The 288,358-nt window shown below is 43.6% G+C and overlaps 5 protein-coding genes, 1 long non-coding RNA gene and 1 pseudogene across 24 annotated transcripts; 3 read left to right on the plus strand and 4 right to left on the minus strand.

Annotated features, from left to right (window-relative positions):
* Nucleotides 1-44,280: 44,280 nt before the first annotated feature.
* On the minus strand, nucleotides 44,281-51,604 carry GPRIN2 (G protein regulated inducer of neurite outgrowth 2). 5 transcript variants are annotated; one of them, XM_074382167.1, is made up of 4 exons: nucleotides 49,493-50,956; nucleotides 48,220-48,343; nucleotides 47,650-47,713; nucleotides 44,281-46,610 (listed from the first exon to the last, which is right to left on the minus strand). In XM_074382167.1, the coding sequence occupies exon 4, from the start codon at nucleotides 46,602-46,604 to the stop codon at nucleotides 45,228-45,230; it is 1,377 nt and encodes a 458-aa protein (XP_074238268.1). In that variant the 5' UTR covers nucleotides 46,605-46,610; nucleotides 47,650-47,713; nucleotides 48,220-48,343; nucleotides 49,493-50,956; the 3' UTR covers nucleotides 44,281-45,227. The 5 variants fall into 5 exon arrangements, with proteins under 5 accessions (XP_074238268.1, XP_074238269.1, XP_074238270.1 ...); XM_074382168.1 differs by having other exon boundaries at nucleotides 47,650-47,760; XM_074382169.1 differs by lacking the exon at nucleotides 47,650-47,713.
* Nucleotides 51,605-67,169: 15,565 nt separating this feature from the next.
* LOC120367410 (uncharacterized) lies at nucleotides 67,170-73,853 on the minus strand. 4 transcript variants are annotated; one of them, XR_012512803.1, is made up of 4 exons: nucleotides 73,690-73,853; nucleotides 70,978-71,442; nucleotides 68,660-70,898; nucleotides 67,170-68,511 (listed from the first exon to the last, which is right to left on the minus strand). It is a non-coding gene; the product is annotated as an uncharacterized LOC120367410 (long non-coding RNA). The 4 variants fall into 4 exon arrangements; XR_012512802.1 differs by having other exon boundaries at nucleotides 68,660-71,068; XR_012512800.1 differs by having other exon boundaries at nucleotides 68,660-71,442.
* Nucleotides 73,079-85,115, plus strand: LOC101033689 (synaptotagmin-15). Of its 3 annotated transcripts, none has more exons than XM_039478453.2 (8): nucleotides 73,079-73,224; nucleotides 74,246-74,450; nucleotides 74,949-75,091; nucleotides 75,944-76,260; nucleotides 77,878-78,048; nucleotides 78,621-78,741; nucleotides 79,713-79,892; nucleotides 81,027-85,115. In XM_039478453.2, the coding sequence occupies exons 1-8, from the start codon at nucleotides 73,218-73,220 to the stop codon at nucleotides 81,167-81,169; spliced, it is 1,287 nt and encodes a 428-aa protein (XP_039334387.2). In that variant the 5' UTR covers nucleotides 73,079-73,217; the 3' UTR covers nucleotides 81,170-85,115. The 3 variants fall into 3 exon arrangements, with proteins under 3 accessions (XP_039334387.2, XP_003930006.3, XP_039334388.2); XM_003929957.4 differs by having other exon boundaries at nucleotides 75,965-76,260; XM_039478454.2 differs by lacking the exon at nucleotides 81,027-85,115 and having other exon boundaries at nucleotides 75,965-76,260; nucleotides 79,713-80,949.
* A 13,320-nt stretch (nucleotides 85,116-98,435) lies between these two features.
* Nucleotides 98,436-184,671, minus strand: SHLD2 (shieldin complex subunit 2). 10 transcript variants are annotated; one of them, XM_074382173.1, is made up of 14 exons: nucleotides 184,562-184,671; nucleotides 182,231-182,286; nucleotides 144,032-144,124; nucleotides 140,696-140,882; nucleotides 140,148-140,227; nucleotides 138,738-140,062; nucleotides 131,076-132,599; nucleotides 125,317-125,424; nucleotides 119,283-119,477; nucleotides 118,981-119,115; nucleotides 114,032-114,238; nucleotides 110,206-110,434; nucleotides 103,250-103,365; nucleotides 98,436-99,416 (listed from the first exon to the last, which is right to left on the minus strand). In XM_074382173.1, exons 6-14 carry the CDS (start codon nucleotides 138,820-138,822, stop codon nucleotides 99,217-99,219), a joined length of 2,799 nt encoding a protein of 932 aa, XP_074238274.1. In that variant the 5' UTR covers nucleotides 138,823-140,062; nucleotides 140,148-140,227; nucleotides 140,696-140,882; nucleotides 144,032-144,124; nucleotides 182,231-182,286; nucleotides 184,562-184,671; the 3' UTR covers nucleotides 98,436-99,216. The 10 variants fall into 10 exon arrangements, with proteins under 10 accessions (XP_074238274.1, XP_074238277.1, XP_074238276.1 ...); XM_074382176.1 differs by lacking the exons at nucleotides 138,738-140,062; nucleotides 144,032-144,124; XM_074382175.1 differs by lacking the exons at nucleotides 138,738-140,062; nucleotides 144,032-144,124 and having other exon boundaries at nucleotides 140,107-140,227.
* Nucleotides 184,672-184,848: 177 nt separating this feature from the next.
* On the plus strand, nucleotides 184,849-221,621 carry GLUD1 (glutamate dehydrogenase 1). Its single transcript, XM_003945169.4, has 13 exons — nucleotides 184,849-185,389; nucleotides 197,865-197,945; nucleotides 198,488-198,543; nucleotides 200,091-200,154; nucleotides 205,664-205,758; nucleotides 210,657-210,836; nucleotides 211,984-212,121; nucleotides 212,211-212,348; nucleotides 213,113-213,193; nucleotides 214,070-214,193; nucleotides 215,017-215,108; nucleotides 218,782-218,844; nucleotides 220,009-221,621. The coding sequence occupies exons 1-13, from the start codon at nucleotides 184,945-184,947 to the stop codon at nucleotides 220,126-220,128; spliced, it is 1,677 nt and encodes a 558-aa protein (XP_003945218.3). The 5' UTR covers nucleotides 184,849-184,944; the 3' UTR covers nucleotides 220,129-221,621.
* Nucleotides 221,622-230,566: 8,945 nt separating this feature from the next.
* LOC120367438 (U6 spliceosomal RNA) lies at nucleotides 230,567-230,667 on the plus strand (annotated as a pseudogene).
* A 21,558-nt stretch (nucleotides 230,668-252,225) lies between these two features.
* LOC120367380 (small ribosomal subunit protein eS24-like) lies at nucleotides 252,226-252,729 on the minus strand. Its single transcript, XM_039478196.2, has one exon. The coding sequence runs from the start codon at nucleotides 252,706-252,708 to the stop codon at nucleotides 252,307-252,309; it is 402 nt and encodes a 133-aa protein (XP_039334130.1). The 5' UTR covers nucleotides 252,709-252,729; the 3' UTR covers nucleotides 252,226-252,306.
* Nucleotides 252,730-288,358: the final 35,629 nt, after the last annotated feature.

Below are 288,358 nucleotides of genomic sequence, written 5' to 3' on the forward strand. Positions count from 1 at the left end.
GACAGAGATAAGAGATGTCAGCTGGCAGCCAACACTTTCCCTGGCTCCCACTGCAAACAGCTGGCCCTGCCCTGCCCACCCCCACCTCTGCCTCTCTCCAGGGTAAAGCTGGACTTCCCTACTGCCTTCTCCCTGCCCTGTTCTCAACAATGCCGCTACCCTTGTCCTCCACTCTATTTCAAGGAAATTGCCATCTGTCACTAAAGCTTTATCCCATGGTCCAATCTATGACCTTGAATCTGACCAGTCCAGAACAGCATTATCCCCCTTGATGGAGAATAAGAGAAGGACAAGGATAAAGGCACATTATTTCCCTAGAAGTCTATCTTCCCTATCTTGTGTGAACCAGTGAACTTATCAACCCAGAGTGGGTCAGCTACCCTTCTGTGGAGCACATTAGAAGAGAAATACCAATGCAGCCCAGCCTGCGCATTTTGTATCGACTTTCCCAATCCTTCTCTCTGGGGCTTCTGGAACTATAGAAATTCGTTCCATCTACTGTCATTCAACTAATATTTTAAAACAGTTCAGTAGACTGAATGTTACACGAGCAATAGACTCAGTGTTACATGGTCACTGGATGTACAGTTTCACTTCCAAAGACATGTTATAAAAAAGGGCACAGATAGGATAAGTAAAATATGGACCCAGATTACCATACGCTTTGAACAAAGAATTTACCCGATTCTATTCCCAGTCTCAGATTGTGCTTAACTTTGTTGTTCTAGCAAATTTGCCTAATACGGTGATTATATCAATTAGCTAATGCTGAGTAAGAAAGAGTCACAAAATCTCAGTGACATACAGTTGACATGACTGCAGCTCAGCTGGGGCTAGCTGATCTAGTCTGAACTCAGTGGGGCAACTCTGTTTCAAGCCATGAGTCCAACTAGACGGCTCCTCACTGAGGTTTAAGCAGCTCCACTGACGTTCCATCTGGGGCTCAGGCTGAAGGGGAAGTTCAAAAGAGTTATGCATGGACTTGGCAGCAGTTCAAGAGGACAAACCTGGCTCTGCAAGGGCATTTCCATTCCCCCGTGAGTCTCATCTGCTAACATCCATTGACCAAAGCAAGCTGCATGGCTGAGCACAGTCAAGAGGCAGAGAGCTGCCCGCCACCTGCCCTGAGACGAAAGCAAGTCAGAGCCATGCCCAACATTAATTCAACCAGGAACTACACTCTTCCAATGAAATGGAGAGGTGAAGAGTGAAACATGTTTGAACAGTAATCTCATCTATCACAGTCAATAATACAATTTCAGAAATATTAAGCAAATCCGTATTTGTTTCTATCTCACTGAATATAATAATGAAAAATTTCCCATCCTCCATTATCAACTCCAACTCATTTTTTCCACAGATAATTTTAAATCTTCCCCAAAAAGAAGCTCCATTCCATTTTCTTATAGAAATAATAAACTTAAAATTTCCCATCTCCTAGAGCAGTTTTACTCGGAAACAGATAACAGTTTCTCTACACTTCCGACTGGGCTATATAAAGTTCTACGAGGACACACAAACATAGACAAAAAAGAATATTGCAATATTAATCTGTGTGTTTGTGTGTGTGTGCGTGTGTATGTGTGTGTGTCTGTGTGTGTGTGTATCACGTGATCACATGAGAACGTTCCCAGATCCAAATGAGGTTATAATAGCAGCTTATAATTAGAGTATTCCATTATACACAAAATCTTTCTCCTAAAAACGGTTAAATCAAGTTTAGCTGGCCTGGCACGGTGGCTCACACCTGTAATCCCAACACTTTGGGTGGCTGAGGTGGGCTGATCACCTGAGGCCAGAAGTTCAAGACCTGCCTGGCCAACATGGTGAAACCCCATCTCTAATAAAAATACAAAAAATAGCCAGGTATGGTGGCATGGGCCTGTAGTCCCAGATACTTGGGGGGCTGAAGCAGGAGAATTGCTTAAACCCGGAAGATGGAGTTTGCAGTGAGCCAAGATCACGCCACTGCACTCCAGCCTGGGCGACTGACTGAGACTCCATGTCAAAAATAATAATAAAAAAATAAATCAACTTTAGCCTAAAACTGCCTCCTGACACATTTTAAGTCCGGCCTAAAAGTTTCTCTGTACATCATAAACTAGAACAAATGCAAGTGTAAACAGACTAGCCTACACTTGTGCTAATCACTGAGTTTTGGCCAATCAAATGTAGCCAACTATTCAAACCCTGTTCAAATAAGGCAAACACCAAGCTGTAACCAATCCACTATTTCTGTACCTCACTTCCGTTTTCTGCACCTCACTTTCCTTTTTCTGTCCATAGATCTTCCTCCACCACGTGGCTGTGCTGGAAGTCTCTGAGGCTACTCTGGCTCAGAAGGCTGCCCAATTTGTGAATCATTCACTGCTTGCTCACTTAAACTTCTTTAAATTTAATTCAGCTGAAGTTTTTCTTTTATCAGATGGTGTCAGAGCGGGATCTGAAGGAGAGCTTCTGACGACCCCCAGGAGAACTGAGTGACCAAAGCCAGGTACCCGCAGAACCCATTTGTGTCCGTTGATCTCTCAGAGCTGCTGGGGATTGTGGTTAAGTTTTCTCTCCAATGTCGGAGCTCCACGGATTTGTGTTTTGAGCCCGCTGAGTTTCTTTGAACAAATTTCTGTTTCAAACTGGGTTTGGAAGTCATGACAGAAACTGGGCTGGGTCGAGGAATGGATCTGATCCAGTAGTTAACTGGCTTGGATTCAGTTAAAGGCCTCTTACATCTGCTGGATCAGAAAAAAACTGGTAGTAAATGGTAATATTGCAGGGTGTAGAAAATTTGCTATTGAAGATTCACAGGGATTTTTGTGTTTTACCCCTTTGTTTCTTTTTTTTTTTTAGATGGAGTAGTCTCGCCCTGTTGCCCAGGCTGGAGTAGAATGGTGCAATCTTAGCTCACTGCAACCTCCACCTCCCAGTTTCAAGTGATTCTCCTGCCTCAGACTTCCAAACAGCTGGGATTACAGACGTCTGCCATCACGCCCAGCTAATTTTTTGCAGTTTCAGTAGAGATGGGGTTTCACCACGTTGGCCAGGCTGGTCTTGAACTCCTGACCTCAAGTGATCCACCCACCTTGGCCTCCCAAAGAGTAGAGATTACAAGTGCAAGCCACCGTGCCTGGCCTGCAAGTTTTCTTACACACAGATAGGAAAAAAATTATTGGCTAAGTTGATCAAAGGAACCTGAGAGCAAAGCCAATATCTGAGGTAAAAATTGGATCCTTAATTTCTGAAGAACTGAGTTCCTTCTGGCTTACACATGCATAGGTGTTAGGTCCCAGAAGTAGCCAAGTCTTTTAGAAATGGCGAAATCTGACTAAAGATAACCTAGAGTGGAATGTTCCAAATGAACAAAACTGCCCTCAAGTGCATTTGAAAATGAGGGCTCCCAAGTTAGTCTCATCAAGGGATGTCTACTGATATGCAGAATCTTCGAAAAAGATTTCAGTATTTTTATTTAGAGACTTCACAAAAGGCAAATCAAAAGCTTATGCAGCTCATTGACTTAAAAAATTAAATCTGCTAACCTTTAAGCTTAGTTATGATCCCGATCCAAAGGAAATAGACTGCAGCACCAACCAGCTGCCTTTGGGTGAGTAGTGGGTTCATTTTACCTGGATAAAGGATGGGATTGGGTTAGAGGCCCTCCCCATCAATAAAGTCCTTCTTGGTTAAAAATGGATTTGGCGCCGGGCGCGGTGGCTCAAGCCTGTAATCCCAGCACTTTGGGAGGCCGAGGCGGGTGGATCACGAGGTCGAGATATCGAGACCATCCTGGTCAACATGGTGAAACCCCGTCTCTACTAAAAGTGCAAAAAATTAGCTGGGCATGGTGGCACGTGCCTGTAATCCCAGCTACTCAGGAGGCTGAGGCAGGAGAATTGCCTGAACCCAGGAGGCGGAGGTTGCGGTGAGCCGAGATCGCGCCATTGCACTCCAGCCTGGGTAACAAGAGCGAAACTCCGTCTCAAAAAAAAAAAAAAAAAAAAAAGGATTTGGCTCTATGGGGTTAACCACTACTCTCTTTGGAGTAATCTGCCTTGCACTCTGCTAACAGCAGTGGGTGATAGGATTAGGCGTGTACCAGACCACAAAGTGTGAGGAACTTTTTCTCCCCAAAGGGGAAAATGTGAGAGCTGATGGGACTGATGCAAAAGGTCTCTTCACGAGCAACAAGCAGCCGCCTCAACTTTTGATTCAGTATCTCTGCAACGGGTGGGTCTTTTTCTGGCCTCCCTGAGCTTCTCGTCTTCCCCACTCTGACACAGACAATGCTTTTCTCCCTTTCTCTTCTTTCCCTTTCTTTTCTGTTACTCACGGCGACCATCTTGCCCAAAGACCACATGTTGAAACTCCTTTAATCCACCTGGAATGTATTAAAGATGACAGGGACCGACTGGGGGCAAGTTTGAGCCTCACCAATTCAATAGTGGGTGCTGAACAGAGAGGCTAGTGTCTATGTTTTGTCACATATATTTTGCTCTGGCCAGAATGGAAAACATTAACTTGGGCCCTCCATGCAGCCAATTCGGTGGCAATTGTAAAATTGAGAGGCTTTTGCCTATGGTTACAAACTTTGCTACAAGTCCCTGAAACAGACGAACAAACAAAACTGGATGAGGTCTTCATCTTGTTTTATATCCTTGGGGGCTTGACCTTGTAACCACATGGCAGTACTTTCTCTTGGTCTCTGCCATCTAGGGAAGAAGAATTTGGGGGTTCATGTCATAGTTAACTAAAAATGATCTTGAGTGGTTAAAAGCCATTGCAAGCTCAAAATGGACAGCTGTAAACTCTTTTTTTTTTTTTTTTTTTTTTTTGAGATAAGAGTTTCACTCCGTCGCCAGGCGCCAGACTGCAGTGCAGTGGCTCTATCTGGGCTCACTGCAACCTCTGCCTCCCGGGTTCAAGGAATTCTCCTGCCTCAACCTCCCGAGCTCTAGACTCTTTATGGGAAGAGCAATGAAAACTGCCCGGTGTTACAGGGCAGCAGCTACAGCTTTGCCATTTTACAATGGCAGCCTAGGTTCAATCCCGGCTTAGGGAATGAGGACATTCTGGTGGACATCTCTGTGATCTTTACCATTTGGTTGATTCTCTTCCTCTCCATAAACAACTTGTGGCTTCCCTTCTTACATTTTCCTTTCTCTGAGTTACTGTTGAAGATTCTTAATTTTGTAAAACTTGCTTACCCCTCTTTGAAAATATATTATACACTTATTTAGAGACTTCACAAAAGGCAAATCAAAAGCTTATGCAGCTCATGGACTTAAAAAATTAAATCTGCTAACCTTTTAGCTTAGTCATGACCCCGATCCAAAGGAAATAGACTCATCCAAAGGGTGAGTAGTGGGTAGTGAGAAAATTTAAGAAGGGAAGTCACAAGTTGTTCATGGAGAGGAAGAGGATCAGCAAAATGGTAGAGATCGCAGAGATGTCCACCAGCATGTCCTCACTCCCTACGCGAGGACTCAACCCAGGCCACCATTATAAAACAGCAAAGCTTCAGCTGCTGCCCTATAACCATTCATTCCCTACCCTTAGTCGAGTTTGTTGGTTTCACTTGTAGGGTTACTTTTGGTAAACTTTAAAAGCCAGAATACCGGCTGTTTGGCCTGGCTAAAGTAGAGTCATGAGAAAGTTAAAAGGACATTTTTGTTAGACAGTGCTATGGTTAAAAATGAGCTTAATTAAAACTGACTTGGATACATATACCCAAGCTATATGTGTATTTAAATGGCATTTAAGGGTTTTTATTCTCTTCTTGGATCTTATTTTTCTGAAGAAAATAGGTTTGTTTTTTCTTCTCAGTCAACTGAATTGTTTTTCTCCATTTTGTCTTTTTGCCACTCTTTTTTTTTATTGCGTTTTAGGTTTGGGGTTACATGTGAAGAACATGCAAGATTGTTGCATAGGTACACACGTGGCAGTGTGATTTGCTGCCTTCCTTCCCATCACCTATATCTGGCATTTCTCCCCATGCTATCTCTCCCCACCTCCCCAGCCCCCGCTGTCCCTCCCCTATTTCACCCCCAACAAACCCCAGTGTTAATGCACATGTGAGAAGACCTAAGATAGCTTCCAATACTCTGGGGCTCCTTGGGAAAAACAGAGGAACTGCCATAGACTCGGTTTTCCTCGTGAAACCCCAGAAATTGAAAGTAAATAGATTTTACATTGTGTTACCTGATGGTTTTCAGTTTTGGTGGTATGAAAAAATACTTGCATTGTGATAGAACTTTTGTGTGTAATAACTAGGTAGGAAATATATTTTTAGAGATGTTTAATGGCAGTTATGGGGGGGAGTACTTGGCTCTTCACATGCTTGAATCAGAGAAGCATGCCTTTGGCCACCTAGAAGGTATGGAAAAATCCCCATCCCCGCCCCCCAGCCACTGGGAGTCAAATTAATTGCCTCCCACGGTGGGGGGGTTTGGGGGGGCTGACTGCAAAATGGGCTGCTTAGCTTTGGGTTGCCATGCAATAAAATACATGGTAAAAGCATTGCACTGTCTTCTCCCATAGCATTTTCTTCTTTTGGGGGATACAGGATGTGATATAAAAATGAGACCCTTAATTTTGGAAATCTGTTTTTGTTGTCCAGCTGTGCCTGCTTATTAGGTCCTAGAAACTGAATTCTCTCCTGGCTCTGTTCCTTGAAGGACTCCACCCTGAAGCCAGTAATTCAATTAAGAAAGTGGAAAACTGGCAAATGAAACATCTTACAACTACTGGATCTTTTTCTGTCTGTGTAGTTACATATGTGTTGCGTGTGTGATGTTTACATAAACGAACTCCAAGTCATTGGCTTAAAGAAAAATAAGGTTTAAATCAAATATTTTGAAAGAAAAAACTACAGTGCCTTGTAGTTCATGTGCCTTTAGTAATCTTCGAGAAATAAAAACACTGTGAAGCACTTTGGGAGGCCAAGGTTGGATCACTTGAGGTCAGAAGTTCAAGATCAGCTTAGCCAACATTGTAAAGCCCCATCTCTACTAAAAATACAAAAATTAGCCAGGCATGGTGGCATGTGCCTGTAATCCCAGCTACTCAGGAGGCTAAGGCAGGAGAATTGCTTGAGCCCAGGAAGCAGAGGTTGAAGTGAGCTGAGATCACACCACGGCACTCCAGCCTGGGTAACAGAGCAAGACTCCATCTCAAAAGTAATAATAATAAAATAGAATTAAATAAATAAATAAATAAATTAGGCAGATCAGATATTAGGTTTGCCAAGTGCTTTAAGGTCATAAACTGCTTCTTTGGCTTTTGAAAATTGTTCAACTTGTCTGCTTTACAGCTAGGTCAGAGCTAGAGACGTGTGGAATTAACCACACCCCTAGCTATGCTGAAAAGTGTCAGACCTTATCTGCACTTCTGTCTGGTGTCAGTTTGTTGCCCTTAGGCTTGGGCTTTTAGTTCAAAACCACTGTACAAACTAAATTTATTATATTCTTGTTAAATTTTGTGTTATAATTTTAAGTTTTATTCTTTCTGCCTGTCAAATCTTTGTAAAGCTAGTTTTACCAAAAGGATGATGTTAGCCCAAGCCTTTGGGATGATTTATAATAACTATGGAACTAGTAAGATGGAGCTTGATGCACTTGATGCTGGAGTCCAGACAAGCCTATCATAAGAAAATTTTTCCTTCTGGCTTCTCTGTTGCTTAAATGGGATCCAGGTCCTTCCCCCGATGTAGGACGGAGACAACAGCCAGTCCATCCCAGCTCTAATCGACAATTAAGCCTAACTTGAATGTGTTTGATCAGTAATGCTTTTGGAGAAAGATCTTGAGCAAAAGGAAGACATGAGAAAGATGACTATGCAAATTGGGTCATTCTAATGACTAAATCCAAATTCAAGGCCCCGGGGGCGAGGAATTACCTGAGGCACATAACCACCTGCTCCAGAAATTACATTTTTTACACGCCCAACTACTGAAACTGCCTATTGCCACCTGAAACCAATTTTATCTAACAGCTGCTGAAACAATCTGCTGTGACTCTGACACTAGTTTCACCCCCCCTCATCCCTCACTAATCAGAGCCACCAGCTCTCCAAAACTTTACTAGTGCCAAAGAACTTGCCTTCAAAAGGATACATAGCTGGGCGCGGTGGCTCAAGCCTGTAATCCCAGCACTTTTGGGAGGCCGAGGCGGGTGGATCACGAGGTCGAGAGATCGAGACCATCGTGGTCAACATGGTGAAACCCCGTCTCTACTAAAAATACAAAATATTAGCTGGGCGTGGTGGCGCGTGCCTGTAATCCCAGCTACTCAGGAGGCTGAGGCAGGAGAATTGCCTGAACCCAGGAGGCGGAGGTTGCGGTGAGCCGAGATCGCACCATTGCACTCCAGCCTGGGTAACAAGAGCGAAACTCCGCCTCAAAAAAAAAAAAAAAAAAAAAAAAAAGGATACATAACATTTACGCTTTCTGCAAAACTTCCAGTCTGTTCCTTGTTCTTTGGACAAACCTAAGGCTACCCACACTCTATGTGTATGCCCCAAATTGCAATTCTTGCTTCCAAATAAAATGTTTTAAATGTAAAGATTTATCTCAAATCTTTTATCTTTTATTTGACATTGACAAGCTCAAAGCTCCCTGCACGCCATTTCTCTGACATCTCTAGTGTGCCATCCTCACCTGCTCGCAGAGCTGGCCATAGGCAGTGGGAAGCAGGACAGCAGGGAGGAGGCGTGTCCTCAGTTCATCAGCAGCGCACAGACCCCCGCTCACATTCACTGGACAGAATTTAGTCACGTGGCCACGTCAACCTGCATGTAGTCCAGCCTTGTGCTCTGGAAGAGGAAACTGGAATCTGGTAGACCACTAGCAGCCTTTCTATCTCTTTTGCACTGAATTCTGGAGTATCCCCTGCCTTGTTCTTCCACCTCACCAATTCTTTATGTATGTTATTATGATATTAATCCTAACAATTGAGATATTTAATGTATTTTGACAATAATATCTTTCGTTGCCAAGATCTAATTATTTCATTTCTATAATCACTTGTTCTTGATAAACTTTCATTCCTCTTGAGATATTTCCATCTTCTAAAATCTCTTCTTCAGGCGGGGCACAATGGCTCACACCCAGCACCCTGGGAAGCCAGGGCAGGCAGATCGCTTGAGATCAGGAGTTTGAGACCAGCCTGACCAACATGGTGAAACCGTCTCTACTGCAAATACAAAAATAAGCTGGGCATGGTGGCAGGCGCCTGTAATCCCATCTACTCAGGAGGCTGAAGCAGGAGAATTGCTTGAACCCAGGAGGCAGAGGTTGCAGTGAGCCAAGATCACAACACTGCACTCCAGCCTGAGCGCCAGAGCGAGACTCCATTTCAAAAAATATAAATAAATAAATGAAATGTCTTCAATTAACTCTATTTACTTGGTGCCGCTATTTGATTGTGACTTTTTTCACAATTGTTTGTGTCTTGTTTGAATGCTTATCTTAGGCTTAAGTTTCTGTAAGATCCTTCAGTGAGCATTATCTTTGTTATCTTTGATACCTGCAAGCAGTGAAGGCTGTCTCCAGGGCTGGAGAGGTAGAATACTACGGGGCCGGGTGTGCCAGTAGTCAGTGTTCTATGCATGGGAAGCCCCCACTGCTCCTGGGGCTGCCCTTACACTCCTACTCAAGCCTGCTCTCAGTGCTGCACAATTTCAACTCTGGTTCCCATCAACGAAAGAAAAAAATCAGGCTTTTTAATAATTAAAGTTAGTTTTATTCAGAAGTCTCACTGAAGATTGCAACCCAGGAGAGCCTTTCACAGAGTTTCTGTTAGACTGCCCCAAAGCAGTGTGGCGGCCCGCAGCTTCTATACCGGTGGTGGAGGTTTTGCATGTGCTCAGAAGTTACATTAAAGCAGAACCTCCTCAAAGCTTGGGTGCAATGGTACACCTGGTCATAGGTTATAGAGGCATACTCTAATCCTCTTGAACATTATCTTATGTATAAGAAGAGGCAAAAGCTAGGATCATTAAACTTATCTTTTTCTAAAAATGTAGTGATTTAGGCAAGAGATATGGAAACCTGTGCTCTCTCCTACTAGTAGATATCCTATCTTCAGGGCAAAGGGCTGCACTCAGCCACTGAGTCAGTGGCTTTGTGAAATTCTCCTGGCAAGGAGAATAAGTAAACGTGGCTTCATATGTGTAGTATTTTACCTCACGTTCCCAAGAGGTTTGCCTGCTGGGGCTCCAGGGGCCTCTGCTCTTTCTATGTGCCTTGACCCTGCTGGAAGCACTCCAGGAGCCCCCACCACCCTCTCACCAGTCTTCCGCTGCACACAGTGTGGGCTATAGGTTCCTCTGCTCACCAAATCCCATCTTTCATCCTTCAAGGAGTCCTTGTATTTTCTGGACCATGAAGAGTAATGTGACAGGATTCTGGGAATACAGGGAAAGAGACCAGCCACGAGTCCAGGATGCCTCTCAAGTCCATCCCACCCCACCCCATGATATTGTTCAGACCAACATTCCTACTTCCAGCTAGAAACCATGGCCAATATTTGGTGCAATTTTGAGAAGGAATCAGACAGAGGCAAAGAAAAGAGCTCCTTGGTATCAGCTTCACTAGGACTGCCAGTCAATACACAGCAATTGCCAGAAGCACACCTTCTATGAGCTTAAAGCTAAGGCAGGTAAGTGTCCCATTAGAAGGACTGTAACACTGTGCCTTTATCCAAGAGCAATAGTGCATCCCCTCTTAGAGAAAGCATCAGGAAAACCACTTAGAAATATGTACTGCCTGCAATTCCAGTCTCCAGGCCTATTCGGAGGCTCCTTCTTCTCCTCACTGGTCCCTCCTTGTGCTGGGCTCTCTGCATTTCCCTTCCAATGCCTTTAGGTCTGGTTTCTGGCACTCCAGTCCTAGAGCGAGCACCAAATCAGGCTAAGGAGCACCTTTGCTGTCACACAGGGCCATGGAAACCGGTTTCTTGGAGCATCCCTTCAAGCACTGCTGGTGTTACCCCGGTCGCACCATCTCCTCCCCAATGGCTGGTGTCGGTCACATTGCCTCCTCCCAGCAGTCCTCCGCCCCCAGGAGCATCCCAGGCCTTCCAAATGCCAATTCCACGTGCAGATCCTGTACTGTACTCGCTTACCCCGCTGACTATACCAAATTAAGTGTGTGTGTGTATGTGTGTGTGTGTGTGTGTGTGTGTGTGTGTGTTTATGTGATGTATCATGTGGGGTAAGTGTGTGGCATATGTAAGTATGGTGTGTGAGCTGTGTGCATGTGGTATACTGTGTGGATATGTGTGTGTGTTGTGTGGTATATGTGATGCATTGTGTAGTGTGTGGTATGTGCAGTGTGTGAGGTTTGTAGTGTGTGATGTGTTATGTGGCCTGTGTGATGTGTGTACGCTGTGTGTATTGTGTGTGTCTGGTATATTGTGTAGGGTGTGTGAGTGGTGTGCATGTGGTGTGTGTGGTGTATTGTATGTGGCGTATGTATGCTGTGTTATGTGTATGTGGTGTGTGTGTGGTGTACTGTAATGTGTGGTGTGTATATGTGGTGTGTTTGTGCTGTATTGTGTGGAATGTGCATATGATGTATTGTATAGGGTGTGAGTATGTGTGTCTATATGTGATGTGTGTGGTGTGTGTGTGTGGTGTATTCTGTGATGTGTATATGGTGTATGTGGTGTGTGTGATGTGTGTAGTACAGTGTATGGTGCAGTGTGTGGCTTGTGGTGTGTGTGTGCGTGTGGTGCATTGTGTGATGTGCATATCTGGTATGTGTGTGCTATGTGTTGTGTGTGTGCTGTGTGGGTGGTGTATGTGGTCTTGTGTGGGTGGTCTGTGTGGTATGTGGGTGGTGTGTGTAGTGGCGTGTGTGTGGCGTGTGTGGGGTGCATCGTGTGATGCACATGTATGGTGTGTGTGTGGTGTTTGTGGTGTGTGTGGTCTGTGTGGTGTGTGTGTGGTGCAGTGTGTGGCATGTGTGTGGTGTGTGTGGTGCATTTTGTGATGTGCATGTGTGTTTGTGTGCTGTGTGGGTGGTGTGGGGGTGGTGCGGTGGGTGCTGCAGTGTGTGGTGTGTGTGGTGTGTGTGTGGTGCATTGTGTGATGTGCATGTGTGGGGTGTGTGTAGTGTATTGTGTGGTGTGTGATGTGTGCGGTGCACTGTGTGGTGTGTGTTTGGTGCGTGGCGTCTGTGTGTGATGTGTGCGCTGTGTGTGTGTTGAGTGGAGATTCCTTCACCCTGAAGGCTCCTGAGCCTTTCTCTTCAGGACAGGCGAGGACGCCTTAGCTGGTACCCGAGTTTCCCGCCCTGGGGAGTCAGCTGAGTGGAGTCCCCCCATGGCTAGGTGTTACATATGAACTCTAGAATCCACCAAGAGAAACTAACTTGATAAATTTGATTACATAAACTTTTTTAACTCCTGATTTTTTAAGCCATTAAAAAGTTTTTTAATAGGCTAGAAGAAAATAATTGCAATGCATAAAACAGACACAAGGTTTATATCCTTGATATGAAAAGAGTTTATGAAATTAATAAAAAGATAGCTATAAAACAGACAAAGGACACAAAGGGCAATTAACACAAGATATTATACAAATGGACAATAGCAGGTTATGAGACAACAGTATTGGGATAATGCAAATTAAAATTCATCAGTTTGGCAAACATTTAAAATGTTGGTACCAACAGTCTAATGTTGATGACACTATAAATTGCTCCAGTGATTTTAAGAAATAACCCGGCAGTTACTGCTGACATTTTAATCTGGATGCTCTTGGATGCCACTTCTGGGAAAGTCCAGGGGTCATAATGAAAACATTAAATTATTCTTACATCACAGGCATGCCCTGATCAGAACAGACACCGGCCACAATAGCCAAAAAGACTGTACCATACTTAAAAATAGATGTATATGGGTATGCCCCTTGTACAGTTCTTTATGTTAGCAAACAAACAAGCAAACCTGGAAATAATTCAAAGTTCCATCTATAGGGAGAAAAATAACTAAATTATGAAAGATCATCAATCTGGAACCACTGAAGCTCTTTAAAAAAGAAAAAGAAGGTAAAACTACTATTATTGACCTGGCAGGATATCCACTATAGCTGTAAAAAAAAAAAAGTTTAGAAAATAAAAATGAACAAAGGAAATAATTCAATTGCAGCTGCTTCGAACTGAGACAGTAATAACAGCAATTGCTTAAGTACAGTATAATTATGTCTTCCTGGGGGTTAGTTACATCTTGGCAAAGTTTATCACGGCATGAATTGGTTTTGGCTTCTGGGGCTAGAGCCTTAGATTTGAGATAGAAAAAACCTCAAAGGAAACATTCCTGTCCAGAAGCTAAAGTGATTCCCAGCCCCCTCTTCCCTGCTACAAAAAGTCACGGCTTTGGGGGGCACTGAGGTCTGGCATCAACCCTTACATTTCCTTTTCTGCAACATAATTACCTTATTTTATCTCAGGCCTAAGGAAGGCTATTCAGCACAGGAGTCTTGTGCCAGCACTTTAGAGAATGAAGCACGTGGATCCACAGTTCCAGGGAAGTCCCTGACTTGGGGAGACCTCCTCCTAAAATCCCCACACTCAGTCAGGGCCCTGTCATGTGCTCCCATGGCCCCCAGTTCTCTTCTTGGTGGCACATACCACAAGGGTCGTTTATGTTCAGATATGGACTTCTTCTTTCCCTCTGTGAGACTCTTGGGGATCGCCATCATTCCCAGCACCTAGACAGTGCCCAGAGCTTTGCATGTATAGGATAAATATTCACCATGAATAAATGAAATTTGGAAGGGGCTACAAGATCACCCAAGATGACTGGAGAGATGTTCCAAAAAACAACTAAATGACAGCCAGAATGTTGGTCACTCTGATGGTTCCAAATGCCTAATATCAATCGACTTCCTCTTTGCTTACCACAGCCCTATGAGGTGGCCACTCTTATTGTGCTCACGTTATGATGAGGAAATAGGAGCACAGAGGTTGGGCAACTTTCCAAAGTCACTCCATGAGCGATTCCGCAGCAAGGGGTTGAACCCAGACTGCCTGGCTCCAGAGATCTTGTTCTTAACCACAGTGGGCTGCTGCCTCTTCTCCCTAAGCTAGTGCATCCTGGACATCCTCAGAATGACTTGATAGGAGACTGGCCAGAGGGTCAACGTCCACTGAAGGAATGAATGGGCAATGAATTTCCAGGAACCAGGGGCCCTGGGGTCTGGGAAGGCCATTGCCTCCCCAGGGGAATGACACAGGGTCAGGCTGCTCTCCTTCTGTGTGGGGCCCTGGACACTGACCTGGCACTGTCCAGACACCAAAACACATCCGTGTAGCACGCATCAAACAAATGGAGACTTGCTAATGAGGAAATGGCTAAGACAGGAAGCCATGACCAGAGCACATGCTTCATGCCTCCAGCCCCACATCAGGCAATGCAAAAGTAATGATTCCTCCACTTCTTCACCTGTACAGGACAGACTTGCCTAGAAGTCCAGAGGCTTTCCTGCTGGCTTGGCATCCTTTCTTCCAGAGTGTTCCCAGGCTGAGTGGGGACGGCAAGAACCACAAAGAGCACAGAAGGATGACAGAGACATGGCCAACAGGCAATGCTGGCACTGCCACCTCAGCCAGGAGAGCTCACCGTGGACCACTTTCTTATTGTTTACTGGGAAAGAGGAGGCTAGTTTGGAGTTTGTTTTGATTTTTTTTTTTTTTTTTTTTTTTTTTTTTTTGCTGTCCCAATCTAAACAAGTAAGAAAATGGAGAGAAGGGAAGTTTTTAATCAAATGGATCTTCATTTGGGTTTTATCATGAGCATTGAAATGCTTGAGTTTGTCTTTGATGAGAATTAAGAGAGGTCACATCCACTGATGACCAGTGGGGGGATAGATTTACACTGGGCGTGCCCAGTGGTACCCAGAGAACCACAATTACTCTTACTGCGGAGCTTCTGTGAGTGGAACCAGAGACCAGGAAGGGAGCCGACCAGCCTCAGCCTATGGAAATCGAACTGCGGTGTGAGCATCCTGGTTAGCCAGCAGCGGTGCTGGCTGCCTTCTCACGCTGCTGCGTGCCAACCAGAATGCAGGGACTTCACCGTAAGTTGGAGCTAAAACTTGTTTGCTGGTGAACCTTAGCACATGCAATTTCTGGTTAGGAGAATTTTGGTTTCTCTGATGACTTGGTTGACATCGTTAACTGAGATTCAGCAAACCCCAATTCTGATTGATTGAGCTTAAAACCTGTAAGTGCAATTCAGACACCAGTGCCGTCACTGCTTGCTGAGACCTAGGGATACCCACTTGAATTCAGTCCCACCCCAGGGAGGAGCTCAGCTCAAAGCCAGGAAGTTTGTGAATTCCTGGGGCCTTCTAGTCTCACGGTTACATCTGCTGCCAAAAACCAGATCCTATGAAGTTAGTTCAGTTTAGTGATCTTCTCACCAAGCTGCAGGAGCCATCCTGTTCTGCGCCATGGTGATAAGGCATAGAGCACATCCTCTTTTCGCCTTCAAAGAAAGAAACCAGACATTCATACAGGGTACTGTACATGCAGCAGACTTTCCTGAAGGTTCTGGGAAGCAGGGTATTGTTATCTCAGATCCACAAACTTAACAGAACAGCTCTTTGGGGATCCCTATGACCCAGGCAGAAGGCAAAATTTGTTTTGTTTTTGCTTTGAGACAGGGTCTTGCCCTTTTGCCCAGGCTGGAGTAGAGGCGCAATCTCGGCTCACTGCAACCTCCACCTCCTAGTTTTAAGCAATTCTTCTGCTTCAGCCTTCCAAGTAGCTAGGATTATAGGCACGCACCACCACACCTGGCTAATTTTTTTGTATCTTTAGTAGAGACAGGGTTTTGCCATGTTAGCCAAGATGGTCTCAAAACCCTGACCTCATGGTCCGCCTGCCTTGGCCTCCCAAAGTGCTGGGAATACAGGCGCGAGCCACTGCACCTAACCTCAGAATTTGTTCTTTAATCAAATCACCAATTAATGACTGAAAGCAGTATCTCCTGGCACAAGAAATTATTACTCCTCTATGCTTGAAACAATATGAAACAGAGGAAAGTTATTTACAAAAGGTGGCTGAATGTGCAAATTATGTTTCCACATGAATAGCCAGGCAATGAAAGCCATTTTCAGAAAGTGAATTGCTTTCTTAAAACATCATGCCAAAAGTAGTCCAGAGTTTGTTTCAAGATTTGGAAAACAAAAACAAAGTTGGTACTTGAATTCACAGATTGCAGCTAACTACAAGTCAAAGAAAAGACACACTGAATTGTGAAAAGGAGCAGGGATCACAGGCAGGTACAGAACGGAGTCCGAGCGTTCCTGACCTTCCCTGGAGGGCCCGCCGGCGTCACCGGCCCACTGGATGTTTCTTCTTTTAAACTTGCATTCCTTTGATCCTCTTTTATTCAAATTTTTTCTCCCTGAGAACTTTAACTGGCCAGAAAACAGAATCCCATTTTGAAAAGACCCAGCTACTTTTAGTATGACACCAGTTAAGCAAATATTACCCAAATTTGGACAACCTTGCTAGTCATACAAAACAAAGGGTCCATTAAAAAATTGGTAAAACCTTATAATCAATATGAATGAAAAATTTTTAGTAGTATAATGTCATTATTAATGGCAAAAAAATGTCCATTTAAAAATAACAAAACTTTCATTGATTATATTTATTCTTCCATCCTGAGATTTGGGGTTTTTTCCAATTTTGTTTTTTAAGTTTGTTTTTAATTTTTTTTTTTAATTCAGAAAGAGACCCTCTTTCTGAATTAAAAAGAGTTACCACCCTCTGCATACTCATCAAGGAACCCCAGTCCTGTGCAAAAAGGGGCCATGAACAGTGGGCTGTCCACTCAGGAAGGGCCCAGCAAAGGAGTCTTGAAACAGTCCCTGCCCCTTTCCTGAGTGTGGATGCTGACGACAACGACCATGTCACTCCTAACAAAGGGCTTCTGCCTCTGGGGTGTCCTGGTGCCATGGCTTGCTGAGGGCTTACTGAATTTAAACAATTCAGATTTCAGCCGGACACAGTGACTCACGCCTGTAATCTCAGCACTTTGGGAGGCTGAGGTGGGTGGATCACCTGAGATCAGGAGTTCAAAACTACCCTGGCCAACATGGTGAAACCCTGTCTCTACTAAAAATACAAAAAAATTAGCCAGGTGTGGTGGCACACACCTGTAATCCCAGCTACTTGGGAAGCTGAGGCAGGAGAATCACTTGAACACAAGAGGCAGAGGCTGCAGTGAGCAGAGATTGCAACATTTCACTTCAGCGTGGGCGACAAGAGCAAGACTCTGTCTCAAAAAGAAAAAAAAATCAGATGTCCAGCTTCTCGCGAAAGAAACCAAAGTTCTGGCCACACACTGGACAACAATAGCTGGAGCTGAGCACCTGCTGCCCTGGGAACAGGCACGTGCCCTCCCGGTGATGAATGACCCACTTCTCCCAACAGTTTCAATTGTGTTCATCCAGGACACTTGGGACTCTTCCAGGCTGCTGCACTCACCAACAGCACCTTCCTGGCCCCATATAGGCATTCGAGTTTGTATGGGCCAGGACCTAACACTGCAGACCAGGTAACCTCCGGGGTTCTTGTCTTAAAGGAGGAGCTGAAGCCATAAGCACTATCTCTAATGTGACTCAGAGATGCCATGGAGAGAAGGCAGCCCAGGCCCAGGGTCTTGATGGTCCAACCCCTGGACCCCCTAGCCACTGGCCCCTGGACTTATTAGGCCCCCTCTGCATAGCTCAAGTACAACCTAGTGGCAGTGATACCAGATGTCACCTGAACCTTCCCACTCATGCTGCACCCACGGCTGTTCAGCCTCAGGGTCATCCTGACCTTAGCTGCGGGCTCCTCTTTTCACTTGGGACTCTTCCAGCTCTGACTTAAGTTTCCATGAAGAACTGGCTCCCGAGTCCTGGCTCCCCATCCAGGACCCAGGTTCCAGCCCTCTCAATGGGCTCTCCCTCATAGAGGTCACCTGGGGTCTGATGGCCTACCCCGTTTCTCCCAGCACATACCTCACACCAGCCTTGGGACAGCCACCTCCTTTGTGCCACAGAGCGGTTGTCAGGGAAGACCCTGCCTGTGTGCCCCAACCGGTGGGCAAGGAAGGGGGCAAGCCTAGGGCTCTGCCCACCAGAAATAGCACACCCAGCTAGGGAAAGGCAGGCTTTGAGATGCCCATGTGATGCAGACCCTCCCCCCAAGTCACCCCAATATCCATCCCCCAATCCTCCTCTGCTGCCCCACAGGGCCCCAGAAGGTGCTAAACTGCACACTGGACAGACTGCGTGTCCATGGATCCAAGTGTGACCTGAATTCCAGGACCATCAGAAAAGGCCTGTTGTGTTGGGCCCCCAGGAAGCCAACCCCCAGGCTGGGCTACCATGAGACCTTCAGGGGAGAGCAGCCTAGCTCGTACAGAGCCCCTCCATGGGCCAGGCCCTGAAAACTTCACAGTTTCTCCTTTTTACAGCAACTCATGAGAGAGAACATGACGATACCATTTCACAAATGAGAACACCAGGACTGAAGGGCTTGATGGAACCAACGAGTGACAGAACACGGACATGAAACACATCTTGGCAACTCCAGTACCCAAGATTTTTCCCTGCCAGCAGCCAGCGGCTCACAAAACCTTCATCCCCAGTGTAGGAAGGACGGATAGGCAGGTTAGAGGCTTCTCTCTCACTGGGCCCTTGTGTGTGCCCACCCTTCACACACACACACACACACACGCGCGCACACACACACACACATACATGCGTACACGTGCACACACATACAGCTATGGGGGTCCACACACAGGCACACAAATACACACACAAACACCGTGCATATCCACACATGCACACAAACATGTTTGCACATATATACATACACCTGCATACACACAAACACATAGACACAAACACCCATAAATACACACACACACACACACACACACACATATACACATATACACAAATACTCATACACAAACACCCTACATATTCTTGCATACAAACACCTGCAGTCACACCAGCACCCTCCATATCCACACATCCACACATATATATTCACACACACAAGAGTAGAGTATGGGGAAAGGAGCACTGGGCCAGAAGCAGGAGCCAGGACTCTTGTCCCAGATCTCCCGTCACACCTCCCAAACTTTGGCTTCCTCATCTGTGAGATGGGGTTGTGCCGCCGGCTTCCCGGAGCATTGCATAGGTAAATGGGCATGACAGCCTCGGCAGGTGAGAAAGACGTACAGGAGGAAAGAGTCCTGATTTTTGGCGGAAGTTGCCCAGGGAGTAGTGCATGCTCCACACCTTTGCATGTGCCGTGCCTTCTCTATGGAGTTCTTTTTTTTTTTTTTTTTTTTTTTTTTTTTTCAGATGGACTTTCACTCTCATTGCCCAGGCCACCTCCTGGGTTCAAGCAATTCTCCTGCCTCAGCCTCCCAGGTAGCTGGGATTACAGGCGTGCACCACCATGCCCGGCTAATTTTGTATTTTTTGTAGAGATGGGATTTTCCATGTTGGTCAGGTTGGTCTCAAACTCTGGACCTCAGGTGATCTGCCTGCCTTGGCCTCCCAAAGTGCTGAGATTACAGGCTTGAGCCACCACACCTGGCCTGGAGTTATTTTCTCTTCTCTGGCTGGTGAACTCATCCTCACCTTCCAGGTCCAGCAACCACACCCTATGTTCCTGGTGTCTCCCCACAGTGGAATTCCTCCACCGTCCTCAGTGTCCCAGCTCCTATGTGTGACAGGGCTTTCTACAGTGGGGTGGGACACGTGAATTAGGCTGCATGTCTCTTCAGAGCCTGGATGTGTCCTGACTTCTTCTACCACAACCCAAGTCCCCTCACAGACCCATAGCACAGTCTCTCAGAAGTATCTTCTAAGGCCAGACCCCAGCCTTCCCTTTGACACCACTGATGCAAAGCGCCTCATGTGACCAGGAGTTTAAGACCCATAAGTCCCCCTAGCTGCCTGGCACAGACCTGCCAGCCTCTGTCCATCCTGCTTCATCTGCTCTGATCTTTTGCTCTCTGGTGCAGTCCTTGCTGGGATGGCTTGGGCCCAGTCTGTTCTGGCCTAGGGAGGCCCTTTTCTGCCCAGGCAGCAGGGCCTGTCCTCATGCAGAGAGGCCTCCTATCACCCTCAAAATAGGCCTCACACCTCCTAAGTTGGCCTCAAAAAAGCAACAGTAAGGTAGGTCCCCCTTTCTGGCTTTGGGTAGGAGCTACAGTTCCTCTTGCCATGTGGAAGCTTCTCTAAATATTGCACTTCAGTCCTTTAAAATTCTCCCTGTGTTCCACATACCATTGATAGATCACGTCTCCTACAGTTCTGCAGTCACTTCTGACTTGGCAAAGCTGAGCCGGAGCTCAGGGAAGATAGTGGCCTCTTGCACAGGACCCCTGTTTACATTTCTCTCCAGCACAGCCTCGCCGTCTCAATCCTGCTCCAAAAACACCCCACAATTTCCAGTTCTGAGAATGCATCCTGTTCTTTCAGCTCTGGGCTTTCCACATGCCAGCCCCTTCTCAGAACTCCCTTCCTTCAGTTCAATACCTACCTGATTCCTATTCTCCTTCAAAACCCCATTCTGACATTACCTCTTCTGGGAAGCTTCTCTGAGGCTCTCTCAGGCTATCATGTCCTTCCTGATAATGGCTCCTTATAGCACTGGCCTCTTATATGGAAGTGGTGCATTTGAGTCTCTCCCACTGCACCACGAGTTTTCAGTGGAAGAGTATGTGTATCATTTATCTTTGTGATCCCAGCTCTGTCACCACAAGATGGAATTTAGGCATGTACCTGGCAGTTGATCGAGCTCTATGTTGAGCCAAATTTTAAGAACATAGCCCAAACCTAACCAAGCAGAAAGAAGGAAATAATAAAGGCTAGTCTAGAAATAACACAGACCAGATTAATTCTTTAATAATAAATAAAGACAATGGAGAAAATACTCACCCAACCCTTACTAATGCCAATGAGGAAAAAAATATAGAGAATCTTTAGAAACCAAGAAACCAAAATTGGCTATTTGAAAAGGTTAACAAAATTGGCAAATCTTTAACTATATTGACCCAAAGAAAAGAAAGGATTAAAATCAGAAATAAAAAAGAAGCCATTACCACTAACCTTACAAAAATGATAAATTATAAGTGAATACGATGAATAATTATGTCAATAAGTTAAATGACTTAGATGAACTGGAGAAATTCCTAGAAAAACACAGAAACCAAACCTGACTGAAGAAGAAATAGAAAGTCTAAAGAAACCTTTAACAACTAAAGAGATTAAATTACTAAACCAAAAACTAACTGGAAATAAAGCCAAGCCCCGATGGCTTCATTGGTGAAATTAAACATTTAAAGAATAATTTGCATTTAAAGAAACTTTTGGAGAAAAATTATCAATTCTTCACAAACATGCAAAAAAGATACGAATAAACACTTTCCAACTCATTCTATGGGGCGAGTATTATCCTGACACTGAAATCAGACAATGACATCACAAAAAAAGAACAATACAAGTTAATACCTCTTATGAATATGGATATAATAGTAACAAAATACTAGCAAACTAAGTTAAGCAACATATAAAAAGGATTATACGCAATGATCAAGTGCAATTTATCCCAGGAATGCAGAATTGGTTTAACATCCAAAAATTCATCAACGTAATGCCATATTAATTATTAATTGGTCTATTAGTACTATATTAATAGAATAAAGGATCAAAATCTCATAATCAGCCCAATAGATACAGAAAAAAACGACAAAATACAGAACTTCTTCCCAATAAAACACTCAGAATGAATAAAAGAGAATTTTCCTCACCCTAATAAAGGATATCTACTAAAAAGCAGCAACAACAACAAAAACATAGATAACATCACATTTAATGGTGAAAAACTGAATGATTCCCCCAGTAAGATCACAAAGGAAACAAGGATGTCTACTCACCACTTGCATTCAACATCATACTGAGGGTTTCGGCTATTGCAATTAGATAAGGGAAAAAAGTCTCCCAGATAGGAAAAAAAAAGATGTGAAATGGTCTCACCTGGCAGATTACATGATTTTCTGTACAGAAAATCCTAAGCAATTCACAAAAAAATTAGAATATCTAAATGAATTCAACAAGATTTTAGTACACAAAATCAGTTTGCAAAAATCAATTCTGTTTCCATATACTCTCAATGAACCAGAAAAAAATGAAATTAGAAAAATAATTCCATTTACAATAACATCAAAAATACTTAAGAATAAAGGTAACAAAAGAAATGCCAATATTATACTCTGAAAAATACAAAACATTGTTGACAGAGGTCTTACAAAATCAAAATAAATGAAAATATGTATCATGTTTTTGGACCCAAAGACTTATTATTGTTAAAAATGAAAATACCCCAAAGTTAATCGGTAAGTTCAATGCAATCTCTATCAAAATCCCAGATGGCTTTCTTTGCAGAAATTGACAAGGCAATCCTCAAATTTATATGGAAAATCAAGGAACACAGACTAGCCAAAATAATTTTGAAAAAAGAAGAACAAAGCTAGAGGACTCACACTTTCATTAAGTTCCTATCTTTTTGTTTCTCATGGGCCACTAACAAAATTTTGGAGTGTTATACGATGAACCCCACTTTTCCCATAAGCCCAGTGGTTTTTACTGTGTGATTTTGCACAGGGCACTGGTTTTTTTAGGAACACATAAATTATGTTATAGCAGAACTAACTATGCATTCCTAATATCGTCTTCATGGGTTTGTTTGTTTTTTTTTTTCCCTCTTACCAACATTTTATTTTGAAAATTTTCAGGCCAGGCATAGTGGCTCATGCTTGAGCACTTTGGGAGGCTTAGGCAAGTGGATCATTTGAGGTCAGGAGGTCCAGACAAGCCTGACCAACATGGTGAAACCCCGTCTCTACTAAAAATACAAAAATTAGCTGGGCAAGGTGGTGGGTGCCTGTAAATCGCAGTTGCTTGGGAGGCTGAGGCAGGAGAATTGGTTGAACCAGGCAGCAGAGGTCGCAGTGAGCCGAGATCACACCATTGCACTCCAGCCCGGATGACAGAGCAAGACTCTGTCTCAAAAAAAGGGAAAAGAAAAATTTCAAGTGTGGAATCAACACCATTTCCTTCACTTACATTCATCAAATCCATCTATTGTTAGCGTATTGTGATTTAAGCCTTTCATTTCTCGGCAATGTTTTGTAGTTTTCTGTCTACAAGTCTTACATATATTTGTCAAATTTATCTCCAAGTATTTCACGCTTTTTGATGCCATTGTAAAATAGGGCTTTTTTTTTTCACTGAGCTTTTTAACTGTAGGTTCATGATTGACAAGCAGTTATAAGAAATAATAGAGAGAGGCCAGTGTACCCTGTACCCAGTTTTCCCCAATGGTAACATCTTGGAACACTACATGACCACATGACAACCAGGGTGTTGATGTGGACACAGTCAGGATACAGAGCATTCCATCAGCCCCAGATCCCTCCTGTGGTGCCGTCCCAGCCACATCTACTTAACCCCTGGGCAACCACTAATGTGCTCTCCATTTCTAAAATTCTGTCTCAAGAGTGTTACATCAATGGAGTCACACAGAATGTAGCTTTTTGAGATTGTCTGTTTTCACTCAGCAGAATGCCCTGGAGATCCATTCACATTATGAGACAACAATTCCTTCCTTTTGATTACTGAGCAGCATTCCAGGGCGTGGATATACCATACTGGTTTAACCTTTAACAATTCACCTATTGAGGGACAACTGTTTCCAGTCTTTCCGGGGATGGTTTTAGCTCAGTCTGGAGCACTCTATTCCCCTGTTCTCTCTCCCATGCAGTTTTGTTGTTTGTTTTTGGTTTTGGTGTTTTTTTGTTGTTTTGTTTTGTTTTGTTTTGTTTTGTTTTGTTTTGTTTTGAGACAGAATCTTGCTCTATCGCCCAAATTGGAGTGCAGTGGCGCCATCTCAGTTCACTGAAACCTCTGCCCCCTGAGTTCAAGCAAGTCTCCCTAGTAGCTGGGATTACAGGCATGCACTACCATGTCCAGCTAATTTTTGTGAGACATGGGGTTTCACTATGTTAGGGAGGCTGGCCTCGAACTCCTGCCCTCGGGTGATCTGCCCACCTCCCATGCAGCTTTATCCAGGTTCTGCCTTACTCGGTGCCAAGGTTTGGGGCAGGAACTTCAGAAAGAGCTCCACTGGTGATGGTTGCTTATTTTTATTCTCTTGCTTAACTGGAATTTTATAGTGTTCTGTGTCTTCTGCTTATGTTGCAGATGTGAGTCTTATATGGTTTTATTTGTTCTTCCCATTGATCTGTATAATTATATGCTTTGCTGCTTGAAAAAAACATTGAGATATAAATTTACAGTAACATTTACTCTTGTTAGTGTACAATTCTATGAGTTTTGACAAACACACACAACCATGTTAACATCACAGTAAAAATATAGGATGCTTTCACTCCCAAAATCCCTTTGAGCCTCTTCGTAGTCAGACTTTCCCTCACCCTCCAACCCCTGGCAAGCTCTTCTTTATTTCCTATCCCAATGATTTTCCCTTTTCCAGAATTCACATAGATGGAATAATTCAGGTACACAGCTGTTGAGTCTGACTTCTTTAACATAGCACGATGCATTTGAGATTTATCCATCATGTATATATATATATACATATATATGCATATATATATAATTATTTCTTTTTTATTGATAAGCATTCTATTGCATAAATATATCAGAGTTTATTCAAGGACTTCAGGGTTGTTTACCGGTTTTGGTGATAACAAATAAAGCTACTATAAACACTGGTGTATCGGCTTGTGTGCAAACATGATTTTTCACTTCTCTTGGGTAACTACCTAGCAGTATATTTACTAAGTCATGTGATAAGTGTTTGCTTGACTTTATAAGAAGCATCCACAGAGTTTGACAAAGTGGTGATGCCACTTTGTATTCCCATCAGCAGTGTGCAGGAGTTCTTGGTTGGTACTGAGAACACTCAAGGCAGTTGGTACAGTTAAGAATTTTTTTAAGCTATTCCATTGTGTATGCATTGGTCTGTTATTACGATTTTAATTTGCATTTCCCTGATGACTAAGCATGATAGGCATTTTTTTCACGTAACTATTGGCCAATCATGTATCTTCTTTGATGAAGCATCTGTTCAAATATTTTTCCATTTTTAAATTGGGTTGCTTGCTTTCTTATTGTGGAGTTCTGAGAGGTCTTCATACATCCTTAATGCAAGTTATTTACAAGTGGGAGTGAATTACTGTGTGCACATGGACATAGGGTGTGATATAATAGACAGTGGAGACTCAGAAGGGCAGCAGGGTGGGAGCAGGGTGAGGGATGTGAAGTTACTTACAGGGTTCAGTATGCACTATTCAGGCCATGAACTTACTAAAAGCCCAGACTTCACACTACACAATATATCCATGTATCAAAAGTGCATTTGGACCCCCTACATTTGTACCAATAAATAGGCCAGGCGTGGTGGCTCACACCTGTAATTTCAGCACTTTGGGAGGTCAAGGCAGGCAGATCACTTGAGGTCAGGGGTTCGAGACCAGCCTGGCCAACATGGTGTAATCCTGTCTCTACTAAAATTACAAAAATTAGCTGGGTGTGGTGGCACACACATATAATCCCATATTTGGGAGGCTTAGGCAGGAGATTTGCTTGAACCCGGGAGGTGGAGGTTGCAGTGAGCCGAGATTGATTGCACCACTGCATTCCAGCCTGGGTGACAGATCGAGACTCTGCCTCAAAATAAACAAATAAATAAGTTGTTTACATATGGATATTCCATTTTTCTAGCACTATAAAAGATGATCTTCATTGAATTGCATTTGCATCTTTGTTGAAAATCGATTGGCTGTGCATGTGTGGAGCTGCTTCTGAATTTTCTGTTCTGTTCCATTGATCTTTGTCTGTTCTTTACCAATACCACACGTACTTGACTATTGTGGCTTTATACTGTGCCTTAAAATCAGGCAACGTGTCTGTCAACTGTTAGTTCCCCACCCCTGGTTGCCTGCTGTTTCACCTGTTAAAACTCCGTGTCCCACCATGACTCAGGCCCTCCTGAGGGCTGAGTGCTGGGCATTCAGCCTGGCAGAGACTTCAGACAAGGCCACAACCCTTTGTCCCTTTAACTAAGTGTTGCCTGGGAGCCTTGTATTTGCCATCCTAGATAGGAGCAATGTGGGAAGACAGACATGAGAGAGACAGTGCCCCTATCATGGGAAGCTCACAGTGGAGGAAAGATAAGTCCTAAATAACTCAAGAAAGAATGAAGAAAGTGCCACAGCATTCCACACCGAGGACTCAGAAGCCGCGGGAGGTGCTGGTCCACCCTCCTTGCCTGCGCCTCCTGTCAGCTGTCTGAGCTGCAGAGCCCAGGCCTGCAGGTGTGAGGTTTCTCTCTCACTCTCTCTGTCTCCTCTGTCTCTCTGCCTCTCTCTCTCACTCCTCTCTGTCTCCTCTCTCTCCTCTCTCTCTTTTCTCTCTCCTCTCTCTCTCTCTCCCCTCTCTCTCTCCTCTGTCTCTCTCTTCTCTCTCCTCTCTCTCTTCTTTCTTGTCTCTGTCTCTCTCTATCTCTCTCCTCTGTCTCGTTCTCTATTTCTCTTCTGCCTCTTCTCTCTCTCTCTCCTCTCTCTCTCTCTCTCCCCCCCTCCCCCGCCTCACCCCACCCCACGCCTCACTCATACTGAGTCAAATCACCATGGCTTTCCCTCCTAGTCCTCCTGCTTCTCCTCTTTCTCCTCCCCATCAAGGTCATGCTCATGGTCTTTCTATACACCCCAACTTGATTCTGGTTCCCTGGCTAAACCCCATCCAGGAGTGCCTTTAGCAACAGGGCAATGTCTGACTTTTTCCTGATGTCTGTGCTTTCCCCTGGGGCTCTTCCTCACCTCTCCAACCTCCCTGCTAGGCCCAATGCAACAAACGAACCTCAGCTGCTCCCTCTTCCCAAAATGCCTCCCCACCCCTGCTCAGGTTGCTCCATCAGTCTGGACCCAAACACCATCCTGACCATGGCACCCTCCACTCTGTAGGTGCCTGCAAGTATTTGATACTGGGGAGCAGGCCAGGCGCAGTGGCTCATGCCTGTAATCTCAACACTCTGGGAGGCTGAGGCAGGTGGATCAACTGAGGTCAGGAGTTCAAGACCAGCCTGGCCAATTCGGCCAAACTCCATCTCTGGTTTAAAAAAAAAAAATTGCCATGCATGGTGGCAGGTGCCTGTAATCCCAGCTACTCAGGTGGCTGAAGCAAAAGAATCACTTGAACTCACAGGCAGAGGTTGCAGTGAGCCAAGATGGTTCCACTGCACTCCACCCTGGGCAACAGAGTGAGACTCTGTCTCAAAAAAAAAAAAGGGCCGGGCACGGTGGCTCAAGCCTGTAATCCCAGCACTTTGGGAGGTCGAGACAGGTGGACCATGAGGTCAAGAGATCAAGACCATCCTGGTCAACATGGTGAAACCCCATCTCTACTAAAAATACAAAAATTAGCTGGGCATGGTGGCGCGTGCCTGTAATCCCAGCTACTCAGGAGGCTGAGGCAGGAGAATTGCCTGAACCCCGGAGGTGGAGGTTGCAGTGAGCCGAGATCGCGCCATTGCACTCCAGCCTGAGTAACAAGAGTAAAACTTCATCTCAAAAAAAAAAAAAAAAGAAAGATACTAGGGAGCAAAGATACTAGGGAGCAAAGGCCAACCCCTTGCCCCTGCCACACAGGAGGTACTCAGCCTCTTAGGACCGCTTCCCTGACCCCAAATTCCCCAGGGAAGTTTAGCTCCTCCCACCTCAGGCTCCCACCATAGTCTCAACCTCCACACTTGTTGGGCATTGGGGTGTCTGCTCTGCCTGAGCTTTGGGAAGACCAGAACAAGGTCTTTTGGCCAGTTTTCCTCAGCACAGGGCAAAGCACAGAGCAGGCCTCAGGCAGTATTTGCTAGATGAGTGGATGAATGAGTGACACTGGAGCACCAGCCCTGCGTGTAGAGTAGAGAGGTGTGAGAGATGGCGACATCCCGGGAACCACAGACTTCAGCTTCAGCCAGGAGAGATGGCAGAGCTTGGGCAGGTGCCAAGGGTGTGGAGGGCAGGCCAAGGAACAGCAGGGAGGAGACCCCTAGAAGTGACAGCCCCTGGGCATCTCCAATGATGTGACAGCTGACAGAGGACACACCAGGTGGTCTGCGGGAGGCTTTTTGTACAATTTACAGCAAAGAGGGGCTCATGGCTGCTGGTTAAGCTTGGGGATCCTGAGTGGATCAGGCCTGGAGACCTGCCCAGTCCCACCCACATACTCAGTGTACGATCCTAAGCCAGCTAAAGTCATCCCCCCTTGATAAACTGAGGTAACCATGGCAGCCGCCACCTAGATTGTTGTGAGGATTAAAGGAGATATACATAAAACGTGCCAGGCATGTAATAAACACTCAGCTTGTGATGACGATGATTCTTGTGGACCCAAAACCAACAAGGAAGGCTGCCAGCCAGGCTTGCCCACTGACTCCCTCACCCAGGAGCTTTAGGGCCCCAGCAAAAGTCTCAGCCAGAACACCACTCACCCAAAAGGGTCATCTTCTTCCCGGGGGCAGCCCGTCCCTTCCCTACCCCACCCCTCTCCACCTGGCAGCAGTGGGGCTCCCTAAAGTGCAAACACAAGGCTCAGGCGCCTGCTATGTATGAATTAGGCACTTCAACTAAACCTTCCTGATGGAGTTTAGTATTCCAAGTTTATAGCTATGCAAAATATGGCTCCAAAAGAGGACATGGTTTACCAGAGGCCACACAGCTAGCTCGTTAGTGCTGGAGACAGCCGCCATTCCTGCTGATCGGCTGATCACCCAAGGAGTGTGGGGACCATGCCGAGGTCCCTGGTCCAGGTCATTCTTGGGGAGGGTCTGTTTGGAGCGGAGGGGGTGATGATGAGCAGGCCGCATCTGATCACCTGCGTGTGGGTGCTGCCTCCACCTGCAGGGCCATGTCCACACCCGTGGCATTTCGTGAGATCTCAGAGCTTCCTGCGAAGCTTTCCTCCTGTTTACTGTCAACCGTCCTCGCTTTGCTGATACTCTGGCAGGAGCTTATCTGGGTTATGAGGTCCTGTCCCCGGGATTCAGGGATGGCTCTAGGCCTGAACTGGCTGCAAAAATGTAGGCAAGTACCTTGTGTGTTTTTCTGGGGAGAAGTCTTTAGCACTCATGAGATTCTCAAAGGGCCTCTGGCATCCAGACACTAGTAATTTCAATATAAGCAACTCCTCCTTTTCTCCAAAGTAGGGGTGAACAGCAGTGCTTCTCAACTTGCAATGGGCTTCTGCCTCCCCTAGGGGTCCTGTTAAAATTCAGACTCTGATTCAGGGGCTCCTAGTAGGTTGAGGTTCTGCCTTTCCATCAACTGCCAGGTGGTGCTAAGTGCCTGGGTACGTGGAGGAGCAAAGGCATGAACCTTTCCCTGCTCCCTGCAACTGACTCCATCCTGCCCGCTATGGGCTTCATGAACTTGCCTGTGATTGGGGATGCTTCCTGCCCTTATGTGCCCCTGAACCCCCATCTCTTTAAAAGGACAATTTTCCTGGACATCTCTCAGTTGCTGTTCACCCTGTGAAATGAATCCAGGAAGCCATGGCTAGGTACCCCAGCACAGTCTGGCCCAAATGCAAGTGTTCTGCAGTGACCACTTAGCGTGGATTTGGAGAGTTCCTCTGGGTGATGTGCTAAAGCAGCCTACATGGTACCACCTCACCAGGAGGCCCGAGGCAAGCAGGATTCCCAGGAATCACAGATCTGAGGACAGAGAAAGAACCAGTCCCTGGGCTTGACATGAGACCAGGAGACCAGAATAGACACATGGCAGCCACTCTCCTATCAAGCTTTCCCTATCACCTTCATCCCCTCATTTCAGCCACACCAACAACCCAGCAAGGCGGGGACAGCAGGCCTCCCATTTGCTTTGCAATGGAGTGGACTAAGCCCAGAAAGGTGCGAGCACCTCACTAGCATGGTCTAGCAGTGAGTAGGGTAGGCACAGCGGCACCCGGCTCTGAGTGCCTGGTCTGTGTTCTGTCCCCAACATGGCACTGAATTAAGTGCCATATCCTGAGATATGCAGGGATATGCAGGTGTTTGGAGGAGCACCAGGCACCATGCATAGCCAATAAATCAGAATAAACAACTAGTCAGGAAAATCAAATGCTTGGATTTTATTATTAAAATATTTTCAAAGCTGATGAAATTGGAAAATGACAAACTGAGACCTGACTCTATTGTTCATCCCCAAGTTGAGAGAGCCAGGTTAAAGTCTTGCTTTAGGCTCACCAGCTGGATAACTTGACAGAAAGAATGCACACATATATGCACACACGCAGGCACTCACACACACACACACATATGCACGCAGGCACACACACAGGCACGCACACACACAGATGCACGCACACAGGCATGCACACACACACACCCCTCCCCCTCCTAGACCTTCCAAGCAGGGAGGCTCGCCCAGGTCACATGTACCCTTCACTCAAATTCTTTCCTTGGTTTATCAGGAGAGAATGGTCAGAGCTGAACATAAAAAAAAGGACCCAGGCTCTTGGGTTCTGAGAGGAGACAAGGTGAGGCTGCCTGTCTTCATGACCTTGACCTTTTCCTTCCTGCACCTCCAGATTTCCTCTCCCCTTATCTAAAAGCAGAAGAGGCTGAACCTAGCGTTCAGGACACTCCATTCCAGTCTGTACAAGCCACTGATTCCCTGTGTGTCCTTAGGCAAGTCACTTGCCCTGCCTGGTCAATAAAGTCTACTTCTTTACTGAAGAGCGCATCAGCTTGCCTCATACGGATGTCCTTAGACGTAAATGACAGATGAGAAGTGAGGGGTTTTGCAAGATTTAAAATGCTGTGTCCCTGAGAAGGGTGTTGCACTGGTTCAGAGCCAGGGTCTGATAAATAGGAGACAAGTAAAACACGGGAATACAAAAATGCTTATAACTTATATGAAAAAAATGTGTTATTAATATACAAAGAACCCTAACCAATCAATAAGAAAAAATCCAGGGAATATGGGAAATTGATATGAACACAGGCAGATCATAAACAAAGAAATCCAAATGATTACGAACATATTAGAGAATAATAGCAGCGCCGGGCGCGGTGGCTCATGTCTGTAATCCCAGTATTTTGGGAGGTCAAGGTAGGCAGATCACCTGAGGTCAGGAGTTCGAGACCAGCCTGACCAAAATGGCAAAAACCCCATCTCTACTAAAAATACAAAAATTAGCCGGGTGTGGTGGCGCACACCTGTAATCCCAGCTCCTCAGGAGACTGAGACAGGAGAATCGCTTGAACCCGGGTGGTGGAGGTTGCAGTGAGCTGAGATCATGCCATTGCATTGCAGCCTGGGCAACAAGAATGAAACTCTGCCAAAAAATAAAATAAAATAAAATAAAATAAAATAAAACAGAGAGAATAATAACTTACATTTACTTTGCCCTTATTTTGAGCCAGAAATTGTGCTAGCACTTCACATGAATGATGCCATTAAATCCTCCAATCCAATTAATAAACACCCATTACCATCCTCATTCTACAGATGAAGAAACTGAGGTCCAGGGAGGTTCAGCAGCTTGCACGGCATCACACAGCTTGAGAGTGCCAGAACAGGAATGCTCACTCACGCAGTCCGGCAGAACACAACCTCACTCACGGGAAAAGACTGTATATCATGATCACCAGGAAGACGCCATTTCAACACTTACCAAGTTAGCCAAAACATTAAAGTTTGATTAACAATCAAACATTGGCATGGGCTTAAAAAATGGACATTTTCCGGAATTATTGGTAGTACTTGCCAATACCCGTAGATATTTTACATGTACCACTTGATGAAAAATTTATCCTACAGATATATTCACACACATGCATAAAACTATACATACAAGGATATTTATTTTGTAAGAAAAATGAACTCTCATTCATCACTGGTAGGAATACAAAATTGCACAGAAATAGTTTGGCAATTTCTTATGAAGCTAAACATAATCTTACAGCAATGTTGTCCTACATATTTACCCAAGTAAAGTAAACATATGTCCACATCAAAAGCTGCCATGAACACTTATAGTAGTTTTATTCATAATCACCAAAAGCTGGAAGCAACCAAGATGTCCTTCAGTACATGAATGGATGGCGGTATATCCAGACAATCGAACATTTTTCAGCACTAAAAAGAAATGAGTTATGAAGCTCTGAAAAGACACGGAGGAAGCTTAAATCCATATTGCTAGGTGAAATCAGCCTGTCTGAAAAGGCTAGATGCTACATGATGCCAACTCTATGACATTCAGGGAAACTACAGAGACAGTTAAAGATTAGTGGTTGCCAGGAGCCCTGGGGAAGATAGGAAGGATGAATGGACAGAGCACAGGGGATTTTTAGGTGGTCCAACTATTCTGTATCACATGGATTCTCAAAACCCAGAGAAGGGTCCAACACAAAGAGTAAACTTTAATGTAAACCATGAACCTTAGGAAATAGTCATGTATCAATATTAGCGAATTAATTGTAACAAATGTACCATGTTGCACACTATGCAAGCTCTAATAGGAGAAAGTGTAGAAGAGTGAGAACGTGTAGGGAAACTGTATTTTCTGCATATTTTTTCTCTTAATCTAAATCTCATCTAAGAAATAAATCTATTAAGTTAAAAAAAAACATGTAAGGTGTAACATAAAGTCCAGAAAAAGAGGGCTGCTTTAATTTTAAAAGGCACTTGTATTCTATGCAATACAAGATGCCCAGGACAAAGAAGGAAATACTGCTATATGTGGCACTATTATCTACAAGACATATTATCTTAAATTTTTTTTAGGCAGAGTCTCGCTCTGACACCCAGGCTGGAGTGTAGTGGTGCAATCTCGGCTCACTACAACCTCTACTTCCTGGGTTCAAGCAATTCTCCTGCCTGTAGCTAGGATTACAAGTACCTGCCACCACACCCGGCTCATTTTTGTACTTTTAGTAGAGATAGGGTTTCGCCACATTGCCCAGGTTGGTCTCAAACTCCTGACCTCAGGTGATCCACCAGCCTAAGCCTCCCAAAGTGCTGGGATTAACAGGCATGAGCCACCGTGCCCGGCCTATTTTTAAAAACTAATTCAGAATAGTATCTAAGTGGGATCTCACGTGTATGGAATATTCAGAGGTCTGAGTTAGCAATTACCAAGGAAGTCTGTGGGAGGACCCACGGAAATTATTAACATCTTCGGTGGTAACCCGCAGGAATTCCAGAGAAGGGCGATGGTCAGACCTTCAGTTTACACACTATTTGAAATTCCTGTCATGAATAAAACAAAAGGCCAAGGTCTGTACTGTTTTAAATTCTTATCCTAAGTATGTATTACTTTCATTTTTGAAATGACAAAATGACCGGCCTGAGTCACACAGACTGGAGTGTGAATTCCAGCCGCTGAATTCCAGAGTTTAAAGGCAGCAGCCACCATGGAGGTAAGGACAGGCCTCCCACGCTCTGAAGATGGCAGAGCACAAATATGGAAAGAGCCTGAATCCACATCCACACTGAGCCACACAGCGCATGCCAAAGCCAGTTACCTCCTCAATTCTTCAGTGGGAAAGTGAACATTCTATAATAATTGTTTACATAACTTTGATTTCAAAATTAAGTTATTCGCAGCTGAACGTGTCCTAAGGAAGACAGCAGCTCAGAGAGGCCTTGTGCACATAGGAGAGAAGAGTGAGTGTCCAGGACACAGCCACTTCCTTGACCCTCTCCCCAAGAAGAAGGGAAACCCAGCCCTTTGCGGGTGTCATAGTGCAAACTCCCAAACTGGGGTTCAGCCTGGGAGGCTACGTGGGTTCTTGGCTTCACCCAGGAAAGAATTCAAGAGCCAGCCAACAGAGTAAAGTGAAAGCAAGTTTATTAAGAAAGCAAAGGGGCTGGCTGCAGTGCCTCACCCCTATAATGCCAGCCCTTTGGTGGGGAGAAGTGGGTGGATCACCTGGGGCCAGGAGTTTGAGACCAGCCTGGCCAACATGGTGAAACCCCATCTCTACTAAAAATACAAAAATTAGCAAGGCGTGGTGGTGAGCACCTATAATCCCAGCCACTGGGAGGCTGAGGCAGGAGAATCCCTTGAACCGGAGGCTGAGGTTGCAGTGAGCAAGACTGTGCCACTTGCATCCCAGCTTGCAAGACTCCCTCTCAAAAAAAAAATCAAGAAAGAAAAAAAGGATGAAGGCAGACGGAAAGTTTGCCCCAGGTTTGCACCGAAGCACAGCTTAGTGGAGAAAGCGAGGAATGCCTCTTCATCCAGCAACTCTGGAGGATAAGTCACATCGGGAGTCAAAGGTGTAAGTAAAGTGAGGCCTGCCTTGCCTTCCTAAGGCCGTAGTGTCCCCTGCCTGGGCCTCACGCTCCCCACCTTCTCCATCTCTGTCCTCTCCGGAAGCTTCTCTGCTGTCCAGGTGGGCCCGGAGCGCCCACAGGAGGGGAAGCGGGTGGGAGAAGAGCAGGAACTGGACCGTAAGTGAGGGCGGGACTGCACCTAGGGGTCTTGGGAGCTCACCCCGCCCCGCCCGGCAGCGAATCCCCCCATGCTCGGAGACTACCTGCGTGGCCCCAGCTGCCCACCGGGAGGCATGGGGTCCTGTCACCGGCCGCGCCGCCTAGGATAACGCCTGGCCCGGGACCCACGCCTGTCTGGGAACACACGCCTGGCCACAGACAAGGCCGGATCAGCTGCATGCAACTCACCCTCCTCCAGTGCAGTTCCTCACCGCAGATCAGGAAAGGAGATTAGAGGAGGAAGGAGGGGGGCCTCTTTGTCCCCCAGTCCCTTTGACACAGGGGACTACGAGTACCTAAGGCCCTGGGAGAGGAGGAGGAGAGGCCAGGCAGGGACTAGGTGCAAAATTTAAAGTGACACTAAAAGATTAGGTAACCAAAATAAATAATATTTTAATTATTTTAATGCAATATTTTAAAATCAAGATTAATGAAAAAATGATAAAATATCAAAAATGTCAATAAAGTAGGATCCGACTTCCTACCCAGCTGTCCTACATGTCCTAGGTGCCAGCCCCCTGTGTCCCCTGCTGATGCCTGGCCCACTCCCTTCCCCAGCCCAGGGGGTTTCCACCCCTTCAAGAGTTGGAATCATGGCAAGAAGCCCTTGCTCCTCTCCCTGAATCCCCCCAACTCTGAAGAGAAAAAAAGTCAAACCAGAGAGTTTTCTTCAAGAGTTGCAGCCTGGCCTTACAAAAGCCACAGAGCTTGAGTACAAAGTGACACTCTTAGCCCCCATCTCCCAGTCCGTTGACTGCTAAAAATGAGAAGAGAATAGAGGGATGGCCAGGCAGAAGGCTGCAGCGGAGGGGCCGGCAACAAGGAAGAAGTCTGGTTTGAGGGAACAATTCTTCCCCTCTCAATGGGGCCCCAGCACCCAGTTTAGCTCCTTGGTGAGCACGTGGACAATTCCAGCCCTGACAGAGGCTCCCTGCTTGGGCCTTGCTCAGGCCTGGAACGGTGATATGGTTTGTCTGTGTCCACACCCAAAATCTCATTTTGAATTGTGATCCCCATAATCCGAGTGTCAAAGGAGAAACCAGGTGGAGGTGATCCAATTGTGGGAGCAGTTCCCCCATGCTGTTCTCATGACAGTGAGTAAGTTCTCACGAGATCTGATGGTTTTACAAGTGTTTGGCAGATCCCCCTGTGTTCATTCTCCTTCCTGCTGCCTTGTGAAGAAGATGCCATGCTTCCCCTTTGCCTTCTGCCATGATTGTAAGTTTCCTGAGGCTTCCCCAGCCAGCAGAACTGTGAGTCAATTAAACCTCTTTCCTTTATAAATTGCCCAGTCTTGGGCGGTTCTTTATAGCAGTGTAAAAACAGACTAAAATGGAGGTGTCAAACACAGAAATCCCCTCCTCCAGTCCGTCACCCTGGCCCTTGGACACAAATCCAGTTCTTGACAGGAGAGAAGCACACAGGTGGGACAGTGCAGTGTGTCCCCACAGGGGCGCAGGCCACATCCTAACCCAATTACAAGCCATGCAAGAAGATTCTGAAAACATAGAAGAGGAGATGGCCTTCCTAAAGCCAGCAGATGGGTGCCACACACCTGGTGTACCTCTCCAGCAGCCTAGCCAGCCAGCCCCCAACAAGGGCTTCCAAAAGTTAGGACTGATGGGGTACCCTTCCAGCCTGACCAAAGTCCTTCCATTCACCCAGCAGGACTACTGACAATGATTTCTCATTCTGGGCAAAAGCAATGGAAACCTGGCACAGCAACACCAGAGAGACCTCGCTCTGTAAGGAAATGCTCAGACATTTTGGCTTGTGTCCAAAGAGGGGAAGGACAGGTGGAGAGGCAGGGCCTAGACCCAGGTAAATCAGAAATGCCAAGACCCAGACACAGCCACGACTGGGGGCCTGGTAAGGGGAAATGGCCCACTCGGCAGGAGGGAGACTACTGTACAGAGCCAGAGGGTAAAGTCAAGGCAGATCCTTGGCACAAAGTGGGAAGGGGCAGGAACAAGGACAATGGACAGTGGGGAGGCAGATGGGTTCTGAATAGCCTGGAACAAAGAGAACATGAAACCAAAAAAGAAGAGACAAAAAGGAATGAGGGATTGTAGGGGGGAGATCCCATAAGTGCCAAGACACGAGCCAAAAGCTTCAGCCTATTTCAATATAAATAATGAATAAGAAAGTAACTAGAAATATAACTGTAGTAGTTATTAGTTATTCATAGGTGATCTTAATTTTTTTTTAATTGTACTTTGGGATCTGGGGTTCATGTGCACATCCTGCCTCCTGCAGGATTGTTGCATAGGTACATACATGCCATGGTGGTTTGCTGTCTCCATAACCCCCATCGTCTACATCAGGCATATTCCCCCTGTTATCCCTCCCCAGTCTCCCCCACTCTGCTGTCCCTCCACTCCCCTCCCCTTCACCCTCCCACCTGCCCCAGTGAATGTTGTTCCTTTTCCTATGTCCAAGTGTTCTCATTGTTCGTCACCCGCCTATGAGTGAAAACATGTAGTGTTTGGTTTTCTGTTCTTGTGTCAGTTTGCTGAGAATGATGGTTTCTAGATTCGTCCATGTCTCTACAAAGGGCATGAACTCGTCATTTTTTATGGCTGCATAGTATTCCATGGTGTATATGTGCCACATTTTCTTTGTCTAGTCTATCATTGATGGGCATTTGGATTGGTTCCAGGTCTTTGCTATTGTAAACAGTGCTGCAACAAACATAGGTGTGCATGTGTCTTTATACTAGAACAACTTATAATCCTTTGGGTATATACCCAGTAATGGGATTGGTGGGTCAAATGGAATTTCTATTTCTAGATCCTTGAGGAATCGCCACACTATCTTCCATAATAGTTGAGCTAATTTATACTCCCACCAATAATGTAAAACTGTTCCTATTTCTCCACATCCTCTCCAGCATCTGTTGTCTACAGATTTTTTAATGATCACCATTCTAACTGGCATGAGATAGTATCTCAATGTGGTTTTGATTTGCATTTCTCTAATGACCAGTTCATTTCTCTAATTTCCAGTTCTGTGAGGAAGGTCGTTGGTAGTTTGATGGAGATAGCATTGAATCTATAAATTACTTTTGGCAGTATGGCCATTTTCGCAATATCGATTCTTCCTAACCATGAGCATGGAATGTTCTTCCATCTGTTTGTGTCCTCTCATTTTCTTGATCAGTGGTTTATAGTTCTCCTTGAAGAGTTATTTTACATCCTTTGTTAGTTGTATTCCTAGGTATTTTATTCTCTTTGTAGCAATTGTGAATGGGAGTTCACTCACGATTTGGCTCTCTGTTTGTCTGTTGTTGGTGTGTAGCAATGCTTGTGATTTTTGCACACTGATTTTGTAACCTGAGACTTTGCCGAAATTGCTTATCAGTTTCAGGAGATTTGGGGCTGAGATGATGGGGTCTTCTAAATATACGATCATGTTGTCTGCAAATAGGGACAATTTGACTTCTTTTCCTAATTGAATGCCCTTTATTTCCTTTTCTTGCCTAACTGCTCTGGCTAGGAATTCCAATACTATATTGAATAGGAGTAGTAAGAGATGGCATCCTTATCTAGTGCCAGTTTTTAAAGGGAATGTGTCTAGTTTTTGCCCATTCAGTATGATATTGGCTGTGGGTTTGTCATAAATAGCTTTTATTATTTTGAGGTATGTTCCATCAATACCTAGTTTATTGAGGGTTTTTAGCATAAAGGGCTGTTGAATTTTGTCAAAGGCCTTCTCTGCCATCAATTGAGAGAATCACGTGGCTTTTGTCTTTGGTTCTGTTTATGCAGTGGATTACGTTTATAGATTTGGGTATGTTGAACCAGCCATGCATCCTTGTGTTGAAGCCTACTGATTTTAATTCTTTTACTAATGCCTCTCAGGTCGGAAGTGTAAACCTGGGGCAACATTGTGAGATGAATGACCCTCAGGCAAGATGCTTTAAGCCCTCTGCCATGCCCGTGTAAAGGCTGCCGGAGGGCGCCTTGGCTGTGCAGCAGTGCTAGTGCTGGAAAAGCACCTGCAGTTTAGCCAGCTAGGGAAGGAGACATCCAAAACGGCTGAGACGTCTCCTTCCTTGGGGGAGTTAGGAGAAAACTCTGCCTCTCCAAGCTCTTGCGGTGGGCCTGTCGCTGTCAGGGAGGCCCGCAGACATCCGGGGACTTAACTGTCCCTATGTGATGCTGTGCTTCAGCAGTCATGTTCCATGTCCACTCTCACGTTCTGCTTCTGCACCTGGCTCCTTTTTTCTTAGAAGACATAATCAGTAAAAGTAACATTAATCTTAATGTCTTTGTGCTTTCTTAACAAGTATGGAAAAGTACTGACACATTATGCTCCTTACCTCATCTTGGCTACTAGAAATTCCTGAGCCCTACCTGAATGACACGTGATGTACTTGACCCTATCACTGCCACACCCTATCTACCCTGCCCCCAGTCTCCGACCAGCAATGCCATGTCCTACCTACCCTGCCCCCAGGACGTCAGAGCGTCCAGGTATTTAGGGCCACTGCCGGATAACAAGCTTTGGTTGGCAGTGGACCCCTGGGCCCAAACTCTTCTCTATCTCTGTGTCTTGTGTCTTTTATTTCTACAATTTCTCATCTCCAAACTAGCAGGGAGGGGCTCACAGGACCCTATAGGGCTGGACCCTACAAGGGATGGGGATAACAGAACACCCAGAGCAGCAGGTGCAGGACCAGCAGAGGTCCCCCTACTTGTCCGTGGCTGTGTGCTCACAGAGGTGCTGCAGTCCTGGGGCCACGTTCACAGGATGCAAAGAAAGCACACTCTGTCTTTTCTCAGGAACGTTGCAGAGAAAGGAGAAGTTCCAGGGCAGGACAGACTGGACAAGGAGCGCATGGCTAAAAGCACACATCTTAAAACTAGACACACTTCCCCGCCCTGAGACCCAGATGTCAATGGCCATATTCCCACGATTTGCACATTCCCTCCCAATAAAGTAGGGCCGTGAAAGATGAATTTCAGGATATCCACCTGGAGAGCTTGTATTTTGGGGCCAGACCTGCCTCCTTGCTGAGCTGTCTTGGGCTTGGAGTGGGAGGAACCAGGCGGGAGTCGGGAGAGTCACTGCACAAGTGAGCAAAGGTGGCATTCACCCAACCCATGGGACAAGGGAGTCAGACCCCACCACCCAACCCCAATCCGTTAGGCCCATGTCACTTTGTTTCACTTGTTTTTTTAGTAAACATCAACCTTCCTCAGGTGTTTTTCTGGTTCATTATTTCCGTGTAGCCACAGCAACAGAACTAGCCCGGTGTCTCTCAGTCAGGGAGGTCCCCAGGCAGCTTTGGAAAGATACCCATCAAAAGAGTGAGAAAACCTAAAGAAGGGCTCAGTGGGGAAGGTACCAGTGGCCGGCTGCAAAAGGGCCCCATTCTCTTGACTCTCAGTCACCTCCCAGAAAACGTGCAGAGGAGCCAGGTGTGCTGGAAACAGCCTTTCCTAATACAAGATGAATGGGGAAAGCCAAGGGCGGGTGGTTCCCAATTTCCACAAGGACAAGAAGGTAGAGTCCACACTTCTTTCTTGTCTTTTTCTTTTTTTGAGACAGGGTCTGGCTCTGTCACCCAGGCTGGAGCACAGTGGCACTGTCTTGGCTCACTGCAACCTCCGCCTCCTAGGCTCAAGCAATCCTCCCACCTCAACCCACCAAGTAGCTTGAGGCTACAGAGGCACACCACCATGCCTGGCTAATTTTTGTATTTTTTGTAGAGACGGTTTTGCCATGTTGCCCAGGCTGGTCTTGAACTCCTGAGCTCAAGCAATCAGCCCACCTTGGCCTCCCAAAGTGCTGGGATTACAGGCGTGAGGCACTGTGCCTGGCTGAATCCATACTTCTAAGCTTGCTGTTGCTCTCAGACTTGCAGATCAGCCTGCTAAACAGAAGTAAGTAAGAGTTGAGAAAGCAAAGTGGCCACTACAGAACCAGTCTTGCTGAGAACAAGGACACGGGTCAGGCTATGCTACCCTCCTTCCGTGGCCTTGGGAAGGAGGGATGGGTGCTGCTGGAGTGAGATCTAGATCATAACAGATCAGACTTAAACTAATTTGCCCAGGATGACGGCGTGGATTTGGAGGGACCTGGGAAACTCAGACCTACGGGATGTCCCAGTGATATGTCCTGGGCTCCATACCAGCCCTGCCCTGCCTGACAAGTTGGATGAAAACGGATAAAGGACTAGTCATAGCTTCAGATGGCAAAACTGGGCTGGCCAGAATGAAAAAGGAGAAGGAATTGAACAGGGCAAATGCCAAGCTCTGCATTTAACTAACCAAGGCTGCTTGGCATGAACAAAACTGAGACAAAGAAATGCATGGAGAAAAGATCTGGGCATTTGTGGGCCACAAGCTCGGCATGACATGGATGCACATATTGATGGGTGCACCCCAGATGGCTGTGACTCCCCCTGGCGGTTTCTGTGTACAACTTCCCCCAAAATAGGTCCTACAACTCCATGCAGAGACCTATCCTGGCACCCTTAGAGCTTCCTAGCCTGCGTGCCAGAGAGAAGAAGTGCCTAGAGCCTCCATCCACCCCTGGGTGGTCCTTACTCGGAGGTGAGATTGCACCCAGGGCTCCCCTTCACAGTCTGGCTTGACTGAGATCATACCCTGCCTTGCCTTCTGTCCTCCTAATTTGCTCTCCCCTCCCTAATAACTCCAGCATCCTCATCTGAGCAGGACCTTCTGGAGAACCCAACCCAAGATGAGTGGTGAGGGATGGGGTAGCCCTCCTCCTCAATGCACTCTGGGAACTATATTTTCAGAGGCCACAGCCAGAGGACACAGGCCCGGGCAGGGTGTAAAGCTGTGGGTGATGAACCTGGAAATTCAGAGGTTCTGAATGAGGGACGTTTAAAGAAGTTGGATGTGGGCTGTGATGGCAGCCAAGCTGGCAGGGTAAGAGCTGGCCCCTGAATGTGGCTATGAGAGGGGTGCCCAACACCAGTACGGTGTGTGCTGAGCACTAACTCAGTGCCAGGCATTACATGGGTTACTCTATTTAATCTCCACACCAAGCCTGTGAAGGAGGTACCATTGTCATCCCCATCTTACAGATGAGGAAGATCATCAAGGCTTGTAACTTGTTCAAGATCACGTGGCTATAGGTGTGGATCCAGATTCAAACTCCAGCTTTAGCCCACTAAGCTACAGTGGCCAACCCCAGCCCAATGTATTAGGACCTGCATGTAGAAGACCCCTTCAGCCCTTGTAAACTTAGGTAGGATTTAACATGTCTAGGGGAACAGAGACCTCATCCAGGTGACACAGGAGGTAACGTCACAGTGAAACAGGCAATCCCTGCTTTTCACCACCACCAGTACTGTGACCTCAGGCCAGCTCTACCAGTTTCTTGTGAGAATCATGGCGCCTGGGGCCAGACAAGGAATGCACGTCTTGTGTCCTGGTCACAAGACAGACATGCCCAGAGGAGACAAGCTCCAGGAAGCCAGGCTTCAGCTGCCGGGGGTCCTGACTGCCAGAGAAGGATAGCAGGTGGGGAGAAGCGGGGAGCCCCTGGAGAAGACAGAGGTGGGATTCATGCTGAGGCAAGGGGCTCTAGGACTCTGGGGTTTATGCTCCAAAGAACAGAATTTACCAGGACCAAATAAACAAGACCAGCCAGGACCGATGCCCCGTCCCTGCTGGGGCCTGGCAAAGCTCTGATCTCCAAATTTCTATCTATTTTGAATTCAAAACCAAACAAACACATCATCAGTAAACTCCAACACCTCCCAGAGCGGGGCCTGAGAGGGACCCAGAAAGTCTGGCCAGAAATCTAGAGTCCAGGGGGAGGAGATCTGTAAACTAAACTACTGGCTGTGCTCTGGGGCCCTAAACCACTGCGGGCATCAGGCCTGTCCCAGGAGAAGGCACAGCTAGGGGAGTTGAAAGGGGTCTCTAGTTCCCGTCAGAACTGAGGCTGCAGTCACCCTAAGTAGACTCAGCAGCAGCAGCTACAGGTGCAGCTGGGCTAGGAAGACCGGGATTGTGGTTTAGCCAGGAGAGCGGTCTGGGATCCCAGCCGAGACACAGGTCTGGATTCCAGCACCACCCTGCAAACATTCATCTCAGCGATGATGAGGTGAGTGGGAGCTTGGCTGGGCTGAGCCCGGCCTGCTATCTTGGCGAGCCAGGGCAGCATGGAGGTAGCACAGAGTGGCACCCAGTCAGCATGAACGCATGAGAATCTGCATGTGACAGAGGAGAAAGTCTCTTCATGAAGTGGGTTTCACTAGTCCCAGCCAAACCCTGTGGCATGTGACCCCTTCTGCCCTTGCTGAACCTGCCACTCACCTTGTCCCAGGTAGCAGTCTTACCCTCCTCTTGCTCAAACTGAAAACTTCAGTCTCCTGAAATGCCTCCTCCTTCCTAAATCCACTACACACACGTGTGCCTGTGTATACATGAGTGTGCACATGTATGAACCCGGCCCCCAGCTGCCCATTCCATTGCCCCTGAACAGGCCCCTCCTTGGAATCCCCTGGCACAGCCTCCTGGGCTCCTGCCTCCCACCTCTTCTGCACCCTGCTCTTCTCCACTGGCAGCCAAATGGATATTTCTAAACTGAAATCTGGTCCCCCCCACCCCACACCCCTTCCACAGTTCCCCTGAAATTCCTTTCCTCAGTTACACCAGGATCTTCACAATGGGGACCGCTGGCCACCTCCCAACCCAACAAACACCCCAAATGAGCTGCCACTGCAGAAACTCATCATGGTCCAGGCAGGACAAGCATATCCAAATGCTGGCCAGGCTGCTCCATCTTGCTGGCAGGTCCTGCCCTCCCTCCACCCACCCATCTAACTCCTTTATCCTCAAGACCCTCCTTAGCTGTGGCCCTGTGTGAAGGGTCCCTCCCCATGTACCCAGAGTCATTTGTTCTCTCCCATGTGGCCCCAACAGGTTATGATTCCTGAAGACCCGACGCAGGGCCAGGCATGAAGATGGCATATACCACGTGTCACTCCCAGAACGTGAGCTGCCTGCCCTGGCACCATACACAAAGGAACCGACAGGCCCAGAATCCCAAGAAGAGGTATACCTGTGCATAAGAGCAAGGCACATTTACAGGTGAGAATGGTCCATCGTGGGGCTTCAGGAGGCATCTGACCTGAAGCACGCCTTTCTCACTTTATCCTTGTGGCCTGTTGAAATGCCACTTCTGCTTTACAAATTGACCCACCGTTGCACAAATCATTTCCACCTCAATGAGTACCAGGTCCTTGAAGATGGGGAAAGCTGAGCCAGTTTGAGAGTCCTGGGCTCCTAAGTACAGAAGAGGCCCCAGGCACAGGCCAGATCATGGGCCACGACCCCACAGTAGCCCTTTGGCCCCTCACAAGGGTAGATTGGGGGACTATGTCCCAGGAGCTTGGAGTCCTCAACACCAAGACCCAGGATAAGAACACAAACCCACTCCCATTCTTCACAGGCCTTGAGAAATCTTTGGGCAATGAAGTCAGACGTGCCAAACCCCTGTGTTTCTGTCTCCCCAAGTCCCCTGGCCCCTACTGCCTAGCCTAGGTCAGGTTATGTGGGCAAGGGAGCCCCCACAGCCTCACAGCCCCTACTCCAGGGCCCAGGGTAAAGCTCCCTCCCTGTCCCCCTCCATTCCTGCCCTCCCTCCTTCCACGAACTGCACCAGCTAGGAAGAAATCCTTAAGCCAATGGAATGCGGTGAAATAGTACAATTTTAGGCTTTGCAACTTATTTGAGGGCAAGTGGCCGCCCACTCTCCCCTTCCTCAGGCCAGCCTCTGGCACAATGACCCCAGATGCCTGGTAGCCCTCCGCAATGGTCAGCATCCTCCCCTGCCATCCCCAGCCCACACCATGAGCTCATCCAGGGCAGGGGCAGCCTCTGGCTCATTCACCACAGAAACACAGAACCCGGCACAGAGGATGCGCTCAGTAAATTCTTCTTGTACATAACTGCACTGAACTGGACTGGGAGCATGTTACAGGGAAATCTCCCAGGCTCAGCCAGCCCTGGCTTTGAACCTTAGTCCCACCTCTTCCAGCTGTCCAGGGTGGGGGACATCGGCTACAGCCTTGCCAAATGCCTGTGGTTTCATCTGTAAACCAAGGTGACGAGGTGAAGACTCAACAAGCACAGTATGCAGCACACAGGGGGCCTCTGGTTACAACAGTCGCCTTCCCTAAAAACTCCGGCAATCCCTCTCACCGTGGCCTCACACCTCATGTCGAGAATTCACTACTTCTCAGCACTGCCTTAAAATAAAGCCACCAAGAGTCTGAGGAGGAAACACAGCAGAGTTCTGAAGGTGGAGTGAACAAAAGGTCTTTTATGGAAAACTCAGGATCTCCCCTATGCATGGTGCTGAATCCCTGTCTCAAAGTTCAGAGCCCAGAAGGTGCAGAGATGTGGCCCTTGAAAATCAAGCCCTTAAGAAAACAGCCCAGCTGCATGGAGCAGGAAGCCCAGGCTGCAGTCCTGTGGTCTGGAAGCAGCCGATGTTCAGGTGACAGACGTGCCCAGCTGCCGGTGGTTGCAGGGAGCATGAGCCCCCACCGTCCCTGGCCCAGGTCTAAGACCAAGTCCATGGGCCCAGGCCTGCTCCGGGGGCCGCAGCTCCTCACTCGGGGGCCGCAGCTCCTCACTCGGGGACCGCACTGGAGCAGCCACAGCAGCTGGGGCGCCGCAGGGACTGCATGACAGCCCGCAGCGGCCCCCTCCGGCCTTCCACAGACAGGCTGTCTTCGCTGGTGGGTGCCCGCTGCAGCTGCTCAAACTGCATCTCGAGGTGCTTCTGGATGGCCACGCCGAGCACCTCCGGGTCCACTGCAGCTCCGTACACCTCCCATGTCATGCCCTCAGCATCCCATCGCACATCCCGCACAGGGGACGATGCCTCCTCCAGGCTGGACCCCAGAGTTACCTCTGGGAACACATGCAGGGCCACAGGTGCTTCCAGGGATGGACTGGTGGCCACAGCCTTGCAGGTCGCCACGGGGGCCACCTGCACACCTGCATCTTGGGCTGACAGTGGGGATGCCTCTGCAGGGGCCAAGTCACTGGCTGAGGTCATGGTCCACACATCTTTGGTCCTAGAGCCAGGCTCTGGGGCTAAGCTGGTGGGACCCCAAGGGTGGGCACAGCAATGGGAGTGCCCAGGGAGCCCTCCAGACAACCTACAGTGGATCTTCACCCCATGCTGAGCCTGCAGCCCAGACTCGCTCACTGATGCCACTAGTTTGGGAAAGGCCAGGATCCCTGTGGCATGCAGAGCATGGCAGCAGCCACCAGCCCCTGCCTCCCTCATGTCACAGAGTAGAGCAGCTGGGGGCAGAGCATGGCAGGTGGTGGTAGCTGGCTGTTTGGGGGCTTTGGAGTCAGCCTGGGCACTGCTGCTGTGGGCAGTTGTGTCCCCCAGGTCTAGCGGTGGCACCGACAACTGACTTGCCCCCAGCATCCGGGCTGAGTTAGAAGTCCCATCCTCAGGAGCCAGGTCTCTTGCCAGGCCTGCAGGGGCCTGGCCACCCTGGCCAGAAGTACCACCTGACTGCAGCTGAGCCCTGTGGATGGGGGAGCTGCCAAGGGCTGAGCAGCTGAGACTGGCCTTCCGGGCACCACTGTGTCCCCGCATCTGGGTGCTACGAACCAGGTCCGAGTGGCTCCTCTGCATAGAGGCTGCGCTGGGGGCCCGCAGGCGACACAGGTCACCACCACCCATGGTGGACACATTGCCCACAGTGCTGCTCCGCCAGTGGCCTCCAGCACTGGGTCGTGCCTCAGGGCCAGAGGCCCGTGCCGGCTCCATACTCTCAGGCTGGTCCCCCTCTTCCTCCGGGGCCCGGGATCTGGCGCTGGCCTCGCCCAGCTGGGCCTGCCACACGGTGCTGCTGGCCCTCTTGCAGAGCTCTGGCCTCTGTCCCCGGCCTTCACCCAGCAGGCTGGAAGAGCTCTGGGACAGGGGCTGAAGGCGGGGGCTCAGGGGTGCCTGGGGACCCGGCTCCGGGTGGCTGGAGTTCATGGCTGCCTGCAGGGGAGAGAAAGGGAAGGAGTGAAGTTGAGTTGGGTGGCAGCACCTAAGCTGATTCTACTGTGAGCTCCCACAGTGTCTTCACTGGGGAGACAGCTTCAGTCCCAGCCTGCCTGACTGGTCAGAACCGTATGCAAGGTGGTGACAAGACACCAGACACTTCGAATCAAGGTCATCCACATTAGACACAGGGATGACACTGCAAATTATCTCATCATCAGTCCCAAACAATTGGAATCTGCCTTAGGGTGGGGTCCCGGAGGCCGCCACCATGTCAGCTCTTGACTCTTCACTGGCTGGCTTGTGTGGGAGGGAGGGGGGAGGGCCAAATCTGCTGGGGCTTTGGGGATGGAACTGCAACACTGTGGGACGACGGATCTTGGTAAACCAGCATGGAAGCACTACGGCCTCAACCGACACAGCTGGACAAGCCAACACTAGGCTACTTCCTCCTGGGACTGGCATCAACTCACTGTGGACGGGGCCTCGTGGTACAGAGTGGGAGCTCAGAGAAAGTTCAGGGGATGAGGGAGTGATGACTAGAGGGCTAGATGACTGAGAATCACCCTGGCCTCCCCCCAACCACCCCCATCCTCCCTGGCCTCCCCCCAACCACCCCCATCCTCCCTGGCCTTCCCCCAACCACCCCCATCCTCCCTGGCCTCCCCCCAACCACCCCCATCCTCCCTGGCCTCCCCCCAACCACCCCCATCCTCCCTGGCCTCCCCCCAACCACCCCCATCCTCCCTGGCCTCCCCCCAACCACCCTCATCCTCCCTGGCCTCCCCCCAACCACCCCCATCCTCCCTGGCCTCCCCCCAACCACCCTCATCCTCCCTGGCCTCCCCCCAACCACCCCCATCCTCCCTGGCCTCCCCCCAACCACCCCCATCCTCCCTGGCCTCCCCCCAACCACCCCCATCTTCCCTCGCCTAGCCTGGCTGAGCTGGCATGTCTCTAGGTTTCCCTGACTCCCACCTCTAGCTCCAGGGGCAGGGAGAGGCCCACACATCAGCTTTTTCCACGAGGGACTCACTCAGCATCTGGTCATTGATTCCACAGCCATCTTCTGAGGCCCTACTGCCTGCCCAGTTCTGGGGCTGGAGAACATGGGATTCATTCAGACCTTTCTGTACCCCTGGGGACACTGCAGCAGTGAGATAAGATGCCCACCCATACATGATGTCTAGCCCACCGATCAGACCCACCACACATGATGTTTAACCCCCACTTGCCCAGTGTACCTGCACCCTCATTGTTTCCCACCCTCCCTGCCATTGCTGTCACTTCCCCCAGCCACAAAGACCACTCTGGACTTGGCCCCTGACCCAGCTGCAGCCTAGAGTCAGCTCTGGCCCTTTCCACCTCAGCATTTCTTTCCTGACCCTCCAGCCAGGCAGCCTTCGTCCCTGGCTGAGCATCAGGCCTGGATGGATCAGTCTGGCCAACTGTCAGCCTCCCCACCAGTCTGAAGTTGGCAAAGCCTGGCCTGCGGTCTGCTCCCCTCCGGCTGTCCAAAACCCAGCATTGATCTGACGTGTAGTTGGCACTCAGAGAATATCTGCTGTGTGCCTGACCAAGAAAACAAGCAAATACAAGAACGTACCCACAGAGGAGGGTGCTGAGTGCCAAAAATGGAATTTGTGGGTGGGCACTGCCAGGGCAGGAGAGCTCACTTAGGGTGAGAGATGAGAAAACGCTTCCTGGAGGACCAGTCACGTAAGTTGGGCCTGGAGTGAGAGAAGCAAGGTGTTCAGGTGGAGAGCAGGGTGGGCAGGAGGAGAGAGGCTATGTGTGCAGAGCACACGAGGGAAGCAGTGGGGTCAGTGTCTGGGCCACCTCAGCCCTGGCCACAGCAGTGAATTAGGAAGATCACTCTGGGATTCCTTGCCAGGCAGGACCAGCTGGAGAAACAGGGTGGGGACAGGAGTCGAGAGCTGCATTTGGGCAATCCCAGACCTGCCCTCCCACCCCAGGCTGATAAGGACTGCCAGGAAACAAGCTTCCCAGCCAGGTGAGCAAGGCTACCCGAGAGGAAATTCAGGAGGGGCTGTGGGACTCGGTTTCTGTGTAATTACAGATGTCTTGCCGGCCCAGCACTCAGGAGACAGCTGATGGCTGTTGAGCCACATGAGGATGATACTGGTGCTGTAGTCCCTGAGACTCCAGCTCTGCACAACTTCCTGTGATGATGGAAAGGTTCTACCCTGTGCTGTCCATTGGGTAGGCACCAATGCCATGTGGGTCCCAAGCACTTGGCAGGGGGCTACGGCAACTGAGAAACTGAACATTGAAGTTTTCTTTTTTTTTTTTTTTGAGACGGAGTTTCGCTCTTGTTACCCAGGCTGGAGTGCAATGGCACGATCTCGGCTCACCGCAACCTCCGCCTCCTGGGTTCAGGCAATTCTCCTGCCTCAGCCTCCCGAGTAGCAACATTGAAGTTTTATTTGAATCTAACTGGCCACATGAGGCTAATGGTTACCCTATTGAACCGTGCTGCTCTGAACACAGCTGCAGCCTGGTAATGATGTCCCATCCCAGCTGCTTCATGGGGCTGAAGTTAGACTTGTCCCTGAGAGGGTAAGGAAGAGGGGAAGTAGCCAAGAGAGGGCTCTGACCCAGGTTCTGCCCTCAAGGAGCTCTAAGATGAACGTACAAAGGAGGGCAATAAAGCCGGTAACAGCGACGATAATAACAGCTGCCAGGGCTGATCACTCGCCAAGTGCCAGGCACATGCCACATCCTTTGCACACCTTGCCTTTATAACCATGCAAAAGGTCTGATTTCGCCCTAATGGGACTCTGGGAAGATTTTTTAAGATGAGATAAAGAACAGGCATACAGAGGTATCCAAGACCTGTAGTGTTCTTTGAACGCTACCTTAACATTCTCTCTCCAGCCCCATTTAATGCCGAAGTTGCGATGGCTGTGGCCAATGTCCTGTGGCCAGTGCCAGGCTGTCCTGCTGCCTCAGGTTCTGCCTGTCAGCAACTGGAAGATCAACCAGCCTCATATGCAGCAATCAACCAATGTCATTCTGAGTAAAAGCCCCCAGTTCTCAGGCACTTCCAGCCCAGCTCAAACACAGAGACCATGGAGTCAACTTAGAGTCCCACTCCCACCATGCTGCCGAAGCAGAGGAGCTCAGGCCTTTGGTATGTGCCTAGGGGACTACCAAGACCACCACAGGTGGTTCCATCTCAGACTACACTGTGACATCTACCTAAGCCCCCCTAGGTTTTGTTTGTTTGTTTTTGAGATGGAGTTTTGCTCGTTGCCCAGGCTGGAGTGCAATGTCACGATCTCAGCTCACTGCAACCTCCAACTCTGGGGTTCAAGCGATTATCCTGTCTCAGCCTCCAGAGCAGCCGAGATTACAGGCGTGCACCACTGCAGCCAGCAAATTTTTGTATTTTTTAGTAGAGACAGGGTTTTTTGCCATGTTGGCCAGTCTGGTCTCGAACTACTGACCTCAGGTGATCCACCTGCCTCAGCCTCCTAAACTCTGGGATTATAGGCGTGAGCCACCACGCCCAATCCAAGTCCCCTCTTGTTAAGTGGCAGGCATTTGGATGATGACTTATGTGTCCAGCAAAACCAAAACAGGAAAAGTAAACATATATGGTCAGGCGGAAAAACTGGTTCTATGTTAAAATACGGACCTTACCTCTCAGAGACCAGACAGAAATGCACACAGCACAAATCCCCCATTGCACAGTGGGGATAGAGGGCAACATCCAGGAGGTAGTTTAATCCACCCCAGAGTGAACCGGGCCTGATAGGAACACTCAGGGCCAACTGTGGGCAGCGCAGCAGGGAGCACTCCTGAAGAGAGGGTTTAGAAGAGACAAAAATCTACCCTTCACAATAAACGTGCCTTAAGGGCTACATGCCCCTGGTCACATGCTGTGCCAGGAAAGGGTTCTGGGGTAACCGTGGGGGTCAGTGGCCCCATGGATGCGGCTCTACTCACCAGAAAGAGGCCTAAGCGCCCACCAGCCCCCTGAGCTTCCTCCTCTGGGCAGGATCTACCCACACTCCCTGGGGGCACCTAGGTGGAGAAGGTTCCCCAGCCTAGCAGCAGCCTAGGCGGCCGGTGTGTCCCTAACTGCACGCTCACAAGCACTCACTCCCCAGCCTGGGACACACAGGCCCCTTTGCAGTACCAGCATCTACACAACTGCACTCTGCACACCAAGCACAGGCCGCCCCTGCTGCGGGGCCAAAGGCCTGAAGACACCGCACCGCACCACGCAGCCTCGCCCAGCACAGCTCCCTTCCCGCCCCTCCTGCACAAAGCCCACCCGGACTTAGGGAGAAGGGGCCTCAATACGGCCCCGAAACGAGGCTACAGACCTTCTCGGGAGCAAAGGCAGCCACTGCAGGCAGATGGGGCTGAGGGCCGGGATAAGGATGCGGGGCAGGAGGAGCCAAAGGGCAGCGAGGCTGGGGGCGGGGTAGGCGGCGCAGGAGGCTGAGGGAGGGAAGAGGGAGAAGAGGAGGAGGAGCGATGGCAGGAGGCGTGGAGGCCGAAGGAGACAGGGTCCCAGACAGACTCGTGAAAAATGGGAGGATGGGCAGAGGAGACGTAGAAGAGGGGACAGCACAGGACAGGACAATGAGAGGCGGAGCGCCGGGAGTGCGGTGCGGCCACCGGGGGCGCCCGGCGCTGGGCAGGGGCCGGGATGTCCGGGGTCCGAGCTCAGGCAGCGGGGAGGAGTGGGTTCTGGGGCTCCGCAAGGGGGAGGTCCGCCCACCACGCCCCCCGCCCCCACGGGTGTGCGCGGAGCCGGCCTCTCACCCTCTCGCCCGCCCCGGCTGCGCAGGCCGAGAGAAGCACTGCTCCTGCGGCCGCCACAGGTGCCCGGCGCCGCGGCCCAAGATGGAGCCGGAGCCGACCTGGCCTGGGCCCGAGACGCCGCCCGCCGCCGTCGGCCCGGCCCGCTGAGCCCCCGCCGGGGACAGGGAGGGGCCCGCGGAGCGGCCGGCACCAGGGCGGCGGGAGGGGCGGCGGGCGGAGACCTCGCTCACCTGGGCCCGCCCCGCTCCAGAGCCCGCCCCCGCCCCCACCCGCGCCCCGCCGCGCCCCGGGACCTGCGCCCGCGCGCCCCCGGCCCTCCTTCCCGACACCTCCTAAGGCCGGGTCCCCACTGCCCTCGATCTTTTCGGCCCCGCCCCCACCGCGACTGCCACCCCACCTCCCCCACGCAACCCCACCGTCCCGGGTGTATATGCGCAGCTCCCCACAATCCTCCGGCCCCAGACCCAGCCTCCCAAGTCCACTTCCTCGTAGCCCCGCCCCCTCGCTCCCGTTCTCCTGCCGCACCACGCCCCGCATTGAGGTCTCCGCACAGGTGGCGACCCCTTTCCAGTCGCCTTCGCCATCCTGGCCCCGCCTCTCACAATTCTCTGGCTCCCGACCCCGCCCACGAGACCCCCTTCCTATAGGGCGAGCTCACCTCGGATACCAGGCGGGGTCTCCACTAGCCTCGGACTTCCCAGCCCCAGGTCCCTAATCCTGGACCCACAGTTCCACCCTCTGAGCTTCACCCTCACGGACCCCAAACCTGACTCCGGTCCTTCGAGCTCCATCATCCTGGCCAGGCCCCGGGAGCCCTCCACCGCACGCAAGACCCCAGCCTGGTAGAGTCCTTCCCCAGGTTTTCGTCTCCAGTCCCGCCCCTCAAGACGGGTAATCTACCACCCCTTTCCCCGCCCACGTGCCCCTACGCAGCCCAACTTGAGGCCTTTGGTCTCCCAGCCCGTCACTGCTGACCCCAACAGCGGGCGAACGCGCAGGGCCGTGCGGGGATGAGCCACCTCCACCCGAGCCCGCTTTCTTCCCCGCAATTCCCCAAAACGCCTTCCGGGACTCATGACACCGGGGACCAGCCCAGGCCCTGAGCCACCCTACCAGGCTGAGGACCTGGGCGTACAGTTCCCTCAACACCCCTCAGTCTCCACAACCGTCGGCCAGCTTCAGGATGCAGGGACAGGCAGCCCGGCTTCCCTCCACCCACAAGGGATTCCTGCTGTTCACCCAGGGCCATGCGGTGTGAGGTGCCTGTACTATCCCTGGGCCCCAGTCTCAGACACTTGGGTCTCAATGTCTGTCGCCTTCCCTTGCTCCCTGTCCCGGGACCCTAAACTTGTTTGCCCAGCCCTGTGCTGAGCGGTTTTCACTCCTCCCTTCCAGTGCTTTGGAGCCAACACTAATCTCTAATTCTCCCCGTTTGGGAAGCAAGGGACCTCAGTCTGCCTAGAGACTCAGACTGCCCCGAGTAGCCCTCTCCAGGGAAGACTGAGAACAGCTCTCAGATTCTGGCAGATAGCTACCTTTGGCCAAATGCCCACGGGGGTGTCCATGCGAGGCCCCAGCCTCTGGCATCCCCAGTACACACTGCTTGGTAGGGAGATCCTGCTTAAAGGGGACAAATAGGGGATTTGTTTGCCAAGGCCACTACCCACTTCTGCCCCTGTCCCGTAATTAGGACCCCTCCTTCCACATCTGAGGCACCTTACTCATATTCCCTTTTTAGTGAAGTCAGCTGAGCCCCAGGAAGGGATGAACTGCTTGTGGTTACACTGAGAGTTGGTGCCAGATCCAGGCCCTAAACCTGAGGCTCTCAGCTCCCAGGACATTTCAAGAACCAGGAACCTCACTGTGTGTGTTTCAAGGAAGCCTTCTTTGGGTGGGTGTCAGGAGATGTCTACTATGCAGACAGCTGGCGGGCTCTCACCACCAGGGCGTTGCCTTGGCTTGGCTCCTTGTTCAACTGGCCCCCTTCTTCCATTCATGGCCTGGCAAGGAGGCTCCCCTGGCTGTGGCAGCTGCCTAGGGAGAACCCAGGATGGGGAGTCAGAGTTGAATTCCAATCTCAGCTCCCCCACATATTCACTGGCTCTGCAACCCCACACCCAAGCAAAACTGTTCATCTCTCTGGGCATCAGTTTCCTCATCTGCAGAGAGGCAGTAATTATACCGCCCTAACAGGGCTGGGGGAAGAGGGTGTTTGTGAAAGTGTCCTGTGGAGTATCGTTGCTGCTATCAGTCACTTGATCAAACATTTACTGAGCTCCTCCTGGGTCAGGTCCTGGAGATACAAGCCCCTCTACATGGGGGAAGGAGGGGATGGATATTCGTAGATTGCTTTGGTAGAGAGCAGCTCAGGCCTGAGGACCACATGGACCAAGTGCCATTTGCTCAGACTGTGAACCCTAACAAAAGAAGACTGAGCATGAGGTGCACTCAAGGGTCCAGTTGGGTCACACTGGGATGTTTGAGGCACCACGTGGACAGGCGGGTTGCACATACAGGACCTGAGTCTTTTGTTTGTTTGTGTGTGTTTTTTCCGATGGAATTTCACTCTTGTCACCCAGGCTAAAGTGCAATGGCACAATCTTGGCTCGCTGCAACCTCTGCCTCCTGAGTTCAAGCAATTCTTCTGCCTCAGCCTCCTGAGCAGCTGGGATTACAGGCACCCACCACCATGCCCGGCTAATTTTTGTATTTTTAGTAGAGACAGGATTTCACCGTGTTAGCCAGGCTGGTCTCAAACTCCTGATCTCAGGTGATGGGCCGCCTCGGCCTCCCAAGGTTCTGGGATTACAGGTGTGATCCACTGCGCCCAGCCAAGGACTGGAGTTTTCCAGAAACCTGGGTTTCATGGGCATGGGGTGGTTGCTGAAGTCAAAGGAGTGGATAAGGTCTTCAGGGAAAGAGTAGAGTGAGGAGAGGGCTTAGAACCCACCCATGAGTCACCAGGTGACAAAGGGTGGAGAAGCAGCCAGAAAGGACAGAGAGAAACTGGGACATCGTGGTGACACAGGGCACTTGGAGCAAGTGCCTTCAGTGAGGTGGCAGAGGCAGAAGCCACTAGTGTGGATTGGGGGATGAGCTGCAGGAGGGAACCAGAGATGGTGCGTGTGTAGATGCCTCTTTTAAATGCAGCCATAAAGGGAAGAAGAAAGGTATCACATGGGAAGGGATGTGGGGTCAAGAGAGGCATTTTTTTAATTCCAATTTTTTTTTGTTTGCTTGCTTGCTTTAATATGCTGCATCATGTAGTAGGTTTCCTTTATTTCAAACAACAGAAAATAAGTCTGGTTAAGTTCAGCAAAAAAGGGACGGCTGGGCACAGTGGCTCAAACCTGTAATCCTAGTACTTTGGGAAGCCGAGGCAGGTGGATCACTTGAGGCCAGGAGTTTGGGACCATCCTGGCCAACATGGTGAAACCCCATCTCTGCTAAAAATACAAAAAAGTAGCAGGGCATGGTGGTGCCCACCTGAAACCCCAGCTACTCAGGAGGCTGAGACAGGAGAATCATTCAACACAGGAGGCAGAAGTTGCAGTGGGCAGAGAGCACACCGCCATTGCACTCCAGCCTAGGCAACAGAGCAAGACTCCGTCTCAAAAAAAAAATAAAAAAAAAAATAATTAGCTGGTTGTGGTGGCATGCTCCTGTAGTCCTGTGTACTCCCAGGGTTGAGGCAGGAGGATCACACGAAGCCGAGAGGCGGAGGTTGCAGTGAGCAGGAATTGTGCCACTGCACTCCAGCTTAGGCAACAGAGTGGGACTCTGTCTCAAAAAATTAAGTTAAATTAAAAGTTAAGCAAAAACGGGATGTGTCAAAAGATTGCAGGGAGCTCCAGATGCTAATGCTCTCAGCTATGTTCTTAAGGCAGGAGCCAGGTGACTCCAGATCCCAACAGGAGGAACCACTTGTTCCAGTGTCACCACCATAGAAAGGATTCCTGTTCACAGTCCTTGGTGTGTCTCTCAGCTGAAGATGCAGAATCCCAGTGGAGTGGCAGCTCATCTGGCAGAGCTATGGCCACATGCCCTCTGCCCTTGGATCCACATACCTGGAGGAATACCTGGCCCAATGCCTCTCTAGGATCACCCCCTGCCCCGTCAAGACTGCTCACAAGACAGTTTTCCCCGGCAGGGAAGCTGAAGCCTGAGTGGCCAGAAACAGACAGATATCCACTGTACTTTGTAACAAACTGAGCACATTTGACAGCTGGGGAGAAGGACCTGTTGGGAAGGAGTGGACAGGACATACAGGAGCAGGAATTGCTACTGGCATAAGGTCTTCAATGGGCTGAGATCCAGGAGTTCAATAGGAGGAAGGAGATGATTTCTTTATGTAATAGCAGAGCAAGGAGAAAAGATTTGGGGGTAGTACCGAGGTACTGTAGTCTATCTCCTCCTGGGAAAGAAGGTTGCTGGCAACCTTAAATCTATATCCTCTCATCTCTGGATCTAAACAACCCGCAAATCAAATCTTACTGACCCTGCTTGACAATCCTGGACCAGAGAGAGAGCTCTTCAATTGGCCAGCCTGTGTCACTGCTCTTCCCAGGAGGGTGGGGCCCTGCAGTAGGACTGACAGTGGGTCACAGAGACGAGAAAGAGTTGTTCCCCAAAGGAATGATAAGATACTGATGCTAGACTAAGTGAACCTGACGCTGAGCTGATGCTAGACTAAGCGAACCTGACGCTGAGCTGGCCCAAAGCACAGATGACCACTGGGGACAGCGTCTGTGCAAGTCTTAGAGGAAATGCTAAGTTGGAATGTATCAGTGCTTAAGGAAGAGACAGTCTTGACTCAGTTAAATGCTATCCACTTTTCTAACAAAAATATCCCCAGGGTACAAGAGACCCCTGTAGCCAAAAGAGCTGCAAGTGAAAAGGCTTTTTGTCTGACAAAAAGACACTGACTCTCCAGGACCTAGTATATAATAGATGCTTGCTGACTGGCTGGACGAATGAATGAATGGAAGGTAGTTGATTCAGAAATGCCCATTACTACCACAGTTTAGTTCCACAAACATTTTCCTGAGTCCCTAATAAATGTCGGTCTTGGGCTGCAAGCCGACAATGTAGACTGAACCAGAGGTGCCTTGACCCCAGAACCTACATGATGGGGAATTCAGGGGGCCTGAGACAGATGCCCAAAGGACAATCAGGTCACAAGGATTGAAGGGAATAGAAGGGGCTGGGGTGCTCAGAGGAGAGGCTTTGTAGCAGGCATCTGTTGCTTTTTCAACTCCCCACAATCCATCTCCCATCTCATTTGAGGGATCATCCTAAGAAAGAGACTGCTAGTTGTCCCCCAATACTTATTGTCCCCTTCTACAGTAATAGAAGTCCTCTAACCGAGTACATAACTGCCCAGAAGAGTAACCACATTTCCCAGGCATCATGCAGCCAACATGCCATAGATTAGGTTCTCAGCAGTCAGGTGTTAGCAGAAGTGATTTTTGCAATTTCCAGGTCATGTGCTTCAGAAGGAATGTGCCTTGCCCCTTCCCGTCTCCCCTGGTAGGAATGAAGTCACGATGTCAAGCCAATTTGTATCAATCAGATGAAATAAAACCCTAAGGATGTCAGTGTGACAGAAGAGAAGGAGCCTGTGTCCCAACACACTATGGTTGCCTATGAGCCCTGGACTTGTTCTAACTAGGTTTTCCATGAAAGAGAAATTAACCTCCAGCGTACTTCAGCCACTATTTGGGGTGAGTGCCCTCTTACAGAAGGAAAGCCTGTATACTAATTATTAGTAAAGGCTGTATACTAATTATTACCCAGAAGGGCAGTGCTGCAGGTAACAAAACTGAAGATATATTTTAAATGCTGTACATAAATATGGTGGTCTGAAAACCCTGGTTATGCCATGCCATAGCAGTCGATCAACTGATCCCTACAATACCTTGCAAAGTCAGTGCTTACTCTAAATGAAAGAGTTGAAAATTTCAGAAGCTGGGTGTTCGCTAGATGCGTCTTGCCGCTCTCCACAGAGTCCTATGTGAGCCAGAAGAATGTGGGTAGAGCTAGCCTCAAGGAAGGCAGGCACGGGAGAGAGTACAACCATGCTGAAAGAAGCTCCCTTTGTCTATGGGCTGTGACCTCAGTTTAAAAGATTTTCAGGATTGGGCCGGGCGCGGTGGCTCACGTCTGTAATCCCAACACTTTGGGAGGCCAAGGCGGGTGAATCACGAGGTCAAGAGATCGAGACCGTCCTGGTCAACATGGTGAAACCCCATCTCTACTAAAAATACAAAAATTTAGCTGGGCATGGTGGTGCGTGCCTGTAATTCCAGCTACTCAGGAGGCTGAGGCAGGAGAATTGCCAGAAACCAGGAGGCAGAGGTTGCGGTGAGCCGAGATCGTGTCATTGCACTCCAGCCTGGGTAACAAGAGCGAAACTCTGTCTCCAAAAAAAAAAAAAAGATTTTCAGGATTAAAAAAAAAATCCATTGCTTGTTGAAAACTCCATATTTGATAGTTAGATTCTTATCTCTTGAAAGATTTTTAAAGCATAGTTTAAAAATAACTGATGTCATGAAATTTTGCTTCATGTTCTATAGAGCAGTTAACATATCACAATGTAGGCAGAAATCGGCCATCATATATTTGTGAGCAGAAAGATAGTTAATTATTCTGTAAATGGGCATATTTTGAGTTACGCTATATCGTACTTGCCCAAAGGCATATAAAAAATACTATGCCTGCAAATGGCATCAGTTTATTAATAAAAAATATGATTTAAGTGATTTCCTAACAACACTTCGAGGGAGCTTCTATGGTTCTCAAAATGTTGCCATATAATAGTATTCCTTTAGAATAAAATTATATTTGTTTAAAAAAAAAGAAAGAAAAATATATTGCTTCCGTACCACAAACTGAGGCAGATATAGAAGAATTCTCTGAAGAAGGAGGATTAGCAGGAGACAAGACTCTGGACCTAGTCTTTCTCAAACACTTGATTAAGTTTCTCAGCCTGTCAAAGACAGCCGCTCAGCTACAAAGACCAGATTAAGGAAGCTGCCTTCCAGTCCAAGCTGGGTGGGTGTTTTGGTCTCAGGTTGAGAGGGAAGTGAGCAGATGTAACATACAGGCTGATAAATAAAAGGCCACCATTTTCAGGCTTAAATACTGCTAATCCAAAAGAAGGTTAAGCATCACTAAACCAAAAACCCAAAATCCAAAATACTGTAAAATCTGGAACTTCTTGAACATACAAGATGCTCATTGGAGCATTTCAGATTTTGGATTTTCAGATTAGGGATGGTCAGCCAGAATAATGCAAATATTCCAAAATCTGAAAAAAATCTGAAATCTGAAACACTCTGGCCCCAAGCATTTGGGATAAGAACTACCCAACCTGTACCCAGAGGATAACTAGCCACAAATAGGGAGAAAAACAACTGAGATTGTAGGGGGCATGTATTACCAAAGAAACCATGAGTCTGGCTGGCACAGGACTGCATTTTTGACTCCTTAAAGCAACCAACCCCTAGCCACCAAACCTACACCTGCCAGAAGTGAGCTGCAAGAGCTATGCAGCCCTGGCCCAGTGTGCTGGCATGTACTTGTAGTCCCTGCTGCTCTGAAGGCTGGGGAGGGAAGATTGCCTGCACCCCGGGAGCTCAAGTCTAGCCTGGGCAACACAGCAAGACCTCCTCTCTTAAAAAAATGTTTAGGCCAGGGGTGGTGGCTCACACCTGTAATCCAAGCACTTCAGAGGCCAAGGCAGGTGGATCACCTGAGGTTGAAGTTCATGACCAGCCTGACCAACATGGTGAAACCCCGTCTTTAAAAAAAAAAAAAAATGTTTAAGCTGTACATCCCTAAGAGGTGTACACCCGTTGATGCCCTTTAGCAGAGGACGAAGAGGGGACCACCAGGACCCAGAGAAGTCTATCCCAGGGCGTACTCCTAGAGAGAAGGGCTGTCATCCAAAGACTCTGCTCCATTCCCTGAGAACCTTCACAATTTCTGTCCACCAGGATTTGATGGGTACATTTTTCCCTCTTCTGGATGAGGATTCCCACCATGATTGTCTTATTTTTACTGGCTGATGCATATTGGGTGTAAGGAGGCAGGCAATGTATGTAGGAATTCAAGGGTACCACATCATAAAAAACTGCATCCAGAGGCCTGGTGTCATGGCTCACACCTGTAAACCCAGCACTTTAGGAGGCCAAGGTGAGAGGATTGCTTGAGCCCAGGAGTTTGAGGCCAGCCTGGGCAACATAGTGAGAACTTGTCTCAAAAAAAATACACACACACATCAGATCTGATGGTGCATGCTGTCCCTCCACAGATCCTAGGCTTGGAGCTGGACACAGGCACTGGATGCAACTTTAGGGCTGTCTCCCCTAGGGAGAGGACACGTGGACATTTGACTGTCCGAAGGGACAGGCTGGGGCTGAGATTGCTAATTGCTTCTTTATCACACTTGCTGGAAGTAAAAAAGCTTCTTTTTAAAGTTTCTTTTCTTGTTAAAAAACAAGTATGCTAATAACATTGTTAAGCCCTATCTATTAGCTATTAGACATGCCATGCTTACAGTCACATAGTACATTCTATGTCCTTGTATTTTAACCAAGATATCTGTACTGGACATGTTTTTACCTGTTGAGAAAAGTTTTAAGTTATTAGTCAATCGGGTTTTAGTTTAGATTGTGAGATCTGGCTCCAACCGACAGAGATCAGACACAGCAGTAAGGAAGACCCCAAATGCACAAGGAATAAATTTGTCTATTTTTCCTTTGTTATTTGTACTTTTGTGACATGATGGCTAGCAAGAGTACCCTTCCTGCAACCCAGGAAGTAAAAATTGCATTGCTGAAAGATTTTTTGGCCTCAGTGCTAATTTTTCTTTGCGGCACCGAGCATCTATTTCCAACATCTATTTCCAGCAACACTTATCTCCTATGTTTGAAGAATGCTTGTCTTTCATCTGAAGATATGGAAATCCAGAAAAAAGGACTGTATTTCCTCACCTTCTAGAAGGAAGCTATATTTGACCAAGTAACTGACCAGCAGCATTAAAGTGGGGAGAGATGACATCTTTAACCAGAAGGGCACGCCCTCCTCTTCCGCCTTTTCTGTTTCCACAGGCTGGGCAGTGGAGGTGACGGTGAAACATCTCAAATCACAATACCCAAGGATAGAGAAGCAACAAGATAGGAAAAAAAAACCCCTGGACTCCCAGGCTGCTTACCTGCAGGCAAGTGAGGGAGAAGGAAACTTCCATCTTGCTTAAACCAATCTTATTTGAAGTCTCTCTTCCAGCAATTCAACATATATTTCACAAAGATATTATTCACCCTCTATCTCCTCTACGCTCATGTGCTTTCAGTGCGTCTCAGAAGAGAGGCGTATGCTGGACCTCAGCCAATCACTGCATCACAGTTTCCTGGCCAGAGATCGTTCGGGATAAGTGTATACCCCACTTAGATTCAGTGATAAAGAATTTATCTGGGAATTCCAAGGAAGAAAATCACTCTATTCCCCAAAGGGATGTGGGAACAAAGCTGCCATCTTACATGAAGCCGGATACTGGAGCCACCCAGAGAAGGACAAAGTGAGGATATGCAGAAGCAAGTTCCCAAGAACACCCCGGGAGCCTTGACCCCAGTGAGGCCCGGGGTCTCATCCCTTGACATCTCAATTAAGGGAGACAATACATTTCCTTTTTTAAAAACTACTTTGCATTATATTTCCATCCTTTGCTACTGAAAGTGTCCTTAGTGATATGCTGGTCACTGTGGGAGGGCTACAGAGGCAACAGGGAGGTGGGATGTCTGCATGGCTCCCAGACCACCTGCAACTTGTTTGGGGGGAAAAAGAATGGGTTTGTTATAAGGAGGCATGAAGATTTGAACCAGAATTGAAAAGTCCTTAGGAATGGGCAAGACAACTTCAGAAATAGCCAGCCATAGCTCCGTCTCCTCCTTCCTGGAGCTTCCCAGACGGGTTCCCTCCTGACCTTGCTCTGCCAGCTCTTTCCACCAACTGGCGCCCTCTCCTGACGCTGAATTTCTGCTGCTTTGAAACAGAGTTGCCACCACCCCAGCACCTCCTGGTAGCATCTCTTCATGTGTCCTTCACGCTTCTTCCCTTGCAGCTGGCTGTCTCGCTCCTGCCATGTTTCTTAACTCCTAATTTAAAAGAGAAATTGGACAGACATAGGTCATCTTTAATGCCGGAGGAAAACTCACAAATCCTAGCCAGCCTATGTATTCAGAAGAGCCTGAGTCAGGTCCTTGATACTGTCCAACTGTCACATGGTCTGAAATAAAGCCACCTGCTGGCTGTCCCCTCTAGGGCTGTGGGCATGGCAGGTACCACTACTGATGTGTCTTGCATGCCTACACAGAATTGTTGTGTTCGACAATACTCTTCTGACTTCAAGATGCAGAAACCCAACTCAAATTGGCTTAAGCACCAAAGGGACTTTTCACTGTTTCTTGTAAGTCAAGAGTCCAGGGCAGCCGGGCTTGGCCAGAGCCACTGGCTTAAACAATATCATCAGAACTGGCCCCTCTCTCTTTTAGGCAGGCTCTCCCCACATAGTGAGTCTTAGCAACTCTCAGATTGTGTTTACGTCCTCACAGCTCTAAGTCCATGAACAAGAGTTTAAGGAGTCAAGAACAATGTTAAGTGTACTAGCCATTACTGGGGGTGTGTGTGTGTGTGTGTTTGTGTGTGTGTGTGTGTGTGTGTGTGTGTGTGTGTGTGTGTGTGTTGAGACTGAGTCTCACTGTATTTCTGCGGCTCAAGTGCAGTGACCTTATCTTGGCTCATTGTATCCTCTGCCTCCTGGGTTCAAGCAATTCTCCTGCCTCAGCCTCTCGAGTACCTGGGACTATAGGCACCCACCACCATGCTCAGCTATTTTTTGTATTTTTAGTAGAGATGGTGTTTCACCATGTTGACCAGACTGGTCTCAATCTCCTGACCTCAAATGATCTGCCCACCTTGGCCTCCCAAAGTGCTGGGATTACAGGCAGGAGCCACCATGCCTGGCCACCAGTAGTGTTAATTATGGCTCCCGAAAGTTGCCCACAAATTTCAGTTTCAAGTCATAGTAAAGTATGGTGGGCCACCGCCCATCTCCTAACCAGGCACTGAGGCCTGTAGCTTGTGACGCTATGACCGGCCAGGTCTGGATCAAATGTAGCTCTGGAGTTAAAAGAGAAATGGGACCACTGAATTTTGTCACCAGAAGCAGCAAGAATGGATGCTGAGCAGGTGAAAACGACAAATGTCCTCTGCAAGCTGCAGCATTGGCAGTCCAATGCTACACATCTCCCCCTTGCCCTAAACACAGCTGTTAAAATGTTCTTGCTCAAGAAATGCAGTCATACCATACACCACCAAAACCCTACTCATTCCCACTTCAATAGAAGGCAACGCGGAAGTTCTCAACCAGTCGCTGCGTTCAGGTTCAGAACCTCTGGAGGATGTGCTGTCCTTTCTGAGAGCCCAGAAAGAACTGTGATATGTGAAGCTGAGTACACAGATAGCAGGACCCGACAGGTCTCTTCCAAGTGCCTCCACTAGGGTGAGTGAATTCCAGTCAGTCTCCAATTAGTCCGGCTTATTTCGCTCAAGATTTAAGTGTCAGAGTGACAGCATCTGACTGGCCCAATTTGCCTCCTGCACCCACCCCCAGACCAGGGGAGTGCAGAGCACAGTGCATCTGATGGAGGCGGGAACGTGATTTCTGTTACTATGAGAGAGAAGTAAGGATGCTGGACTAACTTGTGAAATCCTCGCTAAGTGGATTTCTCTGCCTTGGATGACATGGACACTGCTAATGAGCTGGTAGATATGGCTGGGTCACCAGGCTCATACGTGGCATCCAGGCAGCTCCAGATAAAAGGGAGTCCCCAGTGTCTGGGAGCTGTGGGCTCCCAATTTTTGTCTCAAATTGAGGCCCACTGGCACAGTCCTCACTTTGGAGAAATTGGGGCACTGTTTATGCCAGTTCAGACCTAGGTCCTGACTCCTCACTGGTCTGATCATGACCTTGCCTGAGGACTACGTGTGGACACTGTTGATTGCCGACCTGTGTCAGGATAGTCTGGGTTATGCTGCACTAGCAAACCTCACAAAAACAGCAGTGGCTTAACTAAGCACAGGTCTATTTCCCACCCTTGCTCTATGTCCATCACAGGCTGCTAAGAGGGTTCTGTTCCTCATGGAAGATTCTCGGCACATGCTTTTACAGTCATCACATCAATGGAAAAAAACTTGGGGAACAATGCACCAACTGTCTTTTTAAAAAAACTTTTATTTCAGAATCAGAGGGTACATGTGCAGGTTGTTACAAAAGTGTATTTTGAGGCTGTGGTTTGGAGTACAAATGAATCCATCACCCAGGTAGGAGCATAGTACCCAATAGGCAGTTTTTAATAAACTCTCAACCCCCTCCCTCCCTCTACTCTCTTGTATTCCCCAGTGTCTGTTGTTCCCATTTTTATGACCATGTGTGCCCAATGTTTAGATCCCATTTAAGAAGTGAGAACATGCAGTACTTAGTTTTCTGTTCCTATGTTAAGTCACTTAGGATCATGGTTTCCAGATGCATCCATGTTTCCTTCTTTTTTATGGCTGTGTAGTAGTCCATGGTGTATAGGCGCAACATTTTTTTTTATACGACCCACTATTGATGGGCACCTGGGTTGATTTCATGTCCTTGCTACCATGAATAGTGCAGTGATGAACATATGGGTGCATGTGTCTTTTTGTGAACCAACTCTTAAAGCTTCCACTAGAAAGGGATACATGTCACTTCTACTCCCATTTCATTGGCCAAACTAAGTTACACATCCGTGACTAATCCCAAGGGTTGTACCATCTGCCTGGAATAAAGAAAACCAGATATAGTGGCCAAATGCACACTGCACTAATGACAACCACTACCCAATTTCCCTATTCTCTTCTTCCAAAACAGAGCCCCAGTTTTGACCAGGATGACAATTGGCTAGCCAAATGTATTTTTCCTTGTAACTTCCTTGTATCTGGTAGTAACATGTGACCTTGTTCTGACCAATGAGATGTAAGAGACAATCACCAGGTAGGGACTCCTTAGAAAGCTAGATGTGATGCCTTGAGACACAGCAGCCATACTGTGTACTTGAGGACAGAAGCCACACACTACAGAAGGTGGTGAGGGAGCCTGGGATCTTGATAAAACCCTTAAGCATCTGAACCACCCTGAGCTGCTGATTTCTGGGTGCTGGTTACATAACAACAATAAATCCCTATCAATCCACTGATGGTCAGATGTTCTGGTATTTCATCCAAACACATTCCTCACTATTTACCTGCTCTATATTTGAGGTTGCTCAATGTTCAGTCTTTAAGGTACAGATGATTTGTGGTTCAATGGGAAGAACTTTGAATCATTCAACACTGGGTTTAAATCTGGGGTTGATCAATTTCTAGTTGCGTGACCTTGGATGAGTTATCTAACCTCTTCCAGCTTTAGTTTTCTCATCTGTAAAATGGGAATTGAAATCCTGTGGCATCGACAGCCATTTCTTATGTCCTCTTCCCTCAGCAATCTCCCACTGTAGGAATGAAAATATCAGATACTCACTTTCTTGGTCTTGAAACCAGCATGGCTGTGTGTGGGTCTGGCCAGTGAGCACCAAGGCATGAGGGTCAGTGTGCTGGAGGCTTTCTGATGAGAGGACGGATGTGAGTGAGGAAATAAACACTTGCCCTATCAGCTTCCCTTCCTTCTTTCCCTGCCTTTGAACTTGGTATTAGAAGACACCAAGCCATCCTACAAGTTTAAGGTGACAGAGCGCAGAACCTGAATCTTGGATAATGATGTTGAGCTGCCAGGTCGACTCTGAGGCCACCCAAGAACAAATGTCTTGCTAAGTAACACCATTTCTCCCGTCCCAAGAAACATATTTTTTTCACTTTCTGACACCATTGAAATCAAGTTGCTTCTGACATCTGATTTAATAGTAAAGAATGGTTTCATGGTTCGGTAGAAAGTTTTTGCTTATACAAAGAAAGTGGTGTGAGAGTGGTGCATTTCACAATCAATGGCATCTTAGAGCTAATGAAATATGAGAGCAAACCTTCTTATGGTTTAAGCCCTATTTAGTCAGATTTGCTAAAAGTTGTAACCAAAAGATTTCCTAAGTGAAAAAATACCTATAGGCCGGGCGTGGTGGCTCACACCTGTAATCCCAGCACTTTGGGAGGCCAAGGCAGGTGGGTCACCTGTGGTCAGGAGTTCAAGAGCAGCCTAGCCAACATGGTAAAACCCCGTCTCTACTAAAAATACAAAAATTAGCCAGGCGTGGTGGCTGGCACCTGTAACCCCAGCTACTCAGGAGGTTGAGGCAGGAGAATCACTTGAACCCGGGAGGCAGAGGTTGCAGTGAGCTGAGATTGTGCCATTGCACTCCAGCCTGGGCAACAAGAACAAAACTCCATCTCAAAAAAAAAAAAAAAAAAAAAAAATACCGGCCATACATTGTGGTTGTAAAGGATGAATGAATTTTTTTAAAATGAATGAATTAATAAAACAATGTAAGTAAAGTATTTGATGTAGATTATTTAATTGGTCAGAGTTTCAAAATCCTTATATAAATTTCTTTGTCTACTACGTCCAAATGTAAACACACATTTGCGCGTGCAAACTCAAGAAAAGTGTATGTCCCTAATATAGGGCCAGGTACAAGTTTGGACCACAGAGGACCCAAAGCAATCTTGTATCACTGAAAACTTGTAGTTGCAAATGGCAGATACCTACTCGAGCTGGCATTAAGGACACATGGGAATTTGTGGGCTCAGCTAAGTGAAAAACCAGGTGGTGTTCTAGCCTCATGCCTTATCTCATTCACCCAACGCCAGGATCCAGTATCTCTCTCCCTCTCTTTCTCTAAGTACCAGCTATTCAGTTGACCCTGTCCTCAGACAGGCTTTTTTCTCATCATTTGAGATTCTCTCATTAAATTCAAGACCCACAGGAAGAACCCTTGCCTCTGTCCAGCACTGTCAGGGAAATCAGCCTGGCAGCTCATCAGCTCTGTGTTTCTCTGAACCAATCGCTGCAGCCAGCAGGAGGGACCTGTGGAGGAATTAAGACCCTCTGGAAGCAGAGGGTGGAGTCAACCACACCCAAGTCAACCACACCCAAGAGGAGAGAAGGGCTTTCCCAAAGGGCACTTTTAACTGGGGCACTATTGCAGCAGAAAAATGATAAAAATGAAAAATGATGCTGTGTGACAATCCCAGATGCCCCCACAAACCTTCTGTTTCCCCCAGGCCCACTACCTCTCAGCCCTTTTTCCTCCCACAGCAGCGGAGGCCAATCCAGAGAAGACCAAGGCCACTCAGTAAGGAAAAGTGACAAGACTGCCCACCCCAGCCACAGCTTTGAGACGTGTGGAGAGAACACAAGTCCTGTGGGCCTGCCAGCTCGCAGCTCTAGCCTCATCAAAGGAATCAGAAGAGTGATCGTGTCTCGCTAAACTTTTGCTGCTTACAGAGTCTCTGTGGCACCATCCACAAGCATTCATTTCTGCCTTCCATGTCTGTGGTTTGGCTGGGGTCTGCTGACTCAGGCTGGACCCCTCGATCTCAGGCCCCCGGTGGCGTTTGGACCTGCGCCACAGAGCACTCATTGCCCTGGAGCCGACTCTCCCTGGGCCATGCTCATCTCACTGCCATGGCTGAAGCACAGGAGAGCAAGGCCAGCCACACAGTGCAGTTCCAGCCTCTGCCGCGTTCTCTCTGCCAATGTTCCCACAGCCGAAGCAAGTTCTATGGCCATGCTCAAAGTCAAATCATAGGGAAATATGTTTCCCACTGATACGGTTTGAAAGTTTTTTTCCCCTCCAAATCTCATGTTGAAATGTGGCTTCCAATGTTCCAAGGGGGCCTTGGAAGGAGGTGTTTGGATCATGGGAGCAGATCCCTCATGAATGGCTTGGTGCCCTCCTTGCCATTCATGCCATTCATGAGATCTGGTAGTTTTAAAAAGTGTGGCAACCCCCTTCTCGTTCCCTTTCTTGACACTTGACACACCTGCTCCTCTTCCATCTTCTGCCATGAGTAGAAGCTTCCTGAGGCCTCACCAGAAGCAGATGCTGGCACCATGCTTCCTTTACAGCCTGCAGAACTGTAAGCCAATTAAACCTCTTTTCTTTATAAATCATCCAGTCTCAGGTATTCCTTTATTAGCAACATAAACAATCTAATACACCCACCATGTTGCAAGGGTATGGGAGTACAATACCGGTACAGGGAAGAGAGGGCTTGGGACCAATCATTTAATTGGCCACAGAAGGTGACCAAAGAACAGCCTTCCCACAGGCTCAGCACTTTTTTTTTTTTTTTTTTGAGACGGAGTTTCGCTCTTGTTATCCAGGCTGGAGTGCAATGGCGCGATCTCGGCTCACCACAACCTCCGCCTCCTGGGTTCAGGCAATTCTCCTGCCTCAGCCTCCTGAGTAGCTGGGATTACAGGCACGCGCCACCATGCCCAGCTAATTTTTTTGTATTTTTAGTAAAGACGGGGTTTCACCATGTTGATCAGGACGGTCTTGATCTCTTGACTTCGTGATCCACCTGCCTCGGCCTCCCAAAGTGCTGGGATTACAGGCTTGAGCCACCGCGCCCGGCGCTCAGCACTTTTAACTGATTTGTTTGTGGAAATGAAAACTCAGCCTTGAGCGCTAAAGCCCAGTAAAATTGTTCAAGATCTCAGGATCTCTTTGAGCGAACAAAGGAGAGACCCAAGCTCCCTACGGAGGCCACACTTGGAAGGAGCAGGTATTCAGCGAGATCATTCCCTTCTAGCCACGTCCCCACAGTCACAAGGCAGTCATCAGAAGGGCCACCTAGGTAATAATCGAATCTGCAAACTTGAGTTAAGTCTCCCCGTCTCCCCTGGTGAGGACCGGCCAGACAGCCCCTGCCCTTGGAGATGGTGCCGTGGTCAGCCTTTTCTCTCCTCTCTCACTGCCCACAGCAGACTTTGAGGTAAGAGCATGAACATAGGAAGGGAAAGAGGTTTGGAAAGCTCTGTCCTGATGGTCTCGTAAGATGCCTTCCCTCTCTGGATCTGAAAGAGATTTCATGTTCAAGTGGGCACTTGGTAAGAAACCCTTCCATCCTTCACCCCTGATCCCCACTCAAGAGCCAGAGTGCCCTTGACCTGAGCAAATGAATCAGAAGCCACTTGCTCCCTCCTCGGCCCCTAGAATGTTCACCTCCTACTTCCTTCCACTGTGCTGCATCGGCCCTCTGGGTAGGTAGGCCCTGTGGTCAGGGCTGAGATGATCACACACCGGCTCTTTCATTCACACGGCCAACATCTGGTTGTGGGAAATATGCACACATTCTGCAGCCTGACAAGTCCCCAGGCACAGGGTGGTGACAATTCCCCATCATACTCTAATCCACACTTGCACTACCAGTGGCGTGCTATGTCCGCAGGATCCACAAACCTTCGGCTGGCGTCCAAGGGAGCCCGGCTGCTTTCCAGTGCAGCAGCTGCTTGCTCTCTTCATCAGAACCAAGAAGCCACAATTGCCTGTGTTGCCCCCCACCGCCAGTCAGCCTGCCTCTCAAACTCCAGGGGACAGAAAGCAAGCTCTCAGAGCAGTGTTGTTGAAGCCCATGCTCTCTGAGCCAGAGGGCAGGCTATCCTCTGCTCCACCTGCACCCTCCCTCCCTGAGTCCCACCCCAGGCCCGGCCAAACTTGGGAGGTGGGAATCCACATCACAGCCCTAGCCCTCAGGAAAGGAATCCGGCAAATTCCCTGCCTCATTCACTCTCTCAGCCCTTCCTTTCACTAGGGGCCAGTTGTCCAGCGGGTTCTCAGCCACCTTTGGAAATCTACCTCTTAGTCTGTCGCCACTCTTTGGAGTTTGATAGCTAATTTCTTCATGTCTCAACCAACACATCAATTTAGCATATTAAAGTCTTTCCGTAGCCATGCACGGTGGCTCATGCCTGTAATCTCAGCACTTTGGGAAGCCGAGGCAGGCAGATTACCTGAGCTCAGGAGTTCGAGACCAGCCTAGCCAACATGGTGAAACCCTGTCTCTACTAAAAATGCAAAAATTAGCCTGGCATGGTGGCAGGCACCTGTAATCCCAGCTCCTCTGGAGGCTGAGACAGAGAATGGCTTGAACCTGGGAGGCAGAAGTTGCCGTGAGCCAAGATCATGCCATGGCACTCAAGCCTGGGGGACAAAACTGAGACTTTCGCCAAAAAAAAAAAAAAAAAAAAATGCTTTCTGCCTGCACGCCTGGGAGCACATTGCTGTTCCTGAAAGAAAAAAAAAAGAAAAGAAAAAAGAAAATATGGGTCAGCTGTTAACACCAAAGAAGCTGGCCGAGGGGCAGGAGTGAGCCATGGAGGCTGAGAAGTAAATTAGCTGTTGTTTGCCACCAATGGCCCTGGCTGATAAGACCCCATCCCTAAGGTGGGGGAACAGCAATAAACTAGGACAGCTGAGGTGACAACTGAGGAAGGACAAGCCTTGCCTCCGTTCCTGACTTCTGCTTCTTGCCGAGGGGCAGCCTTGGTGGTCAAGACCCTGGAGCTGGAACAGCTGATGCCAACAGCGGCGCAGCTCCTTCCTAGCACGGTGCCCTTGGCCAGTTCACTCCCCTCCGCCACCCCTTCAGAGACTGGGGCTGCCTGCGGCAGGATGCAAGAGCTTCTTGCACTTCAGTCCTGTGTGCCTGTGCTGGCTCCGTCCTCTCTTGCTCTTCCACGTAGGGCTTCTCCATGGCCCCAGACTTAGCTCCTCCTGCTCAACAATTCCTGCAAGAAAGGGGGCGTCTCTTCCCCAGCAGATACCACAGAATTCCAGCATTGATCCTGATTAGCCTGTCGCAGGGAAGGTGGGGTCACGGGCCCTGAATCTATCACTGTGGCCAGAAATGAACTAGGCTGAGCAGCCAGGCCAGGGTCATGGACAAAGCCCTAGAACAGGGGTAAGGAGGGGAGTACCAGGTACTGCGTGGACAGGGAAGGGGAAGAAAGTTGTTTCCTCCAGAGGAAAGGCAGGGTTCTGGTGCCGGTTGAGAGCAGGCAGGGGAGCAGGAAGGCAGGAGGCAGAAACCACTCTCAGTAGCAGGAGCAAGCCACAGGCGCGGGTCCACCCTGCCACTCGGAGTGATTGTCTGCAGGAAGGGACACATTTGGAACTAGCATGTTTCAGTGGGGGACAACAGAGGAAAGATATTCAAGGAAAGATATTCCCTCCAAGCTCCCCGAAAGAAGGGGCTGGAGGAAATTAAGCCTGAGGCTGCCCTAGCAGAAACAAAGAAAAGACAGGATGCTGGCGTGGGAGCCCTCCTCCTCACAAAGAAGGAGCTGGGCTGACCTGGTGGAATTTGCATGAATGTGGGAAACACAGTCTTCCACATGCTTCTCAGTGTGGCCTTTATCCTGCTATGGCCTCGGTGTTCCTCAGCGATGAGAGATGGCATTTCCTTAGACAGGGATGATTCTTAAGGTTAATTGAAAGTGGCCTTTCTCATGAATCATCCGCTGCACTGAATTATTAATCACCTGTAGGCATTTGCAGGTCTTTCAACTCTTGGACTTCCTGCAGCCCTCCTTGGAAGTGCTTTTGCCATGGAAATATAACTTCTGCTTGGCCCTAAAAGAGAGAACTCATGTCGGCTGCTGTTTCCAGGCTTCCCAGCTCCAGAGACACAGTAAAGAACAAAGTCTGAAAACAGGAAGCAGAGCCAGAGCTGCAGCCAGATCCTGAATGCCTTTCTGTTCTGGGGAGCTGATTCCAGGCCAGCCAGGTCTCAGAGCCCCTGGGACAGTGGTTGGAGAGGAGGCTGACCACAGTGCCTGTGGCTCTTTGCCTGGTTCATCATCATTACCACAGGAGAGGGTCTCCTGGGGTTGCCCTATAGCTGGTCACTGGTGAGGAAGGAACGAGGGAGCCAGGTGCCATCACTTAAAGGTGGGCCACGAAGCCTCTTTGATTCAGATTCCTCATCTGAGGAGGTGGCCATGACCCTGCAGGGTAGACATAAGGCAAGGTTCAATGGGATCGTTTACATCAAGCCTCTATCGTGATTCTCAAAACATGAGGAGCAGCAAGAAAGGTGAGCTCCCTCCTGCCACCTGCTCTCACCTTCCAGTGGAAGAAGAAAGACTCGAAACTCAGTGGGCTGGCTGGCTGTGTGAGGATTTTGCAGATAGAGCTGGCAACCTGATTGGACAGGGAGTTCCTGATGGGCAATTGTGAGCTCAGGATGTGTACGATGCATGGACAATGTGAGCAGAAGCTGGGATAGCTCATCCAGATGGCGCAAGCCCTTCATCTGCCATGCAGCACAGCCTCAGTCCCGGAGGTGGATACTGGGGATTCCAAGCTGAATAAGACATGGCCCCCTGCCTTCATGGAAGCCCTGGGCTGCCAGGAAGAGTGGGATGGGGCAGCAGTCACAGGCACAGAGTCCCATATTCAGCACAGTAGCTGCAAGGACCATGAGGACAAGGAGAGAGAGATGAAGGGTTTCACAGAAGGCAAGATGCTGAGGGTTCATCTTGAAACATGAGCAGTGGAGAAGGAGGGTGGGAGGGGCACTGAGTATTTCAGGCAGGGAAAGAGCAGCGTGGTAGGAAGGACCAGTGCATCAGCAGAGCTGTGGAAATAGCTGCACAAGTCCCGGCATGAGCACTGCAGAGAGGTGCGAGGGGATGAGGATGGGAGGGGATACTGGTAGACACCAGCCGGGGAGGGGAGGTGGTACAGCATCGAATCTGAAGAGCTGAGAGGAGGCCCACGCAGAGCTCCAGATGAGAGGTGGTGGAGGGCTGCGCGAGTTTTTTGCCATGATAAAGATGGACAGAGGAGAAAGAGCTGGCAGGACTTGGCGACACAGAGGAAGATGGGGACTTTGGAAAAGCACAGCATGGAGGTTGAGAGATGGCAGCTCTGGGCCTGGCACTCAGGAAGTACCAGAAGGGATTTCCTTTTCAAAAAATACCCACTACCCACCCCACCCCCCAGAACAGCCTGAGTGCAGTTCGAGCCCAATCATGGAGGCGGCTGGTGTGGGTGGGACCACATGCACCATTAGGGCGGGTCAGGCAGGGTGCAGGGAGGCTGGGGGAAGGTGTCAGGATAGCTGAGGGGTTCCATGTAGGTGTCACCTGAGCCTTGCTAGCTGCCTGAGTTCAGTGTTGGGGCACAGGGAGCTCTAGACAGAGGAAGGGGAAATGTAAGCCACCTGTCCCAGGGCACTGCATGAACAACACGGTCGGCACAATGATCCCAGAGAGGTCACGTCCTCATCCCCCAACCCCATGAGTACATGACAAAAGGGCTTTGCAGGTGCCATTATGTTAATGATCTTGAGATGGGGGTGGCGGTTATCCTGGATTATCTGATGAGCCTCGTGTAGTCACAGAGGTCCCTACAAGAAAGAGTTGATGTGAAATGACCCGGAGCGAGAGAGGTTAGGAAAGGCTGTGCTGGCACTGGCGCCCGGGACCCGCCTCGCCTGAGCCCTGCGGTTTCCAGGAGCTCACGGTAGGTTCTGCGCCCCTTCACCTCCGGGCCTGGGCCTGGGCCAGGGCCGGGCTGGGGCGGGGCTGCGGCCTCAGGGCGCTGGGTCCCTGCCCCTTCCGTGCTCCGCGCCGCTCCTCGCACCGCAGCGGGCACCAGCGCCACCACGGACCGCCCCAGCGCCCGCCCGACGGCGTCCTGCCGCGCTTTAAGAGCCAGCCCTGCAGCCCAGCCCCAAGAGCCCAGACCAGCGAGACCAGCCTGCGGGAGCAGCCCCATGGCGGGTAAGCACCCTCGCCTCCCCAGTCCTGCGCGGCCCCGGCCCCTCTGTGGCCCTTTCAGCACTTGCCTCCGCCCCGCCGCCCCCGCTGGGGTGCAGTGCCTGTCCTGCCCGGACTCGGCGCACTCCTAGAGGGGCGGTGGGATGGAGTGGAAGCTGAGATCCGCTCCTGGCGGTCAGTTGCAGCTTAAGAGGTGTGGGGGTCCCGCCTTCTCACCACCCTACCCAGTCCAGATGCCTGAGCCCGGGATGCCCGGCGCCCGCTTGTCACCCTAAGGGAGGCACCTTTTTGGCCCAGCCAAGGTGGCCGGTGGTTGGGACCCAGCGTCTGAGCACCCCTGGGCGAAGCCTCCTAAGCCCCCCAAATGTGGACTTGTGAGGGCCAGCAGCAAAGGGTCCTTGACCCCTCCACCTCCCACCCCCTCCACCTCCTCCCACCCAGTCTCCTGAGCGCTCACCGCGTGCTCACCTTGATAGAGGGCCAGGGGAGGGAGCTGGTGTTAGAGAAGGTCAGGGAACCTGAGCCGGAGTCCAGCCTCACAGCAGGTTCCAGGGCCCCAGAGGGTAGCGGTCTGATTGCAGACCAGGAAGAAGGTTCCTTCCAGGGTTTTCCCTAACTGACTATGACCACACCCAAGCGCCCCTTCTGTCCTTAACAGGAGCCCAGGGGATGGAGGTTCTGGTGAGGGCAGGTTTGATTTCTACTCAGAAACACAAGAAAATGGTTTCTTTAAGCCAGAATCCCAAGGGCAGGGCCAGCTGTTTTCCAAGGAAAACCAGAGGGTTCTGCCCAGGGCCCTCAGACCCTAGAAGGGGAGTGGTTGGGGTAAACGGCTTTTCCTCTGAGATCTGGCAGAACCCAGCCAGCAGCATTCCTCCCGGAAGCCCTCCCCAGCAGGGGCCACTCCTGAGATCAATCCCAGAGGCCAGGGTTGCTGCCTCAGTTCTGCCCCAGCAGGCCAGGGCTGTGAGGGAGAGTGGCTTCCCCAGGCAGGCATCACAGTACTGGTGGTCTCTGCCCCCAGAGCAGCTGGCCCTGGTGATCGGGGGCACCATCGGGGGACTGCTGCTGCTGCTGTTGATCGGGGCAAGCTGCTGTCTGTGGAGACGGTTCTGTGCCACCCTCACCTATGAGGAGCTGCCTGGAACACCAGCTACGGCCACTGCAGCTGCCTCCAGTGGACAGCAGGACAGGCTCTGCCAGCCACAGGCTAGGACCCCACCAAGCAGGTAAGGCAGGATGTGGGGCCAAATGGGCCCCTGGAGTTTCCCTCAGGGTGGGGTCAAAAAGGAAAGTTCTGTTTATGGGGAGCCTCCTTGGTGCTGGGAGCTATCACAAAGAAATCTCAGAAATCTCACATCAGCTGTTAGGCAGGCATTATGAAACCCATGTTCCAGGTGAGGAAACTGAGGCTCAGCACATGTAATCAACTGGTCCAGAGGGCACAATTAGTAAGTGGCAGAAGAGGAGTCTGAACCCAGACTGGCTGACACCTTCATCGGGGGCTGTGTTCCTTCTGCAAATTCCGTGTGTGTGTGTGTGTGTGTGTGTGTGTGTGTGTGTGTGTGTGTTGCCTGATATGGCCCCAGAAAATGGTGTCCCAGCCTCCTCCTGGCTCCTGATGGCTTTTCTTCCTCCAGCCCCTGGCGCTCAAGCATCCTGACTGAGCACCCTGAGGCCACATCATTCACTTGCCACCTACATGTTGTCTCTCTGCCTCTGGACAGGCTACCAGGTGTGCCATTCGTGGTGCCCCCTTCCCTTCAAGGCCGAGACTGGGTGCCCCTGCACAGCGGAGAGTGGGCCCACACCCCATGGGACCCCCACTCGGCATCAGAGCTTCTGCCTCACAACCCCAGCTGTGGCCTTGGTGAGTGCTCCTGCCAGGGCCTGCCCAGAGGTCAGGGTCTGCTCAGGTAGCCCCATCTGCTTTCACCAGCCTGGCTTCAGAACACGACTGAACCAGCCCAGGGATGCCAGGGTTGCCCAGGGACCACTCTTTCTGGGTGCTTCCATTTATGAAGTGCTTGCTGCACCCCATGCAGTAAGACATGGGCTTGGGTGCTGATTCAGACTGAGACCTCACCATGACTCTGGGGGAGGAATGATCACCCCATTTGACATAGACTGAGGCTGTAAACAGCAGATTGGAATTGGAACCCAAGCATCCCAGGTACAGAACTTGCACTGGGTCCCACTCCAGGTTGATGGGTTGGCTGACCAAGAAGAAAGGATGGTAGGGGCTGCAAACACAGCTTTCTGCCACCTCTGTGCCCTGAAAGTCTCCCAAGAGACCATCCCAGGACCCACCCAACAATCACCTTGGCCCTTTTAATTTGAAGAGGAAGAAAAAGGCCATGCTTTATCACTGAGTCATTCCCTAGACACCATGGAAGGGGGCCACGCCAGGTGATGGCTACTGTGTCCTTGAAACAGGCCTTGACCTCCAAGGTTGGAGGCCAATCCCAGGGGGCAGGAGTATGAATAATCTGGACTCTGCTAGGATTCCCAGCCTGGCCAAGCAATGCCTTCCTGCTGAGAAAGCTTCCTGGAAGAGCTGCACTAGAGAGAGGGAATGTGTTTAGTCTGGAGAGGAGAGTGGGGTGGACGTGGTCAAACTAGTTGAGGCTCAGCAGAGAGGGATGGACCAGGATGGGGATGGGTGTCCAGAGCTGGCCCCATGGGCTGTCTCCCATGCCCCTGCCTTCCTCTGGCCTGCCAGCCCTCCCACCCTCTGTTATAGGAGATGCATGCAAGGTGGGGGCCATCAATCCAGAGCTGTACAAGTTCTCAGAAGACAACAGTGAGACCGAATTCCCTGCCGGCTGCCTCGGGCGGCTGTGGTTCTCAGTGGAATACGAGCAGGAGGCCGAGCGGTTGCTGGTGGGCTTGATCAAGGCGCGGCAGCTGCAAGCCCCCTCGGAGACCTGTAGCCCCCTGGTGAAGCTCTACCTGCTGCCTGATGAGCGGCGCTTCCTCCAGTCCAAGACCAAACACAAAACCTCCAACCCGCAGTTTGACGAGCACTTCATCTTCCAGGTACAGCTTCTGGAGCTGGCAGGCTCTGGTACCCACCGTGTTCCTGGGAAGGTGCAGACCTTCAGGAGAGCCCAGCCTCCTGTACCAGCCAGGGCCCTGCAGCCCCCTGGGACCCTCGATCCCACAGCTCTGCTTTACCTAGTTTGCCAGGTTAAGGCCTATAGTAGCCGATCCCTGATAGAGGCGCAGGGGAAGGACTTGGTGAGTAGTGACCAGAAGCCTGCACTCCCCTGTCCTGACTGCCTGGAGGACAGTGAGCAAAATCACTATTTTAGAGCAACTACTGAGTGCCAGGCCCTAGCCTATGGAGCTCAGGGGAATCATCCCAAAGGCCTGGAGCCGTGTGGGGTTTCTGGCAAGTTTATCCAAGGAAGGCAGAAGATGGGCCCTAGAGGGAGTGCAGGAGCTGCCTGTGCTGTCAGAGGCCAGCGTGGGGCCCCAGTGCTCTCCTGGGGCAGGTGTGGTGCCTTGCTGCACTTTGGGCTGGCCGGCTTGGGCTCTGGCTCCCGAGGTGGAGGTGGAGAGGCTGTTGTGGCACCGAGCCAGTTTCACAGGGGCCTGGGAGCCTGACCAGGTGACTGGGGGCCCTTAGGGAAAGCAGCCATCAAGACCTGCCAGGAGGCCTTGGACAAACATGTTCTCAAGAGCTGGGCGGCAAGCTGGCCGAGAGGTGAGGTGCGGTCAGTCATCTTTCAGGAGTGTGACTGCCGAGGCCAGGGCCATGACTTGTGCCTTCCACCCTGGCAGAGAGCTGGGAAGAGGGGTGCTGTGGGGCCTAGGACGGGGCCATCTTGCTGGGCCAGGGCCAAGGCAGAACCCCCGGAGAGCTCCCCCTTCCTCCCTGAGGTCCCTGCAGCACACAGACATGGACCCCTTTGAGTTCCACTGCCATTTTAAGGGTGGGGCAACTTCAGCCAGGGTCACATAGACTACGGGGAGGAAGGGGAGGGCTCTCTGGGGGTTCCGTCTTGCTGGGTCAGAATTCACAGGTGAATCACTCTTCTCAAGACATGGGAATCCAAGGCCATAGCCTTGTGACATGTAACACGTCGTGCTTGCGAGCTCATTTTTCTTGATTCATCACTTCCCCACTCCGTCTCGCCCCAGCTTGATCCAGTCCCGCTGTGCCTTCAGAGGGAAGGGGAAAAGGGAGAAGGGGAAAGAGAAGAAAATCAGTGTTAATGGGCCATCTGCTGCAGGTCAGACAGTATGACTGGGGTTTTAAGGGCCTGTGCTACAGTGCAGGGTGGTGGCAGGGCCACACTCACCGTGCAGCTGCGTCACTCGGAGCTCCAGCTAAAGGGCAGATTCCTCTGATCGATGGGTCTGGGCTGGGGCCCAAGATCCTGTATTTCTAACAGGGCTCCAGATGGTGGTGGGTGCTACAGGTCCTCGGACCGCACTCTGTATAGAAAGGCCCTGGCACCCACCCCCACTTTTCAGGGGTACACGGCTCTGTTACTGAGAAGGGTCCCCTGAAAATGCCTGAGTCTGGGGGGTGTGGGTCCCTGGCTGAAACACCCCTTCCCAAAAACACCCAGGTCCAAGATAACAAGTCACACCATCCCATCCCCAAACACCCACACCTGACCCTGGCTGGGTCTTTGTCTCCCCCAGGTGTCCAGCAAGACTGTCACTCAGAGGGTGCTGAAGTTCTCCATCTACCATGTGGACAGGCGGAGGAAGCACCAGCTCCTGGGTCAGGTGTTGTTCCCCTTGAATAATGAGACCCTGGCAGGGGACTGCCGGCGCATCATCTGGAGAGACCTGGAGCCCGAGAGCCTGGAGGTAAGGTCGTGGTCACCATGCCTGTGCCACTGAGGGTCAGCCGGCAGCTGTGCACAGGGCCTGGCAGCACCTGCTGGTGGCATCGGCCCTCAGCATCCCGCACACCACCCTACAACAGTGATCTCAGGGAGGAGGGCCCAGGCCCGGCGCAGCATGGGGGGTGATGGACGTGCTCCTGAGCAGGGAGGGCCTGCTTGAGGTCCCGTTGTCACATAAGCCATCAGACTCCCTGAGCAACCTGCAATATCCACATTTGGGTTCCCGTCCTGGTCAGACAGCTGTGAGAAGTGACACCACAAATGGTCCAGCTCAGGGAAATGTTTCCCCAGCCCCGCCAGCCCCGGGAAGGCCATGGGTGGCTCAGAACTGGGTGTGAATCCTTAGCTCTGGTCCACGGGACTGCACAAGCCCCTTAAACTGTCCAGACTTAAAATGACAGTGAAACTCATAGGGAACGATGTGGGTGTGTCGTATGGACCACTGGGAGAAGGGGGAAGCTCTGTAGGGGTTCCGCAGCCCCTCAGCACCTGTCAGGGTAACAGGGTGGGGTGCTTCCATCTCGGCCTCCCCAGCCCCCCTCAGAGTTTGGCGACCTCCAGTTCTGCCTCAGCTACAACGACTACCTGAGCCGCCTGACGGTGGTGGTGCTGCGTGCCAAGGGCCTCCGGCTTCAGGAGGACAGGGGCGTTGTCAGTGAGTTCCTCCCTTTCCTCCTGGGGAAGATCCTGCCCACTGAGCTTACGGCCTGGGGCTACAGTCCAGCCTAACGCCTGACCATCCAGTTTCTCCTTGCATACACCCCGTCACAAAGCACTCACTACCTCACAAGACGTGCCCTCCCTCGGTGGACAGTTCTGGGACAGGAAGCCTCTTCCAATGTTGAACCCAAGGCTGCATCTCCTTGGCCTTCCCTGCTAGGGATTCTAACCCAACCGCAAGACCAGGCCCTGTCCCTCCTGTTTCCCTAGCCAGCATCTTGGCTCCTTGAACTGTCCCGCTGCCTCCACCTCCACCTTTGCATCAGATGCATGGGTCCAGTTCCTCCAGGGTGAGGCCGACACCTCCCTGTCCCCAGGGGAAGGAAGGGCTCCTGGCTCACTGGGCCCTGATGCTTGGCCTCCCAGAACACGGGAGCTGCAGGAGGGGAGGCCTCAGCTTACCCGGCATGTCCCACCCCATTTGGGCTCACCTGGCAGGTCCCACCCACCCCAGTGAGGCGGTGGTGGCCAGCCCCCTGTTCGTGTTCATGTCTGGGTCACCATAAGCCAGGCGGGCTCCAGACGTTGCATATGACTCTGAGTCTCACCCACCAAATTTTAGTCCTCCGTACAAGATGTTTAAGGGACTCCAGGGGACCTGGGGACCCAGTGATTAGCCCACCAACAGGGAGGGACAGGTATGCGGTGCCAGGCTCTGGTAAACCAGGGCCAGGCAGAGCTATGAATGCTTTCCTGAGGCACAGAGGAAGGAAAAGGGAGCGGAGCCCCGCCTGGGCCACAGGGCAGTGCACTCCTCAGCCTGCTTCCTCTGGCCACACCCATGGGCCGAAGTGCTGTGTGAGGGGTGGGGCCCTGGCCCCTAGCTTGGGCACGTGCCCTCCTAGCCCGACCTCCCACAGGGTCCTGCCCACCTCTGCCAGCCCATGAGTGCTCACTGTTCCCCAGGTGTGTTTGTCAAAGTGTCTCTGATGAACCACAACAAATTTGTCAAGTGCAAGAAGACTTCCGCCGTGCTGGGCTCCCTCAATCCTGTGTACAATGAGACCTTCAGCTTCAAGGCCAACGCCACTGAGCTGGATACCGCCAGCCTCAGCCTGACCGTGGTGCAGAACATGGAAGGGGACAGTAAGGCCACACCCCACCCCGGGCTACTGGGAGGAGGACCACGAGGGGCTGCCAGTGTTCAGGCAGAGAGAGTGCCTCCTGTCCTGATTTCGGAAGGAGCTGTACGAGCTCCCTCCCTGGTTAAGGAAGCTAGTGCTCAGAGAGGCTGAAATACTTGCCCAAGGACACACAGCTTCCCAGTAGGAGGGCTGGGTTTCATGCCCAAAACCCAGCCTTTAGTCCAGTTGAGCTCTTTCTGTGGGACCCTAGAGACAGGTTAAGCAGCCAGGTACCGTGGCTCACGCCTGTAATCCCAATACTCTGGGAGGCTAAGGTGGGTGGATCACTTGAGCGCAGGAGTTCAAGACCAGCCTGGCCAACACGGTGAAACTCCTGTCTCTATTAAAAATACAAAAATTAGCTGGGCATGGTGCCACATGTTTGTAATCCCAGCTGCTTGGGAGCCTGAGGCTGGAGGATCTCTTGAACCCGGGAGGCTCTGTCAAAGAAAAAAAAAAAAAAGAGGTTAAGCAATGGCCTCTGCTGCCCTCTCCTGGATTAAATCAACAGAGAGGGTGGGAGGGAGCAGGGCCGCCACAAGCCTGGGGACCTGGTGCGCTGAGCTTCCTCGTGCCTTCTAGACAAGCCTTTGGGGTTCTGGGCGAGTTCTGTCAGCCAGCTCTCCCACACGGCCCACAGCCCAGCACCCACTGCCACTGTGGGGAAGCAGAGCCATCAGGCTGGCCACACAGCCTGGACTTAAGACCCTTCTCCACGGTGGCCAGTGAACGCTACTATTGAATGTACTCTTGGAGGCCGAGGCCTTCTTTCTAGAGGGCCTTTCCTCCCTCAGCTCTTTGGCATAAGGTAGACTTAATACAGCCCTACAGAAGGGTGTGGGGCAGAGCGGGTGCCCTGAAGGTGAGGTTGCCCTTCTTCCCAAACTCACAGGGGGAGAAGCAGCCCTTCCAGCTCCAGAGCAAAAGCAGGGCCCCTTTGGGGGCTGTCAGTTCCTGCCCAGAGAGGAGGGGGTTTGCTACTCCCTCCTGGGGAGGAAGAGGAGAGAGGGAGGGAGGGAGGGAAGGAGGGAGGGGTGGTCACTGGGGACGTGGCTTCTGTGCTCTGGAGCACACCGGTGCTCTCCCTCCCCTGCAGAGAGCCAAGAGCTGGGCCGGGTGGTGGTGGGCCCCTACATGTACACCCGCGGCAGAGAGCTGGAGCACTGGGATGAGATGCTCAGCAAACCCAAGGAGCTGGTGAAGCGCTGGCACGCACTCTGCCACACCACAGAGCCCTGACCCCTCACCCAGCGCCTACCGTCCTCGCCGTTTGCACGTGACAGCCACAGCCACAAGCATGGACGTTTCATCCAATCGCTCCCTGAGCTGCGAGGTCAGTGGGATGTGAGTGCTGATGGGCAGGAGAGAAGAGGGGACCGGGAAGCCCCAGCCCTGTCAGCAGGTCAGCAGCTGTGGCCATCCAGCCTTCCAACACACTCCAACCTCCTTACCTGCGGGCTGCCTGGGCTCGGAACCCCGGCTCCTGGTCCTCATAGCCCCCATTTGGAGCAGAATCTCAGGTGCTCAGAAGAAAGATCCTATTTAGTGATGACCCAGCTCTATCTGCGGACGTGCAGGCTAAACTTGGGTGCCTCCATCTGGGAAAGCCAAAGATGTGTTGATGCGGTGGATGACCCGCACTGCTTTTCAACCAGGGTTTCTCTGCCTTCTGCCTGGCAGAGAAAACACACTGCTTCGGGGAAAATCACGGGGAGCGCTGTGAGCAGCCCACACAGGCACCAAATGCATGGCTCACTGTGCTGGGTGAGGAGGGCCTCCTCACACGTTAGGTCCTCCACGGGGCTGTGTCAAATGCCCTCCCACGTGGTGTCAAGTCTGCCCACGGACCACCCTCCCCACCATCCAAAACCACACAGCCCTGGATCTCCAGTTGTTCTGCTGCTGTTTCTGTGGTTTCCCTGCTGAACAGCGTTCAGCTCCTGGCCTCTCCCTTTGAGCAGGAAGTGGTGAAAGCATGTGGCTCTGGTGTAGCCCACAGGCTGAGATTGTTGTGTTGCAGTACTGATGTAAAATTTGTTAAGAAGAAAAGAAGAAAGTACCCACACATTGCCGCCATCAACTCCCCAGAAGTTGCGCTCAAGCTAGTGAGTAGGCCTTGTGCTTGTCAGTTACTATAACAGGCAGTATGTATCTGCACCTGGCACCGTGCAGCCTGCGCGTCAACATGTGGTTTTGCGTAACTAGAACAGAACGTGGAACCAGTATTTTTTTGTTTTTGTTTTTATTTTTGTTTTTGAAACAGAGTTTCGCTCTTGTCGCCCAGGCTGGAGTGGGATGGTACAATTTCAGCTCACTGCAGCCTCTGTCTCCCAGGTGCAAATTATTCTACTGCCTCAGCCTCCCAAGCAGCTGGAATTACGGGCACCCACCATCACACCCAGCTAATTTTTTGTATTTTTAGTAGAGACAGGATTTCGCCATGTTGGCCAGGCTGGTCTCGAACTCCTGGCATTAGGTGATCCACCTGCCTCGACCTCCCAAAGTGCTGGGATTACAGGTGTGAGCCACCGCACCTGGCCCAACCAGTATCTTTTTCTCATTCATGAAACAACTTTAGCAAAAGAGGCAATGAATGTTATATTGAGTTTGTACCTCTTTAACTCCACCTCTGATTTCTGTCAATCTACAAATCAAGTGTCACCTGGTAGTCCATATGGAGAGAATATCTTGTGTTTGCTTTTTATCACTTACTTCACTTGTACATTTTCAAAGTAGTTTCTAATAGCTTCAAGACACACAGGTAATAGGGTTCTCTGTATGTTTACAGAGCAGGCTACCACAGTGGAACTGTTTCTGTTTCACCTAACATCCCAATAGGTGCCAGCCACCCCTACATTCCAAGGTGAGATTTCTGACTAGCAGTGACTTTTGCAGGGCCACTTAGAAAAGCTGGTAAGTATCCTTTTCTGCAGGACAGAGTGGACTGGTGCATCTGATTTGTCCCTGAAAAACTCTAAATGGCAAGAGACTAGCAGGCTCTCTGTTCTGATGGGGAGGAAGCAGAGGTTGTTGCTTGCATTGTTGTCTACAGACATATTCAGGGCAAGAAGTATACGCATGCTTACCATGAACCAGAGAGACCTGGCTGTGGTTGTCTCAAATCCTGTCCACATGGCAACTCTAGAAGAAAGATGCCCCTTAAATTTCCATAAAAGACCTTATAATCAACAAGTCAATTTCCACAAAATAAAGTGCTAGAATTTTATTGGATTTAATTGATTATGTAGAACAATTTGGGGGCCATTTGAAATCTTTAAAATAATTTATCTTCCTATTCATTAACATGGTATATCTCTTCTTTAAGTCTCTTGCCCATGTCTTAGAATTATTTTTGTGGTTTTCAGTAAAGTGTTCTTGTACATCCTCCATGAGATTTATTCTTAGGTGTTTTACATTTGTTTATGGCTAATATATACAGATTCTGTTGCTAAAAATCTACGTTGACCTTGTTATCCAGTGAGTGGCCTTGCAAAATTCATTTAAATTATAATAATTTACAGATTATTTTTGTATAATTGTGTTCTCTGTGAATGACAGTTTTATTTCTTCCTTTCTTAATCTCTATGCTTTATTTATCTCTTGCCTAATTGCAGTGACCAAGCAACTGCCCCCCCCCCCCAAAAAAAAGAAAGAAAGAAAAGGGATCCAGATCGCAAAGGAAGAAGTAAAACTATATTTGCACATGACATAATCTTATCTATGGAAAATTCTAAAGGATCCACACACAAATAAAAACTACTAGAACTAATAAATTCAGCAAGGTTGCAAGATACAAAATTGGTATCCAAACTACAGTGGCTAGGACCTCCAGCAGAATGCTGACTATAAGTGGTGATAGTGGGTATTCTTGTCTTACTCTCAATCTCAGCGGTGGTGGGCAGGGCATGGGGACAGCTGTCAATACTCCCCATGAAGTATGATAGTTGCAATAGGATTTTTAATGTGCTCATGAACATATATTCTCAAGCTGTTAAAAAGGTTTTTTTTAAAAAAAATCACGAATGAGGTTAAATTTCTCTCAAATACTTATTCTGCACCTTTTGAAATAATTATATTTTTCTCCTTTATTCTTTGGACATGATGACTTATACTAATTGACTGTTGAATGTCATTTGTGTGTTTATGCAGGTTTATACACATAAATGCAACAATACTTGGACTTACTTATTTAAAATTTAGATTTATCAGAGAGAACATGGCCATAAAATAAAATAAAATAAAATTTAGATTTAAGCTGGGCACAGCGGCTCACACCTGTTATCCCAGCACTTTGGAAGGCCAAGGCAGGTAGATTGCCTGGGCTCAGGAAACTTGGTCTCTACCAAAAATGCAACATTAGCCAGATGTGGTGGCATACTCCTGTTGTCCCAGCTACTTAGGAGGCTGAGGCAGGAGTATTGCTTGAGCCCAGGAGGTTAAGGCGGAAGTGAGTCGTGTTCACGCCACTGCACTACAGCCTGGGTGACAAAGCGAGACCCTGTCTCCAAAAATAAAATAAAATAAATAAATAAATAAAATGTAGATTAATTTGCTATTGTATTTTCCAGGGTTTTTGCAGTTATGTTCATGACAGACTTTCCTATAATATTCTTATCATTCTGTTCTTGCACTTGAAAGAATGCACATTCTGCAGTTGTGTGCAGGTGTTATGTATATTTCAACTGGGTCAAGTTTGTTCATCAGGTTGGCCAAATTATCTACATCTTTACTGATACTTTTGTTTGTTTTTCTGTAAATTACTGAGAGATGCTAAAACCTGCCACTATTATTATGAATTTATTTCTCCTTTGAGTTGTGTCAGTTTTTCTTTTATGCATTTAGAGGCTATTAGGCTCCTACCCATTTAAAATTGACATTTTCCGGTAGAGTGAACCCTTTGTTATGTGAAATGGCTTTCTCTACCATTCACAATGGTATTTTTTCACTTTTTCCCTTAATTTGAATTTTTTAATGTTCTTAAAATGATGTCATGTCTCTTGAATAGAGTTGTTTTAATCGAGTCTGTCAATTTTTATCTTTTGTGTATTTAGAGCATTTACATTTAATGTAATTACTGATATAGTTGTGTTCATAAATACCATCTTACTATTTATTTCCATTTGTCTTACCCATTTTACGATTCTTTTTCTCTCATCTGTTGCTTTCTTTCAGATTATTTTTTAAATTTCATTTCCCCCCTACCATTGGTTGCTACTTAAACGTTCTTTTGTAATTTCTTTAGCAGTTTCCTCCACAGATTACAACTTGTATACATTATTATTGTCTAATAAAAATGTTACCTTTCATTGCTTCCCAGACAATGCTATGATCTCACAATACTGAATCTCTCTTTACCTCCATTCTACTCTTGCATGTTTATTATTGATATTACTCATTTTAATTCCACATATATTTTACATCTAACAAGACACTGTTATTATTGCTCTGTGCAGTCAATATTCATTTGTATTCACTCACATATTCACTCTGTTGTTTTTTATTATTTCCTGCACTTTTATGATTGTATCATAGATCAGTTTTCTTCTACCTGAAGAATTCCCTTTAATAGTTTTTGTGTATGCACATCTGCTGGCAGCAAATTTTCTCAAGTTTTTTTTTTGTGTGTTTGTTTGTTTGTTTGTTTTTGAGACAAGGTTTCACTCTGTCACCCAGGCTGGAGTGCAGTGGCATAATCACAGCTCACTGCAGCCTCAACCTCCTGGGTTTAAGCAATCCTCCCACCTCGGCCTCCCAAGTAGCTGGGACTGCAGGTATGCACCATCCCACCTGGCTAATTTTTTTGTATTTTTTGTAGAGATAGGGTATCAACATGTTGTCCAGGCTGGTCTTGAACTCCTGAGCTCAAGCAATCTGCCTACTTTGACCTCCCAAAGGACAGGGATTACAGGCCACCTCACCCAGCCTTTTGCATCAGTTTTTGAATAGAAACAAAGAAACATCTATTTCAGTTTTTTTTTTTTTTTTTTTTTTTTTTTTGAGATGGAGTTTTGCTGTTGTTGCCCAGGCTGGAGTGCAATGGCGCTGTCTCAGCTCACTGCAGCCTCTGCCTCCTGGGTTCAAGTGATTCTCCTGCCTCAGCCTCTCAAGTAGCTGGGATAACAGGAATGTGCCACCCTGCCTGGCAAATTTTGTATTTTCAGTAGAGACAGTGTTTCTCCATGTTGGTCAGACTGGTCTTGAACTCCCAACTTCATGTGATCTACCAGCCTCAGCCTCCCAAAGTGCTGGGATTACAAGCCTGAGTCACTGTGCACGCGTGGCCTCAAATTCACTGTTAAAGGATATTTTTGCAAATACAGGATTACAGTTTGACACTTTTTTCTTTCAGCAACTTCAGAATGGCATTCCATTATCTTCTCACTTCCATGATTTCTGTTGACAAGTGATTTTCAGTGCTATTGTTTCTCCTTTGAAAGTAATGTGTCAGTCATGTGTGCTGGCTCTCACCTATCATCCTGGCACCCTTGAGCCCATGAGTTCAAAACAAGCCCAGGCAATAGAGCAAGACTCCCTCTCTACAAAAAAAAGAAAGGAGGGAGCGAGGGAGGGAAAGAGAAAAGAAGAAAGATGTGTCTCCTATCCACCTCTGGCTGCTTTTAATATTTTCCCCTTGTCTTTCATTTTCAGCAGTCTAAGTATAATGTGCCTGGGCTGGGCACGGTGGCTCACACCTATAATCCCAGCATTTTGGGAGGCCAAGGCGGGTGGATCATCTGAGGTCAGGAGTTCAAGACCAACCCGGCCAACATGGTGAAACCCTGTCTCTACTAAAAAAAATCCAAAAATTAACCAGGTGCAGTGACACATACCTGTAAGCCCAGCTACTCAGGAGACTGAGGCAAGAGAATCACTTGAACCCAGGAGGTGGAGGTTGCAGTGAGCTGAGATCGAGTGACACTGTACTCCAGCCTGGGGGACAGAGTGAGACTCCATCTCAAAAATAAATAAATAAATAAATAAATAAATAAACAAACTATGATGTGTCTGGATGCAGTTTTCTTTTTATTTATCCTGCTTGGGGATCATAAAGCTTTATCAGTTTTGGAAAATTCTCAACCTGTATTTATTTAACTGTTATTTAGCCCCATCTTCCTCTCTTCTTCTTCTAAGACTCCAGTTACATATGTGTTAGGTCTGTTCACCACCCCCCACAAGTATCTTAAGTTCTTTGCTTTTCATACTCTTTGTTCTTCAGCTTAGAGTTTTTCTTCTGTCCTATATTACAGTTCAAAGAATGTTTCTTCTGCTAAGTCTAATTGTAGTTAACCCATAGGCTAACTAGTTAATTTCTTTTTTATTGTTTCTTGTTGTTTTGTTTGTTTGTTTGTTTGTTTTTGATGGAGTCTCACTCTGTCACCCAGGCTGGAGTGCAGTGGCCCGATTTCAGCTCACTACAACCTCCGCCTCCCAAGTTCCAGCGATTCTTCCACCTCAGCCTCTTGAGTAGCTGGGACTACAGGCGCTTGCCACCACGCCTGGCTAATTTTTGTATTTTTAGTAGAGACACGGTTTCACCATGTTGGCTAGGCTGGTCTTGAATTCCAGACCTCATGATCCACCCACCTCAGCATCCCAAAGTGCTGGGATTACAGGCTTGAGCCATCATGCCCAGCTGTTAATTTCAATTATTGTATATTTAAGTTTTAAATTTCCATTTCATTCTTTCTCATAGAGTCCAGTTCTTTGATGAAAGTCTCTATTCCATCCATCAAGTCTGTGTCTGATAACATCAATCTCTAGGTCATTAGTGGCTCCATTTTGCTGTGTATGCTTTCCCCTCCTTCCTGTTTCGTGGTGTGCTTGAGCATTTACTGTTGAATGCTAATAATAAATTATAGTGGCTCCAGGAGACATTATCTGAAAACAATGCCTTTCTCCAGGGAGGGCTTACCATGTTATCTGATAGACAGAATGGGAAGATTTTACCTTAATCCAGGGGTACTGAACTGACTGGAGTCTGTGTTGTGGTTTTTGTGAGGCTCCATCTCCACCTCTGGTTTGTCTGCCTGTTTAGAGTGTGGTCTTCCCAGGGTTCCAATTGAGAGTCCTATGTGATTATTAGGCTTCTTTTCCCTGATGGGTCCTGAAGTCCAATTTTTATCTCATTAATATGACACTGCCCGACCTGCAGCCTTTTACAGGCTTTCTGCGTAGCTTAACTCAGCAGATGCCTCAAGAGGCCAGTGTTCCTTTTCTGTGCCTTCCTTCTATGCAATATCTTGGCCCCACCAGTTCCAGCTGCCCTGACAACCTCAGTCTCCATTTCTTGCCTCTCTGGCTCTAGACTCTGCTGCCTTTGCTGCCTCTTAGCTGCGGCCCTCCGCCCTAATGCTCGGCCTCTTAGCTAAAATCAGCACGCTTCCTGAAGGGAAGGGTAGTTCACAGAGGGCCACCTCGCCTCCTGTGTTTTCCTTCTTTTGAGATGATGGCCCTTCAAATTCTTGTTAACTGGGAAGCTTTCCAAAAACTTTTTTTAAAAGGTTTACTTTGTTTTATTCAGCTTTTCCAGTTGTTCTTGGAATGAACATTGGTCTCCCTCAAGCAGAAAAAAAAAAAAAAAAAAAAAAATTCTCAGAGAAAAGATTCTCAGCAAAGAGTGATTTTATAAGGGGAATGGGATTCAACAGTTTTTGGGAAGGCTGGTGAAGCCAACAAGGGAACAGTGACTTGTATCAGTGTGCTGTTTTTTGCTATAATGAAGCATAATAACTAATCGCAGCATGTGAATGCCATACTGAAATGAGCACTCATTTCTAATACATCTGTGGGTCAGCTGGAGGTGGTCTGATCTAGGGTAGGCAGCTCATTTTTTTTTTTTTTTTTTTTTTTTTTGAGACGGAGTTTCTCTCTTGTTGCCCAGGCTGGAGTACAGTGGCGCCTAATCTCAGCTCACCACCACCTCTGCCTCCCGAGTTCAAGCAATTCTCCTGCCTCAGCCTCCTGAGTAGCTGGGATTACAGGTGTGTACCACCATGCCCGGCTAATTTTGTATTCTTTAGTAGAGACGGGGTTTCTCCATATTGGTCACACTGGCCTCAAACTCCCAATCTCAGGTGATCTACCCACGTCAGCCTCCCAAAGTCCTGGGATTACAGGCGTGCGCCACCACGCTGGGCCTGGCAACTCACTTTCAAGCTGTGGGTCTGGCTGGGCTTGGCTCTTCATATGTGTGCGTTCTGAGCGCAGGCTGCAAGGGCAGCTGTTACTCCCAGGGAAAGCTCTTTTAATGGTGAAGGCAGAAGCATAAAAAGGCAATCTGCATTGTACAGACCCATTTCTGTGTCTCTGTTTATGTTATGTCATCCGATATTCCATTGGTCAAAGCAAGTCACATGGCCAAGCTCCAAATCAAGGGGCAGGGAAGTAAATGATGTCTTTTTCCTGAGGGGAACTGCAACACTACAGAGCAATGGACACAGCCACAGGGAGGGGTGAAGAATTCAGGTGGACAATGCAATAAAACTCGCTGATGCTTCCTAGAGCCAGGATCTTCAAGAGCGTGTGCTTGGCTGTAACCATGCAGTCACCAAGGAGGAACCCCCCGACCCCCCACCCCCCCGCTGCACAGCTGCTTTTGGGCCTCAATGCCATTGTTGCCAAACTGACATCCCATGATGACCATGGACTGTCATTTGTACAGCTACTTGCCGGTTATGATTTTCTATTTTGCATTGTGGAAATCTTTGCCCAAATTGCTGCAAGAGCCTCGAACACCCTACTGTCATAAGTTCAGAGTCAAAAGAAGAAAACAATTTTTTTTTTTTTTTTGAGATGATTTCTTGCTCTGTCGCCTAGGCTAGAGTGCAGTGGCACAATCTTGGCTCACTGCAACCTCCGCTTCACCTGTTCAAGCGATTCTCCTGCCTCAGCCTCCCGAGTAGCTAGGATTACAAGCACCCACCACTGCACCCAGCAAATTTTTGTATTTTTAGTAGAGATAAGGTTTCACAATCTTGGCCAGGCTAGTCTCGAACTCCTGACCTCATGATCCACCCACCTCAGCCTCCCAGAGTGCTGGGATTACAGGCAGAAGCCACCGTGCCTGGCCGAAAACAATGATTTTTTAAACCATTTTTCTGCTAAGAAGTCTCATCTGAGTGCCTCACATTTGGCAGAATCAACCAGGAACTTTGCTCATAAGACTGTCTGGGATATATAATTTCCAGACTTCCATTTCCAGAAAAATGTAATAAACACCTTTAAAGGGGATGGGGATGGTACTGTGCTAACCCCACTCTGAGACAAAGCTGGGTCACAGGAACCATGGGGAAGATGTCTGAGTAGAAGGGGTCCTCGAAGTACTCAAGTACTCGGCTCACAACAGCACTATTCACAGAAAGCCTGGCCTGCCCCTTGGTGACTGCCTTCCCTTATGCCTCTAGATTCTACTAGGCAATCAGAAATCACTGCCAGCTAGTTGGGGAGGGAGGATTGAAAGTAGAAAATGGAGAGGAAACACTGCTACCCTCCCACGCCCACTGCAGGGAGCCAAATGCAAGCCAGGCCCAGGGCAGGGGGAGGAGTGAAGAGGAAGCTTAAACTTAAAATGAAATCCAAAGTTTACCCTCCCACATGGGATCGGACTTTTTAAACGCTCAACAGAGCCTGTTTTTGTAGCTATAAGTTACAGGACAAATTTTTGGTTAACTTGGTTAACCGAGAGTAATCCAAAAATCATGTGAATTTTGTGACCCAGAAAGTCACAGAACATGCCCTAGATTTTGTCCAGGGGCAGGGAGGACTGACCTGCAGAGCAGGTTTGAATTGGTCAATAGACAACAAAAATAAAGTAGTTTTCTGCTTACATTCCAAAAGCCTGGCTCTTTCAACATCACGGTATTCGTTGTTGTTGTTTTAGAGATGGAGTCTCTTTTGGTCGCCAGGCTGGAGTGGTGTGGCGTGATCTCGGCTCACTGCAACCTCCGCCTCACGGGTTCAAGCAATTCCCCTGCCTCGGCCTCCTGAGTAACTGGGACTACAGGTGCGTGCCACCACGCCCGGCTAACTTCTTGTAATTTAGGAGAGAAGGGGTTTCACCATGTTGGCCAGGATGGTCTCGATTTCCTGATCTCATGATCCGCCCGCCTCCGACTCCCAAAGTGCTGGGATTACAGGCGTGAGCCACCGCGCCCCGCCCTCATCATGAGTCTATTGCTTGGTTGAATTTGGTATGCCACTATGAAGCCAGATTGTGATGTTTGCCTAGTACGTTTTGTCCTAATACTTAGTATGGAATTATTTGCCCAAATCACCTTCCCCTCTCCACTTGGAGCTTTATTTCAAGAGGTATGCTACTCAAAGAGGAGTGACTGTCAGCGTGGGAGAAAGGGTCTAGCCCTCAGACCTGGAGTAGTAGATCTTTGTACATCAGCTTGGCAAATCTGCAAAACCACCCAGGAGGAGCCTGCCCCACGTGTGGACAAGAGAGAAGGGAGGATCCGGGACGATGTGCCGTTTCTCAGGGCCCCACAGCTAGAAGGATGGAGCTGGAATTTAAATCAGATTCCAGATGTCTAAAAATGTTATCATCACATATTGCCAGAGAGACCTCAAAAAGTGCAGAGACCCCTGCAGCGCAGCAACATTCCTGCAGCCTGGGAGGATCTGCTGGGGGCCCCAGGCCTGCGAGAGCCGCACCGGCGGTGCAGCGCAGGGAGGCTGTGCATTCAACGCGTCCTTCCTCCCTTCTCCTTTCATTGCATTCCTCCTTCCCTTCCTCCCTCCGCCCTCCGCTCCTTCCCCTTGACCTTCTTTCCGCCCTCCCCACCCCCGCACCTCTCTCCCTTCCATCCTTCTTTCTGTGTGAATTATCTGTTCATCTCCATTGCGTGTGAATTATCTGCTCATCTCCGTTGCTACAGTACCGTCTGGTAAATATCTGCTTGGAACCCCCTGGCTCTTTTTGACAATAGGCTGGCATCAGCGTGCTCACTGACAAACTTCCAGGGGTCTGGACACTGTGGGGTCGGAGCTTGGAGACGGTGTGTGCCCGCTGGGAGGGCCGTGGGAGCGTGACTGGCAGGTCAGGCCAGGCCGCTGGGTGGCGGAGGAGCCGCGCTTGCAGGCGTGGGCCGAGGGCGGAGCGTGATCTGCGGCCTCTGGCGGGCAGCCGGACGGAGCGCCAGCCTCCCGCAGCGCGTGCCCAGCGCTCTCTACTGTTCAACATCTTTACCGCCGCGAGGGGAGCCGCGGAAGGGGATTCTGGCTGTGACCGCAGAGCAGGTATTAAAGGATGGATATGGAGGTGCGAGGCCATAAATTGACAACCGGTATACCTGCCGTTCCAAAACTTTCCTTTGTGCCCCCTCCCAAACACTACCTCTCTCTCCCCACCAGAATAACCAATGACCTTGTTTCTATGGCAAACACTGCTTTTACCACCTAACCATGCAGCTTTAAACTCTCTCTCAATCACTCTCTGCATACACACAAGAAGAATGCAATAAATTACGTAATTATAATAAGGTAATAATATGCATAATGTAACAATATTATAATAATGTATAATAATGTAATAACAATGCAATACATTACATCATTACACACATATGTAATATATATATATAGAAGTTGCAGGAGAAATTTTTGGTTAACTTAGTTTAACTAAGAATGATCCAAAAATGATGTAAATTTTGTGACCCAGAAAGTCACAGAACATGCCCTAGATTTTATCCCAGGGGCAGGGAGGAGTGACCTGCAGAGCAAGTTCGAATTGGTCAATAGAAAACAAGAATAAAGTAGTTTTCTGCTTACAGTCCATAAGCCTTATTACATATTATATATGTAATCATGTAATTTACATTTTTACATGTCATATATATTATATATTACCCTCACATATATATGTAATGTATCCATATACATAAGGCATCACAAAGGAAGTATTATTTTGTGTTTAGCTTCCTTCACTCGAAATTGTAAGTCATTCTTCTTGTGTGTATGCAGTTTATTCATGTTCATTGCTGTGTAATACTGCTTGATACTTTGCTCTTTATTCATTCTACTGTTAATGGACTTTGGAATAGTTTTTATTTGAGGCTATGACAAATAACACTGCTTTGAATACTCTTGCATATGTATCTTAGTGCAAATGTGCATGTATTTTGGAGGAGTATTACATTGGAATGGAGTTGATGGATCACAGGATTTGCATACCTTCTAATTTAGTAGATAACGCTATACTGTTCTCCAAGGTAGATGTGCCAGTTTACATTTTCACTGGCAATTGGGAGTGTATGAGAATTCCCACTGCTTCAGGTCCTAGTCAACACTTGGTATTGTCAGGCTTTTTAATTTTAGCCATTCTTTTCAGGACATACAGCTATTTCCTTGTGACTTTAATGTACTTCTCTGATGATTAATAAGATTGAACAACTTGGTATGTTAAAGGTCATTTGAATTTCTTCTTTGTGAAGCCTTTGTTCATGAGTCTTGCCTTTTTTTTTTTTCTGTTGGGTTATTTGCGGCTTTCTTATTGATTTGTGGATCTCATTTTGATTACATGTATTGCAATGTTTTTTCCCAGTCTGTTCTTTAAAAACTACTCATGTATTTTTAGATAACCTTACTCCCACTTCTGACTTTTTGATTGACAGAGTTTTTAATTTTAATGTTATCAGATGAAACCATTTTTCTCTTATATTAATGCTTATTGCAACCTATTTATGAAGTTTTTCTATATGTTAAGATCATGAATATATTCTCCGATACTATTTTTTAAAGCTTTATTATTTTCCCTTTCACAGGTAAATCTAGAATCTACTTGATACCCATGTTTACGTAAGTTATGACATAGAGTTCAAGTTATTTTTTTCATAAAGGTATCCAGTTATCCCAGCATCATTTACTGAAAAGGCATTTTTCCCACTGGTCTGCTGCACCTGCTAGGTAATAAATCAAGGATCCATATATGTTTGGGTCTATTTCTGGGCTCCTTCTGTTAAGTTGGTCAATTTGCGTACCTGTGTACTAACACCTCGACATCCTAATTACTGATTTATCATAAGATAATATCTCGTTGAGTAAGTCCTCAATCTGATTCTACTTCTTCAAGAGCATCTTAGTTATTTGGGCACTTTGCATTTCCATATAAATTTTAGAATCAGCTTGCTAAGTCCCTCTCATTCCCCTAAAAAGAAGTCTATTATGATTTTGATTAGGACTGCATTGAGTTTATAAGTCAATTCAGGGGAGAAGTGACATCTTTAAAATAGTGGGTCACCTAATCAGTTCACATGGTATATACTTCCATTTATTTATCTCTTCTCTCATTTCCCTAAGTAACTTTTAAAAGTATCATGGGCGTCTTTCATTAAATTTTCCCCCAGACATTTGAATTTTTATGCTACCATAAATGGTATTGTTTTAAATTTTTTTATTTTATTTATTTTTTTAAGACGAGGTTTCACCATGTTGGTTAGGCTGGTCTTGAACTCCCGACCTCAGGTGATCTGCCCACCTTGGCCTCCAAAGTGCTTAGATTACAGGCATAAGCCACCACGCTCGGCAATTTTTTTATTTTCTAGCACTTGCTGGTATACAGAAATAAAATTGGTTTTGCTATTTTTTGGTCATTTATTCAACAGTCATGACAAAGTCACTAATTCTAATAACTTATCTCTGGATGATTTTGAGTTGTCAATATACATAGTTTTGATCTTAGTTCCAATCTTAATATTTTTATGTCAATTTTTTTGCCTTATTACTCATTAGGAATACCAGAAAAGTATTGAGTACAAGTGATGACAGTAGATATCTTTGTCTTATTTCTGTTCTCAGAAATTTTTCCACATTTCATTATTAAAAAAAATATGTACTGTAGTTGTAGCTCCTTGAGATAAACAGTGTTAGTTTTTTTTCCCACTCTCCATTGATTTAACGTATGGTTTTCTAAAAATGAAATATTTTACATATTGTTTCCTAGTAAGATTTTTCACCCAATGATCTGTAAACACCAAAATCATATTTTTAAAATATTTTTGTTGTTTGGCTTTTTTTGCTTTACCTTAAAAAAATATTTCCTTGTTTTTTTATAATTGTTTTATTGAGATATACTTCCCATATCATATGATTTAATAATTGTTTTATTGAGATGTAATTCACATATAGGATTCATCCATTTAAAATGTATAATTCAATGGTTATTGGAATAGTTACATTTCTGTTTAATCCCCTCAATTAACTTTTAAATCAACTTATCAACTTGTATATGCCATCCCTCAGGGACTTTGGTTAATACTGAATTAACTCTGTATATTACATCTTTCCAAACAGCAAGAGCACAGCAGAGTGTTCCACTAATTCTTATCTTCTTTTATTTCCCTTGTGATATTTAAATTATTTCCTTTAAATAAATTAAGCTCTTAAAGTTTCTGGTTTTATCTGTGAGCATGATTATTTTTACTTAGAACTGTATATTACTGTTATATGGTAATATAATTTTATAAATTTAAGTTATGTGTAATTAATGTATTACTAGCATATTTTTGGTTGATTTCCTGGGATTATTTTTCTTAGTATATATTCTCGTCATACAAAATAGCGACATTTTAATTTATTAAGACTTTCCATTACAATTACATACCTGTTTTTATTCTCAAATCATATAGCCAGTATTTCTAATGCTGAACAAAACACTTCAAAGTATCAATACATGTATCTGACTTTTATCTAGAATAGATATGTCTAATCAGTAAAAAGGCAAACAACCCAATAAAATAAATGTGCAAATTACTTGAGATACACTTCACAAGTGAAGGTATACAAATGGCCAATGAGCACATGAAAAGTTGCACATCATTAGTCATCAGTAAAAGAGAAACTAAAACCAGGAGATTCCACTTCATCGGCTCTAGAATAGCTACAGTGAAAATGACTGACACCTCAAATGTTGGCAAGAAAGTAGAACAACTGAAAGCCTCAGTTTTGGCTGAGGAGAGTGTAAAATTGCACAACTCTGGAGCACTGTTTGGCAGATTCTTCTAAAGTTAAATATATACCTATCCAATAAACCAACAATCTCAGTCACAGCTATTTAAATCCCTGCCCCAACGACACAAACGTCCACAACAAGACTTGTTTTAAAAATGTTTTTAGCAGCTTTATTCATAATAGCCCCAAACTGGAAAGAACCCAAATGACCTTCAACAGGAGAATGGATAATATCTTCACACATTGATATATTACACAACAATAAAAAACAACAAACTACTGATTCACTAAACCTGAAAAACATTCTTAGGTTAAAAAGCCAGTCACAAAGGAATACATATTGTATGATTTCATTATACAAAGTCCAAAAACAGATAAAAACAAGGTTCTATAGTGACAGATATCAGAACAGTGGTTGGTCATCATGCTTGGAGACTGAAGTGGAGATGAAAGGAAATTATTATAGCATAACATGATGATTTATGATAATGAAAATAACAAAGTCCGCCATATTTGGAGTTGTGATTGTGTAGGGGAATGTCCTTATTCTGAAGAAATGGACACACACTGAGTATTTACATTTCATGATGTCTGCAAATTACTTTCAAATGCTTTGTTGAAGAAAAGGATAGAGAGTAAGCCACAAGAGAGAAGGCAAGTGTGCCCAAACAGTAACATTTGGTTAATGTAGATGAAAGGTATAAATGTGCCCATTATATTCTTCTTTCAACTCTTGCTCTGAAAAGTTTCAAAAGAAGTTGGGGAAGTTTCAAAGATGCCACTCACTATGTAACAGCAGCTAATTAGGTAGCATTTATGTATTGTGATATTACCTGGGGTGTTTATATCCCCTTGTTAAGTCAGGAGAAAGGTGAATGCCTCTAATGCTGTCAGAAAAAGGACACCTAGGCTGGGCGCGGTGGCTCACGCCTGTAATCCCAGCACTTTGGGAAGCCGAGGCGGGTGGATCACGAGGTCAAGAGATCGAGACCATCCTGGCCAACATGGTGAAACCCCATCTCTACTAAAAGTACAAAAAATTAGCTGGGCATGGTGGTGCATGCCTGTAGTCCCAGCTACTCAGGAAGCTGAGACAGAATTGCTTGAAACCGGAAAACGGAAGTTTCAGTGAGGCAACTAACAAGTACAAATGGTTCTCCAAAAATAGGGGAGCTGTCCCTGCAAGCTGAACTATCAGGAGATGAAGAATGAAGTCTTCCTAAAATGCCCACCCTGAGACTGCCAGATATGGGACTGCTGGATAGGTGACATTCTTCGGCTACCCCACTGAGTTTTTTGAAAACTGATACAGAGTGGGTGAAAGACACTTACTTGTCATCTCAGGTAAGGAATATACATAGGAGGTGTCTTAGTCCATTCTGACTGCTGTAACAAAATAACAGACTGGGCAAGAAACTTCCTGTTCACAGTTTGAAGGCTGGGATGACAAGGTGCCAGCAGATTCAGCGTCTGGTGAGGGCTTGATCTCTGCTTCAAAGAAGACGCCTTCTGACTGTATCTTCACGTGGCAGAAGAGGACAAAGAAGCTCCCTCGGGCCTCTTTTGTAAGGGCACTAATCCCATTCACAATGGCAGAGCCCTTGTGACCTAATCACCTCACAGATGCCCCACTTCTGAATGCCATCATGTTAGAGATTAGGTTTCAACATAAGAATTTTGGGGTGACACATTCAGACCACAGCAGGAGCAATGAGCTGATCCTAATCCCAATTAAATGCCCATAACTTCTGCAGGTAGCTCAGCTTCCTAAGGACTGGAAGAAATGGTTCCCAACCTAAATAAGGGCTCCTGGAAATATGTGTTAACTCATGAAATACATACCAACAACTGTGAAGAGATGTTGGTGTGACCTGCTGTCTCACTTGAAATGGTTTAAGGATTTCTTCCAAATGGGATGTGGAGAGCCATCTATTCCAGGGAATTATGTCCTGGTTGAGGTAGGGATTCGGTCCCCACTTGAGGACAAAGTGAGGCAGGGCGCACTTAAGAGAACAGCCCTCTTGGTTGGCCTATATTGACTGCGCAGATTTTATATCAGAATTCCAAATCTCTGCCTAGTGTGGATATAGTTGAGAGAGCACGGATTAGAAGGTGTCAACTACAGGCTCAAGTTTCATCACCCATTAGATGAATCATTAAAGAGAGTCAATGATTTTGTTTGACTTCCAGTCTCTCTACATACAAAATGGAGTCAGTTCTTTCTCTACCCACCTTACTAGTTGCTAGACAAAACCTTCGCAATCATTTGCTCTAATTCCCTTATCTTCCCCACAAAGAAATCATCAGTTTAAAGCCTTGTTGTTACCTTTCCCCATCACAGAACCCTCTTGAGGATTTGTTGAAAGCTATGGATCCTTCTCCACAGAAACACACATTTGTGTGTGTTTGCTCCCACAAAGGCATTTTTGCATATTATTTTTGAAAGAATCACAAAACTCCTGTGGTTCTTTCTTAGGAAAGCCAAGTTAAAAAACAACCACCACCACCTCTGAACCAAAGGAATTTTTAAAAACATACACAGAGCAAAATAAGCTTGTTCATGTCATTATAAATTTAATTATCTCCAGGCAATATGATAATCCATTAACATTCAGCATACTCTTAAATTAGAGAATAAGTACCACTCGATACTTTCTCATTAGTCACTACCATTTGACATGAGTTTCTTCCACAATCAGAATGACAGAACAGATTGCTACATGTTTGCTGGTAAATACATTCAGTAAGGCACTAGACATGAACTAACAACAGAATGCTCTTCCCCGCTTTAATGAATTGAAACATGATCGCCTTTCCTTCATTTTCAATGCTTTTTAAAGACATGCTTGTCTTGAACTTGTTTAAACATAGGTTTATATAAACAAATTCATTAATCACGTACAGTTATAATCAAGGAAATGCTTTCACATCGACAGTTTATTAGGTGGGGATAAGCGAAAGCACTGCCACCGTTTCTGAGGGAATGTCTTCTGTGTGGTTCTCTGTTCATACTTAGTACAATGCCTGGAACGTACCAGGGCTAAATACAGTGAACAAATGGGCAAACCTTTAATGCCCAGGGATCTGCCATATATTGCCTTGACTGGTAGATTATTTATCCAGAAGAAAGGAAGAAACCAAAAAACAGAAAACAATCTTTTTAAATCTCACAGGATTTTCTTAGAAAAAAGTTTTAATTTATATATTTAGTGCAATTCTCTTTGTAAAATATATTTATTTAAAAATCCAAAGCAAAAGCCCTGTCATTCATTTATTTCAAAAGAAATCATTTCAGTACTTCTTCCTTAAAATACCTGCAATTTCTTCCTCTGGCCTCAGAGAAGGGCATTGGCTCCATGCTTTACAATGTCAGGATAAAAATCCAGGAGGGAGAAATCTTGTTGTAATGGATAGCTGTTTTCATCTAACACAAAAAGGCTCTGAATCTTCAATATACAAGGTTCCGCGCTGACTGCCAACAATGAGTGGAACAGGTCTGCCACCACCATCCCATAGGTGATCTCTGAAGAAGGAACTGCAGAAGGCGAAAACACAGAGCCCTCAATATCGCTGCCAGCTTGATAGGAGCACACACATTGAAGGGCTTCATTTTTTCTCTTGGTTCCTTAAGTCTCAAACCCATTTTAAATTTCTCTTTCTGGTCAGTAGCGGTGGCTTACACCTGTAATACCAACACTTCGGGAGGCTGAGGCAGCTGGATCACTTGAGGTCAGGAGTTCAAGACATGCCTGGCCAACACAGTAAAACCCCATCTCTACTAAAAATACAAAAATTATCCAGGAGTGGTGGCACATGCCTGTAATTCCAGCTACTCAGGAGGCTGAGGCAGAAGAATCACTTGAACCCAGGAGGTGAAGGTTGCAGTCAGCCGAGATCACATCACTGCACTCCAGCCTGAGCAACAGAGCAAGACTCTGTCTAAATAAATCAATAAGTAAGTAAACTACTTTTCCTACACTTTTCCTTTCTAGTTACAAGCTATTGAGGCAACTCCAGAGTGACACCATGTGATTCCACTGACACAAGAAACAGGTCCAGATAACACACCATTCAGACCAACAGCAGTTCTGGTTATGGTACAGTATATCAAGAGAGTGTTCTTACCCAATCCACAGCTCTTATCACAGTTATTTATGCATACATTTATTTTTTTATCTAAAACAATCTTGAATTGGTCCTTTAAGAAATTCTGAATCTCAGTAATAAAAAAATACTAAAAGTATAGGTAAATGTGTCATTTTATTTTGTATTTGTCTTATACTCTTCCTCTCACTTTTTTAGGACATCTTGAGGAAGGAGACCCAGACATCTGGGATCACCTCCCCACTTGACTTCCACACGGCATTTCAATAGAAGAAAAGGCTGGCCGACTGGTGCCTCCTGAATCACCTTCCTGTAGATGGCAGGCTTGGTATTGGGAGAACTCTCCAGAAGACATTGTTTTTACTTAAACAAGATCAAACCCCCCACCCCACTCCTCCATCCGGAGACCAGAACCTTTCCACATGTGATTCGTAAAACTGTAAACCCGAAACCCTTTCATATGTGATTTCTAAAACTGTAAACCCGAAATCTTTTCAAATGTGATTCCTAAAGCTGTAAATCCAAAACCCTTTTACTCGTGATTTCTAAGGCTGTAAGCCTGAGATTCTTTCATGTGTAATATCTAGAGTGTAAGCCTATATAAAAGCAGAACCTTCCTTTGTTAGACAAGCTGGGTTTAGAAAAATCATTGCCTGGCTCCCAGCAGTAATAATAAACCTCTTCCTTCCCATTCGGTGTTCAAGAGCTCTGTTTCTCATGGCCGTTCCTGCTACAATCTAATCAAGACATTTGGCAGGTTGTTCAATACCAGACTGACAGGGCACCATCAACCATGCTCAGACCATACTAACTCCCTGACAAGTATCAGTCTTTCCTGGATGGGGGCTGGAAGACCAATGACATATTTTGGGGGGCATGAGAATTCTCTACAATAAGTAACTTTTTTTTTTTATTGCATTTTAGGTTTTGGGATACATGTGAAGAACATGCAAGATTGTTGCATAGGTACACACATGGCAGTGTGGTTTGCTGTCTTCCGTCCCCTCACCTGTATCTGTCATTTCTCCCCATGCTATCTCTTCCCACCTCCCCACCCCCCCGTCCCTCCCCCATTTCCCCCCAACGGACCCCAGTGTGTAGTGTTCCCCTCCCTGTGTCCATGTGTTCTCATTGTTCAACACCCGCCTATGAGTGAGAATATACGGTGTTTGATTTTCTGCTCAATAAGTAACTTTTAAAGTTTGTATCTTCACTGTGATAAACTAAAAAATAACCAATATTAGTAATAATCTAGATGGTCTGATGACCACTTTATAACAATGACATTTTCACTTATGGTCACAATCTAATTAATGCCAAGAAGTACAACTTCGATTGTCTCAAGAATGGACGAAACACTGAAGTATATGTGATATGAGAATAATGCTTCCCTAAGAGATAAAGACTACCTTATGTAAAAAAGAAGAGATAACACTGAAAATATATAAATAACATTCAGAAAAGGAATGAAAATAGACAAATGAATAAAAATAAAATAAGGAAAATGGAGGGAAAAAAAGAAGAGAGGCTTCTAATTAGGATGTAAAAAACTAAAAAGAGTGTGGCTCCCACCTGAACAGTTACTAGAAAAAGCTGAATAAATATAAAATCATCATTTTCTTGAATATACATGAGAACCAAGGTTGTAAAATAGCCAAAAAGACTGAAACATGAGGAGACAGGTGCCTCCAGGGAGATAGAACGGGAGCACAGGTTCACTTGGGGCAGGCCTTGGGAAGAAGACAGGTACTCCATACAGGCAGGAAGGAAGAATGTGATTAATTTTTATTAATAAATTAATTGCAAAAAGTCAAGGAATTGCCAGTGCCACCTGCATCTGCATCCTCACAGGCTCTTCCACATGGTACTTCTCACCTCCACCAGGTGTTCACAAACTGAGGGCAGGGCAAGACATCAGAGAAAGCTTATAACTACAAAACAGAAGACACCATCCTGCCTCCCCTTTAAGGAACAAAAGCCTTCAACTGCTGGCCGAAGGACACCAAATCCTGTTGCCCCAGGGTATAGGGGAGGAACCAATACAGATAGGGAAAGAAAAAAGAAAAAAAAAAAAAAAAAAAAAAAGCCTTCATCCTCAGGGAGGGTTAGAAAACCACCCTGAGTGAAACCATTAGTGGTCCCCTACTGCTGCAGCAGGGCCAGGACCACAGAAGACCCACCAAAGACACAAGGCAGAGCTCAGCTGACACCACCACATAAGGGACAGGGCTACCAAGAAAGCACCATATACAAGATCCTGTATAAGATTGGGGCTGGACCAGAGTCAAAAAGGAACAATTCTGCAAGGATTGTTCCCACAAGGTTAGGATGCACCTCCCACAAGGTTAGGATGCACCAAATAACAACCAACAAAAGCTCTTGCAACTTGGGGAGGTGCAAGAACACGGAGAGCAACTCTTTCTGAGGCCCAGGTGCAGAGTGAAGGGCTAAGCTGATGGTGGAGCAGTAATCCTGGGGAACCACTTCCCACTATAAGCACAAGATAATACTAGAAGAACTTGAAACCAGTCGTGACCTGAAGGTAACCAGAGAAACAACAAAACCTGAATCCAACTCAACATAGACAAGACTGACCATCCTGCTCACCCCTCACCTCCAGTAAAGGACCAGAAGAGGCATGCCTGTTTCCAGGTACAAATACTATTTACCTCAGTTTGTACTGTTCTATTTAATATGTGCAATGTTCAGCATGCAAGCAAAAATTACTGGACACCCCCCACTTAAATAAAAAACAAGAAAAACAATCCACTATTAAAAGATAAAGCAATTATAGAACCAGATTAGCTCATCAGGTTAGAGGATCTGAGGCTAATGAGAACAGGAATGGAGTGTGAATACCTGAGAAATAGATTACCTTTGCTTTGTTCTTAGCCACTGACAACTAAGACATCATGGCTGAAGATCCTGCAAATCCATCCTACTGACAGTGAACTATCTTCGTAGATATTGTGTCATACATTCACTTACTTCACTCTTATAAAACCAGAGTTAAGTAAACTAGTTTTTGTTTACCAATTGGAAATGTAGGTTAAGAGGAAATTAGGTCCCTCCCACTATTCATGTACTAACAGGTGTAAAGCAAATCAACCTTTTAACTTACATAGGCTTGTATTTCACTGAAGCTATATCCTTCTGCTTTTATATGGACAGAAAAACTCTTAAAAGTACAGTACTCCTTCTGTTCCAATAAACCATTTATACTCCTGAATTAAACAATCTCTTGATGGCACACTGATATATTACCTATCACTCTGTTGAGGCAGTCTGCAGAAATGTTGAGAAGAATCTTCTCTATCAGCTGTGATCCTACACGGATGCAAACATCATGACTTCCATCAACTACAGTCATTAAGGCTGGCCTACAAAACAGTAAACAACACACAATCTTCAAAAAGATTTTCAAATAAAAGAAATGCTTAAATGAAAAATAATTTCAAAAAGCACTTCATTTTTATGAAGGATTAATTTCAATTCCTAAAACAACTCTAGGATGTTCTGTGACATCCTAGAAACAAAAAAGGGTTTTTTCCCCAAGAGTTTCAAATGATAAATTAATATATTTTATTTATTCTACATCCATTTTTAAATTTCAGATACTAATATAAAAATATATTAAACTAGGCCTGGTGCGGTGGCTCACACCTGTAATCCCAGCACTTTGGGAGGCTGAGGCGGGCGGATCACAAGGTCAAGAGATCGAGACCATCCTGGCCAACACAGTGAAACTCCGTCTCCACTAAAAATACAAAACTTAGCTGGGCGTGGTGGTGCGCACCTGTAGTCCCAGCTACTTGGGAGGCTGAGACAGGAGAATTGCTTGAACCCAGCAGGTGGAGGTTGCGGTGAGCCAAGATCATCATGCCACTGCACTCCAGCCTAGCACCTGACAACAGAGCAAGACTCTGTCTCAAAAAAAAAAAAAAATGTGTGTGTGTGTGTGTGTGTGTGTAACTTTTATAAATTTTTTTAGAAATAAAAATAATAATAAACATCACATATTTCACAATCACAATTTTAAGTTATTTTTTTCTGCTGGATTCTTTCTTATCAGAAATAAACTGTTTTGCATAACCATAAACAGGAAACTGGATTAACCATTTTCAGTGCTTCCTAAATCTTAATGCTATGTGGCTGATAAAAAGAATGAAAAAGATTTACAAATGCTATTAGGGAAGAAGCAACAGGATAGATTCTAAGGAATAACAGTATGAACAATATTTTTCTGTCTATATGGTTCTAAAGAAAAGAATACACATGTGCTGGGATGAGCATAAGAAATCACTGTCAGGAGATACAAAAAACCTTCTCACCAGCATGGAAGTAGCTCTGGTGGGAGAGGGTTGGATGGTGAAGGAGACTTTTGCTCATTGTTTTGTAACCTCCTATGCAGTGTGCATTTTAACTATGGCATGTGGTACCTATTTTAGAACTACATTAATTTTTTTTCTTTTTTCTTTTCTTTCTTTGAGATGGAGTCTCGCTCTTGTCGCCCAGGCTAGAGTACAGTGGTACAATCTCAGCTCACTTCAACCTCTGCCTCCCAGGTTCAAGCGATTCTCCTGCCTCATCCTACCAAGTAGCTGAGATGACAGGTGCCTGCCACAATGCCCAGCTAATTTTTGTATTTTTAGAAGAGACAGGGTTTCACTCTGTTGGCTAGGCTGGTCTCGAACTCCTCAGGTTTCACTATGCTGGCTAGGCTGGTCTCTCTGACCTCAGGTGATCCGCCCACCTCAGCCTCCCAAAGTGCTGGGATTACAGCCATGAGTCACTATGCCTGGCCAGAACTACATTAACTTTTTAAAAATAAATTGAGAACAGAATTCAGAAACAGGCTCATTAGCAGAGAAATTTAGTGTAACAGAGCTAAAACATGATTTTCCCCCGAAAAACCTGCTTCCCCCTACTGATTTTCCCCCCGAAGAACCTGCTTCCCTCTTTATGCACACAAAGACTCTAGGTCCCTTCCTCTTTTCACTTTATACTCCTTCCTCAGCCTCTCTCTCCCTCCATTATTTATTTCAACAAATACAAACTGATTATCTATCATGGACTGTGGTAAGCTCTGGGTATTTACTAGTGAACAAGACAAATCTGGTTCCTTCATTCAAGGAACATAAAACTGTAGTGAAATAGGAAGAAAATAAGCAGGTGTGGTGGCTCATGCCTGGAATCCCAGTGCTTTGGGATGCCAAGGTAAGGAGGACTGCTTGAGACCAGGAGTTTGAGACAAGCCTTGGCAATGTAGTGAGACCTCATCTCTACAAAAAAGAAAAGGAAAAATAAATAAAATGAGCTTTTCAACAGTGGTGCCAAGATAACTAAACAGGGATGGAACAGTCTTTTCAAAAATTCATGCTGGGACAACTAGATACCACATGCAAAAGAATAAAATTAGACCCCTTCCTTACCCCATACACAAAAAATAGAAAATAAACCTAAACGTAAGAGCTAAAGCTACTAAACTCTTAGAAGAAAATATGGGAGCAAATCACAAACTTTGGCTTAGAAATGACACCTTTCTTAGATATGACCCAAAAGCACATGCAACAAAAAGAAAAACAGAATAAGAAGTACTGACAAGGATATGGAGAAACTATAACCCTCAGATTACTGGTGAGAATGTAAAACTGCACAGCAATTTTGGAAAACACTCTGGCAGTTCCTCAAAAGGTTAAACAGTTACTATATGACCCAGAAATTCCACCACTCTTAGATATATAACCAAGAGAAATGAACACACATATCCACACAAAAACTTATACACAAATGTTTAGAGGAGCATCATTCATAAAGCCAAAGAGTAGGAACAACCCAATTCTCAACTGATGAATGGAGAAATAAAATGTGGTATATGCATACAATGCAATATTATTTTGCAGTGGAAAGGAATGAAGTACTGATACATGCTACAACATGGATGGACCTTGAAAACATCATGCTAAGTGAAGCCAGTCACAAAAAATCACATATTATATAACATTTATGTAAAATGTCTAGAACAGGCAAATCTATGGAGACAGAAAACAGATTTGTAGTTGACATGGGTTGCAGGGCATGGGGAATGGAGAGTGACTGCTAATGAGTATGAGGCTTTGTACAGGCCTGGGTGATGAAAATGTCCTAACTGGTTGTGGTGACAGCTACACAGCCCTGGGAATATATTAAAGCCATTGAATTGTATATGTCAGAAGATTAATTTGATGGCATATGAATTTTACTTCAGTAAAAATGCTTTTTGGAAAAGACAGTATGTAACAAATTACAATAAGCACACCCAGGCGACTATAACAGAAACTTAAGGAGGGTGGCTAGGAAAGGCCTCTCTGATTAAGCAGCATTTAATCTAAGACATGAAGAAACCAGCCTTGTGGAGTCAGACAGAGGGAAGAAATTTGAGAACATCCTAAGGATACAAATCAAAATGTCTGAAGAACTGAGAGAAGGAAGGCCATGTGGCTGGAACGCCAGGTGACGGAGAGTGGCAGCACATGAGACTGCAGAGGCAATAAGCTTAAGGAGATGAGTAATGGACGAAGCAAGGGGTAATCACACTGCCGGTGGGTGGAGAATGAAGGAGAGGAAGCAAGACCAGAAGAAGCCCCACCAAGAGCCTGCTGGTGTGCTGGTTTTCACAAGAGGCAGTAGTGACTTAGATACGGCCGGAGTGGCTGGGCGTGGTGGCTCACACCTGTAATCCCAGTACTTTGGGAGGCCAAGGCAGGCGGATCACCTGGGGTCGGTGTTTGAGACCAGCCTGACCAACCCAGAGAAACCCCATGGAGAAATTCCGTCTCTACTAAAAATACAAAATTAGCAAAGAATATGATGCCTGGAGGAGAAAACCAGGGTGAAGATGTAAGTACAAACATGGAAACAGCTGTGATCATCCAGGCAGAATGTACAGAAAGAATAAGAGGGAGGACAAAGACGAGGACCCAGGATTGACCCAGAATTTAAAGAGGGGTTAGAAGAAGCTGAGAAGGACAGGCCTGAGAGATAGGTTAAAAAGCCAGGAGGAGGTTATTTCAAGAAGGAGGAAGCGGCCTGGCATGCTGAATATAACTGAGAGCCAGTCAGAGCAGGGAAAAGAAGTATCCATGCCTCAGGCAACATCAAATGTGTCAGTAACTTCCACAAAAGCAGCTTCTGCAGCATGGTGGGAGTAGAATGGAATAACTGAAGTGAACCCAAAAACATAAAAGGGAGAGAGAATATATTTACAACTCTTCAACAAAGTTTGGCTGGGTATAAAACAGAATCAAAAAATGAAGGGATATGAGGGTAATGTAATTTTAGTGGATGATTTTGGTTTTTAATATGAGAAGTATGGGAGTGTGTTTATAGGCTGGTAAGAATAATCCATCAGGAGAGGTAATAACTGAAGATTAAGAAAGAAAAACAAAACAGGGTGCAGAAACCAATGAAGAGTTCAATCACCACAAATAACTCTATAAACCTAGCCCAGACTTCTCTTGCAAATTGCATTTCTGTACATCTAACCACTTTCCAACTTGTTATGTCTCAGCAACTCAAGCTCAATAGGATTGGGTTACTCGTTTTAATAAATAATCTTACGGTTCACCCAATTGTCAGTAATATGTAATGTACCTGTGGCTCCCTCTTTACCTACCACTCTATCACTACATCTTACCAACACTATTTTCCAACCATTCTCAAATCTGTTCACTTCTTTCCATTCCCACCACTTCCTCTCTAGTCAAGCTACCATCATCTCTCCTCCAAAATAAGGCAACAGCCTGTTACCTCTTCTCTGTACTAGCTTCGTTTTAATCCACTCTCCAATATGCAGCTAAACTCACTTCTGATAAGGAGAATTTGGTGGAAGTAATGCCACATGACTTCTGAGGCTAGATAACAAAAAGGTTGGCTTCCACCTGGAACTCTCTTTCTTGCCTTTCCTGCTCTGGGGAAATAAGCTGCCACTTTGTGAGAACATTCAGGCAGCCTGTGGAGACACCCAAGTGAAGAGGAACTCAACTTGCTAGCCATATGAATGAACCACTTTGGAAATGAATCCTCCAACCAGTTAAGTCTTCAAATGACTGCAGTCCCAGCCTACACCTTGACTACAACCACTTGAAAGACCCAAACATTTCCTAGTGCTGCCTAAATAGGAGCCTTAACTGTGGTTTGACCTGCTGGTTTTTTTGTTTTTTTTTTGTTGTTTTTTTTGCTTCTAGAACAGAAAAATAAATATATTTCTGGTGTTCCAAAAACATAAATTTGAATATCCCATAGAAACATTGTTAAAAATGGTATTTGAGTTCTAGGATAACTTTAAGAACAGGAACTGTGCTATTTACATGTTCATTTAACAAATATCTGTGGCCTCGTATGTGACTCAAACACAGTATCTAATGTTGCTTCCATTGGAAAATCAGCTCCAATTTACAACCAATATAAAATATGATCAACTCATTCATAGTTGGGGACTGTTATGCCACACAAATGTTCATTAAGTGTTTCATAGACTACCAAGCTTCTTGGGCACAATAAGTCTACTTAGATCAACCAGCATGACAGCCACAGTAAATATGTGATATGTGAACATACATGGATTCCTAATAAATATTTGAGCATTAGAAAAATAATCAGTGAGAATTTCCTCTTATTCAGTTTGCTGACTGAAAAATGTAGATGCCTTTGGAGTCACATACTTGGTTTGTGAAGGGAGTTTGTTAATTTCATTATTTTCTTTTCAAGGAAGACTTATCATCTGGACTCTAAACCTAACAACTTAAAGGCTTTTAAATAAACATGACCAATCAACATTCTAGCAAAACAACAAACCAGCACTACATCTTTCATGTGGTATAGTTTAGGAAGAGATCTTACATACCTCATACTAGTTATGCCATAATCAGGTGATACTGATCTGTGAAGTCCTTCTCTTGAACAGTCATTTTGTAAAGTAAAGATTCAAAGGCCCTCCTACCCATAAGGAATAGTATTGGGCAACATTTATGTCGAATAAATGCTTATATTGAATAGAAACATTTGGAATGATATAAATAAGTTACCTATACATACTTTTGAAGGGACTTAACTATTAATAAATCAATGTTTGTTACATATCATGCATTTTTTGTTTTGATTTTGAGGTAGGTCTCACTCTGTTGCCTAGGCTGGAGTACAGTAGTACAAACATCGCTCACTGTAACAATCCATCTCCTGAGCTCAAATGATCCTCCCGCCTTAGCCTCCCAAGTAACTGGGATTACAGGCCTATGTCACCATGCCCAGGTTTTTTGTTTTTTTTTTTTTGGTAGAGATGGGGTTTTCTCCTATGTTTACCAGGCTGGTCTTAAACCCCTGGGTTCAAGCAATCTGCTCACCCCAGTTTCCCAAAATGCTGGGATTACAGGCGTAAGCCACCACACCCAGCCTACCATGAATCTGAATTCAATTTTCTTTTCCACAAAAGCAACTTTCACAGTAATAGCAAAATTCATTCACTTATTTGTAACAAATACAATATCTGTAAAGGTAAATAAGGTTTACAAATTAAGCTTCTATAACTTTTCTTGAAGTATGCCATGATAACGTGTAGAATATACCTGCATTTAGTTTTTAGATCCTATGGTATTTAGAAATAATCAGGAGCATAAAATGCTGAGCACTATTTTGTAAACACATGTAATTTGTAAGGTAAAAAGAAAAATATCATCTGAGCTTCTGACTACCTACTATTCAAAAAACAACGTGTTTTTCACTGAGCTGGTTAGCAGTTTTACCATACAAGATTCATTTGCTATCTTTAATTTCTAAGGTAAAGGTGGGAAAACAGGCTAAATGTCTTAATAGCTTCAACAACAACTCAGGGGTGAGATCATATGATACTTTTAGTCCTTAAATTCTAATTATATGTTAAGGTGGGAAAATGAGTTATTTATAAGCCACTTAGATCTTGGTTAAAAAGTAAACCATGGAAAATGTTTCTTCAGTACAGCGGTTTAAAGACAATAAAATCTCCAGATTACTGCTTTAAGAAACTCCTGTAATGATTCCTGGGAAATTTTTGCTTCCATAAATAGGTATCTATCACATGGGGAAAATTTTATTTTCTTCGACTAGTTCAGTTAATCATTTTTAGGAAGAGTAAGGGTTTACAGAACTAATTTTTCCATATTTATAATCATTATTTTCCATCAAATTGGCTTGCTTAGTTGCCTTACCTATAGTACGTTTTCTTCATAGTAAATGGCAAGCAGCTAAAACATTGTTTGTAGATCCTGTTCTCATCTGTTTCTAGTTCCAATCCACATTTTGCACAGCCAGTATACACGATGTTGGGAAGAGAAGAGAAAATACTCTTCAGAGAACTGTGAGCATTTAGAGCTATCTTCTGAGCTGCTGTAATAGGAAATGCCAGCTCTGAAATCTGGGCTTTAATTAGAACCACTCCTATAAAAGACAAACAGATATATTTTACATTATTGGGCCAAAATTATAACTTTAATTTACAAACATGGCTAGTTTGAGAGTTGATTTACAGTCACCTATAGTAAACGGATAGACTGAGGTCTTATTCTTGGTCTTCTTTACTTTTTTCCTAGAATCTAAGGGCAGGGGGGCCTGGCTGCAACTGAGAGCAGGTTTACTTGGCTAATTTGGCTCAACATGTGGGTGTTTCCTTCCTCTCCATCCTCTGGAATCTTGCAAAATAAGTTCAATAATTCCTTTAGAAAAAATCCCTTCGAATACTTGAAACTAGCTAACATGCCCTCTCTCCTTGTCCTGTCTTCTGTCTTTTTAATTGATCATAGTCAAAAGCCAAATAGGAGGTGAGTTTTTCTTCTCTCTACCTAAAAATATCAATAGCTTTTCCTCTTTTAAACTTTTTTCCAACTTCCCACTCATCATCATCTATATACTCTGGGTGTGGTTTATAGCCACATGAGCACTGAAAGTTCTCATTTATTATTCATTTCTCAGGTGACTCATGAGAAACCTCAAGCATATTCATTCACTACTGATGGCTCATCCATTCACAGGTAAAGAAATACTGAACATTACTTCTCCTACACATTATCTTTTCCTAATTTACTTTTGTCTTACTGTGTACTGGTGAGGTCTATGAGTTTTTCTGAGCATTATTCTCCTTTTCTCTCCATAGTCAGTTTAAAGGCTTCTTTGAGCCTTAAGCCTTCAAATTTGTTCTTCGTCATCCTCTTAGAAGTAAGAACACTCCAGGTCAAGAACTAATCACTCTGGTCTCCTATTGTTTTCTGGTTATCTCTTTCAGAGTCCAGTTAATAACGAGTCTCCTGTTCTTAACTTCTTCCATTTGCTTTAGTCTTTCAATGCCCAAAGATGGTATCATCATCATATATGTATCACATATCCCTACATGAGTTAGCAGGAGTGGGTAACAAATATGTAACAAACTGTAGAAGATTCAATATCACATCTTTCCAAAGACATGCTGAATCACCAAAAAACTATTTTTTGTTTTTTTGTTTTCATACAGTGTCTCACTCTGTCATCCAGGCTGGAGTTCAGTGGTGTAATCTTGACTGCAGCCTCAACCTCCCTGGGCTCAAGCGATCCTCCCACCTCAGCTTTCTGAGTTGGACTACAGGCACAAGCCACCACACCTGTCTAATTTTTATATTTTTTGTAGAGAGAGGGATTTGCCATGTTGCCCAGGCTGACCTCCAACTCATGGGCTCAAGCCATCCACTCTTCTTGGCCTCCCAGAGTGCTGAGATTACAGGCTTGAGCCAATGTGTCTGGCCTAAAAAATTATTTTTTTAAAAAAATTCAATTTTTATTTTAGATTCAGGGGCTACATGTGCAGGTTTGTTACGTGGGTATATCGTCACCCAAGTAGAGTCTCCTGTAGTAAGCAGAGTACCCAACAGTTTTTCAACCCTTGCTCTCCTCCCTCCACTCAAAAGGTACTTTTTTTTTTTTTAAGACAGAGTCTCACTGTGTCACCCAGGCTGGAATGCAGTGGCACAATCTCGGCTCACTGCAACTTCCACCTCCTGGGTTCAAGTGATTTTCCTGCCTCAGCCTCCCAAGTAGCTGTGACTACAGGTACCCACCATCACACCCGGCTAATAGAGACAGCGTTTCACCACACTGGCCAGGGTCTCAAACTCCTGACCTCAAATGATCCACCCACGTCAGCCTCCCAAAGTGAGCCATCCCACCCAGCCTCAAAAATTCTTAATAATTCAATAATTTTAAAAGAATGTTCACATAATCCTATCATTTTATAAATTTACACACCTCTTGAATTAAAAGGTCATGCTGAATGTGGACTCTGCTTTCAAGGGGGTCACTCCAGCTGAGCACTGAAATTCTGCTGGCGGTAAGATGAGGCACTGGGTAAGCATCTTCATTTCTTTACGAGCAATCAGGCCTAGCTTCATCCCCCTCTGTTTAGCAAGCAGACTCTCCTAGGAAATGCTCCCATGCTGATCTCTCTTTCTCCTTTTATTTAACTATAAAATAGGTTAGGAAAAAAGTTGCTTCTATTTTCATATTGTCTCTCCATTTTTGCCTTAAAAACACATACACTATGACAGAAACTATGAATTCAGCCCTTATAGCTGAACATAGTTCAGAGAATGAACTAGGCTAAAAGAGAGTGAAAAGGGCTAAATGGGCCTCTGTGAACAAAGCCTCTGAAGGACTGATTTTAACAGCATAGTTTTGGCATGGCTTCCCAATGAGGAGCACACCTCCAGGGTTTCCAAGAACACATACGATTCCTGGACACGTGCTCAAACAAGTGGGGATATATCCTCAGAACCTTTCATCATCAGCGTGATGGCTGCCTATTTTGCTGTTGTCCATGATGTTATTTCTAAACCTAATTCTAGGACCTCAATCCCAGCAGACAACTGTTTTGTATAAGCAGTAAATAACAAAGTTGACTTCTCCATGGTGCCAAACTAAACATCTCTGCAAAGTAATGTAGCCCCTCAACTGTGTCTGGCATTCCTTCCTGTGGTGACCACCTCTATATGTCTGTGGAGTTTGTGGAGCAGAGCACTGGAGGGACACATAAATATGGAACTAGCTTGGGAACTTACATGATGCTATAACATTACCCAAGATTTTACCAGTTAGTATAAATCTAGAGTCTTTTATGGCCATAAGCAACTTCAATTTTTGAAAGTGGTATGAAAATTTATAGTATAAAAGCTTATAAATTCTCTATCATCTGTGTTTATCTTCCAGAAATATTATTACTTTAAATTATCTGCTAGTATTAGTAAATGTTTCAGTGTAGAACTAGGAATAAGGAGTTCTTCTCTGAGAATGAAATCTGTATTTAATTAAAGGTTGGGTTTTTTGAGAGGTGTTACCTTTGTTTTCTACCTGTATTCTCCTTAGTGTAGTTTTATGATATAACAATGCTAAACTGTAATCATATATTGGAAAACATATATACATACATGTGTGAATTAACCCAACTAGTAAAATTTTAATCTGGCATTTGGCCAAGATAATGAAGGAACTGAATTTACATTCCCATTTGGGATATAATAAAAAAAAATAAGTATTTGTTCTTTGTCCCTGGTTCCTGGCACACAGTTCCTAAAACTCTAGTTATTTGCAAATATTTGTATTTCACTTTTATATAGAATTATATACATTTTTACTTTTGCTTATATTAAAACTAACAGTGGGCTGGGTGTGGTGGCTCATGCCTGTAATCCCAGCACTTTGGAAGGCCAAGGCAAGAGGCTCACTTGAGTCCAGGAATTTGAGATCAGACTCTGCAACATAAGGAGACTCTGTCTCTACCAAAAATAAAAAAAAATTAAAAAAAAAAAAAGCTGGGTGTGTGGCATGCACTGATGGTATGCACTAGCTTTCCCTTCTCTTCCCAGCTACTCGAAAGGCTGAGGTGGGAGAATCACTTACACCTGGGAGGTGGAGGCTGCAGTGAGCCGTGTTCACACCACTGGATTCCAGCCTGGGCAACAGAGCAAGACCCTGTCTCAAAAGAAATTAAAATGGCAAAATTTATAAAGATCTTACCTGAACACTTATCCTCTAGGTGGGTTGCTAAGTCTGATATCTTCACAAAGGAGGGTGCACTTTTTTGAAATTTTGCTTTAAATGTAATTGCCCTTTTATCATCATCAAACAAGCACTCACAGGATGACCAAGGTGTTGTATGCAATTCTAGGTTTTCTAGTGTGTAATTGCGCTGAACAAAAAGATATTTAAATTCCCAAATATAACCTTAAACAAAAACAATAAAAACAAAAGTCACCAAAAAGGAAAAAGTCTTGGCTTAGTATCAGATTAAATAGATTGATCTGATTAAGTCAGTTGAATACTAAATAATCTTTTATCACCAAAGAATTTGGGTATAAAAAGACAAAATATGAATGGTACATTAAGACAATATAAGGATGATAGAGATTTTGTTTTTCTTTTGAGATGGGGTCTCATTCTGTCACCCAAGAGTGCAGTGGCGCAATCATGGCTCACTGCAACCCCTGCCTCCCAGGTTCAAGTGATTCTCCTGGCTCAGCCTCCTGAGAAGCTGGGATTACAGGCACATGCCACCACTCCTGGCTAATTTTTGCATTTTTGGTAGAGATGGGGTTTTTGATTTGCCCAACTCGGCCTCCCAAAGTGCTGGAATTACAGGCATGAGCCACCACACCTGGTCGCTAAAGATAATTTTAATAAAATATTTTCTGAAGATTCCTTGCCCTTCTGAACGTTCATCATTTATAACTGACTGCTTTACAAAGTAGAAAATTCTCATGTATGTTTCTATAGGTAAAGTTTTGATTTGTTTTGTTAAAGAAAGGACACTGACATGAACCCAAGAATAATATCTCACTCATATTTCAATACCTTAGTTATGTTACTTAGACAACTTTTCTAGAACAAAAAGCATTTAGACACAATAGCACCTATTTTTAACTCTCAGTAACAATTCTAATTTTTAAAGCCACAGTAACACAGACTTTGCCCAATAATCATATTCTGTATTAGTAAACTCAATTTTAAAAATAATAAAACAAACGAGGGTTTCTTAGCATTAATTTTTCTGATAACATCAGCTGTCTTTTTAGTTTCCCACTTACTTCAGGCCAGAAATCTTATTTACTACACCTACCCATCTCCTTAGTTTCTTTCACTGGAGATTTTTTTTTTTTTTTTGGTGGGAAATTATAAAACATATCAGTAAATCTTAAAGACAGAGCATCACTAACTAGAACTAAAGCATATATTCCAAGTTATTGCTTAAAACCAATCACTAAAATAGCTTTCTTGTCTTATTACAAAATACATGCTTAGAAAAGTAAGCTAACAGAAGCCAAGTAAATAAACATATAGCAGCCATAATCTCAACACCCTAAACATCCTAATAAATAATCTCAACACCCTAAATAAACATTTTAGCGGACAACCAGTTGTTTAGGATTTTATTTATTGAGATTGACTTAATATGTCAAATATAGTTTTATATGTGTGTATTATTCTACATCGCTTTTAAATATTACATAATATGCCATTTGTCCAGACACACCAAAATCTTAAAAATTATTACAGCAAGGATCTATTTTGAGGGGTTCTGGTTGTTTTTTATTTTTCACTATTATACATGATACCATGATAAATCCATTTTTAGCTACATCTTTATAATAGTTACGATAAATTCCTAGAGCTATAATTATTGAACAAAAGTATCAATTTTTTCATATCAACTGTTAGTTATCTACAAGAAAGCTTCTGTCAATTTGCATTTCCAATAGTTGATGACAGTAGCAATTTTCCCATATCTTCTCTATCAATTTCTTAAAAGAAAAATCATCTATCATTATTACTTTGTGTGTTTTCAGTTACTTGTAAGAACAATGTTTCCATATATTTAATGGGCTTTTTTTTTTTTTTGGAGACGGAGTTTTGCTCTCGTTGCCCAGGTTGAGTGCAGTGGCGCGATCTTGGCTCACTGCAACCTCCGCCTCCCAGGTTCAAGCAATTCTCCAGCCTCAGCCTCCTGAGTAGCTGGGGATTAGAGGCATGCACCACCATGCCCAGCTAATTTTGTATTTTTAGTAGAGATGGGGATTCTCCATGTTGGTCAGGCTGGTCTTGAATTCCCAACCTCAGGTGATCTGCCCACCTCGGCCTCCCAAAGGGTTAAGATTACAGGCATGAGCCACCACACCGGGCCCTAATGGCTATTTTTATTTCTTCTTTAGGGATTTGCCTGCTCATATCCTTTCCCCATTTATCTCTATACGTATATGTCTTTTGCTCACTGCATTATTTTGTGACAATGGAATTTTCTTTCTTTTTTTTTTTTTGGTTGCCTTTCAATTCTGTATATGGTAGTTTATAAGTATAATAGTTTTTGTTGCTGCATTTTATGTACTCTACCAACCTTTGTGTTACACATAAGTCTGCCTATATTTTCTTCTACTATTCACTGTTTCATTATTTCATATTTGAATCTTTAATGCATCTGAAATTCATTTTGGCACAAACATAAAGTAAAAATTTAATTCTATTTTTTCTCAAATTGTTAGCTACATTTTCCAAACATTATTCTTTCATTTTAAAAAGCAAACAGTTTTAATTTTATTTTTAATTATAAAATAAAATATGTTTATTGTAAAGTATTTCAACAGTAAAAGAAAACGGAGGTAACAGTGAAACAAGACTGACCACATTTTAATAAGCAGGCTAATAGGTACTTAAGTTCATTATGCTTAAGTATTCTCTCTACTTTTGTATATGCTTGAAGGCTTTAGAATAAAAGTTTTTAAAAGTAAATGCAGATGCTCACATACACATAAAATTCAAACTAAAGGTATAAAGAAAAAAAGCTGGGCACAGTGGCACATGCCTGTAATCCCAACACTTTTGCAGTCCAAGGTGGGCACATCACCTGAGGTTGGGGGTTCAAGACCAGCCTGAGCAACATGGAGAAACCCCATCTCTTTCTTCTACATACAGAAATAACCACTCCTACCATTCTGGTATAGATACATATTTCCAGATTTTTAAATGTACATACATAGTTATAGATACATTTTTATTAAAATGAGATCCTATTATACATATAGGGTTTTCTTGAAAATTTTTATTAACTTATATAAACATGAAAATAATATTTATTATATGTTAACGTAATATATTTTCTATACATCAAGTTTTATAATCTACTTTTTTTTTTTTTTTAGATGAAACAGGGTCTTACTGTGTTGCACAAGTTGGTCTTGAACTCTTGGGCTCAAGCAATACACCCTCCTCAGCCTCCCAAAGTACTGAGCTAACAAGCATGAATCACTGCACCTGGTCTATAATCTACTTTTTAAACTAAGTAATACATTACATATATCTTTCTAAGCTAATGAATTTTTGAATCTTTCTAAGCTAACACACATTTTTGGTAGTGAATATCTTTTATGTATTTGCCCAGACCACAAATGATTCCCTTGACTGTTTTCCCATCTACTGAAATAAGCTCAAACTCTCATATTTGTATTGTGTGACCTTGTCTTCCTGGTCACAATTTTTTTAAACAAATTTACTCTGGGCAATCAGATTCTCTTTGCTGGGAATTTGGAAATGAAGCTGGTCTCTTCAAAAGTAAAAGGAAATAAAAACCTTCAAAATTGGTATTTTTCTCTTAAAAAAGATGGATGTGAGGTGTTGAAGTAGACGTTAAAACTTTAAAATGCATAAAAACATAAAAAGAAAAGAAAAATATAAAACCATCAGATTTCATTTTAAAAAAAAACTTTAAAACAATGCTTATAAATAAAGGTGTGCTGGATGAATTAATGCACAAAGAACAACATCTTAATTCCTGGATTCATATGTTTTCAATACTAACCTAAACACCATAGAATCACCTAGAGACAACTGTCATTTCTTTCCTATTAACCAAAAAACTATTAAATTTAAAAGAATATTCACATTACATGAAGCAATCTATTTTGTTATGGCTCCACTATACCTGTGACCCACATTCTTGTGTAGCATGCACTAGACTTGTGTTCTAGGCTATGGTGCTCAATGATCATAGTCTATCATTGATACACGTTTGTCAGCTTGCTCAACCAAACAAACATCTGTCCCTGTTTGATCCTAACATAAAAGTCAAAAGTTAGATTTATCTCAAATCCTAGTCATAGCTATTAATGATTAAGAGAGACAATGTGACAGATCCTACCTCCAAATAACGATTTGGAAGGCGGAAGTTTGGAAAGAGACATTAACTCTTTCAGGTAAATAACAATAAGTAATATACTGAATCAATCTCTAAATTAATTTAGCAGGGAAAAGTAACTCATAAGCCACAAATGAAACTGTCTTTGATTGTTACAACTAAAGGATCTCACGACAGCAAAGAGAAGATATTACACTATTTTAATGAAATATCAATTCCATTTAATTCAATATACCATAAATAATTTATGCTTTAAAGAAAAACATAATCATGGGTCATATTTTAACACTGACCATTCTAGGGATAGCTAAAAAGTAAATGCTTTTAAAACAACTATAATAAAAACATGAAAAACAGTAATTTATTGAACAGTAACTGTGACTTGAAAAAGTTAAGATAACTCCCCTGAAATCTGCGTTATAACCAGAGAGTTTATTTATCGGAGTACTTTGGGTGAAAAAATTGCAGAAGCTTCTCCAGAACTAAATGTCTAAAGAACATTATTTGGAGGAGGTAAGATCTTAACTAAAAAGGTAAAGTAGTGTATCTGGGAATAAATGTAAACCTTTATTTCACCACCAATAATTATTGAGGACTTACTCCATAACTGAATTGCTACAAGAGATACAAAATTTTAACAGAAGACATTTGCAGAAGAATATTTAATCATGATCATTGTATTTCAAATGCTGTCTAGTTTCCCAAGATCTTCTCCATCTCGGGTTCATAAACATTAATCATTTACTGAAATATAAATAGGATAAATGCTTTTTGGTGTGTTTACCTTTTTTCCTTTGAAGTTGAGGGTACCAGGCTGCTCCAGGACCCCATAATACAAGCACATAACGTTGATCTTGAGCCTGTTCCACTGTTAACATAATTTTTTTCTGCTTTTGTCCTCTATAACTGTATACTGCCTCTGGAAAAGGAAAATGAGTACCTTAGTTGGCATTACTCTATCATATGTGATACCATACTTTAATAGCTGATGATACATATATAGTGATAACCAAATGGTACACTAAGATGGTCTTGTATCTTAATTTTTCCATAATCTACAATTAAGGAGGCAGTCAAAATGTTTACCTGTCAGTACAGTGAAATTAACAACTCTTACTACTGCGTGGACTAACATGTCAGGCTGAAGGTGCTCCAAGTCTACAAAGTCTATGCTGTTTACCCTCTGAGGCTGCCTTGGAGGAAGATCTCTGAGGTAGGAGTGTTCTGAGAAGACATATGCCAGTAAGTCTTGAAGTACAGCAACACTAACTACACTGGAATCTAAGGAGGAAAAAAACATACAGACAGACAAAAGATGACAACATTATATTTTTCTTGACAAAATAATATTTTTTAGAACTGTATTTTATGTTGTAAAGTATGATTAGATATACAACATGGTTTTGTTTTCTCTAAAACACGTATAATAGCTAAGTCTTGAATCAGTTTAGATATAAAAATAAACTTGGTGTTTTTAACCAATGGAAATGGAATTATTTACTATCCCCAAAAAACTTGTGCTGTTCCCTTACTTCTCTACTTTGTTAATAACATCATTTTTCTATCAATAAACCAAACACAAAATTTCTGTTCTTTTTTGACTCCACCACGCTGCAACAGCCAATCAGTTCCCCAGGACTTGGAATCTGATTTGATCCTGCTTTCCTAGCTATTCCCAGCCTCTGCCATTCTTCCTCAAGCCCCAGGGGACTTCCCTTCTGAAACAAGCTCAGAGCCACCTCTCTGATTCTCTCCCGGAGTGTGCCTTACTCTTTCCACAGCAAGGCCTCTGTCCCCACCAATTTCCAGTTGCAAGTCTGTCACTCTCTTTTCTCCCTACCCAATACCACATAGAATGACGACCACTATAGACTCACAGTGCTGCTTCTCTCCCTGAGCTCAGAACGCTTTTGAGCATGTGCTACATTGTAATATTTTTCAAGTGTTCAATTGGTTATTTAATTCTTCAGTTATTATGTCTTTTAAATGTTTTTCTCTTTCCCCTCATATTTTTTCTCATTTTTTAAATTAAGATATAGTTTATACACAATAAGATGCATGTATTTTCATGTACAGGTTGATGAGTTTTACTGATTAAATTTTAATTTCTCTGAAGGTAAGAGAAGTATGTTTGAGTACGTGATTGATTGCTGACCAAAATAAGATATTGGTAATAAACACTTAAGTACTTTTTAGAAAGCAGAGTCCATAAACTGATTTGTGATTCTTCTTTCCTTCCTTTAGACAGTAAAAGAAAAGAGATGCAACAGAAGAAACAAAACTGACCGTGTTTTAATAAGCTGCCTAATAGGTACCTAATAAGTTCATTATGATTTGTATTCTCTCTACTTTTGTATGCTTTAAAGCTTTTACAATAAACATTTTTAAAAGTAAATGCAGTTTGGCCGGGCACGGTGGCTCACGCCTGTAATTCCAGCACTTTGGGAGGCCAAGGTGGGAGGATTGCCTGAGATCAGGAGTTTGAGACCAGCCTGGTCAACATGATGAAACCCCATCTCTAATTAAAAAATAATAATAATAATAATAATTTAAAAAAAACAAGTCATGCAGATGCTCACACACACATAAAATTCAAACTAAAGTTACAAAGAAAAAAATTAAAACCACACATAATACTACCAGACAGAATTCTTCTTTCACAGTATTTCCAGAAAATCTGGAATCAGAAGAGCTGTATTCAAATTCTAGTTTTGTCAGTAATAAGCTCTGTGAAATTGTACATAACTTCTCTGGGCTTCATTTTTCATGAACAAGTTAGAGTTTTGGGTCAAAAAAAGATCTCGATATTAAATTACATATTTGTCCCCGATTCATAAAAATTTACATGAAAACCTCTGGTTATTTAGATTCCAAAAACAGTCTATCTCCTGGAAATACTGTGTTGATCTTTGACTTACATATTTAATAATATTCAAGATAAATTTATATTCCTGTCACATTATCAGAACTAGGTTTGTAAAAAATATAACACCTCACTATATAGAGGAAAGAACAGAAGTATTTTCAACTTTTACTTTGGATTCCGGGGTCTGTTACCTGGGTATACTGTGTGATACTGAACTTTGGGGTACAAATGATCCTGTACTGAGCAGAGCAACCAACAGGTAGTTTTCCAAGCCCTGCCCCTCTCCCTCCGTAGACCCCAGTGTGTACTGCTGCCACCTCAGTGTCCACAAGTAGCCCATGTTTAGCTCCCACTTATAATTGAGAATACATGTTATTTGGTTTCCTATTCCTCTCTCAATTCACTTAGGATAATTGCCCCCAGCTGCATCCATGTCGGTGCAAAGATTTTTGTTTGTTTTTTGAAACAAGATGTCACTCTGCTGCCCAGGCTGGAATGCGGTGGTGTGATCTCAGCTCACTATAAACTCCACCTCCCAGGTTCAGGTGATTCCCTCACTTCAGCTTCCCAAATGGCTTGGACCACAGGTGTGTAACACCACACCTGGTTTTTTTTTTTTTTTTTTTGGGCAGAGACAGTGTATTGCTGCATTGTCCAGGCTGGTCTTAAACTCCTGGACTCAAGTGATCTGCCTGCCTCAGCCTGTCAAAGTGCTGAAATAACAGGCATGAGCCACCGCACCTGGCATGACTTCATTCTTTGTTTATGGCTGCGTAGAATTCCACGGTGTATATGTACCACATTTTCTTTATTCAATCCTCCATTGATGGCTACCTAGGTTGACTCCACAACTTTGCTATTGTGAAAGTGCTACAGTGCATATGTCTTTTTGGTAGAACAATCTATTTTCTTTTGGATATACACCCAGTAATGGGATTGCTGGGTTAAATGATAGTTCAGTTTTAAGTTCTTTGAGAAATCTCCAAACTGCTTTCAACAATGGCTGAACTAATTTACATTCCCACCAACAGTATATGAGTATTTCCTTTTCCACACAGCCTACCAACATCTGTTGTTTTTTTGACTCTTTAATAATAGTTATTTCGGGGCTGGGAACGGTGGCTCACACCTGTAATTCCAGCACTATGGGAGGCTAAGGTGAGAGGATTGTTTGAGCTCAGGAGTTCAAGACCAGCTTGGGCAACATGACAAAACCCCGCCTCTACCAAAAATACAAAAATTAGCTGGGTGTGGTGGCACGCGCCTATAGTCCCACCTACTCAGGAGGCTGAGGTGGAAAAATCTCCTGAGCCTAGGATACTGAGGCTACAGTGAGCCATGATTAGGCCACTGCACTCCAGCCTGGGTAACAGAGTGAGATCCTGTTTTTAAAAAATAAATTTTAAAAATATATAATTAGGTCACACTTTTCAATTTTTGGTTTTGCTGCAATTGCTCTTGAGTGCTTAGTCATAATTCTTTCCCAGAGGTCTCTTCCAAAAACACAATATATTGATCACAAGTAAGAATGCTCTCATGAGTTGTAACCACTTACAAAATCAAAACCAAATTGGTAAACTCAGTAACCAAATTGATTTACTCTTTCAGAAGAAAAACAACTGCAATATTCTCAAAATGTTCACTGGTAGCCATTTCCCTAAATCAATAAAAAACTTTAGAATACACTAGCTACTAACCTATGATAAATAAAGCATCATAAATTTCTGTGTATGTGTAAAAACAAAGATTTTGAAGTAACTTCTAAGATTATCTAATTAGTTCAAGATTTTTCACATCATTCTACAAAAACCTGAAACTCTCTAGGGGATTCATGGAATATTCTCCATCCAGAATTTTGTCATAAAATTTTATGAAATTACTGATTTAATTTATTTATTTATTTATTTATTTAATTGATTTATTTAATTCATAACATTATTTTATGAATAATTTTATGAAATTATTCAGGTAATAACCTGAATCCAGATCAGCCTTAAAACCAGAGATACCTACATTTCCCAAATCTCTCGCAAAGCATTTGCATACCATGTTATATTCATTATTTTAAAACATTCCTTCCCCTTCTATTATATCAACATATAAAAAATATGGTGAATTTTGCTTAGAAGCCACTTAGCTATCTCATACACACACACACACACACACAAACACACACTCTCTCTCTCTCTCTCTCTCTCTCCAAGAGGTGACACCTTCAAATATTCATAGCAGAATATTAAACTTGTATCTTTTACAGAAATGTCAAAATTAAAAAGTTAACTGACTTCAACTGGCCAAAACCACACCATCTTAGTTACTACAGGTTCATACTAAGGCTACCTAGTCACTTAAACCAGTAATCCAGTAGCAGTAGACTGTCCCTCTTCCCTCATCCCCAGACCCACATCATCAGAAAATCCTACTAATTCTATTTACAAATAATATCTCCACTCTTTAGCTCCACTGGCCAATCATCTCTCAACTTCAGCTATTGTAACAACTTCCTCTGATTCTACTCCATGATAACCCTTCTCAACTAGAACCATGGCATTCTGTATCTCAGCCCTTTGTTAGTTTCCTTCATAGCACTTCTTGTCACCTGCAAATATTTTACTTATATGTCTGTTTCCTTCATTTGTTTGGTCTATCTTCCACATGAGAAGTAAACTCCATGAGGACAGGCACCATATACCCCCAGTGTACAGTAAGCACAGTAACTGAAACAATGTCAACACATAATAAATGCATATTGGATAGATGAAGAATTCTCGTTTAATTGTCTATGAAATACGTCAGAGTTGATTTTCTGCTGATGGGCCACCCTAGTGTATAGTGAAACCCTGCCCATTCCAAACACAATTCTTGATATTCCAATTGTTGCTCTTCCCTTCTACTTGCTCTGCTTTTTTTTTAAGAATTCAAAGGTTGGAGTTCCATGCTCTATCTTCCACATACACGCTATAACTTTCCTATTTTTCCATTTATCTTCTTGTAAAATCAGTATATTTCCCTAACTTTTTTCTTCTATGATATTTCAGAATTTTATCAAATATATTGTGCTAGCTTATTTCTTCTCCCTCTAATCTTACTATGTTATTACTACATTACATGCAGGTTCAACACCTTATATTCATTTCCTCACTTAATCTTCACAACAACCCTATGAGGTATGTATGTATTTTCATCTCCATTTCACAGGCAAGGAGACAGAAGTATAATAAAGTGAAGTAACTTGCCTAAAGACAAAGACTGGCAGTAAGAGAGCTAGGATTTAAATCCTAGCTGATTCCAGTGACCATAACCACAAGTTTATACTGTTTCCTTTACTTTGTTTTCTTTTTTATTTCCTAGAGGAGAAGATAGCTGCTAGTTTCTTCATTAAACAGCTTCCTTTAAAGAAAATAAAGCTGGATGTTAAAGAAGAAAGGTAGCTTTTCTTAGCAGTGGTAGGTAGTAGAATAAGGATTCAAACCACAGCTGTCTGAATATGAGACCAATACATTATTTCCTCAAGAATTCTTTTTTTTTTTTTTTTTTTTTTTTTTTTTGAGACAGAGTTTCACTCTTGTTACCCAGGCTGGAGTGCAATGGCGTGATCTCGGCTCACTGCAACCTCCGCCTCCTGGGTTCAGGCAATTCTCCTGCCTCAGCCTCCTGAGTAGCTGGGATTACAGGCACGCGCCACCATGCCCAGCTAATTTTTTTGTATTTTTAATAGAGACGGGGTTTCACCATGTTGACCAGGATGGTCTTGATCTCTTGACCTCGTGATCCACCCGCCTCGGCCTCCCAAAGTGCTGGGATTACAGGCTTGAGCCACTGCGCCCGGTCTTCCTCAAGAATTCTTAACCAGAGGCTCAGAAGTTCCACAGAAGAAATTCAGAGGTCCATGGAAGGCTTTAGAATTACAAGCAAAATTTTCTGCCTATCTACCTAAGTCCATTTTTCTGAAGAAATGGTCTACAGATTCTCAAAGAGGTCTTTGACTCCCTAAAAGGTGAAGAAACACCGCTGTACTGACTGCCTATGAAAATGAAACATGAGACCTAATACTTCCTAAAATAAATGTGATTTACAATATACAAAAGAGAAATTTCTTAAAATTATAGTTTTATTCTTACTATCGAAAAGAAACCAATCCACTCCAACTGTTTAGAAAACATTTTGTAAAAGAACCATTTTAAACCTAATCTTTCCTAGTATGTTTATATAGTTTAAACACTAACAAATTATTTCATTCAAAATGTGTCTTACATTCTTCAGGCTGAATAGATGAATAACTCCCAAGATTTAATAACTGGCTGGTAAATGTTGATTGTAGTACTGTCTCACCAACCCATTGGTCCTCATGAATAACAACATCTAGAGAGAGAAAAAACATTCTGATCATGCCATAAATTCCTTCACAATGTGGTTACTTTACCAATCATAGCAAAATATTATGCATACATACCTCCCATATACCAGGCAACTAGAGATCAAATAGGTTAAATTATCTGCCTAACAGCACAAAATGACAAAACAGCAAATCTAAAATCTAAATCTAGGTAAAATAACAAAATTGCTTCTGTATATTCAAATGATATCAGTATGGAAGCACACTGCTCTATAAAAAAAAGGTTTAATTGTTTTTGTTTACATAAAGCAAATGTTTTCATATATATTTCTGATAAATTAAAAAACAACTTTTTTTAGGATCAGAAAGGAAAGTAGTGGTTACAAAACAGTAGTGCCTAGGAGAGTAATAATATTCAGTATGCACTGGTTCCCTTCTACTATAAATATATCTGAATATAATATAACGCATCTTAACACACTGATTATTTTTCTTTAACTAGCATGATAATTATCTTCTACAGAAGTTAAAAGTGAAAGACTTTGGAAGTAGGGAACATTTCCCAATTGGAAAGAGAGAGCTGTGTATCTAAGACAGAATAGAATCATGTAGAACTAAACATACCAACAGGTAGAAACAATTGTAGGTGGAGCAAAACTTGTGAGCTGTAAAGAGAAAGAGGGGAAGGGAGCTATCTCCAAGGCAGAATATAATCAGTATACAGTGTCGGAACATAAACATGAATTAACAATAATGAAATAATTTAGAGATAATGGGAAAGAAGAACAAGGATGCAACAATTCCAAGTGACTACTTCCAGATTTAGATTCCAGACCCTTTCCTCGGCTTTTTGGCCTTTTATCTACAACTGTCTAATGGAAATTCCCACCTGGATATTCTATTGGCTCCCCAAACTCAGCAATTTCCAAACCTGCTTTTCCTTTCATAATGCCCATCTCATCTATTGATACTATACTGTTAATCAAGTAAACTAAAATCTGAAGTCATCTTTCCTCTCCCTTCCCACTCCTTTCCACCAGCCCCGACCCGCCCCTCTGCCTCTTAAATGTGCCCATCCCCTGCCACTACTACTGTTTTACATGGCACATTCCTTTCCTTCCCAACAGGTGTTTGTCTCCCCTGCAGCCCATGTCCTACAATGCTAGTGAGTGATTTATCAGAGCATTAATGAGTTCAGGCAAGTGATATATTAGAGCATTAATGAGTTCAGGTGACTTGCTAAAAAACAGTGGCTCCCCACTGCCTACCCAAGAAGAGCTGGTACAGCATTCAAGACTTTTCAAGATCCAACATTCAGGATGCATGCTCTTCAGAAAAAAGGAACAGATAAGGAATTTCAAGGAAAGCGTTCTGAAAGCTAGGACTGCGAAGCCTATGTCGGATTAGCGACACGTTAATCACTAGTGGTACATGCAGGGGATGGGTAGCCTGCCCTGGCCTCCTGGCTCCCTCCTGCCCTCTCACTGACATGCCCCAGCTCCTAGTTCTTTTTTTGTCCTTTAAATGTTGTTTTTTCACAATGTTAACCAGCTCCCCTCCCTGTCTTCTTCTAATTCTTCTAATTATCTAGTCTTCCTTAGATAATCCTTATTTTTGGCATCTCTTCATTCTACTGCTAAAAGTGTAATAGCAAACTGTCTACTGTGTTGGTAAATTAAACAAGACCTGGAATACATCTGTTACTTAGAATTTTTCAGTTTGGGCTGGGCACAGTGGCTCACACCTGTAATCCTAGCACTTTAGGAGGCTGAGGTCCATGGATCACAGCTTCGGGAGTTCAAGACCAGCCTGGCCAACATGGTGAAACCCCGTCTCTACTAAAAATTTAAAAATTAGCCAGGGTGGTGGCAGGCTAGTTACCTAGTCCCACCACCTAGTCCCAGCTACTTGGGAGGCTGAGGCAGAAGAAACTCTTGAACCTGAGAGGCAGAAGTTGTAGTGAGCTAAGATGGCACCACTGCACTCCAGCCTGGGCAACAGGGTGAGACTGTCTCACAAAAAAAAAAAAAAATCTAAAAAAACAATTTTTCTGTTTGGGGGCATAGGTAGTATGAACTATCCAAGCTATCCAAAGTAGGTTCATGCTTTACTAGGCCAACAGAAAAGTGTAGATTTTTTTCCCCCAACATTTCCATCTGTTCCACACAAAAGAAACTTATTCAGTAATCAGTCAACTAGATCATTGTTTTTCTTTTCTTTTCTTTTAATTATACTTTAAGTTCTGGGGTACCTGTGCAGAGCTTGCAGGATTGTTACTTAAGTATACGCATGCCATGGTGGTTTGCTGCCTCTATCCCTCCATCATCTACGTTAGGTATTTTTCCTAATGTTATCCCTCCCCAATCTCCTCATACCCTGCTATCCCTCCCCTAGCCCCCCATCTCCCAACAGACATGTGTGATATTCCCCTCCCTGTGTCCATGCGTTCTCATTGTTCAATACCACTTATGAGTGAGAGTATGCAGTGTTTGGTTTTCTGTGCTTGTGTCAGTTTGCTAAGAATGATGGTTTCCAGATTCATCCATGTCCCTGCAAAGAACATGAACTCATCCTTTTTTATGGATACATAGTATTCCATGGTATATATGTGCCACATTTTCTTTGTCCAGTCTATCTTTGATGGGCATTTGGGTTGGTTCTAAGTCTTTGCTACTGTAAACAGTACCACAATGAACATACGTGTGCATGTGTCTTTATAACAGACTGACTTATAATCCTTTGGGTATATAATCCCAGTAATGGGATTGGTGGGTCAAAAGGAATTTCTATTTCTAGATCCTTGAGGAATTGCCACACTGTCTTCCACAATGGTTGAACTAATTTACACTCCCAACAATGTAAAAGTGTTCCTATTTCTCCACATCCTCTCCAGCATATTGCTTCCAGATTTTCTAATGATCGCCATTCTAACTGGTGTGAGATGGTATCTCAATGTGGTTTTGATTTGCATTTTTCTAATGACCAGTGATAATGACCATTTTTTCATGTTTGTTGGCTGCATAAATAAGAAAAATCTGATTTTTACAAAAGATGTTCATAGAAATCACCCAAATGTCTTCTAATAGGAAACTGGTTAAGTAAATTGCATGAAAGCCACCTGATAGAATGTTATCTAGTTGTTAAAATTGTAGAGATATTAGGAAAAAATATAGAGATTGCAGAGTTGAGTTTCCATCTACCTGGGAAAAAGGAAAAGGCCCCTGAGAGGCCCCTGGTAACAGTAATTACCTTGGTTAACAATGACCATGGTCCAGGGTCCAACCCTCTTTTACAGTCCAGTAAACTTAATTTTGTCAACACACGAAAACTAGATTTCAGCTTTGCAGCATAAGCTCAAACTAAATTAGTTAATGAGACAAATTAAAGGAAAAAAAGACATTTTTAAAATTCATAATGAATCATAAATTGCCCAAAATAAACAAACAAAAAAGAATATTTCAGCCTGTTCTCACACTGTGGGCAGTTCTACAACCAGAAAGCCAAATCACAAGCAAAGAGGTATTCAGCAAGCACTGAATCAGAACAGAGGGAGTCAGGTGAACTGAACCTCCAATAATATAATCACATATAAATAATAATAGCTAATACTGCCAGTGGGATGCAAATATGCTAAGCCTGTTCATTACAATCTTGTGTTTACATCTTTATAAAAGATTGTACTTGACAATCCTACAGGAACACAAAGATACATTAGCCAAAGTTCTCATTCCTCTTGTAAACTATTTGGTAGGACTATCAATATTGCTTTGAAGTTTTCTTTTTCTAAGCTTCTAAAACTAATTTATACCTCCTCTCTATCACATTCTTTCTTTAGATATCTTATTAAGCTTACTCAACTTTCTCCTGGCTCTAATACACTGTGTGTCAATTTTAAATCAACAAAGAACATGTAACACAATGTTAGATTTCTTACGTTAGGTGAAAACATATTCTGGTCAGGCATGGTGGTTCACGCCTGTAATCTCAGCACTTTGGGAGGCCGAGGCAGGTGGATCACCTGACGTCAGGAATTCAAGACCAGCCTAGCCAACATGGTGAAACCCCATCTCTACTAAAAATACAAAAATTAGCCAGGTATGGCGGCGTGTGCCTGTAATCTCAGCTACTCAGGAGGCTGAGGCAGGAAAATCAGGAGGCGGAGGTTGCAGTGAGCTGAGACTGTGCCACTGCACTCCAGCCTAGTTAACAGGGCAAGGTTCTGTCTCAAAAAAAATTAAATTAAATATTCTCTCTGAATGCAGTGGCATGCGTGCCTATAGTCCTGGCTACCGGGGAGACTGAGGCAGGAGGCTCACTTGAACCCAGGAGTTCAGAGCTGTAGCTGATCAGGTGTCTGCACTAAGCTTGGCACCAATATAATGACATCCTGGGAGTGGAGGACCACAGGTTCCCTAAGGAGGAGTGAACTGGCCCAGGTTGGAAACAGGGTGTGTCAAAAATAACATGCTAGGCTGGGCGTGGTGGCTCATGCCTGTAATCCCAGCACTTTGGGAGGCTGCGGCAGGAGTATCACTTGAGCCCAGGAGCTGGAGATCAGCCTGGGTAATGCAGTGAGACTCTGTTAAAAATAACAATTAAAAAGTTCTTATGCTGATCAGTAGTGGGATTGTGCCCGTGAACAGCCAGTGCATTTGCAAGCTAGTAAGACTGTCTCTTAAAAATAAATTAAAAATTTAAAAAACAAAATGTTCTTTATGATTACAACTATATGGTTAAAGTATGGATTTTGGAGTTTAGGAGAAACCATAGCTTTGCCACTTCTTAGATGTATGACATTGGGCAAGTTACTTTACCTCTCTGGGTTTCAGCTTCCTCAAGTGAAAAATGCAGATAAAAATCAGCACCTTCCTCATATACTTGCTGCAATGAGGTATGCATGTAAAGTCGAAAACAGGGTCTGACACAAAGTAAGCTCCCAATAAATATGAGCTTATATGTGTGATACATGTATACATGCACACACATTTTAAGAAGAACATAGAAAATAAAGTTAACCTGGTATACCAGTTTTATTCTTTCTACATTTCCAGGTATAATTAATATAATTTTAATAAAATAAAGCCATATAAATCAGTAACTGTTCCCTCAGTAAGAACATATGTGCACAAAATTATTAGATATTAGTTAAAGAAGCAGAAAGGTCTAGCTCTGTTGCTTGGGCTGGAATGCAGTGGCCCCAATCAAAGCTCACTGCAGTCTCAACCTCCTGGGCTCAAGCAATCCTCCCATGTCAGCCTCCTTTGTAGCTGGGACTACAGGCACAACCTATTTTATTTTTTGCAGAGACGTGGTCTCACTATGTTGCCAAGGCTGGTCTCAAATACCTGGCCTCAAGCAATCCTCCTGCCTCAGCTTCCCAAAGTACTGGGATTACAGATGTGACCCATTGCACCTGACTAGGGAAGGCTTATTAAAGGAGGAGATAAGTAGAAAGAAGGGGCAGAACTCAGTAGGACAGAACAGAGGCCCAGGAGTGGCAACAGGCAGGAGAGTGGACAATGGGAAGGAGACCAATGCAGATGCAATAAAAGGATCAATTAGGCTCAGCTCAGAAGAGGCAAATGACTAAAGAAAGAGTCTTTAAAGACCAAAAGTCAGAGAAAAGCAAAAACAAACAAAACCTAGGTTTATAACCACTATACCATAATGACCTCACCTGTGAGTAAAATTATATCTCCCAGAAACACTGTAAATGCCCAAAATGCTGCAGTCCTCCACAGAAAAACCTTCTTCTTAGTTTCTGATTGATCAATCACTGTAACTGTTGCTAAAGGCACTTTAGAGCCAGAATTTGGTCCAAATTTTATGTTTATTTCCTTCACATGACATGGAAATAGCACCATGACTAAACAATTATACTTCTGTCTTTTAGAATCACAGTTTTTTATTAATGATGTTTTTTTAATACCCTTAAATTCACACACATTCCTCTGATCCATTGCTACAGCAGAGTCTCCTGCATTAGAGATCAACTTCATTTTCTTAGCTTTAGATAGAGTTTCAGATTGTCCCATTTTATCTTCAGAGGTCCAGCTTCTTTTAACAGCACTTTTGTGGAAGGTATTTAGCTGGGAACACAGTATTCCTGAGCTACACAATTCAATACGTATCTCATTTGGTGGCAATTCATCTTCAGAACTGAAAAGTTCTTGAGATGCTGCATTTTCTTCAAGACCTTTATCACAATTTATGTGAATGTGGCTATTTTCTGTTTTAGGACAGACAGGACTAAAAAGTTCAAGGGAACACGCTTGGTTTTGTCCATTTTCATATGTTTCTGTAAAATCATCAAGCTGAAGCAAATTCTCTTTAGGTAGTCTTATTTCTCCATTACTTGCCTTTGGTTCAGTCTCCATGTTTTCATTCCCTTTATTTATAGGACTCCGCTCTTTGTCTTTCTTTTGAACTAAAAAAGCAACCTGGCTGGAGGTCATTATACTGAGAAATTCAGTATCAGTTGATATTTTAAGGTCTGAGACCTTCCTAACTGCTCCTTCAGACCTTGGCTTATCTACTGTATTAGAGGAAAATAATTCCAAACATTGGTTTTGTATTTCTTGATATTCTATCGGCACATACTCTCTTTGTACCACTTTAGGCCCTACATTAATTTGTTCAGTACTACAAACCAAATCCATCCTAGCTGCACACTCATGGTCTAACTGAAAGAAATTTGTTTGAAATTTCTGACTATATATATCTGATTGATGTTTACACTGTTCATCTGTAACTTTATTTTCACTGAGAAGTTTTTGATACTTTTCTTCTTCAGTTAAATATGAGACTCTGCCTTTAGATCCACATATTTGCATATGAGAGCTAGTTACATCACTCAGCCTGGAGGAGTGAATCTTCTGGGATTCTACATTCTGTGTTTCAAAAACAGAATGTACAAAGTCATCTTTCACATGAACATGTCTATTCACATAGTTTGCTAAAAAATGACCACTAAGAAGATCTGGAGAATCAATAGATTCTGGGACTTCATAGTTTTCAAGATTTTTGTGCTCATGTTTTTCATCCTTCAGATATAAAGAATGTTGATTGTATAAAAGCTGAATTTTTTTCCAGGGGTCAGCAACAGACATTAAAGAAGTTGTGTCTTGTGATACTGTCATTTTCAGTGGACCAACTGGAGCACCCCAAAAAATGTGGACTTGAGATCCTCCACTCATGATTTCTGATAAAAATGAAAAATCCAAAATTAATATATTGTCAGCATATTTTTGCATATTAACTTAATAATGTACCAAAAGAAAATCTGATAATTGAGTCAAAAACATAATTAACATAGGTGACTATTTTGATACATTTGATTATATAAAATTCATAAATACACAATAAATTATTAAGGAGAAATCAAAATATTCACAAAAATTATTCACCTAAAGACTCTCTTTAAGGGAAGTAAAACTAAGCACACTCACATCAAACAAGTAAATAGGTTTTTAGTATGTTTATTTCATTTGAGATGGAGTCTTGCTCTGTTGCCCAGGCTAGAGTGCAGTGCTGCGATCTAGACAGACTGCAATCTCCGCTCCCTGGGTTCAAGCAATTCTCCCGCTTTAGCCTCCTGATTAGCTGAGATTACAGTCTATGCCACCACACCCACCTAATTTTTGTACTTTTAATAGAGACGGGGTTTCACCATGTTGGCTAGCTAGTCTCAAACTCCTTACCTCAAGTGATCCATCCCCCTCCACCTCTCAAAGTGCTATGATTACAGGTGTGAGCCACCGTGCCGGCCTGTTTATTTCTTATGTTGTAAAAACTTGCCCCATTTAAATAACAAGTTAGTAAAGAATGGGAAAAGAGGCATTTGTTTAACTATATTACAGTCACCTTTAAATTACTCATTTTTGGACAGGCCATCGTAGCTCACACCTGTAATGCCAGCAATTTGAGAGGCTAAGGCAGTGGATCACTTGAGGCCAGGAGTTTGAGACCAGCCTGGCCAACATGACAAAACCCCACCTCTACTAAAAATACAAAAATTAGTCAAGTGTGGTGGCCCGTGCCTATAGTCCTATTACTCACAAGTATGAGGTAGGAGAATCACTTGAACCCAGGAGGAGGAGGTTGCAGTGAGCCAAGATCACACCACTACACTCCAGCCTGGGTGACAGAGCAAGACTCCACCTCAAAAAAAAAGAAAAAAAACAGTACTCATTTTTGGCCAGGCATGGTGGCTCACACCTATGATCCCAGCACTCTGGGAGGCCATGGTGGGAGGATCATTTGAGACCAGGAGTTCGAGGCCAGCCTGGACAACATAGTAAGACCCCCATCTCTACAAAAAAAAAAAAATTTTAAACTAAAAACTTTCTTAAAATTAGCTGGGCATAGCAGTGAAACGCCTATAGTCCCAGCTACTAGGAGACTGAGGTAAGAGGACTGCCTGAGCCTGGGAGGTGGACATTGCAGTGAGCCATGATCACACCACCACATTCCAGTATGAGCAACAGAATGAGACCCTCTTTATTATTATTATTTTTGAGACAGAGTTCTGCTCTTGTTGCCCAGTCTGTAGTGCAATAGTGCAGCCTCAGCTCACCGCAACCTCTGCCTCCCAGGTTCCAACGATTCTCCTGCCTCAGCCTCCCAAGTTGCTGGAATTACAGGCGCCCACCACCACGGCCAGCTAGTTTTTATTTTTTAGTAGAAATGGGGTTTCACCATGTTGCCCAGGCTGGTCTCGAACTCCTGACCTCAAGTGATCCTCCTGCCTCAGCCTCCCAAAGTGTTGGGATTACAGGCATGAGCCACCATGCCTGGCAAGACCCTCTCTTTAAAAAATGATTAAGAATCACTATAATTGCTATAACTACATATTCTAATCTCATTTAGTCCTCATAGAACAGAATAACTTTCATATGGAATATAACTGATACATTAGATGTTTTATTGCTTGTCATTATTAGATTTACCACTAGGGGTCCCAAATAGCACAGCAAAAGCCTTCAAGTTCAAAATACATTAATGTATCAAACCCAAGTGGAAGGAGAACATATTATCTTGAAATGTGGTTGGAGCCAGCGCAGTGACTAATACCTGTAATCCCAGCACTTTGGGAGGCCCAGGTGGGCAGATCACCTGAGGCCAGGAGTTCAAGACCAGCCTGGCCAACATAGCAAAACCCCATCTCTACTAAAATACAAAAATTAGCAAGGCATGGTGGCACAAGCCTGTAATCCTCGCAACTAGGGAAGCTGAGGCAGAAGAATCGCTTCAACCCAGGAGGTTGCAGTGAGCCAAGATCATGCCACTGCACTCCAGCCTGGGTGAAAGAGTGAGACTGTCTCAAAGAAAGAAAAGAAAGAAAGAAAGAGGGGGGGGGGGAGAGAGAGAGAGAGAGAGAGAGAGAGAGAGAGAGAGAGAGAGAGAAATGTTGGTGGGAATACTTAGATATATGCAAATCAAATGCATAACATAACCATGATAATAAACTCTCTCCCATCAAATCTTTGACATCTCTAAAGGTTTCTTTCCTTTAGCTTCAAATCTTTATTTGATTTTATTTTTTGAGTCAGGGTCTTGCTCTGTCACCCAGGCTGGAGTGCAGTGGTGCAATAATGGCTCACTGTAGCCTCAAGCTCCTAGGCTCAAGCTATCATCCAGCTACAGCCTCGCAAATAGCTGGGACTACAGGCACATAACTGTCATGCTCAGCTACAAATCTTTAAAATAAAACTAAACAACCCCCACAAACTTGTTTGTTGTTTCTTGCATCTCATTTCTCATTTATCCTTCAATCAATCCAACCATTTTGCTGTAAAAGTTTTCACTATAGAAACCAATGATATTCTGAAAGCCAAATCCAAAGGTCAATTTTCAATACTTTTACTACCATTAGAAACTGTTTATTAATCCCTCTTTCCTGAAACGTTCTGCTTTTTTGACTCTGTGAGATCACCATATTGGAATTCTTTTGTATTTAAGATAGATATGTATTGGATTATTCCTTTAATCACTCACGTAACAAACACTCAACACTATGTGCTGGGCATTAATGCTAGGCCCTGAGAATTCAAAACAATGACAAAGAGATTTAAGGAGCTTATATTCTGATAGGAAAAACAAACTGACAATTATAAAAAGTGACAAGAGGCCAGGAGCCTTGGTTCACGCCTGTAATCACAGGAATATGGGAGGCTGAGGCAGGCGAATCACCTGAAGTCAGGAGTTTGAGACCAGCCTAGGCAACATGGTGAAACTCTGTCTCTACTAAAAATACAAAACTTAGCCAGGTGTGGTGGCGGGTGCCTGTAATCCCAGCTACTCAGAAGGCTGAAGCACAACAATCACTTAAATCCAGGAGTCAGAGGTTGCGATGAGCTGAGATCACACCACTGCACTCCAGCCTAGGTGACTCTGTCTCAAAAACAAGAAGTGATAGGAGCTACTATAGGATTAAAAGGAGGGGACAGCATCTCTAGAAGAGAGAAACCTGGGACAACTCAACCGGTGTAGAACTGCCCATTATCTGCATTTTTCGTAGGCTCCTAGGACTACAGTTAATTACAAAATTTCGGAACTGAATTTTACTAATATTCAGAAAAAAAAGTCATACAATAAAGCCCCTGAGTCATTTCCCACCTCAAAATAGGGCCCAGGAAAACTACCCTGATTGTCTTACCCAAGGGTCAGGCCTATTACAGGTAATCTCCAAAATATTTAAAAAGCGTTTATGACATTCACTGCTTCTGTGTCCTTACTTAATATTTTCTCCTAAATGTCCTGCAACCTGACTTTTATTTCCTATCTCTGATAAGACAATAATGAAGTCCAAATTGCCAAATAAGAACTCACAGAACTTCACCATAGCAATTGTGAAACTCTCTCCTTAGTTTCTAGAACATTACTCTTTCCTAACTAGTTCTACCTCTCCAATTTTTCTCTCTCTCTTCCTCCTTGAGCTACCTCTTTCCATTCCACACATTCTAGAGAATGTCATCCAATCCCATTTATTTAACTACCACATATCCAACTGTGCTTTACAAATCTATACTGAGCCAATCTCTCTCCCAAACTTCAGACCTATATTTCCAGCATTACTATATTTGACAGGATCACAGTAGAATCAAAGGTGAGATTCAAAGCCCTACTTGCCTTCTAGGCAGGGGAGGAAGTAGAGCATAAAGGGGTGACACAAAACAGTTCTGAGAGTTCAGAGGATCTCCCATGGCAAGAAATATCTGAGATGAAAGCGAGTTCCATAAAGCACAGGTTATTACATATAACCGTTATTTCAGTGTGCCTTCACTTATTTGTCTAAATCAGGGGTGTCTAACTTTTGGCTTCCCTGGGCCACACTGGAAGAATCGTCTTGAGCCACACATAAAATACAGTTAACACTAACAATAGCTAATAAGCTAAAGAAAAAATTCACAGGCTGGGCGTGGTGGCTCATGCTTGTAATCCCAGCACTTTGGGAGGCCAAGGTGGGCAGATCACTTGAGATTAGGAGTTCCAGACCAACCAAGTCAACATGGTAAAACCCCGTTTCTATTAAAAATACAAAAATTAGCTGGGTGTAGTGGCATACACCTGTAATCCCAGCTACTCCAGAGGCTGAGGCAGGAGAATTGCTTGAATGTAGGAGGCAGAGGTTGCAGTGAGCCAAGACTGGGCCACTGCACTCCAGCCTGGACAACAGAGCAAGAGACTCTGTCTCAAAAAAAAAAAAAAAAATCTCAAAACACTTATAATGTTTTAAGAAAGTTTATGAACTCATGTTGGGTTGCATTCAAAGCCATCCTGGGCCACATGCAGTCCCACAGATAGTGGGTTAAACAAGTTTGGTCTAAACAAATAGCCTTGTAAGTATGGAACTATTACCTCATCTCCCCACGCCACCCTCCCCCCCAAAAAAAAACCTTGACTACAAAGTGGCCCTGTTTTTTTTTATTTTTTCTGGCCAAAAGTGGCCCTATTAATTCAAAAAATAGTAAATTGTTAAAAAGCGTTTAGGCTGGGCGTGGTGGCTCATGCCTATAATCCCAGCACTTTGGGAGGCCAAGGTCGGTGGCTCACCTGAGGTTCAGGAATTTGAGACCAGCCTGGCCAACATGGTGAAACCCCTTTGCTACTAAAAACACAAAATTACCCAGCCATGGTGGCGTGTGCCTGTAATCCCAGCTACTCGGGAGGCTGAGGTAGGGGAATCACTTGAACCCAGAAGGCAGAGGTTGCTATAAGCCAAGACTGTGCCATTGCACTCCAGCCTGTGCAACAAGAGTAAAACTCCGTCTCAAAATAAACTTTTTTTAATGTTTACACTGAAGTCTACTGCTACTGAATACTCCAATTTATAGGAGTTGTGAGTATGTGAGTGGGAGGATAGACAGTGGTAGAGGCAGGAGGAAACAAAATATTTATGACAGCCAAATTATATAGACAGAAAAGTTATGGACAACTGATTAATTTCAATGATTCTAGGATATGTTTTAGGTGTACTCAGAGGGTTAAAGCTCATTAAGATACCAGATAAAACTTGCAAGTACATATCCATTACCGTAGTTAATAATTACACAATTTCTCAATCTGCAGAAGGCCACTCCAGTCAGAATGACCAATACAACCATACCCTTTATCTTTACAGTGGTCAGAGTCTGATGAATGGGTCAAAGATTTATAAAACAGGATGAACTCTATCAGCAGGTTTTGTCTTTGCAGAACACTGCAACTAAAAAAAAAAAATGCTTATCTCAAAACATGTATCATTAAAGGAGAGTGCTTTTTCCCTCTTATTACCAGGGAGTGAAAAAACTCCATTTATAATACCTTTTCATGTCTATTTTACCAAAGAACCAAAGAAACCATACAGTTGCTCAATAGCATCAAATGACAAAATAAAGAAGCCACATCGGATTGTAATTAAAAACAAGGGATTTGGAACAAGAGAGATACGGGCTCAAATCCCCTACTCTGCAACTTACTCAAACTTGAAATTACTGAAGTTAAGTGATAGGTACATAGGGTTCATTATGCTGTTCTTTGCTGTGGTTAAAAAAGTCATTCTTTTATTCTTTTACCTGATTGAACCAAATTCAATTTGCTATCCTAGTTCACTTGTACTAACAAACAACACTGAGTACTAATAACCCACGTACTGTGTATATTCATGCTGAACTCTTTCAAGAATTACTATCTAAATGCTAGTATCTAAATTTACTATTTAAAATGACAGAAAATGTCCACATTTTATGTGACTAATGAAAGGATATAAGATCTATTTTTCCCCCCTCAGGAAGAAAAGCAATTGAAGCTTAAAGCTATCACTCATTTAGTATCTAAAGTAATAGCCACTAAAGCCTACCTGTGAGCAGACAACTGAGTTCTCGACTCTCTTTGCATAACCTTTCATATCCTTTGCAATTGTCTTTGGTATTCAAGTGAGACATCTATAATCATGGTCTCATTAGCGCCTGAGATGCATCAATTTCATGCAGTGCAGATGAGCTTCCCTTATTCTTGCTTGCAATACAAAAAAAAAAATTTCTCCCTCTCACTCTCATTCCAGGGCATTTGCCATCTTCCAATAAACTCCAAGCACTCAAACAGAAAGTGAACTTTAGCTGGTTTCCTGGCCTTACCAATAGGGTGAACATGCCTTCTGATTTGCCCAGAACAGTCCTAGTTTAAGCATGCTTTTCTGGTGTCCTGTTTAGTCAGTATCTCTTTTCATTCTCAAAAGTGTCTCAGTTTGGAGATAAACTATATGGTATTCCTAGTTAAGAACCACATAAACACATGAATAAATATTCTATTAATGTAGAATGTACCTTCTAATACATTTTATCTAAAATATTACAATAACAGGACTAACACGTAAAAGGAAACGTTGCAACGGGCACAGTGGCTCACGCCTGTAGTCCCAGCACTTTGGGAGGCCGAGGAGGGTGGATCACAAGGTCAAGAGATCGAGACCATCCTGGTCAACATGGTGAAACCCCGTCTCTACTAAAAAATACAAAAAAATTAGCTGGGCATGGTGGCGCATGCCTATAGTCCCAGCTACTCGGGAGGCTGAGCCACGAGAACTGCTTGAACCCAGGAGACGGAGGTTGCGGTGAGCCGAGATTGCGCCATTGCACTCCAGCCTGGGTAACAAGAGCGAAATGCCGTCTCAAAAAAAAAAAAAAAAAAAAAGGAAACGTTGCTCAGTTTTCCTGTTAAAAATATTTAAATAACAATGATAATTGAAATAAGGTTGAATTGTGTCTAAAAATTATGATATGCATTTGAGAATCTCAAGACAGAGGTAAGACTCAAAGATGGTAAGACAGAGAACTCATGTCTGGCAACTAAGGGGGAACAAAAGAGGCTCATGGCTGCCAGGTCTGTGTAATGAAGTTATGAGAGCACGGGATAAGAGTTTTTTGGATCGAGCATTACTAGAAAATGTCTCGGCCCAGATGTCACTTGTTCAATGTCATGCCTAAGGTCGAAGGAGAAATCCTCAAATTCCTAAAATACCACACTTCACCTTCCCACCATCACCATGCAACACCAAAAGCCCTGAATTTGGCCACTCACAGTGGCTCAAGCTTGTAAGTACAGTACTTTGGAAGGCTGAGGCAGGCGGGTTGCTTCAGCTCAGTAGTTCCAAACCAGCCTAGGCAACAGGATGACATCACGTCGCTAAAAAAAATACAAAAAAATTAGCTAGGTAGGGTGGCACGTGCCTGTAGTACCAGCTACACGGGAAGCTGAAGTGAAGGATCACCTGAGCTCAGGAAGTCAAGGCTACAGTGAGCTGTGACTGTCACTGTAATCCAACCTGGATGACAGAGTGAGGTACTGTCTCTAAAAAAAAAAAAAAAGAAAGTAAAAATTAGAAAGACTGAACTTTAAAACAAGTAATCATGAAATCACAGGTGGGTGCCAGGGGTATGTCTGCCTGCCAACCCCTGTACCTGCTTTCATCTCCACCCACCCCCCCATAAAAGATGAAAAATGAAACAAACACAATCAAGAAAATAAAAAAGCTTTGCTACTTATGCCCTGACATTCCTTTGTAAAAAGTCATACTCAGCAAATAACAACTCCACTATCCCAGTTCCCCGAGCCAAAAACCTTGGCCTCATCACTGATATCTTTCTTTTTCCCATGCTCTACTTCGAATTTGTCATCAAATCTTTTTGGTCCTATCTTTAACATTCGTTCAGGCTTTGACCACTTTTCTCCACCTACACCTGCTACTGCCTGGCTCAAACCACCATTCTTCTTCCACCACCTTCCCCCCAGAACACCGAGTTTACAAAAGGAACTTGCCAGGTCACGAAGACTGCAGGTAGTGGAGGGAGGACTGGAATGCGGGAAATCAAACAGCAGAACATAAGTTCTTTCAACTACCACACTGACTCTCTGGTGTTTTGCCTTCGCACAATGTGGAGCTAGAATCCAAGTTGGAACACTGCCGTTGAGTCATATGACATATGCTCCTAAAGCACTGACTTATCTAAAGAGGTATGAAAAGAATAAAACTTCAGTGTAAAGGAGCTTCCTTATCAAAGAATTCATATGAGAAAGTTCCCTATCACTCAATGATAGGATAAATAACTGGCTGTTAACAAGACTTCTCTCCTTTTAAAAATTTATTTTTTATTCAGCTGATAAGTACAAGAGAATTTTTTACAAATTCATTTTTAAACTGACATATTGTATTTGTACATATTTATGGGGTTTAATTTGATGTTTTGATACATATCCATGATGCATAATGATCCAATCAGAGCAGTTAGTGTAACCATCACCTCCTGCATCTCTCATTTGTTTGTGGAAGAACATTCAAAGCCCTCTTCCAGCTATTTTGTAGTAACAATATCTACTCTTAACTATACTCATTCCATTGTGTAACAGAACACCAGAATTGGCCAGGCGCAGTGGAATCTTACTCCATCACCCAGGCTGGAGTACAGTGGCATGTTCTCAGCTCATTGCAACCTCCGCCTCCCAGGTTCAAGCAATTCTCATGCCTCAGCCTCCCAAGCTGTAATTACAGGTGCATGCCACCATGCCCAGCTAATTTTTGTATTTTTAGTAGAGACAGGGTTTCCCCATGTTAGGCAGGCTGGTCTCAAACTTCTGACCTCAACTGATCTGCCCACCTCGGTCTCCCAAAGTGCTGGGATTACAGGTATGAACTACCACATCCAGCTTGCATCTTTTTATCATCCATTTCTCTACTAGTCATTACAATACTTGTATTAACATCTTTGGCTGATAATTCAATCATCAGAATTATTTCTAATAATTCCACATTTCTAGGTGTTTTTCTATTGATTGATTTTTCTCCTGGTTATGGGTCATTTTCCTACTTTTTATTTGGATGCCTAGTAATCTTTTATTAATATATTATTAATGCTGAACATTTTATTTGCTAGATGCTGGCTTTTACTGTATTCTTTTAAAGAATTTAGTTTGGGCACATAATTGTGTTACTTAGAATCAGCCTGGTCCTTTCAAACCTTGCCTTGAAGTTTAGGGTAGGTTTAGAAAGGCCTTTAGTCTATGGCTAATTTAACCCCACTATGAGGACTCTAGCCAATGTCCTATGTATAAAACAGTCTCTTCACTATGCCTAATGGAAACATAAACTATTCCCATCTCTGAGTGAGCTCCTGGAATTGTTAAGTGTTCTGATTTCCAGTGTGACTTTCTCTAGCATTGTGAACTTCCACACTTGGCATGTGCAGATGAGTATCCAATCAAAGATCCTCTTACTTCTACAGATTTCTGTGTAGTGCCTTTTATTCCAGTTTTCTGCCCACAAATTCTAGTTGCCTTGACTTCTCCAAACTCCCCTGGGCTCTATGTGGATTCCCCTACTCTGTGCTACAATCTGGAAACTGCCTATAGAAACTCCTCTAGGATTCGTATCCGTTATTTCTCTTCTCTCAAGGGATCACTATCCTGTGCTGCCTGTTGTCCAATGTCTGAAAACAGTTGTTTCATGTATTTTTGTCCTGTAGAAGAATGATTCTCATATCAGTTAATCCCTCTTGGGCAGATGTAGTGACTTCATGATTTATGTTAGTTTTGGGTGCTTGTTCTAGACATTATATACGCATACTGAAGTTACTACAGTCTCCTTTCACAGAGAAAGAAATGTATGACAGTATAATTCCTTCTCCTCCTTTTTGTTCTCTCATGGTTATATAGTCACATATATGCTGTAAAACCCACATCTTGTTAATGTGTTTGTTTTAATATTTTTGACAGTCCAGATATTCTGGAAACAAATCCTTTCCCTTTTTGATATGTCCGAAAAGTCTTTATTTTGCCATTATTTTTGAAGGCTTTATTGACAGGGATATATCAAAAAGTCATACCAACTGAAAGAGCTCCCAGTGGCCAAAGCTGGAACAATTTGACCAATAAAACAAATAAAGCAATTTTAAAGATTTTAACCCATGTCATAAAATATCCATAAGTCCATACTAATATTTTAAAAATTGAATGGATAAATAAATGAGGAAGAAGAAACAAATCTCCCATGCAGAAGAAATCTAAATAATTTGTGTAGACACCCTGCCCTTGAGGAGGGGTATCATAACTCTCCATACTTTAAGTGTAGGCTGCACATATATAACTTCCTTCCAAAGAGTACAGTATGTAAATAGAGGGGGAAAAAGAGTAACTTTGTAGTAAAGAAATGTACAAAACTCAACCGGATGATCAAGGTCAATGGCAACATTAGTCATATTGACTATATGTTCCCTTAATATGATGCGATGAAAATGGTACTGCCAGGCCATAGAGGCACATGTCTGTAGTCCCAACTACTTGGGAGGCTGAAGTGGGAGGATTGCTTGAGCCCAGGAGTTCAAGACCAGCCTGGGCAATACAGTGAGACTCCATCTCTATTTAAAAAAAAAGAAGAAGAAGAAGAAGAAGAAGAAATTTAGGAAGGTGTGGTGGCATGCATCTGTAGTCTCAGCTACTCAGGAAGCTGAGGAGAGAGGATTGCTTGAGCCCAGGAGTTCAAGACTGCAGTGAGCTGTCATCATACCACTACATTCCAGCCTGGGTGACAGAGTGAGACACTGTCTCAAAAATAAGGAAATAAAATTGTACTTAACCTCTATGTTGTTCATCTCAAAAATCCAAAACCCCACTCTAACAATGATAAAAATACCAAGCAGATATCAACAGAAGAACAGTCTGTGAAATACCTGGACAATACTCCTCAAAACTGTCAGTCATCAAAAACAAGAGATGAGAAACTCAAGTCTAAGAAACTGCCAAAGCCAAGAAGACCCTAAGGAGATGTAACAACTAAATGGGAGCCTGAAACATTAGGTAAATAAAGTATGGATAACTAAAGTTAATGATAATAGATCAGTATAGTTCATTAATTATAAAAAATATACCATACTAATGTAAGGTGTTAATAATAGGAAAAACTAGAGGCAGGATTCATGGGACCTCTATATGTACTATCTTGGCAATTTTTCTTGACATCTGAAACTATTTCAAAACATCAAATTTATGTTTAAAAAAAAGAGAGAGAAAGAAAAAAAAAAAACTATGGGAGCTCTATCTCTGCGTTAAGCACAACGGTCAGAGTTTGGTTTGCTAGATTCTCTTTGCTCTCCAGTCGCATACCTTGCTTTCTGAAGCTCAGGTGCCCTCATGCAGCCCTGCTTCTCCTCCCCAGCCAGCCTTGTGGAGCGCAGCTTCCTTACACTCTGTGAAGGCCTGAAATGAATTAGAGCAGTTTCACTCATCTCTTTTGCCCTGTCCCCAATCCTCGGTGGCTGAAAGCATGGACTGCCAAAGTGTGAAGATTCATCTCCAGCTCTTCCCCTGCCTGCAGCATTCCAGAACTGAAAGCCTGGAGTGCCTCTGCTGGGTTTCTTTATTATTTTTCTTTTTTTTTTTTTTTTTTTCTTTTTCTTTTGAGACAGTTTCACTCTTGTCACCCAGGCTGGAGTGCAATGGCATGATCTCAGCTCACTGCAACCTCCACCTCCTGGGTTCAAGCAATTCTCCTGCCTCAGCCTCCCAAGTAGCTGGGATTACAGGTGCCTGCCACCACGCCCAGCTAATTTTTATATTTTCAGTGGAGGCGGGGTTTCACCATGTTGGCCAGGCTGGTCTCAAACTCCTGACCTCAGGTAATCCGCCCACCTCAGCCTCCCACCTGGCTATCTCTGCTGGATTTCTCTCAGCAATCCTGCCTTCTGAGAGTGGTTGCTCTATACTTGGAAGAGGTTCCAAATGCCTCAGGTAGTACCTAGGCCAGCTCATCATTGGCCCAGGCTTACTACTCCTGAGCATTCAGTGAACACCTGTGGGTAGAAGCTGGAGCATGGGTGCACACTTGCTCTTTGGCTTAAGAGTAGCTGTGGGGTTTCTCAGGATCCTAACCTGTCCTACCAGCCCATACGGGGCCATTAAAAATCTGATAAAAATATGGCTGGTTTCTTCTTTCCCCTCATCTATGGTGGATTCCCAGTCCTTGGGTTGTTCTATCCTAGAGTGGCCATGGGTTTCTTCTCTATGAAAGTTTGATTACTTTTTGGAGTTTCGTTCATTTAGATTCCCTTGTATCCTCAGCTCTTTGATGGGTCTTTAGAAACCATACTTCTTATCCGGCTTCTATACATTTTCAATTACAAGAATGGCAATATCTTGTAATTTTGTGTATCTGAAGGGGAAGCCAAATTGTCTCCCCAGACTTTGAATGGTTCACTCCCTCAGTATATTAAGGTCTCTACTCAAAAGTCACCTTTTCAAAGCAGTTTCCCGTATTACACTATCTAAAATTCACCAGTCACCTTTCATGCCCTCATCCTTCTTTACTTTTCTTCTACTGCCCTCATTTCTATCTGAAATGTATTTGGCTCATTATTTAACTGTCTCCTCCACAAGGACAGGAATTTTATTTTTCTTATTTGTCAGTATAGACTCAGCTATAAAACAATGATAGGGAGCAAATATGATTCTTTATGAATTATAGTTTTAGCTTGCTTTGAAACTAATTAACTAAAAGTAGAAAATTACTGTTGCATATTATAAAAGAAAAAGTACTTTTATGGGAGATAAGAAGTTTTAAGGCTTAAAAAAAATAACTTGTGTGATGAGTTCCACTCTGTCCTTAGAAAACATATTATTCTTTATCATATATGCTTTTTCCAGCTAAATCATTCTGTGCACACGTACCGCTTCCTCCTCTCTTGCTATCAACCCAGGTTCTAAGTAGGAATTACAGATATTCTTCACAATAGAATAAGACAACTAGCAATTGTTCTTAATGAATGGCAAAAAGAACAATATTCATTACTTGTTAATTATTATTCATCTTTTTTTGAAAATGATCCAAATGGCATCTGGAAACAGCATAACACTAAAAATTAGGTTGCAGTAGAAAATAAGAACAATGTTTTGATGATTAGCCATAATACAAAGGACTGTAGAAGGAGACTAGAAATAAGTAAGAAGGAAGAATTTTGCAGAAGTGATACAGTAAACCTTAGCATTTCAAAGATATTAATTAAATACCTCAGATTAACCAAGAGGCCTAAAGCACAAGCTAACTAGTCTTTTAAAAGAAACTAATGGGGCATGGTGGCTCACAAAATAAAAAAATAAAAGAAGAAAAACACTTAAAAAATTAAAATTAATTAAGAATTAGTTTTTTCCCTTGCTAGAAATTTTCTGTCTACATATCAATTGCAAAACTCCACATAAAGCAATGTAGCTAAGAAAGACAACTCTTGAATCAGATCTTAGGGTTAAAGTCAGCTCCACCATTTGCCAACTATGTGACCTCTGGCAAGTTAAACTTCCAAAACAGCATCTAAGGGTTCGGGGACCACTGAACCCTTCAACGAATATGTGAGTACTTATTCAGGTTACAACAATGAATAAGACTAATGAAAATGATTTATGAAAAAAACTTAGAACACATCTGGTACCCAGTAAGAGCTCAATAAAATACTATAACAATTATTATCTCAAATATTAGATAAGATTCCACATGCCCACTTAATGAAGAAATATAGCCATTTTGTTTTGGTTTTTTGTTTTTTGTTTTTTTTTTTTTTGAAACAGGGTCTCATCCTATTGCCCAGGCTGGAGTGCGGTGCTACAATCTCAGCTCACTGTAGCCTTGATCTTGGCTGACTGCAGCCTATCCTCCCACTCCTGAGTAGCTAGGACTACAAGTACATACCACCAAGCCTGGCTAATTTTTTATTTTTTGTAGAGATGGGGTTTTGCCATGTTGCCCTAGCTGGTCTCGAACTCCTGGGCTCAAGTGATCCACCCACCTGAGCCTCCCAAAGAGCTGGGATTACAGGTGTGAGCCACTAGATCTGGCAAGATATAATCTTTAATAACAACAAATACATTATCATGGATAAAAATAGCTTTTTGACTGTAGTTATTGGTGTAACTAATTTCACTTCTGCTAGGACCACATTTTGGAAGAAGGCCATCTTCCCTTTCTGTCTTTAGTAACTTCTTACCACTCCTTTATAACCTTGTGTCATAATACCATTTTATTGGAGTAGAGGAGAACACCTAAAATATAATCTTTCCAAATAAAAAGGTAAATAAACACAGATGAATGACACCATTGCTGTCATCTTTACATCTCAATCATAGAATATAGATGAGTTCAAAGACCAAAAATAAAAATGTAAAAAACACCTAGAGGGAAAAGATTTGAAAACCATATACCTAAATAGGGTCTAGCATCCAGAATATATAAAGAACTCTTATAACTCTACAACAAAAAGACAAACAACATAATTTAAAATGGGCAAAGGACTTAGACATTTCTCCAAAGAAGATACACGAATGGCCAGCAAGCGCATGATAAGAGGCTCGGTGTCATTAGTCACTGGGACAATGCAATTAAAAGATACCATTTTACACCCACTAGAATGGCTACAATGAAAATTTAAAACTGGAAAACAAGTGTTTGCAAAAATGTGGAGAAACGAAGACACTTGTATATTGCTAATAGGAATATAAAATGGTACAGTCACTGAGGAAAACCGTTTGGTAGTTCCTCAATAAGTTAAAGACAGAATTACCATGTATCATCTAGCAATTCCACACCTAGATATATACTCAAAAGAAAAGCAAATATGCACCCCAAAAAATTATACATCAGTGTTTATAACAGCACTATTTACAATAGCCAAAAAAAGGAGAAACAACTCGAAAGTTCATCAACCAACGAACAGATAAAATGTGATACAGCCATACAATGAAAATTATTCAGCCATAAAAAAGAAGAAAGCATTGATCTATGCCATACCATAGATGAACCACAAAAATATTATGATAAGTGAAAACATGTGACAAAAGGCCAAATACTGAATGAATTCATTTATATGAAATATCCACAACAGGCAAATCCACAGAAACAAAAAGTACATTTGTGACTGCCAGGGCCTGGGGGAGGGAGGGAATGGGGAATGACTGCTTAACGAGTATGGAGTTTCTTTTTGGTGTGATAGAAAAGTTCTAAAACTAGAAAGTAGTGATGGCTGTAAAACACTGTGAACGTACTTAAGGCCACTGAATTGTATACTTTTAAATAATAAATTTTATGTATATTTTACCACAATAAAAAGGTCCTTTAAAAAATTAGAAATAGGTTCTGGTAAAGAGAAAGTTGAACAAACATACTTAACTTCACTTCTTCTCCAAATTGTGCTAAAATACTAATAAGGGTTTTGGGTTTTTTGGTTTTTGTTTTTGAGATGAGGTCTCAGTCTGTCACCCAGGATGGAGTGCAGTGATATGATCTCGGCACACTGCAACCTGCACCTCTCAGGCTCAAGCCACCTCCCGCCTCAGCCTCCCGAGTAGCTGGGACTACAGGCACGCACCATTACAACGGGGTTAATTTTTCTACAGTAGAGACGGAGTTTTGTCACGTTACCCAGGCTTCTCTCAAACTCCCACACTCAAGCAATTTACCTGCCTCGACCTCCCAAAGTGCTGGGATTACAAGCCTGACCCTAATAAGGTATTTTTAAGGTATAAACAAAATGTAAAAGCTAGAAAGCAGATGCATGAATGGTAACTGACTTCACAGATCCAAGATACCAACAGTATGGAAAGCCAAAAACCAACCTTAGTCCACAGATCCGCAAAGGGCCCAGGAACTGGTGATGATAGTGCCTGCAGAAACAGGTATGGAGGGAGCACTAAATAAAGAAGGCTGGCGAAAGCTCCTTAGAAAACTACTCAGTCTTTCAGTCTCTTCCTAAATACCACATGGTTAGGTTACTATGCTTCTCCCACCAAGACAAAATTCTAGAGGTTTATTCTCTGAAGAGGATTTCAGAGCAGGGGGACACAAAGCACACTGGTGCAGGGGAGCCTTAATGAAAACAGAGTGCTTAAGTAAACACATATGTACTGAATACTGAAATCTTCACTGCCCTACTTCCCTCACTCAGCTCCCACAGAACTGGCATACGGACGTCCTCCCACCAGACAGGAAACTGAAAGACCCCTCTTCCTTTTCAGAAAAGGGAAAAGTAATCAGAAGCTGACATGAAGGGCATGAAGGGCTCCCCAGCAGAAGACACAGCTAGATCACCCTACGGTGAACTCTAGTCAACAAGTACCAACGAGGTAGTACTAAGAGCTTTCAATTAGCTTTTAGAGGCGTAACTGCAAACAGCCAAGGATTGCCACTCATCTGAGGAAAGCATCTACCACAAAAAGAAAACAAAGGAAAACAAAAAAATGGAGAAGGAACTTGGAGGAAACATGGACAACTGAGGGAAGAAAAAAACTCAAAAGTTAAAAAGAATTTTATTAGCAGGAATTTCTGATGTTAATTAAAAAATAAATAAAAAGAATTTTATTTCCCCCGCCCCGAGATGGAGTTTCGCTCTTGTTACCCGGGCTGGAGTGCAATGGCGCGATCTCGGCTCACCGCAACCTCCGCCTCCTGGGCTCAGGCAATTCTCCTGCCTCAGCCTCCTGAGTAGCTGGGATTACAGGCACGCGCCACCATGCCCAGCTAGTTTTTTTTTTGTATTTTTAGTAGAGACGGGGTTTCACCATGTTGACCAGGATGGTCTCAATCTCTTGACCTTGTGATCCACCCGCCTCGGCCTCCCAAAGTGCTGGGATTACAGGCTTGAGCCACCGCGCCCGGCCTAATAAAAAACTTTTTATATCTTATATACCCTACCATTAGTGTCCATGGAAAGAGTATAGTAAATACTCCACTGTAATCCCAGAATTTTCGGAGGCCAAGGGAGAGAACTGCTTGATGCTTATGAGTTTGTGACCAGTCTGGGCAACACAACAAGACCTCGTCTACTAAAAATGAAAACAGTTGGCTAGGTTTGGTGGTGCAGGCCTGTAGTATCAGCTACTGGGAGGGCTAAGGCGGGAGGACTGCTTGAGCCTGAGCAATCAAGGCTATAGTGAGCCACGACAGAGCAAGACCTTGTCTCAAAAGAGTAGACACGCCATCCATGAAAAAAAAAATCGATACTTTGCCAAAGAGCCCTTGGAAATTAAACTTAGAGAAATTTATCAGAAAGAATAAAGAATCATACAGGTGGCAACAGGAAAAAAGAAAAAATTGGAGGTCTAGTCAAGATAATTCAGCATCTATACAATGGGAAATCCAAGGGGAAAATAAGGAAAGGAAAAAAAATCAGTGAAATCATTCAAGAAAATGTCCCAGAATTCAACAATGTAAGTTTCCTGACTGAAAACACTGAGTGAGGTCAGGCATGGTGGCTCATGCCTGTAATCCCAGTACTTTGGGAGGCCAAGGCAGGTGGATTATTTGAGGTCAGGAAGACGAGACCAGCCTGGCCAACATGGTGAAACTCCGTCTCTACTAAAAATACAAAAAACAAAACACAGCCAGTAGTGATAGCACACCTGTAATCTCAGCTACTTGGGAGGCTGAGGTATGAGAATCACTTGAACCAGTAGGCAGAGACTGCAGTGAGCCCAGATTGCTTCACTGCACTCCAGCCTGGGCAACAGAGCGATACTCTGTGTCAAAAAAAAAAAAAAAAAACCCACAAAACAAAAAAACAAAACTTGGCTTGGTGTCACGGTGCTACTAGGTAGGCTGAGGCACCAGAATCACCTGAACCTAGGAGTGGGAAGTTGCAGTGAGCCAAGATCACGCCACTGTACTCCACTTGAGCAAGAGCGGGACTACGTCTCAAAAAACAAAAACAATAAATTTAAAAATTAAATAACAAAAACAAAAAGACCCACTGAGTGCAGAGCATAATGGTTTAAAATATAGTACAACCATATCAAAGCATATTATTTACAAATTTCAAAAGAATGAAAACAAAGGGAAGATCCCACAAGCTTCCAGAAGGGAGAAATAGCTAACAATAAATTAGGTTCCAGAATGATTTAAACTTTCAACAGGCATAACATAAGCTAGAAGACAATGAAGCAAAATCATCAATCTCAATGTTAACATGCAGTGAAACTACTAATGAAGAATGAGAGGAAAATAAAGTGTTTTCAAAAAACACAAGGTATCAAATATTTGCGTTCCATAAAACAGGAAGACATCAGGGGAGAGGAAATACAAGTGCCAATGCAGGAGAAAAGAAAAGAGAATTCCTACTCCATGTTGGAGCACTGTGCTCTGGAAGGGACTTCTTCAAGATGATGAAATTGACAGAGCAACTGATGGAGACAGAGTCTTACTCTGTCACCCAGGCCGGAGTGCAGTGGCTGGATCTCGGCTCACTGCAACCTCCACCTCCTGGATTCAAGCAATTCTCCTGCCTCAGCCTCTGGAGTAGCTGGGATTACAGGCACGCACCACCACGCCCAGCTAATTTTTGTATTATTAGTAGAGACAGGATTTCACCATGTTGGCCAGGCTGGTCTCAAACTCCTGACCTCAGGTGATCTGCCTGCCTCAGTCTCCCAAAGTGCTGGGATTACAGGCATGAGCCACCACACCTGGCCTACTGCTTGCTTTAACAATCCCTGAAAAGCCCACTTGACTCATTACATAACTTTGGGGGGAAAAATTAACATTAAAAAATCTGGAATAAGGGGAATAAGGTACTAAGGATTTCCCAAGGACATAAAACCCAACTTGGCAAACAAACCCAACCCCTGGAAACTAAATCTAACAAAATTGTCCTATAAAAGAAAAAAATATAGCAGGGCATGGTGGCACGCACCTAGTCCCAGCTACTCAGGAGGCTGAGGCAGAATGGCTTGAACCCAGGAGGTGGAGGTTGCAGTGAGCCGAGATCGTGCCACTGCACTCCAGCCTGGGTGACAGAATGAGACTCCATCTCGTTAAAAAATAATAATAATTATATAAACAAGAAAAAATAAAAATGAATTAGAGGAAAAATACGGAACATTACTTGCCCGACATCACAACTCTAGCCAAATGTGTGACACTGATGGCAGAAATCCCTGGGTTTCTGTGCTTCTGCTCCCTGGTCTGTCAAAGGGGTGTAATAACCACAGCTACCACAGTAGTAAGAGACTACTGTTGTGAAGCTTAAGTGAGATAATGCACATAAAGCACTTACAGCAATACTGGCTGTCAGTATTAATACAGTTTATATTTTATTATGTTTTTTCTAATAACTGAGATCTTTTTTCATATCAAATAATATAATGATATTGAAAAGTTTATTTGAACACTTACATTGTCTACCTAAACATTCAAAGCCTCTAATGTTCTCACATAAGCCTCCCACCTGAAAAGCAGGGTGGGGTAAGAGGGACAAAAAACAGTCTGATGATCCATATCCAAGAGAAACAGGAAAAGAATTAGCAAAGAATTAGTGAAAGTTATTTTTTTTTTTTTTTTTTTTGGAGACAGTGTTGTTCTGTCGCCAGGCTGGAGTGCAGTGGTGCAATCTCGGCTGACTGCAACCTCCACATCCCGGGTTCAAGCAATTCTCCTGCCTCAGCCTCCCAAGTAGCTGAGACCACAAGGGCGCGTCACCACACTCAGATAATTTTTGTATTTTTAGTAGAGACGGGGTTTCACCATGTTGGCCAGGATGGTCTCGATCTCTTGACCTCGTGTTCCACCCGCCTCGGCCTCCCAAAGTGCTGGGAATGAGCCACCGCGGCCAGCCAGTGAAAGTTATTTCTAAAGATTCTTGCTCTACTTGTGAACTGACTGTATCTAAAACTACTCAGGTCACCATGCTTTATCTTACACTTTTTAGTTGCCATAATCAATCGTTTACTCTCACTAGGCAAGTTAGCAATTAAAAGTGAAAACTTTGTACCAGCTATACATTAACTCAGCAATGCTAGGACAAGCACTTTTCCATTTCACAACAGGTAGTCTCCAACTTATGCACAGATTGTGTTCTCAAAGTTGAGTTATACTTTGTTATAAAACTTGTGAAATGTTTCCTCAAAGAAAGAAAATTATGAAATAAAGTTGAGATCCCAGGCAATAAACAAAGGCCAATATAATCCATACAGTAGAACAATTTATTCCTAAGAACCATGGAAAAGGAAAGGAATAAATATAATTGTGTCAGATGATTTTCAACCACGTGTTTTGTGCTCCCCACAGCTAGCAAAAAAACAGCACTTAATGTGAGATTAGGAAATGTGTAATACTTTGTTTTCTTCATCTTTGTATTCTGGTAAACACAAACAGCGTATGACACAGTACCTGCCTTCTGTCAAGAGCTTAAAATATTCATTTAATGAATTATGAGTAAGAATATATAGCACTGTTCAAACCATACTGGTTTTTTGTTTGTTTTGTTTTTTGTTGTTTTCTTTTTCTTTTTTGCAGAAGATTGCAGTCCACACTCTAACTTTCACATGCAGGGAACATTTTCTTTGGCAAATGCTTCAAAGTTTAATAAACTACCTCCTCTCCTGAGTAACCTGCTATTATTCTGTGCTTTCCGTCCATGTAAAAATGCTAATTCTACAAACCTAATGCAATATCAAGTACATGGTAGCTACAGAAAATTCCATCGTAGAGAATCGGGGTCCAGTTAACTACCAATAGGATATTTACCATTATTTATACTTTTTTTTTTATACACTGGGTCCAAATAAAATTGTGTGTCTGGAGGGCTTGGAGTGGCACTGAAGAACCCAGACATTCGGGGAACCTGCATTGTCTACTGTGGGAGCCATTCACTGCATGTGGCCACCAAGCACCCAAAATTTAACTTGTCTGACTGGGATGTTCTCAGTGTAAAATACACACTGGATTTCCAAGACTTTGGACAAAAACATTTGAAATTACATATGACTTTGATTCTGTTTCTACTGGGCAGCCCTGTAGTGAGTCATATGAAACTGCTGATATTCAACATTTTTAACCTACTAAAATGGCAATTTTATAAGGTCCAACCTAATTAATACCACAATTAGTATTTGAATGTGGGGTGTCTTACATGTTTTAAAGGAGTATATATGCCCTAATGGCAAGAATTACTAGATGCCATTTTACTCAGAAGCTGGCGATCTTTTGTAGTTTTCCTACTTCAGAGAACTCAGCTCCTTCATATTCTACAATACATGCTAGGAAAACACAACTCTACTTCTCAAAGACAGAGTTTCAGACAAGCTAACTTGTCTGTAATTTATTCCTTGCCTGTCTTACATGTGTCATGGAAATAAGACAACACTTTATCTATTTTTTTTTTTTTTACAGGGTTTGGCCAGGTTGGTCTTGAACTCCTGACCTCAGGTGATCCACCTGCCTCGGCCTCCCAAAATTCTGGGATTATAAGCATGAACTACCGCATCTGGCCAAGAGTATTTCTTAGCTGTCACTTTCCTGAGTTCTTTTTGGTGAAATAGCTGGTGCATGGTTTAGCTGGTGCTCTTAATTTAGAAGAGCTGTTGTTTTCTAGAACACCCTTAGGCTTAATCTTTTTTTTTTTTTAAAGAAAGAAAGAGAGAAAAAAAGAATGAAAGAAAGAAAGAGGAAGAAAAAGAGGGAAAGAGAACGGAAGTCTTGCTTTATTGCCCAGGCTAGAATGCAGTCTAAAAATGGGTACTGAAAACCTCTTTTATGCCAATAATTGTGCTTAACAATGAAGACAGGAAGGAATAAGGGAGGAAAATAACAAACAAGCAGCCAACCAATATTTCATTTAAACCTGTGAAATGCTATACAATTACTGAGGAGTGATTTACTTCCAATTATGTAGTCACTTTTAGAGTAGGTGTGATGTGGTACTGAGAAGAATGTATGTTTTGTGGATTTGGGGTGGAGAGTTCTGTAAATGTTTATTAAGTTTACTTGTTCCAGGTCTGAGTTCAAATCCTGGATATTCTTGTTAATTTTCTGTCTGGTGGATCTGTCTAATATTGACAATGTGATGCATTTGGTTGGTAAATCTTCCTCCATCCCTTTGTTTTGAGTCTTCATGTATCCTTGCATATGAGATGGGTCTAGATGCAGTACACCAATGGGTTTTGGCTTTTTATCCAATTTGCCTGTCTCTGTCTTTTGATTGGGGCATTTAGGCGATTTAAATTTAGGATTAATATTAATATATGTGAATTTAATACTTCCATTTAATGCTAGCTGTCTGTTTTGCCCTTTAGTTGATGTAGATTCTTCATTATGTTGATGCTCTTTACATTTTGGTATATTTTTGGAATGGCTGATACTGGTTGTTCCTTTCTATGTGTAGTGCTTCTTTTAGAAGCTCTTGTAAAGCAGGTCCAAACCATACTGTTTCAATGGGAAAATACATTATGATTTCCAACTGAAAGAATGCCTTCCTTTATCTTAGCAAGATGACTGGAGTATAAGCACCAAGAATGATAAAGGGCACGCAGATATTCCATGCATGTAACAATCACTCCTCCTAGAAATCACATTTTGGTCATACATCACTCATACTAAGAAGTATATATAAATCATGAATTTGGGTTTTCATAATATAAAACTTGACCTCCAAAATGTCCCTGACTTCTCTCCCTTTACTAATACCTTAAATAAAAATAGCAGCCATCAACATTTTATCTGTTTTTCTTTATTTGCATTTTCTATACTACTAGATAGTACAGAAAGTTATCAACTGCAAACTTAATATTATGGCCAAAAACATCAAACTCAAAAAATCATTAAAAGACTCAATATTCAGACAAAAATCTTGATCAAAACCCAAAATTTCTCAGCTGGGTATGGTGGCTCATGTCTGTAATCCAGCACTTTCGGAGGCCAAGGTGAGATGATTGCTTGAGCCTACGAGATCGAAACCAACCTAGGCAACATAGCAAAACTCCATTTCTGCAAAAAATTCAAAAAATTAGCTAGGCCTGGTGGCATGTACCTGTAGTCCCAACTACTTGGGAGGCTGGGGTGGGAGGATCACATGAGCCCAGGAGGTCAAGGCTGCAGTGAGCCATGATTATGCCAATGCACTCCAGCCTGGGTGACAGAGCAAGGCTGCCTCAAAAATAAGGAACAACAAAAAACCCCAGCATTCCTCTGGCTCGAATGTAGCTATCTATATTTAGATATTCCCAAAGTGAAGTTGACAAAGTTAACCAACACAATAACAGAAATTACTTTAGGCATCAAAAAATTGCAAAAATTACTGAGAATTATATTATTATTATTATTATTATTATTTTTTGAGACAGAGTCTCACTCTTGTTGCCCAGGCTGGGGTGCAGTGGTGTGATCTCAGCTCACCGCAACCTCCACCTCCCAGGTTCAAGCAATTCTCCTGCCTCAGCCTCCTGAGTAGCTGGGATTACAGGCACCTGCCGCTACCATACCTAGCTAATTTTTGTATTTTTATTTTTATTTTTTATGTTGTTTTATTTTTTGAGACAGAGTTTTACTCTTGTCATCCAGGCTGGAGTGCAACAGTGCATTCTCGGCTCACTGCAACCTCCGCCTCTCGGGTTCAAAAGATTCTCCTGCCTCAGCCACCCGAGTAGCTAGGATTACAGGCACCAGCCACCACGCCTGGCTAATTTTTTGTATTTTTAGTAGAGACAATGTTTCACCATGTTGGTCAGGCTTGTCTCGAATCACTGACCTCAGGTGATCCACCCACTTCGGCCTCCCAGAGTGCTAGGGAGCCACCACGCCCAGCCAATTACTGAGAATTATAAGTTAAAATTACAGAATTAAAACAGAATGTATTCAATGTCCACAATGATACTGTTACCTTAAAACCTAAGAAATTCACCTTAAAAAAGGAGTCCTTTCATTTTACATTACTCTAAGAAAACACAATTTGATCTCTTTAATATATCCCTAATGGAAAAATGATTAAAGGAATAAAGATTAATTTATCCTAGAGAGCCAGAGTTCACTTCAAGCTTTAAAGAATAATTAATAGCCGGGCACGGTGGCTTAAGCCTGTAATCTCAGCACTTTGGGAGGCTGAGGCGGGTGGATCACGAGGTCAAGAGATCGAGACCATCCCGGTCAACATGGTGAAACCCCGTCTCCACTAAAAATACAAAAAATTAGCTGGGCATGGTGGCACGTGCCTGTAATCTCAGCTACTCAGGAGGCTGAGGCAGGAGAATTGCTTGAACCCAGGAGGCGGAGGTTGTGGTGAGCCGAGATCGCGCCATTGCACTCCAGCCTGGGTAATAAGAGCGAAACTCCATCTCAAAAAAAAAAAAAAAAAAAAGAAAGAATAATAATCATATTTTTTCTTCCAAACATAAAATTCAGATGGACTGACACCTTAAATGAGATATGAGTTTCATCTAGCATCAGAAATTACTCCAAAGGTATTATTTCTCTTAAGCACCCCTTCTGCTTTGAAATTTAATACCACCAACGAAACCAATTAATTTAATTTCATTGTAATGACTTCAGAGGACAGACACGGTAGCTCACACCATAATTCTAACACTGTGGGAGGCTGAAGCAGAAGGATCACCTGAACCCAGGAGTTCAAGACCAGCCTGCCAACACAGTGAGATCCTGTCTCTACAAAAAATAAAAAATGAGCTGGGCACGGTGCCATGCACCTGCAGTCTCAGCTACTCAGGAGGCTGAAGCAGGAGGATCAACTGGGCCCAGGAGATCGAGGTTGTGGTGTCATTGCACTCAGCCTAGTCAACGGAGCAAGATTCTTCCTCAAAAAAAAAATTTTTTTAACTATAATGAATTCATAAAGGCTCTATAAATATTTGTTAAACGTAAGAGGTTGAGTTGATAATCACTAGTGAGTGATAGCAGCAGAGACACAGTGTCATCAGTGGAGAGACAAACATTTCTAAACCACCTGACACAATTAATGTAGTGTCTTCCACATAGACTTTTTTCTCTTTTTTTGAGATAGGGTCTCATTCCATTACCCAGGCTGGAGTATAGTGGTGCAGTCACAACTCACTACAGCCTCAACCTCCTGGGCTTAAGTGATCCTCCTGCCTCAGCCTCCCAAGTAGGTGGGACCAAAGGTGTGCATCACCAAGCCCAGCTTATTTTTGTATTTTTTGTAGAGACAGGGTCTCAATATGTTTCCCAGGCTGGTCTTGAAGCTCTGGGCTCAAGCAATCACCTGCCTCAGCCTCCCAAAGTGCTGGGATTACAGCCATGAGCCACTGTGTCCAGCCTTACATAGATTAAATCAGCTTATTGTATGTGAGGTCATTGTATAATATTTTTGAAAAATATTATTTTATATCCAATAAGTTGTAAATACAATTAGTTATTTCTACTGTCTCCTTAAACTTACATCAATTTTTATTCACAAAAACATGCATTATTGCAGATGTTATAATTAATGAAACAGTTTTTATTCATTTAAGTCCATTTCAAATCCAAGATTCATATTATAAAACCACTCCCCCTGAACTACATATCTCTAGTTAAATTTTGATTCAGTAATATTTTTCATGGAAATAATAAAACTCAAGTCCTCTGTATTAGTAAACTATGTAATAAAATAGGAAACTCACCGAGGAAGAGCAAAAAGCAGGAACGCTGTATGTCACTTAGACAACTATCCTCAAACCAAAGTAAACACTTTCAATTCCAAGCATATTTCAAAGTTTTAGGAGAAGTAGGTGGATGGAGTAAAAAGATCATGAGAACTCACTCAATACTGTGAGGACAACACCATGCCATGAGGGATCTGCCCCATGACCCAAACATCTCCCACCAGACCCCACCTCAAACACTGAGAATTACAGTTCAACATGAGATTTGGTGGGTACATATATTCAAGCTATATTAGGGTGATATATAGATAGTTCTGGAACTAGATAATGGTGATGGTTGCATAACAATATGAATGCACTTAATGTAACTGAGACTTTTATGCTGCGTAAAAATAGATCTCAATCAGTAAAAGAAATTGTACCCCAGCCTGGCCAACATGGTAAAACCCTGTTTCTACTAAAAACGTAAAAATTAGCCAGGCATGGTGGCGCACGCCTGTAGTTCCAGCTACCCTGGAGGCTGAGGTGGAAGAATCACTTGAACCTGGGTAGCAGAGGTGGCAGTGATCCAAGATCACCACACTGTACTCCAGCCTGACACTAAATAACACTATATAACAGAAAGTAGATACTGACATCTCATCCAAGAAAGTCACCTTCTAAAATAAATTGATTATGTTGTTAACTTGGGAAGTTTATATTGTAAATGTTTATATTTATAATAGAAACATTTCAGAATGAAACCTTTTTCTATAATGTCAATCCTTAAGCTTTTCATTTATTAGGAATTATCATAAAACTCTTTGCATCAGCTTTCCAATGTTTAGTCTGCCAGGGCAGGACATCAGTTTTATATAGTGCTGGATATCCAAGGGAGAGAATACAGTCATGGGTTCTTAGTTTCTGTTTCTGGTTGGGCCAGTAAGGTCCCTTCCTCATCCCTCCCTTCCTCTTACCACTATAAACAGAAAGTAAAAACGATAGTTTCAGGCTGCTAAACACATACAACAAAACAAAATCAAATAACAACAACAAAAGGCAGTATGGACAAGCTAAGAAGTGAATTTTAAAATGGGCAGAGTATTTGATTAAATTTGGCTTGCCAATATTGTGTTAGATTTTAATACAGGAGAGTAACATATTTACTTCTAATAAGATCAGCAAAAGATGAAAAACTTTTTAGATGACAAACTGTACCTTAGCCTGCTGTGGCAGTCATGAATTGTGACTCTCTTGTAGTACTCATGAATATAGCCCTTTTTTTGTGACAGTCTATGGAGAAAGGCGACGGGGGAAAAAAACCCGCCAAATGCTATAATAAGCCCATCAATTTCTTTTACCTCAAATGCAACAGCAAATACCACTTTTGGCCAGGCATGATGGCTCACGCCTGTAATCCCAGAACTTTGGGAGACCAAGATGGGCAGATCACCGGAGTTCAGGAGTTCAAGACCAGCCTGGCCAATATGGCAAAAGTCCACTCTACTAAAAATACAATAATTAGCCAGGCATGGTGACACACGCCTATGATCCCAGTTACTCAGGAGGCTGAGGTGGGAGAATCGTCTGAACCCAAGGGTAGAGGCTGTAGTGAGCTGAGATCATACCACTACACTCCAGTCTGGGTGACAGAGCGAGACAAGGAAAGGGGAAGGAGAAGGGGAAGGGGAGGGAAAGGGGAAGGGAAGAGGGAAGTGGGGAGGGAAGAGAAGGGGGAAGGGGGAAGAAGGAAAGGGGAAGGGGGAAAGGGGGAAGGGAAGGGAAGGGAAGGGGGGAAGGGAAGGGAAGGGAAGGGAAAGGGAAAGGGGAAAGGGGAAAGAAAAAGAAAGGAAAGGAAGAAAATACCACTTTTGCTGAACCTGATCCTAGGCAAGGCCAAATTCAGTCACTTGCAATAATAATATGTCCTGCTCTTAATGGGGTTTGAGTAGAGTAGGCTCTCAAAAGCCATGAATTATACAAATTATTAAACAGGAGTTTCCATCTAAAATAATAACATTTATTTTGGGCCCATACAAACCAGACAATGAACTAGATGTTTTATACATATCATTACTCACTTTAGCCTCATAATACTTTACGGATAGGTTAAGAAACTTGCCTAAGGTCACAACATTAATACATTAAAAATCCAGGTTCAGGCCAGGCTCCATGGCTCATGCCTGTAATCCCAACACTGGGAGGCCAAGGTTGCTGGGTTTAAGCCCAGGAGTTTGAGACCAGCCTCAGCAACATGGCAAAACTCTGTCTCTACTAAAAATAGAAAAATTAGCCAGGCGTGGTGAAGCATACTTGTAGTCCAAGCTACTCTGGTGGCTGAGGTTGGAGAATCACCTGAGCCTGGGAGGCAGAGGTTGTAGTAAGCAGAGATCACGCCATTGAATTCCAGCGTGGGCTACAGAGCAAGACCGTGTCTCAAAAAATAAAAAATTAAAATTAAAAAGCCAGGATTCAGACCAAGGTATGCCATACATAAAATCATTTTTTTGCTAAAACATTCTTAAGTGTGGGCTACAAAAAAAAATATTTTCAGTTTACTTGGCAAACATTAATATTCTCTCCTGAGTACAGCTTCTAAACATTAAGGAATGAGAAAGAAGGTACTTGAAAAGAATGTTACTGAAAAAGGCAGTGAGCTGTCTGGGAAAAACAAGCAATGGTTGTGTCCCTACTATGTGCCACACGCTGTGCTGGCTATATTATAGACCTCAATGCTTGCTGTTACAGCAACCTTGGGAGGAAAATATTGATGAACTCTTTTACATATGAAGAAACTGAAACTTAGAGAAACCTTCAAGGTTACAGAAGTTGCAAGACACACAGTTGGAATTGGAAATCAAACTCAGCTCATTAATATACATTAACTAGTGCTTATAGGGGGTATAAGAGGCATTTAGAATAGAATATTAGAAATCTCAGCACATACAGCTCAAACCAACCTATTTTCTCTTTGCTTAGGGAGTTGCTGTTATGAAACGGAAAATCTCTGCAGATTTTTCTTTCAACAGCCTTAAATAATTGTCTATGCTTAGGTTATATGTGTTAAGTACTGCCCATAAACTCTGAAAGTTGATTGCCATGAAAACCAAACAAGCGTCCAGTAGTAAATGTGAAAAATAAGCAATTCAGTCCTGTGTACATGACTTTGAACATACTGACAGATTGAGAAAAACACTTAGGAAAAGATACTTCACAATGTTCTAGAGATTATTTAAACCATTAAGCATTCTATGAAGCCTCTGAAGGTCTGTCAGATTTTAAATGGCAACAGTGAAATTTTAAAACAAGAACAGAAGAAGTCAGCACCAAAGCTAGTTTAACATTAATAATAAGTGAGCCAATAAATAGGTCTATGTTTGCCCAGTCAGGTTTTGCTTATTATGTCAGTTGGAAAGCTGGAAAGAAACTGGTTTTAACTCTCATACAACCTGTATCATGACACCATCACTTTACCAGAAATGTAGCTGATATCAGCATAAGACTGAGACAGTTCACATTTAAAACTGTTGTTTCCTTTCCAACTATTTTCATAATTCATTCATGGTATAGAATTGAGACTATTTCCTTAAGTGGGAAAAAAAATGGGTAATTAACACTGAGAACTTTCCATGTGCCAGAAACTGTATGAATTGCCTTATTTAATTCTCGTAGCCACTCTGCAAGATATTATCCTCCTCTTTTTAGAGAATAAACAAATTTCAAGAAATGAAGTAGCTTTTCTTAGGTCACAGCTACAGTAAAGAAGCAGAGCCGACATTCCAGCTTGGGTACAAACTATTATAATTTCCACAGCACTACATAGCGGTCATTTTCTTTACCTGCAAACCTAAATAATGTTAAAAATAAAAGACAGATTATCTCTAAGATCTCTAAACATTAAAATTTTACAATAAACTGGTTGAGATGACACATGCCTATATTTTCAGCTACTCAGGAGTTTGAGACTGGCCTAGACAACATAGCAAGACCCTGTCTCTAAATTTAAAAAACAAATTACAGTAAGATAATCTTAGACTAGAGAAAGGAAAGTCAAACAGTTATTTGGATTATAAACTGTTTTAGTACATCAATTGTAATGTGTGGTGGTGACAGTATCTTTCATTCCTGGGAAGGTCATTGTGAAAGGAAATATAAAATGCCTTGAAGTCAAAATACCAGGCTCTCAAATAGAAAAATAAATAAATAAATATAACATTTAAGTATTATCAACAGAGAACCAAGTTAGAAAAAACTAGTTCTAATCTAAAACAATGCTGTTTAAAAGACTACGGTCACCAGTGTAGGCTGACTCAGGCAGCATTTCCCAGGCCATGGACAACTGACTAATCCCTGTATAAATACTGAAAGATAATAAGGTTCCATAACCAAACAAGATGGGAAATTCTGAATTTAATGTCAAGCCTGTTTCTGTACTGGTTATAGGCTTGGGAGCGGTATGGGGCCAGTTTTCCTGGGTTTGAATCCCAGCTCTTCCATTCTAGCTTAGCCATGTGACTTAGACGAGATAGAGTTGCTATAAAGCCTGGAAACAATAATGCATGTGGGAGCCTTAGAACAGAGCCTTAGAAAGTGCCCAATAAATGTTAAGTAATTAATAGAAACATCATTTCCCAGAGCCTTTATTAACCTAAGCTGATGTTCCTTGTGAACCACCGAGTTTGCAGTTTCTCAAACTTATCTGATGATGAAACCCACTTTTTCATAGAATATCCCTCCAGAAAAACGGTTAATGTCTTTAAAACAAACTCTTCAAAACAATAGAGAATTCCATCACCAAAATAAAATTTTTTTGTTGTTGTTTTTTGGGGGAATTTTTTTTGAGACAGGGTCTCCCTCTGTTCCCTAGGCTGGAGTGCAGTGGCCCAATCACGGCTCACTGCAGCCTCAAATTCCTGGGCTCAAGAAATCCTCCCACCTCAGCCTCTCAAGTAGTTGGGACTACAGGTACATGCCACCATACTGTGCTAATTTTTTGTATTTTTTGTCAAAAAAGGGTTTTGCCATGTTGCCCCAGCTGGTTTCACACTACTGGGCTCAGGCCATCTGCCCACCTCAGCCTCCCAAAGTAGTGGGATTATAGGCATGAGCTACCATGTCTGGCCTAAAACATTTTTAAAAACTGAATTTTTCTCCCCCAAATTTTCCTTACCTCTTACCTGCTACCACCTGCCTTTGTGCTAAAGTTCTAATAGATGACAATGTCTCACGTTCACTAAAGATTTGGGAACATTGTCTCTGCTTCATAAACCCACTCCATAGCTGGATTCTATAGTCTGTCATAACCAGCAACTGCTCCTCCTGTTCATTCTTCAATTCCACTGTCCATTCTTGAACACCAACCATTTTATGTCCCAGGAGCCACCTTCTGGTTTCATATGTTCCCTGTTCAGCCTAGACTCAATGACCCCCTACTTCAAACACTCTCTATTGAAATATCTTGCCTCCTTACCCTCTCTGTCACACTGACACATAAAATCCAGGCCAAAATCAATCCAATTGTTCAACCTGTGTGCTCACTCAGGCTGTTGAGCCCTGAGAGAACGGGGAAATCATTCATACAAATATATACACCACAGCTGTGAAACACCTATGATTCCATTTTTTTCTAAGTATTCCCATTCAGTTTGCCCTCTCACTTCCCTCAAAGGCTTTCTCAAAATTCTCCCTTTCTCTTCAAACAGTTCCCTGCAATCATCATTTCCTTCCCACTATAATCTCAGTGAATGACATTCCACTTCACTGAAAAAACTCAGGTGTTGATATCCCAAATTCTCACCTGCCACCCATACACTTCCCCATCTGCACCATCTATTCTTCCTTCATTCCTACTTCAGTGGAAACTGTATTCTCATTTGTACTGCATGCAACCCAGTATCTTCACCCCATTCCCACTAACCTCAAAGACAACATACAATCACATACACCTCCTTCCTTCTACTTCTTCAACTTCTCCCTTTCTTCTTACTTTTTCCAATTAGCATATAAGCATGCTGAAGTCTCTCTCATCTAGACACAACCTGCCTCTCTAACTAATATCTCGTATCTCTCTATGAGCAAAGCTTCAAAAAGAGCAAAGCTTTCTGAACAGAATGTCTGCACTTACTCTCTCCATTCTCAACCAATACCCATGCTTAGTCCTCAGCAACCTGGCATTTATCTCTATCACGGAGACTCAACTGAAGCTGTTCTATACAAGGTGGCAATCAGCTGCTTAACACCAAAATCAAGGGACACTTCTCTGTCCTCACATTCCTTCAAATGTGGGCTACATCTGACATTGCAGATGGCTCTTAAAATTTGTCTTCATTTAATAAATATCTACTGAAAGCTACTTTGTAATAAGAACTTTGGATAAAATGATGAACGTGACATACTCACAAGCCCTCAAGAAGCTTAAAGTTTCTATGATAATTCCTACTCCTTCCACCTCTTAGATCACTCCTTCCTTCTCTATTCAATCTTTAGAGCTGATATTCCCCCAAGGCTCCTTTCTTTGCTCTTCTCACTGCCATACCAGGATTAATGTTTTTACATTACCTATTCACTGATGTTGATGAAATTTGTATCACTAGCTTAGAATTCTTGACCCTTCATCCTCCTCAAACTGTCTACTCTCAATTTTTTGTCCTCCTCCAAGTAAAACTTTTAGAAAATTATCTTTGCACACTCTACTTCCTCATATCCAATTCACATTTTTTTTTTTTTTTTTAAGATGAGGTTTCACCATATTCATCAGGCTGGTCTCGAACTCCTGATCGCAGGCGATCAGCCCACCTCAGCCTCCCAAAGTGCTGGGATTCCAATTCACGTTTTAACCCATGACAGTTTGACTTCAATTCCCACCGCTACACTGAAGCTCCTCTTACAACATCACCACTGCCTCATTATGTCAAAATGGACGTGCTTACCATTACTCAAACTTTCAGGGCATTCTCAACAAAGCAGACCCACTCCGCTATCTAACCTGTATGTGTGAAATTTGGCACAGCTGTATACTGTGCCCTACTCTATTTCCTGTACTCTATCCCTAGGTGTTTCTACCCATACCCATTGTTTTAAATATGATTTATAACTGCTCCAGATCTTTCTGAAGCTCTAGATTTTTTGTTTGTTTGTTTTGTTTTGTTTTTGAGATGGAGTCTCACTCACCCAGGCTCAAGTGCAGTGGCCTAATCTCAGCTCACTGCAACCTCTGCCCCCTGGGTTCAAGTGATTTCCCTGCCTCAGCCTCCCGAGTAACTGGAATTACAGGCACGTGCCACCATGCCCAGCTAATTTTTTGTATTTTAGTAGAGACAGGGTTTCATTATGATGTTGTCCAGGATGGTCTCGATCTCCTGACCTCATTATCTGCCCTCCTTAGCCTCCTCAGCCAAAGTGCTGAGATTACAGGCATGAGCCACCACACCTAGCCCTCCAAGCTCTAGTTTCATTTACTCACCTCCACTTGGCAACCCCATTTGTACAAACTTAATTTATCCAAAATGTCCTTAATTTTCCCACTGAGTCTCTTCCAGAACTACTGGAGTTATTAAAGCCAGAAACAAAGAGCCACACATGACTACTTCTTTTCCCTTACCTCTCATATCAAACTATCTCCAAAACATATTTTGTCTATTCAATTATCTTCAACTCATTATCATGTCATAATATAACTATTGTTATTTCTTCCCTAGAGCACTGATTTTTTTTTTTTTTTTTTTTTTTGAGGTGGAGTCTCACTCTGTCACCCAGGCTGGAGTGCCATGGTATGATCTCGGCTCACTGTAACCTCTGCCTCCTGAGTTCAAGTGATGTTCCTGCTTCAACCGCCTGAGTAGCTGGAATTACAGGTGCCCACCCCATGCCCAGCTAATTTTTGTATTAGTACAGTAGGGGTTTTGCCATGTTGGCCAGGCTGATCTCGAACTCCTGACCTCAGATGATCCACCTGCCTTGGCCTCCCAAAGTGCTGGGATTATAGGCATGAGCCACTGAGCCTGGCTCTGACTAACTTTCTAACCAAGTTCACCAATGTCACCTTGTCCCCACCAATCCAGTCTCCAGGAAACAACTAAAGTGATCTTTACAAATATAAATTGAACCACATCACTCACTATTTAAAACCCTTCAATTGATATGTTTTATACTCGGATGGAAACTAATTTTAAGTAATAACAAAGTATTATCTTTCCCACAAAGAGAATATTACCCCAGTTCTCTGGCAACTCATTCTGTGGATCAGTGGCATTCAACTACTTCAGTACAAAGACAAATTTAAGACATAGAAGTTAACTGGATTACTAAAGGTTACTAATTATTTAATTCCAAAGCAAATACCATAATTTTTTTTTTTTTTTTTTTTTTTTTTTTTTTCCGGACAGTCTCACTTTGTCAACCAGGCTGGAAGGCAGCAGCATGATCTTGGCTCACTGCAACCTCCACCTCCTGGATTCAAGTAACTGTCATGCCTCAGCCTCCCCAGTTGCTGGGATTACAGGTGTTTAGCACTACAACCAGCCAATTTTTGTATTTTTAGTAAAGATGGGGTTTCACCATGTTGGCCAGGCTGGTCTCAAACTCCTGGCCTCAAGTGACCTGCCCACCTCAGCCTCCCAAAGTGCTGGGATTATAGGTTTGAGTCACTGCACTCAGCCCATAATTTTTTTTAAATTGAGATAAAATTCACATAGCATACAATTTACCATTTCAAAGTGCACAATTTGGTAGTTTTTAGTGTATTCACATTTTGCAACCATCTCCATTAATTCCAGAACATTTCCGTCACCTAAAAGGAACCCCGTATCTATTAACAGTCATTCCAAATTGCCTCCCTGCCCCCCATCCCTAGAAACCATTTTCTATCTCTATGGATTTGCCTGTTCTGAACCTTTTACATAAGTTGGATCATATAATATGTGATCTTTTGTGGCTTCTTAGCATAATGTTTTTAAGGTTTATCCATGTTGCAGCATGAATCTATATTTCATTCCTTTTTATGGCTAAATAATATTCTACTGTATGGATGGACCACGTTTTGTGTGTGTGTTTTTGTTTTGTTGTGTGTTTGTGTGTGTGTTTTGAGACAGTCTTGCTCTTGTTGTCCAGGATGGAGTGCAACAGCGCAATTTCGGCTCACTGCCACCTCCACCTCCTGGGTTCAAGCAATTCTCTTGCCCCAGCCTCCTAACTGGGATTACAGGCATGCGACACCACGCTCAGCTAATTTTGTATCTTTAGTAGAGGTGGGGTTTTTCCATGTTGGTCAGGCAGTTATCAAACTTCTGACCTCAGGTGATCGGCCTACCTTGGCCTCCCAAAGTGCTGAGATCACAAGCATGAGCCCACACCCAGCCGGACCACATATGGTTTATCCATTCATCAGCCAATCTACATTTAGGCTGTTCCGACTTTTACAATTATGAATATTGTTGCTATTAACACTCATGTACAAGTATTTGAATGGGGATATATGTTGTCAGTTCTCTTGAGATGACCTAGGAATGGAACTGCTGTGTCATATGGCAACTGTATGTTTAACTTTTTTTTTTTTTTTTTTTTGAGATGAAGTCTCACTCTGTCACCAGGCTGGAATGCAGTGGCACAACCTCGGCTCACTGCAACCTCTACCTCCTGAGGTTCAAGTGATTCTCCTGCCTCAGCCTCCTGAGTAGTTGGGACTACAGGCTCACATTACCACACCTAATTTTTGTATTTTTGGAGAGATGGGGTTTCACCATGTTGGTCGGGTTGATCTTGAACTCCTGACCTCATGATCTGCCCACCTCGGCCTCCCAAAGTGCTGGGATTACAAGCGTGAGCCACCACACTCGGCTTGTATGTTTAACTTTTTGAGGAACTGCCACTGTTTCCCACAGCATCTGCACCACTTTACACTCCTATCAGTAAGGAACCCTATAAAGGTTCCAATTTCTCCACATCCTCACCAACATTTGTTGGGGTTTTATTTTTGAGATTTTAAGTTATTATAGTCATTCTAGTGAGTGTGATTTAGTATCTCCACTATCATTATTATTATTATTATTATTTGAGACGGAGTCTCACTCTGTCGCTCAGGCTGGAGTGCAGTGGCGTGATCTCTGCTCGCTGCAACCTCCACTTCCTGAGTTCTATGAGTAGCTGGGACTACAGGCATGTGCCACCACGCCCAGCTAATTTTTTGTATTTTTTTAGTAGAGACTTCTAAAAAGGGGTTTCACCGCGTTAGACAGGATGATCTTGATCTTCTGACCTCGTGATCCACCCACCCCTGTCTCCCAAAGTGCTGGGACTACAGGCGTGCGCCACCACGCTCCGCCTATTATTGTAATTTTAGAGACAGCGTCCTGTTCTGTTGCCCAGGCTGGAGTGCAGTGGCACCATCAGGACTCACTGCAGCCTCAACAGCACACACTCAAGCAGATCCTTCCACCTCAGCATCTCAAATAGCTGAAACTACAAGCACGAACCATCACATCCATCTCCCTATGTTGCCCAGGCTGGTCTCCAATTTCTGGGCTCAAGTGATCCTCCTGCCTCAGCCTCTCCGTGTTGGATTACAGGCATGAACCACCACGCCCAGCCTCATTGTGATTTTTATTTACATTTCCCTAATGAATAATTATGTTGAACAACTTTTCATATGTTTATTTGGCCATTTGTACATTTTCTTTGGAGAAATATCTCTTCAAATTCTCTCCCCATTTTTTAAACTGAATTATTTACTTCTTTATCATGGAGCTGTGATAGTTCTTTACATATTTTAAATATCAGACCCTTAACAGATACACAATTTGCAAATATTTAATCCCATTCTGTAGGTTGTCTTTTCACTTTCTTAATGATATCCTTTGAAACACAGTTTTTTATTTTGGACAAGTGTGGTGGCTCACACCTCTAATCCCAGCATTTTAGGAGGTTGAGGCAGGCAGACTGCTTGAGCCCAGGAATTCAAGACCAGTCTAGGCAACATGGTGAAACCCCATTTCTTTTTCTTTTTTTTTTTTTTTTTTTTTGAGATAGTATCTTGCTCTGTCGGGGTGCAGTGGCACAATCTCGGCTCACTGCAACCTCCACCTCCCAGGCTCAACAGATTTTCATGCCTCAGCTTCCCGAGTAGCTGGGATTACAAGCATGTGCCAACATACTCAGCTAATTTTTGTGTTTTTACAAGAGATGTGGTTTCACCATGTTGGCCAGGCTGGTCTTGAAATCCTGACTTCAAGTGATCCATGTGCTTCAGCCTCCCAAAGTGTTGGGATTACAGGTGTGAGCCACCATGCCCAGCCCCCACTTATATGATTTAAAAAATACAAAAATTAGTTGGATGTGGTGGTACATGTCTACAGTCCCAGCTACTTAGAAGGCTGAGGTGGGAAGACTGCTTGAGTCTGGGGAGGTCAAGACTGTAGTAAGCCATGATGGTGTCATTGTACTGCAGCCTGGGCAACACAGTGAGACTCTGTCTCAAAAAAATTAAAACTTTTAAAAAATGTTTTAATTTTAAGGGCCAGGCCTGGTGGCTTATGCCTGTAATCCCAGCACTTTGGGAAGCTGAGGCAAGTGGATCATGAGGTCAGGAGTTCAAGATCAGTCTGGCCAATATGGTGAAACCCCGTGTCTACTAAAAATACAAAACTTAGGCTGGGCGCGGTGGCTCACGCCTGTAATCCCAGCACTTTGGGAGGCCGAGGCGGGTGCATCACGAGGTCAAGAGATCGAGACCATCCTGGTCAACACGGTGAAACCCCGTCTCTACTAAAAATACAAAAATTAGCTGGGCATGGTGGCACATGCCTGTAATCCCAGCTACTCAGGAGGCTGAGGCAGGAGAATTGCCTGAACCCAGGAGGCGGAGGTTACGGTGAGCCGAGATCGCGCCATTGCACTCCAGCCTGGGTAACAAGAGCGAAACTCCGTCTCAAAAAAAAAAAAAAAATACAAAACTTATCCAGGCATGGTGGTGCACATGTGTAGTCCCAGCTACTCAAGAGACTGAGGCTGGATAACTGCCTGAACCCGGGAGGCAGAGGTTGCAGTGAGCCAAAATATTTTAATTTTAATAAAGTCCAATTTATCTATTTTTCTTCGGCTTTTTGCACTTTTGAAGTCATATTAGAAACCTGCCTAATCTAAGTTCATGAATATTTACATCTACATTTTCTTCTAAGAGTTTTATAGTTTCAGTTCTTATACTTAGGTCTTTGGTCCATTAAAATCATCCACAATTCTTGAAAACTAAGAATTTCAATTATAAGATTCTATAATTTCAATTATAAGATCCTCTTTTCTAAGAGAAAAGAGAGCTTTTTTTTTTTTTTGGAGACGGAGTTTTGCTCTTGTTGCCCAGGCTGGGGTACAATGGAACAATCTTGGCTCACTACAACCTCCGCCTCCTGGGTTTAAGTGATTCTCCTGCCCCAGCCTCCCAAGTAGCTGGGATTACAGGCACCCACCACCGCACCTAGCTGATTTTGTATTTTTAGTAGAGATAACGTTTCTCCATGTGGGTCAGGCTGGTCTCGAACTCCTGACCTCAGGTGATCTGCCCACCTCAGCCTCCCAAAGTGTTCGGATTGCAGGCATGACCCACTGCACCTGGCTGAAAGAGAGCTTGTTTTCTGAGAGACAGGATCTCTCTCTTGTTGCCCAGGCTGGAGTGCAGTGGTGGTCATAGCTCACTGCAGCTTCAACTTCTTGGGCTCATGCAATCCTCCCACCTCAGCCTCCCAAGTAGCTGGGACTACAGGCGTGTGCCACCATGCTCAGCTAATTTTTGTATTTTTTGTAGAGACAGGATCTCACTATGTTGCCTAGGGTGGTCTCAAACTCCTGGGCTCAAGTGATCTTAACTGTGTCAGCCTCCCAAAGTGCTGAGATTACAGGCATGAGCCTCTGCACCCAGCCAAGATTTAACATTGATATAGAATCTATGAAATTACTTATTCCTTTGTGAAGTGTAGTAACATACATTTTGAACTCAAATATATATGTGTGAATGTTTATATGTGTGTATATAAAATTCATCCTCAGAAGCATACCACTGTACCCGGCCAAGACAGCTTTTTAAGTTCTAAAACTGTAACTTTAGCCATCACCAACCAAATCAAGAAAACTTTCATGGCAGACTTTGTAATGTAAACTCCGGCACAGAGGAAAGGCAGGTGATAACGTAAGTACAGTTCTCTCGCATTGATCAAGATGACATAAAAACTTGGGAGAGGGGTTCAAAGAAAAACAAGAGTTAGAAGAAAGAGTAGATGTAAATTCAGAATTTTTACTTCCTGTCCTCTTTGGAGCCAAATCTTAATTGAGGGGCTGAGTGAGGTGGCTCAAGCCTGTAATCCCAGCACTTTGGGAGGCCAAGGTGGGTGGATTACCTGAGGCCAAGAGTTTGAGACCAGCCCAGCCAAAATGGCAATACCCTGTCTCTACTAAAAATATAAAAACTTAGCCAGCTATGGTGGCAGGCACCTAAAATCCCAGCTATTCAGGAGGCTGAGGCAGTAGAATCGCTTGAACCCATGAGGCAGAGGCTGCAGTAAGCAGAGATCACGCCATTGCACTCCAGCCTGGGCAATAAGAGCAAAACTCCGTCTCAAAAAAAAAAAAAAAAAATCTTATTTGAGAAAAGGTGAGAAAACTCTCGAGAGTTTGTGGGGAAGGACCCAGAATGAGAAATAATTGTGTTTCCCCTTCCCAAGTTGTGGTAAAGAGACTGCAGCCATTTAGCAAAACCTTGCATCTAATACTACATTAGTTGGTAAAGGCATAATAGCCAATGACATGCCCAAACCACACTCCTGAAAAGCTGCTTTATTAGAGTCCCAAGCACATCAGCATTAAGGACTCTCCATTGGGCCAGTGGCCCCAAAAGAGCCTGGGATTAAGGAGGACCCAGCACGCACAGATGTGTTGCCCAGAGGCTACAGTAATAGCAGGGACATCAGCCTCAGATGTGGCAGAGACAGACAGTGCCATTCAAGACCAAGCCAGTCATTAGCAATGGCTCAGAAGGACAGAGGACGGCACAAAGATAAGATGATTCCTCCTTAATGCCAGGAAAAATTTTAAGATTTCTCTGCCAATACCCTCTACCACAGGAAAAAAAAAGTGAAGGGATGGACTATGTGAGGAAACTGAATATTTATCCAAAGGACTGAATATTTACCAAGGGTTTAGATTAACATTGAATTAATTTAGTTAAACCAGATGTTACTGACTTTTTATCCTAAAGTGGCAAAATTGTTTAACAGGCTTGTTTTCTATTACCTAGTAGAAACAGAGTTAAGGAAATTTTAATTATTTAGAAATAAACTTGGCCAAGGCACAATGGCTCACATCTGTAATCCCAGCACGAGGTTCAAGCAATTCTCCTGCCTCAGCCTCCCAAGTAGCTGGGATTACAGGCGCCCGCCACCACGCCCAGCTAATTTTGTACTTTTAGTAGAGACAAGGTTTCTCCCTGTGGGTCAGGCTGGTCTCAAATTTCTGACTTCAGGTAATCTGCTCACCTCAGCCTCCCAGAGTGCTGGGATTACAGGTGTGAGCCACCGCCTCCTGGATTCAAGTGATTCTCTTGCCTCAGCCTCCCGAGTGGCTCGGATTACAAGCATGCACCACCACTCCTGGCTAATTTCATATTTTTAGTAGAGATGGGGTTTCTCCATGTTGGACAGTCTGGCCTCAAACTCCCAACCTCAAATAATCTGCCCACCCTGGCCTCCCAAAGTGCTGGGATTACAGGCATGAGCCACCATGCCCAGCCACTAACTTTTGTTTTGTATTTTTTAGTGGAGACAGGATTTTGCTATGTTAGCCAGGCTGGTCTCAAGCTCCTGACCTCAAGTGATCCATGCCCCTTTGGCCTCCCAAAGTGCTGAGATTACAGGCATGAGCCATCATGCCCGGCCTAGAGATGAGGTCTTGCCTTGTTGCCTAGGCTGATCTCTAACTCCTGGGCTCAAGTGACCTCCCACCCCACCTAATTTTATATTTTAAGTAGAGATGGGGTTTCTCCATGTTGATCAGGCTGGTCTTGAACTCCCGACCTCAGGTGATCTGCCCACCTTGGGCTCCCAAAGTACTGGGATTGCAGGTGTAAGCCACTGTGCCCAGCCCTTGATGCATATTTATAAGCATTTTTAGTTAGTTTTTCAGAATGTTCAGGTTTTAATCTACTTTTTTTTTTTGGAAACAGAGTTTTTCTCTTGTTGCCCAGGCTGGGGTGCAGTGGCAAGATCTCGGCTCACTGCAACCTCTGCCGCCCAAGTTCAAGTGATTCTCCTGCCTCAGCCTCTCAAGTAGCTGGGATTACAGGGGCATGCTACCACGCCTAGCTAAGTTTTTATATTTTTAGTAGAGACGGGGTTTCACCATGTTAGCCAGGCTGGTCTCGAACTTCTGACCTCAGGGGTCCACCTGCCTCAGCCTCCCAAAGTGCTGGGATTATAGGCATGAGCTACCACACCCAGCCTTTATTCTACTTTTAAATCTTATTTAAAAAAAAAAAAATCATTGCTTTAGATTGGTATTTATAGAGAATCTCTGTGGTTCACTGGTTTTCAGTGGTCCCCCAAGAATGCTATCACAAGGATTCCACACTTAATGTGGAAACTGCGGAGGACAGTTCCTATGTAAAGGGTGCTTCGAATATCCACCCCATGTATCTTCAGAATAGTCTCCTCCAAAGCTATCCTTCTGATGATATATTACTATAACACAGAGAATCCAATGCAACTATCATTTCTGCCTATAGGACAAAGAAAGGCAAGAATTTCTAATTTCAACATGAAGGCCAGTTTAGCCCTCTTATTTTAAGCCACTTGCCTATGTGTTACATTGATAATAAAAAGTTGCTAATGGCAACTTCATCTAAAAGTCTGCTGAAATCATTTAAACACCTGATATTTCATTATAATCCTCAGATGTCCCCCAGAAGTTGAGGATGGATTTCTGTCTGCCTATCTGGGAAGAGAGTAAACACGACAACGTGAAACTCCTTCCTTGCAAGTTTTCCTTACTAAAAAGCTGTTCAAAAAACAGAAGGCATAATTTTAAAACTGTTACCATTGTGTAAGATATCAAGGAGAACCAAAATTCGAAGAGCTTAGTGTAGACAACATGAAACTGTAAGTATCATAATTCTCGGTATCATACTTAAGAATGTCTACCCCCTTGAAAATTGCATTAAAAAAATATATTACCACAATAAGACAGCAGAGAATAAGTTAGTTGTTTTCTGTGGCAAATATGGCAGACACTGTGAGTTTTCTAACAATTATTCCTTCTGGCCAGGCGTGGTGGCTCATGGCTGAAATCCCAGCACTTTGGGAGGCTGAGGCGGGTGGATCTCCCGAGGTCAGGAGTTCAAGACCAGCCTGACCAACATGGTGAAACCCTGTCTCTACTAAAAATACAAAAAATTAGCCAGGTGTGTTGGCAGGTTCCTGTAATTCCAGCTACTCAGGAGGCTGAGGCAGGAGAATCACTTGAACCAAGGAGGCGGAGGTTGCAGTGGGTCGAGATCCTGCCACTGCACTCCAGCCTAGGCTACAAGAGCAAGACTCCATTTCGGAAAAAAAAAAAAAAACTACTCCTTCTAGTTTTCTTCCTGGCTGACACAGCGTGCCTGTACTTCAGAGGTCAAAAGTGCCAGCAGGTCCTAGGTCCTCCTTTTGCCTTTCTTACAGCCAGGGCGTGGCATGTAACCAACCCAATCTTAGCTACTGGGGTCTAAGAGAGCTGAAGGCAGCTGGCAGGGCTTTGGAAACGGTTTCTTCACTAATATGGGGATATACACAGGAGGAAACTGCTGTTTCTCCAAACAACTTAGTTATGGCTGCATGTGACCTCTGGAACTGCTAAAGCCATCTTACAACTGTTAGGGAAAATATCACAAACTTGCTGGACATAACAGAGAGACGAACACTTAGGTATCTCATGGTATCACTGAGCCCTTGGACCAACAATGGAAAAGCTCATCTTTAGGCTTCTTGTTAGATAATGTTATCTTGGTTTATGGCTTTCCTTTAAGCCACTTTTATTTTGATATTGCTATTTGAGGGTCAAAGCATCTTAAGGAATCTCTACCTGCTTACTTCAGGTTTAATTTTTTGAGCTGGCTCAACATTATTAGTGTCTCTACCTTATCCCTAGTCCTTCACTGACCTTTCACTAAGAAGCAAGCTCAATGTAATTATACTCAGGTATATGCTTCATGGTAAAGTCTGTTTTTTCTGCAACTCCTCCAGGATGGTCAAGGGAAAGGTACTTTTTGCATCTCTGGTGTATTTTTCAGTTATGTCTGTTTTTAGCAGCCTTACAGATGTGCCCCATTTTCACCTTACACTTCCTTTCTCATTATCCTCTAACACCATAGTGAAATTACAATTGATCTAAAAGTTTGAAAAACAAAATGCTCAATATAAGATAAAGACTTTCTTTTCTAGATGTGGTCCACATCATTAAAGCAGAATGGTAAGGCATCTTGAATGATGAATAACTGAATGTGCCATTCTTTATACATAAAGGAAACAAAAAAACCTAACCTTTATTTTAAAATGAAGATAAAGAGAGGCATAATACATAACATATAGGTGAGATCAGAATCCTACCTTAGTGATCATGCATAGTGGCTTACACCTGTAATCCCAACACTTTAGGCAGCCAAGGCAGGCAGATCACAGGTCAGGAGTACAAGACTAGCCTGGCCAACATGGTGAAACCCCGTCTCTACTAAAAATACAAAAATTAGCCAGGCGTGGTAATACATGCCTGTAATCCCAGCTACTCAAGAGGCTGAGGCAGGAGAATCCCTTGAACTCAGGAAGTGGAGGTTACAGTGAGCCACGATTAGGCCACTGCTCTCCAGCCTGGATGACGGAGTGAGACTCCATCTCAAAAAAAAAAAAAAAAAAAAAAAAATCCTACCTTAGTACAGTTAATTTGTTAACATTTTAATTTGCATTTTCTTTTTACTTTTTCCTTTATATTTTCCTAATTTAACTTCCATTTATAAGCATGGTAAATTTTTCTTTCTTTTTTTTTTTTTTTTGAGATGGAATCTTGCTCTTGTCACCCAGGCTGGAGTGCAGTGGTGCCATCTCAGCTCACTTCAACCTCCACCTCCTGGATTCAAGTGATTCTTCTTCCTCAGCCTCCCAAGTAGCTGGGATTACAGGCACCTGCCACCACACCCAGCTAATTTTGGTATTTTTAGTAGAGATGAGGTTTCACCATGTTGGCCAGGCTGGTCTCAAACTCCTCACCTCAGGTGATCTGCCCACCTCAGCCTCCCAAAGTACTGGGATTACAGGCATTAGCCACCGCGCCGAGCCGCAGTTAATTTTTAAGAGACCTCACAGGTTTCTTGCATGATAGCTTAAAAGGACTAGATCCTACATTTTTCACATTTACTCACAACATGAAAGAAACCCTTAAGCAAGAGTTGATAAACCTCTGTTGACTGTTTCTCAGCAATGGAACAAAATGAAGATTTACCCAAACGAACCATACGGATATAACTGACATTTATGAAGAAAAGAGTTTTTAAGAGGAAAAAGACTACAAACCCTGAAGATTACAGATCCTTTTCTTTGATACAGTCTGTTATTGTTTTTTGTTAAAACACGCTCACTAAAAGGAAAAAAAAGTTAAAATTGCAACTTCTCTGAAAATCAATTAGAAACACAAAAGCAAATACTAGAAAAGGTTTTCCCGAAAACTTTGGCACAAAAGCTTGAAAAACAACTCACAATGTACCAAAATAACCAATATTTGAAAAAACCATATCTAGGGAATATTCATTTTCAATCAAATTGCTGTTTAAGCCAAATCGTTGTGATCAAATTGCTTTTAACCAAAGTTTCAAACCATGGTCTCATTTATCTTTAAGCTTTGTACATGTTGTTTCCATAGTAGGGAGTCCCTTTCTATCCCCACTTCCATCTGGCTGATTAATGAAGTATTAGCTTGAGAACTAAATCATATTAAAATTAGAAATACTGGGATCTAATAAAAATTTCAAGATCTTTAGTTCCTTGTTTTAAAAGTCCTTGTTTACTCAGGAAAAGCAATCTCTTAAAAAACGGGAAAAAAAAGTGCTTGTTCAAATTGATGGTGTCTCATGCCCGTAATCCCAATACTTTGGGAGGCCACGGCAGGAGGATCACATGAACCCAGAAGTTTCAGACCAGACTAGGCAATATAGGGAGGCCTTATCCCTTCAAAACAATGTTAAATTTTTTTTTTCTTTCTCTTTTTCTTTCTTTTTTTTTTTTTTTTTGAGATGAAGTCTCACTCTGTATCCCAGGCTGAAGTGCAGCGGCGCGATCTCGGCTCACAGCAACCTCTGCCTCCCGAGTTCAAGCAATTCTCCTGCCTCAGCCTCCCTGCCTCAGCTGGGATTACAGGCATGCACCACTGCACCTGGCTAATTTTTTGTATTTTTGGTAGAGACAGGGTTTCACCATGTTGGCTAGCCTGGTCTTGGACTCCCAATCTCAGGTAATCTGCCCACCTTAGCCTCCCAAAGTGCTAGGATTACAGGCATGAGCCACCATGCTCAGCCAACAATTTAAAAATTGCCCAGGTGGTGGTTCACCCCTACAGTCCCAGCTACTTGGGAGGCTGAGGTGGAAGGACTGCTTGAGCCTAGGAGTTCAAGCTTGCAGTAAGCTGTGATGGTGCCACTGCACTAGAGCCTGGGGCAGCAGAGTGAGACTCTATCTCAAAATAAAAAAGAAAAAAAAAAAAAAGAAAAAAAAGTCTCATGATTATTAAATTCATTCTAAGTGCAAACTCCAAACTTACGCATAAAAAGGTAAAGTAGTCCTGAGACGAAAAGATTTGAGAACTGTTCTTTGTAATATGTTATCTATTACAGTACTGTTATAACTGCAAGAGATTGGAAATAACCTTCATGTCCATCAGTAAGATATTGGCAAAAGTAATTATGGTGCATCCATGCAATAAAATACTATGCAACATTAAAAACTAATGAGGAGCATTAAATAAGAAAATTAAAACGCATTCAGATTGGAAAGGAAAAAGTAAAACTATCTCCATTTGCAAATGACAGCATCTTGTACATAGAAAATCACAGAATCCACTAAAATTTTTTTCTTTTTCTTTTTTTGCAGAATGAATAAATGAGTCCAGTAAGGTTGTAGCATACAAAAATCAATATAGAATAAACTATTCTTTTTTTTTTTTTGGAGACAGTCTCGCTGTCACCCAAGCTAGAGTGCAGTGGCACAATCTGGTTTCACTGCAACCTCCACCTCCTGGGTTCAAGTAATTCTTGTGCTTCAGCCTCCCTATTAGCTGGGATTGCAGGCATGCACCACCACACCCAGCTAATTAATTTGTTGTGTTTTGATAGAGATGGTGTTTCAGTATGATGGCCAAGCTGATCTGAAACTCCCAGCCTCAAGCAATCCACCCACCTCAGCCTCCCAAAGTGCTGGGATTACAGGCATGAGCCACCTGTAATCCGGCCTGAACTATTGTATTTCTATACACTCATAGTGAACGAGCTGAAACTGAAGTTAAGAAAACCACTCTGATTCAGGCGAGGTGGCGCACACCTGTACTTTCAGTTACTCAGGAGGCTGAGGAAGGAGGATATCTTTTTTTTTTTTGAGACGGGGTTTCACCACGTTGGCCAGGACGGTCTCAGTCTCCTCGTGATCTGCCCGCCTTGGCCTCCCAAAGTGCTGGGATTACAGGCATGAACCACCACGCCCGGCCCTAGGAGGATGTCTTAAGCCCAGTTGTTCAAGGCCAGCCTGGGCCACAAATTAAGACCCTATCTCTAAATAAATAAATAAATCTTCATACAATAGCATCAAAAAGAATACTTAGTAATAAATTCAACAAAAAATACACAGCTTGCTTTTTTATTAGATGATTGATTACATATTTTATTTTGAAATAACAGACTAATCTCTTAAAATTTTAAAGGCTGACTCTCCTAAAACATTTAAGCCAAATATACACAAGTGTACAGACTCAAAGCATTACTGCTGCAGCCTTGATTCTCTTGAATCCTATACTTGATTCGAAATTATTCTGACCCTGGAATATGCTTGCCACTAAAGAAACAATCTTGTTATGCTACAGAATTTTGGGAGTTACCATCTCATATAAATTTTGGGAATTGCTATTAGCTTATTCAGTATTAAGAAGTGAAAAACATCCTCTGACAATGACAAAACATTGCTGAGAGAAGTTCATTTTTTAAATTTTTTTTTATTTTTATTTTATTTTATTTTTTTTAGAGACAGGGTCTCAATATGTTGCCCAGGCTGGAGGGCAGTGGCTATTCACAGGCTAGATCCCACTACTGATCAGCACAGGAGTTTTTACCTGCTCCGTTTCTGACCTGGGCCCGTTCACCCCTCCTTAAGCAACCTGGTAGTCCCCCACTCCCCGGAGGTCACCATATTGATGCCGAACTTAGTGCGGACACCCGATCGGCATAGCGCTCTACAGCCCAGAACTCCTGGGCTCAAGCGATCCTCCCACCTCAGCCTCCCGAGTAGCTGGGACTACAGGCACGCGCCACTGCGCCCAGCGAGAAGTTTAAAAGACCTAAATAAACAGAAATATATCTTATGTTAATGAATCAGAAGATGTAATATTGTAGAAACTGGCACTCATTCCCAAATTGATCTATAGATTCAACATAATTCCCATTAAAATTCCGGCTGACTTCTTTGCAGAAATTGATAACATGATTCTAATTCATATGGACACAGAATAACCAATCTTGGGGGAAAAAAAAAGTTGGAAGACTCACATTTCCCAATTTCAAAATTTACTACAAAGCTAGAGTAATCAAGACAGTATAGTATTGGTGTAAGGAAACACACATGGATGAACTGAACTGACAGTCCAAATATAAACTTTCAAGTTTAGGTCAATTTATTTTTCAGAGTGTGAAGACAATTCAACGGGGAAGAGATAGTCTTTTGAACAAATGGTGCTTGGACAACTGGATATCCACATGCAAAAGAATGAATTGGATCCTTTTCTCACATTATGTACAAAAATTAACACAAGATGGATAAAAACCAAAATGCAAAAGCTAAAATTATGAAAAGCTGAGAAGAAAACAAAGGCGTAAATCTTCATAACCTCCCATTAGATGATTTCTTACATACGAAAGCAAAATCATAAGTATCACAAGAAAACATTTATAATTGGATTTCATCAAAATTAAAAACTTTTGTGTTCCAAAGACACTATTAAAAATGGGAGAATATAACCTAAAGAATGGAAGAAAACATTTTTAAATCATGTATCTGGTAAGGAACTTATATCTAAATATATTTTTAAGACCCTTACAACTCAATAATAAAAGACAACCCAACTTAAAAACAAGCAAGGATCTGAATAGACATTTCTCCAAACAAGACATACGAATGGCCAATAAACACAGGAAAAGATGTTCAATATTATTACTCATCAAGGAACTGCAAATAAATACTTCATACCCACTAGGATGACTATAATCAAAAAGACACACAAGTGTTGGTGAAGAAATAAAGAATCTGGAACCTTCATTCACTGCTGGTAGAAATTTAAAGGGTATAGCCACTATGGAAAACAGTTTGACAGTTCCTCAAAAATTTAAACATAAGAACCATTCTTAGGTATAAATGCACCCAAGAGAACTGAAAAGATATACACACACCTAAGTGCATAACAGCATCATTCAAAATAGTCAAAAAGTGGAAATAACCCAAGTGTCCATCAATGATGAATAGATTTCTAAAATGATACAGTTTATACAACAAAAACATGTAATCATAAAAAGAAATGAAGTACCTGATACATGCTACGTTTATAAACCTTTAAAATACTATGCCAAGTGAAAGAAGACAGTCACAAAGGGCCACATACTGTATGTCTCCTTTTATATGAAAGGTCCAGAATAGACCGATCTAGTGAGACAGAAAGCAGAAAGTATGTATTATCTTTTCAAATTAAATTATTTTTTTTAATGAATGGTGGTGGATGTCTGTAATGCTGGCTACTTGGGAGGCTGAGGCAGGAGAATTCCTGGAACCTGGGAGGCAGAGGCTGCAGTGAACTGAGATTGCGCCACTGTACTTCAGCCTGGGCAACGAAGCAAGACTGCCTCAAAAAACCAACAACAACAACCAAAAAAAACCAACATAATGATTTTTAAAATAAAAGCATCTATTTCATAGGGTACTCATAAAACCAGTTTGTAAGGTACCTACACATAGGAGATTCTCAATAGAAAATATTTCTTACCTCTTCCAAAGCTTCTTCAATTCTGTGGGGGTTTTTTTGTTTGTTTTGTTTTTTGAAATGGAGTCTCACTCTGTTACCCAGGCTGGAGTGCAATGGCGTAATCTCAGCTCACTGCAACCTCCATCTCCCTGGATCAAGTGATTCTCCTCCCTCAGCCTCCCAAGTAACTGGGACTACAAGCACTCCCCACCATGCCTGGCTAATTTTTGTATGTCCCGCAACATGCTTGGCTAATTTTTGTATTTTTAGTAGAGACAGTGTTTCATGATGTTGGTTTGGCTGGTCTTGAACTCCTGACCTCAAGTGATCCACCTGCCTCAGCCTCCCAAAGTGCTGGGATTACAGGTATGAGCCACCTCGTCTGGCCCAACTCCACCTTCTTGAAATCAGGTGAACAAGCCACAGAGGAATCAAGTTAAAAATTTATTATTCTGAAGGCTATGTTTATTAAAAAAAAAAAAAAAAAGGGAGAGAGATAAACAAAAACAATAAACTAAGCTTTTAAACCATTTTTCTCAGAACATACTAAATAATTTAAACCAAAAAGAAAAACATTTCCATATGTTTACTGATGCTAGTTGTGTTATTCTTAAGCTTTGCAGGTTTTTTGCAGGATTCGGGGACTGCAATGTAAAAGAGTAAAACGATAATTCATCTAGTAAAAAGGAAATTCCATACCTTAATCTTTTGACCATCAAGGAAAATTCAGGATTCAGGTCAGGGTCTACTTTTCACTGAAAAACACAGTGGAAATACAATTAATAACTATCATGTATTTAACAAATAAGGTAAAATGTAAGGTCCACCTGTATGAAAGGATAATTTTTGAGAGTACACTGAGATATATGAATGTAGTTTAACAGATCAGGGTTGTTACCTTACGTTTTACACAATTTTTTTTTCTTTTTTTTTGAGACAGAGTCTCGCTGTGGCCAGGCTGGAGTCCAGTGGCGAGATCTCAGCTCACTTCAACCTCCACCTCCTGGGTTCAAGTGATTATCCTGCGTCAGCCTCCGGAGTAGCTGGGATTACAGGCATGTGCCACCACACCCAGCTAATTTTTGTATTTTTAGTAGAAACAGGGTTTCACCGTGTTGGCCAAGATGGTCTCGATCTCCTGACCTCGTGGTCCACCTGCCTCGGCCTCCCAAAGTGCTGGGATTATAGGCGTGAGTGACCGCACCTGGCCCTAACACAGTATTTCGAGAACTAAGAACTTTCTCTTCCATATTTTAAAAGATGAATAACGTGGCCATATCAGGAAGCATAGTGGTTTGGCAAGTCAAATGGGTGGCATTTTAAAACCACCCAAGTACCGCTAACGTTAGTAATTTGGCGTTTGGCAGCTCGTCTTAACAACTGTCATTAGAGCTTCATATATATATATATATATATATATATATATATATATATATATTTTTTTTTTTTTTTTTTTTTTTTTTTTGAGACGGAGTTTCGTTCTTGTTGCTGAGGCTGGAGTGCAATGGCGGGATCTCGGCTAACCGCAACCTCCGCCTCCCGGGTTCAAGAGATTCTCGTGCCTCAGCCTCCTGAGTGGCTGTGATTACAGGCATGCACCACCACGCCAGGCTAATTTTGTATTTTTAGTAGAAACGGGGATTCTCCATGTGCGTCAGGCCGGTCTCGAACTCCGTACCTCAGGCCAAGGCGCACCTCAGTGTCCCAAAGCACTGGGATTACAGATGTGAGCCACCACACCCGGCTCTTTTTATTTTCTTTATAGAGATGAGCCAGGCTAGTCTTGAAGTCCCTGGGCTCAAGCGATCCACCTGCCTTGGCCCCTGGGGTTACAGGCGTGGGCCACCGTGCCACACGGCCTCATTAGTTTTAAAAGCACCAAAGTTATCCACAGGATTGTTTAACTTTAGCATTTCCTATCAAATATATAGAAGTACATAACTGAACCCTCATATAGCTTAAAGTTTATAAATCATATACTAGGGCGGGATTCGGTGGCTCACGACTGTAATCCCAGCACTTTGGGAGGCCAAAGCGGGCGGATCACTTGAGGTCAAGCGTTGGAGACCAGCCTGGCCAGCATGGCGAAACTTCGTCTCTACTAAAAACACAAAAATTAGCTGGCCGTGGTGGGGTGGGTCTATAATCCCAGCTAACCGGGAGGCTGAGGAGGTAGAATCGCAGCAACCAGCGGGGCGGAGCTGAGTGGCACTACTGCACTCCAGCGTGGACAACAGAGCGAGATTCCGTCTCAAAAAAATAAATAAATAATAAATCATATACTGAACCATTTAACAAATATGTGCCTGAGAAAGAATTTCCTGGGGGCATTATCGCATTTTTACTTTCCTTGTTTTATTTTAGACTATTTCAGAACCTCTTTTTTTTTCTAAGAGACAAGGTCTCCCTCTGTCGCCCAGGCTGGGGTGCAGTGGAGCGATCGTAGCTCACTGCTGCCTCGAACTCCTGGGCTCAAGCCATCCTCCCGCCTCGGCCTCCCGAAGCGCCAGCCCAGAGCCTCTGTCTGCAAAGGTAAAGCAGTCAGTGCTGTGGGGCGACACAACCACTATGTGCCTAACTGTGTGATCTCCACGCTGCGGAGCAGTTCAGTGGTTCAAGAAAAGCTCGCGTGGTCAGAGTCCGTGAGCTAGTGACTCCTTTCCAGCTCCCGCCAGCCACGCAGCATGGAACTCCGGGTGTCGCGCGGCTCTGCGCAGCCCCGCGGAGCCCTCAGCCCGGCCTTCCGCGCCGGCGGCTCCGCCTCGCTTCCCTGCCCACGTCCCAGCGCCCCGCGCACCCAGCCCAGGCCTGAGGCCGCCAGGAGAAAGGCCCGGGTGGGCCGCCTGTTCCAAGGGCGCGCGGGCGGAAGAAGGGGCGTCCGTGACTCACTCGCCCCGGCCCGCGGCCAGACCGCCAGGCTTCACCAGCACGGCGCTCCCGGGACTCGACCTCTCAGCGCCCCACAGAGCCACCCAACTCCCCTCCCTTCCCCTCCCCCCAGACCCCGGGCTACCCCCGCTGCGCACAGACCTGAGAGCCCAGCCCGAGGCGGGGACGGCCTCCCTCCAGATCCCGCCGCCTGCTAGGGAGCTCCTCCCTCGGGGCGCGCGAGCATGCGCGCGGAGTCGCCCGCGCCTGCGCGCCCCCGACGCCCCGCCGGCACGCGCCGCCGCCTGCAAGGCCGGGCGAGGCCGCGGCGAAGGCGGAGGCCCGGCGCCCTGGGCGGCGCCCGGCCCCCGAAGTCCGTCCTCCCCGTTAGGTGGCAAGCGCCCGAGGGGAGGGGACAGCCGGACAGGCAGGAAGCTGTGGCTTAAAAGGGCAACCCGCGCCGGGCCCTTCCTCCCTAGTCGCGGGGACTCTTAGAAAGCGCGCCTGTTCCGCGCCCATCTCGCACCTCGCCTTCGCCCGCCGCCATGTACCGCTACCTGGGCGAAGCGCTGCTGCTGTCCCGGGCCGGGCCCGCCGCCCTGGGCTCAGCGGCCGCCGACTCGGCCGCGCTGCTGGGCCGGGCCCGCGGACAGCCCGCCGCCGCCCCGCAGCCGGGGCTCGCATTGGCCGCCCGGCGCCACTACAGCGAGGCGGTGGCCGACCGTGAGGACGACCCCAACTTCTTCAAGATGGTGGAGGGCTTCTTCGACCGCGGCGCCAGCATTGTGGAGGACAAGCTGGTGGAGGACCTGAGGACCCGGGAGAGCGAGGAGCAGAAGCGGAACCGGGTGCGCGGCATCCTGCGGATCATCAAGCCCTGCAACCATGTGCTGAGCCTCTCCTTCCCCATCCGGCGCGACGACGGCTCCTGGGAGGTCATCGAAGGCTACCGGGCCCAGCACAGCCAGCACCGCACGCCCTGCAAGGGAGGTGAGCGCTGGCCGGGCCCCGTCCCGCCCTTCCTGCCTCCCCTCGGCCCTGCCTCTTCGGCCTCCTGCCGGTGCGGGGCCGCTGCTCAGCCCAGCCTAGCTGGGGAGGGCGGCGTCCCCCTCCCACAGTCCCCTCCAGGGTCACCCCGCCTTGGATGTGGCCGGCTCTGTGGAGGGTGATTTTTTTCCACCTTAAAACCGTCATGCAGTTGGCCTGCCCCCTCCCCCGCGCCGTCACCCCGGGCCTCTGCAAATGCAGAGATTGCCGGCTGAGTAGACGCTGCACGGGTCTCCTTGTGGTCCCGGTGTCGGCGGGTCCTGCGGAAATGCACTGCTAGGAAAGGGAATGACCGGCCGGTGTGGTAATGCCTCGTCAATGTTCTTGGGCTTCTGTGACTCCCTTAAATGCAAACTATCAAATCGTTTTCTGATTTTTTTTCACACCTGTCCCAACAGTGACAGATGATATAGGAACATAGAAAATGACTTGGCTTCTGTGTTTGAAATTTAGAGTTTTATTAGCCAAAGGAATTTTCTAATCGCGCGTTAATCGTTTCAATTAAGTAATTTTCCCATTCTGACAGGTTTATACGCCCCCCAAAAAAGGAAAAACACAAAGAATTACAAGCAGTGTAATATCTCTGAAAAATAAACACCGGGCGTCCTGACAGTAAATCTACAGGGTGTAGGCTTCGGATGGCCTGCCAGCCAATGGAATGAAATAGCTCTGGGGGTGTGTACTGGTCCTGGCTAGCACCAGATTTCAGCTTCAGGAAAGATATAGAACGTGAAAAAAGGGGTCAGATACTGTTTGGTAGTACCGGGTTGTCTTGTAGTTTAAATCATTGAATGTCTGTAGATTTGGCCTCTGTCGTCAGATTGCTTTCTTCGAACGAATTGGAGCTTTTTTCCTTTGTTCCCCCAATACATTGCAACATGCCTCCTTAATAATCTAAAATAGAAAGGACAAAACTGCTTTTGCCTACTGTAAAAAAGAAAAATTACGTGGAATAAAGAGCCCAGGGAGGCAAGGAGTCTTGTTGCAGATGGATTGGCTGAGAAGCACGGAGGACGTAGGGCTCTTGTCTCGGTAAACCTGGTTCTGTGCTTTTCCAATTATGCCCGCTGACTTCTAAGGATTTTTTAAAATCCTCTCAGTACTGGAAAAGCTTGAGCGGTGCTGGTGTTCCCAGCAGGGGGGGATAAAGGTTGCCTCCAAGGGTTTAATGATTTGCCAAATTTGCATTTGGCCCACCCACTTCTAGGACTTTGGAGCTCTGGTTTCCTCCGCCAAAACCAGCGTTTGAACCACTTTGACCTCTGATTTCCTTTCTCGCTTCAAAATTGTATAAAATGCACAAATCTCCTTCATTGCCTGCCTTCTTCCTACCACTCCCTTAATCGCCAAACCAGGAATACAAGTTCAGACTCCTGAGAAAGGCAAATAAGAATGTTGGAGGAAGAGGCAGTGTAGAGCAAATATCGAGTTGCATCGTTTTCTTAAAACGGCCATCAGTTTATTTTTTTACTATCTTGTTGGCAGCATTTGCCAATACTTTAAAAGGTGTGCAGACAAACCAGTGTATGTGGTTTTCTGTAGGGTCTGATTTGGTCTCTGAAATCCTTTTTCTTGGGTTCTTCAGGTGCCCAGCCCCCTCCTGTTTTTATAAGGCACAGCTCCACAAACTTACTGAAGCATCCGGTTTACCATAGTTTATCGGTCCTCTTTATCTTGTTACCACAGCAGTTTTAATGCCAAAATATAGAACCTAGCAACAAATCGGGTCAGCCATACCAAAGGACTGTTATTGTAGCACTTGCTTGTACTAGAGTGTAAGATACAATTTCCTGTTCCATTGATCCCATTTACCAAAAAAAAAGCGTCCTATTTACCCCCAGCATATAAACGTAGAGAGACTAAATTGTAATTAATAAACTGTTGCAAGCATTGCAAGATGATAGAACATCAAAGAAAATTGGCATCTACAAAGTGATAAATTTATTATCTTCAGCAATTTGAAAGGCTTTCTGGATTGGGGAAGATTATATAGTTATGAAAGCCCTTAAATATTGTATTATGCTTAAGATAATAAACAGTATACTAAACAGCTCATCAGCAGAATATGGATACTGTAGCCTTCCATGCTTTGTGTTCAAGACAACACAACATCTGTCTACTCATTAATCACCCTCGTTTGCAGAAAATTTGCATTTTAAGAGGGGCTTATTTTCAGTAGGTCTTCTTTCTTAAAGCTTTTTTTTAACATCTAAGAAAGTTGTTAGCCTTTGTGGTCCCACTCTGGTCTTAGAAACACAGAATATATTAGGTGATTGAGATTTTTTTAAATGCTTTCGGTAATCCCTATGAAATTCTGTCTTTCCCTCTTAAACATATTTTAGCACACTCTTCTTCCCCTTCCCCACTAACCTGTCTTCTCTCTCATTGATTTTTTGCCAAACCTCATCTGCCTCTCTCCATCCTGTTTCCAACCTTCAGCTTTCTATATCTCACATTCCCTCAAGAGCAACCTTATTTTTTTTTTTTTTTTTTTTTTTTTTTTTTTTTTTGAGACGGAGTTTCGCTCTTGTTGCCCAGGCTGGAGTGCAATGGCGCGATCTCGGCTCACCGCAACCTCCACCTCCTGGGTTCAAGCAATTCTCCTGCCTCAACCTCCTGAGTAGCTGGGATTACAGGCACGCACCACCATGCCCAGCTAATTTTTTGTATTTTTAGTAGAGACGGGGTTTCACCATGTTGACCAGGATGGTCTCGATCTCTTGACCTCATGATCCACCCGCCTCGGCCTCCCAAAGTGCTGGGATTATAGGCGTGAGCCACCACGCCCGGCCAAGAGCAACCTTATACCTGAGTTTTCTAAGTTAAAATTCTCCAGGTTGAAGCAAAGCAACAATCTAGTGATAATCTCTGTAAGGGAAGCAGATGATTTTGAGAGTTGGTGGCTAATATGTACTTTTTCCAAGTGCATTTTTGTTGTTATTTGTTTGCTTTGGAATCGGAGTCTTGCTCTGTGCCCAGGCTGGAGTGCAGTGGTATGATCTCAGCTCTCTGCAACCTCCACTTCCTGGGTGCAAGCAATTCTCCTGCCTCAGCCTCCTGAGTAGTTGGGATTACAGCCACACACCATCACGCCTGGCTAATTTTTGTATTTTTTGTAGAAACAAGGTTTCAGCATGTTACTTTGAGGCTGGTCTCAAACTCCTGACCTTGTGATCCACCCACCTTGGCCTTCCAGAAGTGCTGGTATTACAGGTGTGAGCCACCGAGCTCCACAGACAGTCTTGATGTGGGAATAGAGAAGGCTGGATAGGAGTTGGATAAGACCATTTCAGATAAAGAGGGGATGTGGCTTCAGCCAAGGTAGGAAGTGGAACTGTGTGTAAGGGGATCATGAGAACAAACTACATTTGTAAATAATGAGAAATAAGGACTTGTGACAGTAAATATATTTGTTCTCTTTGCCTGGTTCCCAACACAGAGCTCCTGAATCTTGTGCAATTTCCTGAGTGATAGGAGCATCTTTTGTTCTAACTAGTACACTCTTGGTGGGCTTCTGGATAGCTTCAAGGTCGGGGCTGGTCATCAAAAAGACCAAGCCATAATTAGAAGTTTGGAACTTTAAGCCCCACCCTCTAACCTCTGGAGATAGGAAAGGGACTAAAGATTGAGTTTAATCAGCAATCAGTCATGCCCTCAAAATGGAACCTCCATACAAACCCTAACCAATGTGGACTATGGGGAGAGTTCAGAGAGCCTCCAAGTTGGTGAATGCATACATGTATGGGCAAGGTGGTGCATACCCAATTCCAGAGGGACAGAAGCTCCTGCACTGGGGACATTCCAGACAGGACCCAATGTACCTCTTCTTGTGGTTGTTGATTTGTATCCTTTACATAAGTAACATTTCCGTGAGTTCTGTGAACCTTTATAACAAATTATTGAACCTGAAGAGGGGATCATGGGAACCCCCTGATTTGTAGCCAAGTTGGACAGAAGTCAGGATGCCCTGGGCACCCAGGATGAGCACCTGGCATTTGAAGTAGAGAACAGTCTTGTGAGCCCTTTAGCTATGGGGTCTGTGCTAACTCTGGTACTAGTGTCAGAACTGAATTGTGGGACACGAGTTTGTATCTGCAGACAACTGGAGAACTGCTTAGTGTGGAAAACCCACACATTTAGTATCAGAAGTGTGTGAGTAGAAACAGTTTTCATTTTATGTTTTTTGGATGGATAGTGATGAACCTAGCAGGGCACAGAAAGCTAGGCAGCAGTGGAACTGAATATGAAGTTACAGTTAATAGCAGAGAATGGAAAAGAAAACACAGATAAAACGTTCTGAAGAAGGGAGAGTAATGTATTCCCAACAGGTAGGATTTTACAGGATGAAGGAGAGAAGAGGCAAAGATAACTACAAAATTTCTAGCCTGAGAGACTGGTTAAAAAAAAAAAAAAAGTTGTATCAGAGACAGACAAGGGTTATTAGCAAAAATGATTAGATTTTTAAAATAAAGAAGATCTGGTGTGAAATTATCCTTAGTTAAAATTGGAAATCCAGGCACGTACTTTCTCCCTCATGCCCCTGCATAGGCAGTCCCTCTGCCTGGCCATGCCTTGCCTCCTCCTCCCTAGAATTCCTCTTCCTCTCTTAAGACTCATCTCAAATATCACCTAGACTTGTGAATAATTTATATGAAACTGGATAGCTGAGGTTTCAAGACTTTATCGCTTTAAACCTTTTATTGTTACTGTTATCTTTTACTAAATCCAACTTTATATTCACCCTTTTAACTAGCATCATTTCCATTTCCAAGACCTGTTTGGTGTGAAAGTGTGGCTAAGTTTACTGTTAATCAAGGTCAGAATAAAAGAATCTACCAAAAAAAATTAATAAGATCCTTCTTCTAATGCATAATCTCTAATCCAATGCATAACTTAGACCAGGCTGTAAGTTAAATACCGAACACAAAACAAAGCTTTATGTGTTATGGATATGTACATATATAATTGCAGGGAACATGATTTGGAAGGATATACTCTTAAATTGCTAAGAACAGTCATCCTTAAGGAGAAGACTGGGGTCACAAGTGGTAGTCAAGGGAGTCTTCAGCTTTCTTTTTGCATTTATTTTGTTTGTTGTTTGTTTGTTGAGACAGAGTCTCGCTCTGTCGCCAGGCGCCAGGCTGGAGTGCAGTGGCGCGATCTCAGCTCACTGCAACCTCCGCCTCCCGAGTTCAAGCAATTCCCCTGCCTCAGCCTCCCGGGTAGCTGGGACTACAGGCGCATGCCACCATGCCCAACTAATTTTTTTGTACTTTTAGTAGAGACAGGGTTTCACCATGTTGGCCAGTATGGTCTCGATCTCCTGACCTTGTGATCCGCCTGCCTTGGCCTCCCAAAGTGCTGGGATTACAGGCTTGAGCTACCACACCCGGCCAATTTTAAATTTTTGATGAAAATAAAATATTTTTCCTTGATCTGTCACTAAGTTATATTTTTCCAGTATCAGCTAAACATTTGCTTCCCAGAAAGTCTCACTCTGTTGCCCAGGCTGAAGTGCAGTGACATGATCTCAGCTTACTGCAACCTCGGTCTCCTGGGTTCAAGCGATTCTCCTGCCTCAGCCTTCCCAGTAGCTGGGATTACAGGCGTGTGTCACCACACCCAGATAGTTTTTTTGTATATTTAGTAGAGATGGTGTTTCACCATGTTGGCCAGGCTGTTCTCAAGCTCCTAACCTCAACTGATTCGTCCACCTCAGACTCCCAAAGTGCTGGGATTACAGGTATGAGCCACCATGCCCAGCCTGAAGTATGTAATTTTTTTTAGCTCCTATATGCAGTGCTCCTTCCTCATGCTGAATGTCTAAATTTTTATCTGAGGCATAGTATTTCAGATGGTCATTTCATAGTTCCTCCCTGCTTTTAACCTTCCTCTCCTCATTTTAAATTAAGTTACACTACATTATTGTGGGTTAGAAGGTACATTAATATTAAGTGAAAAAATATGTTCTGAGGAGTAGGCAGCAAGAGTGCTAATGCATGAATATTAGGAGTTGTTCTGAGGCCTTTTTGCTTTTCTGGGGATTCTGTGCTTGTGGTAGAACTCTTGTTTATTGAATAAATAGTTCTTGAAAAGTGAGAGAATATAGCTGGCAATCAGATTTTTGTTGACTAAATCAAACCCTATTAAGAGAACCAGGTTCAAGTCATTTTAAAACCATCTGAATTTTCATAAATGTTTTGTTAATAATTAATTATAAAAAACAGTGACTCTAGCTGGAGGCTTTTGTGTGTCTGTTTTTGAGTCAGCTAGGAAAAGGAAGAAAAAGTCAAGCTAGTCAATTGTGGTTTTCACTGAGTCTTTTTTAAAGTAATGAGCTGGTTTGTTTTCTTCATCGCTATAGCAACTTAAGCTAGTTTTTGCTTTTGATTTTTATTTCTCCTAGAGAAACTTAGTATGCACTGCTCATTAGACTTGAGCAATCTATGGAATATCTGTGGTAATTCAGTTAAAAATCAGAACAGTGCTTTATGCTGTATATAGTTGCAGATGTCTGCATATCATTAATATTCTTTGTAAACATCTGGATACCAGTTAACATAAAATAACTGTTTAGTTGGTTTCTGTTGAGAGTAGACGGAATGATTTAAAAGTTCCCATTGTAATACGTACGTCATTCTGTCCCTAGCCCTTCCCTCCAGCTTTACTGAGATTGATAAATAATAAAGTTCATGGGTGGTGTGTCTTTAGTTTCCTCTGGTGAACTGGATGCACAGATTATTTTGTCAGCAGTGTGGCCTTGATTTTTAGGCACCGTTCTAATGGCATCAGTTCTGTGATCAACACCTGTGTACCGAGCCCATTCACTATCTAGCTGAGCCAGCCGTAGACTCCTGCTCTTTGTTAGAAGTATTTACCTTCATTCCTACTAACACAGTCAACCAGAGACCCAGGTGATCTCTTCCCAAACACTAATAATGCATCAATGGAGTCTTAACAGTTTTAAGGCGTGTGTGTGTGTGTGTATGTCTGTGTGTCTGTGTGTCTGTGTGTCTGTGTGTGTGTGTGTGTGTGTGTGTCTGTCTGTCTGTCTGTCTGTCTAGAGATGGGGTCTTACCATGTTGACCAGGCTGGTCTTGAATTCCTGAGCTCAAGTTATCCTGCCTCAGCCTCCAAATGCTCTAGGATCCAGGCATGAGCCACCATGCCCAACCCTCTAAGACTGTAGGATACAAAAATATCTTAATTTACCTTCTTCCATTTCTGGAATAAAACATCTCTTCCTTCCTCCTTCTAGTTTCTGTTCTGTGCCCTGTTTGATCTCTGGTTCTGTTCACCTTCAGCCTTCTCTGCTGAAGGAGGAAAGACTTGTTTTATAAAAAGTGACAATATTCAAGCACATAAGATCCTTTTTGCTTCATTTTTGCTTAAATATTTTAATATTTTCTGTGTATATCTGCATTTACCAATTATCTGACTTTATTGAACAACTTCAAATTGAGTATATTTGAACGATAGTAGACATTCAAAAGTGCTAGGCTTTCAGAACTTTGAGGTATGTCACATCATTTTGTCCTTCACATTCTCTTCACATTAGTTGTGTTACATTTTCCCAATCCATTGAGTTAAGTAGTGTACCTTCCTTTTTGCAGTCCTATTCTTTATATTTTATTTTTTAATTTTTTTGAAATAGAGTCTCACACTGTCACCCAGGCTGGAATGGAGTGGTACAATCTCTGCTCATTGCAGCCTCCTCCTTAGCCTCCTGAGTAGCTGGGACAACAGGAGCATGCTACCACACCCAGCTAGTTTTTGTATTTTTAGTAAAGATGGGGTTTCACCACGTTGGCCAAGTTGGTCTCAAACTCCTGACCTCAAATGAGCCGCCCACCTTGGCCTCCCAAAGTGCTGGGATTATAGGAATGAGCCACTGAGTCTAGCCTCTTACTTAAATCTCTTAGTGTCCATTAGATTGTAGTTAAGAATTTTCAGGTGACAGTATATTTTTGGTAGTTATCTTTGGTTTCCAAACCCAGAGAAGGAAGAGCAATGGCTTTTTCTGTGTGTGAGTGTATCGTGTTTTACTAGAGATTGTTTTGTCTCAAGTATTGCTGCAGAGTATTTTGTTAATGGGTGCACATGTTTCTTATTTAGCCCAGGCAATGTCACTTGCATTAGTTTCTATCCCCTCCTTGTTATCACTCTACCTGCTCTGGGACTTATTCCTCTAAGCTGGTCCTTTCCTTATAGCTCCTCCTGTGCTTCCATTCACTAAATGTTCTTCATCGGTTGATAGCCTACAGAAAATGCCTGTGGTATGAGAGAGAATTTGTGAAACGGCCTCTCTTCACTGTTTAGCAGTTGAGCTGTCTAAATGGGTGTAGCTGGAAAAGAAAATCTCATTTTACAAACAAGAATTTCTGGGTTTCATCCAGTGAACATGTCTTTTGTTACACAAACACAGTTTCTGACTCATATCATCCATGACTTATAATAAAATGGACATTTTGTTTATACTATTGTGTGGAAGAACGGGTCTAGTTTCTGATTTTTAATAGCATCTATTTCTAAAATATTAGGCTTGCCATTTGAATGCTTCGGTTTGATTTATGAATATCATTGGTTCCAGCAGTTTTTAGCTCCACACTAAATGCAAGTTAAAACTTTTTAGGTCTCTAAGTTAAAAAGAAAGTAACTTTTCCTCCACTTAAGAAAGCAAGGAAAATTAAAAATAATGTAGTGATTACTTCCCCAGGCTCTAAAAGAGCAATGAAAAAAGTGATTTATGTGTGAGAGAAGAAATACTAGTTCTTAATGCATTGTTTTACCACCTCATGAATTTATGTAGAAGTAATGAAACCAAGGTTTATTAAGCCATTTGTTCAAACTCCGATCAGTTTAGACTTTTTAATGCTTTGTTACATGCCGTTACTTTGTAATACTTGTTATAGCATTGGTAATAGTTGAGATTTGAGTATTGAACACTTGCAGGGCACTGTGCCAAATTCCCCATGTGCACTGTTCCTCTCAGTCGTGACACCTATCCTAGGAGAGCATCATTAGCACCCCTTGACACAAGCAAATGATGCAGGCTGGGTCACCTGGGCACAATGCCTGACCGTTTTCCTGGCTTAGTTTAGTTATCATTAAATAATATGTGGTATTACTTAGAAGCATTTTGAATAATTTGAAATGCACATTTTAGTGTTTAAACTATTTTATTTTATTTTATTTTATTTGAGAAAAGATCTGGCTCTGTTGCTGGGGTGGAATACAGGGACCTGAGTGTCCCTTACTGCAGCCTTCAACTCCTGGGCTCAAGCGACCTTCCTGCCATAGCCTCCTGAGCATCTAGGACTACAGGCACATGCCCCCACCCAGCTTAGTTTGTTTTTTTTTTTTTTTTTCTTAAGATACAAATGATTCATCTTAATGTTATTTACAAATTTTACTATTTTCTTCCTTTTCTGTGGACCTCATCTGACTGGAAATTCTTTTTAAATTTTTTTATTTTTTAAATTGTAAATTGACAAATTACAGATACATATTTATGGGGCACAAAGTAATTTTATGATCCATGGCTACAGCATGACATAATTAAGTCAAACTGATTAACGTGTTCACCACTGGAAATAATTGCAAATAATCATTTTTTGTGATGAGGACATCTGAAATTTACTCTTAGTGATTTTGAAATATGCAGTACTTTTTGTTGTTGTTGTAGAAATGAGGTCTCTCTGTGTTGGCCAGGCTGGTTTCAAACTCATGAGCTCAAGTGACCCACCTCAGCCTTCCAGTGCTGGGATTACAAGTATGAGCTACCCACGTTGGGTCAAATGTAACAATCTATTATTTACTGTATTCACCATGCTGTGCAGTCTGTCTCAAAAAAGCTTATTCCTCTTGTCTACTTGAGGCTTTGTACCCTTTGACCATCATCTCCCCATCACCCCCATCCCCAATTTTGTATAATTTTTAGTTATTTCATGACATGTACGGAGGCTTATGGTAAGTTGTTTAAAACTTACATGTATGTCAGAATTTTTTGTGGCCACAGCTTTTCTTTCTTAAATTTTAAGAGTCAAAGTATTCATATATTCATTCAGCATGTATTTGAGTGCCTAATATATGCCTTTTCTATGTCAGGAACCAGGAATTAAAGCAGCGAACAAAATAAAGTCTACCCTCATGGACTAACTTGCCGGGTAGGGAAGCTAGATAATAAACACACATATAATGTAAGGTTAGTAATAATAAACGAAATGAAGAAATAAGGTAGGAGAGGCAAGAAAGCTGGGTTGTAAGTTTGCATTCTAAAAGTTTAATAATGAGTATATTTATTTCGCAATTTGAGAACCAATTATATAAACATATAGTTCTAAGCATACTCCCCTAAATATAATTTATCACTTTTACAGTAGACCAAAAAGTATGCTCACCTTCAGAATATGCTCTTTATGATCATGTGTACAATAAATAGTCTGTCTGTCTAGAGGTCTGTCTGTCTAGAGATGGGGTCTTTTAAAATTGACTAGGGAAGTTCTCTCAAACTGCCAGTTCATGAGGTATTATATATTTTCTACCTGAAAAACTTTTATTTTCAGAATTCTTTAAAAGAGATGTCATGTCCCTGGGACTCCCATTACTTACCTGTGACTCCTGGTGGAAATTGTACCCAGCCCCTCGGGAGGGGCTGAATCTGTTAGGAGTAGGAGGGTGGAAAAAATGCTGCAGCTTCATGTGGGTATCATTCACACATGAACACAGTGTCAGGGAGCCCCAAGCCCTGTGCAGTTATACATCAATCCCACTCATACTTTCCTCTTTGGGGTCGAGAAGCAGTGGACTCTAGAGAAAGAAAGGTGGCTTAGCACTGCAAAATGTGGATGGGTAATTGACCAAGACCCCCAAAGCCAAAGCAGTGGGCATCCCCACTTCCTGTATCCCCTATACCAACATCTAATGGTTACTAGATGCAGGAACATTAGTACCTGTCTGCTTGGCTACCTCCCCTCCTTGCAGAAGTGGTAAAGGGAATCACTCAACCTCAGGAAGGGAAAATGGCTTTTAGTATACTCATTTGAAGCCAAAACCTCTGTTTAGACACAAGATATTTTGAACCTGGTAACTGTTCATTGACCATGTTTGTGAATTATCGGAAAGCAGAATTGTTGCCAGGCACAGTGGCTCATGCCTGTAATCCCAGTACTTTGGGAAGCCAGGGTAGGAGGATCACTTCAGTCCAGGAGTTTGAGACCAGCCTGGGCAACATGGTGAGATCCTGTCTCTACAAAAAATTCAAAAACTAGCTGGGCATGGTGATGTGCACCTGTGGTCCCAGCTACTTAGGAGGCTGAGGTGGGAGGATTACCTGAGCCCAGGAGGTTGAGGCTACATACAGTAAGCTGTGTCTGTGCCAGTGCACTCAGCCTAAGCAACAGAGCAAGATCTGGTCCCCACCCAACCCCCCACCCACAAAAATAGAAGCTGAATTCTGAACTCCCTGCAACTAGGTCATCCAAACCAAAAGGTAAAAGGAACGTAAAAATGCGTTCTGGAAAATGTAAAAAAATTCATTGCAGAGTGATTTTTTTGTCTTGTGAAATCATAGTTACTGTTATTAGCAGCTTTTCCTTTTTAACTTTTTTTTTTTTTTTTTTTTTGAGACGGAGTTTTGCTCTTGTTACCCAGGCTGGAGTGCAATGGCGCGATCTCGGCTCACCGCAACCTCCGCCTCCTGGGTTCGGGCAATTCTCCTGCCTCAGCCTCCTAAGTAGCTCGGATTACAGGCATGTGCCACCATGCCCAGCTACTTTTTTTTGTATTTTTAGTAGAGACGGGGTTTCACCATATTGACCAGGACGGTCTCGATCTCTTGACCTCATGATCCACCCACCTTGGCCTCCCAAAGTGCTGGGATTACAGGCTTGAGCCACCGCGCCCGGCCTCCTTTTTAACTTTTTTTGAGATTGAGTTTCGCTCTTATTGCCCAGGCTGGAGTGCAGTGGTGCAGTGTCAGCTCACTGCAACCTCCGCCTCCTGGGTTCCAGCAATTCTCCTTCCTCAGCCTCTGGAGTAGCTGGGGTTACAGGTGTGCCCCACCACGCCCAGCTAATTTTATATTTTTAGTAGAGACGGGGTTTTTCCATGTTAGTCTGGCTGGTCTCGAACTCACAACCTCAGGTGATCCGCCTGCCTCGGCCTCCCAAATGCTGAGATTACAGGCATGAGCCACTGCACCCAGCCCCTTTTAACTTTATATATTCATTTTTTCTGAGATTCTGACGTATGAACTGCTTCAAGTGTTTTTGGGCATAGCTTGGGTGTAAATGTAAAAGGTGGATATTTTGAATTTGTAGCTTTCTTTTTTGAAACCTACTGAAGTTTGTTCTAAATATGTCCCCTTCTTTCTCAACCCCCAACCCCTACCCATTTTATTTAAAAAAAACACCACCAGGTATCCGTTACAGCACTGATGTGAGTGTAGATGAAGTAAAAGCTTTGGCTTCTCTGATGACATACAAATGTGCAGTGGTTGGTAAGTGATCGCCTTTCTTGCTACCTAATGAGAGTTCTGGGGAAATATATTTACACACAAGGTTACTGTTAAGATTCTATAGAAATATACTTTATCAGAACTGATTTTTTTTTAAGTTATACTCTTTAAGACCTGCATCATTTTTCAATTAGTCTGAGTTAAGATACAGCCTTTTTTTAAGTCGGGGATTTTTTTATAGGAGCTAATTGGATTTTAAGTCTAGATCTTTGTTTTTAATTCCTTAACATTCTGTAAATAAAACCAAAGTATAGTAGAAGGTTAGTAAATTAGCTATTATCTTTTAGAAGTGGCAAAGAGCACTGATTAAATACATATTAGAACTTGGCTAGCCAATTTTATTGAACAGTTTCTGTTCAATAAAATGTTAAAGTATAGTTTAGAAAAAGATGGTAGGTTATTTCTTGAATTTCTGAAATTTAAGCTTAAAGCATCATCTGTTTTTCTGATACTGTATGGTGCTTTTTGTCGTTTTACTTTTTTAACCTTTACATGCAGTAACAACCATCAGCCTTCTCTTTCAGATGTGCCGTTTGGGGGCGCTAAAGCTGGTGTTAAGATCAATCCCAAGAACTATACTGTAAGTATTAAAGTGATAATTGTGGGGGTTTTAGTATTTTTGAGACAGAGTCTTGCTCTATCGCCCAGTCTGGAATGCAATGGCGTGATCCTAGCACTTTGGGAGGCCGAGGCAGGTGGATCACCTGAGGTCAGGAGTTCAAGACCAGCCTGGCCAACATGGTGAAACCCCATCTTTACTAAAAATACAAAAATTAGCTGGGCATGGTGGTGTACACTTGTAATCCCAGTTACTCGGGAGGCTGAGGCAGGAGAATCACTTGAACCCAGGGTGGTTGGGTGTTGGGTGCTGAAGTTGGAGTAAGCTGAGATCATATCATTGCACTCCAGCCTGGGCAACAAGAGCAAACTCTGTCTCAAAAAAAATTAACTCAGTGTTTTGCCATATAAAGGTCACCTTCTTAATATATATGTCCTTTACCATTTTCTGTTTTGTTTGGTTTTGTTTTTATGAGTGTTTTGGGGTTTTTTTTTTTTTTTTTTGGCTTTTTATTTTATTATTTTCTTACTTAGTCAAAAGGTAATTAGTATCTTCATATTCATAGACAGTTACACTCATATTTAAGAATTACTGTGATCTGATTAGCCAGGTGTAGTGGTGCACACCTGTAATCCCAGCAACTTAGGAGTCTCGGGCATGAGAATCACCTGAACCCAGGAGGCAAAGGTTGCAGTGAGCCGAGGTTTCGCCACTGCACTCCAGTCTGGGCAACAGAGCAAGACTCTGTCTCAAAAAGAAGAAAATTATGACTGCCATCTGAACTTTTTATGTCAGGATCTCAATCTTTAAGTGACAAATACCTTAAGTAAGCCTATAGAAATCTTATTCTTTTTCCTGTCAGTTCCAAGTTAATTCAAACTGGTTGTCACATGCTTTACATAGTACTAAATTATATACAAACATAAATGCATATGAATTTTATTCTTTTTAAAATTCACCATTTAAATGGAATATAATTTATTTCAATTAATCTCTCGCTCTCTCTTTTTTTTTTTTGGAGACGGAGTTTTGCTCTTGTTGCCCAGGCTAGAGTACAATGGTGTGATCTAGGCTCACTGCAATCTCCGCCTCCCATTTTAAAGTGATTCTCCTGCTTCAGCCTCCCAAGTAGCTGGGATTACAAGCACACCTACCACACCCAGCTAATTTTTTTGTATTTTTAGTAGAGACAAGGTTTCACCATGTTGGCCAGGCTGGTCTGGAACTTCTAACCTCAGACGATCCACCCACCTCGGCCTCCCAAAGTGCTGGGATTACAAGCTTGAGCCACCATGCTCGGCCTTCAATTAATCTTAATTAAGATATAGTATATTTTTCAGTGGGGAATTAGTAGAATGGGAATTTGAGCCCTAGTTCTACTATCTTGTTTTTATGATCTACTTTTTTGATCACTTACTTTCTCACCTTTAAAATGGCAATGCTTACTTTATGAGTTAATCTAAGGATTACATGAAAATGTACTATTAATAGAAAATAATATGCTGGCCATAATCTCAAGCTTTTTTTACATCAATTTGTTCTTTCATTTTTGTTTTCTTATTTTACAGGATAACGAATTGGAAAAGATCACAAGGAGGTTCACCATGGAGCTAGCAAAGAAGGGCTTTATTGGTATGTTTGGCCACATAGATTTTGGTATAAAGTGGGAACACCTAAAAGATTCTTAATGTGCAGAGTGGACACAAGGGAGAGGGCTCTCCACCTCTTCTTCTATACAGACATTGTAAGAGGGTTTCCTTTTTGTTTCTGTTTTTGTTTTTTAAGACAGAGTCTTGCTCTGTCGCCCAGGCTGGAGTGCAGTAGCATGATCTTAGCTCACTGCAACCTCCACCTCCCAGGTCCAAGCAATTCTCCTGCCTCAGCCTCCCAAATAGCTGGAATTACAGGCATGCACCACCACACCCAGCGAATTTTGTATTTTTAGTACAGACGAGGTTTCTCCATGTTGGTCAGGCTGGTCTCAAACTCCTGACCTCAGGTAATCTGCCCCCTTTGGCCTCCCAAAGTTTTGGGATTACAGGTGTGAGCCCAGCCAATTTAAACCTTTCTGTATATTACTTTATTTAGAAGGCTTCTAATTTGTTTGAATAAAATATACAAAGTTACTTAATAGAATGCTTGCCCTATCAGTATCAGTATAGTTAAACAAGATAAGGTTTACTTAAATAAGAAATAAAGTGTATTTTTCTCTACTTCTTTTCTCAGCATTTCCCCCACCATGGACAAGTTCCTATGAAATTAAACTATAAAGCCTGGGCATGGTGACTCGTGTTTGTAATCCCAGCATTTTTGGAGGCTAAGGTGGGAGGATCACTTGAGCCCAGGAGTTTGAGACCAGATTGTGGGCAACATAGCAAGACCCTGTCTCTACAAAAAATAAAAGCATTATTCAAGCACGGTGGTACATGCCTCTGGTCCCAGCTGTCCAGGAAGCTAAGAGGGGAGGATCACTTAAGCCTGAGAGGTTGAGGCTACAGTGAGCCATGATCGTGCCACTGCACTCTGGCCTGAGCAACAAAACGAGACCACATCTCAAGAAGAAAGAAAAAAGAAATAAAGCTATTCAGATTCATTTTTAGGAAAATATGTCATGAAATAACCTGATACAGAAATACAGTAAGTGGCCGGGCTAAGTGGCTCATACCTGTAATCCCAGCACTTTGGGAGGCTGAGGCGGGCGGATCACCTGAGGTTGGAAGTTCGAGACCAGCCAGACCAACATGGAGAAACCCTGTCTCTACTAAAAATACAAAATTAGACGGGCATGGTAGCACATGCTACTCAGGAGGCTGAGTCAGGAGAATGGCTTGAACCCAGGAGGCAGAGGTTTTGGTTAGCCGAGATCGCACCATTGCACTCCAGCCTGGGCAACAAGAGCAAAACTCTGTCTCAAAAAAAAAGAAAGAAAAGAAATACAGTAAGTATACGTAACTCTAAAACTTGACTAGATTTGTCTCGTCTTTCGTAATAGGCATTTGGGCCTTTGACATGCTGCATACCCAGTACTACTGTGAACTTGTGCATCATTGCACAGAGCCTGTTAACATGAGTTAACTATCTCACTCACACCTTTACAGGAGTATCTACTGATTTTGAGATACAGTGAATTGAAATCATGTTCAGCCTGTTAATAGCCTTCATAATATTTTTTAATTTTCTTTTCCTTTTTTTTTTTTGAGACAAAGTCTTGCTCTGTTGCCTAGGTTGGAGTGCAGTGGCGTGATCTCAGCTCATTTGAACCTCCGCCTCCCAGGTTCAAGTGATTCTTCTGCCTCAGCCTCCTTAGTAGCTGGGACTGTAGGCGCATGCCACCACACCTGACTAATTTTTGTGTTTTTAGTAGAGATGGGGTTTCACCATATTGGCCAGGCTGATCTTGAACTCCTGACCTCATGATCCACCCACCTCAGCCTTCCAAAGTGCTGGTTACAGGCATGAGCCACCGTACCCAGCCGCCTTCATAATTTTTATAAGCATTTTCCTCCTTGCCTAAATCTCCAACACACTTAATAGTCTTAAATCATTTCAGACTTGATTCAGTCATATTTATTGCCCGTATCTGCATTGTCTCCAGCTTAATTTTACCAGTCTTGATCAGTACCTAATAACTCCAGAGGGCAAAAAGTGATTCATTGGAATACTGAAAGAAAACACAGCTTAAATTCTAGTAATTTGATTTATTTGCTTAATGTGCAAAAGCCTCATTGACCCAGGATGCGGCTAAATTGACATCTGAGCCCGGAGAGCTTTGAAGCCTAGGAGGCAGGCAAAGGGAGTTTTTTTCTCTCACTCCTAGCCAGACCTTCAAATTTGATGTTACTTATCTGTTATTTCCTGGCTGCCCTTTCCACAGAGAGTTTCAGATTGAGGCTCAGACCTGAGCCTGAGCCCTGGTTCTGTCACATGGGTGTTTTCAGTTTGTCAGTTTCTGCAAAACAAAACAAAAAAGAGGCTGGGATTTTTATAGCAATTACTTTGAATCTGTATACCAATTTGTGGAATACTGCCATCTTCCTCACCTCCCCCCCTGGCCCCCAAAAGGAGATTTGCCCTGTCACCCAGGCTGGAGTACCAGGCAGCAGTCACTTGCAACCCTGACCTCCTGGGCTTAAGCAGTCCTCTCACCTCACCCTCCCAAGTAGCTAAAACCACAGGCATGCACCACTGCGCCTGGCTAATTTTTTAATTTTTGTAGGGACAAGGTCTTACTATATATCTCAGACTGGTCTTGAACTCCTGGGCTCAAGCACCCCTCTTCAGCTTCCCAAAGTTCTGGGATTATAGACATGAGCCACTCCACCTGACCAGTATTGCCATCTTAACTATATTAAGCCTTCCAGTGCTGAATATGAGATGTCTTCATTTATGTAGGTCTCTGATTTCTTGCAATGATATTTTGTAGTTCTCATTGTAGAAGTCTTACAACTAAATGTTTTATTCCCTTTAATGCTTGTAAGTGATATTGGTCTATAGTTTTCTTGGGATGTCTTTGTCTAGTCTTTGTATCAGAATAATTCTAGCCTTGTGGAATGAGTTGAGAAGTGTCCTTTCCTCTTCTGTTTTTGAAAAAGCTTTTGAAAGGTCAATGTTCATTCTTGTGTGTGAGTGTAAATATCACCTGTATAAATAAGTTCTGCAGGTCCCTGATGTCTCCACCCTTCTTATCCCTATGTCTCTGTTTACCAAAATTGCCCTTTCAACTCTTTCTCTATATATAGTCACATGCTGTTACAAAAGTTGCTTTTTTAAAAAAGGTGAACTTCCACCTCAGACCTGTTCTCTATATAAGAATTTATCTGTTGGAGCTGGGCACAGTGGTTCACACCTATAATCCCAGCACTTTGGAAGGCTGAGGTGGGTGGATCACCTGAGGTCAGGAGTTCGAGACCAACCTGGCCAACATGGTGAAACCCCTTCTCTACTAAAAATGCAAAAAAATTGCTGGGAATGGTGGAGGGCACCTGTAATTCCAGCTACTGGGAAGGCTGAGGCAGGAGAATTGCTTGAACCTGGGAGGTGGAGGTTGCAATGAGTCAGGATTGCATCATTGCACTGTAACCTGGGCAACAAGAGTGAAACTCTGTCTCAAAAAATAAGAATTAAAAAATATATATATATTTTTTAATTTTTCTTTAAAAATGCAAACTCATCTGTACAAAAAGAAAAATACAACTTTAAAAATGGTTAAACTATTAAACTATTATGTCCCCCTAGAAATTAAAGTTTGTTCTAAGGGCTGTACCCAATTCTTCCTATAAATTTTACTTTTTGTCAACAGAATTGATATATCGTAATTTTTTTCTATAACTTTGAACAAGTTGTGATATAACAGATACAGGGCTGGCATAAGACAACTTTGAAATGGTCAAGGATTGCTTTTTATATTAATGATTAGGCTTATGAGTTTTCTACTACATGCAAAACTAATGAATAGGGATACACAGATTACAAGTAGCTCCTGAATTGATAGGAAGAATTGGGTACAACCCTTAGAACGAACTTTAATTTATAGGGGGACATAATAGTTTAATAGTTTAACTGTTTTTAAAGTTCTATTTTTCTTTTTGTACAGATGAATTTGTATTTAACAGTTGAAATAATATAGAAAATTATAAACAATATATAGAGAGAGAGGAAGAGAGAAAGGGGAAGAGAAAGAAAATTGTATGTAAGGGGGAACGTGTTATACATGCTATATTACACCTGCCTTTTTCCATATGTATGTTCATGACAATTCCAAGTGATTTGCAATTTTTAAGTTATCCTTGGTGGCCCACACCTGTAATCCCAGCACTTTGGGAGGCCGAGATGGGTGGATCACCGTAGGTCAGGAGTTCGAGACCAGCCTGGCCAACATGGAGACACCCCATCTCTGTTTATTTATATTTAAAAAAAAAAAAGTTATCCTTTTCGTAGGTATACCATTTTTCATTTGACTGACATACTAGATAATTAGGTTAGATAAAATCTTAATAGGTAACATGTTACTGTGTTTGGGAGGAGTATTTCTGCACCTTTACAGATTTGAGTAAGCATCACCTAACACGTTTTTATCAGAGATCTTACTGTAGCTGTCAGTATTAGTGCTGTCAGTGATACTTGTTATTGCGCGTGAGCTAATTTGTTAGCTTAAAACTTTAATTTGCTGTGATCTCAGGAACTGAAAGGTAAGAACTAAACTTTATATGTGCTAACTGTCAAATAATAGGTCAAAACCACATTCTTCCACAAGTAAAAATAATGTGGGGGGCTTAGCACAATTGCTTTAGCAATGTGACTTTCTCCCTCTTTTCTCTACTTGGTAAGGAGGACTTATACTCACATTAGGCAGCATATTACTATACTACCTCATACATGTCAACTCCCTAACCATAATAATCCTGCTTATATAGAACACAGTGGTACTATTATCTCTAATTGCTTTTAGTGAAATGAGTCAAGAGAGGCAAAAATGTTTAGCCCCTGGTCACACACTCAGAAATCCTGTAGGGTGGCTTATATCTTATACATAGCTAACTTCCAAACATATAGCAAGTAAATGCTAGTGGAAGAAATTATTATGTAATGTTATATGTGTCTAAGTTTTAATTATATATATATATATATATATATATATATATATATATATATATATATTTTTTTTTTTTTTTGAGATGGAGTTTCACTCTTGTTGCCCAGGCTGGAATGCAGTAGGATGATCTTGGCTCACCACTACCTCTGCCTCCCAGGTTCAAGTGATTCTCTTGCCTCAGCCTCCCAGCTAGCTGGGATTATAGGCGTATGCCACCACGCCCAGCTAATTTTGTATTTTTAGTAGAGATAGGGTTTCTCCATGTTGGTCAGGCTGGTCTCGAACTCCTGACCTTAGGTGATACACCCGCCTCGGCCTCACAAAGTGCTGGGATTACAGGCATGAGCCCCTGTGCCCAGCCATATGTGTCTAAGTTTTATAGTGAAACATTTAATGAATATTTCTGTGACTTTGATTAGCTACCTAAATGAGATCTAAAGTTTTCTAGCCATGGTAACTTTGTTATTACAGACACTTGCAAGGATCTTTGTGTTTGAAAAGAATTTTTCTGAAAAACTGGTGCACTGCTCTTTTCCTGTGCCCCCGCAGGTCCTGGCATTGATGTCCCTGCCCCAGACATGAGCACAGGTGAGCGGGAGATGTCCTGGATCGCTGATACCTATGCCAGCACCATAGGCCACTACGTGAGTACCCACTGGAAGCCCCAAGGCTTACACATTTGCTGTCTACAAGAATTAACAGTTTGACTGATTATATCAGAAGTTGAGAATCCCTGGGTTTTTCTATCATTTAGCCATAATCTTTATGTGCGTATTATTTTGTGTCTACTTGTCTGTTCTTAAATTGTAAATGTGATGAACACAGATGGAGCCCTTACTTACACGCTGCCCTATATTTGTCACTGGGGTAGGACACTTACTGACCAGGGCAGCCCACTCTGCTAAGACACTGGAACATAGCTCAAGAAGTATTCAATTCTGATTTTTTCCTCAAAGAGCTTTCATTTAAAGAAAAACTAAGGCACATAATCAGATGAGGTATGGAAATAATGTGATACAACAGTAGAGATTATGAATTCTGAAATAAGACTTTCTAGAAGAGATATTTGGGCTAGACCTTCAAAATGGGTAGAAGATGAACATCTGGAGATTTGGAGGATAAGAGGAAGAGAAACAGTAGAGTTCAGATTGTCTGAAGGCAAGGCATATTTGTAAAGGTAATAGAAAGTAAGAGCGAAGGCTGGATGCAGTGGCTCATTCCCATAATCCCAGCACTTTGGGAGGCCAAGCCAGGTGGATCACTTGAGCCTAGGAGTTTGAGACCAGCCTGGACATGGGGAAACCCTGTCTCTCCAAAAAATACAAATATTAAGCAAGCATGGTGGTATATACCTATAATCAGAGCTACCTGGGAGGCACGCTTGAGCCCAGGAGGTTGGGGCTGCAGTGAGCCGTGGTTGTACCACTGCACTCCAGTCTGTGCAATAGAGCAAGACCCTCCTTTCAAAAATAAAGAAGAAAATAAGAATGAAGAGGTTAAGTGAACCAGGACAAAAATACCAAGCCCTAGTGTTCGTGTTTTACATGGAGAGACTTTGCTGATCCTTCCTTGGGAAGAATAGGCTAGCAACAGTGTCCAGCTGTACTGGTGCCAGCAGAGAACCTCTTGTGGTGTCACCACCTTTCCACCGAGCCCAGGAGCCAGAGGACCAAGGAGAGGAGCATTGGCACATGTGAGGCATGTGACAGAGAGACTCAGCAAGACTGGATTCGGTATATGTGGCATTAAGGAAAGGGACCAGGTTGAGCCCAGAGAGCCAGGAGAACGTGAGTTTGGGGACTGAGCAGAGGTAGTACCACAGAACTGAACACAAGAGGACAACGTATAACTACTGTCCCTGGAAGGAGTGCAACCTTAAAAAATGAAACATTTAAGAAGTAGGAAGAGAAACAGAGTCAAAAAATACATGTATGCCTAGTACATGCAAGGCCAAGTGTAAGCAAGGTATTCCCTGCAATTGGGATAAATTGCTAGAAGTTGTTTTGAAACTATGAAAAAGAAGAACTGGCCCAACCAACTCTTTCAGTCCTTTCAAGGTAATGTCAGAAAAGGCCTCCTAGGAGACATAACCTTCTGGTCTGCACTCAGATAGGTGTGCAGACGTGGACTAAGGTAGGGACAGTGGCAAGTGTTTGGAACAGAAGGAAGTACCTGAGGGAAGGTTCTGAAGTTCAGAAGCTAGGTGAATTCGGAGGCAAAGGACTGATTATTGTGGCCAGAGTTGAGAATGAGAAAGGTGGGTTAAAAAAGCCCAGTAGGAAAAAGGGTCAGGCCAGGTTACTGCTTGGTAGGTAACCGTGAGGACTTTGGTCTTTGTCCTGAAAGCACAGGGAAACCAGTGAAGAGCTGGTTTTAAGCAGTTGCGACTCAGCTAAGTGTGCATTTGAAGCCTCGTTGAGGGCGAGAGACTACTACAGGTGCCCTGACTGCAAAGGGATATGAAGAGGGAACCAGGGCACAAAGTATAGCTTCCAGCTAAGAAAAATGGCACTGGAGAGAAGCAGAAAGCAGACAGCTTGAAAAGTGGCTGTTACCCAAAGAAAAAGGTTTTTGTTGTCTTTTGGCATGTTTATTGGCTGTGAGCCACAGATTCCCTGGTGCAAGAGATAGGCCAGGGAAGTCCCCCTATGGAATAAAGGACTGGGGAATTCTTTTAATAGTGAAAAGATAGTCCTTGGAGAAGAGGAAAAATGTGGAAATGTGGACATTTCCTGAGGTGATGTCATGCTGTGGCTGGGAACATGGGCAGACCACCTGGAGTCCACCCCTGGTACCTTCACCCATCAGCTCTATGACTTGGGAGTCTCTGTGCCTCCAATTCCTCATATGCAAAATGACAGCAATAATAGTACCTACTTTGGCTGGGTGCAGTGGCTCACACCTGTGGTCCCAGCACTTTGGGAGGCCAAGGCGGGCAGATCACAAGGTCAAGAGATCGAGACCATCCTGGCCAACACAATGAAACCCCATCTCTACTAAAAATACAAAAAAATTAACTGGGCATGGTGGCACGCTCCTGTGGTCCCAGCTACTCGGGAGACTGAGGTGGAAGAATCGCTTGAACCCAGGAGGCAAAGGTTGCAGTGAGCCGAGATTGCACCACTGCACTCCAGCCTGGTGACAGAGCAAGACTCCCTCTCAAAAAAAAAAAAAAAAAAAAAAAGTACGTACTTTTTGAAATGATCATATGAGAATTAGATGAATAATCCACTGCACTTAGAACTGTACACAGCCTTTAGTAAGTACCAGAAAATAAATAGGTATTACATCAGATAAATTATTCAGCCTCCTGAAATAAAATAGGAATAGTGTTAAACACTTCAAATAATTGTGGTTTCGACTGTCTTTCCCAAAAAGGACAGTTTTCCACCTGTCACCTTTTTATAGCTAAATGAGCTCTGGGTGTGGTCTCTTGTGTTTCTGTTTTTGTTTTGTTTTGAGATGGAGTCTCGCACTGTCTCGCCCAGGCTGGAGTACAGTGGCCGGATCTCACTGCAACCTCCACCTCCCAGGTTGAAGCAATTCTCCTGCCTTAGCCTCACAAATAGCTGGGATTACAGTCGCCCACCACCATGCCCAGCTAATTTTTTGTATTTTTTTAATAGAGACAAGGTTTCACCATGTTGGCCAGGCTGGTCTGGAACTCCTGACCTCAGGTGACCCACCCGCCTCAGCCTCCCAAAGTGCTGGGATTACAGGCCTGAGCCACCGCACCTAACTGGTCTCTTTTTCTTTTTAACCAAGACACTACATTGAATAGTGCAAACCAGTGGGCAGTGGGCAATAGCTCATTCTGTGCTAACAACAAGAGAAAGTCTTGTGAAGCACTGCCCCTTGGTTATACTGGTGAACAATTTTCCTTCTTTAAGTCATAAGAAATCTAAAATCAAGGCCTAAGTGAAGGGCCCAGTTGTTTTTGTTTGCTCATTTCTAGATGTGAACTGGAACGTGCCACTCACTGTCCTAGCCTCACCTAGAAGTGCAGTGTTGGTGGGATAATTTATTCTTCTCTGGGCTTTTAGGACCATTACGTATGCTGGGGAGTGTGGCAGCTGGCGCCAGCCCTGACCCCAGACAGTATTTCCTTCAACTCCAGCATTTGCATTTTCACTGTTTAAAAGCATTTGGCACTTGGTTTGCGTTTCTGTCTTCCTAAGTGTTAATTATTTGTGAAAGCAAACCGTGGGAAAACTACTAATTCTATAAATCACTTTGCTAGACTGCATTTTTCTTCCTTACTTTCATCCTTTTTGTTGGTAATTATACAAATAATATAATTCTGCTTCTCTCTGTAAAAATATTTAAACAATACAGATAAAGAACAGACCATTTCTTAACTCAGCCAGCTGGAACATTAAGAATATGCTGGGAGTTAGGGGTTTGGTGTGAAGTAAGGCGTTTTACTTTGTTTACATAGATAGCAAATTGCTTCAACAAGTTTATTGACTATTTCGTACTTTTGCCACCAACTTAAAATTTTATATGGATTTTCATTTTATATTGATTGCCTGTACAAATTAAGACTGTCTCTAGTTTCTCCTGCTCCATGGATGAGTTTATTCTGCAGTGTTCTGATTGCCATGTCGGTTGGTTGGTTGGTTGGTTGGTTGTTTTTTGAGACAGAGTCTCACTCTGTTGCCCAGGCTGGAGTACAATGGCATGATCAGCTCGCTGCAACCTCCGCCTCCTGGGTTCAAGCGATTCTCCTGCCTCAGCCTCCTGGATTGCCACATTTATAGTACATTTGATGCTTTGGAAGGGAAGACCTCCTAAGCCCCATTCTTATTTTTTCTAATTATACCTGTTTCTGAACAAGAATTTATGCGCATCTTCAATTGAAAGAGGACAGTAAAATGGGTGGTGAAGACTGTCAACTCCCATCTTCACTTTACAGAGCTAATCACTGCTACCAAAGATACTGAGCTCACACAGAAGCACAGGACTCTCACCCACACCTACCTTTTTTTAAAAATTTCGTTAAATACTTCCATTAGTCTACTCTTAGATGAACTTGAATATCATATTATATTAAGTATCAAGTTATATTTAAAAATTCCTTTTTAAAATGTGGCAGAATACAACACTGAGTCTTCCCATCCAAGAAAATTGTAAAGCCTCTTCCTGTCTCAGGCTGTATTTTGGTGACATGCTCAAATCATAGAGTTGATTTTAAGATACTCATGAATGGGATGTGTACCTTGATTTAGTAGCGCTTAAATACTTGTTGAAGGAATGATAGCTTCCGGCTGAGCTAGGTCTACTTTTGTGATGTTATTTGGACTTACTTTTCTACACTCTGTTTCTTCTGTCAGGAAATATAGTCTATTATATTTTCTAGGAACAGAAAGCTAAAAAAGTGAGTCTTGTCTCTATTGGTAACATGTACCTTAAATACATTCATACACACACACTCTTAATGAGCATATTTTTAGTTAAATGAAAATGTGTTTCGGCTTTATTATATTGATTCAACAGAGAAATTGGCTTGACATTTCATTCTTTCAATTACTCCGTCTTACAGGATATTAACGCACATGCCTGTGTTACTGGTAAACCCATCAGTCAAGGGGGCATCCACGGACGCATTTCTGCCACTGGCCGTGGTGTCTTCCATGGGATTGAAAACTTCATCAATGAAGCTTCTTACATGAGCATTTTAGGAATGACACCAGGATTTGGAGATAAAACATTTGTTGTTCAGGTAAAAAAAAAAAAAAAAGTTTTCTTAATAATTGATAGGCATTAAGTTTTTAATGGTTTTAGAATTGTAATTTTTAAAAATACAGTCATCTCAAATCTCTTGAAAGTTAAGAGTGATGATTTTCAAAGTAATACATCTTTTGTTTTTTGAACCTTGGTATGATTCATGTAACTAGAACTGATTTAAGTATCTCTCAAGTACATGTGAAACTATTACCAACTATCACCAAATTCAACCAAAATACTGGTCAGTATTTAAACTTGAAATTGTATCTAGAAGGGTAACTCTTTTATCATAATTCTCTCAATTTTAAAGTATGTGGAAAGGTTTACACATTAACCCAAATTTGTTTGATGTGTTAACATCTATTTTAATTAGGATACTCTTAATTAAGTTGGAAATTACTTTAAAATAGAAGTGGTGGCTGGGCGTGATGGGTCACACCCGTAATCCCAGCACTTTGGGAGGCCAAGGTGGGTAGATCACTTGAGGCCAGGAGTTCAAGACCAACCTGACCAACATGGTGAAACCCTGTCTCTACTAAAAATACAAAAATTAGTCAGGTATGGTGGCCCGTGCCTGTAATCCCAACTACTTGGGAGGCTGAGGCAGGAGAATTGATGACCAGATGTCCTGTATTGTACAAAGAGATGTCAATAATTTGGAGAAATACAACTTCTATGTTTGATTGGTTGTTTTTTTGTTTTTTTGTTTTTTTTTTTTTGAGACCGAGGCTCACTCTGTCACCCAGGCTGAAGTGCAATGGCACAATCTTGACTCACTGCAGCCTCTGCCTCCTGGGTTCAAGTGATTCTCCTGCCTAAGCCTCCCAAGTAGCTGGGATCACAGGCACCTGCCACCATGCCCAGCTAATTTTTGTATTTTTAGTAAAGATGGGGTTTTACCATGTTGGCCAGGCTGGTCTTGAACTCCTGGTGGCAGGTGCCTGTAATCCCAGTCATCACATTCTCAAATAGAGAATTTTACTGTTGAAAAGAAACCAGTTGATACATTGTTTCTTTTAGCAAAAGAATTTTGAGAATGGCTTCCAAATGAACAGAATGTGGATTTACATTGGTCAAAGTATGGCTCTTGCTGTTTCTACCAGGACTTTAATTTTTGTGTCATGGATAATTGTTCTTCACAGGGATTTGGTAATGTGGGCCTACACTCTATGAGATATTTACATCGTTTTGGTGCTAAATGTATTGCTGTTGGTGAGTCTGATGGGAGTATATGGAATCCAGATGGTATTGACCCAAAGGAACTGGAGGACTTCAAATTGGTATGAATACATTTTTATGGCACAGACACTAAATATAAACATTTTAACTGTGGTACAGCTATTAATTGTGGTTTTTCAATCAATGGCAGCAACATGGGTCCATTCTGGGCTTCCCCAAGGCAAAGCCCTATGAAGGAAGCATCTTGGAAGCTGACTGTGACATACTGATCCCAGCTGCCAGTGAGAAGCAGTTGACCAAATCCAACGCACCCAGAGTCAAAGCCAAGGTGACAACATTGTGGGAACCGGAATCAACATTATCAATGTGAATGACGTTAGTGGGATCATAGAAAAGTCTGATTGTATTTTCTCTTTCTTTTTAACAGCTTTATTGGCATATGTTGCACATACCATACAGTTCACCCATTTAAAGTACATAATTTAATGGCTTTTAGCTATCTGCACAGTGTTGTGCAACCTTACCAAAAAAATGCATCTGCCTGACACTCCTGTAAAAAAAAAAAAAAAAAAAAAAAAAAAAAAAAAAAAAAGCCCTAGGTAAATAGAAAGGCGAAAGTTAGTTTTATACACTTTGTAGAACAAAGTAATCTTTATTTATTTATTTATTTTTTTTTTTTTTGAGACGGAGTTTCGCTCTTGTTGCCCAGGCTGGAGTGCAATGGCGCGATTTCGGCTCACCGCAACCTCCGCCTCCTGGGTTCAGGCAATTCTCCTGCCTCAGCCTCCTGAGTAGCTGGGATTACAGGCACACACCACGATGCCCAGCTAATTTTTTGTATTTTTAGTAGAGACAGGGTTTCACCATGTTGACCAGGATGGTCTCGATCTCTTGACCTCATGATCCACCCGCCTCGGCCTCCCAAAGTGCTGGGATTACAGGCTTGAGCCACCGTGCCTGGCTATTTATTTAATTTTAATGAAACTGTGCCTCCCCCCACAGCCCCCGTTCATATATGCACATCTCTTGCCCTCAATGGAGGGGATTTCACGGTGTTGTTGGCATTTCTCTATATTCCTGACTCTCTTGCAGATTATTGCTGAAGGTGCCAATGGGCCAACAACTCCAGAAGCTGATAAGATCTTCCTGGAGAGAAACATTATGGTTATTCCAGTAAGTCATCTATATTTATTAGGTTTTATATGTACTTAGTATCATAATTGTCTTTTGCAAGGAATTTGGAGGAAGAGAGGAATTAGTCTCCCAAGCACTAGTGAATTCATCTTTATTTCACATCTGAGAAAATATAGTAGAAGCATGGTTAGTTATAAGCCTGTCACTTTTCACTTTGATCTAAACATTTATTCCGATTTCAGGCTCTTTACCAAATGTCTTTAGCCTTCTAAGAGTCTGGTTATGTAAATGTGCACTGTGTTAGAAATACTATTCTAACTTAAGCTCTAAGATTTTCTGTGTGATTCCTAACCTTATGCATTTCAAGTGCCCTTTCGGCTTTACTCAGAAAACTAATATGAGGAACACATGCTCAAGTTTTTTTAGCAGGTAAGCATGAATCTACACCAAAAAGTTAATTAGAAATTAGTGTGGGCTTGGAATGCATTTTAAAGAACCCCTTTTGCTGAAAGACATTTAATGTAACTGAAATGGGCTACCCTTAGATATAGGAGAAAGAATCCTGTCTTCTGAGAGTCCCTGTGGACAGTCCAATCCACTTAGCTGGTGGGCAAGTCATTTAGTGTGAGAACTGGTAGAGAAGAGGCTCTAACCAAAGATTATTAACATTCATTGTTTAATAAACAAAAAAAAAATGATTTTTTTCCCTAAATAGAAAAGGCCTTACGTGGAATGGGACAGGGAGTGGGGAACTGTGAAATTAAGTGTGAATTTCATGATAACAGCCAAAATATATTTGCGAAATTTGAAGGTCAATCCCCCTTGGTATTTAAATTGGGAGTTCTTAGGTTCATTTTAAGCCTTTATTAAACCCATCACCTTCTAATTTCTTCGGTGTCTTATTTTTGTGTATAGGATCTCTACTTGAATGCTGGAGGGGTGACAGTATCATACTTTGAGTGGCTGAAGAATCTAAATCATGTCAGCTATGGCCGTTTGACTTTTAAATATGAAAGGGATTCTAACTACCACTTGCTCAGTGAGTACCGATAATCTTGTTCTCCAAAACTAGACTTTCAAGACTAGACTGTAGACTGTAGACCTTTGAGCCCACTACAAGTCTGTAAAAAGGTACATTTCAGAGAACTTTTCCCTTTGGGAAAGAATGAAGTCTCAGAACAGAAAATAGTATTTTGTCTCATGAAACTTAGACCAAAAATGTGCAGTGTCTTCCTGGATATTAACTCTCCCATATACTTATATTCAGATTTTTATTCTGTGATGTATTGTTCACAGGATATACTCTACAAGTTAGTAATATTTTTTAAAGTGTGATTTTAAAACCCCACTGTCGATACTCATTTTTGTCTCTGGTTGCTCTTAGTAAAGGCCTATCTAGTGTCAAGAATTGCTTTTGAGACTCCTGATGAGAATACTTGTTTTCCTTTGACTAGAGTAAGCTCCACAGTTAAGAGTAGAATTTCTCATCAAGCTGAAATAAGACCAAGACCTCCAACTGAGCTTCTACACTCAGCCCACTGTGAGAATCTGGGTGAAGTGTTCCATCTATTTTCTTTTCTTTTTCCCCCAGCATTTTCTTTTTAATAGAGCCAAGGAAAAACCCTTGTAATGGGTGTTATGGAAACAGAGCAGTGACCTAAATTCACATTTATATAGGAAATTGGCAATGTGTTTTATTCCTTTTTGACTGAGTTTTAAATGATTAACCCTTTTATGTCATTAGAACTCTGTGTTTGTTTTCAGGCTACAGTTACAGTTTAGGACTACTTTTGGTTCTACTTCATTTTTTTTTTTTTTTTTTCCTGTTGGCAGTATCTTGATCTCTCGGGTTTTTTTTATAGTGTCTGTTCAAGAGAGTTTAGAAAGAAAATTTGGAAAGCATGGTGGAACTATTCCCATTGTACCCACAGCAGAGTTCCAAGACAGGATATCGGTGAGTGTGGTGACCCCACAGTTGTACTTAGCACACGCTCTCTGCTCTTTCCTTCAGAAAGAGCTGGTTAGACTGATTTCAGTTGCGGCGTAGTCATTTGTAATTAATTAGCTTGACAGTAACTGCAAGACATGTGTGTTTTGTACCTTCCTTTTTCTTTACATTGTAATACTGGAGTAAGAATCCTCATGACTACTAACAAAAATTTTTTTTTTGAGACGGAGCTTTGCTCGTTGCCCAGGCTGGAGTGCAGCGCGCAATCTCGGCTCACCGCAACCTCTGCCTCCCGGGTTCAAAGGATTCTCCTGTCTCTGCCTCCCAGGTAGCTGGGATTACAGGCATGCGCCATCATGCCAGGCTAATTTTTGTATTTTTAGTAGAAGTGGGGTTTCTCCATGTTGGTCAGGCTGGTCTCAAACTCCCAACCTCAGGTGGTCCACCTGCCTTGGCCTCCCAAAGTGCTGGGATTACAGGCATGAGCCACCACGCCTGGCCTAATAACAAATTTAAAATAAATAATGGTTCTGCTTTTGGAATTTTTTATGCACATGTTTTAACAGTGAAGGATTATTATGTATTTTAGTCATTTTAAACTTCAGAGAAATAGGAAGAATTGAAAAGTAAGCATTAGATTGAACTATGTGGGAGTCCAGGAGTTTGAAACCAACCTGGGGAATGTAGCAAATCCCCATCTCTACTAAAAGAAAAGAAAGAAAAAACTTCTTTACCAGTAAATGACGGAAGACATGAAAAACAAAGTCACAGCACATAAGCCTGGGGAAAAAGTTTAACCTCATTATTAAATACAAATTTTAAAGGGGTTTTTAAAATTTATTAACAGAAACAATTAATGGATCTTATATATACCATGTATGTGGTGAAACAGTTGTACCTTTATTCTAGTGACAGTGCAGATGGGTGCAGCTCTTTGGAAAATTTGAAGTTATTGAAGTGTTCCTGCCCTTTGGTCCTATGATAATCTCCCCTCTGGGAATTTATCCTAAGAAAATAATTCAAGAGAGGAGGAACAACTCCATGCATGATGATGTTATTGAAATTATGTGTAGACAGCTTTAAAATTTGGTTTCATTTAAAGTCCAATGGCAGAGAAATGGCTATGTTATAATACATCTTAGGAAATATTCAATCATAGAAGGTAATTTAAGAATATATTGCAATGGCTAAGTTTTATGAAATATTCAGTGATGGAAAATAGTTCTCAGACTATATTGTTATATGGAAAAAAGTTAAAGATTCTGTTTTAAAGGAGAAAAAGACTGCTTTAGCCATTCTGGGTACTATCTGTGCTCCTCAGTAAACCTTTCTTTTTCCTAGAGGGACATCTCTGTTCTGGTCCTTCTGTCTGGAATACACAGATCCCCTCCCTACTTAAGTGTCACTGCAGCTCTGTGGCTCTCTCCAAAAGTCTCCTGTGTGCCACTGTTTTTACATAATACCCATCACAAGTGACTAGCAGTGCATTGGAAGGGCCTGCTGCCAGAGGGCTATTGACCCCTCCCTTTAGTCACCCCACTGCCCAGCATATGCCTTGTCAGTTAAAAAAAATTTTTTCCCAGCTCTCTCTCTAGTTTTCCCCTCCCCATTTGGCCCTATCAGGACCCACATCATTGACCCTGCCATGTTTCTGCTGTCCCTCATACCCCCAGTGCCCTCACTTCCTTCCTTATCCAACTTAAATTCCATGCTCCTTCATTACAGTTACTCCCTGGTCTTGTTTCCTTTGTCATTGTTAATCCTAAGCCAGCCATGTTTCTACTGTCCGTCATGCCCGCAGTGCCCTCACTTCCCTCCTTATCTAACTTAAATTTCATGCTCCTTCGTTACAGTCACTCACCAGTCTTGTTTCCTTTGGCATTGTTAACCCTAAGTCCCAGTGGTCTCTTCCTTGCCTCTATCCTATAGGAGGCAGTTCACGCCCTGACCACTAACCTCAAGTAGGCACTCAGAGCTTCACAGCGATCATGCTGCTTTTCTATGTTCCATGCATTCTCCCCACCTCCTGAGTGATTATATCATATTTTCTCCTCTTCTCACTGCCCTGCACCCCAGCTCATGACCTGCTATCTGTTCACAGATAAACCTGAGGCACCCTGAGAACTTCCACAACTACCCAGCTCCTGGTACCTATCCCCAGTCCTCTGTCATCTCTCTTCTAATGGATCAGCTCTTTGTGCTTTCATTTCTTAGGTCCAGTTCTTGTTGTGGACATTGGATGGTTTGTCCTCAGATACACTGCTCTAGCAAGTCTGCCCCTCTCTCGTACATTCAGCAGTTTTCCATGAGTCATTCCTGTCAGCTTACCAAATGCTGTTTTAAAAAATATATAAATCTTATTCCCACTTACCCTTACAGTATTGCCATTTGTTTCCTGTACAGCAAACCTCCTTGGAAGAGTTGTATATACTCGGTCTCTAATTATTCTTCTTTACTTGAACCTACTCCACCAAGACTATTCTTGTCAAGACGACGAGTGACACTAGCATTGCCAAATTCAGTAGCTATGTTTCAGTCCATCTTACTTGACCTGTTAGCAGCCCTTGTCACAATCAACACTCCCACCTTGAAATATTTTCTTCTCTTAGCTTCCAGGATACCACATTCTCCTGGTTTTCTTCATACCTCACTAAACATTTCTTCTCAATTGCGTCTTGCTGGTATCTCATCAACTCACCACTCTTCTAACATTGGAGAGCCTGAATCCCTAAACCACTTTTCTATCTAGATTGAAAACTTCAGTGATCTACTTAGCATCATGGTTTTAAGTCCATGTATGTACACTCTCTTCCCACTAGAATGTAAACTCTGTGAGAACAGTATTTTGATTTGATTCTCTGCTGTGACCCCTAGTACCTCAAAAAGAGTAGGTACTCAAGAAACGTCCAAACTGTATCAATGAACCGCTTTAAGTTTTTATCTGGCATATGTGTTTTGTAGCTTCATATGTCACTTTAAGAGTGATAGTGAGTTAATTGTCTTTAATTTTTTAGAAAGCATTCCAAGAAACAAATGAGGAAAGAGATAAACTGACTTGATGGTGGAGGCCCTGGGTCATATCCCAGCTCTAAAAATAGATATCTGTAACCTTGGCCAATTTATCTGGCCATTAGTTTCCTCATCAGTAAAATTAAAAAGCCACTAAAATCCATACAGCTTTAAAAGTTGCTTGTACTTCTGAATACATAGGCAGAATTCTACCCCTTAGCCACTATGGGGTTTAATCAGATTCCTTTCTGTGTTCTGTCTGGTGTCCCTGTTCTCTGCGGAGCTGAGGTGAACGCACCATGGCATGAACAGCGTACCACATTGCTCAGTGCATCCACATCTCCATAAGTGGAGGGTGCTCATCTTACTGCATGCCCTCATGTCGCTGTGTCCATAAACTGTCTTTATTGTTTTACCATGATCTTGTTTCATATTTGTTTGCTGTAAAATATAATAAAAATAAATTGTGGTTAACAAGCAACTGTTTCAGTAAGTATCAAGATTCTGTATTTTGATTCTGTATCTTGATACTGTACAGAAATGACACGTATTTTTGCTGAAAGACAGGAAAGTTCTGTCTGGTTATATATTAAGAATCCTTTGTAATCTTATACAGGACACAAAGCAGGTCTTTGTGGTTTTGTTAAACTTGTGTTCTTTTTCCTAACAGGGTGCGTCTGAGAAAGACATCGTGCACTCTGGCTTGGCGTACACAATGGAGCGTTCCGCCAGGGTATGTGTGCAGATGCTGTTTGCCTTCCTGCTAGTCACATGAAGTGCAGCTCAGCCGTGTTATCTCAGCTGCCAGACTGTGTGTGCTGATAGAAAATAGCAGTCTGTTAAATGGGCCTCATTTGAGCAAAACACATGCTTTTTCAGTCTCAGATGATGAGCAATTTTTTTAGAGTCTTCAAATATGTTTCTGAGCCTTTGGAAAGAAATAATAAGGCCAAGTTAGGATGTAGTGATGTCGGCAGCTAGCCCAATATTGAGTCGTTAGCCAAATTGGACTGCAGCTCAGTGCACCAAAACTGTGTTAGAGCTACAGGAGGCTACCTTACTATAGAATCTGGTATAAGCAAAAGTTACTTTGACTGCTTGATCCCTCCTTTAAGGCTTCAACTACAGTTTGGGTCCAGTTTTCCTAATTTCTTGGGCTCAGATTCTATCTGCTTGGATTTATATTAAAATAGCATAAGCAGATATTGATGAAGAAGGTGTTGCTTCTTAGTGCTTTTGTTTTTGTTGTTGATTTTGTTTGTTGAGATAGGGTTTATGTGCTATAAATTCAGCCTTTTAAAGTATACAATTCAGCATCCTTTATTATATATTCTAGCCATCACCACTATATAATTTTAGAACATTTTCATCACCCCGTTTTTTGTTGTAGGGTTTTTTTATGTTTTTTGTTTGTTTTTGAGACAGAGTCTCACTCTGTTCCCAGGCTGGAGTATAGTGGCACAATTTCAGCTCACTGTAACCACCATCTCCCCAGTTCGAACAATTCTTGTCCCTCAGCCTGCTGAGTAGCTGGGATTACAGGTGTGAGCCACCACACCCCACTAATTTTTATATTTTTAGTGGAGATGGGATTTCACCATGTTGGCCAGGCTGGTCTTGAACTTCTAACTTCAAGTGACCCGTGCACTTTGGCCTCCCAGAGTGCTGGGATTACAGGAGTGAGCCACCGCATCCAATCGCCCCATTGTTAAGTCCAGAGAATTAGTCCCTCCTGCCTGGAGGTTTTACTGCTAGAGTAGTTTGTCTTTGGCTGCCCACGTCCTGCCTTGAAACAATGAAGAGGGTAACTTGGACCAGGCCTGTCTGGGCCTTGTGTGTTTATGGCCTGGCCACTTGAATCAGGGTCATCTTCACTGTGTTTTCCCTTTCATTTCAGCAAATTATGCGCACAGCCATGAAATACAACCTGGGATTGGACCTGAGAACAGCTGCCTATGTCAATGCCATTGAGAAAGTCTTCAAAGTGTACAATGAAGCTGGTGTGACCTTCACATAGATGGATCGTGGCTGACTTCCTCACTACCCTCTTCACCTGTAACTTCTGCTGACCTATCACGAGTTTACATGTAACCACAGAAATCCCTTTCTCTCCTGACTCATTAGATAATGGATACCATTCTCAACAAGTCAATCCAAATCAACCCCTTAAGGAGAAAGAAATTAAGGTTAGGGGATCATGTACAAGCTAAGTGTGAAAGTAGAAGTCACCTACACCAGAGAGCCATTATGGTATTTTGCCTTTAAACTAAAGTCTCCTCCATCTGGCTGTGCAGCCTTGCCCTGTGGCTTTTCCCAACACAATCAGTGCTATTGCTGGGGAAGGGACAGTCAAGAGCAGACAGTTGCTTACTTATGTTGCTCTGGACAAGTCTGGGACATACTGTAACTTTAACACTTAAGTAGGTGTGTGGCATTTTCAGAAGGTGGCATGGTCCTCAAGTGAGTTCTTAGTATTTTATATCAGCAAAATAACTCAATTTTACAGGTTGCAAACAAATACAAAAGCTGTTTCTGCTTATGAATTTTATTCTTTTAGAATAAAACAAGTACATGCTGCTGTAATAAAATTGCCTTTAATCACTTAACAAGCCTAACCTTGACTCAAACAGTGAATGCCTATAAAAGTAATAAATGGAAAAAACTAGTATTTTTATATCATGAAACAGTGTCATTTATAGCTTCTCAGTCATGTATTGTTGTCCAGCAAACATTGAAAGCCCTGTGGATAATTATCTTCATACCTGCAAAGATGATGGAGGCTATTTTCGTTAAAACTGTCAGAATTTGCTAACTATAATTATGACGTGTAGGCCAAAGAATGCAATAACCTCCTTACCATGTTAACTAATTGTTCTCTTTCAAAGATCTATTGTTGACTAATTGAACAATAATTCAAGTAGAATGTCCCAGAAAAAAAAAAAACCACTGGGCTCCGTGTTTGGAGTCTGGCTGGCTCTGAGCATTGCCAATGGCCTCTACTCACCTGACTTTATGTCCTCTCCTCTTAGAGGCTGTGCATCCTGCACCCAGCTTCACTCACAGTGGGCTGAAAACAACCTTGGGTTGAGTGTTGCGTTTGGGAGTTACTTTGTCAGGGCCTTTTGAACAGTAGTGTCCCGGTGAAGTGCTAGATAATATATGTGTAAGAATGAGCTTTTTTTTTTTTTTTTTTAAACTATGACACCCTTTCAAAAATTTCTAACAACTTTGTAACTGCATGGCTTTACCTGGTGATAAAAGCAGTTATTAAAAGTCTACATTTTCCAAAACTTAACGTTTCTTTTCTGTGTTTCTACCTGTGGTACTTTCTCTTTTCATGAGTGATAATACTACAATTGGATTTCTGAAATGTTTATAGTGACCACCTTTATAACATTTCCTTCCATTTTATTCTTGAAATTTTTATTTATTTTTTTTTTTTTTTGGTACTCTACATGTTCAGAGAAACTTCTCTAGTAACGAACTATAAAAATGATCGCTGAAAGTATAGTCTTTATTCTTGAATTATTTTGTATTTTATTAAATAATACCAATGGATGTTCTTGAGGAAGAGGCTCTAATGTTTAAAGCTGATATACTGAAGTAATTTTTGGTGCCCTTTTTTCACCAAAAGGGATTTTGTGTGGAATAGTTTAGCCACAGAATGTAACAACTATTGAAGAAAGAATACTGACTGTAATCAGAACTGGATTCTAGACTTGATTCCACCAGTTACTTCGCTGCCAATGTGAAGCCTGACTTTCATTTGGTCTTTGTATGTCACGGTTCTGCCTCTGCATGCTTCTAGGATCCAGTCAGTCAGATAAACAGGCTCCCAGTACATGAACATAGTGAGCCCTTCCCCAGCATTGTGGTGTCTGTCTGCACTCTAGGTGGACTATAAAATGTGTAAGGGGGAAAGTGATTTAAAAAAACCAGTTCCAGAATGTTAAAATAGTGGGTAAGGCAGCAGATTCAAGTCATGTGAATGTGGGATAAGCCTTAGCGGTGGCCTTTGACTATATATTGGAAGTATTGATTGTTTTTTGGTTTGTGGGGGGTGGGTTTTGTTTTTTGAGACAGGGTCTTGCTCTGTCACCGAGGCTGGAATGCAGTGACACAGTCACACTCACTGCAGCCTCCACCTCCTGGGCTCAAACAGTTCTCTTGCCTCAGCCTTCCAAGTAGCTGGGACACAGGTATGCGTACTATACCTTGCTAATTGTTTTCATTTTTTGGAGAGATGAGGTCTCCCTGTGTTGCCAAGGCTGATCTCAAACTCCTGGGCTTAAGTGGTCCTCCCGCCTTGGCCTCCCAAAGTACTGGGATTACAGGCATGAGCCACCATGCCTGGCTGATAGTAATTTTTTAAAGATTAATGTTGAGGAGTATTGTTGATAGTAATATTAAAAAATAAATTGCCTGTGCTACCTATATAAAGATGAGAGCACTAGTGTAATTTTGGTTCCTGAATGTTTTAGTTTTTAAAATTCTGGTCAATTATGCTCTTTACTTTACGCTTTTATTTTTTCAGATTTATTTACAATTTCTGTTGTTTTTTTATTTTTTTTTTTTTTGTTTGTTTGTTTTGGTTTGGTTTTTTGAGATGGAGTCTTGCTCTGTCTCCCAGGCTGGAGTGCAGTGGCACAATCTCTGCTTACTGCAACCTCCACCTTCTGGGTTCAAGCAGTTCTCCTGCCTCAGCCTCCCAAGCAGCTGGGACTACAGGCACGCGCCACCATGCCCAACTAACTTTTTTGTATTTCTAGTAGAGATGGGTTTCACCATATTGGCCAGGCTGGTCTTGAACTTCTGACCTTGTGATCCACCCACTTCAGCCTCCCAAAGTGCTGGGATTACAGGCGTGAGCCACCTCGCCCAGCCTATTTACAGTTATCTTTAAAACTCAAACATGGTACTCAGGTTACTTCTGAAATAGCCGTAGATGACTATAGTAGCTGAAGAAGACTTAACTTGCTGTAGGAGCCTCTGCACCAGAGCATATTCTGATTACCCTGATTAAGGAGATGAAAAGTGAAGGCATAATTTTCAGTGCTTTTGGTACCTTAACTAGTAGGATTAATGATGACTTTTTGTATATTTTTTTCTTTTTTCCCCAAAATTTTTTAACTCTATGACTCTAGCCAAAGAGTTGATTTACTTTCTACTTTTAAAAAGCCTGACATCTTAACTCACAAGCAAGTAAATTCCATACTCTCTAAACATCCTTGGCAGGCTGTCCCAGCCCTGCTGTTCATGAAGGCAGTCAAAGCATGGCACAAGGAAACTACATCTGTGGGTATTGTACAAAAGTTTGTTTTTATGATTTTTTAACAGATAACTTTTATTGACTTATATTTGTATTTTTATCAAACATACTTTAGAGACAAAATCTCACTCTGTCACCCAGGCTGGAGTGCAGTGGCACGATCTCAGCTCACTGCAACCTCTGCTTCCTGGGTTCAAGTGATTCTCCTGCCTCTGGGATGTTGAGTAATATCCCTGGCCTCTACACATTAGATGTCAGTAAGACCCCTCAGTTATAACAATAACATATATATTCAGATTGCCAAATGTCCTCTGTGGAGCAAATCTCAGCCTCCCAAGTAGCTGGGATTACAGGCATGCACCACCACATCTGGCTGATTTGTGTTGTTAGTAGAGACGGGGTTTCACCATGTTGACCAGGCTGGTCTTGAACTCCTGACCTCAGGTAATCTGCCTTCCTCAGCCTCCCAAAGTGTTAGTATTATAGGCATGAGCCACCACACCCAGCCTCAAATATTCATTAGACAGTTTTTCACATCAACACTAGGGACATTTTAGGCTATGTAATTCTTTGTGGTGGAGCTCTCTGCCTTGTAGGATGTTGAGTGATACCCCTGGCCTCTGCACATTAGATGTCAGTAAGACCCCTCAGTTATAACAATAACAAGTACATTCAGATTGCCGAATGTCCCCTGTGGAACAAACTCATCCCTTGTGAACTGTGATCCAGAGAGACAAATAATGATACAAGGTTTATTGTCACAAGTTTGTCCCCTCAAGTTCTGACACCTGCTTTGCCATTTTCCATTCCCCAGAGGCAACCACTTTCAATAATCTTAAGTGTTTCATTTTTATTCTATTTAAAGCCTTTGCTCATTTTAAAATTGCGTTTGCATTATTGAGTGGTAAGGGTTCTTTATCTATTCCACAGCCAGGTGTTGTGGTATAGGCCTGTGGTCCCAGCTACTCAGAAGGCTGAAGCAGGAGGATCACTTGAGCCCAGAAGTTCAACACTAGTTTAGACAACAGAGCAAGACTATGTCTCTAAATGAATTTTTGAAATATCAACTAGATAATTGAGTTTTATCATTGTATATAATTTGCAAATATTTCCTCTCAATCTGTTCATTGTCTTTGCACTTTCTTGATAGTCTTTTTTTTTTTTTCTGCAATGTCTGAAAAGTGGAACCCAGACAGTCTCCTTTTTAATCTTAAGAAAGCATAATTTATTTTTCCTCTGGTTAGTGTGCTTTAGGTTGTATGTAAGAAACCATTGCCTAATCCATAGTCATGCAGATATATCCTTTTTTGTTTTTGGTTTTGGTTTGAGATGGTCTTGCTCTGTCGCCCAGGCTGTAGTGCAGTGGTGTGATCTCACGGCTCACAGCTAACTGCAGCCTCTACGTCCTAGGCTTAAGCAATCCTTACCCCTCAGGCTCCCGAGTAGCTGAGGCTATAGGCCCATACCACCAAGCACAGCTAATTGCCGTATTTTTGGAGATACAAGGTCTTGCCATGTTGCACAGACCAGTCTTGAACTCCCAGGCTCAAGTAATCCTCCCACCTTGGCCTCCCAAAGTGCTGGGATTACAGATGTGAGCTACGGTGCCTAGCCTAGAAAGATTTTTTTTAAGAAATAGTGACCAAAAATATCCCATATTTGATAGGAGTTGTGATTCTACACATTGAAGATGCCCAACAAATTGAAAGCAGCATAAAATCAAAGAGATAGAACCACACTGAGACACATTATAATCAAATTGTAGAACGCTAAAAGACAGGAAAGCAGCAAGAGACGTGATTCGTCCTGTACAAGAGATCTTCAGTAAGATTAACAGTTACTAGCAGAAATCAGGGGAGCCTGGAAAGTAGTATACTTTTTCCCCTCTCTCCCACCAAGAGATATATTTAAAGTACTGACAGGAAAAAAATCAACCAAGAATCCTATATCTGGCAAAAAACCTCTAAAAACGAAACATTAAGACATTCCCAGAAAAGTCAAGGGAGTTTATCTTTAGTAAACTTGTGTTATAAAGAATGCTAAAGTCTCCCCCATACTACTCTCAGGGAAGAAAAAAATAGAACGCAAAAGTGGAGCTGGTGCCGGACACGGTGGTAGGCTAAAGCAGGCAGATCACCTGAGGTCAGGAGTTCGAGACCAGCCTAGCCAACATAGTAAAACCCCATCTCTACTAAACATACAAAAAAAGTAGCTGGGCATGGTGGCATGCACCCGTAGTCCACATTCCAGCTGTCTCAAAAAAAAGAGGAGGGGGTTGGAGGAAGCTCAGCATGGTGGCTCATGCCTGTAATTTCAGCAATTTGGGAGGCCAAGGTGGGATTATCTGAGGCCAGGAGTCCACAACCAGCCTGGGCAACATAAGAAGACCCCATCTCTACAAATAAAAACAATTAGCCAGACAGGGTGGCTCAGGCCTGTGGTCCTAGCTACTCAGGAGGCTGAAGCAAGAGGATTGCTTGCAGCCAGGAGTTTAAGACTAGCCTGGGCAACATAGTGAGACCTCATCTCTGCAAAGGAGGATCGCTCGAGACCAGAAGTTGTAGGTCACAGTGAGCTATGATCACACCACTGCATTCCAGCCTGGCTGACAGAGCAAGAACCTGTCACTTAATAAATATAAGAATGTTTGGCTGGATGCAGTGCCTCATGCCTATGAATCCCAGCTCTTTGGGAGGTCTAGGTGGGTAGATCACCCGAGGTCAGGAGTTCCAGACCAGCCTGGCCAATATGGTACAACCCCATCTATACTAAAAATACAAAAATTAGCCATTCCTGATGGCAGCTCCTATAATCCCAGCTACTTGGGAGGCTGACACAGGAGAATCACTTGAACCCAGGAGGTGGAGGTTGCCGTGAGCAGAGATCACGCCATTGCACTCCAGCTTGACTGGCAAAAGAGCAAGACTTGGGTTCAAAAAATAAAAATCAAGTAAATAGCCAGGCGCGGTGGCTCAAGCCTGTAATCCCAGCACTTTGGGAGGCCAAGGTGGGTGGATCACAAGGTCAAGAGATTGAGACCATCCTGGTCAACATGGTGAAACCCCGTCTCTACTAAAAATAAAAAAAATTAGCTGGGCATGGTGGCGTGTGCCTGTAATCCCAGCTACTCAGGAGGCTGAGACAGGAGAATTGCCTGAACCCAGGAGGCGGAGGTTGTGGTGAGCCGAGATCATGCCATTGCACTCCAGCCTGGGTAACAAGAGTGAAACTCCGTCTCAAAAAAAATAAATAAAAATAAAATAAAATAAAATATATATATACATGTATATATATAAATGTATATATATACATGTGTATATATACATTTATAAATGTATACGTGTATATATATACATTTATAAATGTATATATATAGCCAACATGGTAAAAAATATATATACATTTATATATATAATTTATATATATAAATATAAATATATAAATGTATATACATATATACATTTACATATGTATATATATACACACAAATATACATTTATAAATGTATATATACACATATATTTACATTTATATACATATATATGTATATAAATGTATATATACACACGTATATATATATATTTATATATAAATGTATATGTATACACACATATATATTTTTTTTTTATTTTTTGAGCCCAAGTCTTGTGTTCACATATTTATATAGACAAAGTGAGTCCTTCAGTCTAAAATGAAAGGATACAAAATAGTAACTCAGAGCTATATGAAGAAATAAAGATCACTCTAAAGGTAACTATATAACTAAATATAAAAGCTAGTATTGTATTTTGGATATGTTATTCATTTTCTTCTTTATGGTTCAAAAATATGCATAAAATACACACCTATGTTAATAAGCACTAATTGTTTACAGACAAATTTGTAACAATATAGATAGGGGACAGAGTTAAGAACAGAGTTAATATATGCTATTGAAGCTGAGTTGGTATCAGTCTGAACTAGACTGCTAGAACTCAGCATGTTAAATGAAATCTTTATAGTACCCACTAAGAAAACTTTTAAAATATACAAAAAAGGAACTAAGAAAGGATCAAAATAGTACTGGATAAAACACACACAAGAAGATATTGAAGAGCAAAAAACTGTAGAAACTAAATCGCGTGACAGACATAAGTAAATTCTTGTATGTTGGTTTTTTGTTTTTTGGGGTTTGAGACAGTCTTGCTCTGTCACTTAGGCAGGAGTGCAGTGTTGCAATCTCAGCTAACTGCAGTGCCTGCCTCCCAGGTTCATATGATTCTGAGCCTCCTGAGTAGCTGGGATTACAGGCACCCACCACCACACTCAGCTAGTTTTTTGTGTTTTTAGTAGAGAGTGATTTCACTACATTGGCCGGGCTATCTCGAGGTCCTGGCCTCAGGTGATCCACCTGCCTCAGCCTCCCAAAGTGCTGGGATTATAGATGTGAGCCACTGCACTCGGCCTGTTTTGGGTTTTTTTGAGACAAGATCTGCCCAGAGCTGGAATGTAGTGGCATAATCATGGCTCACTATAACCTCGACCTCCCCAGGCTCAGCTGATCTTCCCACCTCAGCCTCCTGAGTAGCTGGAACCACAGGTGCGTACCACCATGCCCAGCTTATTATTATTATTATTATTATTATTATTGTAGAGACAGGAGTCTTGCTATGTTGCCCAGGCTAGTCTCAAACTCCTGGGCTCAAGCAATCTTCCTGCCTCAGCATTTCAAAGTGATAGGATTACAAGCGTGAGCCCAGCCATAAGTAAGTTTTTGTTTTTTTTGTTTTTGAGTCCATCTCAATCTCACTCTGTTCCCCAGGCTGAAGAGCAGTGGTGCAGTCATGACTCGCTGCAGCCCCATCTCCAGGTGTGAGCCACCTTGTGCCTGGCCAATTAACTTCTTTGTTTAGTAATCACTTTAAATGTAAATAATCTCACTGATGGAAAGACCAGCAGAATCGATTTTTTTTAATGATGTAATACATGATCCAAACATGCAACTTGCAAAATCCTCACGTTGGACTCAGACACAAATTGGCTGAAACTGAAAAGATGGAAAGAGATAATTCATGCAAATACTAACAAAAAAAGAGCTAGGGTGGCTATACCAATAATCAAACAAAATAGATTTTAAGATTTTAATAGATTTTAAAATGTTACAGAAAAATATTTTATGTTGGTAAGAGAGTCAAATCACAAAATGTAACAATTATAAACACATGTGAACCAAAAAAGGGCTCCAAAATCCACAAAGCAAACTAAGAAAATTGAAGGAAGAAATAGTTTTACAATAATGGCGACTTCAATACAGGTTGGAGTGCAGTGGCTCTGTCACAGCTCAGTGCAACCTCTGCCTCCCAGACTCAAGCAATTCTCCAACCTCAGCCTCCCCAGCCAAAATTTTTTCTTTTTTTTTTTTTTTTTTTTTTGAGATGGAGTGTCACTTTATCACCCAGGCTGGAATGCAATGGTGTGATCTCAGCTCACTACAACCTCCGCCTCCTGGGCTCAAGCTATTCTCCTGCCTCAGCCTCCCTAGTAGCCGGGACTATAGGTGCACACCACTCTGCTCAGTTAATTTGTTTGTAGTTTTATAGGAGATGGGGTTTCACCATGTTGGCCAGCCTGCTCAAGCTCCTGACCTCAGGTGATTCACCTGCAGCTTTGTGTATTTTTTATAAAGATGGGGTTTTGCCATGTTGTCCAGGCTGATCTCAAATGCCCAAGCTCAAGCAATCCAGCCACCTCAGACTCCCAAAGGGCTGGAATTACAGGTCTGAGCTAGTGTGTCCAGCCAATACCCACCTTCAATAGCAAATAGAACATCTAGACCAAAATCAATAAGGAACTAGAATAATTGAACACACTCACCCCACTAGACCTCTCAGACATATAGAAAGCACTCCATCTAACAAGAGCAGAATATGTATTCTTCTCAAGTGCATATGGAACATTCATTCCCCATGATAAATCATATGTTAGACAACAAAACAACTCTCAATACATTTTAAAAGGTCAAAATTATACAAAGGGCTAGGCATGGTGGCTCACAGCTATAATCCCAACACTTAGGGAGTCTGAGACAGGCAGATCACTTGAGCTCAGGAATTCCAGACCAGCCTGGGCAACATGGTGAAACCCTGTCTCTACAAAAAAAAAAAAAAAAAAAAAAAAAAAAAAAAAAAAAAAAAAAAAAAAATCCGGGTGTAGTGGTAGTGAATGCCCATAGTCCCAGCTACTCAGGAGGCTGAAGCAGATGGCTTGAGCCTGGGAGGCAGAGGTTGCAGTGACCTGAGATCATACCACTACACTTCAGCCTGCAGGACAGAGTGGGACCTGTCTCAAAATAGGCAGGGAGTGGTGGCTCATGCCTGTAATGGGTGGATCACCTGAGGTCAGGAGTTCAAGACCAGCCTGACCAATGTGGTGAAACCCCATCTCTACTAAAAAATACAAAAAATTAGCTGGGCATGGTGGCGGTCGCCTGTAATCCCAGCTACTGAGGAGGCTGAGGAAGGAGAATTGTTTGAATCTGGGAGGCAGAGGTTCCAATGAGCCGAGATCATACCACTGCACTCCAACCTGGGCACCAGAGCAAGACTCCATCTCAAAAAAAATAAAAAATAAAGTTATACAAAGTGTCTTTTCCCAATAAATGTAATGAAGCTAGAAGTCAGTAACAGGAAAACCTGGAGAATTTGCAAAGAAGTGGAAGTTAAACTTTTTTTTTTTTTTTTTTTTTTTTTTTGAGACGGAGTTTCGCTCTTGTTACCCAGGCTGGAGTGCAATGGCACGATCTCGGCTCACCGCAACCTCCGTCTCCTGGGTTCAAGCAATTCTCCTGCCTCAGCCTCCTGAGTAGCTGAGACTACAGGCACGTGCCACCATGCCCAGCTAATTTTTTTTTTTTTTGTATTTTTAGTAGAGACGGGGTTTCACCATGTTGACCAGGATGGCCTCGATCTCTTGACCTTGTGATCCACCCGTCTCGGCCTCCCAAAGTGCTGGGATTATAGGCGTGAGCCACCGCGCCCGGCCAGTTAAACAGCATTCTTAACCAGTGGCTCGAAGAAATCACTAGAGAAATTGAAATACTTTGAGATGAATTAAAATAAAATGCAAGATACCAAAATTTATGAGATGTGACAGTAATAGTGAAATTTATAGCTGTAAATGCTTACAATAAAAAAAAAAAAGATATCATGTTTCCTTCATCAGCACATATACTAAAATTGGAACAATACAGAGATGAGCCTGGCTCCTGTGAAGGATGACATGCAGATATATGAAGTGTTTCATACTTATTTTATTTAATCAAACAAACAAAAAGAACTATCTCAAATTAACAACCTATCTTTATACCTAAGGCAGGTGTGTTTAATCTTTCGGTTTCCCTGGCCACATTGAAGAACTGTCTTGGGCTGCACATAAAATACACTAACCCTAACAATAGCTGATGAAAAGAAAAATCGCAAGAAAATCTCAATGTTTTCAGTTATTCATAAAGTTTACAAACATGTGTTGGGCTGCATTCAAAGCTCTCCTGGGAGGCATGTTGGACAAGCTTGACCTAAGGTGTAAAAGAGAGAACTAACCCTGCAGCCAGCTGAAGGAAGGAGATACTAGAGATTAGAGCAGAATGAAATAGAAAATAGAAAATGAATTGACAACACAAAAAGTTGGTTCATAGACCGGGCACGGTGGCTCACACCTGTAATCCCAGCACAAGGTCAGGAGTTCAAGACCAGCCTGGCCAATATAGTGAAAGCCTGCCTCTACTAAAAATACAAAAGTTAAGACCGGGCCTGGTGGCTCAAGCCTGTAATCCCAGCACTTTGGGAGGCCAGATCATGAGGTCGAGAGATCAAGACCATCCTGGCCAACATGGTGAAACCCCGTTTCTACTAAAATACAAAAATTAGCTAGGCGTGGTGGCACATGTCTGTAGTCCCAGCTACTCAGGAGGCCAAGGCAGGAGAATTGCTTGAATCTGGGAGGCAGAGGTCGCAGTGAGCTGAGATTGCACCACTGCACTCCAGCCTGGCACCTGGCGACAGAGCAAGACTCTGTCAAAAAAAAAAAAAGTTTATTTGGGTGGGGCACGGTGGCTCACACCTGTAATCCCAGCACTTTGGGAGGCTGAGGTAGGCAGATCATCCTGGCTAACACGGTGAAACCCCGTCTCTACTAAAAACACAAAAATTAGCTAGGTGTGGTGGTATGCACCTGTGGTCCCAGCTACTCGGGCGGCTGAGGCGGAAGAATCACTCGAACCCAGGAGGCAGAGGTTGCAGTGAGCCGAGATTGCACCACTGCACTCCAGCCTGGTGACAAAGCAAGACTCCGTCTCAAAAAAAAAGTTGATTTATGGAAGAAAAACAAATTTGATGAACCTTTAGCTAGACTGACTCAGAAAAATAGCAAATAACTAAAATCAAAAAGAAAATGGAGACATTACTGGCCTTACAGAAATTTTAAAAAAAAATTTTTTTTTTTTTTTTGAGACGAAGTTTCTCTCTTGTTACCCAGGCTGGAGTGCAATGGCACGATCTCGGCTCACCAAAACCTCCGCCTCCTGGGTTCAGGCAATTCTCCTGCCTCAGCCTCCTGAGTAGCTGGGATTACAGGCACGCACCACCATGCCCAGCTAATTTTTTGTATTTTTAGTAGAGACGGGGTTTCACCATGTTGACCAGGATGGTCTCGATCTCTTGACCTCGTGATCCACCCCCCTCGGCCTCCCAAAGTGCTGGGATTACAGGCTTGAGCCACCGCGCCCGGCCAGAAATTTTAAAATTTCTAACACAGTACTATGAAAAATTGTATTGCAACAAATTAGAAATCTAGATAAAACATACAGATTCCTAGAAACACACAAATTACCAAAAGTGACTCAAGAAGAAATAGAAAATCTCAATAGACCTACAAGTAGTACAGAGATTAATCAGTAATCAAAAACCTCCCAACACAGAGACAGAAAGTAGAACAATGGATACCAGAGGCTGGGGGGATGGAGAATGGGCAGTTACTGTTTAGTGGGTAGAGTTTCAGCATGGAATAATGAAAATGTTCTAGAGATGGAGAATGGTGATGGTTATACAACAATATGAATATACTTAACGGCACTGTACACTTTAAAATTGTTAAAATTATAAGTTTTATATTATATATTACAATAAAAAATACACAAAATTCCAGGCCCTGGTGGCTTCATTGATGAATTCTAACAAGTACTTAAAGGAGAATTAACACCAATCCTTCATAAACTCTTTCAAAAAATAGAAGATGAGAGAATACTTCTAGTATTTTCTATGGGGCCAGTAAAACCCTGATACCAAAGCCAGACAAAGATGTCTGCAAGCAAAGAAAATGACACACCAATATCCTTTATGCATATAGACACAAAAACACTGAACGAAATACTGGCAAACCAAAGTCAGCAGCTCACTAAAAGTGGTCTACACCATGACCAGGTGGGACTTATCCCAGAAATGCAAGAGGGACATTGTCCACCAGGGTCACTGGCCACGTTTAAAGTTTCAGAAACAGTACCAGCTGGTCCCCCAGAAGTTCAGTACGTGGGATAAGCCAACCCTTGCCTTCAAGAACAGGTTTCCCACCAAGTAGCTGCCCAAGACCCAGGGCAGCCCCAAGTTCTTGTGAAGCCTGCTGCCTGCCACCTGCCTTGTGCACAGCCCATTGCCAACCCCTCCAAGGGCCACTGGAATGCTTGTTCCTGGGTATGTGATAAGCCCAAGCCAGCTGCAGCCTTGCAGTGCCACTACACCCATCAGGCAGCGTACCCAGAGGGCTTATAGAAAGACGTTGGAGGTGAAACAAGATGCTATGAGAATACTTTATTAGGCAAAACCACGTACTATAAAAGTGCTTTAAAAGCAACAGGAGGCCGGGCGCGGTGGCGCAAGCCTGTAATCCCAGCACTTTGGGAGGCCGAGGCAGGTGGATCACGAGGTCAAGAGATTGAGACCATCCTGGTCAACATGGTGAAACTCTGTCTCTCCTAAAAACACAAAAAGTTAGCTGGGCATGGTGGCACGTGCCTGTAATCCCAGCTACTCGGGAGGCTGAGGCAGGAGAATTGCCTGAACCCAGGAGGCGGAGGTTGCGGTGAGCTGAGATCGCGCCATTGCACTCCAGCCTGGGTAACAAGAGCGAAACTCCGTCTCAAAAAAATAAATAAATAAAAGCAACAGGAGATGTGAACACACAAAGAACAAGTGTGGTAGTGGCACATGGCTATCAGAAAACACTAAAGAACCCACACTGCTTTCCCCCTTTACCCAGAAAGGAAAGGCTCTAGGCCACCTCCTCAGCTGAGGCTTCCTGGCACTGCTGGTACTCAGACACCAGGTCATTCATGTTGCTCTTGGCCTCGGTGAACTGTCTCGTCCATGCCCTCATCCTCACCCATGTGCCAGTGAAGGAAGGCCTTACACCTGAACATAGCAGTGAACTGCTGAGACATGTTTGAGTTGCTCCTGGATGGCTGTTGTTGCTGATGAAGGTCGCTGACATTTTTAGCCCCTTGGGTGATATGTCAGATAGTTGTTTACATTGTGGGGGAGCCAGTCAGCAAAGCAGCTGCTGTTCTTGTTTTGAATATTGAATATTTGCTCTTCCACCTCCCTCATGGACATGTGACCCCTGGAAACGGCAGCCACTATTAGGTAGTGGCCATGACAGGGGTCACAGGTAGCCATCATGCTTTGGCATCAAACATCCGCTGGGTGAGCTCAGCCACGGTGAGGGCCAGGTACTGCTGGCTGCTCCAGCTGGTCAGCGGGGCAAAGCCAGGCATGAAGTGCAGCCAGGGAAATGGGACCATGTTCACGGCCAGCTTCCAAAGGTCAGCATTCAGCTGGCCTGGGAAGAGCAGGCACGTGGTGACCCCACTCACGGTAGCAGTCACCAGGTGATTCAGGTCACCGTAGTGGGTGTGGTAGTTTAAAGATTCTGGAACAGCAGTTGTGGAGAGCTTCGTTATCAATGCAAAAGGTCTCATCTGCATTTTCTGAGTTGGTGGACTGAGGGTGCATTAGGCTCCACCACTGTGTCTGACACCTTGGGTGAGGGCAGGACGCTGAATGTGTTTATGATCCTGTCTGAGTACTCCTCTCTGATCTTACTGATGAGAAGGGTACCCATCCCAGACCCAGTGCCCCCACCCAGGGAGTGGGTCCGCTGGAAACCCTACAGACCGTCACAGCTCTCAGCTTCCTTCCTCACAATGTCCATCACGGACTCCATCAGCTCTGCACCTTCTGTGTAGTGCCCCTTGGTCCAGTCGTTCCCGGCCCCACACTGACCTGTAAGACAGTATAGCCAGTCACCCGGTGGCCAGGTCATCAGTGGTCACCATCACAATGCAAAAAGGGCCAAGTGTCACATGTGAGGTGAAAGCACCATTCACCCTGTAGGTGGAGCAGGTGGAACCCCCTCCCCAAAAGTTACAGGACAGCAGCCTCCCCTGTTAGAAATTAAGTCAGAAGCCAAACCTGAAACAGCCCAACAGCAGTCCTCCCTGTGGGTGGTTCCTGCCCTTTCCCGGGGAAGGCAGCAGCCAGGCCCGAGCTCAGCTCCCTGCAGGGAGATTACATCAGCAGCTCCTCATCTTGAGGAGCCAACTGGGCTGTCTCCCAAAGTCCGTTTAGGAGAGGGAGATTGAGTGACTCAGAGCATAGGAGGGTGTTCAGGGGCCCTGGCTCCACAATTCTCACAGCGGTGACCTTGGGGCACTCCTTGACTTTGAGCTGCCCTGGCTAAGAAGCTGCACCCCCGTCCTCACCCGCAGCTCAACAGAGATGAAGTAGTCTGGTCTGAAGATCTGCCCGAAGGGCCCGGAGCACACAGAGTCCATGCTACCCGGCGCCAGATCCACGAGCACAGCACGGGCCACATACTTGCCACCTGAGGGACATGGGAGGGCATTAGTGAGAGAAGGGCGGCCGTTTGCAGGAGGGCAGTGGGGGAAGGACTGGGGCCTCATCACCCGCCTCTTTGTAGTACATGTTGATGCGCTCCACCCGCAGGTTGCTGTCCCCATTGTAGGTGCCAGCAGGGTAGATAGCATGTTCATCAGAGATCACCTCCCAGAATTGCGAGAGACAGGAGGGGCCAGACAGGCCAGGGCTGAGTCATGGAGGCCAGGGAGCTAGAGGTACCCCAGCCCTTCTCCCACTCCCACCTCAACCCCAACCCCCAGGCCGCCGGGTCCCTGGGAGTCCAACCTGGCCACCTCACCAGCCGCCCAGCTCCACCGCATCCCAGGCAGGGACCCGAGGGGTAGCAACGCAGGGGCACCACCCCCGCCACTGCCAACGTCTTCCCCAGCCAACCAGCAGGCCAGCTCTGGGCCCTCAGAACCCCAGCCACCCACCTTGGTGTGAATCCGGTTCTTGCACTGCAAGATCAGCGTGAGCACGAGCTCCCTCAAGGCCAAGGATGGACTAGGGTGGCAAGAGAAACGCTAGGAGGAGCAGATGCACAGCAGCAGGGCCCGAGCACCACCAACGATTAAATAGCCCCATGCCCACCACCCGCAGCCTCTAACTGGGCTCACAGAATAAGCAACAGCTTTGCTTCCACACAGGTGTATCCACCTGTGAATCCCCTGGAGTTTAACGTCTGCTCAGGTGACCTTGCTTCGATCCTTTCCACACTGGGGAAAGCTGGTCAGCTGGGGAACTTCCTCCCATGTCTTCAGTAAGAGTAAAACCCTAGCTGAGCTGAAACTGGATTTCCTCCCATGTGGGAGGGGAAGCCTCTTGTTTCCATTTTCACAGAATGCCTTTGCACCTATCCTAGATTGATGACATATTTTTGTAATTGATGAGTCCTTTTATCTATTAGGAGATCTGTGGTTAGGAAAGGCCTTCCTTATGTTAGCTCAACAAGACTTAATTGTAAGTTTTCCTCTGGAGCAGCTCAAACCCGCAGTAAGCTATGGGTGTTAGAGATAGGCCTCTGATTTAGCCAGTCTTCTTTAGAGTATGATTAGCCCTTTCACCTTCCAGAAGACTGCAGTCTCCATGTAGAGTGACAGTGTTTCCTAAAGCTGAGGATTGGTGTTGGGATTCACCTGCTGTGAAAAGATGGGTCATTGTTACTTTGCAGGCTTTTAGATGACCCAAACGGAGGAATTATTTCTTCTGATAAACACTTTTCAGATAGGGTGGGGAAGGCCTTGATCTAACCAGCGAAGGTATCCATAAGCATTAGCAAATATTTGACTCTCCTGCAGAAGGGCATCTGAGTAAATTAGGGTTGCCAGTCCTCACCTGGGTAGGTTCCTCAATGTTGGACAGGTTTAACTGCAGGAGGAGAAAATTGCCGGCTGTTTGGGTTATTTCAGGCACAGAGCTCACAGGGCTGAGTCACCTGCTTTAGTGTGTTGAAAAGATGTATCTCCATAAACAAATGAGACATTAACTGAAAGAATCCCTTCTTGGGTGAAAAGAGTCACGAAAGTGCTTATTTTCCTACGATTGGTACTTGACATTAGTAATTTATTACCATCAGTCAGCCGGCCAGAGGGGTCCTGGACTAAACTGCAATCCCTGGCCCATTTCTGTTCTTTTTCACAGGATTCTGGCCCAGCTCTGTGTATGCTGACCAGCATGCCCATAAGCTTTCATTGGCCCTTTCAGTGCAGTGAGCTTGGCTGCCGCATCTGCCTGGGCATTTTCCTTTTACGTGGTCAATCTCTCTTTTGATGTCCTCTGCAATGAATTATGGTCACTTTTGTTTCCTGCCTCAGGTTTATTTGTGCAAATAGCACAGGAGGGCCCCAGCCCCATGCAGATGGCAGCCCAGGGTGGGAGGGGAGCCGCACCAGTCCTTCTGTCCTCACGTTGGCAGACAGAGATATCTACTCTGAAGCCTTTGCAGGGGCCTGGGCACTTTTGGGAGCCTGAGCTGGAGCTGCAGCCTGGACCTTGGTTTGATCCTTGGCCTTGGCCTTTGGCCGGCAGAGCCTGAGCCCCTTGGCAATGCAGGCACGAGCATGCTTCCCAAGCTTGGGGTGGCAGTGTAGGCAAGTCGACTGGGCTTGCAGCTGATGCCCTTTGGGATCTTGGGCGTAACCTCCTTGGACTTTCCGAGGGCCTCGATGGCCTCGGCACGTGCACTCACAGCCTCGGTGCTGCTGGCCTGCATCTTCTTTAGGCCCTTCTTGTTGCGCTTCTTGGCAAAGCACATGTTCCTCAGGAACTTGGGGTCCACCCCCTTAAGAGATTCGTATCTTTGTGATCGATGTTCCTTGATACCATTTCTGTGCCATTTTCTGGACTGGTTGTGTGTGATGTGGTCCTTGGACTTGGCCATGTCTGCACCTAAGCCGCGGTTCCCCTATAGTCACTTTTTTTTTTTGGTAGCAAAGCGGAATTCTAACAAGCTCAAAATCTGAGTGATGTTGTATGGAAAAGCCCTTGGTGGTCAGGAGTCCCTTCCCATTCTAAACTACAGCATAAGCATGAAGCACTCAAAAATCATAGGTAGAATCAGGGTAATGTCAACTTTGAAATTCTTTCCCAACCTGAAGGGCTCTAGTAAGTTCAATTAACTCGGCTTTTTGAGCTGAAGTAGAGGCCAGCAAGGTTTGTGCCTTGATTATCTTGTGCTGACTAATAAGAGCATATCCAGCCCTCCTGTTTTCCTGATGCATGAAATAACTTGTGTCTTCTACCCACTCCTCCTTGGGATGGTCAAGAGACTCATCTCTCTTAAGTCTGGCCTGCTAGAATAAATTTGATTCATAACCTGTGACATGGTGTGGCTGTGTCCCCCGTCAAATCTTACCTTGAATTTTACCTCCCATAATTCCCGTGTGTCATGGGAGGCATCCAGTGGGAGGTATTTGAATGGGGAGGCAGATCATTCCCATACTGTTCTCATGACAATGAATAAGGCTCATGAGATCTAATGGTTTTATTTTTATTTATTTATTTTTTGAGACATAGTCTTACTCTGTTGCCCAGGCTGGAGTGCAGTGGTGCGATCTCGGCTCGCTGCAACCTGTGTCTTCTGGGTTCAAGCGATTCTCCTGTCTCAGCCTGACGAGTAGCTGGGATTACAGGTGCCCACCACCAAATCTGGCTAATTTTTGTATTTTTAGTAGAGAGAGCGTTTCACCATGTTGGCCAGGCTGGTCTCGAACTCCTGACCTCAGGTAATCCACCTGCCTCAGCCTCCCAAAGTGCTGGGATTACAGCTGATGGTTTTATAAAGGGGAGTTTCCCTACGCAACCTCTTTTTCCATCTGCAATGTAAGATACGTGACTTTCCTGTTCATTTGCCTTCTGCCATGATTGTGAGGCTTCTCCAGCCATGTGGAACTGTGAGTCAATTAAACCTCTTCCCTTTATAAATTACCCAGCCTCAGGTGTGTCCTTATTGGCAGCATGAGAACAAACTAATACAACCTGTATGCTGGAACGATTGGGAGGACCTGTGGTCCCTGCCAGATAAGTAGCTGGGTTTATGGTTTGGCAGACTTCAATTATGTCTGGAGTGTCTAGCAACAAGTCCTGGTACTTTAATAAATGTTCTCCTGTTATCCACTGGTGCCCTTTAGATTCTGGGACCACCTTCCCTTGGTGTAGGGTCAAAAACCTTTAGGTGCTGTCCTAATGTTAGTTTATTAACTTGGTTGTAGCAGCAACAGCTCTAAGACATCCAGGCCACCCTGAAGCCACCTGGTCTATCTGCTTAGAAAAGCAAGCTACTGGCCTTGGAATATTCCCTATTTTTGGGACAAGATTACCCGAGGCCTATGCCTTGCTTTTGGCCACATATAGAAAAAATGGTTCATCCAACTTGGGGACTCCCAAGGCGGCAGCAGAGCCCAATTTCTCTTTGAGAGTATTGAAGGTTGGCTTGCAGTTCTAAATACACTCAAGGAGCTCTAAATCTTTCCCTTTTAGTGTATCATATAAAGGCTTGGCTACGTATCCAAATCTGGACACCCGTAAGCTGCAGTATCCAGCCATGCCCTAAAAAGGCCCACAGTCATTTGTTGGACGGGGACTCTTGGATGATGAAAATAGTTGGGTTTTTTTTTTTTTTTTTTTCCTTCTAGGGATGTTTATCAGTTCCAGAGGTTAAGACAAATTCCAAATATTTGAGTCTTTGAGTCAAAATCTGAGCCCTGTATAGTGATACCCTATGTCTGCTAGTTGCCAGGAAATTTATCAGTTTAAAAGTATTATTATCCAAGTCTTCTTTAGTTGGGCTAGCATACAGTGGGGTGCATGGAGACAACAACTGCATAATTTTTTTTTTTTTTTTGAGACGGAGTTTCGCTCTTGTTACCCAGGCTGGAGTGCAATGGCGCGATCTCGGCTCACCGCAACCTCCGCCTCCTGGGTTCAGGCAATTCTCCTGTCTCAGCCTCCTGAGTAGCTGGGATTATAGGCACGCACCACCATGCCCAGCTAATTTTTTGTATTTTTAGTAGAGACGGGGTTTCACCATGTTGACCAGGTTGGTCTCGATCTCTTGACCTTGTGATCTACCCGCCTCGGCCTCCCAAAGTGCTGGGATTACAGACTTGAGCCACCGCGCCCGGCCCATAAATTTTTTTATTATTTTATTTTATTTTTGACATGACGTTTTGCTCTTGTTGCCCAGGCTGGAGTGCAATGTTGTAATCTCAGCTCACCCACAACCTCCGCCTCCCAGGTTCAAGTGACTCTCCTGCCTCAGCCTCCCGAGTAGCTGGGACTACAGGCACGTGCCACCATGCCCAGCTAATTTTTTTGTATTTTTAGTGGAGACTAGTTTTCACGATGTTTGTCAGGATGGTCTCGATCTCCTGACCTTGTGATCCACCCGCCTCGGCCTCCCAAAGTACTGGGATTATAGGCGTGAGCCTCCGCACCCTGCCAAAAACTGCATTTATTAATGCTCTAAGGTTTCTGACAAATCTGTTCTTGCATTAGGCTTTTGATCTGGTAACATGGGAGTATCGTAAGGAGACTCTCATGGCCTTAATAAGTCATATGGCAAGAATTTAGCAATAAGGGATTGAATTTCCCCTCATGCTTCTTGCCTTAAAGTGTATTGTCTCTTCCAAAGGCAAGGAGCACTAGGCTGACGTTGGATTTGAATGGGGGAGGTGTTTAGTGTGTTTCCCAGAGCCTGTGTGGCCCAAACCTCAGGATTTACTTGAGATAACACTTCGGGGGGTAAATGTGACAGCTCATCCTTAACTTCTTCTTTTTTTTTTTTTTCCCTGAAGAGTCAGGAACAAAAATAACACTTTCTCTGCTTTATGATCTGTGGAGGTCACCGTGGCTTGGTCACCTGAGTCAATAAATCTCTCCCCAGTAAGAGGTCAAGCATTCAGACAGTACTAAAAAGGCAGGTAAGAAACCCAGAGGCCCTGGAGATCAACTTAGAAGATAAGAAAAGCGTGTTTAGGGGCTTGTCCATAATGAGAACACAGGAGCCCACTGTACTGAATCAGGACACCGTCTTCTGCTCCCATATCTAATAAGTTAGTACTCCTACCTGCCACTTCAAGAGCAATTTCTCGATGGCTAATAGCCCAATAGGAGCGGAGGCAGGAAGTATCAGGTCCTACCACTTATGGGTCTGCTGGGCTCTGATGACCAGTGGCCCAGAGGCCCAGACTGGGACTTTTACCTTCTCACTTCATCTGTGAGGGCCAGGGACTAAGGAGCTGGCTCTGAAGTGGTGGAGAGCACAAGGCTGTAGCTAAAAGCTGGGCCTTTTGGGAGGTTTGCTTTAGTTTATGTTTTCTCTGCCCTATTCCTGTGATTGAAAACTGCAAAAGCCAAGTCTAAAATCAGAGTCATGGGAGTCTGGAAGCCTAAGGCTACTTTTTATGGCTTCCTGCAGATATCAGAAGCAGACTGGGTTATAAAATAAACTCCTAGCAATGCCTGTCCCTTGTTGGAGTCAGGGGCAGCATTAAGGTATTTCCTGAAAGTCTAAGTTATCCACCCTTGTAATGAGGCTAGGTTTTCATCTTTTCCCTGGGTAAGTTTCCTGATTTCATAAAAATTAAAAAGCTTTGTCACACTTTTTTTTTCTTCTTTCAAGGAGTCAAATGATCATAATCTTTTCTCTATATATCATCCTTTCTTTCTAATTCATCTCTCTTTTCTAGGTCCTAATTCAGTTTTGGGTCCTGGTCAGGCACTGCTGTGCCTCCTACTTGATAGGTGTCATGTCCCTGGTTGCAGGCTGCCACCCTTTTAGCATGTATGTTTAGCCACTCCCCTAATACACTGATTTTCTACCACGCAGCAGGTAGACATAAATATATGCAAATCTTGCCTGGCCAAATCATACATCAAGGTTAGCCTCTTAAGTTTGTCTATGAATTTTCCTGGATCCTCTGAAAACTGTTTTCCTTGCATATGGCTAATTCAGACATTGAAAAGGGTATATATACCTGTATAGTGCTCCCATCATCATCTGCCACTTCCCAGAGAAGGCAAAGATTCAACTTTGCCGGCTGATAAGAGGCCCCACTGCAAGTTGTTCTAGTGAGACTCAGGTCTTTCAAGAGTGGAGTATGTACGTAAGACAGGACTCGAGGGGCAAGGAAAACTAGAAGGAAATGGTAACATGTTGCACACCTCACCAAAACGGGAAGGAGTCTGACTGTGTTCTTACAGGGTGCTTGGATTTGCAGGGGAGAGTTCAGCCCCAGCTAAGAAAAGCTGGATATTAAGAGGCACTTGCATTAAAGGGTAATCAGTTATGTCCAGTCCCTCTTCTGTCTTTTCCTCCATCAAACAAAAAATACAAGCCCATTTTAATTTTTTATCCTGGCGAAGCATTAGCGAAGCTATTTACCGATTTTGACAGTGAAAGAAGCAAGTTTCTTAGAAATGACTCCATTACAGAATTGGGTATCCTCAGAAAACAAGAGCAGGAATCCAGTCTTTTGTTCCTTGAGAAAAGTAAAAGCTAAACAGGTTTGGGGCCTCCTTCCTGTGGCAGCCTCCGGGCTGCTACAAAACAGAGCAGTGAGCAGAAAGGTGACAAGATGCAGAGCGCTCAGGTGAGGCGCAGAGAGCGCAGGTGGATGGTCCAAAAAGAGAAAGTGACGAACATGTTGTTTAGCCAAATCTATTCTTCTCAATATACCCCAGGGCCTCTAACCCTGTGAACTTGGCCTCTAATCTGAGTATGACACCCCCAGGCCTCTAACTTTTTGGGCTGAATCTCTCACTCTAGGGCCTCTCACTTAAGTAATAGTGGATAATCATTCTTACCCATCAGAATGGCTTCACGGCTTTAAAAGACGGCCCACTTTGCCTAGTGGCCGCTGAGAGATTCTGTATGGATTGTTTTCCTCTGAGTGGGAGGCTTGTCTTGGTGCCCGTTCATGGTGATGCTGAAAGATGTTGCTGGAAAAGAGGGTCCCGATACAGACCACAAAGGAGGATTCTTAGATCTTGTGCAGAAAAAAATCTGAGGTGAGTCAGAGAGCACAGTGAAAGAAGCACTTTTCTTAGAAATGACTCCATTACAGAGTTGGGTATCCTCAGGAAACAAGAGCAGGAATCCACTGTCTTTTGTTAGTGTCTCTACTTATAGGTAACTATAAAGAGAAAGAGTTATAATTAAACTTGGAAGGTGCAGATGTACTCACGAAAGGCAGGGGCCATTGGTCTTAACAATGACCCTTAACCCTTTGACCTAAGCTAGCTCATTAATATTATCTTTAAGAAAAAATGCTAGGCCGGGCATGGTGGCTCATGCCTGTAATCCTAGCACTTTGGGAGGCCAAGGTGGGTGGATCACCTGAGGTCAGGAGTTCAAAACCAGCCTGGCCATCATGGTGAAACCCATCTTTAAAAAAAAAAGAAAAAGAAAAAATGCTGCACTCCTAGGACATTTATACATTTTTCAGATTTGGTGGAAGATGTCTTGTATAGACCATAAATATTCTGCAATTGCAATTGGTGGCTAGCTAAAAAAAAAATGGCTATTTTCAGACCATAATTATTAACCTTCCAGATGCCTTGTGAGTGCCTAGCTACTCATATTAAGATAGAGTACTCTAGTCATGTTTATGAAACTAGAGGCTTGGTAATCATGAGTCTACTCCTTAAGGATAAAATTTATTTCTCAGGAATTTTGTGCATTTTTTTGATGGAATTTGGTATGTTTACCAAAATGGCACTAAAGAGGGAAATTAGTTCTCAAAGATTTCTCAGGATTAGATATAAAGTAAACAAAATGATTACAGTTAATATGCAAGTTGATACAATTGATATTCAAAAGGAATTTTGTCTGAAACACAATGAAGTTTTAATTTTTATTTATTATCAATAATAATGATAGTTATTATTATTTTGAGACAGTCTTGCTCTGTTGCCCAGGTTGGAATTCAGTGGCACCATCTTGGCTCACTGCAACCTCCACCTCCCAGATTCAAGCTGGGATTACAGACAGGCATCACCACACCCAGATAATTTTCACATTTCATATCTTGAAATGTGGTGTTCTTCAGTGGAAAAGAAAAATAGTGTTTATCTCCAGAGTAAATAACAGGGTTCCCTGCAGTGATTGATTGAGAGCTATAACTCAGGATTAAAAATCCCTCTTCCACTTGTAAACTAAAACATAAATTTCTAAGCCCCTATTGACTAAATGGACTCCTCTTCTTGGATAAGGACATTCCAAAGTCCATCTGAAAAGCTAGTTGAGGCCATGGGGCACACATGCCTCATTATACTCTCCTCTCTTTGGGTTTCTTTAATTTTAATTTTTAATTTATTTTTGTGGGTACATAGTTGGTATATTTATTTATGGGGGTACACAACATACTTTGATATAGGCATGCAGTAACACATAATAAAAAATGGAGTATCCATCCCCTCAAGCATTTATCACTTGTGTTATAAACAATCCAATTATGCTCTTTTAGTTATTATAAAATGTATAGCTAAATTATTTTTGACTATAATTTGACTATAATCACAATTTGCTGTGGTATCAAACTGTCTTATTCATTCTTTCTAACAATATTTTGTACCCATTTAGCATCCCCACCATCCCCTTGTTCTCCCACTGCCTTTCCCAACCTCTGGTAACCATCCTTATACTCTCTATCTCTATGAGGGCAATTGTTTTGAATTTTAGCATTCACAAATAAACGAGAACATGTGACATTTGTCTTTCTGTACCTGACTTATTTCACTTAACATAAAGACTTTCAGTTCCATTTGTCATTGCAAATGGCAGACATTCAGCTGGGCATTCATGGGAGTGGTGGGCATGGTGGCTCATGTCTATAATCCCAGCACAGGCTCACGTCTGTAAATCAGGCCAAGGCAGGCAGATCACAAGGTCAGGAGATCAAGACCATCCTGGCCAACATGGGTGAAACCCATCTCTACTAAAATACAAAAAATTAGCCAGGTGTGGTGGCGCACACCTGTAGTCCCAGATACTCTGGAGGCTGAGGCAGGGGAATCAACTTGAACTAGGGAAGCAGAGGTTGCAGTGAGCTGAGATCATGCCACTGCACTCCAGCCTAGGCTACAAAGCGAGACTCCACCTCACAAAAAAAAAAAAAAAAAAAAAAAAAAGACAGACTCTCTGTCCTCCTTACAGCTGAATCATATTCCATTGTGTATACGTATCACATTTTCTCTATCCAGTCCTCTGTTGATGGACATTTAAGTTCCTTCCAAATCTTGGCTATCATGAACCGTGCTGTAGCAAACATGGGAGTGCCGACATGTCTTTGATTTACCAATTTTATTTCTTTTAGGTATATATTGAGCAGTGGGATTGCTGGACGATGTAGTAGCTCTATTTTTATTTATATCAGGAACATCCAAACTGTTCTCAATTATGTTCCCAACAACAGTGTACAAGGGTTCTCTTTGCTCCACATCCTCACCAGCATTTGTTTTTGACTGACGTCTGGATTGAAGCCACCTTGACTGGGGTGAAATGATATCTCATTGTGGGTTTGATTTGCATTTCTATGATGATCAGTAATGTGGAGCACCTCTTCATTTGCCTGCTTGCCATTTGTATGTCTTCTTTTCATAAATGTCTAATTGAATTTTTTGCCCACTCTTTAATAGCATTGTTACATTTTTTTCTATAGAATGTTTTGAACTCTTAATATATTGTAGTATATTAGTCTGTTTCTGCACTGCTATAAAAAATACCTGAGACTGGGTAATTTATTTAAAAAAAAAAATAGGTTTAATTGACTCACAGTTCCACATGGCTGGGGAGGCCTCAGGAAACATGGTAGATGGGGAAGCAGGCATCTCTTACATGGCAGCAGGCAAGAGAGCATGTATGTGAAGCAAAGGAGGGAGAGCCCCTTATAAAACCATCAGATCTCGTGGAAACTCACACACTATCATGAGAACAGTATGGGGAAAACCACTCCCATGATCCAATCACTTTCTACCAGGTCTCTCCCCCAACAGCTGAAGATTATAATTCAATATGAGATTTGGGTGGGAACACAAAGCCTAACCATATCATGTAGCTATGAATCCCTTTTCAGATTTATAATTTACAAATATTTTCTCTCATTCTGTGGATTTTCTCTTCACTTTGTTGATTGTTTCCTTCACTGTAAAAAAGCTTTCTGACCTCTTGTAATCCCATTTGTTCATGTTTGCTTTGGTTGTCTGTGCTTATGAGGCATTATTTAAGAAATTTTTGCCCAAATGTCCTAGAGAGTTTCCCCAATGTTTTCTTGAAGAAAAAAAAATGTGATAATTTGAGGTGTTATGTTTAAGTCTTTAATCCATTTTAATTTGTTTTTTGTATGCGGCAAGAAATAGGGTTCTGGTTTCATTTTTCTGCCTATGGCTTGCCAGTTTTCCCAGCCCTGTTTATTGAAGGAACTGTCATATTTTTCATTGCATGTTCTTGGCATTTTTGTTGAAAATAAGTTTACTGTAGGTATATGAGTTTGTTTCTAGGTTCTCTATTCTGTTCCATTTCTTTATGTCTGTTTTTATGCTAGTGCTATGCTATTTTATTTATTATAGCTCAGTAGTATAATTGGAAGCCAGGTAATAGGATTCCTCCAGTTTTGTTTTATATACTCAGCATAGCTTTGACTATGATGGTGTTTCGTGATTCCATATAAATTTCAGAATGCTTTTCTCTATTTCTGTGACTAATGTCATTGTTATTTTGATAGAAATGACATGAAATCTATAGATTGCTTTATATTGTGTGGACATTTTCAAAATATTGATTCTTCCAATCTGTGAATGTGGAAATATCTTTCCATTTTTTGTGTCCTCTTTCATTTTTTTATCAGTGTTTTATTGTTTCAATTGTTGAAAATGTTTCTTTCTTTGGTTAATTCCCACACATTTTGTTTCATTTGTGGCTATTGCAAATAGGAATGCTTTTTTGAATTCTTTTTCAGTTTGTTGACTGTTGGCATGTAGAAATCCTACTGATTTGTATATGTTGATTTTGTATTCTGGAAATTTACTCAATTTATTAGTGCTAATAGTTTTTTGGTGGATACATTAGGCCATTCTCACATTGCTATAAAGAAATAATCTCGGGCTGGTGCGGTGGCTCAAGCCTGTAATCCCAGCACTTTGGGAGGCCAAGGCGGGTGGATCACAAGGTCAAGAGATCGAGACCATCCTGGTCAACATGGTGAAACCCCGTCTCTACTAAAAATACAAAAAAATAGCTGGACATGGTGGCGTGTGCCTGTAATCCCAGCTACTCAGGAGGCTGAGGCAGGAGAATTGCTTGAACCCAGGAGGCGGAGGTTGCAGTGAGCCGAGATCGCGCCATTGCACTCCAGCCTGGGTAACAAGAGCGAAACCCCGTCTCAAAAAAAAAAAAAAAAGAAAAAGAAAAAAGAAATAATCTCAGACTAGGCAATCTCTAAAGAAAAGCGGTTTAATTGGCTCATGGATCTACAGGCTGTACAGAAAGCATAGCACTGGCTTCTGCCTCTGGGGAAGCCTCTGACAGCTGACAATCAAGGTAAAAGATAAATCCGGTGCTTGCACATCACAGGGTAAGTACGAAGGTGTGGGGGAGTGCCACACATTTTTAAACAGCCAGTTGTCATGAAAACACTATTGTCAGGATGGCACCAAAGGAAATGATGCCAAACTGTTCATGGAAATCCTGCCCTCTTGATTCAATCGCCTCCCCACTAGGCCAACTTCCAATATTGAGAATTACATTTCAATATGAGATTTTGGTGTGAACACACACCCAAACTATATCATTTTGTCCCTGGCCATTCCAAATCTCATATCCTTTTTACATTTCAAAATGCAATTATGGCTTCCCAATAATCCCCAAAATCTTAACTCATTTCAGCCTTAAGTCAAAAGTTGAAAGTCTCATCTAAGACAAAGCTAGTTTCTTCCTCCTATAAGTCTGTAAAATAAAAAACAAGTTATGTGCTTCCAAGATATAAAGAGGGCATAGGCATTGGGTAAATACTGCTATTCTAAAAGGAAGAAATCGGCCAAAAGAAAGGGGCCACAGGACCCATGCAAGTCTGAAACCCAGAAGGGCAGTTATTGAATTGTAAGGCTCCAAAATAATTGTTTTTGACTCTTTGTCCCATTTCCAGGGCACAGTAATGCCTCGGGAAGGTCTGACCTTGTGGCTCTGCATGATTCAGCGCCCATAGCTGCTCTCATGGGCTGGTATTGTGCGCCTCTGGCTTTTCTAGGTGCAGGGTGCAAGCTGCAGCTAGATCTATCATTCTGGGATCTGGAGGACAGTGATCCTCTTCTCACAGATCTACTAGGCGTGTCCCAGTGGGGAGCCTGCATGGGGACCGTAACCCCACATTTCCTCTCTGCATTGTTTTAGCAGAGGTTCTCCATGAGGGCTCCACCCCTGCAGCATGCTTTGTGCATGGACACTCAGACTTTTGCATATATCCTCTGAAATAAGAGTGGAGGCTCCCAAGTCTCAACTCTTGCATTTTCTATATCCACAGGCCTAACACCACATGTCAGCTACCAAGGCCTGTGGCTTGCACCCTCTGAAGCAGTGACTAGAGTTGTAACTTTGCCAATTTGCTGTACACCTGGAACTGGAGCAGTGGCCAGGATGCAGGAAGCAATGTCCCAAGGCTACCCAAGGCAGCAGGGTCTTGGACCTGATCCCAGAAACTATTGTCTTCTTTGAGGCCTCAGGGCCTGTGATATGGGGGTTGGGAGGGCTGCCTCTTAGATTTCTAAGATGACTTTAAGTTCTGTTTCCCATTGTCTGGGCTATCAGCACCTGCTTTTTTTTAAGTTACTCAAATATCTCTAAGAAGTGGTTGCTCCACAGCCTGCTTGACTTCCTCTCTTATAAAAGCTTTCTATTTTTTTGCCACACGGCTAGGCTGCAAAGTTTTCATGCTTTTGTGCTATGCTTCCCTTATAAATATAGTTACAACTTAATTTTTTGCTCCAACATGTGAGCATAGGTTGTTAGAAGCAGCTAGGCCACATCTCGAATTATTCGCTGCTTAGACATTTCTTCCAACAGAAACCCTAAATTATCATTCTCAAATTCAAACTTTTATATATCCCTAGGACATGAAAGCAATTCATCCAACCACTTTGCTAAGACATAACATGCATGCCCTTTGCTTCAGTCCCAGTAAGTTTCTTTTTTTGTTTGTTCATTTGTAGAAAGTGATTTATTTAGAGAGAGAGAGAAACAGGAGAAGGAGAGAGAAATAAACAGCTAACTTTCGCAGTGAGTGAGAGAATCCAGAAAGATGGAATCCAGGAAAGGAAAGCAGCTTCCACACTGAGTGGAAGAGAACAGAAAGAGATGGAGTTTAGGAGGGGAAGGCAGGCTTCCATGAAGGGAGTGTTTGTGGAAAGGGACTCCAGAGGGAAAATCCAGGATAGAGAAAAACAGCTTCTGCAAGCACGAGAGTGTTCGTGGAAGGGGATCCAAATATGGGGTCCAAGTTTCTAATTTTCATCCGAGACTTCCTCAGCCCGGCCTTCACTGTCCAGATTACTGTCAGCATTTTGGTCACAGCCATCCAACCAGTCTCTAAGAAAATCTCAACTTTCCCTCATTTTTCTCTCTTCTTCTGAGGCCTACAAACTCTTCCAGCCTCTGCCTGTTTACCCAGTCACAAAGCTGATTTCACATTTTCAGGTATTCTTGTTACAATTTTTCACTCTTTGGTGACAATCTTCTGTATTAAGCCATTTCTGCATCACTATAAATACCTGAGACTCGGTAATTTATTTTTAAAAAGGAGGTTTAATTGGCTCATGAGTCTATAGGCTGTACAGAAGACACGGCACTGCCATATGCTTCTGGGGAGGCCTCTTCAAGTTTACAATCATGGCAGAAGTTGATGCAGAATCTTGTAAATCACAGAGCAAAAAGCAGGAGCAAAAAACAGAGGGGCAAGTTGTTGCACACTTTTTTTTTTTTTTTTTTTTAATAGAGATGGGGTTTCTCCATGTTGGTCAGGCTGGTCTTGAACTCCCGATCTCAGATGATCCACCTGCCTCTGCCTCCCAAAGTGCTGGGATTACAGGTGTGAGCCACCACGCCTGGCCTGTTACACACTTTTAATTGACCAGATCTTATGGGAATTCCCTCACTGAGGATAGTACCAAATGGGATGGTGCTAAGCCATTTATGAGTAATCCACCTTGATGATTAAATCACATTTCACCAGGCCCACTTCCAACACTGAGAATTACATCTCAATATGAGATTTGGGAGGGGACACACATTCAGACCCTATCAGAGGAGTCTTTATGTTTTTCCAAATATAAAATTATATTGCCAGCAAAAAAAGATAATTTGACTTATTTTCCAGTTGGGATGCCCTTTATTGCTTTCCCTTGTCTAATTGCTCCAGCTAGGACTTTCAGAATTATATTGAATAACAGTGGTAAAAGTGGATATTCTTGTCATCTGCCAGATTTTGAGGAAAGACTTAGTTTTTTCCCCACTAGCTGTGGGTCTATTGTATATGACTTTTATTATGTTGAGGTATGTTCATTCCATACCCAGTTTTCAAAGGGTTTTTCTTATAAAATAATATTAAATTTTTACCTATGCAACAGTCTTACATGTTCTTCACATGTACCCCAAAACCTAAATGCAATAAAAAAAGTCCCAAACTTAAAAATATATATATATATATTAAATTTTATCAAATATTTTTAAAGCATACTTAAAATGATCATATAGATTTTATCCTTCATTCTGTTTATATGATATATCACATTGATTGGTTTGCATGTTGAACCATCCTTGCATTGTTGGGATAAACCCCACTTGGTCATTATGAATTACCTATTTAAATATTATTTAACTTAGTTTGCTAGGTTTTTTGCAAATTTTTGCATCAATATTCTCAGATATGGGCTCGTAGTTTGCTTTTATAATATGTCTTTGTCTGGTTTTGTTAACAGGGTACTACTCGCCTCAAATAACAAGTTTGGAAATGTTTCCTACTTCTCTATTTTTCAGTCTAGTTCTAAGGACTTTTTTTTTTTTCTTTTCTTTTTTTTTTTTTTTTTTTGAGACTGAGTGTCTCACTCTTTTGCCCAGACTGGACCACAGTGGCACAATCTTGGCTCATAGCAACCTCCTCCTCCTGGATTCAAACAATTCTCCTGCCTCAGCCTCCTGAGTAGCTGGGATTACAGGTGTGCCCCCCCATGCCCAACTAATTGTTGCATTTTTAGTAGAGATAGGGTTTCACCATGTTGGTCAGGCTGATCTCAAACTCCTGAGCTCATGATTTACCTGCCTCAGCCTCCCTAAGTGCTGGGATTACAGGCATGAGCCACTGCGCCTAGCATAGACTTTTTAATTAAGGCTTTAATTTTGTTACTTGTTATGGTCTGTTCAGAATTTTGATTTTTTTCCTAGTTCAATCTTGGTAAGTTGTGTGTGTCTAAGAATTAATTTCCTCTAAACTTTCTCATTTGTTGGCATACAATTGCTGATAGTCGTCACTAATGATCCTTTGATTTTCTGAAGCATTACTTGTAACGTCTCCTTTTTCACCTCTGATTTTATTGATTTGTATCTTCTCTGTTTTTTAGCCTGTCTAAATATTTTTCAGTTGTTTCGCTTTTCCAAAAAATCAACTTTTTGTTTCATTGATCTTTTGTATCATTTTCTTTATTTCAACCTTATTTCTGCTCTAATCTTTATTATTTCTTTTCTTCTAATTTCGGGTTTGGTTTGGCCTTTTATTCTACTTAATTAAGATGTATTGTTAGGTTATTTATTTGACGTTTTCTTTTTTTTTTTTAATGTAGGCACTTACAGTTATACATTTTCCTTTTATAATAGTACCTCTTTTACCATATTCCCTAGGTTTTGCTATGCTATGTTTCCATTATCATTTGTTTCAAAAAATTTTTCTATTTTCTTCTTAACTTTTTTATTGATCTACTGATCATTCAGGAGCATATTGTTTAATGTCCGTATGTTTGTATAGTTTCTGAAATTCCTTTTTTAAAAATTGATTTCTAGTTTTATTCCATTGTGGACAGAGAAAATGCTTAATATTACTTCAATTTTTTGAATGTTTTTAGACTTATTTTGTTACCTAACACACGGTCTATCCTTGATAATAACCTAGGTGCTGAGGAGAAGAATGTGTATTCTGCAGCTGTTGGATGAAAGTTTCTGTAAATATCTATTAGGTTCATTTGTTCTACAGTGCAGATTAAGTCTGATGTTTCTTTGTTGATTTTCTGTCCGGATGGTTTATCCAATGATTAAAGTGGGGTGTCGAAGTGTCCAGCCATTATTGTATTGAAGTCTCTTTTTGTAGCTTTTATAACATTTGCTTCATTTATCTGGGTGCATACATAATTCCAATTATTTTTTTTTTTTCACACCAAGTTTTTAGTTTATTAAGCTTCTCGTGAAAAATCCACAACGGCCATAGATAACATCATTGCAGCATCTTTACTCCTTCGGCTTTTTGCCAGCACCAACATTGGCCTTTGCAGTCCCCCTGACTTTCTTCATTCTGTTCTTGCATTCCTTTCGTTGCTTTCTTGAGGTCTTTTTCTTCTCATACAGGCCATGTCTTGCAAGTCTATGTTTGGGTTCATTTTTCTTTGCATAATCCAGGGAATCATAAATCATGCCAAAGCCAGTTGTCTTGCCACCACCAAAATGAGTTCTGAATCCAAATACAAAGATGACATCCGGTGTGGTCTTGTACATTTTGGCTAGTTTTTCCCGAATTTCTGTCTTAGGCACTGTTGCCTTCCCGGGGTGAAGGACATCAATGACCATTTGTTTCCTCTGAAGCAGTCGGTTGGTCATGAACTTTCTAGTGCGGATAGTTACTATGTCGTTCATGATGGCGGCCTATCCTTACGAAGCCGGGGAGGGAAACCATAATTCCAATTATTATATTCTCTTGATGAATTCATCTTTTTTTTTTTTTAGAGATGGCATTTCTCCATGTTGGTCAGGTTGATCTCGAACTCCCAACCTCAGGTGATCAACCTCCTCAGCCTCCCAAAGTGCTGGGATTACAGGCGTGAGCCACCGTGACTAGCTTCGAATTGATCTCTTTATTATTATATAATGACCTTCTTCATCTCTTCCTGCAGTCTTGTTGAAATCTATTTTTATCTGGTATAAGTATGTCTGCTCTTTTTTGGTTTCTGTTAGCATGGAATACCTTTTCCAATCCTTTTATTTTCAGTCTAAATGTATCTTTAAAGGCAAAGTATGGTTTTTCTGCTTGTTTGGTTTTTTTGTTTTTGTTTTTGTTTTGAGATGGAGTTTCAATGTTGTTGCCCAGGCTGGAGTGCAATGGTGTGGTCTCAGCTCACTGCAACCTCTGCCTCCCAGGTTCAAGCAATTTTCCTGCCTCAGCCTCCCAAGTAGCTGGGATTACAGTCATATGCCACCAGGCCCAGCTAATTTTGTATTTTTAGTAGAGACAAGGTTTCTTCATGTTGGTCAGGCTGGTCTTGAACTCTTGACCTCAGGTGATCCATCCACCTCAGCCTCCTAAAGTGCTGGGATTACAGGCATAAACCACCATGCCTGGCCTGTTCTTTTGTAGGTCACAGATTATGGTCTTGCTTCTCTATCCATTCACCAACTATTTGTCTTTTGACTGGAGTATTTACTTCATTTACATTCAATGTTATTATTGATAAGTAAGCATTTACTCCTGCAATTTTGTTATTTGTTTTCTGATTTATTTTTGTTTTGTTTTGTTTCGTTTTGAGAGAGAGTTTCGCTCTTATTGCTCAGTCTGGAGTGCAATGATGTGATTCAGCTCACTGCAACCTCCGCCTCCCAGGTTCAAGCAATTCTCCTGCCTCAGTCTCCCGAGTAGCTGGGATTACAGGCATGTGCCACCCAGCCAGGCTAATTTTTTGTATTTTTAGTAGAGACAGGGTTTCTCCATGTTGTTCAGGCTGATCTTGAACTCCCGACATCAGGTGATCCACCTGCCTCAACCGCCCAGAGTACTGGGATTACAGGCGTGGGCCACTGCACTGGGCCCTGATTGATTTTTGTCCTCTGTTCCTTCTTTCGTTTCTTTCTGTTTTCCTTTTCATGAAGGGGATTTCTCTTGTAATACGGTATAATTTCTTGCTTTTTATTTTTTGTACATCTGTGGTATGATTTTTGATTTGAAATTATCATGAGGCTTGAAAATAATATAACACATCCAGTTAAACTGTGGGCAATTTAACAACGATCACATAACACAGAAACAGGCAAAACAAGTAATAAAAACTCTGCGCTTTAACTTCATCACCATTCTTTTAAACTTTTTGTTTCTCTTCAGTCCCTATTTTACTGTCTATGTCTTGGAAAGATGTTGTAGTTATTATTTTTGTATTGGTTTATTGTTTACTCTTTCTATTTGAGAGTTTTGAACACCGTGATCACCACGTTAGAATATTCTGTGTTTTTCCATGTGCTATTACAAGTGAGTTTTGTGCCTTCAGATTATTTCTTACTGCTCACTAACATTTTTTTTTCTTTCAGGTTAAAAACTCCCTGAGAATGCTAAAGTATTTCTTGTAGAACAGGTCTGGTGTTAATGAAATCTCTCAGTTTTTGTTTGTCGGGGAAAGTTCTTATTTCTCCTTCAAGTTTAAAAGACATTTTTGCCAGATACATTATTATAAAGTGAAAGTCTTTTTTTTTTTCCCTTCAGCTCTTTAAATATATTACGCCATGCTCTCGGCCTGTACATTTTCCACTGAAAAGTCTGCTGTCAGATGTACTGGAGTTCCACTGAATGTTACTTACTTCTCTTGTCTCTCTGCTTTTAGAATCATTTCTTTATCCTTAATCTTTGGGAGTTCAGTTAAGTGCCTTGAGGTGCTCTTCTTTGAGTTAAATCTTCTTGGCATTCTGTAACCTTCTTGTACTTCAATGTTGATATCGAATGTTGGGAACTTGTTTAATATTGTTTAATATTATTTGTTTTTTGTTGTTGTTGTCGTTGTTGTTATTGTTTTGAGACAGAGTCTCACTCTGCTGCCTAGGCTGGAGTGCAATGGCACAATCTTGGCTCACTGAAACCTTTGCCTCCCGAGTTCAAGCAAGTCTCCTGCTTCGGCCTCCTCAGTAGCTGGGATTACAGGTGCACACCACCACGGCCAGCTAATTTTTGTATTTTTAGTAGAGACATGGTTTCACCATGTTGGTCAGGCTGGTCTCAAACTCCTGACCTTGTGATCCAGCTGCCTCAGCCTCCCAAAGTGCTGGGATTACAGGCTTGAGCCACTGTGCCCAGCATCAGAGTCTCTCTTTCTGTGCTGAGGCATGTGGAGCTCGGGTTGGGGAAACATAAGCACCACTGTGGCCACCACCGCTGGGACTGTACTGGTTCACACCTGAAGCAGGCACAGAGCTAGTCTCACCCAAGGTCTCACTGTAACCACTACTTGGCTACCATGTAAGTTAACTCAAAGCACTAGGGCTCCATGATTAATAGGTGGCACAGCCAGTCACGTTTGTGTCTCTACCTCCAGGGTGGCAAGTTCTCCTAGCCATAGATGCCATCTGGGAGGCAGAGATTGACGTACAGAATCTTCATAATTTACCTGCTCTTCTATTTTACTGCAGTTAACCTGGCACTTAGGCCATAAGACAAAGTTTGGGTTTTTTTAGTTTTTTTTTGAGACAGAGTCTTGCTCTGTCACCCAGGCTGGAGTACAATGATGCAATGGCTCACTGCAACCTCTGCCTCCCAGATTCAAGCAATTCTCCTGCCTCAGCCTCCCAAGCAGCAGGAACTACAGATGTGCATCACCATGCCCAACTAATTTTTGTATTTTTAGTAAAGACGGGCTTTCACCATATTGGACAGACTGGTCTTGAACTCCTGACTTCATGATCCACCTGCCTCAGCTCCCAAGGTGCCGGGATTACAGGTGTGAGCCACCACACCTGGTAAGACAAAGTATTTTCTACTCTTCCTTCCCCTGTCTGCAGGCAGAGGAGCCTCTTCTATGACTGCCAACACCACCACCCATGGGGAGGTGGGGTCCTGGCAGATCATCATTAACTTCTCATTTAAAGCCCAAAGACTCTTTAGTTAGCTGTGATAAATTTCTGCCATGTGTGGGACTCAACCTTTAGCCCAGGGCAAGTGCAGAAATGCTGACCAAGACCCTAGGCCTGGACTCAGGGACTCTAAGATTCTGCTTGGTGCTCTCTCTACCCCACTGTGGCTGAACTGGTATATGAGGTGAAACACAGAGTTCCCTTTACTTTCTCCCCTGCTTTTCTCAAACAGAAGAAGTCTTTCACCATAGCTACCACAGCTGGAAAGTGCTGGGTCACACCTGAAGTCAGCGCTTCTCAGAGCTGGTGATCACAGTGTATTTCCTGGGTATCACCGCTTTTATTCTGGGTACAGGGGCTCTTTAGTCAGCAGGTGATGAATTCTGCTGGGTCTTTACTGACATGGCAGCACTGAGTTTCCTGCAAAGTCCTCCAGTCACTGTGCTCTCCCTCTCCCAAATTCACAGGTTTCTCTGTGTTGTGTGGCTGCTGCTGGGTTGGGGGCAGGGTGGGTGGTGGTGTGAGCACTCCCTTAGCTGCTCTGGCTGGTGTCTCAGTAGGCTACATTCTCCGCCTCCCCCCTGCCACACAGACACACATTCCACTGACTCTGAGCCCAACTTGGCAGAATTATTTGCCTAATAATTGAAGTCCTTGTGGCCTAGACTGTCCCTGAAGTTCTCTTAGAGTCCAGTAGCACTTCAGCTTATGGTGGTAAGGCTTATGAAGACTCAAGCTCCCAGCACTGAGATGGGAGATTTTCCTCTTGCTAGGGTCCATCCAAATGCCTCCTCCATTGGCAGATGTCAGCTGGTGAGGACAGCCTGGTTCTGCTTTTCGCTGTGGCAAGGTGGTACTGAGTTCATTGCAAAGCCTCGCAGTCTCTGCTCTCCCTCTCCCAAACATGCAATCTCTGCACCATGTGGCCACTATTGGTGGCTGAAAAAGGTTGGCATCGGTGCTTCCAGACTGTCATTTTTTTGTCTTCACTAATGTCTCTTTCAGCAATATGAAGTCGGTACCAGGTACTGTGATTACTCACCTAATTTTTGGTCCCTTTGACAGTGCTTCTTGTATGTAATGAATTGTGAAAATTTGGTGTTTTTGTGTGAGGGATGAGTGGTGTAGGCTTCTTTTCTGCCTTCTTACTCTGTCCCTGCCTTAAACTTTTTAGATTCAGGGAGTACATTTGCACATTTGTTACGTGGATATATTGTGTGATGCTGAGATACGTGGGATATGATTGATGCCATCACCAAGGTAGTGAGCATAGCACCCATACTGTCTCACCCCACCCTCCTCCTTCCCTCCTTCATCAGTCCTCAGTGTGTCTTGTTGACATTTTTATATTCATGAGTACCCCATGTTTAGATCCCACTTACAGGCAAGAGCATGTGGTATTTGGTTTTCTGTTCCTGTGTTGATTTCCTTAGGATAATGGCCTCCAGATGCATCCATGTTGCTGCACAGGACATGATTGTATTCTTTTTAATGTGTGCATAGTATTTCATGGTGTATATGTAGCAAATATGTCTATCCAATTCATTGATTCACACGTCAGTTAATTCCATGCCTTCCCTATTGTGAATAGCAATATGATGAACATACAAGTACATTTGGGTTTTTTTCTGTAGAATTTTTAATTTTTTAAATATATATACTCAGTAATGGAATTGCTGGTTGAATGGTACTTCTGTTTTAAATTCTTTGAAAAAAATCTCCAAACTGCTTTACACAGTGGCTGAACTAATTTACATTCTCACAAACCGTATATAAGCATTTTATCTTCTCTGAAGTCTAGCCAGAATTTATTTTTTAACTTTGTAACAGTAGCCATTCTGACTAATATGAGATGGTATCGCACATTGATGTGTGTTTCTCTGATGATTAGTGATGTTGAACATTTAGAAAATAACCCCATTAAAACATTGACAAAGGACATAAGCAGACACTTCTCAAAAGAAGACATACAAGTGGCATTCTTATTGTCACAATAAGCTCCCTTTCCTTTGAAAAATACAAAATCAGACCATTTGAAAAATCACTTTCATTTTAGGGATTGACAGTATGTTTTCCCTTCTCTATCTTCTTTTCTCATTTGTGAAATTTTTTTTCTGATCATTATGAATCCACTCAGTAGAGAAACCTCCATCCTTAATCTGTGTGAATTGTGCTGATGAGCTAGTTAGTTCTCTTAAAATCACCAACAAAAAAGTTTTAAATTTCCTAATTTGTAATACATTTTTAGCATGCCACAGGACACTCTTAGAACAAGGACTTCTGGTCCAGGCATTATGAATTATGACGATTCTCTGCATTTCTATAAGCTTTAAGATTAAGAGGTATAAATTTAAAATAGGCCGGGCGCGGTGGCTCAAGCCTGTAATCCCAGCACTTTGGGAGGCCGAGGCGGGTGGATCACGAGGTCAAGAGATCGAGACCATCCTGGTCAACATGGTGAAACCCCGTCTCTACTAAAAATACAAAAAAATTAGCTGGGTATGGTGGCGCGTGCCTGTAATCCCAGCTACTCAGGAGGCTGAGGCAGGAGAATTGCCTGAACTCAGGAGGCGGAGGTTGCGGTGAGCCGAGATCGTGCCATTGCACTCCAGCCTGGGTAACAAGAACGAAACTCCGTCTCAAAAAAATAAAAATAAAAAATAAAAAAATAAAATAAAATAAAATAAAATGGACTTCATAACCTTTATTGGGTTTATTAATTTATTGGGTTTGTTAATTATTCCATAGGAAAACAGACAAAAGACTTTTGTACAATTCAATTCTGTTCCACCATATTTAGGGTTACTAGAAGGGAATTACATTGATGTAATTGAGAGATTGAATTAACCTCAGTCATCACATGTGGTTTTTCTGGAGTTTTCTTTTTTTTTTTTTTTTTTTTTAATTCAAGTGATTCTCCTGCCTCACTCTCCTGAGTAGCTGGGATTACAGGCAAGAGCCACCATACCCAGCTAATTTTTGTATTTTTAGTAGAGATGGGGTTTCACATGTTGGTCAGGCTGGTCTTGAACTCCTGACCCCGTGATCCACCCACTTCAGCCTCCCAAAGTCTAGGATTACAGGCGTGAGCCACCACACCTGGCATTTCTAGAGTTTTTTAATGGTACCGACATTCTCTTCAACACGTCAATGACTAACTTGAATTTCTGGGGGAGAGATGAGTAGCTAGTATTACCCATCTAAAACATAAAGTTCATTAGTTGGAATAATGGTGTGATAAGATAGTCTTCAAGATGATGCCCTCAGTCTCTTTCTTCCCTGCATGCACATGCTGCTCTTTACATTGACAGGTAGAGTCTAATCTACCATTTCTTGAATCTGAGCTGGGCACAATTATTTGTTTTACCAGTAGGATGTAGCAGAAGTCATATTCTAGGACGTCCAAAGGTAGGTCATAAGAGGCTTGGTAGTATTTGCGTGTCTTGGGACCAACTACCATGTTGTGAGGACTCCAGGTAACATGGAAAGGTGAGATGAGCATCCCACACTGCAGCCAATATGCACAGCCAGCCATGTGAGTGACCTATCCAGTCTCCTTAGCCTAGTTGAGCTTTCAGGTGACTTCAGCAGCAGCCAACCAACCACAACTGCAAGAAAGACTCCAAAGGAGAACTTTTGTAGTGCCTGTCAATCCACAAAAAACATGGTAAATAATGTTATTTAAAATTACCAAACAAATAACAATAAATGAATATTAAACAATAAATAATGCCTTACATTTTGGAATGGCTTGCTATTCAGCAAGGTATAGCTAGAACAAATACTAAATATTGTACAATACTGAATAAGTATAAGTTTAGCTGTGTAATATACTTCTATAAATCATTGACATTTCTGGACAGAGTGTGAAAGTAAGCACTGATTAAATGGTTCCCAAGAGAAGTTATCTGTTGTATCTCAATATCACCATTTACTAATGGGAGCTATATTTTGTTTTTGGAAAATATACATTTTCATGTTCAGTTTAAAAAATATACTAACAATTATTTAGAAAAGCACATACTATCTTGAAAAAATTTTGAGAGAACCAGAAAAGTATAAACTTTAAGGCGCTAATCATGTTTATTACTATTTAACACACAAATCTGAAGTCTGATGGCAAATATGTTTATGTAACACTGATATCTGGATAAATAAGTTAAACTAACAGTTTTCTTTTTAAATGATAGGGCTTATAATTGGTGTGGTGTTGAGATGGCTGCAGTGAATGGGCTTATCACCACAATAATATTTTCTCTTTAATACTTTTTTAAAACATTAAATGACAACCAAAGAGTATAAATCTGGGTTACCTAGCAGTAATAAAATCATAGGGACACTTATTTTGTAGCACCAGAATTGTCATTCTTGCTGTTGGGGTTGGCAGTAGCAAACTCAATTATGACTGGCTTCAGCTTCATTCTTAGATAATTGGTGGGAAGATTTCCTGTTTCCAACTTTCTATTTTAACACTTCCTGACTGGAGCTGTTTAAAATAGAAAAAACAAAAACAAAAACAAAAAAAAATCTCTGATTTTGAATTTAGCCAACCTATTGTTATAATTTGTTCATATGTTTCTACTTTTTAGACTGTGGCTTTCATGTAGACAGAAATTGTATCTTGGCCGGGCATGGTGGCTCACGCCTGTAATCCAAGCACTTTGGAGGCCAAGGTGGGTGGATCACCTGAGGTCAGGAGTTCAAGACCAGCCTGACAAATGTGGTGAAATTCTGTCTTAAAAAAAAAAAAAAAGATTTTTTTTTAAAAAAAGAAGAAATTGTATCTTAAACCTTTTTCTCTTCAACAGCTGTGTGCCTGGCACTTAGTTGAATTATCAGGTTTGTTGAATAAGTAAAGTAAAATGATACCAGAAGTAAACTATTAAATTCATCAATTTTACTCAGAAAATATATAGCTAAGTAACATATATGAATCGATTCACTCATTTATTCAACAAACATTTATTAAGTGACTACAGTATGCTATGAGCTAGGAATATGGCAGTAAACAATCTCACCTTGTCTCAAACTTCACTGGAGCCAGCAGTCTCTAGAAGTTCAGTTCTTACTCAATCAGCAATTCATTTTCACTGAAGATGTGACAAGAAGGTATGAGAAGGTAAGAGTGTGGATATTCAGCAGGTGTTTGTGATGCACCTATGATGTGCCAAAAGCTATAGGTCACAGGATCTGCCTGTGTCTCCTGGGAAAGGAGAACACTAAGGGCATTATTTTAAGCAACAAATAATGCCAAGTATGCCAAGTGATGGAGCGGGAAAGCATTGGGTCCTAAGAGTATAACGGGCACTGAGCCTAGCGGGAGGTCCGGGACCTGGCATGGTGCTCTCCTAAGTCGTGGGTGTCCCTCCTTGTTGCTCCTGCAGTCTTCTTCAGTTACATCCGCTTCTCAGCATTTCCGCATTTTACAGTAGGTGGGATGCAGTTCCTTCTGGACAGGAGTAGGCAACTGTACACCTGTATGCTGGGCTTGATGCTCTGCACTGATGCACACTGGGCCCAGATTTAATAATGACTTCAAACTGTTGTGCATATATAGAGAACTCCTGACTAAAGACTTTCTTTGACTATTGTGGTGTGTTTCTTATTGTAACTTTTTAAGATTTAGAGGAACATACATTTAGTCTCAAATGGCCAGCTAAACGTTATGGAGTCAGCTCCTGTGTTCTGTGCTGAGTATTGAAGGAACAGTGGAGAAAAGGCTGCTGCCCTCCCAGATTCTTGGGGAGAAAACCTGATGGTGTGTGGCAGGGAACATGCTGGGAGCATCCCAGGATGCCAAAAGTGCACACAGATGAAACACCTGCCTTAGGATCGGGGAGGGCCAGGCAAGGAAAGCGATTCTCCTGCCTCAGCCTCCCGAGTAGCTGGGATTTCAAGGATGCACCACCACGCAAGCTAAGCTTTTGTATTTTTAACAGAGACAGAGTTTCACCATGTTGGCCAGGCTGACCTCGTGTTCCACCTGCCTCGGCCTCCCAAAGGGCTGAGATTATAGACATAATATACAACGTAATTTTTAAAATGCTGGTTTTATCCAAATTATGTTCAGCTATAGCAACACTTACAAAGGTCAGCTTTGATCATATGTCTTAGTTACTAAAGAAAACAAAACAGGTCGGGCGCGGTGGCTCACACCTGTAATTCCAGCACTTTGGGAGGCCGAGGCGGGTGGATCATGAGGTCAAGAGATCGAGACCATCCTGGTCAACATGGTGAAACCCCGTATCTACTAAAAATACAAAAAAAAAAAAAAAGTTAGCTGGGCATGGTGGCACGTGCCTGTAATCCCAGCTACTCAGGTGGCTGAGGCAGGAGAATTGCCTGAAACAAGGAGGCAGAGGTTGCGGTGAGCAGAGATGGCGCCATTGCACTCCAGCCTGGGTAACAAGAGCGAAACTCCGTCTCAAAAAAAAAAAAGAAAAGAAAAGAAAACAAACGAATGAATAAAGCCCACCCTGCAGTGGCTCCTCACTACCTGTATGATGGAGCCCATCTGGCTTGGCCTGGGTGCCCTGTGCTGAGCGGGCCATGCTGTCTTCTACCTGCTGCTTGGCCTCCTCTTTCTTCCCAGGGAAAGTGGGATGCTCTGAGCTTTGGCCAGTCTGGAACGTATGTCCTTCTCCTAAAGCAGACCATGTTTTCCTGAGTCTCCTTTAATCTCTTTTGAGGGTGCAGGTCAAACAATTTGTATTTTCTGGCCTCTCCCAGTCTCCCCTTCCAATCTCCATACAGAGATCTGACCTTTCCTGAAAGCTTTTGGTCAAGTCTCACTCTCTATGCAGTCTTCCTGCCACTTCTGCAATGTACATACTTTGTTGGCCATTAACTATGCTATACCAACCCAGAGTTTTCGTTTTCTTTCTTTCTTTTTTATTTTATTTTTATTATTATTATTTGTATAAAGACGGGGTTTCGCCATGTTGGTCAGGCTGGTCTTGAACTCCCGACCTCAGGTGATCCTCCTGCCTTGGCCTCCAAAGTGCTTAGATTACAGGTGTGAGCCACCACGCCCAGCCCAGAGTTTTCATTTTCATATCATTTTATATCATCTTCCTTTTTTTTCTTAGAACTTAGTTCACTTATTTATTCAGTCTTTCCACAATATAATTGTATGTCATACCATTTTATATTTATTTTCATTGGTATTTATATATCCTTTCTGTAAAAATTGAGACTTTTTAAATAGATCTTCATTAATGTTGAAAGCACAGAGTTGTAAGTCTTGGTCTCAGCCAAAAGGAGTTTCCCACATGCCCAAGAGGGGATGAAACACTTGCACTGTTGCATTAGATATTCTTACAGAGAAAGGGGACCATGTGTAACGGGAAATTGCTAACTTTGCCTCAGGGAGACCAGGTTGGTTCACTGAGGAAGTTTTAATTGGTTTAGAAAGCATGGTTCTGAGTTTTCTAGGAGACAGAGAAAAGTTAGGGTAGGACATAACAAGTAATGCCCACATGAAAAAGTTAGATCTCAGGCCAGGCGCGGTGGCTCAAGCCTGTAATCCCAGAACTTTGGGAGGCCGAGGTGGGTGGATCACGAGGTCAAAAGATCGAGACCATCCTGGTCAGCATTGTGAAACCCTGTCTCTACTAAAAATACAAAAAACTAGCTGGGCATGGTGGCACGTGCCTGTAATCCCAGCTACTTAGGAGGCTGAGGCAGAATTGCCTGAACCCAGGAGGCGGAGGTTGCGGCGAGCCGAGATCGCGCCATTGCACTCCAGCCTGGGTAACAAGAGCGAAACTCTGTCTCAAAAAAAAAAAAAAAAGAAAAAGAAAAAGTTAGATCTCAAATTAACAACCTAACACCACAACTGGAAGAATTAGAGAAGCAAGAACGAATCAATCACAAAGCTACTGGAAGACAAGAAATAACTAAAATCAGAGCTGAACTGAAAGAAATTGAGACATGAAAAACTGTTCAAAAGATCACCTAATCAAGGTTTTATTTATTTATTTATTGGCTTGCTTATTTATTTATTTATTTATTTATTTATTTATTTATTTTCTGAGATGCAGTTTCGCTCTGTCACCCAGGCTGGAGTGCAATGACGTGATCTCAGCTCACTGCAACCTTCACCTCTGGGTTCAGGAGATTCTCCTGCCTCTGCCTCCGAGTAGCTGGGATTACAGGCACTGGCCACCAAGCCCCACTAATTTTTTGTTTTTATTTTTGTATTTTTAGTAGAGACAGGGTTTCACCATGTTGGCCAGGCTGGTCTTGAACTCCTGACCTGACCTCAGGTGATCTGCCCACCTCAGCCTCCCAAAGTGCTGGGATTATAGGTGTGAGCCACCATGTCCAGCAAGGTTTTTTGAAAAAATTAATAAGATAGATAGGGCACTAGGTAGACTAACAAAGAAGAAAAGAAAGAAGATTCCAATAAATAGAAATGATGAAGGGAATGTTACCACTGACCCCACAGAAATAAAAATAACAACCAGCAACCACTATGAACATCTCTGCACACACAAACTAGAAACCCTAGAAGAGATGAATAAATTCCTGGACACATACACCCTCTCAAGACTGAACTAGGAAGAAATTGAGTCCCTAAACAGACCAATAATGAGCTCCAAAAATTGAAACAGGGCTGGGCGTAGTGGCTCACACCTATAATCCCAGCACTTCGAAAGGCTGACATAGGTGGATCACAAAGTCAGGCGTTTGAGACCAGCCTGGCCAATATGGTGAAACCCTATCTCTACTAAAAATACAAAAAATTAGCCAGGTGTGGTGGTGGGCACCTGTAATCCCATCTACTCAGGAGGCTGAGGCAGGCAAATCACTTGAGACAGAATGAGACTCTGTCTCAAAAACAAAACAAAAACCCTAGAAGATACCTAGGAAATACCACTCTGGACATAGGAATGAACAAAGATTTTACAACAAAGACAAGAAAAGCAATTGCAACAGAAGCAAAAATTAACAAATGAAATCTAATTAAACTAAGAGCTTCTGCACAGTGAAAGAAACTATCAACAGAGTAAACAGATAACAACAGAATAGGAGAAAATGTTTGCAAATTACCCATCTAACAGAGGTCTAATATCTAGTATCTACAAGCAATGTACACAAATTTACAGGAAAAAAAAGTCCCATTAAAAAGTAACCAAAGGATATGAACAGACACTTTTCAAAAGAAGACATATGTGATGGTTAATATTGAGCGTCAACTTAATTGGATTGAAGGATACAAAGTATTGTTCCTGGGTGTGTCTCTGAGGATGTTGCCAAAGGAGATTAACATTTGAGTCAATGGACTAGCAGAGGCAGACCCACCCTTAATCTGGGTGGGCACCATCTCATCAGCTGCCACTGTGGCTATAATAAAGCAGGCAGAAGAACGTGGAAGGACCTGACTTGCTGAGTCTTCCAGCCTTCATGCTAAATGCTTCCTGCCCTCCCATGCTAAATGCTTCCTGCCCTCAAAACATCAGACACCAGGTTCTTCAGCTTTTGGACTCTTGGACTTACACCAGTGTTAGGCCAGGGGCTCTCGGGCCTTTGGCCACTGCAGACTGAAGGCTGCACTGTGGGCTTCCCTACTTTTGAGATTTTGGAAGTCAGACTGATCCACCACGGCCTTCCTTGCTCTTCAACCTGCAGGCAGCCTGTCGTGGGACTTCTTATGACGAAGACACCAAAAGCAATTGCAACAAAATCAAAAATTGACAAATGAGATCTAATTAAATTAAGAGCTTTAATTAGATCTATCAGTTCTGTCCCTCTAGAGAACCCATTCATTCTGTCCCTTTAGAGAATCCTAATACAACATACATGTGGCTAACAAGCATATAAAAAAAGTGTCAACATCATTGATCATTAGAGAAATGCAAATCAAAACCGCAACGAGATACCATCTCACACCAGTCAGAATGGCTATTACAAAAAACAACAGATGAACAAAAAATAACAGATGCTGGCGAGGTTGTAGAGAAAAAGGAACACTTATGCACTGGGTTCTTTTGGTTTTGTTGTTGTTGTTGTTGTTGTTGTTGTTGTTGTTGTTGTTGTTTTCTGAGACAATCTTGCTCTGTCACCCAGGCTGGAGTGCAGTGGTGCCATTTTGGCTCACTGCAACCTCTGCCTCCCATGTTCAAGTGATTCTCCTGCCTCAGCCTCCCGAGTAGCTGGGATTACAGGCACCTGCCAGCATGTCCAGCTACTTTTTGTGTTTTTAGTAGAGACGGGCTTTTGCTACATTAGCCAGGCTGGTCTTGATCTTGGTGACTCCTGACCTTGGTGATCTGCCTACCTCAGCCTCCCACAGTGCTGGGATTACAGGTGTGAACCACTGTACCCAGCCAGGAACACTTAATACACTGTTGGTGGGAGTGTAAATTATTTCATCTGTTGTGGGAAAATAGCGTGGCAATTCCTCAAAGATCTAAAAACAGAAATACCATTCAACTAACAATCTCATTACTGAGTATATACCCAAAGGAATGTAAATCTAGCATAAAGACACTACATGCATTTACTCTTGCAGCACTATTTACAATAGCAAAGACATGAAATTAACCTAAATGCCCATCAATGGTAGACTGGAGAAAGAAAATGTGATACATATACACCATGGAATATTATACTGCCATTAAAAAAACAAGATCATGTCCTTTGCAGGAACATGGATGGAGCTAGACCCTATTATCCTTAGCAAACTAGTGCAGGAACAGAAAACCAAATACCACATGTTCTCACTTATAAGTGTAAGCTAAATGATGAGAACACATGGACACAAAGAAGAAACTGCAGACACGAGACCTATCGGAGGGTGGAGATTGAAAGGAGGAAAAGGATCAGGAAAAATAACCAATAGATAATAGACTTAATTCCTGAGTGATAAAATAATGTGTACGACAAACCCCCGTGACACAAATTTACTTATATAACAGACCTGTACAAGTATCCGTGAACTTAAAAAAAAAATTTTTTTTTTTTTAATCAGCTGTGTTCTGGCACACTGGCAATGAACAATCTGAAAAGGAAATTAAGAAAGCAATTCTATTTACAATAGCATCCAAAATAATAAAATAGGAATAAATTTAATGAAAAGGTAAAAAGACTTAAATGCTAAAAACTATGAAACAATCCTAAAAGTAAGTTAAAGAATCTTGTTCTTTTTTTTTGAAGAAGGGGTCTTGTTATGTTCTCCAGGCTGGTCTCAAACTCCTGGGCTCAAGTGATCCACTTGCTTTGGCCTCCCAAAGTGCTGGGATTACAGACATGAGCTATCCTTAAAGAATATTTTTCTGTGTTATTTTTGCTCTCTTTTCCTCAGGTTGGATAATTCCATTTCACAGGGGCTACGTTGTCTGGGGTATAAACCCAGGATTCGTTGTCATGTTTTTGGGAAAATTAAGGACGTGGATACACAGGAGGAGTTTAGGAGCAGAGGCTTAATAGGTAGAAGAGAAGAAAAGAAAAACATCTCCCTCTATAGAGGAAGGGGTCTCTGAGAGAAAAGGACTGGCTGGTGGCTAATGCCCCAAGTTTTGTAGTCCAATTTGAGGAGGCAGTGTCTGATTTACAGGGCTCACAGTTTGGTTTGATCAGGTATGACCTTCACAGCCTGCACAGGGAAGGCTGGTCTCCCTAGCCTAATCTTCTTATGCAAATAGGCTTTCCAGTTGATGGGAGCCATCTTGTCTGCTGCTTACAATACATGTGGCTGGCAGACAAGGGAGGATGAAGCCGCCATTTTAAAAAGGTCTAGTCCTTAGTTCCCACAGCATTCACCTGTGCAAGCTCCCAGTTTGCTTGTCTGTGTCTGCAGCTCAACTTTACAGGCTGCTGTTGGTTAGAAAATGATTTGGGGCTGCTTTTCATTAAAAGGAAAGCCTTACTGAGGGCTCCCCTGCCGTTACTATTTGCCTAGGTAATTTCTTCTTAACTCCTGTGTCAATTTGACCTATCTTCAAGTTCACTGATTTTTTTGTATGCTTGCTCAAATCTGCTTTTGAGCCCCTCTACTAAATTTTTTATTTCAATTGTACTTTCAACTCTACAGTTACCACGTGGTTCTTTTTTATCATGACTCTTTATTCATATTTTCGACTTGGTATCAGTGTTACATTTTAATTCTTTTTTTTTTTTTTTTTTTTTTTAAACAGAGTCTTACTCTGTTGCCCAGGCTGGAGTGCAGTGGCACAATCTCGGCTCACTGCAACCTCTGCCTTCCAGGTTCAAGCAATTCTCCTGCTTCAGCCTCCTGAGCAGCTGGGACTACAGGCGCATGCCACCATGCCCAGTTAATTTTTGTGTTTTTAGTAAAGACAGGGTTTTACCATATTGGCCAAGCTGGTCTCAAACTCCTGACTTCATGATCCACCTGCCTCAGTGTCCCAAAGTGCTAGGATTACAAGCATGAGCCACTTCACTTGGCCATTTTAATTCTTTAGCTGTGGCTTTCTTTAATTCTTTAAACATGTGTAAATAGTTGATTTAAAATCTTTTTCTAGTAAATCCAATATCTGGGCTTACTCAGTGACAGTTTTCATTGTCCCTTTTCTTCTCTGCTATGAATGGGCCACAGTTTCTTTCTTTCTTTCTTTCTTTTTTTTTTTTTTGAGACGGAGTTTCGCTCTTGTTACCCAGGCTGGAGTGCAATGGCGCGATCTTGGCTCACCGAAACCTCCGCCTCCCGGGTTCAGGCAATTCTCCTGCCTCAGCCTCCTGAGTAGCTGGGATTACAGGCACGCGCCACCATGCCCAGCTAATGTTTTTTGTATTTTTTTTTAGTAGAGACGGGGTTTCACCATGTTGACCAGGATGGTCTCGATCTCTTGACCTCGTGATCCACCCGCCTCGGCCTCCCAAAGTGCTGGGATTACAGGCTTGAGCCACCGCGCCCGGCTCTTTCTTTTTTTTTTTAATTAATTATTTTTTTTTAAAGATGGGGTTTCACCATGTTGGTCAGGCTGGTCTTGAACTCCCGACCTCAGGTGATCTGCCCGCCTTGGCCTCCAAAGTGCTTGGCTTACAGGTGTGAGCACAGTTTCTTTCTTTGCATATCTTATAATTATTTGTTAAAATCTGGACATTTAGGCCGGGCGCGGTGGCTCACGCCTATAATCCCAGCACTTTGGGAGGCCGAGACGGGTGGATCACGAGGTCAAGAGATCGAGACTATCCTGGTCAACATTGTGAAACCCCGTCTCTACTAAAAATACAAAAAATTAGCTGGCCATGGTGGCACGTACCTGTAATCCCAGCTACTCAGAAGGCTGAGGCAGGAGAACTGCCTGAACCCAGGAGGTGGAGGTTGCGGTGAGCAGAGATCGTGCCATTGCACTCCAGCCTGGGTAACAAGAGCGAAACTCCATCTCAAAAAAAAAAATCAAAAACATAAACAAAATCTGAACATTTAAAATATTCTAATGCAGTAGTTCCCATCCTTTTTGGCACTAGGGACCAGTTTCATGGAAGACAATTGTTTCATGGACCGGGGGTATAAGGGAGATGGTTTTGGGATGATTCAAGAACATTAAATTTATTTATTTATTTATTTATTTATTTATTTATTTACATTATTATTTTTTGAGATGAAGTATCACTCTTGTCATCCAGGCTGGAGTGCAGTGGCATGATCTCGGCTCACTGCAATCTCTGCCTCTGGGGTTCAAGCAATTCTCCTTCCTCAGCCCCTCAAGTAGCTGGGATTACAGGCACCTTCCACCATACCTGGCTTTTTTTTTTTTTGTATTTTTAGTAGAGATAGAGTTTCACTATGTTGGCCAGACTGGTCTCAAACTTCTGACCTCGAGTGATCCACCTGCCTCAGCCTCCCAAAGTGCTGGGATCATGACCATGAGCAACTGCACCTGGCCCAAGCACATTACATTTATCGTGCACTTTATTTCTGTTATTATTACATCATAATATATAATAATTATACAACTCATCATAATATAGAAACAGTGGGAGCCCTGAGCTTGTTTTTCTGCAACTAGACAGTCACATCTGAGGATGATGGGAGACAGGGACAGACGCACACACTGCAGGGGAAGTGCATTAGATCATCGGGCATCTGATTCTCATAAGGAGTGTGCAGCCTAGATCCCTCAGATGTTCAGTTCACAATATGACTGGTGTTCCTATGAGAAACTAATGCCACCATGTATCTGACAGCAGGCAAAACTTAGGTGGTAATACGAGTGAGGGGAACAGCTGTAAATACAGATGAAGCTTTGCTTGCCTGCCCACTGCTCCTCCTGCTATGTGGCCCAGTTTCTAACAGGCAAAGGACTGGTGCCAGTCCATGGCCCACAGAGTTGGGGACCCCTGATCTAATGTGACAACTCTGGAAATCAGATTCTATACCCCCTATTTGTTGTTGTTGCTGCTGCTGCTGCTGTTTTTTACATTATTATTATTGTTTTCCAGTGTTTAATGAGCTTTCTGAAATAATTTTGTAGTCTGGGACTTCTCTTAACACTCAGCCAGGAAGTTTCCATCTCTGCCTTAGCCTTCACCTCTTGCTTGCCCAGAGCTTCAAGGTCAGTCAGAGGTGAGAGCTTTGAGCCTTCTCATGTCTTTACTGAGCAGGTACACAGCCCTGCACTTGGGAGTAGCCTCATAGATTCCCAGGAATCATTCTGTTGGAGTTTTCAAAAACCTTATGGACATCCCATTCCCCTGTTTTTCTTTTAATGCTTTTTGGTTAGCCTATTGTCTGCCCAAAAATATTGTCTATCACCTCAAACAAACACCAACTTAATGACCTTTAAATGTTTTTGACAAATGCCCTCAAGAAAAAGGCTTCTGCATTAAGTGAGCTCTCAGGACAAATAAAAACATCCCGGCTGTGGGATCTTTCTGAAAACCACCAGCCAAGTCAAATGGCAGTTCTCTGGGAATGAGGCTTTGAAGGAAATCCAGCCCCATTCTGTCTTGCCAGTGGCTGCCAGGCTATTGGTCTTCACTATAATTATGGGCTGTTAATTTTCAAGCCCATAATTACAGTAAAGACCAATAGCCGGGCAGTGGAGCCAGCAAGGAGGGGATGAGAATAGAATAGGGCAAGTTAAAAATACCACACAGCGCGCTGTTCTTAATGACATTTTTCATTTGTTTGTCTGTGTGTGTGTGTGTGTGTGTGTGAGTGTGTGTGCTGTTCTTAATGACATTTTTCATTTGTGTGTGTGTGTGTGTATGCCCGCGCGCATGCACACATACACACGCGCACGCACACACACACACACACACACACACACACAGTGAATGGAAAATAAATCTTAGGGCCCCCAAATCACTAAGTTAAAGGGAAAAGTCAAGCTGGAAACTGCTTAGGGAAAACCTGCCTCCCATTCTATTCAAAGTCATCCCTCTTTTCACTGAGATGAGTACGTTTCGGATTGCTTCCTTTGAAAAGGCTAATCAGGAACTCAGAAGAATGCAATCGTTTCTCTCTCATCTACCGGTGACCTGGAAGCCCCCTCCCTGGTTGAGTTATCCCACCTTTCTGGACAGAACCAATGTATATCTTACATATATTGATTGATGTCTCATGTCTCCCTAAAATGTATAAAACCAACCCGTGCCCTGACTACCTTGGGCCTGTGTCATCAGGACCTCCCGGCTGAAACTGTGTCACAGGCGTGCATCCTCAACCTGGGCAAAATAAACTTTCTAAATTAACCGAGACCTTTCTCAGATATTAGAGGCTCACAATTTGGCAACCATGAAAGGATTCTGAGTGGAGGCACCCCTGATCTTTGACAAATCTCCTATTGGTGCTTGGTACCAGCTTGAACTATCTCTATGGCTCAAACCAATAGGACAATTTGCTGAGGCCTGGAAGCACCCCCTACAGAGAATCACTGATCTCCCCAAATTTGGCCAACATCTGAAGTTTATTTTGCTGTACAACTTTTTTTTTTTTTTCTGGAGTTTTACTTGCTTCCAACACAAGAAAGGCAAGCTTTTCCTGCTTCCATGACGATGAAATGCAGCTAACTACCTCATGGAGTTTGAGCTTGCTTCCAACAGGGAAGACAAATTGGAGTTTTTTCCTGCTTCTAGGTGCAAGGTTCTTTGAACTGACTGCACCATGGGCTACACCCTAGTTAAGCCGTGGTGACCCCTGTGGCCCGCACGTACACCTCCAGATGGACTCCCGGAGCCAGAAAATCTGAGTCAACCTTGTCACACTGGTCCCTGCAGCCTGATTAACCGACTTTACAACATTCTGTCATTGTTCTTTCCTCAACAGTTCCTACCTCAATGGATAAGCCAACTTTGTGACACTGGACCTTGGACCATGTGACACCCCCTCCCCGCAACACCCCCCAGCTTGAAGAAACCACCCTGAACTGTAACTTCTGTAACTTTCCACTGCCTACCCCAAACCTATAAAACCAACTCCTATCCCACCACCGTCCGCCGACTCTCTTTTCAAACTCAGACTGCCCACATTTGGATGAATAAACAGCCATGTTACTCACATGAAGCCTGTTTACGTGGTCTCTTCATTTAGAGCATGCTTAACATTTGGTGCCAAAATCTGGGACAGGGGTACACCTTTGGGAGACCAGCCCCCTGTCGTCGCTCTTCCTTTGTGAAGAGACCCACCTGCGACCTCAGTACATCAGACCAGCCGGACAACCTTCTTAACACCTTCAGATGGGGTAAGCAGTCTCTCCCTCTCTCTCTGTTCCTTTAAACCCTTCTCCTTCTAAGTAGAGAGCTCTCTCTCTCTCTCTCTTTTCCTTTAAATCATTCTCCTAAGTAAAGACAAAGGAGACACTCTCTGTGTGCTCAAAAACTCCAACGCTGGTCACGGACTTGGGAAGACACTCTTCCATTGGTGTCTGGTCAATAGCAGGGACACCTGCCTTGACCACTCACCCATGTTACAGCCCAGGACTCAGTCAGGGGCACCTACTGAAAACCCTGGTGTTGAAAAAACGTGTGCTTTGAATGAAGAGACCTTCCAAACAGGCTTTGTGTGAGCGACATGGCTGTTTATTCACCCGAGTGCAGGTGGGCTAAGGCCGAAAAGGGCATTAGCAAAGGGCAGTGGGATAGGAGTTGGTTTTATAAGTTTGGGTAGTTTTTTGGGGGACGGGGGTGTTGCAGAGAAAGTTCAGTTACAGTGGTGGGGTTGGGTGAGGAGTATTTACATTATCATAAGAACAGTTAAGATGGCAGGCAGGATTGGGTGAGGGGCTTGTCCGGGGATAGGTGACAATGGTGAACGTAGGCAGTGGGTGGAGACCTCAGCCGAGGCAAGCAAGACTTCAGACTTTCAGGCTCCAGGCTTGCACATGGAGACCTGACACCTGGGAGCTGCTCTCATTCGCCTTGTCTCTCCTTCTCTCCTTAAAACTTAGCTCCTTCGCTGGGGCAATGTTCGCTCTCTATTGCTCTGTTTTTGCCTCTAGCCTACATCCTAAAACCTCTCCAACTGTCACGGATCTCTGAAACCTAAACATCTAATTGTTTTGGTAACACAGCCTGGACTCAATACAAATTAGACAATGCTTCCAAATGGCCAGAAAATGACGCTTTCAACTTTTCTATTCTGCAAGACTTAGACAATTTTTGTCAACAAATGGGCAAATGGCCTGAGGTGCCCGATGTCCAGGAGTTTTTACACTCCCGTCCCTCCCTAATCTTTCCTTTCAACACAACTCGTCCCAAATTTTCCTTCTCTCCCTTCCATCCGCCACCAGTGACCTAGAATTCTCCTTACCCATCAGCCCTTCTGAACTTTCTCCTCCCTGCCTGTCTGAACCAGACCCCAATCCAGGCCCTAACCCGCCCCCAAGAGCCTCTCTCCACTTCCTCTGCCTGCAGCCCACCTCCTTAGGCCCCTCTTATCTCCTCCCCACCTCATAGGAGGTTCGGCTTACAGTTTCGTCCCACGGGTAACTCCCCCACCCCTGCCAACAAATTCCCCTTTGCAAAGTGGCTGGAGCGGAAGGAATTGTCCAGGTACACTCTCCGTTTTCTCTGTCTAACCTCTCCTAGGGTCTTTCCCATGAGACCTCGCCAAATACATACAAAAATTTCCATACTTAACGCAGTCTTATAATCTCACCTGGAGTAACTTAAATGTCATCCTTACCTCTACTCTCACCCCTAAAAAAACGCTTAATGTGCATTTTATCACCCGAGTCAGCCACTAATTCAAACCCCGCAACAGGAATAACTCAACCTCACCTTCCAGGTGCTCAATAATAGTGAAGAAGTTGCCCAGTGGCAGTGAGTTTCAGAACTATAGATGCTTGCCTCTGCTGTAAGGCAAACCCCAGCCACACCACCAGCCCACAAAGACTTCAAAGCACCCAGACCTGCAGCGTCCAGCCACCCCTCCCGGACCATGTTTCAAGTGTTGGAAACCTGGCCACTGGGCCAAGGAATGCCCACAGCCCCGGTTTCCTTCTAAGCTCTGCCCCATCTGTGCACGGCCCCCACTGAAAGTCAGACTATCCAACTCATGTTATTGCTCCCAGAGCTCCTGGAGCTCCAACCCAAAGCTCCCCAGCTTGGCGGCTGAAGACTGACATTGCCCAAACATCTCAGAGGCCCCCTGGACCATCAGGGATGCCGAGCTTTGGATAACTTTTACAGGGGAGGGTGAGTCCATCCCCTTCTTAATCAACCCGGGGGCCACTCCACGCTGCCTTCCTTTCAAGGACCTGTCTCTTGGCCTCCATAACTGTCGTGGGAATTAGGCATGGCCTCCAGGCCTCTCAAAATTCCCAAGTCTGGTGTCAATTAGACCAGCATTCCTTTCCACATTCTTTCCTAGTCATCCTCACTTGTCCAGTCCCCCTGTTAGGCCAAGAGAGCTTACAAAATTGTCTGCCTCCTCTAACTATTCTTGGGCTACAGCCACACCTCATTGCTGCCCTCATCCCCCAACCTGTACCTCCCTCAATAGCTCCCCTTATGTCCCCCTACCTTAACCCTAGGGTGCAGAACACCACCTCCCCATCCCTTGCTCACTCACCCCTCGTCATCCCCTTCAAACCTAATCACCCTTATCCCGCCCAGCACAAGCCTTTCAGGGCCTAAAGCCTGTTATTACTCACTTACTACAGCATGGCCTCTTAGTTCCCACCAACTCTCCCTACAACACCCCCATCCTACCCATCCAAAAACAGGAAAAGTCCGACAGGTTAGTCCAAAACCTTTGCTTTATTAATCAGATCGTACTTCCCATCCATCCTGTTGCGCCAAACCCCTATACCCTCCTATCTTCCACACCGGCTTCCACAACTCACTCTTCTGTTCTTGACCTGAAAGACGCCTTTGTCACCATTACCGTACACCCCTCCTCTCAGCCTCTTTTTGCCTTTACTTGGATGACCCTGCCACCCACTGTCCCAGCAGTTAACCTGGACCGTTCTTCCCCAGGGTTTCCGAGATAGCCCCTCAATACTTTAGCCAAGCCCTTTCCCAGGATAGTTTCGCCTCTGGATACCAGTGGTCTCCTAACCAAACCACTTCATAAACTTATAAAAGGAAACTCAGCTGACCTCACAGACCCTCAAATCCTTCCCCATTCTACCTTTTGTTTTCTAAAGAGAGCCTTAGACACAGATCTGCACTCACACTTTCCAACTCCTCCCAACCATTCTCCCTTCACTCGGCAGAAATAAAAGGCCGCACAGTCTGGGGTCTCACACAAGAGCCAGGCCCACAACCAGTCACCTTCTTGTCTAAACAACTTGACCTCACTGTCCCAGGCTGGCCGTCGTGTTTACGCACCGCAGCTGCCGCAGCTGCCGCAGCCGTAATACTCCTAAAATCCCCTAAAAGTACAGGCTATGCCCCACTTACCCTCTGCAGCTCTCACAACCTCCAAAGTTTATTTCCTCTTCACACCTTACACACATACTCTCTGCCCCTCACCTCCTCCAACTCTATTGGCTATTCATTGAAACACCCACAGTAACCATTGCTCTCAGCCCTGTTTTCAACCCGGCCTCTCACTTAATACCCATTACAAACCCTGAACCCCATGACTGTATCTCCCTAATCCATAGAGCATCTTCCCCATTTCCCCATATTTCTCTTTTTCCTATTCCAGACCCAGACCACACATGGTTTATTAATGGCAGTTCCCCCAAGCCCAGTCGGTTGGCACCGGCCAAAGCTGGCTACGCTGTTGTCTCCCACTCATCTGTTATGGAGCCTGCCACACTCCCCTCTTCCACCACTTCTCAGCAAGCTGAACTGATTGCCTTAACCCGAGCTCTTACCCTGGCCGAAGGACTACATGTTAATATCTACACCAACTCTACACTTTCCACATCCTACACCACCATACTGCCATATGGGCAGAAAGAGGTTTGCTCACCACACAGGGGTCCTCTATTATCAATGCCACCTTAATAAAGGCCCTCCTTAAGGCCACTCTCCTTCCAGCCAAGGCCAGAGTTATCCAATGCAGAGGACACCAAAAACCAGCGGATCCCCTTGCCCAAGGAAATGCCTTAGCCGACAAAATATTTTCATGTCTCTCCTGTTGGAGGACTGGAGGATAGTTACCTCTTGGTAACGTACCTTTTACTTCGGTAAAAAGGTATGTTAGGTTTATATAGGGTTATTCTTCCCTACATCTTTTTCCTAACGCCACTATTTAATGCAGCTGCCCCCACAACTTAAACCACACCTCAGAAAGTTTCTGTTTCTCTTATTTTCTGTCTAACTGTGCTCAGATTCACTGTACTCATTTACTTTTACATGCCCTGCTTTTGTTTAAGTTGCCAGTTTACACTTTTTCTCCAGGAAATTACAGCTAATATTTAATGGTTTTACCCTCAGGCTGCCACCCTTAACTCTCTCTTAAAGTGGATAGAAGCCGGGCACGGTGGCTCAAGCCTGTCATCCCAGCACTTTGGGAGGCCGAGGCGGGTGGATCACAAGGTCGAGAGATCGAGACCATCCTGGTCAACATGGTGAAACCCCGTCTCTACTAAAAATACAAAAAATTAGCTGGGCATGGTGGCGCGTGCCTGTAATCCCAGCTACTCAGGAGGCTGAGGCAGGAGAATTGCCTGAACCCAGGAGGCGGAGGTTGCGGTGAGCCGAGATCGCGCCATTGCACTCCAGCCTGGGTAACAAGAGCGAAACTCCATCTCAAAAAAAAAAAAAAAAAAAAAAAAGTGGATAGATAACCTTCTGTGGTTCTGTGGCAGGGAACTCTCCAATTCTTCCACCCCGATGAATTCCTCTTCTTTGCTTTTATACTCACTCTTAACCTTACTCCCATTCTCCTGCTACCCTTTACCCTTACCTAATTACCTCCAGCTACCATCAACATAACCCATTCTTTCCTATGTCAGACCCTTGCTTAGCCAGCAGTTGTTAGCTCGGCATATCCCTCTCCTCTTCCTCCTACACAGCCATCCCCACCCTACCAGCAGACTGGGCAAACTCTCCTGTCTCTTTACACCTCCAGACTTCCTTGAACAATCCCTACCAGTACCCCCTGGAAGAACCCCTCTACTTTCTAGAAAAATGCAACAAGAACACTCCAGATATCTCGTACCAACAGGCCGCTGCTCTTTTTTGCATCTACCTACATAAATCTTTCCCCTTATGTCAACTCCACACCCACTGTTTTTGGACCACTAAACACACAACTATCCCTGTCGCCACTCCCTTATGCATTTCCTGGCAATTATCTAATGGAATTCCTCTAGGGAATCTCCCAGCCTCTTTGTGTTCCTTTACACTTCACCTCCAAAGCCCTGTCACCCATGTTAACCAAGAAATGGGAACATACCAACTTCGCATTACGCAAAGGCCCTCCCTCGTTACTAGCACTCTTAAGTATGTCAATAGCAAGTTTTGCCTAGGTGGGCATTTACCCTGTCTCTCACTCCATCCTTGGCTGCCTTCCCCTTGTTCATCAGACTCTCCTCCAGACCCCTCTTCCTGCCTGCTCATACCTAACCTTGTTAATGAAAGTGAGTGGTGACTCATAGATACCAAACGCTTCCTCCCACACCATGAAAACAAGACCTCTCCTTCCACACAATTACCCTATCAAACCCCACTACAACCTTTAACAGCCACGGCCCTTACTGGTTCCCTTGGCATCTGGGTACAAGACCCCAGCACCCCCCAAACACTTTCTCATCTCTTCAGTCTACACTTCCAGGTCTACCTTACCCAAGGACTTCTTTTCCTCTGTGACTCTTCCACCTACCTCTGCCTTTCTACCAATGGGACAGGCACCTGTGCCTTAATTTTCTTTACTCCCCAAATCCAGTTTGCCAACGGAAATGAACCCCATTCTGTCCCCCTTGTAACTCCTACACAACAAAAAAGAGTCATTCCATTAATCCCCTCGCTTGTAGAATCAGGAGTCTCCACTGCTGCAATCGGGACAGGCACAGCGGGCCTTTCTAATTCCATCACCACATTCCACAGTCTCTCGAATGATTTTTTCCACCAGCATTTCAGACATAACTCAAACACTATCTGTGCTCCAAGCCAAGTTAATTCCCTGGCTGCAGTTGTCCTCCAAAATCACTGAGGCCTCAATCTATTGACTGCTGAGAGAGGAGGACTCTGCCTGTTCCTAAATGAAGAATGCTGCTTTTTATCTAAACCAATCTGGCCTTGTATATGACATCATCAAAAGACTTAAAGACAGGGCCCAAAACTCACTAATTGGGCAAATAATTATTGTGGACCTAGCTGGCCACTCTAACTGAGTATCATGGCTCCTTCCATTAGCAGGCCCCCTTATACCCATTTTTCTCCTTCTCTTACTCAGATCTTGACTTTTCTGACTAGTCTCTCAATTCCTACAAAATCATATCCAAGCTATAATCAATCAGTCAATAGGACAAATGCTGCTTTTAGCAACCCCACAATATCAACCTTTGCCCCAAAATCTCTCAGCAGTCTAAAATCTCTCTCATTTTAGGTTTCCACACTGCCCCCAATCCTGCTTGAAGAAGCCCTGAGTAACGTCACCCATCACCCCCTCTGTACTGCCCCCTGAAACTTCACTGCCCCCCACTTTTAAAAAATTTTTATATTATTAATATAAAAGGACAGGAACGTAAGGTCCTTTGAACTGACTGCACCATGGGCTACACCCTAGTTAAGCCATGGTGACCCCTATGGCCCACATGTACACCTCCAGATGGACTCCCAGAGCCAGAAAATCTGAGCCAACCTTGTGACACTGGACCCTGCAGCCTGATTAACCGACCTTGCAACATTCTGCCAGTGTTCCTGCCTCAACTGTTCCTGCCTCAGCTGATAAACTAACTTTGTGACACCAGACCTTGAACCTTATGACACCCCCCAGCTTGAAAATACTGCTCTGAACTATAACTACTGTAACTTTCCATTGCCTACCCCAAACCTATAAAACAAACTCTTATCCTGCCACACTCCGCTGACACTCTTTTCAGACTCAGCCCACCCGCACCTAGGTGAATAAATAGCCTTGTTGCTCACACAGGGCCTGTTTAGGTGGTCTCTTGATTCAGGGCACACTTAACACTAGGATGGTAGAAAGTAGTCTTCAGCCTGAGACTCATCCCTTTCCTAAGGTTGGGGAACTGAATTGAGGTCTGTCTTGGCTAAAGTTAACATTAACAACCAGCTGGTTATCATTTATCTTTACCATTCGAGCACTCAGCAGTTGCATTAGTTGTGCCATCTTTGTTTTGCTTAACTGTTTTGTTGTTGTTTGTTTGTTTCTGTTTTTGTTGTTGTTTCAGTCTTTTTCCCATTGGGATTGATCAACTCTATCTGACTTGATCAAATCCGAAGGACACTTCCAAAATATGGGGAACAAGACGTTTGAAGTGGCTGAATTTCCACACCGTGGTGGGGAGAAAAACAGCCAGCAAAGGAAAAACAAAAAGGAAAGATTTTTGATTTTGACTACCTATGGGGCTGTATTTACATAACAAGGCCACCTTTTTGCTAGCCAGGCCAGACTGAAAGAGCAATGGCTGTCACCACACACTGCAGTTCCAAGGCTAGGGGCTCTGCCTTCTTGTTTCCACCACGACAGCTTGGGTGTGGTTCCTAAATCAAGCCATTTCTGGTTTCATACTTGGCAATTCTGAAATAGCAGCAATTTTTCCTAGCTGAATTATGGTAATGAGATTTAAAAAGATTTTTTTAAAGGAGCTCAATTATTAAAAGACAGCTTAACTAAAAGCTAGCATACAAGATGTGAGCATGTGTGTATGTTCATATTTAAAAGGACTTCATTTTTTTTTCTCCTAAGACCTTGTCTCTCTCTTTTTTTAAGCAAAAGTTGTTTTTTTTTTTTCTCAGTTGACTGAATTATGTTTTTTTCATTTACTTCTGCTGTCTCTCCTTTCTTTCTCTTGCATCCTCTGCTGCATGAGGGCCCTAAAATATTATAATTGTAATAGCCTGGGTTTCCTTAAAGAAAACAGAGAAGGTGCCAGACTCTCTTTTGGGGAGAAATCTGTTTTTCCTTATGAAACTCCAAGAGTGTAAACAAGCGAGTTCATCTCAGCTCTCAAGCTGCTTGGTTTTGTATTGTGTTACCTGACTTGTTGACTAAAACAGTTATCGAAAGAAAGTCTACTCTGGTGTTTAAGGAAGAGTGTAGTTTAGACATCAGAAGTGTCTTTCTTTAAAAAAAATTTAAAGTGCACTGTAAAAGCATCACATGGTCGAGCTTCATAATAATTCTCCCTTTTTGGAGAGCCAGGATTCAGTGTGGGCTCTGCCCAGAGCTCAGAGATCTAGTTAAAAGATAAGTAGTTCCAGTAGGTCCTGTATAAATAAAATTGGTCTCTTCATATAATCCTGTAATAGATTTCTATAATTTTATGTTTGATTTGGCATCGTTCTTTTTTTTTTCTTCTTTTTTATTTCTTTTTTTTTTTTTTTAAGACAGGGTTTCACCATGCTGACCAGGCTGGTCATGAACTCCTGACCTCAGGTGATCCACCTGCCTCAGCCTCCCAAAGTGCTGGGATTACAGGGGTGTGCCACCACACCTGGCCTTTTTTTTTTTCTTTTTTTTTTTTGAGATAGAGACTCTGTTGCCCAGCCTGGAGTGCAGTGGCACAATCTTGGCTCACTGCAAACTCTGTCTTCCAGGTTCAAGCAATTCTCCCGCCTCAGCCCCCTAAGTAGCTGGAATTATAGGCATGTGCCACCACACCCAGATAATTTTTGTATTTTTAGAGAAATGGGGTTTCACCATGTTGGACAGGCTGGTCTTGAACTCCTGACCTCAGGTGAACTGCCCACCTTGGCCTCCCAAAGTGTTGGGATTACAGGTGTGAGCCACCACGCCCAGCCATTGGCATCCATCTTTAAACTCCCTTTGGCACCACCAGACTTTTTATTATTTTTTTTTTTTTGAGACAGAGTTTCACTCTTGTTACCCAGGCTGGAGTGCAATGGCACGATCTTGGCTCACCGCAACCTCCACCTCCTGGGTTCAGGCAATTCTCCTGCCTCAACCTCCTGAGTAGCTGGGATTACAGGCACGCGCCACCATGCCCAGCTAATTTTTTTTGTATTTTCAGTAGAGACTGGATTTCACCATGTTGACCAGGATGGTCTCAATCTCTTGACCTCGTGATCCACCCGTCTCGGCCTCCCAAAGTGCTGGGATTACAGGCGTGAGCCACCGCACCCGGCCGCAGACTTTTTCTTTCTGTACCTTGAGAGGTAAATTTTGCTATTTGATTTTTCATCTAAGAGTTGTTTCCTTTAACATGCATATTTAGGGCTATTTAAATGACAACTCCCAGGGTGATGAAACAGGTTATGAAGAGTTTGCAAGTCTAGGCCCAGTGTGGTGGCTAATGTCTGTAATCCCAGCACTTTGGGAGGCTGAGGTGGGTGGATCACTTGAGGTTAGGAGTTCATGACCAGCCTGATCAACATGGTGAAAACCTGTCTCTACTAAAAATACAAAAATTAGCTGGGTATAGTGATGCATGCTGTAATCCCAGCTCCTTGGAAAGCTGAGGCAGGAGAATCTCTTGAACCTGGGAGGCAAAGGTTACGGTGAGCCAAGATGGCACCATTGCACTCCAGCTTGGGCAACAAGAGCAAAAGTCTGTCTCAAACATAAGAGAGAAAGAGAGAAAGAAAGAAGAGAAAGAAAAAAGAAAGAAGAGAGAAGCACTTAAATAATTTATCAAAAAAATGAAAGATTAGTCAAATGCTTTTCAAGTTTACATGACTTAAGTAAAACCTTTAATGAATAAGCTAGCTAAAGTTATTACTAATGTTAAAAATGTCTTAAGGCTGGGTGAGGTGCCTCATGCCTGTAATCCCAGGACTTTGAGGCTGAGGTGGGCGGATCACGAGGTCAGGAGTTTTAAACCAGCCTGACCAACATAGTGAAAACCCCATCTCTATTAAAAGTACAAAAATTAACTGGGAATGATGGTGTACACCTGTAATCCCAGCTACTCAGGTGGCTGAGGCAGGAGAATCGCTTGAACCTGGGAGGTGGAGGTTGCAGTGAATCAAGATTGCACCACTGCACTCTAGCCTGGGCAACAGAGTGAGACTCCATCTCAGAAAACAAAACAAAACTAGCTGGGTGTGGTGGCTCATGCCTATAATCCCAGCACTTTGGGAGGCCAAGGTGGGTGGATCACCTGAGGTCAGGAGTTCGGGACCAACCTGACCAACATGGAGAAACTCCATGTCTACTGAAAATACAAAATTAGCCAGGCATGGTGGCACATGCCTGTAATTCTTCCCAGCTACTCAGGAGACTGAAGCAGGAGAATTGCTTGAACCTGGGAAGCAGAGGTTGCAGTGAGCTGAGATTGTGCCATTGCACTCCAGCCTGAGCAACAAGAGCAAAACTCCATCTCAAAAAAGAAAAAAAGAAAAAAAAGAAAGAAAGAGAAGATAAGGAAGAAATATCTTAAGAATCACTAGCATACATTTTTGTTTGCATTTATTGATGAAGCAATTTCATACTTATCCCTGCCAAATACTATAAGGTGTCAAAATTCAGCATAGAAATTACAAAACAATAAACCCAGCGTAAAACAGAGTGATCTTTGCTTGCATAGTTTTTAATAAATAAGACATTGATGTTGTTTTAATGAAAATAGCTACATTTTGAATTATTTAGTAAAACTACAAGATAACTTCTAATCTTGTGGCTTTAGGCAGTCTACTCTACAGGCAATAAGGAAGTTTGTTTTGGGAAAGAACTGTTATTGTCTTTGTTTCAAAGCTAAACTACAAACTAAGTTTAGCCTACATCCAGGAATGAACAAGGACAGCTTGGAAGTTAGAGCAAGATGCAGTCAGTTAGATCATATCTTTTTCACTATCTTCATTATAATTTTGCAATGGTGAGATTCATAACTTTAAATGTGACTGTCACAGTTTTCATAAATAATTTAGGTAAACAGGCTGGGCGTGGTGCTTCGTGCCTATAATCCCAGCACTTTAGGAGGCCTAGGCACTAGGTCATCTGAGGTCAGGAGCTTGAGATCAGCCTGACCAACATGGTGAAATCCCGTCTCTACTAAAGACAAAAAATTAGCCCGGCATGGTGACACACATCTGTAATCCCAGCTACTCAGGAGGCTGAGGCAGAACTACTTGAACCTGGGAGGCGGAGGTTGCAGTGAGCCGAGATCGCACCATGCACTCTATCCTGGGTAACAAGAGCAAAACAGCATCTAAAAAAAAAAAAAAAAAAAAAAAATTAGGTAAACAGTTAAAATAATTAGATAAATGTAATGGCATAAATATTTGTAGACAAACTTGTCATAATTTAGACTCTAAAGTTACATTAAATTAAATCATAGATATTTCATTATTTGATTATATTCCAATAAAAATATATTGTGGGAAAACATTCTTTCTAAAAAAAAAAAAAAAGAGGGGTCCTTCTTTTGATGGCAGCAGTGCCCATCTAGAGTAGTTGCTGCCAAGACACTGGCTGCACCAGGGAGGCAGGCTCAGGCTTCCTGGTCCATGGAGCAGGCAGGAGCCCCACCCTCCTCAGGTGCCTGCTCCAGCTCCAGACTCCAGTGTCTGTGCTCCTGGGGGTCCAGGAAATACCCTATCTCCCACTCAGTCTTCGAAATGCCTGCTCCTGCTGCCAGGCATCTTCGCTGATCTCAGAGTCATGGCCAAAGTGCACACTCCATGGAGCTGCTAGAAGCTGGAGACAGCCAGGAGCCCTGCCCCTTCCGAGTTGGCATGGTGGGAGCCCCCTGGGTGCAGCTGCAGCTGCCCACGCTCAGCTGTAGACTCAGGCAAGGTATCTCTGTGCTCTTGGGGGCCTGGGATGTCCCCCCGATCGCCACAGGCTTTCAAGTGCCTGCCCCCACTGCCTGGCCTCTTCTATCCCCTGGTACCCACTCCAACTGTGGAGAAAGGTTGGGACTGAACTCAGGTGTTGTCACAGCCCAGCTGGGTGGGTGCACTCTTGGGGCAGTGCTGACACACCAGCCTCCTGTTGCCCCAGCCCTCTATGGTTTTTGGCTGCGAAAAGCACATGAGGGAAGAAAAGATGGGGCCGAGGGCAACTCAGCACTAGCCTGCAGGCGCCAGTTGGCACAAACAGTCCGGGCACCATGAATGGTGGTCAGACGCAGGCTCCTGGGTGGAAGGGGGTGAGTCCCCAGTGAAGCCCCACCTTCATTCCCACCTGGAAGGCCTGAAGCCTGGGGGCTTGGTTGCCAGTCCTGCAGACCTGAGGGGACACTCATGGTGCTTTTTCCTGGGCCAGTCCATGGCTGCCCATGTACCAATCAGCATGCACATTCCCCAGTGAAGACCATGAAAACCCCCTGACTCAACCAGAGCAGATCAGACATTGGGATGACCAGCTGCAGAGAGGAGCTACCATCTTCAGGGCCTTCTTCTCTCTGCTGAGAGCTGAACACTCACTGGGACAACATGCCTGCAAAGAGGAGTCACCCACTCCAGGGCCTCCTCTCTGCTGACAGCTGAACATTCAATGGAACCTGCCTACAGAGAGGAGCTACCCGCTGTGGGTCTCCTCTGTACTGTTCTAACACTCAGTAAAGCTCCTCTTCATCTTGCTCACACTCCACTTGTCTTCATACCACATTCTTCCTAATGCAGGACAAGAACTCGGGAAAAGGCGCCACTGGCCACAGAGGTTTTCAGCCAGGAAAGCAATATTCCAAAAAATCCTGTAGCACTTTTTTAGAAGGTGAACATTTTTTTTCTAATGCAAAGCTTATTTAAATGTTATATATAAAACAAGGTAAAGGGGAACCAGAAAATAAGAAATTTAAAGAAAGTTGTAAAAGTAGAGATATTTTTTGGTAAGAAAGCTAAAAGAGAGCCGGGCGCGGTGGCTCAAGCCTGTAATCCCAGCACTTTGGGAGGCCGAGGGGGGTGGATCACAAGGTCGAGAGTTCGAGACCATCCTGGTCGACATGGTGAAACCCCGTCTCTACTAAAAATACAAAAAATTAGCTGGGCATGGTGGCTCGTGCCTGTAATCCCAGCTACTCAGGAGGCTGAGGCAGGAGAATTGCCTGAACCCAGGAGACGGAGGTTGCGGTGAGCCGAGATCGCGCCATTGCACTCCAGCCTGGGTAACAAGAGCAAAACTCCGTCTCAAAAAAAAAAAAGAAAGCTAAAAGAGAAATAATTTTATATGAGAAAAAAAATCTTGTATGGCAAAATTTAGTCCTATAATAAAATGACTGATTGTTTAAGAAAAAGGGATGTTCAGGACAAACCATAAAGTCCAAGCATGTAATTAATGGTATGTGTGAGTCACAACAAGAGGATTTATATAAGAAAAAAACTTTATATGATCAAGTTGTCTATGACTAAAGGGAAATTATAACAGTCTTTCTAGAGATTGGGTTTGATGTAAAAAAAGATGCTTATACACTAAAGAATTAATTAGAACAATAAAATTTTCTAAAGGGATTGATTTACTCTTAATAAATTATAAGGGCCGGGCGTGGTGGCTCAAGCCTGTCATCCCAGCACTTTGGGAGGCCGAGGCGGGTGGATCACGAGGTCAAGAGATCGAGACCATCCTGGTCAACATGGTGAAACCCCGTCTCTACTAAAAATACTAAAAATTAGCTGGGCATGGTGGCGTGTGCCTGTAATCCCAGCTACTCAGGAGGCTGAGGCAGGAGAATTGCTTGAACCCAGGAGGCGGAGGTTGTGGTGAGCCGAGATCGCGCCATTGCACTCCAGCCTGGGCAACAAGAGCGAAACTCCGTCTCAAAAAAAAAAAAAAAAAAAAAGCTATACAGGAAGCATTGTCAAATATGAAATGGTGTTTGGTTTTCTTTGGGCTGTATTTGTATAAATATGTTACTGGTATGTGTTCCAAAATTATGGAAAACTCCTACAATTCTGATATGACTTAGCATATATTATCAGTCATAATGATCATTGTTATGTTAAATTATCGTGTGCCACAGAGGTAACAAATTTCCTTGTCAATTGTGTCCTTGACTATGGCTGCCCTAAGATTTTTTGTCATTCATGGACAATTGTGTTGTTTTTGTCCTCTTTAGAAGGTGGTTTTATAACCATCTATAAAATTCTAACAGGGGATCTTGAATGCAGGATTCTGATAACTTTGGAGATTGTGACATCAGAATAGAGGTCTCATGGAGAGCTAAAATATTCATGAACATCAAGCAGAACAGAAATTAACTGCATGGACTGAACTAATAGAAGACTGAAATAAGCTTTTTTACTTTTTGCTTAAAACATTGCTGATCTTTTGTTTTGTTTTTCAGAGTCAAGAAAACTTTTCTTTGGAGCTTTTTTTTTCTTTTTGATGGAGTCTTGCTCTATCATCCAGGCTGGAGTGTAGTGGTGCAATCTTGGCTCACTGCAACCTCCGCCTCCCAGTTTCAAGCAATTTTCCTGCCTCAGCCTTCCAAGTAACTGGGATTACAGGTATATGCCACCACACTTGGCTAATTTTTTGTATTTTTAGTAGAGATGGGGTTGCACCACGTTGGCCAGGCTGGTCTCAAACTCCTGACCTCAAGTGATCTGCCCACCTCGGCCTCCCAAAGTGCTGGGATTACAGGCATGTGCCGCCATGCCCAGCTCTCTTTTGAGCTATTGACTCCTATGAACAAAATTTGGAGCATATTTTTTTTTCCTCTACCTGATTTCTCTAGAATTTGGAAACTATTTGTGAGTATTCTTGCTTATGGCAATATAGATATTTACATAAGTGCAGCAAGAATCTGTTTCCATTTGTAACAGAGCACAATTGGAAAAACTGGTTATTTTACCAAAGCTTTGACTGGAATGGTGTGCTTTTCTTTAAGGAATCAAACAACTTATACGGCTAATAAAAGCCTCTTGGGAAACCTTGCCTACAGTCCCTGTATAGAGTTCCTGACATGTGATAAGTAAAGAATGTCACTTTCTGGCAGACTCTGAAGCCCCAAGTTATCTTGGGATCTCCAGAAGAGAAGAATTCACCCAACTCATAGGTATTTGATGGTATTAATACAAATCCATGGCTAGGCTCAGCTTTTAAGAAGTCTTATCTGAGATTCCATCTATGGAGCAAAGTTCCATCAAAACCAGTTTTAAAAGCCTATGTGAAAAAGAATGAGTCTTGCTACACTTTATACAAATAATTACAAGTGTAACAAAACAAATTGGTCCTATCGTGATTTGTCTTTAGTAAAAATAGGAAACTTAATACAAAAATTAGCCAGGCATGGTGGGGCACACCTGTAGTCCCAGTTACTTGGAAGCCTGAGGCAGGAGAATTGTTTGAACCCAGGAGGCAGAGGTTGCAGTGAGCTGAGATTGTACCACTGCACTCCAGCCTGGGTAACAGAGCAAAACTCTGTCTCAAAAAATAAAATAAAAAATAAATAAAAATAGGAAACTGGAGAGAGAAAACTTATGTTTCAAAACTATACCATATCTGTTAGATTATAGTCTTGCCTAATGTTTTTCAATTTTTATTATTTTCTACAGTTTGGACTCAATTCTAATTTTTCTTGGCTACAAGTCTCCGAAATAATGTTTTCAATTTTTTTCTTTTTTTTTTTTTTTTTTGAGACGGAGTTTCGCTCTTGTTACCCAGGCTGGAGTGCAATGGTGCGATCTCGGCTCACCGCAACCTCCGCCTCCTGGGTTCAGGCAATTCTCCTGCCTCAGCCTCCTGAGTAGCTGAGATTACAGGCACGTGCCACCATGCCCAGCTAATTTTTTGTATTTTTTAGTAGAGACGGGGTTTCACCATGTTGACCAGGATGGTCTCGATCTCCTGACCTCATGATCCACCCGCCTCAGCCTCCCAAAGTGCTGGGATTACAGGCTTGAGCCACCGCGCCCGGCTATTTTTTTCTTTTTTCTTTTCCCTTTTCCCCCATTTTTCCTAATTTGAAATCATGGAAAACAGCTGTGCTTTCTTAAAGCCCTGCATACTGAATCTAGACAACTTAAACTTCAGAAGAAAATAATAGCAGCCTGTTTACAC

This window comes from Saimiri boliviensis, chromosome 12 (genome assembly GCF_048565385.1).
Source record: "Saimiri boliviensis isolate mSaiBol1 chromosome 12, mSaiBol1.pri, whole genome shotgun sequence".
Taxonomy (NCBI): domain Eukaryota; kingdom Metazoa; phylum Chordata; class Mammalia; order Primates; family Cebidae; genus Saimiri; species Saimiri boliviensis.

Coding starts and splice junctions, on each gene's coding strand:
- GLUD1 (XM_003945169.4), top strand. CDS start 184,945: ATGTACCGCTACCTGGGCGAAGCGCTGCTGCTGTCCCGGGCCGGGCCC. Junction 185,390..197,864: donor CCGCACGCCCTGCAAGGGAG/GTGAGCGCTGGC, acceptor AAACACCACCAG/GTATCCGTTACAGCACTGAT. Junction 212,122..212,210: donor AACTGGAGGACTTCAAATTG/GTATGAATACAT, acceptor AATCAATGGCAG/CAACATGGGTCCATTCTGGG.
- GPRIN2 (XM_074382171.1), bottom strand. CDS start 46,604: ATGAACTCCAGCCACCCGGAGCCGGGTCCCCAGGCACCCCTGAGCCCC.
- LOC120367380 (XM_039478196.2), bottom strand. CDS start 252,708: ATGAACGACATAGTAACTATCCGCACTAGAAAGTTCATGACCAACCGA.
- LOC101033689 (XM_039478453.2), top strand. Junction 78,049..78,620: donor TGGAGCCCGAGAGCCTGGAG/GTAAGGTCGTGG, acceptor CGGCCTCCCCAG/CCCCCCTCAGAGTTTGGCGA. Junction 79,893..81,026: donor GCAGAACATGGAAGGGGACA/GTAAGGCCACAC, acceptor CCTCCCCTGCAG/AGAGCCAAGAGCTGGGCCGG.
- SHLD2 (XM_074382173.1), bottom strand. CDS start 138,822: ATGTCTCACTTGAATACCAAAGACAATTGCAAAGGATATGAAAGGTTA. Junction 125,425..131,075: donor AGATATAATTTTACTCACAG/GTGAGGTCATTA, acceptor TTCTCTCTCTAG/ATGTTGTTATTCATGAGGAC. Junction 119,478..125,316: donor ATCTATTCAGCCTGAAGAAT/GTAAGACACATT, acceptor TTTCCTCCTTAG/ATTCCAGTGTAGTTAGTGTT.